General features: G+C 48.4%; 3 protein-coding genes, 1 long non-coding RNA gene and 1 pseudogene across 5 annotated transcripts in view; 4 read left to right on the top strand and 1 right to left on the bottom strand.

The window, feature by feature from the left end:
* The window catches only part of LOC142290460 (uncharacterized), a 102,612-nt gene extending 3,212 nt beyond the window's left edge, over nt 1-99,400 (top strand). The window contains exons 2-3 of the long non-coding RNA XR_012750314.1: nt 16,327-16,510; nt 99,271-99,400. This is a non-coding gene — a long non-coding RNA (uncharacterized LOC142290460). The remainder of the gene's footprint in view (nt 1-16,326; nt 16,511-99,270) is intronic.
* A 46,562-nt stretch (nt 99,401-145,962) lies between these two features.
* On the top strand, nt 145,963-154,838 carry LOC142291956 (tubulin alpha-1A chain). The gene is made up of 4 exons (XM_075336935.1): nt 145,963-146,054; nt 152,184-152,406; nt 153,403-153,551; nt 153,646-154,838. The coding sequence occupies exons 1-4, from the start codon at nt 146,052-146,054 to the stop codon at nt 154,624-154,626; spliced, it is 1,356 nt and encodes a 451-aa protein (XP_075193050.1). The 5' UTR covers nt 145,963-146,051; the 3' UTR covers nt 154,627-154,838.
* On the top strand, nt 145,963-260,748 carry LOC142291957 (tubulin alpha-1B chain). 2 transcript variants are annotated; one of them, XM_075336937.1, is made up of 4 exons: nt 145,963-146,054; nt 252,746-252,968; nt 253,513-253,661; nt 259,572-260,748. In XM_075336937.1, the coding sequence occupies exons 1-4, from the start codon at nt 146,052-146,054 to the stop codon at nt 260,550-260,552; spliced, it is 1,356 nt and encodes a 451-aa protein (XP_075193052.1). In that variant the 5' UTR covers nt 145,963-146,051; the 3' UTR covers nt 260,553-260,748. The 2 variants fall into 2 exon arrangements, with proteins under 2 accessions (XP_075193052.1, XP_075193051.1); XM_075336936.1 differs by lacking the exon at nt 145,963-146,054 and adding an exon at nt 251,818-251,928.
* LOC142292422 (uncharacterized) lies at nt 178,606-194,933 on the top strand (annotated as a pseudogene).
* Nucleotides 221,558-246,068, bottom strand: LOC142292420 (uncharacterized). Its single transcript, XM_075337766.1, has 4 exons — nt 245,952-246,068; nt 236,767-236,917; nt 235,639-236,684; nt 221,558-221,562 (listed from the first exon to the last, which is right to left on the bottom strand). The coding sequence occupies exons 1-4, from the start codon at nt 245,962-245,964 to the stop codon at nt 221,558-221,560; spliced, it is 1,215 nt and encodes a 404-aa protein (XP_075193881.1). The 5' UTR covers nt 245,965-246,068.
* Nucleotides 260,749-288,358: the final 27,610 nt, after the last annotated feature.

Below are 288,358 nucleotides of genomic sequence, written 5' to 3'. Positions count from 1 at the left end.
AGGTTTTTTGTGGCTTTGAATGCCTATGGGTCAATGCAGGGTTGAAGACAAACAGGCGTCTGGGTCCGGGTTAGCATCGGGCACCTTATTGCAATCCCAATCTCAGGTATTTTGGTAACTCAACCCACCAGCAGGATCCAGGTTTGGAGTTCTCAGCCAGATGGTGGGGTGTGTGGTGAAGTTAGGCCCATGATCCAGGCCTCCATTTTGCATGGACTTGACGGTTCTATGGTACGTTATTCAGCGGATGTTGCTCTGGTGGTTTATGTGCGTGACGATTTTACAAGCCACCCTCTTGTATTACACGCCCTGCAGTAGTCAGCGAATGTGCACCATTTTCGGTTGCAAGCAAACTGTTACGAGGACGGTCTTCCCAAATTTAAATTGTGGAACGGTACTGAAGCGATGAGGGTCTTGTGGGGTGTAAGGTATTGAAGGGTTGGATGATTATGGTAAGTGAGTGGAGCACAGTAGGCCTATTCTTTTTTTAGCCGAAGATTGTTTTGTTTTTTAAAAAAAAAAAAAAAAAAAAAGGGGTGGTTTGGATTGTTCGCCCCATTGCAAATCTATACATTGATATTTTGGATCTTTTTCTCCCACTCGGCGGGTGTCCCGACGTTGTCGGTTGTTTCTCTTAGGCGAGCGGGAGTATGGGACCAGTTTTTACCCATGACGACGGCACTTCATTTTAGCGTCACGTAGTTTGTCTTCCATTTTGTGGGCTGGTTTTTGGTTGGTAATGCGACGGTTACTCGTTCGTTATTTTTGGTGTTTGCCAGCCTGGTACCCGGCACGTACTCTCCCAGAGTTGGGGTGCTACAAGGCTTCAGGAGCCAGCATACATGAGCACAGTTTCAGTGGATCAGGTGACGACAATGGAAATGCATTATGAGGGACGACAGGTCGGAGTTGGTTTTCTTTTTTGAAATCGGGTTTTTTATTTGACACGTAAGGAGATTCAGAACAGCGTACAGGGCTAATATAAAATGATATGATTGTGATTTGTTTATCCAAAAAAAAAAAAAAAAAAAAAAAAAAAAAAGTTTTGTCAGTACCACCTTGGAGAGAAGAGGTGTTTGACGGTGTCACAAACCACCGGGGGGGTCACTCAGAAATCCCCCGCGCTGGCTACCAGTACGTCACAATCGGGGGGTAACAAGTGGGGGTCACCCCTCCTTTATACCTCCCGACCGACAGACAGAGCACGTGACGCGCTCTCTAGCGCCCCTCTTATAGTCAGGCCAATTATGGAATTGCCCGACCATAAGCAAGGAGGCCGCTATACTACTTATGCCGATTATTGAAGGGTCCCCGGTGAGAGTAAGGTATATATTCCCCCGACCTCCGCGGGCGGAATATATAAAATCTCCCCGAATCTCACTGGCCTCCCCACAATAATCCTTGGCACAACTCGCTGCCACCAACCGATTTACGGTAACTATTAGCCGAACACACAGACGTGGGATTCAAGATCGAGATAACAGAACAGCCCAAGATTAATTATATAATTTAATCAGCCTAAAGCACACTAGAAACTACAATATATACAATAGGGAATCTACAGAATATACATATGTCAGAGTACAGTTACAATCAAAGCATGGGTTACAAACAGGCATACACAGTTCCAGCAGTTACCTTGTTGCGTCTGGCCACAGGGGGGCGCTGTACCCAGGTTTCTAGGATCCTTCCCACAGATGTTTCCTACACGTGCCCCCAGCGAAAGAACCACTGGAAAATGGCCGAAGTAGGGTTATCAACCTGGCCAAATCCAGGTCCCCTCCTACCTTCGTGACCTCACAGGGAGCACTGCTCCACCCCTGGCTTGAGTTATGGACAATATCCCAACATGGAATATGGGCCATAACTTTGCCTGGGAGCGTCGTAGGCGGACGCCAACGCTCTCATTGTGACAGTTATGAATTTAGCCACAGAACGAGGGGACTCATGACCTGTCTGCCAGTTCCCCATTGGCTGATATCACGCCTGGGGCATTTCCCGATGTCCTGCTCCCATAAAAAGGGTGTGCCGGCATCGTCTGCATGCGGAGACACCATTTTTGTGGTTGCCATATTTATCAGAAATATGGCTTGCGAGATATGAACCATTTTTTACTGGAGTCGTTCTGTCTGGCTATTTCCATAGCCTTGCTAATGAGATACAACTCTTGTTACAGGGTGACGGCAGGGAGTCATCCTGTGTCCTTTGTTCCCACACCACCTCATCTCCATATCACAGGACATGGCCATGGAGGTGTAAGTGGAACACTGAGAACAAGAAGGGAGGGGGCACTGCCAGGGAGTGATGAGGGATTATGACTGGAGTCATAATTCATCTTCATATCCCGGGATTTGCCTCACACCTCCCCCCTTTTGAGGGCGCTAGGGGGCAGCACACTCTGGTGTTCCCCCGTGCGCCCGTCCGCGACCTCTCCTTGTCGGGACAGCCCGTCTGCGTTACCGTGGTCACGGCCCCTTTTGTGGCGAATGGTGAAGTTGTATTGCTGGAGCGCAAGGCTCCATCGCAACAATCGCCCATTTGTCCCAGAGACGGTGTGCAACCAGCTGAGGGGATTGTGGTCCGTCTCCACGATGAAGTGGCGCCCGTATAGATAGGGTTTCAGACGCTGCAGGGCCCACACTATGGCCAGGCACTCCTTCTCCATCGTGGAATAGGCAACTTCCCTTGGTAACAGCTTCCTGCTCAGGTACAAGACTGGGTGCTCTTGGCTCGCAGAGTCCACCTGACTGAGCACCGCACCGAGGCCGAAGTCACTGGCGTCGGTCTGTACTACAAACGGCCGCGTGAAGTCGGCTGCCTGTAGCACGGGCGGGCTGGACAGGGCGTCCTTTAGGGCCCGGAAGGCTGTCTCGCAGTCCATTGTCCAATCGACTGCAGAGGGCAGCTTCTTCTTGGTGAGGTCCGTCAGGGGCTTTGCCAGGCTACTATAGCATGGAACAAACCTCCTATAGTACCCAGCGGTCCCCAAGAAGGACATCACCTGCTTCTTGGTCCTGGGGGTGGGCCAGGATGCGATGGCCTCCACTTTCTCAGGCTCGGGCTTCAGTGTTCTCCCACCTACCCGGTGACCGAGGTACTGGACCTCGCTCATGGCCAGCTGACACTTTCCCGGCTTGATGGTCAAACCTGCCCGGTGGATCCGCCTGAGCACCTGTGCTAGATGCTCTAGGTGGTCCTCCCAGGTGGGACTGAAGACGGCAATGTCATCCAGGTACGCGGCCGCGTACCCTTCAAGTCCCTTGAGCAGGGTGTTGACCATCCGCTGGAAAGTGGCAGGGGCATTCCTCATCCCGAATGGCATCACCGTGGACTCGTACAGTCCAAATGGGGTAATAAAGGCAGAGCGTTCCCTGGCCTTGCGAGTCAGGGGGATCTGCCAATATCCCCGGCTCAGATCCATGATGGTCAGGTACTGAGCCCCGGCCAACTGATCGAGCAGGTCATCGATGCGTGGCATTGGGTACGCATCGGCGACCGTGACCGCATTGAGCCCCCTGTAGTCCACGCAGAACCGAGTGGTTCGGTCCTTCTTAGGGACGAGGACTACAGGCGAGGCCCAAGCGCTGTTGGATGCCTGGATCACCCCCAGCTTCAGCATCTCGTCAATCTCCTGGCGCATGTGTTGCTGCACCTCCAGGGAGACCCGATATGCTGAACGCCGGATCGGGGGATGATCCCCAGTGTCCACGTGATGGACAGCCAAGTCAGTCCTTCCGGGCTGGTTGGTAAACAACCCCCGGAAGGGGAGGAGGGTGGCCCACAGCTGGGACCGTTGGTCTTCCAAGAGCTGGTGGCCAACCTCCACATCCTCAATGGATCCGCCTGCCCTAACCTGGGCTAGCATATCCAAGAGGGTTTCCGCTTCTCCCTCCTCGGGCAGGTTGCACACGGGGAGCGCACATGCCTCCCGCTCATGATGTGCCTTCATCATGTTCACATGGAAGGGCTTCCGCCTTCCACGGGCAGGGTCCAGGGTGACCAGGTACGTCACAGGGTTGAGCTGCTGGTACACGAGGTATGGGCCTTCCCAGGCTGCCTGAAGCTTGTCCTGTGGTACGGGGACCAGTACCCACACCTCTTGACCCACTTGGTAGGTCCTCTCACAAGCGTTCTGGTCGTACCAACGCTTCTGACCGGCCTGGGCTTGAGCCATATTGTCGTGTACCAGTTGCGTCAAGGCCTGCATTTTGTCCCGGAAGCGCATGACATACTCGATAACCGACACTCCAGGGGTGGCCAAATCCCCTTCCCAAGCCTCTTTCACCAGAGCCAGGGGGCCCCGCACACGTCGCCCGTACAGGAGCTCAAACGGTGAGAATCCTGTTGAGGCCTGTGGAACCTCCCGGTAAGCAAATAACAGGTGTGGGAGATACCGCTCCCAGTCACGCCCATGGGAGTCGACCAACATCTTAAGCATCTGCTTTAAGGTGCCATTGAACCGCTCGCACAGGCCATTAGTCTGTGGATGGTACGGGCTGGCCACCAGATGTCGCACCTGGACTTGCTTACAGAGGGCCTCCATCAGCTGGGACATGAATTGGGTCCCCCGGTCAGTGAGCATTTCCTGGGGAAAACCCACTCGGGAGAAAATCTCCAGCAATGCGGTGGCCACCTTGTCAGCCCGAATGGACGACAAGGCCACTGCTTCTGGGTACCGGGTGGCATAGTCCACTACCGTCAGTATGAAGCGTTTCCCGGAGCTGCTGGGGATGGCCAGCGGGCCGACCAGATCCACAGCCACCCTCCTGAAAGGCTCATCGATGATGGGCAGAGATACCAGTGGGGCTTTGGGGCGTGGCCCCGCCTTCCCCACTCTCTGACAGGTTTCACACGAACGGCAGTAGGCAGCCACATCGGCCCCCATTTTTGGCCAGTAGAAATGCTGGTTTAACCTGGCCTTGGTCTTAGCGATCCCTAGGTGTCCGGCCATCGGAATCTCATGTGCGATCCGCAACAACTCCGTCCGGAACGGATAGGGTACCACCAACTGTCGGTCCCTGGGCCACGCCTCCGGTGAACCCTGCTGGACCGTGGCCCGGTACAGCCGTCCTTGGTCCCAGACCACTCGCTCCGGGTCCGAGTCCGAGGGAGGCTGGGCCGCCTGCTCCTTAAGAGCTTTCAGGCTGTCGTCAGCTTCTAACGCTGCCTGAAACCCCTGACTAGATGTGGCCAGAATCGACGAGACTGTCACATCTTCGGTCAGTACCCCGGGACCTGTGTCCTGGCCTCCACCTGACTCGGCTGCCACTTGGTCAGAAGGGGAAGAGCTATCGGACCTCCGGGAGGCCCCTTGGCTTCCAGCACTCCCACTGCGGGTGACAGCGGCCACAGCCGCTGCGACCGTGGGTCGTGCCTGCTCCTCCTCCGTTCCTGACCAAGTCGCCGGTTCAGGCAGACCGACCTGGCTTCCTGACACCCCGGTTGTGGGGGAACCATGCACCGAGATCTTACCTGGGAGCACTTCCGCTCCGGGACCAGCCCCAATCTCACCTGCCTGTTCCCCTCCTGCAGCAACAGAACCCCGCTGTGAAATCTCTGGGGACCCCACATTTGCTGTGGTAGCCCCCACCCCACACACTGGTCCTCCCCCTGCAGCACCCTGCTCTCTGCTTATCCCTGCAGAGGGCAACAGATCCCAGCTCACAGGCTGGTTACTTGTAGAGGCATTGTCACACCTTTCTCTGACCCCCTCCCCTGTCACAGCTGCAGCTGAGTGTGTGTCTATGGTGTCTATGCAAGCAGAAATATCAGAGTTCACTCCCTCCTCCCTTACATCATTCATAGATAACACATTAACATTGTCCGGAGGCATGTCAGTACGGGCTGAAGGTTCAGCCCTTGGTTGGGGCCCAAACTGGGAGGTTATCTGCCCCAAATCTGTCCCAAGTAGCACGTTTGCAGGGATCCGATCAGTTACCCCCACCTCCCTCACCCCTCGCCCTGCGCCCCAGTCCACATAAATGTCAGCAACAGGCAGCGCCGGGTCAGTGCCTCCAATCCCGGAGACAGCGAGGGTTTTTCCAGGGATCAAGTCTTGGGGGGACACCATCTCAGGCCGCACCAGAGTCACCTCCGAGGCGCTGTCTCGCAGTCCTATGGTCACAGACCGGCCGACGGTGACAGGTTGGAAGCTGTCCAGGGACCTACCACCACCCCCACCCACACAATACACCTTGGGCGGCCCTTGGGACGGGGACGGAGCCGGGGCCTTGGGACGCTGAGGGCACATGGCCTTGAAGTGTCCAGGTAGGTTGCACTGGTGGCACCGTCTTGGTTCCGCCACGGGCCTGGAGAGGGGAGTTGAGGGGGACACCCCCTGCAGTCTAGGGGCAGGTGGGGCAGTCGCAGAATTCATCTTACCCCCTCTCCAGGTGCTGCTGGTGGCCGCTCTCCTGGCCTCAGGGGCCCGGTTGTTGGTGTAGTCATCGGCAAGGGCAGCTGTAGCCGTGGACCCCTTTGGCTTCTGGTTTCGGATGAACTGGCGGAGATCCTCAGGGCAGTTCCACAAGAGTTGCTCCGTGATGAACAAGTCCAGGATCTCCGGTCCGGTGGAAAGCTGCAGGCCTTGGGTCCAGTGGTCGGCAGCTCGGGCAAGTGCCCGCCGGTGGTCAGCCCAGGAGTCCTTTGGTCCCTTCTGTAGGCTCCGGAACTTCTTGCGGTAGGACTCTGGAGTGAGGTTGTACTGTTGGATCAGGGCCCGCTTGATGGTGTCGTAGCCCTGATCTGCCTCAGCAGGCAAGTCCCCAAGGACATCCAGGGCCTTACCCCTTAAACGGGGGGTCAGGTATTTGGCCCACTGGTCCTTGTCCAGATGGTGCTGCAAGCAAGTCCGTTCAAAAGCAGTCAAGAAAGAGTCCAAGTCTCCATCCTTCTCCAGCACTGGGAAGTCCTCAACACGGACCTTTGGAAGTTTGGTGTCTCGAAGGTCACATGTGGCTGATGAGGGCCGGAGCTGAGCTAGCTGCAGCTGGTAGTCACGGTCTGCCTGTCGCTCTCGCTCTTCACGCGCTGCCTGCCGCTCTCGCTCCGCAGCCTCACGCTCTGCGTGCCGCTCTGCCCTGCGCTCTGCCAGGAGTTCCTTGTAGCCCTTCTGGTCTCCAGCCTGGAGAAGGGCCATAGCCATTTGAAGAAGGCTATCCGAGCCTCCCAGGCTCGGTGGAATGGCACGTGGTGATCTGCGGCACGCTGCAGAGCTAGGCGATTCACTGTCCCTTTCAGAGCGGAGGGCTGGCATCTGGCTCGTTGAGGAACCTTGGGTGAGCTCCTCCTCATCTTGTCCAGCAGTGCCAGGTTGCGCAATGTCCTCGGCAGAACGGTTTTCTGGCGTCGAGCTCCTGGAGGACTCGTGGGCAACCTCCTCATTGCTGTCCACAGCACCGTCCTCCCTCTCTTCGGCTCCTGCCTTAGCATTGGCCAGTTGCATAGCTCTGCTCCTGGTGCCATCAGCCATTCTTGCAGACTTTTGGTCACTGACACAGAACTGACACCTGATGCCTCCACACACCTTACAGTATCTGCACTCTGACACTCTAGTGTTGAGCTAGTCTGAAGACCCCAGCAGCCACAGCTGCTGCAGGCAGTCTTTAGTGTCTGGGAGTATGGGTCTCACACTCACACACACTATTATCTCGATCCCACCGCTATGCCACCAATATGTCACAAACCACCGGGGGGGTCACTCAGAAATCCCCCGCGCTGGCTACCAGTACGTCACAATCGGGGGGTAACAAGTGGGGGTCACCCCTCCTTTATACCTCCCGACCGACAGACAGAGCACGTGACGCGCTCTCTAGCGCCCCTCTTATAGTCAGGCCAATTATGGAATTGCCCGACCATAAGCAAGGAGGCCGCTATACTACTTATGCCGATTATTGAAGGGTCCCCGGTGAGAGTAAGGTATATATTCCCCCGACCTCCGCGGGCGGAATATATAAAATCTCCCCGAATCTCACTGGCCTCCCCACAATAATCCTTGGCACAACTCGCTGCCACCAACCGATTTACGGTAACTATTAGCCGAACACACAGACGTGGGATTCAAGATCGAGATAACAGAACAGCCCAAGATTAATTATATAATTTAATCAGCCTAAAGCACACTAGAAACTACAATATATACAATAGGGAATCTACAGAATATACATATGTCAGAGTACAGTTACAATCAAAGCATGGGTTACAAACAGGCATACACAGTTCCAGCAGTTACCTTGTTGCGTCTGGCCACAGGGGGGCGCTGTACCCAGGTTTCTAGGATCCTTCCCACAGATGTTTCCTACACGTGCCCCCAGCGAAAGAACCACTGGAAAATGGCCGAAGTAGGGTTATCAACCTGGCCAAATCCAGGTCCCCTCCTACCTTCGTGACCTCACAGGGAGCACTGCTCCACCCCTGGCTTGAGTTATGGACAATATCCCAACATGGAATATGGGCCATAACTTTGCCTGGGAGCGTCGTAGGCGGACGCCAACGCTCTCATTGTGACAGTTATGAATTTAGCCACAGAACGAGGGGACTCATGACCTGTCTGCCAGTTCCCCATTGGCTGATATCACGCCTGGGGCATTTCCCGATGTCCTGCTCCCATAAAAAGGGTGTGCCGGCATCGTCTGCATGCGGAGACACCATTTTTGTGGTTGCCATATTTATCGGAAATATGGCTTGCGAGATATGAACCATTTTTTACTGGAGTCGTTCTGTCTGGCTATTTCCATAGCCTTGCTAATGAGATACAACTCTTGTTACAGGGTGACGGCAGGGAGTCATCCTGTGTCCTTTGTTCCCACACCACCTCATCTCCATATCACAGGACATGGCCATGGAGGTGTAAGTGGAACACTGAGAACAAGAAGGGAGGGGGCACTGCCAGGGAGTGATGAGGGATTATGACTGGAGTCATAATTCATCTTCATATCCCGGGATTTGCCTCACAGACGGTTACGAGAATTCCCTGTTCTGACAGTGTTTTTGCCTTTCAGATCCAAGTCGGCCCAGTGATTGGGTCTGAGGTTACTTCCATGTATGTTGGCAGCGAGGAGAGCGGATCTTCGCCTCTTCGCCTTGGTGGTCGGTTCTTTGTTCCTGTTACAGTGAAAGTAATTGGAGAGGTTGCCGGGGCTTGGCTCAGCGGTGGGTTTATCGGAGGGGACCAAGATTGCGTGAGCTCTCTTTTTTACAATCGACTTGGTGATACACATAGGCTTCAAGTATCTGGTCCAAGGCCGTCTAGCTAGGCCTCTTACCCTTATCCGGTCAGAGAGGTACAAATTTCCCTGTTTTAGTGCAGAGTGTTACAACGATCCGGTCGAAGGTTACCCTCTGGCCCAGGGGGCTTGGAGCTATGGAAGAAGGTGATAAGGATCTCTCCTGGCGCATGGTCGATCGGGGCCTACCCAAGTTGTGCTGTTCATAAAGTGTTTGTATAAAAAAAAAAAAAAAAAAAAAAAAAAAAAAAAAAGGTTGGAGGTCTGGCACCGCCAGCTGGAAGGCAATATTTGGCTGTCCTTAAGCTCAGATGGGTACATCCCGAATGATGATGTTGTGGATATGGTGGTTGCGGAAATTCCTGGGACGGCTCAGGTATTTCAGTTTTTTGGGTGGGGTCGCAGCTTGCTGGCGCTGTGCTGCTCCTTGGCGGAAGGGGTAGGAAAAGTGGTGGTGAAATACCCGCGCCGGACGGCCGGATGGCGGTACATTTGCCTGAACCCCGTGATGTTGGCAAGTTAATGCCTGGTTAAAAGCTGCGACCAAATTTTATGCCAAAAGATGAGAGTGGTTTTTTCCCCATACCTCTCTCCAAAAATGGAAAATTCAAATAAAAGTAATTTAATTTATAAGAGAACGGTGTTGTGTCTTTCTAGGGGGGGAAAAATGGTGGTTGTTGGGTCCTGGCAGTCTGAGGGGCACTGCAGCCAGAAACTTGAGATGCTGCCCCCTGACTGCTGGCCCCTCTGCATGTTAAAATAGAGTTCTCCCCCCTGGAAAGACACTGACCTGCCGCCCCCGCCTCCTGTGGTGTGACTGGCCTAAGCCCCGCCTCCTGGATACATATCACTGTGCTGCCCAGCTTCCAGCCTCTCGGCTGCAGGACCCGGACCTGTTTCCCACCCTCCCTCCCTTTTGTTTTCCAAGTTTGTTGGAGTTTACTGTGTTTTAAGTCGCAGCAGCGGAAGGGGTAGGAAAAGTGGTGGTGAAATACCCGCGCCGGACGGCCGGATGGCGGTACATTTGCCTGAACCCCGTGATGTTGGCAAGTTAATGCCTGGTTAAAAGCTGCGACCAAATTTTATGCCAAAAGATGAGAGTGGTTTTTTCCCCATACCTCTCTCCAAAAATGGAAAATTCAAATAAAAGTAATTTAATTTATAAGAGAACGGTGTTGTGTCTTTCTAGGGGGGGAAAAATGGTGGTTGTTGGGTCCTGGCAGTCTGTGTCAATAGCTCTGCAATGTTTCCATATATCCAAGTAATTCTTAGACTGCTTCGTGTAACTAGTCAATTTAGGTCGATGTTTTGCGTTTATTTATGAAAATATCAGAAAATTGTCATAATTTAAAAATAAATAAATTACTATTTCCATCTTTTAATGTTCATCCCTTTATCCATATTGTCATACCACATAAAATAGTTAATAAATAACATTTACTTCATGTCCCTCTCACATCAAAACTGTTTGTTAAGTGTCCTTTATTGTGTTAGGCCTTCTTCACACGACCGTGATTCCGGTACACGTTGTGTCTGTTTCCACACTTCATGGAGACACGGATACATGCAGACCCATTAAAATCAATGGGTTTGCTTAGACGTCCATGTTTTGACATAGATCGTGTGTCTGTGTGGAGCACATGCATGTGCGTGTGATCCACACAATGACATGTACATTTTTGGCGGGCAGCACGGATGTCACACAGACCTCACACTGATGTGTTCCACGTGACATCAGTGTGACACTTTCCGGAGGAAATTAAATGGATTTTTATACTTATCTGTCTCCGGTGCGGCTGTTGATTATGGGTCCCGCTCATTATGATTCACAAATTTTCACTGCACAGAAGGCGGACCCAGAAGCAAGTGTGACAGCAGCGCCGGAGACAGGTAAGTCTACAGGTTCATGCTGTCCGTGTGCTATCCAGATGTTACATTGAAAGTAAACGAACAGCACACGGAGAACACACACAGGGACACATGGATGGCCATACGGACCTGCACAATGGACCATCACACATGTACGTTTAATGCACGGACGTGTGAAGGGGCCTTAGGCTGCTTTCACACCTCCGGTTTCTGCAATGCGGCACACTACGGCACTTTGCAGGAAAATCGCAACCGTTTTTTTTTGCTGCCGGTTGCGTTTTTTCTGCATAGACTTTAATTAGTACCGCATTGTGCCGCAAGGCCTTGCGTTCCATCCGGTTTTTGCCGCATGCGGCAGATTTAGCCGATGCGGCGGCCGGATGGAACGTTGCCTAGCACGTTTTTTCGTGCGGCAAAAAAAAACGCATTGCGCCGCATTCGGCCGATGCGGCGCATTTTTCAATGCATGCCTATGGCGGCCGGAAGCGGCGCGATGCGGCAAAAACCGCATCCGGCCGCCGCATGCGGTTTTTGCCACTGCGCATGCTCAGTAGCATGCCGCAAGCGGCAAAAACTGGACGGGCCGCATGGGAAAAACTTATGCAAAGGATGCGGTGTTTTCACCGCATCCGTTGCATAGCTTGCACAGCCGGATTGAGCCGCAGAGCTCAAGCCGGATGTGTGAAAGCAGCCTTAGGATGTTAAAAGGTTTAAAAAAAAATTATTTTTCATTTGCTACATTTTTCAAATTTACAAAACGTATTTTTTTATGGACCTATTCAGTTTTGAAATTACTTTAGGGGTCCTATATATTGGGAAAACCCCCATAAGTGAAACCATTTTAAAAAACGCACCTCTCAACATAGTCAAAACTGCTGTCAAGTACTTTAACTGTTCAAGTGCTTTTCAGGAATCTCTGCAAAGTGGAATGGCCGGAATGAACATTTTACTTCTTACCACTAAAAGGTGCATCTGAACAGGGCACTATAGCTGAGAGACTCCAAGGCCGTTAATTGGCCTTGGATTGCCATAGCAGCCATCAGGACCACACAGTCGCTATTTCAGGGTGCTGACGGGTTTAACACTAGAAGTCCCAGGAATTTCGAGCTCCATAGGGTTTCAATGGTAGAAATGTTGAATGACCCCTCTCTGGGACTTCTAGTGTTAAAGTGGGAGTGTCCATGCTCTATTAACCATGTAGATACCAATGTCACTATTCATAGCAGCTTCAAATGGGTTAAATGTGTACTGCGGCATTTTCACCTCTTGGGAGATGCTATTGTCTTATCTCAGGTCAGTAAAAAAGTGTATTGGTGGTCACTAAGGGATTAAACATTTCAGTTTGCATTTAACCCCTTTCAGATGATAAAGGGGGAAATTTGCCTTAAAATCACATTACACCTCTACAGTAGATTTGCTGTGGACTTGCATAAAACTAAGCTGAAATTTACAAACCTGATGTGAAGCAAGGTTCTGTTGAAAAGTAAAAATGTTTAGATAACATTAATTTCCATAAGAAAAAGAGGTTAAAAATAGTAAGAGATCAAATAAATGGAAATCAAAAAAGGAATTAACACCAACAGGAGGCAGAGGAAAAGAGGAACAAAAATGTAATTGTAGACATTTCTAATTATCCTGCAACGTAACAGTAAGATACAGAATTAGAATATCATCAAAAAGTTTTATTTATTTCAGTAATTCAATACAAAAAGGGAAACACATATATTATATAGTCATTACACACAGCGTGATCTATGTCAAGTGTATATTTCTCTTAATGTTCATGATTATGGCTTACAGCCAATGAAAACTCAAAAGTCATTATCTCAGAAAATTAGAATAATGACCACAAAACACCTGCAAAGGCTTCCTAAGCATTTAAAATGGTTCCTTAGGCTATGTGCGCACTTACCGGATTTTGCCGTGGATTTTCCGCGGATTTGCTGCATGTTTCGCTGCAGAAAATGTTCATAACATCTCTGCAGTGAATCACCAGCAAATCCTATGGAGAAAAAAAATCCTGTGCGCACTAGGCAGAATTTGACAGCTGCATGTTTTGCTGCGGAAATCCCGCAGCAAAAACAAGTGCATGTCACTTATTTTCCGCAGGTAGCTGCGGGTTTTCCCTAATCTAATGTAAAAATCACGCAGGGAACAGCTTGCGGAAAAACCGCACCAAATCCGCACCAATTCCGCACCAAATCCGCAACAAAACGCGACAATCCGCATGCGGATTTTGTTGCGGAATTTGGTGCGGATTTTTTCCGCAGGTGATAACATCTTTGTGAGCCTGCGGAATTTACGCAAGGAAATTTCATTTCCCAGTGCGCACATAGCCTAAGTCTGGTTCAGTAGGCTACACAATCATGGTGAAGACTGCTGACTTGACAAATGTCCAGAAGGCAGTCATTGACACACTCCACAAGGAGGGTAAGCCACAAAATGTCATTGCTAAAGAAGCTGGCTGTTCAGAGTGCTGTATCCAAGCATATTAATAGAAAGTTCGGTGGAAGGAAAAAGTGTGGAAGAAAAAGGTGCACAAGCAACTGGCATAACTGCAGCCTTGATAGGATTGTTAAGGAAAGGCCATTCACAAATTTAGTGGAGATTCAGAAGGAGTGGACTGCTGCTGGAGTCAGTGCGTCAAAAGCCATCACACACAGTTATGTATCCAGGACATGGACTACAACTATCGCATTCCTTGTGTCAAGCCACTCATAACCAATAGACAACACCAGAAGCGTCTTACCTGGGCCAAACTTTTTGATGATATTCTAATTTATTGAGATGCACTTGTATTCTTTCACTAGGAGAGACTGAGCTGCTCCTTAGATAAGATCTTGATGGTTTTTACATTTTCCTTTTTTCTGCCAGAAGCAATTTTACGTTCAAGTCCCGTAGTGTGACTAACAATAAAAAACAAATATTTACAAAACCAAGCATAGATTAAATATATACGGTAAAGGTTTCTCCTGGTACTAGATGTCACTTGTACTAGATTGTAATGCCATAACTGCAGGAATCTGGAGACCTGGACGGGACGGCCTCCTTGTCCTCGATACGTTGTTTGTGCTAATAAGGACTTTTTATTTCTTTATGCTCCAAAGTTCAGAGAGTGACATCTTTACAAAGCTATAATGAAGATTTAGTAGAATACAAAAGACAAGAAAATTAAAAAAAAATAGACTATTGACAACTTGTGATGATCTTTCAGTAATACAGCACTCTCCAATTCTGGATTATTTGCGAGTAGAAGGATTTTCTTTGCCAAATAATAGAAGATTCATAGGGAAGCATTACTTATTGTGACATTTCGGCTCATCCTGTGCCTTGATCTCACTGTCAGGATGAATTAAACAAATATTTATAAGCAAAATACAGGTCAATAAAAGGGTAACATTGTAATGCATAAATGACACCAATGTTCATATAATGTCACAATAAGTAATGCATCTCTAAGGGTATGTGACCACGATCAGAACTCACTGCATCCTGAATGCAGTGGGTCCTGACCTGCGGGGACGCGAGTCTCCTCCTCAGGAGAACAAAGGAAGCCGCAGCTGCTTTTACCCACAATCAGGGTTCAGTGCCCTGTGGTCTCTCGCTTGTGTTCTCCCTACTGAGGACGCATGCGAATCCGCAGAAAACAATTGACATGCTGCGGCTTTGAAAGCCACACCGGAGGTCAGTGTTTGCTGCGGAAAAAACAAGCACAGTAGGCACGGGATTTCTAGAAATCCCATCCACTATGCTTGTACTGTACAACGAAGCATTTTGGATGCAGCGAAAAAACGCTACATTCAAAACGCTGCAAACACTGATTGTGGTTGGGCACGCACCCTAAGAATCTTCTATTGTTATTGTCCTAACTCAGGATAGGCCCTGAATGTCTGATCGGGGGGAGGGGAGTGCAACACCCGGCACACCCGCCAATCAGCTGTTACCGGTGCTGGCGTCATTCAAATCAATACAGTTCCCAGCCGCAGCCACCATACCATTGAGAGAGCAGCCGTGCTCTGCAGCTCAATTACTGAGCAGTTTCGGCTGACAGTAGTACGGGGAACAGCTGATCGGTAAGGCCTAAGCCACACGGCATGAAAATCAGTGCAAGTGAAGTGCGATTTAAAAAAAAAAAAAATCGCATTCCACTCAGACCAATATTAGCCAATGTGACCAGCACCCATTTGCAATTATTTTATCAGCCCTAATCGGACCGAGAAAACAATCGCAGCATGCTGTGACTGTAATGCGATCCCTATTTCTCTCGCACTTATTCAAGTCTATGGGGCGAGAGAAAAACCACACTGCATTCGCAGTACACCGGTGTATCGCGAGTGCAGTGCGAGAATGGCAATAGCTGGCAACGGAGGAGAGAGGGAGATAAATCCCTCCCGCCCCTCCGCAGCGCCGGTCTGCCCGTCTTCAGTGCCAACTCGCCTCCCACAGCTGACACTCGTATGACACTCGGCTCTGCTGTACTGCCAGTGTGAGCCGAGTGTCATGCAAGGGGATCGCAGTAATCCCTGTGTGGCCCCAGCCTTATAGTTTGGGTTGGCAAAGTAGTCAGACCCATCTATTCTGACTACCGCGAGTGCAGTGCGAAAATGGCAATAGCCGGCTACGGAGGAGAGAGAGAGAGATAAATCTTTCCCTCCGCTCCTCCGCACTGGCCCACCTGTAGCTGAGGTCCGCTCGCATGATCAGACCTCAGTCGCAGGGACATTCAAATGACACTCGGCTCTGCTGTACTGCCAGCGTGAGCTGAGTGTCATGTGAGGGGATCGCAGTAATCCCCATGTGGCCTCGGCCTAAGGGTGACCCCCATCGATCAGACATTGATGACATTAATGGCTCCTCCGCAGCCTCCAGACTTAGTGCTGACCTCATTATAAACATATTGTCAACTTATGTCATACATTTACTGCAAAATGCATCAGCTCATTTATGCCAATGGCATAAAGATACTCTGAGACAAAATAAAGATGTAGATAAAATAAATGGTGCAGATAAAAGATAGATTAACCAGCGAATTACATTTTTGTGAAAACAAATCAATATATTTTAGCCGGTGTTAGTAGTTTATACTAAAGGAGATGGTTGGCAGTAATATACGTATAAAACTGTTTAGGATTTAAAACTTAACGAGTCCAGTAATGATGTAATGTGTCTTTTATTAGTGTATCTATCAGTTATTTTAATTTTTTTATGTTCTATATGTTCTACTTCTGTTCAGGACCAGTAAATCAATATGGGGGTCTTTGTACTGAGATTGCCACGGATTGTTCAAAACATTAAGAAGCTTATAGCCCAGCAAGCAGAAGCGCTCAGCTCCTCCACGAGCATGTGCACAGAGCGACGTACAGGAGCAAGATGGAGTCTATGGGTCGGCACACCGCACGATGCACGCACTTATACAGGTGAGGAACCTTTTTTGGCTGCTGAGCAACACATTTTTGAGCAGTTTTCCCACCAATCTGCAGCAGATGTAAGGATGTAGAACATATAAAAAAACCTAAATTAAATTTACACTTTAATTAGTTTATTTTCTATATGTAAATCCTTACACCTTAATTTGTCTTTTGACTATAAACAAATGGCATTTTGGGGCTTATAAACCCATTAATCACAAAAATAAAGGAATGTCAGCTCCCTCAAGCCCGATGTCCCTTTCACTGATCTTAGTAATACCTGTTTCTATAAGTTCAAGTATACGATGACTTCTCTATTAAAATCAATGGACTGTAAAGTGTATGCGTCTCTCTGACCCTGACCGGGCATTGCCAGATTTGGTTGGATAGACTTTAATATTACACACAAAATGTGTGACGTCCATTTCAATTTCCCATCAGGCATGACGTTAAACCTCATAATCACATTGACTGTACTGTAATTTGCTGTTACTTGTATACGTGCACACTACAGACTGAAGCCATTGTATTCCATGAGCATTTTCTGGATAAAAGATTAGCGTGGCTTGTAAATAGGTGGGTTTAGTAGAAATGTTTTCACAGACAGAGCCTGCTATTGGCATTGTATGTCCATAGTTTTCTCTTACATATGTCACTTAAATGGTATTAAAAGCCATGGATCGCTAATAGAGGCTCATTGTATAAGATGTATAAGGCTATGTGCGCACGTTGCGTACTAGCCCTGCAGATATTTCTGCAGCGATCTGAAGAGCACATGTGCGCTTTAGATCGCTGCAGAAATGTCCGTAGTGAGCGCCGATTCCATGCGCTCTGCCTGCAGCTCCTGCCATAGACAGAGCAGGAGCTGCCGGCAAAGCGCAGGAAAGAAGTGACATGTCACTTCTTTTTGCGCAGCGCTTCGGCAGTAGCCGAAGCGCTGCGCTCTTAGACGCCACGTGCGCACGGCCCCTGCACAATCTCCATAGATTGTGCAGGGGACGCAGGACGCATGCAGTTACGCTGCGCTACAAAGCGCAGCGTAACTGCATGTTTTTACGCAACGTGCGCACATAGCATAAGACTGTTTTTCATCATAGTGCTGGATCTTTCATAAATTTTGATCCTATTTTTACTTTATATTATACTTCCTTGACATATGCATTTGTTTGCTGTATGCACTGATGTGAACAGTCTCATTTTGATCGATGGTTGAGATACAGATCACTTTAAAGGCCCCGTCACACTAAGCAACATCGCTAGCAACATCGCTGGTAACGAACAACTTTTGTGACGTTGCTAGCGATGTTGCTGTGTGTGACATCCAGCAACAACCTGGCCCCTGCTGTGAGGTCGTTGGTTGTTGCTGAATGTCCTGGGCCATTTTTTAGTTGTTGCTGTCCCGCTGTGAAGCACAGATCGCTGTGTGTGACAGCGAGACAGCAACAACTAATGTGCAGTGAGCAGGAGCCGGCTTCTGCTGAGGCTGGTAACCAATGTAAACATCGGGTAACCAAGAAGCCCTGTCCTTGGTTACCCGATATTTACCTTTGATACCAGCCTCCTCCGCTCTCACTGTCAGTGCCGGCTCCTGCTCTGTGCACATGTAGCTGCAGCACACATCAGGTAATTAACCCGATGTGTGCTGTAACTAGGAGAGCAAGGAGCCAGCGCTAAGCATTGTGCGCTGCTCCCTGCTCTGTGCACATTTAGCTGCAGCACACATCGGGTTAATTAACCTGATGTGTGCTGTAACTAGGAGACTGGGGGCTGGTCACTGGTTGCTGGTGAGCTCACCAGCAACTCGTGTAGCCACGCTCCAGCGATCCCTGCCAGGTCAGGTTGCTGGTGGGATCGCTGGAGCGTCGCAGTGTGACAGCTCACCAGCAACCTCCTAGCAACTTACCAGCGATCCCTATCGTTGTTGGGATCGCTGGTAAGTTGCTTAGTGTGACTGGACCTTTACACTGTGCATTGCTTGGTTTGATGAGTCTTTTAGGCTACTTTCACACTTGCGTTGAACAGCATCCATCACGATGCGTTGTGTAACGCATGTGACGGATGCCTTGCAAAGTGTGATAATAAAGGCCACGGACTACAGTGAAATAACGCGTTGCGTTAAGTTTTCTTTTGCTGAGAGAGAGCCTTTATCATCACGGACACATCCCGACACTACAGCCCTCATCTTCACCGCACACATCCTGACACTACAGCCCTCATCTTCACCACACACATCCCGACACTACAGCCCTCATCTTCACCGCACACATCCCGCCACTACAGCCCTCTTCTTCAACGCACACATCCCGACACTACAGCTCTCATCTTCACCGTACACATCCCGACACTACAGCCCTCTTCTTCACCGCACACATCCCGACTCTACAGCCCTCATCTTCACCACACACATCCCGACACTACAGCCCTCATCTTCACCACACATATCCCGACACTACAGCCCTCATCTTCACCGCACACATCCCGACATTACCGCCCACATCATCACCGCACACATCCCGACACTACCACCCACATCATCACTGCACACATCCCGACACTACAGCCCTCATGTTCACCGCACACATCCCAACACTACCGCCCACATCATCACCGCACATACCCCGGCACTACCGCCCTCATCTTCACCGCACACATCCCGACATTACCGCCCACATCATCACCACACACACCCCGGCACTACCGCCCTCATCTTCACCTCACACATCCCGACACTACCGCCCACATCATCACTGCACACACCCCGGCACTACCGCCTACATCACCGCACACACGCACGCACTATTGCACTCATCATCACCGCACACACACCGGCACTACCTCACCCATCATCACCGCACACGCAGGCACTACTGCACCCATCCTCACCGCACACACGCATGCACTACCACACCGATCATCACCGCACACGCAGGCACTACCACACTCATCATCACTGCACACACACAGGCATTACCTCAGTGACGTCCCCGCTGACAGCGCCATTCACTTCAGTTGCTATGTGGAGCTCACAGGAGCAGCGGTGTTCTACTGCCGCTCCTGTGAGCTTCATGTAGCAGAGCTGGATGCGTCGCGGGACCTCGAGTGGATTACATCGGACCTGGAGCGGTATTTGGGGATTTTCGTTTAATATTTCTTTATTGTTTTCAAGAAAAATTATATAACAAAGCATGAATATAGATAATTTTGTAGTGCCCGGTTTTACAGAATATGGAAAAGTTGCAGTTTGGTCTGGGCATTTAAATCTTATATAGCATATACTACAGTGAACTTTATCGTAGGTCTTACAAGAAAAATTCTTCATAACATCCTTAATGACATCTTATCCCAAGTATATATCAATCGTTTATCTTTTGTTCTATTTAATATGTAGATGCCAATATCATTCTGTATAATCTTGCCATATATTTCAACAAGTAAACCTATGTACACTAATTAGATAAGCAAGAGAAGGAAAAGAGGGGAAAGAAAGAAAAGCAAGGGATGAAAGGAGAAGAAGAGGGAGAAAGAGAAGAGAAAGAAGGAAAACATGAGAAAGAGAGAAGGGGAGATTCTGTAGGGTTCTGTAACGTCGCACCACACCACCCTCCCATCAGGAGGGCCACTTCGCCCCGCCAAACATCAGTGTGGCAGCGTGCCCGTATGTAACCAGGATTGGAATTGTTGTGTTTCTCTGAATTGAAGCCACGGATACCAGGTGGAAAAGCATAGTGAGTCTCTCCCTTCATCAAATGCTCTTATCTCTTCCAAACGTCTCAGGGCATCCATAGCCCCCACCCAGTCTGCTCTTCTCAATGTATAGGTGGACCTCCAATGTTTCGGTATGATCTGTCTCATTGAGATCATGAAGTATGAGAGCAGACCTCTCTTCGCCTTAGAGATTGCCCCCCCGTACATTGAGAAGAGTGCCACTTCCGGCGTGGGTGTCACTCCCACTTGATGTAAATGATTATAGAGAGCAAAGGCGTCTTCCCATAATCCCTGGATCCCTGGACAAGACCACCAAACATGTAGCATTGTGCCCACAGAGGACTGACACCTCCAGCAAGTGTCTGAGACCTCCGGAAACATTCGGTATTTGGGATTTTAATAAAGTGGTGAAAGAGGGTGTTTTTTTTGTTTTTATTCTAAATAAAGTATTTTTTCGGGTGTATGTGTTTATTTACCTTCACTTACAGGTTAATCATGGAATGTGTCTCATAGACGCCTGCCATGATTAACCTAGGACTTAGTGGCAGCTATGGGCTGCTGCCATTAACTCCTTATTACCTCGATTGCCACCGCACCAGGGCAATTCGGGATGAGCCAGGTAGAGTCCCGGGATTGTCGCATCTAATGGATGTGGCAATTCCGGGCGGCTGCTGGCTGATATTTTTAGGCTGGGGGGCTCCCCATAACGTGGGGCTCCCCATCCTGAGAATACCAGCCTTCAGCAGTGTGGTTTTACCTTGGCTGGTATCAAAATTGGGGGGGACCACACGCCGATTATTTTTAATTTATTTATTTATTTATTGTACTGCACGATATAGACCCGCCCACCGGCGGCTGTGATTGGTTGCAGTGAGACAGCTGTCACTCAGCGTGGGGGCGGGTCTGACTGCAACCAATCATAGGTGCCGCTGGGCAGGGGAAGCAGTAAATACTAGATGGAATAATGAGTAGCCGGCTTTTTCAAAAGAGGAAATGCCGCCGGAGCTTTGTGACAACTGTGCAGCGTCGCGCCCGTGATTGGTGAGTATGAGAGAGGGGGGGAGAGAGACCAGGAGTGATTTTAAACGATTTCGATCGTTCTGCTGGACATGCTGAGCATGCGTATTAGAACGTGACGAAATCCGTCAGTGGATTCCGCCGCTCAGTGCATAGCGGCGGAAACCGCCACCATAGACAATCATTAGACACCGTGGCAGATTCCAACGGAATCCGTCAAGGTGCCCTATTTTATCGACACAAAAAACACTACATGCAGCGTTCCTTCCGCCCGACGCAGCATCAAAATAACGACGCTGCGTCATGCAGCGGATGCAACGCAAGGCCATCTGTTGCTATCCATAGCTAATAGAAGTCTATGAGGAATATAACAGTTTCCTGCAATGGTTACCGTAATTCCTCAAGGCTGCGGATAGCAACGGAAGCTGTCCAGCGCAAGTGTGAAAGTAGCCTTAGGCACAGCTCTTACATTGTGTTATAGCCCTGAATGGAACTGTAGCTCTTTTTTATTTAATGGGAGAGAGCTGCAGTACCATTCATAGCCACAAAACAATGTATGAAGCTGTGCCAGTGCTGGTGCACAGCAGCCTTTTTAATCAGCTGACTGGGTACTGGGAGTCAGACCCTCAGCAATTTAATATTGATTATACATTCTTGAGATAGGTCCTGAAAGTCTAGGAAACTATTAAAGGGGTTGTCCAGTCTAAAACGACAAGTGTGCAGTCGCTTTGTCTGATTGCAGACTTTTGAATCCTCACATCATGCGCTGCGCATTGCGAGGATTCTCCGGTGTCAGTATGGAAAATGGCGGTCACGTGACCACCCGCATGCGCTATACATACTCCCAACCAGAATCCGACTAGACCATTTCCGGCCTTGTGCAATACACTTGCATTGACTGTGCTGGAAACGGTCTAGTCAGATTCTGGACAGAAGTATGTATATCGCGTACATGCAGTTACGTGACTGATATTCTTGGCGCTGACACCGAAGAATCCTCGCAGTGCGCAGTGCACACTGTCGTTTTAGACTGGACAACCCCTTTAAGGCCGGATATACCTATAGATATTCGTCAGCTAACAAGCAGATTCTAAATGGGATATCACTTCATTGGTATATCTGTCTAGTGTGTAATATGGATGTTATTAGATTTTTTGCTATTATTTTTTTTTTCAATAAAAGCAAGTCCTTTCTATTACCAGATAAAAAACTTGCTATAATGTGTCTAGAATAAATATAAAACTGATGACTCGGCTTTGGCCTTGCTGTGTGACTCGGTTCTGCTGCCCACAAGTCATGGTATTTGCCAGCTGAGTAAAACAACTATTCTGTCTTTTGTTCTCTGGTAACATGTGCCTTCTTGATCTGTGGAATTAGTCCTTGCTTCCTTTTTCGGTCAATATCCTGCTAAAAGCAAAGAAGCTGCACGCTGAGGCTAGTTGTCCCTGTCTGTGGTAGTCAGTATAGTTATATAGTAAATTGTAAGGCTATGTGCGCACTCTGCGTTTTTTGCCTCGTTTTTGCGCGTTTTTTGAGTGCGTTTTTGCTCTAAAAACTGCATGAATCTCTGTTACACCTCGTGGCTCTCCTGTGGCAAGGAATGAGGCAGTCTCCTTGCCTGCCACGAGCGCTCCTCCTCAGCAGCGCCGAAGGTCTGCCAGACTGCGCAGAGTGCAGGAGAAACCTCCTCAGAGAGGCAGCACAAGGGTGACACCTAGTGGTACTCCTGTTGCAAGAAATGAGGCGGTCTCCCATTCCTTGCCTGCCGCAGCTCCTCCTGCTCAGCAGCCCCGAAGGTCTGTGAGGTTGCGCAATGTGCAGAGGTTTTCTGCTCAGGGAAGCAGTGAGACTCCCATTATCTCTACACATTGTGAGACCGAGGATCCCGCCTCTATTTCCCAGAGGCAGGAGGGTGAGCATGTGCAATGCTTGGTGGGTCCTGATTCGCCCACTCACGTCACACGGCTTGATGACGAGGCTGGTGACGTGGTGAATCCTGACTGGCCAGGCTGGGATGTCGTGGATCCTGATTGGGTCAAGTCCGTCATCTCCGCCTCGCGCCCGCCCTTGGCTGGAGCGACACCTCCTTAAAAGCTCCTCCTGCCATCATGGCGGCGCGCGACCGTCCTTCTATGTTTGGATGTCTGGCAGCGTGCTGCCACGCCACTGCTCAGGCATTATCCTCTTCCGTGGGCTTGGCCCTTGCTGCTTAGGCAGCACCTGGTTTGCAGGCCGTGTCCCTGCCTTGCTGCTCCGGCAGTAGCTCCTTCGACAGGCCGTGTTCCTGTTCCAGGTGAGCTCCTCGAGTCTCCACCGGACTCACCTGGTTATTGAAAGCACACGTGCGTGGGCACCTCTGTGCTACCCTCGTGCCATATTCTCGTGATTTCCACTGGCACACGTGCGTGGGCACCTCTGTGCTTCCCCGTGCAACAGGTACACCGAGCCGTGTGATCCCTGCCATACAACCCTCACGGGTTAGGGCAGACCGGTGTACGTAGATCGTCTGTGACATTCCAGACGATCGCTAGCAGCAACCCGCTCACTCTTCACCCACCATAGCGGCGGTCCCTTACACCGCACAGTGGACCTTGACCGGCGGAAGCTGTCCATTCCCCATCTTGGCACGCTTCCCCGGGTCCCCCTCGTAACAAATCTCCTTCCCCAGCAAAGTCTATGAGATTTCATTTTTGCTGTCCGCACATTGCAGTTTTTGTTTTTTGCTGCGCTTTTGTGGTGACCACAAAGATGCAACATGTCAATTCTTTTTGCGTTTTTCCCTGCGTTCTTCACCCATTGATTTAGGCTACTTTCACACTTGCGTTGGACGGCTTTCGTTCCTATCCACAGCCTTGAGGAATTACGGTAACCGTTGCAAGAAACCGTTATATTCCTCATAGACTTCTATTAGCTACGGATAGCAACGGATGGTCTTGCATTGCATCCGCCCCACGGCGCATCAGTTGTTTTGACGCTGATCATCAGTGACAGTCGGGCGGATGGAACGCTGCATGTAGCGTTTTTCTGCACTTGGCGGAGTGTCAAAAAAACGCAACCTGCAGGATTCCGTCGGCGTCCGTTGTTTTTATAATAGACGCCTATGGTGGCGGATTCCGTTAGAATCTCTCATTTTGACGGATTCCGTTAACGCATCCGTCTTTACACAACTGCGCATGCTCAGATGTGTAAAGTCAAGGAAAAAAAAACTAAAACGGATTGCGTTATTTTGTACGATCCGTAGCATCCGTTGTGCCACTATATGCAACGTATCTGTTGCATGCGTCACACAACGCAATGCTACGGATCCCGTCCAACGCAAGTGTGAAACTAGCCTAAAATGGAAAAAAATGCAGCAAAATGCAGCAAAAAATGCACAAAAACAAATGTGGTTTTTTTATGCGTTTTTGCCACGTGTGCGTTTTTGTGCGTTTTTTGGGCCAAAAACGCTGCATCTTTGTGGTCACAAAAAATGCAGCTTGTGCACATAGCTTAATAGTACATAGCACTGTACATATAGAAAATCTCTGAGCACGGCATATTGAGTCATATACTGAGTCCAGGATTATAGTTTGGGTTGGCAAAATGTAAAGTAGTCAGATCCATCTATTCTTCATTACAGATACACTAGTAACTTGGTTTTACATACATTTGATGGTGAAACAAGCAGTACGGCCATTTCTTCAAAATGCCCCAGGAGCCATTTTTCAACATGACAATGCTAGACCGCAGGTAGCTTGTGTTAGGCTAGGGCCCCACTTTGCGTTTCCACCTGCGTTTTTGGTGCTTTTTAGTATCGTTTTGAGAAGCACCTTTTTCATGCCAAAAGGCATGCGTTTTGATTTCCCAGCAAAGTCTATGGAAAATGGGGATTTCTAGACCCCAGTTTGCGTTTTAAAATGCTGCGTTTAATTTGCATATTTTGTGGCAAAAAACATGCGTTCAAAGAAGCAGCATGTCAATTGTTTTTGCCATTTTGGGTGCGTTTTGCTAACATTGCAGTAAATGAGAAATGGCAAAAACCAAGATTCCAGCAAATTCCTGCGTTTTGCCTGCTTTTCCAGTGCAGAAAATATGCATTTTGGACTTCAAAAAAATGATTTCATATGTCCCTTTACACACACACATAGTCCGACAATTAAAAATAAGAATTTTAATAAATTATTGCTATTTTTCCATTAAATATCATATTACCGCTATAATTTCATTAAATTAATCTATTTTCATTATTTTTCACAAAAATATAGTTGTTTCTTTTTTTCCAATTTTTTCATTGAGTTTGACTATTTAAACTTTATTTAGCAGTATCATGATGTTCAAAACGCATCTATCAAAACGCAGGTGGAAAAGCAGGTAAAAAGCGCTGAAAACACATCTTAAACGCGGTAAATACGCATGCGTTTTCAGCGCTAAATTTCTGAAAAAGGCAACTTTGGTCAAATCAATTAAGCCCAAAACGTGCGTTTAGAACTGCAAGTAGAAAAACGCAAAGTGGGGCCCTAGCCTTAATGCGAGGCCTAAACATGCTACCAGGTCCTGCAGTGTAGCCAGACTTGTCTGCACATCTAGGATGTCATTGGTTGCCAATTACATAGATAGCTGCCAGCTGCAGATATTGATGATATTTTTGCTGAAGTTAAATCAGATTGGCAGAAAAGTCCCCAGACAAACATTAATATCGTGCCATTTATACTTGATACTGATTAAGTCAAAATGGTTGAAAAATATGATTTCCATCGTTTTATTGTTTGCATTTCATTAACATGTCTATTAATCCTGTGATTTCCATAATTCCCTGACATTTCCTTCTAGGTGTTACAATTTCAATATTAAGGCGTATGAGTGTGTGTATATAAAGTAGATCTCAAAATTAAGTACACCCCTCATATTTTTTAAAAAATATTTTATTATATCTTTTCACGGGACAACACTGAAGATATGACACTTTCATTGAATGTAATGTTGTCAGTGTACAGCTTGTATATCTGATGTGCCCTCTAAATAAAACCTTTGTTGTCAGCGGTTTAGCCATTGATGTCTGGCAATAACATTGAGTACATCCCTAAGTGAAAATGGCCAAATTATGCCCAAAGTGTCAATATTTTGTGTGGCCACTGTTTTTTCAACCATTGCCTGGAATTCACTAGAACTTCACAGGTTACCACTGAAATCCTCTTCCACTCCTGCATTATGACATCATGGAGCTGTTGGGTGTTAAAGACTTTGCGCTCCTCCACTTTATGCTTGAGGATGCCCCACAGACACTCACTAGAGTTTAGGTCTGGAGACATGCCTGGCTAATCCAGCACCTTTACCCTCAGTACCCTCAGTACCCTCAGTGGTCATCTAGGAGGCATGCTTGGGCTAGCGGTCCAGTTTCCAAAGTGAGGGAATCATACTCTGATTCAGTATGTCACAGTACATGTTGGCATTTATAGTTCCCTCAATGAATTGTAGCTCCCCACAGCCAGCAGCACTTATACATCCATAAACCGTGATACTCCCACCACGATGTTTAACTGTAGGCAAGACACACTTGTCTTTGTACTCCTCACCTGGTTGTCACCAGATGGGCTTGACACCATCTGAACCAAAGTTTATCTTGGTTCTCTCTTCCGACCACAGGAGGTTGGTCCAGTAATCCATTTGCAAGTTTTCTTGTGCATCATTTTTAGAAGTGGCTTCTTTCTGGGTTGACAATCATGCAGACCACTTTGATACAGTGTGCAGCATATGGTCTGAGCCCTGACAAGTTGACCCCCTCCGCTTTGACCTCTGCAGCAATACTGGCAGCACTCATACCTCTACTTTGAAAAGACAACCTCTGGATATGACCCAGAGTACTCAACCTCTTTGGTTGACTATGGCGAGTCCTGCTCTGAGTGGAACCTGTATTATTAAACCATTGTATGGTCTTGGCCACCGTGCTGCAGCTCAGTTTTAGGCTGTGTGCGCACTTTGCTTTTTTACCTGCTTTTCCGCTGCTTTTTCAACTGCAGCGTTTTAATGCCAAAATGCATGCTTTTTGCTTTTCAAGCAAAGTCTATGGGAATTTGGGATTTCTTGTGCGCACTATGCTGTTCAAAACGTTGCATTTTTGTGGCAGAAATTTGGCCAAAAACTCTGCTTTTAGGCTATGTCCGCACTTTGCGTTGAGGTACTTGCAGTTCAAAACGCAAATGGCAAAAACAATTGACATGTTGCTTCTTTAAAAAGCAGAGTTTTTGCCCAAATTTCTGCAACAAAAATGCAGCATTTTGAACAGCATAGTGTGCACAAGAAATCCCAAATTCCCATAGACTAAGCTTGAAAAGCAGAACGCATCCATTTTGGCATTAAAACGCTGCAGTTGAAAAAGCAGATGAAAAGCAGGTAAAAAAGCAAAGTGCGCACATAGCCTTAGTGTTGGTAATCTTCTTGTAGCCTAGTCCATCTTTATGTAGAACAACAATTCTTTTTTTTCAGATCCCCAGATAATTCTTTGCCATGAGGTGCCATGTTGAACTTCCAGTGACTAGTATGAGAAAATATGTGAGCGATAACACTAAATGTAACAAACCTTCTCCCCATTCACACCTGAGACCTTGTAACATTAATGAGTCACATGACATCAAGGAGGGAAAATGGCTAATTAGGCACAATTTGGCCATTTTCACTTAGGGGTGTACTCACTTGTTTGCCAGCGGTTAGACAGTAATGGCTGTGTGGTGTGGTGAGTTATTTATAGGGCACCAAATTTACACTGGTAAACAAGCTGTACACAGACTGCTTTACATTGTATCAAGGTATCATATTGTCACTATTGTCCCATGAAAACATAAAAGATTTCAAATAAATTGAGGGGTGTACTCACCGTGTGTGTGTGTGTATGTTTGTGTGTATATATATATATACAGTTAGGTCCAGAAATATTTGGACAGTGACACAAGTTTTGTTATTTTAGCTGTTTACAAAACATGTTCAGAAATACAATTATATATATAATATGGGCTGAAAGTGCACACTCCCAGCTGCAATATGAGAGTTTTCACATCCAAATCGGAGAAAGGGTTTAGGAATCATAGCTCTGTAATGCATAGCCTCCTCTTTTTCAAGGGACCAAAAGTAATTGGACAAGGGACTCTAAGGGCTGCAATTAACTCTGAAGGCGTCTCCCTCGTTAACCTGTAATCAATGAAGTAGTTAAAAGGTCTGGGGTTGATTACAGGTGTGAGGTTTTGCATTTGGAAGCTGTTGCTGTGACCAGACAACATGCGGTCTAAGGAACTCTCAATTGAGGTGAAGCAGAACATCCTGAGGCTGAAAAAAAAAAGAAAAAATCCATCAGAGAGATAGCAGACATGCTTGGAGTAGCAAAATCAACAGTCAGGTACATTCTGAGAAAAAAGGAATTGACTGGTGAGCTTGGGAACTCAAAAAGGCCTGGGCGTCCACGGATGACAACAGTGGTGGATGATCGCCGCATACTTTCTTTGGTGAAGAAGAACCCGTTCACAACATCAACTGAAGTCCAGAACACTCTCAGTGAAGTAGGTGTATCTGTCTCTAAGTCAACAGTAAAGAGAAGACTCCATGAAAGTAAATACAAAGGGTTCACATCTAGATGCAAACCATTCATCAATTCCAAAAATAGACAGGCCAGAGTTAAATTTGCTGAAAAACACCTCATGAAGCCAGCTCAGTTCTGGAAAAGTATTCTATGGACAGATGAGACAAAGATCAACCTGTACCAGAATGATGGGAAGAAAAAAGTTTGGAGAAGAAAGGGAACGGCACATGATCCAAGGCACACCACATCCTCTGTAAAACATGGTGGAGGCAACGTGATGGCATGGGCATGCATGGCTTTCAATGGCACTGGGTCACTTGTGTTTATTGATGACATAACAGCAGACAAGAGTAGCCGGATGAATTCTGAAGTGTACCGGGATATACTTTCAGCCCAGATTCAGCCAAATGCCGCAAAGTTGATCGGACGGCGCTTCATAGTACAGATGGACAATGACCCCAAGCATACAGCCAAAGCTACCCAGGAGTTCATGAGTGCAAAAAAGTGGAACATTCTGCAATGGCCAAGTCAATCACCAGATCTTAACCCAATTGAGCATGCATTTCCCTTGCTCAAATCCAGACTTAAGACGGAAAGACCCACAAACAAGCAAGACCTGAAGGCTGCGGCTGTAAAGGCCTAGCAAAGCATTAAGAAGGAGGAAACCCAGCGTTTGGTGATGTCCATGGGTTCCAGACTTAAGGCAGTGATTGCCTCCAAAGAATTCGCAACAAAATATTGAAAATAAAAATATTTTGTTTGGGTTTGGTTTATTTGTCCAATTACTTTTGACCTCCTAAAATGTGGAGTGTTTGTAAAGAAATGTGTACAATTCCTACAATTTCTATCAGATATTTTTGTTCAAACCTTCAAATTAAACGTTACAATCTGCACTTGAATTCTGTTGTAGAGGTTTCATTTCAAATCCAATGTGGTGGCATGCAGAGCCCAACTCGCGAAAATTGTGTCACTGTCCAAATATTTCTGGACCTAACTGTGTATATATATATATATATATATATATATTTTTTTTTTCACAAGCCCTATATAACCCCACTTACTCACACCACTGATTGATCGCTTTCTGTGTACACTGTGCATAGGCAGAATGCTGCCAATCAGTGCACAATACAAATATTTTGCTGCTGTTTGTTGCAGTGTTGGGGACAGGGTTATACAGAGCTCATGAGTATGTTTCAGCAGGTTTACTATTCCTCTAGTGATAATCTCCTACTGATAAAACAGTGATTTTATCAAAGCTACAGCAAGTAACCTAGTAAATGACACATCACTGGAATCAGGGTCTCTGTATCTACATTATACTGGTCTCAGATTAGATGTCAAACACCTTGTGATAGGTTCCCTTTAACATAATGCTAAATAAATGAATAAAAGATAAATCTAAAACAAATCAATGTAACCATCCCATTTATTGAAAACAGTATCAAAATATTAATTTTGTTAGGTAAACTTGTATCCAGTTTTTAAAGGAACTCAGCAGGCAGGTTGTTCCATACATCTTGGAGAACTAACCACATATCTTCTGTGGATGTTGCTTGTATATTGCAAATATGTTGCAAATATTTATGCTTCTTCATTAAATCTCACACAGACTCATTGATGTTGAGATGAAGGCTATGTGTGGGTCATAGCATCACTTCAAGGACTCATATTCTTCTTTACAAAGAAGATACTTCTTAATGAGATTGGCTGTATGTTTGGTATCATTCAGCTGGATGTGTGCACGAGGACACATATTTACTAGGATGGGGAGATACATACCGGGATGGGGGACATATATACCAAGGGAGGATCAGGATGGGGACATATATACCAGGATGAGGATACATTTACCAGGAAGGGGTATATATACCAGGATGGGGGGCGTACTTTAGCAGAATGGTGATATATTGTATATTCCAGGGTGGGGTCATATATACCAGGATGGGGGACATAAATACCAAGGGAGGCCCAGGACGGGGACATTTTTACCATGATGGAGGGCATATATACCAGGATGGGGGACATATTTACCAGGAAAGAGCCCAGGATGGGGTACATTAGAAGAGGATGGGAGACATTACTACATAATAGGGGAGAGGGCAACTTATATGTCTTCATAGGATTTAGAAAGCTACAAGGGCCCATACATCTGGCCAACATGCAAGTGGGGAGGGCCAGGTCCAAATTTTGCATTGGCTATAAAGATGAAGGCTGCACATCCAATAATATGATAATGGTATAATGCTACAAGCATGCTGACAATTATAATGGAAAATGCAATTTGCTAACTGGAAAGTGAACATGTGAATCATGAAATGCATACCTGCCAAGACTATTAGGAAAAAAGAGATATTTAGCAATAGCATTGATCAATGTAACCGAGCCCCAATACCTCGCCAAGGTATATATCTATATTGGGGTCCCTAGCTCTGTGACCCTAACTCTGTGTTATCTCACTGCAATTAAAAACTACTGTGTGTGGAGAGGGGTAACCAAGGATTTTCTTACATAGGAGATGGGAAAAAAAACATGGCCGAAAGGGGCGGAGCTGTGTTCACATTCAGACAAAAACTTCATAGTACTAAAGGATAACTGAAGTGAGCACCAATATGTATATATGTATACAGAGTGCAAGCCAAAAATACATAATCAATAAAGATGAAGGCTGCCCATCCAATAATATGATAATGGTATAATGCTACAAGCATGCTGACAATTATAATGAAAAATGCAATTTGCTAACTGGAAAGTGAACATGTGAATCATGAGATGCATACCTGCCAAGACTATTAGGAAAAAAGAGATATTTAGCAATAGCATTGATCAATGTAACCGAGTTCCAATACCTCGCCAAGGTATATCTCTATATTGGGGTCCCTAGCATACACAGTAGTTTTTAATTGCAATGAGATGACACATAGGTAGAGTCACAGAGCTAGGGACCCCAATATAGAGATATACCTTGGCGAGGTATTGGGACTCGGTTACATTGATCAATGCTATTGCTAAATATCTCTTTTTTCCTAATAGTCTTGGCAGGTATGCATCTCATGATTCACATGTTCACTTTCCAGTTAGCAAATTGCATTTTTCATTATAATTGTCAGCATGCTTGTAGCATTATACCATTATCATATTATTGGATGTGCAGCCTTCATCTTTATTGGTTATGTATTTTTTGGCTTGCACTCTGTATACATATATACATATTGGTGCTCACTTCAGTTATCCTTTTAGTATTATCAAATTTTGCATTGGGCCCATCAAACTCTAGCTACGCCGCTGCTAGTACGGTATGTATGTGGGCCTTAACCACCATAGCTATCAAAGGGGTTGTCCAGCATCGGAAAAACAGTGCCAAACTTGTCCATTTTATTTCACAGCCATACAGTGATGTCAGTCATTATATACCAGGAAGTATGTAACTACTATAACATTCAGATGGAGACTATATAGTGTATTTTAGCTTTCAGTGTTACCAGCATTATTGATTTCCTCCTAATAATGGTCAGAAGAGCATCTGTGACCAATCTATATCAATGGTCTCCTCGATACCAGCAAAGATACCAGTGAGCCCTGTGCACCCCACCCACCCAAATTATTGTGCCTTGAATAGTGAGTGGACCAGAAACTGTGAGGCGTGGGCGTGGAGGACTGCCAGTAATATGGAAACATGCACTGTCACAGGTTTTTTGTCTTTAGTTCTGCCGCATTGCAGTGAGCCTCCTTCATCCCCTCCCCCTCCTTCACATCCTTCAGCTCACTCCCTGTGTCTGCAGAAAAGCAGACACCACCCTTTGTTTGCGCAGACACTGGCCAAGGAAAGCAGATGCTCAATGCTTCCACTACATGTAAATGGGAAAGTGCCAGTCCAACAATGGACCCTTGTCACAGGTGGAATCAGGGCACTGGCACCAAACGTCACATATGGAGAAGACGCACACAACATTGCGGCTCGTGTGTTATAGGGGAATTAATACATGGGGCTGGTACTGAGTGGAATAGTGTTTGACATATTGAGATCACAAATCTGGTGTAATATGAAGTATTTTAATTAATTAAAAAATGAAAAATATTTTCAATAAATATAGAGATGAGTGTTGAAGAGAAAATGTGCAATATGTAAACTATGTTTCCAACGCCATATTATCTCTTCAATACTTATGGCTTAAAAGCTTAGGGAAATGTATTGCCAAACATCTGTGCACAGTATGCGATGGTCACAGTCAGTACCACGGTGATAATGGCCGGTGTAAACGCCACGTTTCATGGCTTCATGTTTAATATTGGAGCAGATTTACTTATTGCAATCACTTTACGCAAAACAGAACTATCCATCCTGTGCTCAGGAGTCAGCGCTCAAGCTTGGCCTCTGGAGCCTTCCCTTCCCCCATTTGCTTTGATAAACCATTGATAGGCTTCCCTGTAGTTACTATAGCAACACTGGGAAGTGGAGGAGCGCTCATGAATAAGTGACTATGGATACACCAGCCAATACAGGTTGCATCAGCTGCAGTTGTCATGGAGACGGGTCTAGGTGTGATGTCTCGCTGGATCTGTTGTCACGACGCAGTAAACAAGCACTGTCTAATGCTGGCAATAATGATGGAAAAATCGCAGTGCATACTACAATATTAGCATGTCTATACAAACCCACGGCCATTAATATAGAATTTCATTGAAATATAGCCAGTCTTTAGCTGAATAATCTCCTATGAACAGCTGTCAGATAACTGTGCCTGTGTCAGCATTTTTCTCATATGAGTAGAATGGTCTGAGTATTATCAGTTTTCGATCAGTGTTGTCAATGTTTTTGATCAGAGTGTTGTTGACACAGTGTGTAATGGGATAACCGGGGACCGGGGCTCCTAAACTGGCCCTCACTGTCCCTGATCCCAGAGATACATCTGATGGTGACAATGTCTGGGCCGCCTTACTAGCCCTGCTCCTGTACAGCCCTTATTTATCCCCTTCACCCCCGGGCGATTTTCCATTTTTCCGTTTTATTTTTCGCTCCCCTTCTTCCGAAAGCCGTAACATTTTTATTTTTCAGTCAGTCTTGCCATATAAAGCCTGCTTTACACGTTGCAGTTTCGCATACGATATCGTATGCGATTTGCAACGCCCCAATCGTATGTGTTGCACGTTCAATTTGTTGAACGTGCCGCACAAACGATTAACCCCCGTCACACGTACTTACCTTCCATACGACCTTGATGTGGGTGGCGAACGTCCACTTCCTGGAGTGGGAGGGACGTACAGCGTCACATCGACATCACGCGGCAGGCAGCCAATAGAAGCGGAGGGGCGGAGCTGAGCGGGACGTAAACATCCCGCCCACCTCCTTCCTTCCGCATTGTGGGCCGGGAGCCGCAGGACGTAGGTAAGATCTGTTCATCGTTCCCGGGGTGTCACACACTGCAATGTGAGAAAAACACTGTGGAAAGAAAGCGCAATAGGGTCTTACCCCAGACAATTGGGGAAAATCAAGGAGGGTGGTCTTACTCACCTATAGGGGTTGTGAAAGTCACAACGCCTATAACAGCATATAAAAGTATCCAAGCCACGGCAGCGGACCCAAGAGTAGCAGATAACAGAAAGTAGTAGATAGGGATGTTAAACCGCGCCACTGACTCAGCCGATCCAGGAGATTAATGTGTTTTGCTTGCCAGACTGTCCTGATGAAGGGAGCTGCGACTCCCGAAACGCGTTGACCTGACTGTGTAATGAATTAAAGCAACACCTATCCATTAATCTCCTGGATCGGCTGAGTCAGTGGCGCGGTTTAACATCCCTATCTACTACTTACACACTGCAATGTGTGATACCCCGGGTACGATGAACAATCTGACGTCCAATTCTAGAGAAAGGTACGATGTGTATGCGATGAACGTTTTACCGTTCAATCGCAATAGCACGTACCTGTCACACACTGCAATGTACCTTACGATGTCGGATGTGCGTCACTTACGATGTGACCCCGCCGACACATTGTAAGATACATTGCAGCGTGTAAAGCGGGCTTAAGGGCTTATTTTTTGTGGGACGAGTTCTACTTTTAAATGAAACCATAAGTTTTACAACATAGCAGGGGTCTCAAACTGGCTGAGTATATGGGCCGCACATAGTAAAAAAAATTATTTGGGGGCCGCATTCTTTGCTGAACCCAGTGACATTTTTAGTGATCGCATATTTTTTTCTATGCACCTTTGGATCACATAGTTTGAACATTTTTCTCTCGTTTATTCTAACAAATGTGCACTTTTTTATTTCAGTTTATATATAAAAAGTATTTTTTAATGGGGAAAATAAAATCATTCTTTATTTTGAATTTTTTGTTTTTACATTTGATCCCCTTATTGTAAATAATATTGTTTTTCAATTACCACCATATAGTAATTTTGGCCAATATTTTGTAGTAATATTTCCATCCTGGTTCTCATCTTTTAGTAATGTCCCCATCCTGTGTTAATGTGCCCATATTGTTCCCTGTGGTAATGTGCCCATATTGTTTCTTTGTAGTAATGTCCCATATTGCCTCCTTGTAGTAATGTCCCATACTGACCCCTTGTGGTAATGTGCCCACATGGCTCCTTGTCGTAATGCCCCATATTGTCCCCTTGTAGTAATGTAATGTCCCATATTGTACCCTTGTAGTAATGTGCCCATATTGTCCCCTTGTAGTAATGTCCCATATTGCACCTTGTAGTAATGTCCCATACTGACCCCTTGTAGTAATGTAATGTCCCATATTGCCCCTTGTAGTAATGTCCCATATTGTCCCCTTGTAGTAATGTGCCATATTGTCCCCTTGTAGTAATGTCCCATATTGTCCCCTTGTAGTAATGTCCCATATTGTCTCCTTGTAGTAATAGCCCATATTGTCCCCTTGTAGTAATGTCCCATATTGTCCCCTTGTAGTAATATTAGTTAATTGCCCCCTTGTAGTAATGTTCCATATTGCCCCCTTGTAGTAATGTTCCATATTGCCCCCTTGTAGTAATGTCCCATATTGTCCCCTTGTAGTAATGTCCCATATTGTCCCCTTGTAGTAATGTCCCATATTGTCTCCTTGTAGTAATGTCTCATATTGTCCCCTTGTAGTAATGTCCCATATTGTCCCCTTGTACTAATGTCTCATATTGCGCCCTTGTAGTAATGTCCCATATTGCGCCCTTGTAGTAATATCCTATATTGCGCCTGTCACAAACCACCGGGGGGGTCACTCAGAAATCCCCCGCGCTGGCTACCAGTACGTCACAATCGGGGGGTAACAAGTGGGGGTCACCCCTCCTTTATACCTCCCGACCGACAGACAGAGCACGTGACGCGCTCTCTAGCGCCCCTCTTATAGTCAGGCCAATTATGGAATTGCCCGACAATAAGCAAGGAGGCCGCTATACTACTTATGCCGATTATTGAAGGGTCCCCGGTGAGAGTAGGGTATATATTCCCCCGACCTCCGCGGGCGGAATATATAAAATCTCCCCGAATCTCACTGGCCTCCCCACAATAACCCTTGGCACAACTCGCTGCCACCAACCGCTTCACGGTAACTATTAGCCGAACACACAGACGTGGGATTCAAGATCGAGATAACAGAACAGCCCAAGATTAATTATATAATTTAATCAGCCTAAAGCACACTAGAAACTACAATATATACAATAGGGAATCTACAGAATATACATATGTCAGAGTACAGTTACAGATAAAGCATGGGTTACAAACAGGTATGCAATTCACTCAGTTACCTTGTGCGTCTGGCCACAGGGGGGCGCTGTAGACCAGGTTTCTAGGAACTCCCACAGATGTTTCCTGCACGTGACCCCCAGCGAAAGAACACTGGAAAATGGCCGAAGTAGGGTTATCAACCTGGACAAATCCAGGTCCCCTCCTACCTTCGTGACCTCAGAGGGAGCACTGCTCCACCCCTGGCTTGAGTTATGGACAATCCACAACATGGAATATGGGCCATAACTTTGCCTGGGAGCGTCGTAGGCGGACGCCAATGCTCTCATTGTGACAGTTATGAATTTAGCTACAGAACGAGGGGACTCATGACCTGTCTGCCAGTTCCCCATTGGCTGATATCACGCCTGGGGCATTTCCCAATGTCCTGCTCCCATAAAAAGGGTGTGCCAGCATCGTCCGCATGCGGAGACACCATTTTTATGGTTGCCATATTTATCGGAAATATGGCTTGCGAGATATGAACCATTTTTTACTGGAGTCGTTCTGTCTGGCTATTTCCATAGCCTTGCTAACTAGCTAGCAGCCCCCACTACAGGGTCACGGCAGGGAGTCATCCTGTGTCCATTGTCCCCAAGCCACCTAATTTCCATATCACAGGACATGGCCATGGAGGTGTAAGTGGAACACTGAGAACAAGAAGGGAGGGGGCACTGCCAGGGAGTGATGAGGGATTATGACTGGAGTCATAATTCATCTTCATATCCCGGGATTTGCCTCACACCTCCCCCCTTTTGAGGGCGCTAGGGGGCAGCACACTCCGGTGTTCCCCCGTGCGCCCGTCCGCGACCTCTCCTTGTCGGGACAGCCCGTCTGCGTTACCGTGGTCACGGCCCCTTTTGTGGCGAATGGTGAAGTTGTATTGCTGGAGCGCAAGGCTCCATCGCAACAATCGCCCATTCGTCCCAGAGACGGTGTGCAACCAGCTGAGGGGATTGTGGTCCGTCTCCACGATGAAGTGGCGCCCGTATAGATAGGGTTGCAGACGCTGCAGGGCCCACACTATGGCCAGGCACTCCTTCTCCATCGTGGAATAGGCAACTTCCCTTGGTAACAGCTTCCTGCTCAGGTACAAGACTGGGTGCTCTTGGCTCGCAGAGTCCACCTGGCTGAGCACCGCACCGAGGCCGAAGTCACTGGCGTCGGTCTGTACTACAAACGGCCGCGTGAAGTCGGCTGCCTGTAGCACGGGCGGGCTGGACAGGGCGTCCTTTAGGGCCCGGAAGGCTGTCTCGCAGTCCATTGTCCAATCGACTGCAGAGGGCAGCTTCTTCTTGGTGAGGTCCGTCAAGGGCTTTGCCAGGCTACTATAGCATGGAACAAACCTCCTATAGTACCCAGCGGTCCCCAAGAAGGACATCACCTGCTTCTTGGTCCTGGGGGTGGGCCAGGATGCGATGGCTTCCACTTTCTCAGGCTCGGGCTTCAGTGTTCTCCCACCTACCCGGTGACCGAGGTACTGGACCTCGCTCATGGCCAGCTGACACTTTCCCGGCTTGATGGTCAAACCTGCCCGGTGGATCCGCCTCAGCACCTGTGCTAGATGCTCTAGGTGGTCCTCCCAGGTGGGACTGAAGACGGCAATGTCATCCAGGTACGCGGCCGCGTACCCTTCAAGTCCCTTGAGCAGGGTGTTGACCATCCGCTGGAAAGTGGCAGGGGCATTCCTCATCCCGAATGGCATCACCGTGGACTCGTACAGTCCAAATGGGGTAATAAAGGCAGAGCGTTCCCTGGCCTTGCGAGTCAGGGGGATCTGCCAATATCCCCGGCTCAGATCCATGATGGTCAGGTACTGAGCCCCGGCCAACTGATCGAGCAGGTCATCGATGCGTGGCATTGGGTACGCATCGGCGACCGTGACCGCATTGAGCCCCCTGTAGTCCACGCAGAACCGAGTGGTTCGGTCCTTCTTAGGGACGAGGACTACAGGCGAGGCCCAAGCGCTGTTGGATGCCTGGATCACCCCCAGCTTCAGCATCTCGTCAATCTCCTGGCGCATGTGTTGCTGCACCTCCAGGGAGACCCGATATGCTGAACGCCGGATCGGGGGATGATCCCCAGTGTCCACGTGATGGACAGCCAAGTCAGTCCTTCCGGGCTGGTTGGTAAACAACCCCCGGAAGGGGAGGAGGGTGGCCCACAGCTGGGACCGTTGGTCTTCCAAGAGCTGGTGGCCAACCTCCACATCCTCAATGGATCCGCCTGCCCTAACCTGGGCTAGCATATCCAAGAGGGTTTCCGCTTCTCCCTCCTCGGGCAGGTTGCACACGGGGAGCGCACATGCCTCCCGCTCATGATGTGCCTTCATCATGTTCACATGGAAGGGCTTCCGCCTTCCACGGGCAGGGTCCAGGGTGACCAGGTACGTTACAGGGTTGAGCTGCTGGTACACGAGGTATGGGCCTTCCCAGGCTGCCTGAAGCTTGTCCTGTGGTACGGGGACCAGTACCCACACCTTTTGACCCACTTGGTAGGTCCTCTCACAAGCGTTCTGGTCGTACCAACGCTTCTGATCGGCCTGGGCTTGAGCCATATTGTCGTGTACCAGTTGCGTCAAGGCCTGCATTTTGTCCCGGAAGCGCATGACATACTCGATAACCGACACTCCAGGGGTGGCCAAATCCCCTTCCCAAGCCTCTTTCACCAGAGCCAGGGGGCCCCGCACACGTCGCCCGTACAGGAGCTCAAACGGTGAGAATCCTGTTGAGGCCTGTGGAACCTCCCGGTAAGCAAATAACAGGTGTGGGAGATACCGCTCCCAGTCACGCCCATGGGAGTCGACCAACATCTTAAGCATCTGCTTTAAGGTGCCATTGAACCGCTCGCACAGGCCATTAGTCTGTGGATGGTACGGGCTGGCCACCAGATGTCGCACCTGGACTTGCTTACAGAGGGCCTCCATCAGCTGGGACATGAATTGGGTCCCCCGGTCAGTGAGCATTTCCTGGGGAAAACCCACTCGGGAGAAAATCTCCAGCAATGCGGTGGCCACCTTGTCAGCCCGAATGGACGACAAGGCCACTGCTTCTGGGTATCGGGTGGCATAGTCCACTACCGTCAGTAGGAAGCGTTTCCCGGAGCTGCTGGGGATGGCCAGCGGGCCGACCAGATCCACAGCCACCCTCCTGAAAGGCTCATCGATGATTGGCAGAGATACTAGTGGGGCTTTGGGGCGTGGCCCCGCCTTCCCCACTCTCTGACAGGTTTCACACGAACGGCAGTAGGCAGCCACATCGGCCCCCATTTTTGGCCAGTAGAAATGCTGGTTTAACCTGGCCTTGGTCTTAGCGATCCCTAGGTGTCCGGCCATCGGAATCTCATGTGCGATCCGCAACAACTCCGTCCGGAACGGATAGGGTACCACCAACTGTCGGTCCCTGGGCCACGCCTCCGGTGAACCCTGCTGGACCGTGGCCCGGTACAGCCGTCCTTGGTCCCAGACCACTCGCTCCGGGTCCGAGTCCGAGGGAGGCTGTGCCGCCTGCTCCTTAAGAGCTTTCAGGCTGTCGTCAGCTTCTAACGCTGCCTGAAACCCCTGACTAGATGTGGCCAGAATCGACGAGACTGTCACATCTTCAGTCAGTACCCCGGGACCTGTGTCCTGGCCTCCACCTGACTCGGCTGCCACTTGGTCAGAAGGGGAAGAGCTATCGGACCTCCGGGAGGCCCCTTGGCTTCCAGCACTCCCACTGCGGGTGACAGCGGCCACAGCCGCTGCGACCGTGGGTCGTGCCTGCTCCTCCTCCGTTCCTGACCAAGTCGCCGGTTCAGGCAGACCTACCTGGCTTCCTGACACCCCGGTTGTGGGGGAACCATGCACCGAGATCTTACCTGGGAGCACTTCCGCTCCTGGACCGGCCCCAATCTCACCTGCCTGTTCCCCTCCTGCAGCAACAGAACCCCGCTGTGAAATCTCTGGGGACCCCACATTTGCTGTGGTAGCCCCCACCCCACACACTGGTCCTCCCCCTGCAGCACCCTGCTCTCTGCTTATCCCTGCAGAGGGCAACAGATCCCAGCTCACAGGCTGGTTACTTGTAGAGGCATTGTCACACCTTTCTCTGACCCCCTCCCCTGTCACAGCTGCAGCTGAGTGTGTGTCTATGGTGTCTATGCAAGCAGAAATATCAGAGTTCACTCCCTCCTCCCTTACATCATTCATAGATAACACATTAACATTGTTAGGAGTCATGTCAGTACGGGCTGAAGGTTCAGCCCTTGGGGGGGGCCCAAACTGGGAGGTTATCTGCCCCAAATCTGTCCCAAGTAGCACGTTTGCAGGGATCCGATCAGTTACCCCCACCTCCCTCACCCCCCGCCCTGCGCCCCAGTCCACATAAATGTCAGCAACAGGCAGCGCCGGGTCAGTGCCTCCAATCCCGGAGACAGCGAGGGTTTTTCCAGGGATCAAGTCTTGGGGGGACACCATCTCAGGCCGCACCAGAGTCACCTCCGAGGCGCTGTCTCGCAGTCCTATGGTCACAGACCGGCCGACGGTGACAGGTTGGAAGCTGTCCAGGGACCTACCACCACCCCCACCCACACAATACACCTTGGGCGGCCCTTGGGACGGGGACGGAGCCGGGGCCTTGGGACGCTGAGGGCACATGGCCTTGAAGTGTCCAGGTAGGTTGCACTGGTGGCACCGTCTTGGTTCCGCCACGGGCCTGGAGAGGGGAGTTGAGGGGGACACCCCCTGCAGTCTAGGGGCAGGTGGGGCAGTCGCAGAATTCATCTTACCCCCTCTCCAGGTGCTGCTGGTGGCCGCTCTCCTGGCCTCAGGGGCCCGGTTGTTGGTGTAGTCATCGGCAAGGGCAGCTGTAGCCGTGGACCCCTTTGGCTTCTGGTCTCGGATGAACTGGCGGAGATCCTCAGGGCAGTTCCACAAGAGTTGCTCCGTGATGAACAAGTCCAGGATCTCCGGTCCGGTGGAAAGCTGCAGGCCTTGGGTCCAGTGGTCGGCAGCTCGGGCAAGTGCCCGCCGGTGGTCAGCCCAGGAGTCCTTTGGTCCCTTCTGTAGGCTCCGGAACTTCTTGCGGTAGGACTCTGGAGTGAGGTTGTACTGTTGGATCAGGGCCCGCTTGATGGTGTCGTAGCCCTGATCTGCCTCAGCAGGCAAGTCCCCAAGGATATCCAGGGCCTTACCCCTTAAACGGGGGGTCAGGTATTTGGCCCACTGGTCCTTGTCCAGATGGTGCTGCAAGCAAGTCCGTTCAAAAGCAGTCAAGAAAGAGTCCAAGTCTCCATCCTTCTCCAGCACTGGGAAGTCCTCAACACGGACCTTTGGAAGTTTGGTGTCTCGAAGGTCACATGTGGCTGATGAGGGCCGGAGCTGAGCTAGCTGCAGCTGGTAGTCACGGTCTGCCTGTCGCTCTCGCTCTTCACGCGCTGCCTGCCGCTCTCGCTCCGCGGCCTCACGCTCTGCGTGCCGCTCCGCAGCCTCAGCGTCACGCGCTGCCTGCCGCTCTGCCCTGCGCTCTGCCAGGAGTTCCTTGTAGCCCTTCTGGTCTCCAGCCTGAAGAAGGGCCATAGCCATTTGAAGAAGGCTATCCGAGCCTCCCAGGCTCGGTGGAATGGCACGTGGTGATCTGCGGCACGCTGCAGAGCTAGGCGATTCACTGTCCCTTTCAGAGCGGAGGGCTGGCATCTGGCTCGTTGAGGAACCTTGGGTGAGCTCCTCCTCATCTTGTCCAGCAGTGCCAGGTTGCGCAATGTCCTCGGCAGAACGGTTTTCTGGCGTCGAGCTCCTGGAGGACTCGTGGGCAACCTCCTCATTGCTGTCCACAGCACCGTCCTCCCTCTCTTCGGCTCCTGCCTTAGCATTGGCCAGTTGCATAGCTCTGCTCCTGGTGCCATCAGCCATTCTTGCAGACTTTTGGTCACTGACACAGAACTGACACCTGATGCCTCCACACACCTTACAGTATCTGCACTCTGACACTCTAGTGTTGAGCTAGTCTGAAGACCCCAGCAGCCACAGCTGCTGCAGGCAGTCTTTAGTGTCTGGGAGTATGGGTCTCACACTCACACACACTATTATCTCGATCCCACCGCTATGCCACCAATATGTCACAAACCACCGGGGGGGTCACTCAGAAATCCCCCGCGCTGGCTACCAGTACGTCACAATCGGGGGGTAACAAGTGGGGGTCACCCCTCCTTTATACCTCCCGACCGACAGACAGAGCACGTGACGCGCTCTCTAGCGCCCCTCTTATAGTCAGGCCAATTATGGAATTGCCCGACAATAAGCAAGGAGGCCGCTATACTACTTATGCCGATTATTGAAGGGTCCCCGGTGAGAGTAGGGTATATATTCCCCCGACCTCCGCGGGCGGAATATATAAAATCTCCCCGAATCTCACTGGCCTCCCCACAATAACCCTTGGCACAACTCGCTGCCACCAACCGCTTCACGGTAACTATTAGCCGAACACACAGACGTGGGATTCAAGATCGAGATAACAGAACAGCCCAAGATTAATTATATAATTTAATCAGCCTAAAGCACACTAGAAACTACAATATATACAATAGGGAATCTACAGAATATACATATGTCAGAGTACAGTTACAGATAAAGCATGGGTTACAAACAGGTATGCAATTCACTCAGTTACCTTGTGCGTCTGGCCACAGGGGGGCGCTGTAGACCAGGTTTCTAGGAACTCCCACAGATGTTTCCTGCACGTGACCCCCAGCGAAAGAACACTGGAAAATGGCCGAAGTAGGGTTATCAACCTGGACAAATCCAGGTCCCCTCCTACCTTCGTGACCTCAGAGGGAGCACTGCTCCACCCCTGGCTTGAGTTATGGACAATCCACAACATGGAATATGGGCCATAACTTTGCCTGGGAGCGTCGTAGGCGGACGCCAATGCTCTCATTGTGACAGTTATGAATTTAGCTACAGAACGAGGGGACTCATGACCTGTCTGCCAGTTCCCCATTGGCTGATATCACGCCTGGGGCATTTCCCAATGTCCTGCTCCCATAAAAAGGGTGTGCCAGCATCGTCCGCATGCGGAGACACCATTTTTATGGTTGCCATATTTATCGGAAATATGGCTTGCGAGATATGAACCATTTTTTACTGGAGTCGTTCTGTCTGGCTATTTCCATAGCCTTGCTAACTAGCTAGCAGCCCCCACTACAGGGTCACGGCAGGGAGTCATCCTGTGTCCATTGTCCCCAAGCCACCTAATTTCCATATCACAGGACATGGCCATGGAGGTGTAAGTGGAACACTGAGAACAAGAAGGGAGGGGGCACTGCCAGGGAGTGATGAGGGATTATGACTGGAGTCATAATTCATCTTCATATCCCGGGATTTGCCTCACAGCGCCCTTTTAGTAATGTCCCATATTGCCCACTGGCAGTAATATCAGTATATTGCCCTATTGTAGTAATGTCCTGTCCTGTAGTAATATCCCCTGTTATGACGTTGTTCATATACAAAAAAAAAAGAGATTCTTCTCACCTCTCCTTCGTTCCCTCGGTGTCTTCCTTACCTGCTTCTTGCAGCCCGCAGGCACCTGGACCCCATAAGGGCCGTGACGATTGCTGTCGGGTACACGGGGCTGCCGCCATCAGCGCTTTCCTTCTGGGGAACGATTTATGGCACTGCTGCTCTCCTCACATCCTTACTAATCGCAGCCGCGCCGGCCAATCAGAATACGCCCACATTTACTGCTGGCCTCTGATTGGTCGGTGGCAGCTTCCATTAGTGAAACTCTGCAGAGACGTGTTGCTCTGCGCGGTGCCGCAAATTATATTCACCAGAAAGAAAGTGCTAACGGCGGCAGCCCCGTATATGTACCGGACGCAATCGTCATGGGGCTAGGTGTCTGTGGGCCACAAGAAGCAGCCTCAGGGGCCACATGCTGCCCGCAGGCCGTGTGTTTGAGACCTCTGCCATATAGTGTACTGGAAAATGGCAAAAAAATTGAAAAAAAAAAAAAAGTGCGATTGCATGATTGTTTTTTGGATATTTAATTTACAGTGTTCACTGTATGGTAAAACTGATGTGTCAGTGTGATGCCTAAGGTCGGTATGAGTTTGTAGATACCAAACATGTATAGGTTTACTTTTATCTAAGGAGTTAAAAATAAATTCAGAAGTTTGTCTAAAAAAAGAAGCACATTTTCCCTGATCCGTAGCGTTCTCATTTTTTTAGATCTGTGGCTCAGTGACAGCTTATTTTTGTGTCTCGAGCTGATGTTTTTAATGGTACCACTTTAGCACAGAAGCACCATTTTGATTGCCTGTTATCTCATTTTGCGCAAAATTCACAGTGACCGAAAAATGTACTTTTGGTGTTTGCAATTTTTTGCCGCTACGCCGTTTACCGATCGGATTAATTAATTTTATATTTTGATAGAACGAGCATTTCTGAATGCGGCGATAACAAATGTGTGTATATTTTTTATTTTTTTAACCCTCTAATTTGGGGCTAATGGGGGGTGATTTAAACTTTTAGGTATTTTATTTTTTTTTAAACTTTTTTTTTTTACTTTTTTTTTATTTTACTAGTACCCCTAGGGGACTATAGTGATCAGCAGTCTGATCGCTCTTCTATTTAATGTCCTTCTATTTAATATATTCTATCTATATATATCTATATATCTATATATCTATATATTTTGGCCATAATATATAAGCTCGTAAGCCAAACGTCAAGGGTCCCCACGCTTACGAGTCCCTAACCACATCAAAAAGCTCATCATAGGACATTTAGTATATTTTCATAGAAAAAACTCACCAAAAATAAAGCCAAACCATAAACTGGTCAGATAGTAGTAAAAGCACATGCAAGATGCATACGGTCCCCCCATGATAAAGGTAAGCGTGGGGACCCTTGACGTTTGGGTTACGAGCTTATATATTATGGCCAAAATATGACCAATACCTCACATTTATTATCAATTTTATCATTTATTATCGCACAGTTTTGCAGGATGCAGCCGGTCTTCTGGGATGTCGGTCCACTGTGCCAGTGCACCTAGGTGCTGGGCAGCCCGCCTGATCTAATAGAAGGGCGTGATCAATAGGCTTTGCCTGGACACTGTGCATTGCACGAGTCTGTGTGACTGACGCCCTATATTAGATCTTTGTGTGCAGTTATTTTGCCAGCAACCTCCCCCTCCTGTGGTAATAGGCTGGGGGTGGTTGTTTTAAAGGCATTCTGCACCTGTGATCTTTTAACCCTTATCATGGGGGGACCGTATGAATCTTGCATGTGCTTTTACTACTATCTGACCAGTTTATGGTTTGGCTTTATTTTTGGTGAGTTTTTTCTATGAAAATATACTAAATGTCCTATGATGAGCTTTCTACATGCGGGAACGGACCTAGCATGTACCAGAGGCATGTGCGTGTGAAGGGGCCTAAGAGGAAGTGACTCATGATAGCTACTTGAGTCATCACATGACCCTGTGCTACCATGGCAACCAGCGGATCCACGTGATCACGTCACGTGACTTCCGATGGAGCCGGGTAAGTGAATGCTTACCGCGGCCCCCTATTACATTGCGCTGTGACATTTTCACAGCACGCTGTAAGGGGTTAACAGGCACAAGTGGGTAGCGAATCCACTTGTGCTTGATAGTGGCACATGTCAGCTGTTCAAATCAGCTGACATGTGCAGCGATCACTGCTGGCTGAAGCAAGCAGGCATTAACCTGACACGATCCATGATGTACCCAGTACGTCATGTGTCGTGAAGAGGTTAATACCCCCTCTACCTCAGCCCAGGGAAGGGCTGGGACAGGAGTGGTAGAGCCCACAGATATGGGCAAACGGGAAACCAAAACTCGTTCACTCAGCAGACTCACACAGAGGTATTAGACAACAAATGATGAGGATGATGAGGAGGAAAATAAGAACAGGGAAGAAATAATGAGACAACAAGAGAACTGCACAACTACACCACGCACAAAGCAGTACAATCAGCAGCAGGACTGGGCTACAACAGCACACGGACTGCTGTTGCAAAAGCTGTCGTCTGCACGGGAAGACAGGCTCCTCCATCTTAAAAAGGCGAGGAGTTGTGATAGGTTGTCTCACAGAGGTAAGCAGCAGGCCAGTAAAAAATAACGCCTACTATTACATCAGGGAACATGTAAAGGCGTATTGAGCGCATTCAGTAACAGCAGCTCATTATTGCTGTTAACCTTTTAAATGCCATTATCAATCACTGAGAGCAGTATTTAATCAAAGTGATACAGCCTGTAACGATCACAGGGAGCTGATGGGTTGTTATGACAGCTGAAGTCCTCCATGCCTTTCATGTTAATATTCCTGTGTCACATTGTAGGAAAACTGTGATTTTTACGATATACAGCAATACTCTAGTGTTGTTGTATATAGTAGAAGCAAGCAAATTGCAGATTCAAGTCCCCTATGGAGTCTGAAAAAAATAACTTAAAAGTAAAAAGAAAAAATAAAGATAAAAAATAAATTACCCTCTTTTTACCCAATTAAAAAGAAATGTAAAAAATATACATTTTTTGTATTATAGAATTTGTAAGTCCAATTTTTCATAATATAAAATTGTTTAGTCTATATGGTAAAAACAACTGACGCATCAAATATCCCATTTTTTGGGGTGTTTTTGTCGCTGCACCTCCCACAAATTAGGAATTGATCAAAACATAGGATCTACCCCAAAATTGTACAAATAAACACACAAACTTGCGACACCAAAAAAAATCTCTCTCAAAGTGATGAGCGGTGACTTTCCTAACGTCACCGCTCATCACAGTTGTCGGGTCTTGCGGTACGCATTGTGAGCCAGGAGTGGCTCCTGCTTGAAATCTATGGAGCCTCGTTCTAATCTAATACAGGTCTATGGGAAAAAAGCACTCAGAAAACTCGACGTACCCTCAAGAGAAATTGACATGTTGCAATTTAAAACATGCACAGCAGGTCAGCTTATGCGGAGTTAAAGAAGCACAGTGGGCATGAGATTTCTATAAATCCCATCCATTTCACTGGAACTGTGAGTTTTTTGTTCGACAAAAATAATTAGAATCAAAAGCTCACTAAAAATTTATTGCGGGAACTTAGCCTTAATGAATGAATCAGCATAGAATATTGGGTGAAAAATCAACATTGTGGATAAAAGAAGTCGAATAACTGACGACATTGGCTCACAAGTCTATTAGGATATTTCTCTGTTCTGTATGTATAAGGTTATACACAAATATCTCCATTGTGTATATCAGTGATGATTGTGAATAAGTATTAAAATGACTAATGTCATAATATTCATATTATTGTTTTAAAATACAATTTGTTTTTTGCATAATTGCAGTTCTAAAGAATTATAAATAATGCTCTGAAAATGTGAGTGATGCAGCAAGCTATGATTAACGGCAAGACCAGTAATAAATCTCCTCTGCTGGTGCTTCACTTACAGGAAACACATCAGCTCCTCCTCAGCTGCTGCACTCTGACTGTGGGGGATGCCAGCTGTCTCCGGGTGGAGCTGAGGCCCACATGCTGCCATTCATTCTAGTCCTGTGGATGAACAGTCATCTCAATTAAAGGCTTGTTTCACACGTCAGTGATTCTGGTACGTATGTGCTAGTTTTTATACGTACCAGAATCACTGACATACGCAGACCCGTTATAATCAATGCGTCTGTGCACACAATGATTTTTCACTGACCGTGTCTCCGTGCGGCGTACACGCGTGTCCATCATTGCCGCATGGAGACATGTCCATTTTTTTCTGGCATCACTGATGTCCCACGGACCACATTATGGTGAACCACGTACCAGAAATAAACGTACATTGAAAGTAAAAAGCATTTTCAACTCACCTTCTCCAGCGATGCTGTGTTCGGCAGCTGCTCTCTGCTTCTTCCTGGCTGGCTCATTATGGCATGCATATTCATGTATGCAGCCAGAGCCGACCCAGAAATAGCTGCAGAAGTGAGAGAGCGGCGGCCAGATGCTGCAGAGCCGGAGATTCAGCACCATGGACAGCAGGAGCGTGGACAGGTGAGTAAACCTCCAACTGCAATCACGGAGTATGGATCATGTATCACAGATTGCACATGGACAACCCACATGTGCCATGAATGACAGCACATGGAGGGACATAGGCATTTTTTACACGTCAGTGAAAATGTGTGTTTTTCACTGCAGCGTAAATGCATGCGTCCTGCATCACCAGCCCCATCTATGTAGATTGTGCATAATCCGTGAGCACGTTGCTTTTTTGAATACAGCGATTTGGATGCCAAAATTTTGACCCAAATCCGTGAGCTCAAAAATGCAGCATGTCAATTAATTTGTGTGCTTTGGATGCAGCTCCCACTCTGTCTATGGTGGGGGCAGCATCCCGAGCGCATGAAATCGGCATGTAATCCACTGAAACACTGCATCCATTACACAGTGTTTCTGGAGCGATTTGAAGCACACATGTGCTGTCAAATGACTGCAGAAATTTCAGCATGTACGTGCGAACAATCCGTAAGGGCTCATTCACACATCAGTGAATTTTCTCACTCACAAAAACAGTCTGAGTTTCATAAGTGTTTTTGATCAGTGTCATCTGAGATTAGTCAGGGTCACCTTTTATCATCAGAGTGTGGTCAGTTTTTCTGATAAAAAAATGAAGGTTTCTCAAGATTCTTATATCTAACAGTCCATGAAAACCAGATATTACATAGATGGCATCTGAGTCCTGTCCAATTTTTTCACAGACCCAAAGACTTATATTGGTGAGTTTGAATTGAAACACGGATCAAAATTGGAAATGTCTGTGATTTTGTGCAGATTACTCAGTCCACAAAAAGACATGGATATGGGAACAGCTTCTTAGACTATAAGTACAAGTTGTATCTGGGAAAAAAAGCATGGAATGTGTTCAAGAAAAACTGATGTGTGAATGATTGAGCCCTTTGGGTATGTGCACACGTTTAGTATTTAGGCTCTGTGCCCACGTAGCGTATTTTCATGCAGTTATGCTGCGTTCTGCACCGGAGCGTAACTGTATGCGTCCTGTGTCCCCAGCATAATCTATGAAGATTGTGCCTAATCCATGCCCAGGTTGCGTATTAGAACGCAGCGCTTCGGCTACTGCGCAGTACGCAGGGTTTCTGCAGCGATTTGAAGCGCACGTGTGCTGTTCAAATCGCTGCAGAAATTTCTGCAGGGACAGAACTCAACGTGGGCACATAGCCTTAGTGCAGAAATTTCTGCACCATTTCTGCATCTGTTGGCAGGAAAACCACAATGGCAAAAATGCAATTAGTGCAGATTTTTCCCATTCATTACAATGGGTGAAACTGCAGCAAAAATAAAAAAGGCTATAAGAATTGATATGCTGCTTATTTTTCTGTAAGGAGAAAATACTTAACATGTATATTAGACTTCAGGATTCTCATTGACTTTGCAGAATCAGGATTCCCTTCAGGTTTTGTGACAGATCTGCACTTAAAACACATCAAAAACTGGAATAAAGGCACATTGTGTGTACCCAGCTTTACTGTGTTGAATACTGCATATTCATGTCTCAATTTTGGGCTAGAGTCAGGGTATGTGCCCACAATCAGGATTAGGCCTCGGTTCCACTTGCGTTTTGCACAGATGAGTGCAATCCAATAAAATATTGGATTGCACTCGCACTAGTGCAAAACTATGGGGCAGTGTCCATCTGCGATTGATTTCTGATGTCATAGCAGCATGAGCAATGAATCGCAGCATGCTGCATTTGGCAGCGAGTCTGGGCTCACACGCACCCCCATATAAGTCTATGGGTGTGTGTGAAACATCGCACTGCACTCGCATGTCATCTGACTGCAGTGGGATATACACAGAGACAGGCCGGGTAGGAGAGGGAGAAAGTGTTCCCTACCTCTTCTCCGCAGCGGTGATCCAATTGCAAGATTGGATCACAGCTGCATGACCCTCGGCTCGCACTCGCAGCAGAGGGTCATTAGCATATCGCTTCCGATGCTCTCACATTGGTAGCTATGCGCAAGTGGAACCGAGCCCTTAATAGTATTTTGTACTCAGTGTACTTTAGCTAGTTCCAAACTTCTGCGTAGTACAATACAAGAACAGTGGATGGGATTAATAGAAATCCCATGTCCACTGTGTTTCTCTTTAATGCTGCATCAACTGACCTGCGGTGCGAGTTTCTTATCCCTATCATGTCAATTTCTCATTTGGAGACGCTTGTGTAGCGCCCCTGAGACCATCAGGGAGCCATCCCCACCAGGATGCAGGGCCTACCCCCAGAGTACTCGGAAGACCAGTGCCAGTCACCACCAAACATTCCAGTTAATCACTGTTTTTCCCCAAAATCCACATAGACTGGAACCAGGCTAGGGTTGGACCTTTGGATGGCCACTCAGAAGTGGAAACAATCCAGTCCACTAGACAACCAGGTGGGAGGGGCAGACAGTGGACAGTCAGTAAGGCCGGTTTCACACATCCGGCTTTTCACCGGTTTGCCGGATTCGGCGTACGCCAGTACAGTGTATACAGTACAATGACAGCGCCGCAACTTCCGGGTCACATGCTCCAGTCACATGACAGCATGTGACCGGTGCTTGTCGCGCTACCATTGTACTGCATACACTGTACTGGTGTGCGCCGAATCCGGCAAACCGGCGAAAAGCCGGATGTGTGAAACTAGCCTAAGACAGTAGGGAGTCTGGAGTTGCAGCGAAAGAGAGAAGACGCACTCACAGGAGTGTGACAGTGACTTGAGGGCCCAGGCAGTTGGTTTCCGGTGGAGTACTCCTGGAACTACGCACCAACGAGGTACAGAATCCTAGGTCAGGCAAAAGCTCCAGGGAGACCTGATAAAATCTGCACAGTGAGGGCCCCATCAAGGACCTCACTGACCTTGAAGTTCGGGACACAGTAGCAACGGGAGAACCGGGGACAGGACCAGAGACTCAAACCCCACAGGGTTCACGCTACCGTCATTCGGACTGCTGTAAAAGAAAATCAGGAGGGGATCACCAGTTGCTCCAAGCCATAGGGACCCACCAACCAAAGACAGGTACAGGGGAAAGAAGCCTCCAGGTCACTAAACCGGCACTGGGAATAAGGGGACCTGCAGTTGAAACCAGCCTTCCCCGGGTAACCACTTACAACGGAAAGTGAGTAAAAGAACCAGTTATACTGCAACCCAGTGTGTGGCCTGCCTTCTTTCGACACCCATTTACATCACCTATCCTCTGGGGCCTGGCCCTGCTTGCGGAGGGCCTAACATCCAGGCTGCTATTAACACCAGCCCCAGTAGCAAGAACTGTGCAGCGGCGGCTCCATCCCCATAGCCGCAACCCGCAAGTGGCGTCATGGGTGAACTTTATTAAAAATCCCCTGTAAATATTCCCCTTTTGAAAAGCACTCAGGGCACAGGACCGGCCAATGGCCACCAAGTGACATTCCCCAGTTATACAACGCCCGGGACCAAGTACCCCATAACCCTGGGTGACACACTTGAGTCTCCTATGCGGGATAACACAACAGACAATGTTAAAATATACTGTGCCCAGAATGCCACATAACCCTGATCGTGGGCATGTACCCTCAAGGATAGCTATGACTTCCCTTTTCAAGAAAAATCATATAGATATTTGATTACATTTTTTAATGATCCTAAGCGACAAAAAAAAGATAAAAATAATAAATTTGTTCAGTTTACTAAAACATTTCCCCCTTAGGTTGAGTTCAGACAGCTGTGGTAAAACTCTGGACAATCACATCTACCAGTTGCGCTCGTGCACTTTTCTAGACCACAGGCCAGGTCAGGCCAGACTAGCACATGCTTTATTTTTTTTCCATGTGGACCTGATGCCCTTGTGGAAAATTGTCCTTGTGCACTCACACAGAGGGTAAAATTGTGTGCTGTCTGTTGCGGACACAAACCAAAAAAGAAAAAAACATTACAGGGATTGTAGTCTTAGAACATATAATTTCATAATAAAACTTTACGCGTTACAATCTTGGTCACTAAATGGTTAATGAGCGAGAAGTACATGTTGGAAGTTCCTCTTCCATTTTTCATAAGAAAGTTTTGTTCAGCTGATGAATATTAAAAGACAAATCCAGGCATGTGTGACCACATTTGTATCAGTTCTTCCTTTGTTACATTAGCAGATAGCTCTGCCTGGCTTCATAGTGATGTAGGAGCATCTTGTTTTTTTCATATAAGGTTTTATTCACACATCGCTATGGTTGGTCAGTAGTATTTTATCAGTATTTGGAAGCCGAAACCAAGATAGGCTCCAAAATACAGAGGAGGTGTGAATCTGTACATGATATTGTTCTGTTTATAGGTTCTGCTCCTAATTTTAGCCTAGTTTCAGATGGATATATTTTCGTCTCATTGTGCTGTTCCCTGCTTTGGATTCCCTTCTATGAGCTAGAACAGAGAGCTTCCTTACACATATGGTAATCTAAATAGCCACCAAGAAATACTATATTTCCTCTATAGTATGTGTCATAGAGAAATTGTACAATCCATAAAAATTGGAGAAGTGACATTTCTGTCTGAGCTTCAACAGAAAACAGCAGACGGACTGGAGTCACAGCAAAGTTATGAATATTGGGGTTTGTATCAATCCAATAATTATGGGGGACATATTTTCAACTTTGCAATCCCGAGTGGAACTACATATTTTAATATAATTGTGTGATCAGAGCATCAGCCCCAAATTAATATTGGTCAGCTGGATGATGCTATCCATGCCATGTTTCATATCAACAGAAAGGCAAAATTGTGATAAGAAACATGACTATGATATATTTCGCCTGGGACCTTGAGGGGTGAAGAAATCCTGTAAGTTGAATATCTTATCTTATAAAATTCTGAAGGACCGAGCACATCCCACAAATATCCCCCACATGAACTCATCAAGGGAAGGTATATGGGTGTAACTTTGATTTAATAAAAAGCAGAAATTGTTTTTGGTCTTTTCTCAGTGTCCCAATCTGACTGCAGGAGAGCAAGGGACAAGGGGATTCTATGCTGTCCCTCACGCTTGAAGACCCTAGGCTATCCCTAACCTTAGGTTTACCCGTAATGGTGGATATGCCTGAGTCTCGTGCCTGACTATTCTGACCAGATCTACCATAATCTGTTATCTCATCTGTTGGAGGAAGAGGCAGGAGTGTGATGGTAGCACAGATTAAGACAGACAGAGGAAAACCAAAACTGAGACACACTGAAATCTCTTGGAAAAAGACAGCAGTAAGAAACTACGGAGAAAAGTATGAGCAGGAAGGTAGCAAGAAAAGGACAACAAGGGTTAACACAACAACAACTCACAGAAATAATGCACAACACCCACCAGTAAGTCTGGATCACAACATGTCACCAGACCAATATAGGTAAACTATAGCTGGAATGATTTAAATTGTCCAGCCAGCATATATAGGAGGGGAGTGAATGTGACTGGCTCCCCCACAACATGTGATCAAAGAGACTAACAAGCAGCCCAGCAGAGATTAACTCTTGCTAGGCTACCAAAGCCTGTGGGTCGATGCCCGCATCTGCCTGCGCTGATCACAGACTTCAGAGAAGTTAGTAGGCAGAGTGTCAGAATCTGTAGTTTCCACAGATGCTGAAGCCGCCATGACAGTTGGCAATGCCTGCAAAAATCTTCTTGTGACAGTCAGTACTTTGAAGATACAGCTTACTTTGGGTTCTGTCCATTTTTCCTAAGGATCTTCTAAACTCTTCTAAACTTCTCTTCTAAACTCTGAAACCATTGCAGTGACATCAGGTCTAGTAATTTTCTTTTTGTTTATCCTTTATGTTTTATGTATTTCTATATGCTGTTTTGTTTTCACCTTTTTAACATATTTTGTATATTTTTGCAAACACTGCCTATTTTTGTATTAAATATATAGAATTGACTAGCTTTCTTCCTCTTGCTTTACATCCCCAAAGCCATACGCTACCTGTAACAGGTGTACAATAGACCTGTAAAACGACTGGTGGTGGCAGCTAGTAGTTCTTCTTGGGTTACTAAGGAGTTTGGCAGAGACTGTACCAAGATATATAAATATTCCGTGAGCTGGAATTGGTTGTGTATATACTATACACTCACTGTCTGTTGCCCAATAATCAGCCTGGTAGTGAAATCCGCCATTGTTTGTCTATCAATTGTTGGTCAATTGCGTATTGCACTGATTGGGGGTAGCAGAATGCTGTTTGAGAAATAATATGCTCACTGTCAGTTCCCAAATAATTGGCCTAGTAGTGAAAGCCACCGTTATCTCGTCTATAAATATCTGTCAATGGTGTATTGCCCTGACAATTGGGAGCTGCCGAGTGCTGTACATTACATATTGGTGGTAGTGGTGGGATATCTGTGTGATCTCCCGGGCTGTCTCTGTGAGGTGGCAGCGGTAAGATGTTCCATGACAGTGTGTTTCCAATGTAAAATCCTCCATGTGAACATACCGTAAGGCTTCATATACCTGAATTCCCAATTTCAGCTATGTACAAATGTTGTAGCTCATGCTCGTTAAAAGAGGAGAAACCGATCCAGCTTCCAAGTATTAGCGATATGAAAAAATATTTTCTTTCTTTCAAATCTTTAAAAAAAATGCATACACACTGAAGAATCCTGAATGTATAGGGTGAGGGTGAGAGCACCATGAAAACCAACGTGTTAAGCGGGCTTTACACACAGCGACATCGCTAGCGATGTCTCTGGTGAAAGCACCCGCCCCCGTCGATTGTGCATCACAGGCAAATCGCTGCCCGTGGCGCACAACATCGCTCGGACCCTGTGAGGTAAATCCGGAGATATGACGATAAATCATGATATTCAAGTATGTCAGGAAGCCCTCTCCTGGTGTCACCCCCCCTTTCCTTCACACAACTGGTTTAGCAACAAATCCCATGGCCATGTCCTGTGATATGGAGATGAGGTGGTGTGGGAACAATGGACACAGGATGACTCCCTGCCGTCACCCTGTAACAAGAGTTGTATCTCATTAGCAAGGCTATGGAACTAGCTAGACAGAACGACTCCAGTAAAAAATGGTTCATATCTCGCAAGCCATATTTCCGATAAATATGGCAACCATAAAAATGGTGTCTCCGCATGCGGACGATGCCGGCACACCCTTTTTATGGGAGCAGGACATTGGGAAATGCCCCAGGCGTGATATCAGCCAATGGGGAACTGGCAGACAGGTCATGAGTCCCCTCGTTCTGTAGCTAAATTCATAACTGTCACAATGAGAGCATTGGCGTCCGCCTACGACGCTCCCAGGCCAAGTTATGGCCATATTCCATGTTGTGGATTTTGTCCATAACTCCAGCCAGGGGTGGAGCAGTGCTCCCTGTGAGGTCACTAAGGTAGGAGGGGACCTGGATTGCCCAGGTTGATAACCCTACTTCGGCCATTTTCCAGTGTTCTTCTGCTCGGGGGCCTGGTTGGGAAAGACCTGTGAGGGAGTTCCTGGAAACCTGGTCTACAGCGCCCCCCTGTGGCCAGACGCAACAAGGTAACTGCTGGAACTGTGTATGCCTGTTTGTAACCCATGCTTTGACTGTAACTGTACTCTGACATATGTATATTCTGTAGATTCCCTATTGTATATATTGTAGTTTCTAGTGTGCTTTAGGCTGATTAAATTATATAATTAATCTTGGGCTGTTCTGTTATCTCGATCTTGAATCCCACGTCTGTGTGTTCGGCTAATAGTTACCGTAAATCGGTTGGTGGCAGCGAATTGTGCCAAGGATTATTGTGGGGAGGCCAGTGAGATTCGGGGAGATTTTATATATTCCGCCCGCGGAGGTCGGGGGAATATATACCTTACTCTCACCGGGGACCCTTCAATAATCGGCATAAGTAGTATAGCGGCCTCCTTGCTTATGGTCGGGCAATTCCATAATTGGCCTGACTATAAGAGGGGCGCTAGAGAGCGCGTCACGTGCTCTGTCTGTCGGTCGGGAGGTATAAAGGAGGGGTGACCCCCACTTGTTACCCCCCGATTGTGACGTACTGGTAGCCAGCGCGGGGGATTTCTGAGTGACCCCCCCGGTGGTTTGTGACATATTGGTGGCATAGCGGTGGGATCGAGATAATAGTGTGTGTGAGTGTGAGACCCATACTCCCAGACACTAAAGACTGCCTGCAGCAGCTGTGGCTGCTGGGGTCTTCAGACTAGCTCAACACTAGAGTGTCAGAGTGCAGATACTGTAAGGTGTGTGGAGGCATCAGGTGTCAGTTCTGTGTCAGTGACCAAAAGTCTGCAAGAATGGCTGATGGCACCAGGAGCAGAGCTATGCAACTGGCCAATGCTAAGGCAGGAGCCGAAGAGAGGGAGGACGGTGCTGTGGACAGCAATGAGGAGGTTGCCCACGAGTCCTCCAGGAGCTCGACGCCAGAAAACCGTTCTGCCGAGGACATTGCGCAACCTGGCACTGCTGGACAAGATGAGGAGGAGCTCACCCAAGGTTCCTCAACGAGCCAGATGCCAGCCCTCCGCTCTGAAAGGGACAGTGAATCACCAGGCTCCGCAGCGTGCCGCAGATCACCACGTGCCATTCCACCGAGCCTGGGAGGCTCGGATAGCCTTCTTCAAATGGCTATGGCCCTTCTCCAGGCTGGAGACCAGAAGGGCTACAAGGAACTCCTGGCAGAGCGCAGGGCAGAGCGGCACGCAGAGCGTGAGGCTGCGGAGCGAGAGCGGCAGGCAGCGCGTGAAGAGCGAGAGCGACAGGCAGACCGTGACTACCAGCTGCAGCTAGCTCAGCTCCGGCCCTCATCAGCCACATGTGACCTTCGAGACACCAAACTTCCAAAGGTCCGTGTTGAGGACTTCCCAGTGCTGGAGAAGGATGGAGACTTGGACTCTTTCTTGACTGCTTTTGAACGGACTTGCTTGCAGCACCATCTGGACAAGGACCAGTGGGCCAAATACCTGACCCCCCGTTTAAGGGGTAAGGCCCTGGATATCCTTGGGGACTTGCCTGCTGAGGCAGATCAGGGCTACGACACCATCAAGCGGGCCCTGATCCAACAGTACAACCTCACTCCAGAGTCCTACCGCAAGAAGTTCCGGAGCCTACAGAAGGGACCAAAGGACTCCTGGGCTGACCACCGGCGGGCACTTGCCCGAGCTGCCGACCACTGGACCCAAGGCCTGCAGCTTTCCACCGGACCGGAGATCCTGGACTTGTTCATCACGGAGCAACTCTTGTGGAACTGCCCTGAGGATCTCCGCCAGTTCATCCGAGACCAGAAGCCAAAGGGGTCCACGGCTACAGCTGCCCTTGCCGATGACTACACCAACAACCGGGCCCCTGAGGCCAGGAGAGCGGCCACCAGCAGCACCTGGAGAGGGGGTAAGATGAATTCTGCGACTGCCCCACCTGCCCCTAGACTGCAGGGGGTGTCCCCCTCAACTCCCCTCTCCAGGCCCGTGGCGGAACCAAGACGGTGCCACCAGTGCAACCTACCTGGACACTTCAAGGCCATGTGCCCTCAGCGTCCCAAGGCCCCGGCTCCGTCCCCGTCCCAAGGGCCGCCCAAGGTGTATTGTGTGGGTGGGGGTGGTGGTAGGTCCCTGGACAGCTTCCAACCTGTCACCGTCGGCCGGTCTGTGACCATGGGACTGCGAGACAGCGCCTCGGAGGTGACTCTGGTGCGGCCTGAGATGGTGTCCCCCCAAGACTTGATCCCTGGAAAAACCCTCGCTGTCTCCGGGATTGGAGGCATTGACCCGGCGCTGCCTGTTGCTGACATTTATGTGGACTGGGGCGCAGGGCGAGGGGTGAGGGAGGTGGGGGTAACTGATCGGATCCCTGCAAACGTGCTACTTGGGACAGATTTGGGGCAGATAACCTCCCAGTTTGGGCCCCAACCAAGGGCTGAACCTTCAGCCCGTACTGACATGCCTCCGGACAATGTTAATGTGTTATCTATGAATGATGTAAGGGAGGAGGGAGTGAACTCTGATATTTCTGCTTGCATAGACACCATAGACACACACACAGCTGCAGCTGTGACAGGGGAGGGGGTCAGAGAAAGGTGTGACAATGCCTCTACAAGTAACCAGCCTGTGAGCTGGGATCTGTTGCCCTCTGCAGGGATAAGCAGAGAGCAGGGTGCTGCAGGGGGAGAACCAGTGTGTGGGGTGGGGGCTACCACAGCAAATGTGGGGTCCCCAGAGATTTCACCGCGGGGTTCTGTTGCTGCAGGAGGGGAACAGGCAGGTGAGATTGGGGCCGGTCCAGGAGCGGAAGTGCTCCCAGGTAAGATCTCGGTGCATGGTTCCCCCACAACCGGGGTGTCAGGAAGCCAGGTAGGTCTGCCTGAACCGGCGACTTGGTCAGGAACGGAGGAGGAGCAGGCACGACCCACGGTCGCAGCGGCTGTGGCCGCTGTCACCCGCAGTGGGAGTGCTGGAAGCCAAGGGGCCTCCCGGAGGTCCGATAGCTCTTCCCCTTCTGACCAAGTGGCAGCCGAGTCAGGTGGAGGCCAGGACACAGGTCCCGGGGTACTGACTGAAGATGTGACAGTCTCGTCGATTCTGGCCACATCTAGTCAGGGGTTTCAGGCAGCGTTAGAAGCTGACGACAGCCTGAAAGCTCTTAAGGAGCAGGCGGCACAGCCTCCCTCGGACTCGGACCCGGAGCGAGTGGTCTGGGACCAAGGACGGCTGTACCGGGCCACGGTCCAGCAGGGTTCACCGGAGGCGTGGCCCAGGGACCGACAGTTGGTGGTACCCTATCCGTTCCGGACGGAGTTGTTGCGGATCGCACATGAGATTCCGATGGCCGGACACCTAGGGATCGCTAAGACCAAGGCCAGGTTAAACCAGCATTTCTACTGGCCAAAAATGGGGGCCGATGTGGCTGCCTACTGCCGTTCGTGTGAAACCTGTCAGAGAGTGGGGAAGGCGGGGCCACGCCCCAAAGCCCCACTGGTATCTCTGCCAATCATCGATGAGCCTTTCAGGAGGGTGGCTGTGGATCTGGTCGGCCCGCTGGCCATCCCCAGCAGCTCCGGGAAACGCTTCATACTGACGGTAGTGGACTATGCCACCCGGTACCCAGAAGCAGTGGCCTTGTCGTCCATTCGGGCTGACAAGGTGGCCACCGCATTGCTGGAGATTTTCTCCCGAGTGGGTTTTCCCCAGGAAATGCTCACTGACCGGGGGACCCAATTCATGTCCCAGCTGATGGAGGCCCTCTGTAAGCAAGTCCAGGTGCGACATCTGGTGGCCAGCCCGTACCATCCACAGACTAATGGCCTGTGCGAGCGGTTCAATGGCACCTTAAAGCAGATGCTTAAGATGTTGGTCGACTCCCATGGGCGTGACTGGGAGCGGTATCTCCCACACCTGTTATTTGCTTACCGGGAGGTTCCACAGGCCTCAACAGGATTCTCACCGTTTGAGCTCCTGTACGGGCGACGTGTGCGGGGCCCCCTGGCTCTGGTGAAAGAGGCTTGGGAAGGGGATTTGGCCACCCCTGGAGTGTCGGTTATCGAGTATGTCATGCGCTTCCGGGACAAAATGCAGGCCTTGACGCAACTGGTACACGACAATATGGCTCAAGCCCAGGCCGATCAGAAGCGTTGGTACGACCAGAACGCTTGTGAGAGGACCTACCAAGTGGGTCAAAAGGTGTGGGTACTGGTCCCCGTACCACAGGACAAGCTTCAGGCAGCCTGGGAAGGCCCATACCTCGTGTACCAGCAGCTCAACCCTGTGACGTACCTGGTCACCCTGGACCCTGCCCGTGGAAGGCGGAAGCCCTTCCATGTGAACATGATGAAGGCACATCATGAGCGGGAGGCATGTGCGCTCCCCGTGTGCAACCTGCCCGAGGAGGGAGAAGCGGAAACCCTCTTGGATATGCTAGCCCAGGTTAGGGCAGGCGGATCCATTGAGGATGTGGAGGTTGGCCACCAGCTCTTGGAAGACCAACGGTCCCAGCTGTGGGCCACCCTCCTCCCCTTCCGGGGGTTGTTTACCAACCAGCCCGGAAGGACTGACTTGGCTGTCCATCACGTGGACACTGGGGATCATCCCCCGATCCGGCGTTCAGCATATCGGGTCTCCCTGGAGGTGCAGCAACACATGCGCCAGGAGATTGACGAGATGCTGAAGCTGGGGGTGACCCAGGCATCCAACAGCGCTTGGGCCTCGCCTGTAGTCCTCGTCCCTAAGAAGGACCGAACCACTCGGTTCTGCGTGGACTACAGGGGGCTCAATGCGGTCACGGTCGCCGATGCGTACCCAATGCCACGCATCGATGACCTGCTCGATCAGTTGGCCGGGGCTCAGTACCTGACCATCATGGATCTGAGCCGGGGATATTGGCAGATCCCCCTGACTCGCAAGGCCAGGGAACGCTCTGCCTTTATTACCCCATTTGGACTGTACGAGTCCACGGTGATGCCATTCGGGATGAGGAATGCCCCTGCCACTTTCCAGCGGATGGTCAACACCCTGCTCAAGGGACTTGAAGGGTACGCGGCCGCGTACCTGGATGACATTGCCGTCTTCAGTCCCACCTGGGAGGACCACCTAGAGCATCTAGCACAGGTGCTCAGGCGGATCCACCAGGCAGGTTTGACCATCAAGCCGGGAAAGTGTCAGCTGGCCATGAGCGAGGTCCAGTACCTCGGTCACCGGGTAGGTGGGAGAACACTGAAGCCCGAGCCTGAGAAAGTGGAAGCCATCGCATCCTGGCCCACCCCCAGGACCAAGAAGCAGGTGATGTCCTTCTTGGGGACCGCTGGGTACTATAGGAGGTTTGTTCCATGCTATAGTAGCCTGGCAAAGCCCTTGACGGACCTCACCAAGAAGAAGCTGCCCTCTGCAGTCGATTGGACAATGGACTGCGAGACAGCCTTCCGGGCCCTAAAGGACGCCCTGTCCAGCCCGCCCGTGCTACAGGCAGCCGACTTCACGCGGCCGTTTGTAGTACAGACCGACGCCAGTGACTTCGGCCTCGGTGCGGTGCTCAGCCAGGTGGACTCTGCGAGCCAAGAGCACCCAGTCTTGTACCTGAGCAGGAAGCTGTTACCAAGGGAAGTTGCCTATTCCACGATGGAGAAGGAGTGCCTGGCCATAGTGTGGGCCCTGCAGCGTCTGCAACCCTACCTATACGGGCGCCACTTCATCGTGGAGACGGACCACAATCCCCTCAGCTGGTTGCACACCGTCTCTGGGACGAATGGGCGATTGTTGCGATGGAGCCTTGCGCTCCAGCAATACAACTTCACCATTCGCCACAAAAGGGGCCGTGACCACGGTAACGCAGACGGGCTGTCCCGACAAGGAGAGGTCGCGGACGGGCGCACGGGGGAACACCGGAGTGTGCTGCCCCCTAGCGCCCTCAAAAGGGGGGAGGTGTGAGGTAAATCCGGAGATATGACGATAAATCATGATATTCAAGTATGTCAGGAAGCCCTCTCCTGGTGTCACCCCCCCTTTCCTTCACACAACTGGTTTAGCAACAAATCCCATGGCCATGTCCTGTGATATGGAGATGAGGTGGTGTGGGAACAATGGACACAGGATGACTCCCTGCCGTCACCCTGTAACAAGAGTTGTATCTCATTAGCAAGGCTATGGAACTAGCTAGACAGAACGACTCCAGTAAAAAATGGTTCATATCTCGCAAGCCATATTTCCGATAAATATGGCAACCATAAAAATGGTGTCTCCGCATGCGGACGATGCCGGCACACCCTTTTTATGGGAGCAGGACATTGGGAAATGCCCCAGGCGTGATATCAGCCAATGGGGAACTGGCAGACAGGTCATGAGTCCCCTCGTTCTGTAGCTAAATTCATAACTGTCACAATGAGAGCATTGGCGTCCGCCTACGACGCTCCCAGGCCAAGTTATGGCCATATTCCATGTTGTGGATTTTGTCCATAACTCCAGCCAGGGGTGGAGCAGTGCTCCCTGTGAGGTCACTAAGGTAGGAGGGGACCTGGATTGCCCAGGTTGATAACCCTACTTCGGCCATTTTCCAGTGTTCTTCTGCTCGGGGGCCTGGTTGGGAAAGACCTGTGAGGGAGTTCCTGGAAACCTGGTCTACAGCGCCCCCCTGTGGCCAGACGCAACAAGGTAACTGCTGGAACTGTGTATGCCTGTTTGTAACCCATGCTTTGACTGTAACTGTACTCTGACATATGTATATTCTGTAGATTCCCTATTGTATATATTGTAGTTTCTAGTGTGCTTTAGGCTGATTAAATTATATAATTAATCTTGGGCTGTTCTGTTATCTCGATCTTGAATCCCACGTCTGTGTGTTCGGCTAATAGTTACCGTAAATCGGTTGGTGGCAGCGAATTGTGCCAAGGATTATTGTGGGGAGGCCAGTGAGATTCGGGGAGATTTTATATATTCCGCCCGCGGAGGTCGGGGGAATATATACCTTACTCTCACCGGGGACCCTTCAATAATCGGCATAAGTAGTATAGCGGCCTCCTTGCTTATGGTCGGGCAATTCCATAATTGGCCTGACTATAAGAGGGGCGCTAGAGAGCGCGTCACGTGCTCTGTCTGTCGGTCGGGAGGTATAAAGGAGGGGTGACCCCCACTTGTTACCCCCCGATTGTGACGTACTGGTAGCCAGCGCGGGGGATTTCTGAGTGACCCCCCCGGTGGTTTGTGACAGACCCGTCACACATACTTACCTGCCTAGCAACGTCTAAGGGGGCGGTTCGTTCGGCGTCACAGCGGCGTTACTAAGCGGCCGCCCAATAGAAGCGGAAGGGTGGAGATGAGCGGGCAGAACATCCCGCCCACCTCCTTCCTTCCTCATTGCGGGCGGCCGCAGGGACATTGTTGTTCCTCGTTCCTGCGATGTCACACATAGAGATGTGTGCTGCCGCAGGAACGACGAACAATCTGCGTCCTGCAACAGCAACGATAATCGGGATTAGAACGACCGATCAACGATTAGGTGAGTAATTTTGATCGTTAGCGGTCGTTCGTTGCGTTTCACACGCAACGACGTCGCTGAGGCCGGATGTGCGTCACAAATTCCGTGACCCCAACGACATCTCGTTAGCGATGTCGTTGCGTGTAAAGCCGACTTTACACTTTCATGATACTTCAGTGTGTATTTATTTTTTTTATTTTTACTTTTATGGATTTAGAATAAAGAAAATAATTCTATCACTATGAATTGGAAGCTGGATCGATTTCAACTTTTTAACTTGTTGTATAGATGCTATGCACTGGCGTGATCATGGGCTTCCTTGTTCTTCGGTCGACTGATTAAGACGAGCTGGTTACTCTTTTCTTTGTCTGCAGCTCAGACTTGTGCATGGGGCCTTAAAGGTACATTTCTTTAGTTTTAAGTAGTGATGGGCGATCCTGAACTGTAAAGATCGGGGTTCGTACCGACCACATAGTGATCATGTACACGATCCCGATCATGAGCTTTCCTGGGAAGCTCATGTTACAGATCGGGTCCAGGGGCTGTAAAAGAAACCCATATTATTAAAAAGAATTATGATCATACTTACAGGTCCCCTGACATGTCCTGCAGACTGTATCCCGGCCGCTTCTGCTTCCGCATCCGATCATTGCTGTGCCCCCCGGTAAGCACCACTGCCTAAAGGACCTTCCATGACGTCATAGCCATGTTACCAGTCTGGTGTGAATGTTGTACAGACATTGGCCTACAGACTGATCACATGACTATGATTTCATCAAAAGTCCTGTTAACTGAACGTTGACTATCACTGTGTGAGTATCGCATCGCATCACAGTGCACAATCTCTGGACAGAAGCGGGTCAGCTGCATGTATTTCCATGCAGCTGAGGCGCTCTTGTCCTGAGAGCGTCAGGCCGTGTGAGGTGATGCAATGCGAGACACAAGCACAATCATACCCTCACTGTCAGCCTGGTTCTCGCTCTGTAGCGATATAAGAGAGCTGACAATGCTCTCTCTGCTTCTCTCTCTGTAGAGCTACTTATCTTTACAGAGTGATGAAGCAGAGCTGACATTGCTGTCCCTGTGAACTACGTCTGACTCAGGAGTTTTATTATAATACAGATGGAGTCTCTAAATGTTTGTTTTTTGTTTTATTTCTAATAAAAAAAAAATTCTATGTGTTGTAGGGTTTTTTACTGTTTACCAGAAATTTACGGTGGCCATGTCTAATTTGGCGTGACACTATGAATTTCGGGCTTAGTACCATCTTATTTTTTGTAAATAATTAAAAAAAAAATTAATGGGCTTCCCTGTATTTTGATTGCCAGCCAAGGTAAAGCCAGGCAGATGGTGGTGGCAGCCCGTAACCATCCGCTTTATCTGCGCTGAGAATCAAAAATACCGCAGAGTGCTACGTCATTTTTTTTAAATATATACATACAAGCTAAGTAAGAAGCTCTAGCCAGAGCAAATCCCCTGATGACAAAGTAATTCAGCTAGGGAAGGGGGAAGGCAACTGCAAGATTCAGGACAGGCTTCAAATGCATTCTGAAATCAGTGTGGCTCCAGTGAAAAAGGTACAATATTAGGGAGTGCTTCGCTCCCACAAATAGAGCAGGCATATTTCTGGCTTCCTGATGACGAGACGCACATCACACATATTTTCCTTAAACTGTGGGACGTGCATATAAGTCTATAATTAATAACTCACTGAGGGAAGCCAACAGACACCTCGTGTTTCCTATCCATGGATAGATCAAAACATAACTAGAAATATAATGATCATATCATCCGCGTAGGACACTCAGAGGCAGAGATATGGGAAAAACTGCCAATTCATAACTTTCTGTAAACTGAAGACACAAACCATGTCCAGCCCAGTCAAAGGTCACAAATAGGGCGGTACATGGTAGGTACATAGTTTCATAAAAATGAGAGCGGGCATTTTGAGGATGTCTATTCTCTGAGAGGTTGCGTCGTGTCACGTGTGGGAAAGTCTCAAGTAAACCAGTGGCTCCACAGCGCCTCCCTATGTTGAGCCAGCACCAGGCTGAATCATAAGGAACAAGGTAACTGATCTAGATGTGTATCTGCTTTTAGCCATAACTTACTCATAACTGTATTTCTGACATCTGTAAATCTCATCTTGTATATAGTGTATTTTCTAGTGTGCCCCTTACAGTGATTAAATATATCATTTAATCGTAGGTTTTTCTTTTATCTTGATTCCAGAATCCCATGTCCGTGAGCTCGGTTTAACATTACACATCACCTGGGCTGGTTTCAGTCCTGATATAGTTCTGCTAACGGACCAGGCCTAAATCTAACGAAGAACTGGTGGCAGACAATCTGACTGGCAGAATCCTGTTTCACCGTAGCTGGTGAAAAGTTTCTGTTGGCTTGTCGGGGTTGTGAGCGAGAGAGGTACCGTGCCAGAGGATGTGCTTTTGGCTCCGTCTTCCTCCCCATGCCCACCTGGACAGGAGGTGTCAGTGTTACAGTATGCCAAGCGGATCTTATGTGCCGCTTGGTGGCACGGAACGTCGCATTTACGGAAGTGACAAGTCGTATCTCGTGGCTCCAACGTATTATAGACGTCAGGGTAGGGCTGCGAGGTGCAATGTCATCACAGATTAACAGGTCCATGACTAAGCGGAGGGACGCCTGCGTGACATATTGGTGGATTGGTGGCAGCAGTGGGATAAATGTGGGACCCCCTCCCTGGCCCTTCCTGACACCTAGTGACAGATTTCCTTTCAGGAGATGTAAATTGTGAAGTGCTGGAAGACAAGAGGGAGCACAAATAGGGTCTTATCCGAGGAGTATAGGGGATAAATGACAGTAGGAAGTCTCACCTTTGAGGGTTGTGCGAGTCACAACTGACTGTACGAAGTATGAGTCACACGGCTGCTGCAGCCCCACATGTGAGTAGGGGAAACCAATTGTTAGGCTGAACACTAGCTGTGTTCCCGAGTTGCAAGCCCATGGTAACACGTGCCAACCTGAACAATTAAATCTGCGCTATATCTACTTAGGAAGCTCATGGTAACACGTGCCAGCCTGACCAATTAAATTTGTGCTATATATCTAGGCCCTGTACCAAGCCTCTTTACTTAAGTCTCCACTAGAACCGCAAACGGTACCACAGGGAACATCCCCCACGTTTCCAGACACTGCTCAAAACTCACTTGCTCTCATAATTACCATTCAGTCTCCCCTTGAGACAACACATACCAGGCAGCAGGCAACTGAACGCGTGACTGTTCTTCCGCAACCAATATGGCCAACAGCAGTGAGGCCCTGCTGCCCTCTATAAATACCATGAGGACTGGACACGGTCAGGCAAACAGCGCAGCACACTCAGAGAGACACAAGAAAAACTACAGATTAAAAATAATTAGCAGACTTACCGTGTTCTTGTGAGGAGGTGATCAGTCTCCCTGCTTGGGGTGTCCAGCTCGTAGTGCCTTTCCAGTTACCGATCATTGGGGTCTAGGGCGTCTTTTCTACTGGCCCCACGTAGTTAGGTGCCAAAATGTTAGGGTGAACATTATCTGTGTTCCCGAGTTGCCTGCTCCTGACCTAATGGATATGGATCAAGTGCATGCGTGTAAGAATTGACACCAGACAAAGAATCAGATATGAATCTCTCCTTGATCAGAGAATGGAACGGCTTCAACTAACTTTATTTTAACAGAGTACCTGCTTATATAAACAAGGAAACTCCAACTAGCAGTTGGTTGGTCCATGAAGTCATCAGTGGGTTGGTCCATGAGGTCGTCAGTGGGTTGGTCCATGAGGTCATCTATCTGAACATTCCTTGCATACCAGGGCAGGGTGTAGAGGACAGGAAGTGGCAGCCATCTTAAATCTGTGTCACGTATCTTAAACAGGCTTATGTAAGGAGAAACAAATTCATCGGACATTTTCCCACAATCCCCTATGGCTCAAGGTTAATTAAGTATTTGATCAGGACTATCTATAGATAGTCCTCTTTAACACAATGAAGAGACTTGGTGTTGATGCCGCACCACCGTAGTAAAGGATTCCAGACATAAGTGACTTCTACACGTTTCAGAGAGACACCCTCTCTTTAGATACATGTGATTTTTCCTAAAGAAGGAGACGGTGGCTCTCCAAAATGCATAGAAATAAATCACTTTTATTAATATACCTGGAATCATCCATCCTTCACTATGGCGACGCAGCATCAAGACCCAGTCTCTTCATCGGTTTCCTCTTTGAAGAGACGTGGCAGAGTGCATGTGTTGTAGCTGTTCTCTTTTGTCACAAGTCAGCTTATGGGATCACCAGTGAGGTCCTCTGAATTAGGCCTCTTCAGACCTAATCAAGATCGAGCGCTCGGAGAGAAAAGACCAGCATCCATGTGAGCATGATCAATTTCTTCTGTTTATTTAAGGAAAGTACAGTTTATTTATACCATTTACAGATCAATGTGATATTGCAAAAGAAAGAGAAAAAAAACTTCTAGCTGAACTTTACCAGTTGCTCATATGACCTTTAAGTTTTAGCAAAACAAAAATGTAGAGTCATGCATATGAGATAAGAAGAAGATTAGAAGAACATTTAGAGACCATAATAATCCTTGAGCCGGTCTCTTATTCCGTAGGCTCCATGACTATGAACTACCATCAGATATACTTACTAATAACAATAAATCTTTAATGAAGAAATAGAGAAACTATTAACGCTTCTATATCAATTTCCCCCTTTTGTAAATGGTATAACCTTCACTACACGGTCAGTAGGCGTCCAAACAGGAGCTGCTGGCTCATGGGCCTAGTACCCATGAGGGGTCTTCCTACCACTTCACCCATCCACCCTCAGTGTGGACACCTACTCCCGGTCAGCAGAGGCCATTTGGGGTCCGTAGTAAACTACAGAGGGTTCAATGCTGGGACTCTTAGAACATACATTATTCATTAGTTTAGGTAATGCATATATCAATGCTTTTACAGCTATATAAAGCAGTAGACAGAACAACAATATTTGCATACAGGTTTGTATAATGCCAGAAACCCAACCTGCTATGCCCTTAAACCAATTGGCTGGATTCATAAAAGAAAATGTATTTCCCCACCAGGAGTCCTTGTTGGCATCGTGCTCTTTTAACCATTTATCCCTAAGTTCACTTGTTTTCTGTATATCTGCTCTAACCTGGAGGTTGCCTGCAGGGTCAATGTAATGGCAACAGGCAGGACCAATTATTTGACACATTCCGCCGTCTTTTGCTGTCACAAAGTCTAGCACTATAGTATGCTGGTTAGTGACTACAATTAATTGTTTTTGTATAGCATCGGTAGCATTTAGAATCTCAAGAACCCGAAAAATTTGATCATCCAGGTAGTCAGTGGACTCTACTAGCTTGTCCCACATTTGCATTAAGAAAGGGTGTATGAAAATAGCACTAAATACCTTATTTGCTTTTCCCATTTCTACTACAGCTGCTACATCTACTTCACTATGAGGAACTATGAAAGTGGCAGGTGTTAGTCTGGCAAGTGTGCAAACCCCTCTCATGTCAGGGCTCACCCACTTGTGAGCACGATTCCCACAAACCAAAAACACTCCCTCTGGGAAAATACAAAAGTGAGTTTGACTATGTACACAATAAAGCAGATTCAGAAGCCCCTTCATGACTTTATGAGCACACCATGTATTGTTCATTTGTTTTCCGGTCATACCCGAGATACAGCTACCCCGCTCCCTCCTAAAAGTCCGTCTAATAAATGATGATGTACAGCCCTCAATACCCTTCTGATATACTGTCTCATTGTCCTTGGTTGAGTCATGTGTATGTATATAGAAACAGTTATTGTCTTTTCCACAATTTCCAACACCATTGTATTGAAGACTGAACCATAATCCATCATGAGGAATGGGGCCCGAATGAGGAATCTTAGTCTTTATTTTGGCAATTATGCCCTTGTCTGAATCGTATTCCATCCACCACAAGTATCCATCGGGTCGTGTGATATTTAGCTGGAACCAGGGTTTAGTGACCCATCCAACTATAGTCAATGTAGCAGATACATCACGAGGTACATCTTCTCCCAAAAATCTAGATTCAGTCCAGGTTTCATTGTGTATACAGTCTGGTACCAACACCTCCTGTGGTTCCAGAGGTAAGGCTAAATAAGGCATAGTCTTTGAAGAAATAGGACTGTGTGTGCAGATCCAACAGTCTTTTGGCTTTTCTCCTTCCATGTCCTCAGTAAGAGAAATATGGTGGCGAATGAGTTTATTATCCCAGTCCGTAGTTAAAAGTTCGCTCAGTGTCTTTGTTTGGCGCAGCAACCCTGCTACACCTAGCAGGATAATTAGCAAAACTGTCATTCTGCCGGTGGAGTGACCTTTTTACAGTGACTGGCGTGGATCCAGGTGGGTTTTCCCTCAAGTTTCACTGAGGTGGATGTGGTCAGCTGGACTTGGAATGGGCCATCAAAGCGTGGATCTAGGCTCCTTCTCACGTGTCTGCGCACGACCACCTAATCACCTGGATTCAGCTGATGCACATCTGCACTTGCATTGGGATCTGGAATGGATGAAAAGACATGTTTATGCACCACATTAAGTCTTTCCTGTAAGGCCTGGACGTAGGCTGTCATAGTGCCGTGCTGCATCTGTAACACTTGTGGAAAGTAGAGACCTGTTTTTGGGGCACTACCAAAAAGGACTTCAAAAGGAGACAAGCCTGTCTTTCTATTTGGAGTGTGTCTGACTGAAAAGAGTGCCAGGGATAAGCACTCTACCCAATTCTTTCCTGTCTCTGCCATGGCCTTTTGAATTTTTAGTTTAAGTGTCCCGTTTAATCTCTCTACTTTTCCACTGCTCTGTGGATGATAAGGGGTATGGAATGCCTGCTCTATTCCCAGGGCCTGCATAATGTCCCTCATTATTTCTCCAGTGAAGTGTGTACCCCTGTCACTTTCTATGGCTTCTGGGATGCCATACCGACAGACTAGTTCCTTCATCAGTTTTTCTGCAGTTGTTTTAGCATTTGCACATTTTACTGGATAGGCCTCAACCCATCCTGAGAAGAGATCTACACATACCAGGACGTATTCATACACTCCTACCTTGGGTAGTTGTATGTAGTCTATTTGCAGTTGTTGAAACGGATAGAGCGGTCTGGGTGTTGCTTTCTTAGGGACTTTTACTGTTTTACCTGGGTTGTGTTGTGCGCAGATAATGCAGGATTGTACATGTTTGGAGGCTACGTAACTGAAGCCAGGAGCGATCCAGAAGGCATTCACCTGGTTACACATGTGACTTTTTGAGGCGTGAGTGGGGCCATGTGTTGCTTGTGCCATCATAGGGAACAGGGACCTTGGTAAACACAACCTATCCTTACTTTCCCATACTCCATTCGAGTTCAGCCCAGCTCCCATTTTCTCCCAGTGTTCCTTCTCTGTTTGGGCAGCCTGATGCTGGAGGGATTTCAGGACATCCAGACTCACTGTGGCTGGGACTTGCTGGCTCCCTGCCACTATCCTCTGATCCCTAGGCCTCTTTGCCGCTGCTTTCGCAGCTGCATCCGCCCTTCTATTGCCCGCTACCTCCAGTGAGTCACCTTTTGTGTGTGCTTTCACCTTAATGATGCCAACCTGGACTGGTAACATTAGTGCCTCCATTAACCGTTTTACCAATTCTGCATTTTTAATAGGCTTACCAGCTGACGTAAGAAAAGCTCTACTTCTCCAGATAGGGCCAAAATCATGACAGATCCCAAATCCATACTTTGAGTCTGAATAAACATTAATTTTCCTACCTGACCCCGCTCTACACGCCTCAATGAGCGCTGTTAGCTCCGCCTCCTGCGCGGACATGTGCGGCGGGAGTGGTTCAGCTCGGATTACCTCATGTGAGGATACTACTGCATATCCAGTGTAGAATCTCCCATCCAGGTGATATCTGGAGCCATCTACAAAAAACTCAAAATCTGCATTAGTAATAGGTGTATCATAGACATGTGGAAAACCTGCTGTCTCCTGACTCATCAGCTCTATGCAGTCATGCTCGTGCGTCATGTCAAAGTATTCATCCTCACTTGCTACCATTGTCACCAATTCCCCCTTTTCTGAATCTACTGGCAAAAGGGTGGCTGGATTCAGAACATTACACCTCTTGAGGGTGACATACTCAGGAATCAGAAGGGCACATTCAAGTCTGAGCTGTCTGGCCATAGACAGGTGTTTCGGTTGGACTTGCACAAGTATAGCATGGATGTCATGCGGGGAGTAAATTGTTAAGGGAAATGTCAATGTGATCTCGCAAGCTTTCCCTAGCAGTACTGCAGCAGCCGCTACAGCACGGACACATGTGGGTGACCCTCTGACAACTGGGTCCAATCGCGCTGAGTAGTAAGCTATTGGTCTTTGTTTGTCACCATGTTGCTGTGTGAGGACGGCTGTCGCATGCCCTCCCTGTTCTGTGCAAAACAAGAAAAATGGTTGATCGTAATTTGGAATACCCAGGGCCGGGGCAGATACAATGAGTAGTTTAACCCCTTAAGGACGAAGCCAGTTTTGTACTTAATGACCAGGCCATTTTTTGCAATTCTGACCAGTGTCACTTTATGAGGTTATAACTCTGGAACGCTTCAACGGATCCCGGTGATTCTGACATTGTTTTTTCGTGACATATTGTACTTCATGATAGTTATAAATTTAGAACGATATTTTTTGCTTTTATTTGTGAAAAAATCGGAAATTTGATGAAAATTTTGAAAATTTTGCAATTTTCAAACTTTTAATTTTTATGCCCTTAACCCAGAGAGTTATGTCACACAAAACAGTTAATAAATAACATTTCCCACATGTCTACTTTACATTAGCGCAATTTCTGAAACAAAATGTTTTGGGGTTAGGAAGTTAGAAGGGGTCAAAGTTCATCAGCAATTTCCCATTTTTTCAACAAAATTCACAAAACCATTTTTTTAGGGACCACATCACATTTGAAGTGACTTTGAGAGGCCTAAGTGACAGAAAATACCTAAAAGTGACACCATTCTCAAAACAGCACGCCTCAAAGTACTCAAAACCACATCCAAGAAGTTTATTAACCCTTCAGGTGCTTCACAGGAACTAAAGCAAAGTGGAATGAAAAAAAGCAAAAAATAACATTTTACCTAAAATGTTGCTCTACCCCAAATTTATTCACTTTTAGAAGAAATAACACAACAAAATGAACCCCAAAACTTGTTACCCACTTTCTTATGAACGCGCCAATACCCCACATGTGGTCAGAAACCTTTGTTTGGACAAATGGGAGGGCTCGGAACAGAAGGAGCAATATGTGAATTTTGGAAAGCAAATTTGGCTGAAATAGATTGCGGGCACCATGTTGCATTTACATGTCCGCCAAGGTACCTAAACAGCAGAAACCCCTTACAAGTGACACCATTTTGGAAACTAGACCCCTTAAGGCTTCTATCTAGGGGTATAGTGAGCATTTTGGATCCACAGGTACTTCACAGATTTTGATAACGTTACGTTGTCACATTGAAAATTTTCATTTTTTTCTCAAAAATGTTGCTTTAGCATCAATTTTTTCCCTTTTCCAAGAGGTAATTCCAAAAATTTGACCCCAATGTTTGTTACCCACTTTTTTATGAGCGCGGTGATACCTCACTTGTGGTCTGAAACCTTTGTTTGGAGAAATGGGAGGGCTTGGAACGGAAGGAGCAATATTTGAATTTTGGAAAGGAAATTTGGCTGAAAAAGATTGCGGGCACCATGTCGCATTTGGAGGACCCCTAAGGTACGTAAACAGCAAAAAAACACCACAAGTGACCCCATATTGGAAACTAGGCCCCTCAAGGAATTTATCTTGATGTTTGGTGAGTACCCTGAACCCCCAGGAGCTTTACAGAAGTTTATAACGTTGAGCCATGAAAATAAAAAAATAAAATTTTACCACAAAATTGTTACTTCAACCAGGTAGCTTTTTTTTTCACAAGGGTAACAGGAAAAAAATCACCATGAAATTTATTGCGCAATTTCTCCTGAGTTTGTTGATATCTTGTATGTGGTGGAAATCAACTGTTTGGGCACACTACAGGGCTCAGAAGAGAAGGAGTGCAATTTGACTGCAAAATTGGCTGCAATCAATAGCGGACGCCATGTTGCATTAGGAGAACCCCTGAGGTGCCTAAGCAGTGGAGGTCCCCCACAAGTGACCCCATTCTGGAAATAAGACCCCTCAAGGCTTTAATCTAGGTGTATATTGAGCATTTTGAATCCACGAATACTTCACAGAATTTGATAAGCTTAGGTTGCCATATTGAAATTTTCATTTTTTTCACAAAAATGTTGATTTAGCGACACATTTTTCACTTTTTCAAGAGGCAACAACAAAACGTGTACCCCACAGGTTGTTATCTAATTTCTTGTGAGCGCAGGGATACCACACATGTGGCCAAAAACCTTTGTTTGGATAAATGGGAGGGCTTGGAATGGAAGGAGCACCATTTGAATTTTGGAAAAGTTGAAGTAAATTGCGCGCACCATGTCACATTAGCAGGGCCCCTTGGGCACCTATACATCAGAAACCCCCCACAAGTGACCTCATTTTGGAAACTGGACCCCTCAAGGATTTTATTCAGGAGTATAGTAAACATTTTGAATCCACAGGTACTTCACAAAACTGTTGCTGTAGCAAAAAATTTCTCACTGTTAAGGGGGCTTTACACGCTGCGACATCGCTAATGCGGAGTCGTTAGGGTCACGGAATTGGTGACGCACATCCGGCCGCATTAGCGATGTTGCTGCGTGTGACACCGATGAGCGATTTTGCATCGTTGCAAAAATGTGCAAAATCGCTCATCAGTGACATGGGGGTCCATTCTCGATTATCGTTACTGCAGCAGTAACGATGTAGTTCGTCGCTCCTGCGGCAGCACACATCGCTATGTGTGACGCCGCAGGAACGAGGAACCTCTCCTTACCTGCCTCCCGGCCGCTATGAGGAAGGAAGGAGGTGGGCGGGATGTTCCGGCCACTCATCTCCGCCCCTCCGCTTCTATTGGGCGGCCGCTCAGTGACGTCACTGTGACGCCACACGGACAGCCCCCTTAGAAAGGAGGCGGTTTGCCGGTCACAGCGACGTCGCCGGGCAGGTAAGTATGTGTGACGCATCTGCGCGATGTTGTGCGGCACGGGCAGCGATTGCCCGTGTCGCACAACAGATGGGGGCGGGTACCCACGCTAGCGATATCGGGACCGATATCGCAGCGTGTAAAGTAGCCTTTAGGCTATGTGGCCATGATCCAGCGACACGGCGTCTAGTACCCAGTGTCAGCCTCCTGCAGAAATGTGAGTGTTGTCCACGGGAGAACGCAGCTGCACATGCCCACGATTTGGGTTCAGGCTGCTGTGGACTTTAGTTCTATTCTACCTGCAAAGAACACTCATCTCCGCAGCATAAATTGACATCCTGAGGCTCGGGAAGCTGCGCCACAGGTCGATTTATGCTGCGGAGAAAAGAAACACAGTGGGCACGGGATTTCTAAAAATCCTGCCACTGTGCTTCTACTGCACAACGCAGCGTTATGGACGCAGGGAAAACACTCTGCGCCCAAAACGTTGCAAACCCTGATTGTGGGCACACAGCGTAAAATGCTACAATGGATGAATGGATAGATGTCAAACATATATAACGTCCCACCCCCCTGCATATTCTAAGCTGGCGCCCTTTAGTGCCTTTCATGTGACACTAAAGGATGCCTAGCCTTGTATTTAGCCAAAAAAAAAAAAAAAAGAATTAAAATAAATGACGTGGGGTCCCCCCTATTTTTGATAGCCAGCTAGGGTAAAGCAGACAGCTGTAGCCTGCAAACCACAGCTGACAGCTTCATCTTGTCTGGTGATCAATTTGGAGGGCTCCCCAAGCTGTTTTTTTTTTTTAATTATTTATAAATAAATAATTAAAAAAAAACAACAAACGTGGGGTCCCCCCAAATTAGATCACCAGCCAAGGTGAAGCTGACAGCTGGGGTCTGGTATTCTCAGGATGGGAAGAGCCACGGTTATTGGACTCTTCCCAGCCTAAAAATAGCAGGCCGCAGCCGCCCCAGAAGTGGCGCATCCATTAGATGCGCCAATTCTGGCGCTTCGCCCCAGCTCATCCCGCGCCCTGGTGCGTTGGCTAACGGGGTAATGAATGGGGTTGATACCAGGTGTGTAATGTCACCTGGCATCAAGCCCAGCAATTAGTTATGTCACGGCGTCTATCAGATACCCGACATAACTAATTGACAGTAATAAAAAAAAAATTGACAACAAAAAAAAATTTATTTGAAAAAACACTCCCCAAAACATTCCCTGATTGACCAATTTATTGAAAAGAAAAAAAAAAAAATCCACAATAATCCATTTGGACGTCCACGTCGCCTCTGGACCTTCTAGAATATGGGGGACACGTTCAGGGAACGTATCCCCCATTTTCTAGGAGGGCAGACCCTCCATTTGAGGAGAGTGGGTGCAAAGAATCTGCACCCACCCACCCTCCCTGGGTCACAGCTGCAGAGTGCGAGCAGCCAGCGTCCTGAACACAGGAAGCTGTCAGCCGCGCTCTGCTCATGTGACCGGAGTCTGCACAGAAGGAGCCGGAGGAGGGGGCCGCGGGGGATCAGAGCTGCGACAGGTATGTATGACACCGGGGGACACCGGGGGACACCAGGGGGGGGGTAGGGGGGGACCCGGCAGGGCCTAGGGAGCAGGTTTCTGTCGTATGTGTTATGGCACATACGACAGAAACCATAGGAACAGTGGAAATGCGGCCGGCGCGCTGCTGTGATCGCCGGTGCGCGCGGCCATCTTGGATTTTCGGGAGGGGGTTGGGGGTCGGGGGGGGCACTTTGGGGACACCGGGGGACCGGAGGGAACCGGGAAAAAGATTTATCTCCCATCTGGCATGTTTGATCATGCCAGATGGGAGATAAATCATTTTTTACCGGCGCGGTCATTTACTATAACTTGATGATCGGTATACGGTGTATACCGGTCATCAGGTGAGCGGGGACCGGAAAAACCGGCCCGAATCATGATCTCCAGGGTCTCAGCTACCCCCGGCAGCTGAGACCCCGGAAATTTTCTGACTCTGGGGGGCGCTAGACCCTTTTTTCCGACCGCCGTTAAAAAGCGGCGGATCGGAAAAAGTACCCTTATTTACCGCCGTTAAAAGGCGTATCGGCGGTCGTAAAGGGGTTAAGGGAATGAAAGGAATCAATAGCTTCCTGAGTGAGGTCAAAGGGGTCAGATGACAGACAATCATAGAGGGGTTGCATCATTTGCGAGGCAGACCTTATCCAAGGCCTGCAGTATGACACTAAGCCCAAAAAGGTGCGCAGTTGCCGGTGGGACCTGGGTAAGGAGAGATTTTGGACTGCTTGTTTTCTCTCCTCAGTCAGGTGTCTCGTACCTTCAGAGATACAGTGACCCAAAAAGGTTACCTTTTGCTTACAGTACTGTAATTTCTCACGTGAAACTTTGCAACCATTCTCTGCCAGAAAACACAGCAAAGAAATTGTGGCTTCCTTGCAGGACGTCTGGTCTGGACAGCAGAGCAAAAGGTCATCCACGTACTGCAATAGCGTAACCTGTGGATGAGGCGGTTGCCAGTGTTCCAGAATTCCTGCCATAGCTGTGGAATAAATGGTAGGTGAATTCATTCCTCCTTGCGGGAGGACTGTCCACATGTACTGTTTCCCCTCATGTGTGAAGGCAAAAAGATACTGACAGTCAGGGTGTAGAGGCACAGAGAAAAATGCATTTGCCAAATCAATTACTGTAAAACATTTGGAGGTCCCTGGGATTTGTGACAGTAATGTATGTGGGTTTGGAACAATTGGTGTTACACTCTCAGTGACAGCATTGACAGCTCTCAAATCATGCACCATTCTGTACGTGTCAGGGGAACCTTTGGGCCCTTTTTTCTTGATTGGATACAAGGGAGTGTTACAGGGGGAGGACCTTTGTACTAGAGCCCCTGCTTCCACATATTCTCTTATATCTCTGGTCAGGGCCATTGATTTGGCTGGGCTTAAGGGATACTGTTTTAAACAAGGAGGAGTGGAGCCTTCTTTTAATTTTATCATGACTGGGGGAATAGGAAGCCGACCAACATCAGTTTTTCCCTTTGCCCATACAATGTCTGGTACTTGTTGCATTGCTATGTCTTCACTAGTTCTGGTATCGCACACTCTCGCAGATTTGGACATGTACACCATTGCTGCAATCTTGCACAAGTGTTTGTCAGAGAGGGGACTTGTGACTGTAATACCTTCTGGGGTGTATTGTATGGTAGCCTGGATAGCACTTAACACATCAGCCCCCAGCAAATTCATAGGAGTGTTTTCACTAACAATAAGCTTTGTGAGAATTTCCTGGCTATCTTGTAATCTCAGCTTCATCTGTTTTGTCAAGGGAGTTTCAGACACCAATCCCTCCACCCCGACACACTCCACAGTCTCGTCAGTAATCATATCTGGCTTTATCAGGTCTTTATGTACCACAGTGCCGGCTGCCCCAGTGTCAATTAAAAATTCTGCCTCTTTCCCCCCTGGCATGGTTATGGTCGTAAGTAAGGTGGGACCAGGTCCTGAGGGAACGAAAACAGGGGTACATATTTGTCACTGGGTTGCCAGTTTCCTAGGTCAGAGGCAAGGGAGGAGGGAAATCAGTCTGCTCACTCTCCTTTTTGGAGTTTTTGCACTGTCTGGCATAATGTCCATTCTGTCCACAATTCCAGCACTGTACGGTCGCTCGGTCACCTGGTGCCCCCCCCCCCTCTGCTTCCACTGTCTTCCTTGTGCTCTAGCATACATAACTGGTCGCTTGCATTTTGTCAGTTCAACCCCCTTAGCTACTTGCAGAAGGTCTGTTGGGTCCATGTTTCTCCACTCAGGTCTGGCCGTCTGTACTGCTTCTCGTAAAAACTTATTCATACCGTCAATGAATGCATTCACCAATATTTTGATATCAAGGTCATTTCTTGCACTGTACCCCATGTCTGTCCACTTCAGCTGTAACCTCCCAAAGTACGTCTCTATACTCTCCCCTTTTTGCTGTGTCACGTCAGTCATCAGTACAGACTGCTCTGTTTGTTTCTTGGTAGCCCATCCTTTCAATGCCTCACAGTACGTCATTCCAGACCTCTCAGACTGAATATCCATGATCCATGATTGCTCCTTTATCATATCAGTATGCGTCTTAATTATGTGTCCCAGAACGTCACCTGCCTTTGCAGTCACCAAACTCTCGAGGTCTGACCAAGTGCATTTATAAGTCACCTGTATTGTCTGTATTTGCCTGTAAAATGGGAAAGGTTGGTTTTCAGGGTCAGGTAACTGTTTCAACATAGCTAGCTGGTCAGAGGGGCTCCAGGGGTAATATTCCTGTGTCTGTCTGATTCTTGTGACCTTCCTCGGTCGGGATGCATCTGATTTTTTTGTACTGGTCCCAGGGAGTTCTTTTCTTTCCTCACCGTCAGCTTCCTCCGCAAAACTCAATTCCTTCACTACCTCTGTCTCAGTGTCAGCGTCCTCTGTCATCACATGTGACCTGGTTCGAACAGGATTTAGTGCAATCTGCCTAGGGCGAGTAACATTACACGTAGCACAAGTACCTCTCCAGTCTGGGTTTTTCTGACTACAATGTTTACAAGTCCATTCACAGATTGCCTGTGATTGGCCAGTGGCGAGAACTGCTTTGCACGCGCCGGCCGAAAGTTCAGCGATGACAGCAGCTGTGATCATTACCAGGTCCACATGCCTGCGTGCTGCTGACAGCAGGTGAGAAGAATGTTTTTGTGTGTGTGGGGTTCTGTGTTGCTGGCTGAGGCTGCAGTGTGTGTGTGGCATGCCGTGTGTGTGTGGTTCTGTTGCTGGCTGAGGCTGCACAGGGTGTGTGTGTGTGTGTGTGTGTGTGTGAGCTGAGGCTGCACAGGGTGGGGGTGGTGGTGTTAGCTGAGGCTGCACAGGGTGGAGGTGGTGGTGTTAGCTGAGGCTGCACAGGGTGGGGGTGGTGGTGTTAGCTGAGGCTGCACAGGGTGGGGGTGGTGGTGTTAGCTGAGGCTGCACAGGGTGGGGGTGGTGGTGTTAGCTGAGGCTGCACAGGTTGGGGGTGGTGGTGTTAGCTGAGGCTGCACAGGGTGGGGGTGGTGGTGTTAGCTGAGGCTGCACAGGGTGGGGGTGGTGGTGTTAGCTGAGGCTGCACAGGGTGGGGGTGGTGGTGTTAGCTGAGGCTGCACAGGGTGGGGGGTGGTGGTGTTAGCTGAGGCTGCACAGGGTGGGGGTGGTGGTGTTAGCTGAGGCTGCACAGGGTGGGGGTGGTGGTGTTAGCTGAGGCTGCACAGGGTGGGGGTGGTGGTGTTAGCTGAGGCTGCACAGGGTGGGGGTGGTGGTGTTAGCTGAGGCTGCACAGGGTGGGGGTGGTGGTGTTAGCTGAGGCTGCACAGGGTGGGGAAGTGGTGGTGTTAGCTGAGGCTGCACAGGGTGGGGGGGTGGTGGTGTTAGCTGAGGCTGCACAGGGTGGGGGGGTGGTGGTGTTAGCTGAGGCTGCACAGGGTGGGGGGGTGGTGGTGTTAGCTGAGGCTGCACAGGGTGGGGGGGTGGTGGTGTTAGCTGAGGCTGCACAGGGTGGGGGGGGGAGTGTGTGTGTGTGAGCTGAGGCTGCAAAGGGTGGGGGTGTGTGTGTGTGTGAGCTGAGGCTGCACAGGGTGGGGGAGTGTGTGTGTGTGAGCTGAGGCTGCACAGGGTGGGGGAGTGTGTGTGTGTGTGAGCTGAGGCTGCACAGGGTGGGGGGGAGTGTGTGTGTGTGAGCTGAGGCTGCACAGGGTGGGGGGGAGTGTGTGTGTGTGAGCTGAGGCTGCACAGGGTGTGTGTGTGGTGTGTGTGTGTGTGTGTGTGTGTGTGTGTGTGTGTGTGTTAGCTGAGGCTGCACAGGGTGGGGGTGGTGGTGTTAGCTGAGGCTGCACAGGGTGGGGGGGGGTGTTAGCTGAGGCTGCACGGGGTGGGGTGTGTGTGTGTGTGTGTGTGTGTGTGTGTGTGTGTGTGTGTGTTAGCTGAGGCTGGGGCACATTGCTACAAGGGGACAAGGATGCGCACATTTTTACAGAATGGGAAACAAGATGGGGCACATTACTACAAGATGTTGGCCAAAATTACTATGCGGTGGTTATTGTAAAACTGTATTACGTCCTGTCCTGGCTGAGGTGGAAGCTTAGAGGAGAGCTCCTGCCACCCCTCACAGAAACCGACTAAAAACAGACCCCCCCGGACGAGCCACCAAACAGAGAGCAGCACAGGAGGTTACCTAAAGCAGACAGCTATGGAACGGTACCTCCTGAGAAGCTCTGGGAGCGGTGAGTCAGCCTGGAGAAGCTTTGATATGGACAGAGGAGAAGATAAGATAATGGCGCCGAGCCTGATGGGGGAGGAGCCTGAACGCATGGTGAGAGACACAGAAAAGCAAACACAGAGCTGGAAGGGGAGAGATAAGGGAGATATGAGCGAGGAGACAGGAGATAAGGAAGATATGAGCGAGGAGTCACAGGAGGACACAGCAGGAGAGAGGTGGATGCAGGGGACTGATGACGGTGGATCCCAATGGGAGGATGAAGGAGATATGGAGGCAGAGGGGAGAGAAGATGCAGGCAAAGCAGGGCACCTCAGAGACACAGCAGTGTTGGAGGATGAAACTGACAAACAGTACAGGGAGATTAATCCCACTCAGACTCACAGGAAGTCAAATGCAAGAATTAATAATACCCCTTCCAAAGGAAACAAAAAGCAGCTTACTACACCAACATCACAAGCCTGCAAGCTATTGGGGGATGGAGGTGGTGGCCCAGTCCAGACAAAGAGAACTAAGAAAACAGCACCACCTGCAGGCCAAGACAAGTACACACAAAAGCTTAATGTGGACTATAAAAAACTGGCTGAAGAAGTGACATCACACTTGTCAAAAGAGATTAAAGTGGCTATTGAGGCAGCCATACAAACATCATTAGCTAATATGCAAAAACAGATAAATGCCCATGCATCTAGACTGGCAGAATCAGAGCAGAGAATATCTGACTCCGAGGAGACAATACTGGCTATGCAAGCACAAATAGCAGCTCTAGCAAAATCTAATGAATACTTGAAGGATAAAGCGGACGATTTGGAAAACAGATCGAGACGAAACAACCTACGTATAGTCGGGTTGCCAGAGTCTGTGTCGATTGGACAGTTGGATAATATATGCGAGTTGGAGCTACCGCAGGCCCTGGGCATAAAGGCGAAATTCAGAGTTGAAAGAGCCCACAGAGTGGGTCCACTGAGACACCAGGAGGCTAATAAGGGAGAGGGCCAAAACTCAAACAAGAATACCCCGATAAGAGCCAGGCAGGTGATTGTCAAGTACCTTGATTATAAGCATAAGGAGGAAATATTGAGGGCCTTTAGAGAACGAAAGCGTCCACTACAATATCAAGGCAACAGACTGCTAATTTTTGTGGATTATTCAGCGGAAGTATCCAGAAGGAGAAAAGAATTTACCAAAATTTGCTCATTTCTGTACAACAAAAAAGTAAAGTGCCAGCTATTATACCCTGCTACACTGAAAGTTAGAAACCCCAATGGCTCGTTTGTATACTACAAGGACTACAAAGAAGCAGAAAACATTCTCATGGCAGAGCTCAACAAGACTAGGTCAGAAAGGCAAGAAAAAGGAGCTAGTGGAGAAGGGAATAATAGAAGAGGATCCCCCACAAGCTCAGGAAGAGATGTGGGACGTCTTGGGGGACAAAAGCAAGTCGAGACCAGGGAGGAAAGGAGGCCAAGCCCGGGTCGACAGCATAATTCTCGCCTGGAACACAGGAACCAACCCTTGGAGAGAAACCATGATACCTGAACTGGAACTCGCTCATTGTTTTTCCTTTTTTTGCCTGTTTTTTTTTTTTTTTTTTTCTCTTCCCAAACAGGGAGAGGCGTTGAGGAGGATGCATTACGGAGAGAGGGTTGGGGAGGTGAGAGGAGGAGGGGGAAGGGAAAAAAGAGAGGAAAACATCCCAAAGTCTGGGTCCTCTTCCCCCCCCCTCTCTTTTTTTTTTTTTTTTTTTTGTTCTTCTCCTTTCTTTCTCCATCTTCTCTCCCCTTGGTCTTTTTTTTCTTTTTTTCTTTTTCTCCTTTGTCCAGGAACATCATCCAAATTCAAATGAAGTGGGCCTGTTCTGGGCGGACTGATGGCTACCTGGAGTCAGAGATAAGTAGGACTGGAGAATCTTGCTGAGGTTTTGACATACTGTGCTAATTTTTGCATAATTTTCAAAGGCCTATTCAAGTTAGTCCGGGGATAGAACATATATTTTTTGGGGGGTGATTAGGGAGCTACATATTTTGGCTAGGAATAGGGGAGCTCACCAACGTGGCGGGAAGCGCCGTGGATTTCTCGGAAGGGAAATTATGTTTTACAGTTACATGCTTTTTGTTGTATTTGTTATATTTGCAAGGTGGGGAAAGGGAGTGTCGATTTTGTGGTACCAACTGTGATTCTAGTGTCGAACATCTCGTCTTCCTTGATGCAGGGGCCCATAGGGGAGGGAGTAGTAAAAGCAGAATACCCAGGTAAACATGATACAGATAACTACGTGGAATGTTAAAGGGCTGAGATCACCTAACAAACGAGCAATGATATTGAGACATCTGAAAAGACTAAAGACAGACATTGCCTTATTACAGGAAACCCACTTGGGGGGGGAGGACTTTTTCCGCATGAAGAAACATTGGGTGGGCACCGTTTACGGGGCAGCGGCACAAGGTAGAAAAGCGGGCACTATGATTCTAATAAATAAACAATTCAGTCATGAGGTAGTGGCACATGAGGCAGACGACCATGGAAGGTGGCAGCACTTAACAATCGTTAGTCCAGCGGGTAAACTCAGTATTTATAATGTCTATGGCCCAAATTCACAACAAATCACATTTCATGATGACATAAAGGCCACCATATTAGCAGATGGGGAGGCTAACATTATAGTGGGAGGCGATTTTAACACTGTCCCAGACTCAGCTGAAGATAGGAGGAGGGGCGAGGAGGGGACAGCTAATGTGGGCAGGAGTTTAGACAATAGGGATGTAACATTAGAAGACGTAGGACTGAAAGACATCTGGAGACTAACTCACCCACATGACAGAGAGTATACACACTTCTCTCACCCTCATGATAGCTGGTCACGTATTGATCAGTTCTGGATCTCGCAAGACTTACTGAGTGGAACGCAAGATTGTGTGATAGAGAATATGGTGATCTCTGATCATAGTCCGGTGAGATTGGGCATTAGAGAGAAATTCAGGAGAGGTACAGATATCATATGGAGATTCCCATCGTTCCTTCTCAGGCAAGATAATTTCCATAAGGTGCTACAGGAGTGGTGGGGAGAATTCGCAGAGGACAATAAGGAACATAGAGAGTCCCCAGTGATATTTTGGGAAACGGCAAAAGCGGTCCTAAGGGGCCGTCTGGTGGGGTACGCAGCCATGATCAAACGGAAAACCAATGAGAATTATAATTTCCATAGTGAAGCAGTACGGGTAGCATATACAAATTATGTGACAAATAGATCTCCCATGACAAAAGGCAGATGGTTGGAGGCAAAAGAGGGATTTGACGAATGGGCCAAAAAAAAGGAACAACTATTCTGGTCGCACAAGGAGGTTGACTTACATAGGTTTGGCAACAAGGCGGGAAGGATGTTGGCCAATCTGGCAAGGGGCAGCAGAAAGATGACAGTGATCTCTAAACTGAAAACAAAGGGGGGAGAGGTGACTACGGATCCTAAGGACATTAATAAACTGTTGGGAGATTACTATAGAAAACTATATGGGTCAGGGAATAACGACATGACTGATGAGGCAGAGTGGCTAAGACAAGCCCAAATGCCTAGCTTGACGGAGGAAGATTTGAGTGCCTTAAACGCAGATATCACAGTAGAGGAGGTGACGAGAACAATTGGGGAGCTTAACACCAACAAGGCACCGGGACCTGACGGTTTCAATAGTGAATTCTATAAGGCTCTGAAGGATCTGATCTCGCCGGATCTAACCTCAGTCTTTAATGCTTTCCTGGGAGGGGCGGAAATACCCAAAAATTCCAACATAGCATATATTAAATTACTCCCCAAGGGAACCAAGGACCTGGATGATCCCTCTAGTTATAGACCTATATCGCTCATAAATCAGGATTTAAAAATTATGTCCAAGATCATGGCTAATAGACTGGCCGAGATCTTACCTAGGATCATTACGAATCACCAGGTGGGGTTTATTAAGGGGAGAAATGCCGTTACCAATATCCGAAAGACAATTCTAGTGGTAGACGCGGTTAGACTGGGTCTCACTGAGGGAGGGGCTAGACCTGCCCTAGTTACACTTGACGCAGAAAAAGCGTTTGATAATGTAAATTGGGGGTGGTTAGACAGGGTAATGGAGGCCATAGGGATTGTAGGCAAGATGAGACTTTACATTAGAAACCTTTATGCCAACTCGGGAGCTAGGGTACACACTCCGGGCTTTCTATCAGACGTGTTCCCTTTGATGAAGGGAACAAGACAGGGCTGCCCATTATCTCCTCTTTTATTCAACCTGGCAATCGAGCCGTTGTCAAGAATACTACAGGGACAAAATAGCTTTAAAGGAATCAAGATAAGGGGTTCAGAAGTAAAGACAGCGCTTTTTGCTGATGACATCATACTTTATATGGGGGACCCCGATGCGGATTTGCCACAGACTCTTGCCTTGATTGAAAAATTTGGCTCATTCTCCGGTTTCAAACTGAACAAAAAAAAAATGCGAGATCATGTTCCTAAAGGGGCATCATGGGACAATGGGGGGACAAATAAGGGATGGCTGTCTATGTGGAATTCCTATAGCACAATCTTCAATTAAATACCTGGGAGTGCATATAGGAAGATCGGTGGAAACAATCTATAACTTGAATTATGGACCGCTAATCAGGAAAATTACAGTTCAATTAAAGGGATGGAAAGGTCTGCCACTTCCATTACTGGCAAGATGCCACCTGATAAAAATGATGAGCTTTCCTAGGCTGCTGTATCCCTTCCAGACAATCCCGCTATTGCTAAAACTAAAGGATGTGAATAAGCTCAACTCCGCGTATACAGAATTTCTGTGGAGGGGAAGGAAACCCAGAATAAAGCTGCGTACGCTGATGAAGTCAGCAGAGGAGGGAGGTCTAAACTTTCCAGATGTCCAAGGGTATAATCTTGTATGTATCATGAGGCATGTAATTGATTGGGTGAGAGGAACGAGTAGGCACTCAGATCATGCGATGGAAACTAAATATGCGTCACCGTGGGATCTGACGTCCATTCTACACTCCCCACTATCCAGGGTTGAAGGGCACATAAGGAACTCAATTATATTCCGAGACACCATGCTAACATGGAAGTCGGTAAGGAAAAAACTGGGGCTCTCATGGAAAGTGTCCAAGTACTTGAACCCCTGGGCATTCCCAAATTTTCCCCTGGGACGAGAAAACAAGCTATTTACTAGATGGAAAGAGAGGGGAGTCAGGAGAATGATAGATGTTATGAATGTGGAGGACAGGAGGTGGATGACAGGTCGGGAAGTGTTGGATAAGTACAACCTTAATAGCTCACATGTCATCCAGTATGAACAATTGAAACATGGAATAATAGGAGACCTGGGTGTGGTTGGAAGAGAGCTGAACAGAAGTTCGATTGATGAGTTACTGGAATGTGATGTAACAAGTATAAATGTCTCTAAAATTTATCGATCGCTAAGGGGGGTGCTTATCTCACGGGAGGATAGTCGGACTTTAAAAGCGTGGGGGAAACAATTGGGAAGGGAAGAAGTGGTGGATGATATACTGAGAGGATGGGTACAAGTGCGGAAACATATTACCAATGAGAGATGGAGAGACACTCAATTCAGAATTCTACATAGGGCCATTATAGGTTTCAACATACCAGGTAGGGATAGGTGGTGTCCTAAGTGTCAAAAAGAAAAAACGGATATGCTACATGGGCTATGGGAATGTGAGACAATCGCTAGGTTCTGGAACCAAGTCAGACTATTTGCCCAGTCAACATGGGGAATTTTCAGCAAACTAGACTTAATGGTGTGGATTTTCCACTCCTTTGAGGGAGGAGTAGGAGGAGGACCGAACACGCCGGAAAAGAGGAAATACGCAATAATGCATGACATAGCCATGATAGCTAAGCGTTGCATCTTAAAACACTGGATTCAAAGGGAGGGCCCATCCATAAAGGAGGTTGTGGGCGAACTACACAACCTTCTGAGGTGGGAAAAACTAGAAGCGGAGAGGGATAAAGATGGGTTGACAGCCAAGTTTTTTGTGAGATGGAGACATTTTATTGAAAGCCAATTCACACAGGGAGAAATAATTAACCTGATGGCACCTTTTGTTCACTCAGAGTGGTATATCCTGAGCGATATTCAGGACAGCCTGGGTAAACTGAGAATCACCTAGGAGGGGGCTCTGGCGGGAGGGGGAGACGAGACGGTTGGGAATACCAAGACACGCTAGCAAAATTGAAATCATTCAGGGACGACACAGAGATTTAACGAATTGTATTGCATATGTTATATTATATTTCATTACCTATGTTTTGGTTTAATGTTACTGTATACTATCTTAAATCGAACAGCAACATGGAACTCCAAATTGGGGTATCACCCACCTCTATGTCACATTTTGTCAGACGAATGTTCTTCTTTTGCAATGATACTTGTCATGTTTTTACAAATTTGAAAAATCAATAAAAAACGTTTTGGAAAATCAAAAAAAAAAAAAAAAAAAAAAAAAAAAAACTGTATTACTTACAAAAAGGGGAAAAAATGTAAAAAAAAAAGTGTGTATGTATGTAGATATATATATATATATATATATATATATATATATATACACTACACATTTGTTATAATGGACAAATGAAAAATGTTCAAAAACAGTGATTCAAGGGTGTATAGAAAGAAAAAATGGTACCACTACCAATGTCACTTTGTCCTGAAAGGAATGCGGCCCCTCAAATTATTTTTTTCCTGTGTGCGGCCCATACACCCAACCGAGTTTGAGACCCCTGACTTAGACCATGGTGCGATTTGTTAGGATTGGGCCACAACATATAAGAAACAACAAAGAATTGGACAACAACAGTAGACTTTTGCAGACACAAAATGGACACTTATTTTTATAAGGTCTAACGGCTATACAGTAGCTCAGCCGAGTTGTCATTTTTGTCTGGAAGTTCACTAGTTCCAATATGATGACACCACCGGTAAATGGGGATAATTGTGTCTAGCTTCTGTAGAATGTACATGAGGATCTTGGTCGGGACTTTCTCTGGGGCATTTGGAAGTAGACAATACATCTTTGTGATGTTAGTTCATTCGTTATTTATCATTCTTTGAAGATAAATCCTGTTGAAACAGGCAAAGTATCTGCTAATAGCTCAATTTGCAGAGAGCCTCACAATACACTATTTACCGCTGACAGAGAAGTTATTGTGAACACCTTCTGGAGTGGATGTATAATAAGGAAAACTGATAGCCGCGGTATCAGAGCACAGCTTATATTTCAGCCTGAGTTTTACTGCACTTGAATACTGTGCACTTTGGTTTTCCTAGATTTTTTTTTTTTTTTTTTTGTATCCTCCTTTAGTTTTCACAAATTTAAGCTGTGGATGGAATGGTCTTTTTAACTCCATCAAACCTTCTACTTTTTATTAACAATAAGAAATAACATTTTTTTTCTAATACCCATTCGCCCTCCTCCTCTCACCTTTCCTATTATATTGTAGTTGGATAAAAATTTTTAGAGATAACAAGATAGATAGAATAGAATGATATTTAAAGGCTTGAGAAAAGTTCTATTGTTGAACCAAAATGTTGCCACAGCCTCATGGGCTAATAAAAAGTCCTCTGGTTTTTTTTTCCCATCATGACTTGGTGTGCTATTTGTTTGTTTCTCTTTAAATATCTTCTTGCACAACAGAGTATGGGTTCAAAGAGCTTGGCACTGTTTCGATGCACACCGTAACCTGGGGGTTTCACTCGCTTTTGCTGCGGTGTGAGGTAGATCAGGAACACACAGTATATTAAAAGTCCAAACAGTTTATTATATCCTCCATAAACTGCAGCTCAAAGACATAGTACATTAGTAACTGACCCGGTCAGTATACACACATGGCTTTTCCAGCAGTTAGTTTCGGCACAGGTCTCCACCAGCCTCTCAGGAGCTTGAAGAAAAAACTGTGGAAAAAGAAGCGCAATAGGGTCTTACCCCGGTAGATTGGGGGGATATCAAAGGGGTAGTGGTACTCACCTATAGGGGTTGTGACAGTCACAACGCCTATAATCGCATGTATGTAACTCCACAGTCAAGGCAGCGGTCCCCGGGTTTGGCAGATAAAAGAGAGTAGTAGAATCGGGTGTCCAAGCCGCGCCAAAAGACTAGTCGATCATGGAAGTGGGAGATAATTGTAACTTTAATTCAGCATAGGTCAATGCGTTTCAGAAGCCACCGCTTCCTTCCTCAGGACAAAGATAGCAAAAGTACAACAAATCTGCTGTAAAGAGGATCCTTACAGCTTTATATACACAGTAGTGACATCATGATCCACCCCTTTTCTGAAAAAAAACGGCAGGAATCTTGTATATTTATAAAAAAACAGGTAGCAAGGTATGTTATATGCATCCATTTTCTTAGTATATTTATCAAATTCGTTTCAACATTGTCCCATGGAATAAAGAAGTGTAAAAACACCAAATGTTGAATAAAAATCATAAAACAAACCTGTGTTAAATTCTTTGGTGTGAATTAAAAAAAATATATATATATATTTCTCTTATATTTGTGTGAGGATGTCAGTGAAAGATCCCCTGAAATATCCCAAACACCCTAAGAGCAGTCGGGCAGCTCCAAAGGCCGGCAAACTAGCTGCTACTGGCCGTGTAACAGGTCGTGCCACAGTGCAGAAGTAGTAGGATGTGTGGGAAATAACTGTGGTTCTTAAAAAATCTCTCTCTATATATATATATATATATATAAGAAATATATGTGTGAAAGAAAAGTATTCATAGAATTTTATTATAAGAAAAAAAATATATATATAAATAAAAAATTAATAAAAAATATATATATATTATATCATTAAATGGAAAAAAGAGAAAAATAAGAAGAAAAAACATAAATTGGTACAAGCAAAAAAGATTCAAGAGGAATTAAAGGTCGTGAACCGGTGAGTGCGAATATATGTTAGTCCGGGGGAGCCGAAGCATCATCCCGGTGAAGTGGACTGGTCTCATGGTGTATAGGACAAGGTACTGTCAAACCCAAAGTAATGGGCATGTGAAGGGGTTCAAAATAAAACCGTGAATGTTTGAAAACAAAGGAGGGAGAGAAAACTAGAGAGAGCCATGAATGAAATCATCGCTCTCTAGTATTAGTGAGCTCAAGTTAAATAAGGTCCCACGCTCTTGACCTTATTTAACTTGAGCTCACTAATACTAGAGAGCGATGATTTCATTCATGGCTCCCTCTAGTTTTCTCTCCCTCCTTTGTTTTCAAACATTCACGATTTTATTTTGAACCCCTTCACATGCCCATTACTTTGGGTTTGACAGTGCCTTGTCCTATACACCATGAGACCAGTCCACTTCACCGGGATGATGCTTCGGCTCCCCCGGACTAACATATATTCGCACTCACCGGTTCACGACCTTTAATTCCTCGTGAATCTTTTTTTCTTGTACCAATTTATGTTTTTTCTTATTATTTTTCTCTTTTTTCCATTTAATGATATAATATATATATATTTTTTATTAATTTTTATTTATATATATTTTTTTCCTTATAATAAAATTCTATGAATACTTTTCTTTCACACATATATTTCTTATATATATAGAGAGAGATTTTTTAAGAACCACGGTTATTTCCCACACATCCTACTACTTCTGCACTGTGGCACGACCTGTTACACGGCCAGTAGCAGCTAGTTTGCCGACCTCTGGAGCTGCCCGACTGCTCTTAGGGTGTTCGGGATATTTCAGGGGATCTTTCACTGACATCCTCACACAAATATAAGAGAAATATATATATATATATATATATATATATATATTTTTTTTTTTTAATTCACACCAAAGAATTTAACACACAGGTTTGTTTTATGATTTTTATTCAACATTTGGTGTTTTTACACTTCTTTATTCCATGGGACAATGTTGAAACGAATTTGATAAATATACTAAGAAAATGGATGCATATAACATACCTTGCTACCTGTTTTTTATAAATATACAAGATTCCCGCCGTTTTTTTTCAGAAAAGGGGTGGATCATGATGTCACTACTGTGTATATAAAGCTGTAAGGATCCTCTTTACAGCAGATTTGTTGTACTTTTGCTATCTTTGTCCTGAGGAAGGAAGCGGTGGCTTCTGAAACGCGTTGACCTATGCTGAATTAAAGTTACAATTATCTCCCACTTCCATGATCGACTAGTCTTTTGGCGCGGCTTGGACACCCGATTCTACTACTCTCTTTTCTCAGGAGCTTGAGCAGGCCTCCTACAGATCCTTAAGAAGGCTGCCTCTCTGGGACCACGAACTGGGAACTGTGCCTTGCTTTCAGCCACGCATGCTGTGGTTAGTCCAGATCCCCAGGAGGACTTCAGCTCCCTAAGCGCAGAGCGACCCCAGGTTTCATACACCTGGCCTCCTAGCCAGTGACATCAGGAGAAACGGCGTCCAGCTCTAATTCACATGGACTCCTTACAGGGTGCCTCCAGGAAGTGAAGTCCTTCCAAGCACCCAGAGACCATGTGACCAAACAAACAGTCTCTTAAATCAGACACGTTATTCTCCAGACCTGTCCATCACACTGGCTATTGTTAAAGGGAACCTGACCCATAAATACAATACCCAGTCTTGTGGAATTACAGGTCCCATAGTGACATTTTCAGTTTAATATCACAGGGGACCTTCTCCACTGCGACACATAGCGACCATTCACAACATTGGTAGTCACTATCTCACAGCACCCATTTGATAATTTTTTAGTACTGCTTCATTATTATTTGTGATAGATCAGAGGTGGATGTATCATTGGTGCAGCACAGGAGTTAAGGGGCCCGTTTGACCCTCCAAACGATGTAGAATTGTGCATTATGATGAGTTATTGGACAACAAAGGGCCCTTATACTGTTCTTGCACAGAGGCCCTTTTCTGTCTGTGCCCGCCAATGAAATAGATAGATAAAAATAATACATATTGATACTGCCTGCCTGTGGCCTTTGGTAATAATGAATACAAACCGTATAGAATAGCATTTTTTAAAGTCATTGTTTCCTTTTGCAAGCAATATCACTAATGTAAAAATATACAAAGTATAAAATTAAAGTGAGAAAATAAGATTTGTCCTTGATGGTGGTCTGTGCACAGGAAACCATGTATTGGTTAGGCTACTTTCACACATCAGTTTTTTTCCATCAGGCACAATCCGGAAAAAAAAGGCTAAAACGGATCCGGCGCCGGATTCGTTTTATCCCCATTGATTTGAATTAGCGCCGTATTGTGCTGGATGGTATTGCGTTGCATCCGGCTTTTGCCGGATCCGGCGTAATTGGCTAATGCGGCGGCCGTATGGAACGTCTCTTGTAACGTTTTTTGTCTCTGACAAAAAAACGCATTGCCCCAGATTTGGCGCAATAAGGCGTGATTTACAATGGAAGCCTATGGACGCCGGATCTGGCGTAATGTGGCAAAAAACGGATGCGGCCACCGGATCCATTTTTTTAAACTGAGCATGCGCCAATTTATTGTAAAAAACGGATCCGGCAAAAAAAAAAAGGATCCGGTGCATCTGTTTTTTGTATATTCTGCGCCGGATCTGTTGCATCAGGCACATGCCGGATTGTGACTGATGCAAAAAAAACCAAACTGATGTGTGAAAGTAGCCTAAAAGAATTGCATCTCCAAACAGTGTGATCCTTTGTTTAATAGTTTGTCACTGGGTCTTCCCATTTAGTTTAGTAAAGCTCTGTAAGGCTATGTGCACATGTTGCAGATCTGGTGCAGAAATATTCTGCATCAAATCTGCACCTTCTGACAGAAAAATGCACCAACGAACGCCTGCATTTTTGCTGAGGTTTTGTGCATGTGTTTTTCTTAATGAAGTCAATGGGTGGAAGGGCTAAAAAATGCAGGAACAAAATGCACCAACAATTGACATGATGTAGATTTTTTTCTGCACTAGATTTGCAAAGAAAAAATAAGCAACGTGGCACTTCAGAATTCTCATTGACTTTGCTAGCATAAAGATAGTCATGGAGATTTGGGCCACAATCTGCACCAAATCTGTATCAAATCTGCACCAAATCTTCATAAAAAACCACACTGTGCACACACAGCCTAAATGTGCAAAATCTATAAATAGGGAAATGTAAAATAACCCTACTCAGATTTTAATATATTTGAGAAAAGCTGCTCCTGAAAAGAGGTTACTCATACTGCATAATGCAACATTGGAGTTAACAACCCAGGTCCACAAGCCCTATATTGGTGTATGGATCTCACAGATAGGGAAGTCCGCTTTTGCATTACATAGCTGTCTACAAACCGTAATTGTTTTGTAATACTATTTTTTTTTTTTACTATTTAATTGTTGAGCATGTATAATAAAGTCAAGAGCTGCCTTATGTGTATGACCAGCTGTATATTCAAGAATAATTAATAAGCAGTAAGTAGCGATCTGTAAGGGAGTCATGCTCATTAGAAAGCTAATGGCTAAATAGGCACCAGCTGACGGCTATTTCTCCCAACTCCCACATACACATACCTACATGCAGGGCCGCCAGTGGGAATTTCAGGGCCCCATACTGGCAAAATTTTTGGGCCCCCTTGAGACTCCACCCAGGCGCCACCCCTTAAACCTTCCACACACTCACCGCCATTCTTGGAAAAACGTGCATGTGTATTTATGTATATGTGAATGTGAATATTCCGCACCGATTGGCCGCTCGCCCAGGCTCCGCCCCCACACGGATTGGCCGACCGCTCGCCCAGGCTCCGCCCCCACTCGGATTGGCCTCTCGCCCCGGCACCCTGCACGTATTGGCAACTCGGCCACGCCCCGCCCCCCGCACGCATTCCCCAAAGCGACACGGAGCCACGACTCCCAGGTGAGTACTGTACCCCCGGGAGCCCACATCAGCGTACGCCGCTAACCCAGCCGACACATACCCTCGCATTGCTGGGGTTGCCGCCGTATGCTGGTGTGGGCTCCCGTGCGACCGGGGGACGGGATACGCTGGTAACCATGGTAGCATAGTTACCAGCGCATCAAGGTCCTGCAGCGGCGGAACATACACACACGCACACACATAACAACACACACACACACATCAGATCACACTCACTCTCACACACACCTCACACACACCTCACACACACCTCACACACACCTCACACACACCTCACACACACCTCACACACACCTCACACACACACATCACATCGCATCCACACACTCACAACATCCTGGGATATCGCTTGCTTCTCGGCGGCGATCCTGTGCAGTGAGCTTCCAGGACCTGCCGGAGGATCACATGGCCAGAAGCATGTGGTAATCTCCGGATGTTGTGAGTGTGAGCGCATATGTGCAATATCGTCAGTGTGTGAGTGTATGCGATCGGGTGTGTGTGAGTGTATGCGATCGGGTGTGTGTGTGTGTGTGTGTGTGTATGCGATTGGATCTGTGAGTGTCGGCAGAGGAGCACGGCGTGCTGGAGGAGGCTGGGAGGAGAGAGGCTGATCATGGGGATAGCTGATGCTGGGGGAGGCTGGGAGGAGAGAGGCTGATGCTGGGGGAGGCTGATGCTGGGGGAGGCTGGGAGGGTGTAGGCTGATGCTGGGGGAGGCTGATGCTGGGGGAGGCTGGGAGGAGAGAGGCTGATGCTGGGGGAGGCTGATGCTGGGGGAGGCTGATGCTGAGGGAGGCTGGGAGGAGAGAGGCTGATGCTGGAGGAGGCTGGGAGGAGAGAGGCTTATGCTGGGGGAGGCTGGGAGGAGAGAGGCTGATGCTGGGGGAGGCTGGCAGGCGGAGGCTGATGCTGGGGGAGGCTGGGAGGCGGAGGCTGATGCTGGGGGAGGCTGGGAGGCGGAGGCTGATGCTAGGGGAGGCTGGGAGGGGGAAGCTGATGCTGGGGGAGGCTGGGAGGGGGAGGCTGATGCTGGGGGAGGCTGGGAGGATGGAGGCTGAGAGAAGAGAGGCTGATGCTGGGGGAGGCTGCGGCTGGGGTAGGCTGGGAGGAGAGAGGCTGATGATGGGGACAGAGAGGCTGATGCTGGGGACAGAGAGGAGAGGCTGATGCTGGGAGGAGAGAGGCTGATGCTGGCAGGAGAGAGGCTGATGCTGGGGGCAGAGAGGCTGATGCTGGGGGCAGAGAGGCTGATGCTGGTGCAGCATGGGGGATGGAGCACGATGGGGGGGTGCGCAGCATGGGGGATGGAGCACGATGGGGAGTGCACAGCATGGGGGATGGAGCACGTTTAGGAGTGCGCAGCATGGGGGATGGAGCACGATGGGGAATGAACAGCATGGGGGATGGAGCACAATGGGGAGTGCACAGCATGGGGGATGGAGCACGATGGGGGGTGCGCAGCATGGGGGATGGAGCATGATGGGGGGTGCGCAGCATGGGGGATGGAGCACGATGGGGGGTGCGCAGCATGGGGGATGGAGCACGATGGGGGGTGCGCAGCATGGGGGATGGAGCACGTTTGGGAGTGCGCAGCTTGGGGGATGGAGCACGTTTGGGAGTGCGCAGCTTGGGGGATGGAGCACGATGGGGAGTGCGCAGCATGGGGGATGGAGCACGATGGGGAGTGCACAGCATGGGGGATGGAGCACGATGGGGAGTGCGCAGCATGGGGGATGGATTACGTTTGGGATTGCGCAGCATGGGGGATGGAGCACGATGGGGAGTGCGCAGCATGGGGGATGGAGCACGATGGGGAGTGCGCAGCATGGGGGATGGAGCACGATGGGGAGTGCGCAGCATGGGGGATGGAGCACGTTTGGGAGTGCGCAGCATGGGGGATGGAGCACGATGGGGAGTGCGCAGCATGGCGGATGGAGCACGATGGGGAATGCGCAGCATGGGGGAGGGAGCACGATGGGAGGTGCACACCTCCCCCCAACACACACACACACACACAAACATGCGCACTGCACAACACACCACACACACACACTGGGAACCACAAACACCGCCCTACACAGACACCCACACACACAGACAACGCTACACACACACAACACCCAACACACAAACACCGCGGCATACACAAATATACGCACATACCGCACAACACACACATTGCACAAAACATACCTCCCCCCAAAACAAACACACGCACCCCACACCCACACAAACCGCTCAACACACACACAACGCTACAGACACACAGCGCTCCACAAACAACGCAACACACGCAACACACATACAACACCGCTCTCACCCCCCGCCACACCCAGAGAACACTCAGAACATGTACAGCGCCCTACACAAACACTTAGTAACTACACACAACAACATCTATATATACAGTTAGGTCCAGAAATATTTGGACAGTGACACAAGTTTTGTTATTTTAGCTGTTTACAAAAACATGTTCAGAAATACAATTATATATATAATATGGGCTGAAAGTGCACACTCCCAGCTGCAATATGAGAGTTTTCACATCCAAATCGGAGAAAGGGTTTAGGAATCATAGCTCTGTAATGCATAGCCTCCTCTTTTTCAAGGGACCAAAAGTAATTGGACAAGGGACTCTAAGGGCTGCAATTAACTCTGAAGGCGTCTCCCTCATTAACCTGTAATCAATGAAGTAGTTAAAAGGTCTGGGGTTGATTACAGGTGTGTGGTTTTGCATTTGGAAGCTGTTGCTGTGACCAGACAACATGCGGTCTAAGGAACTCTCAATTGAGGTGAAGCAGAACATCCTGAGGCTGAAAAAAAAGAAAAAAATCCATCAGAGAGATAGCAGACATGCTTGGAGTAGCAAAATCAACAGTCGGGTACATTCTGAGAAAAAAGGAATTGACTGGTGAGCTTGGGAACTCAAAAACGCCTGGGCGTCCACGGATGACAACAGTGGTGGATGATTGCCGCATACTTTCTTTGGTGAAGAAGAACCCGTTCACAACATCAACTGAAGTCCAGAACACTCTCAGTGAAGTAGGTGTATTTGTCTCTAAGTCAACAGTAAAGAGAAGACTCCATGAAAGTAAATACAAAGGGTTCACATCTAGATGCAAACCATTCATCAATTCCAAAAATAGACAGGCCAGAGTTAAATTTATATATATATATATATATATATACATATACACAGTTAGGTCCAGAAATATTTGGACAGTGACACAATTTTCGCGAGTTGGGCTCTGCATGCCACCACATTGGATTTCAAATGAAACCTCTACAACAGAATTCAAGTGCAGATTGTAACGTTTAATTTGAAGATTTGAACAAAAATATCTGATAGAAATTGTAGGAATATATATATATATATATATATTTATATTGTGAACGTTGCTTACCGCAACCCGGGGGTTTTACTCGCTTGCAGCGGTGCAGGGTAGCTTAGGCATACACAGGCAACACAGTCTCTCTCAAAAGTGCAGCAGTTTATTAGTAACCAACATAAACTGCCCTTCCAAAACACAATGAAGCCTCTCCTGGCTTAAAGGAAAATATAACATCCACATACCGTGGGCTTCCAGTCCAATTAAGTGTCCATAGTGGATTCTCCACACTCTGGCTCCAGCCAGCGAACACAAGTCACTGTGGTTGCTTCCTGCAGCCTCCAGCCCTCTCCAGCCAGGCTGCAGTATTTTTCCCCAGTCATCACCGGGACTGATTTCCAGGAGTCTCTCTTCAGTCTTCATTTTCTTATCACAGGCTCCACCTTTGGAGTTGCATTCTCCTCAGGTTTTTCCATAGCTTCAGAGCCTTTGAATTTTTCCTCATCTTTGGCCTCAAGATTCTCAATCTTCTGTACCAAGTCCATCTTTATGGCCTCCATCTTGGTCTTACCAGTAAGTTCAGTTAAGCTCTCAGCTGCTGATGGGACTTCTGGGCTAGATTTCCCTACTTTAAGGGTTCTCTCAATTTCTGCAGCTTCAGCCATCTCTTGGGACTCTGCAGCATCTCCCTCAATTTCCTCTTGATTCTCTGCAACTTCAGAGGCTTTCTTGCACTCCATACCTTCAACCTCAGATTCTCTGGGGTCTACAACAGCTTTTGTGCCGTTTACACTATTATTCACCCCAGCACTGGGTGGATCACTGGTCTGCTCACCATGACCTTTGTGGATTTTTCCTCCACCAACAGCCTCCAGGATTTCTTCTCCTTTAGTGTTTTCACTCAACAGACCATCAGCTTCACACCAGGAAATCATAGGGGACATCACCAATACTGTTTTGGTCGGCTCCTTTTTTGCACTTTCACCCTGCTGATTTCTGTCGTTACAGTGTGTCTGTTCAGTTTCTTACTCTTTCTTTTTCAGGATTTCACTGTCTGACTCTACATTAGCGGTTGCTACTGTCAACGTGCCTTCCTCAACCTTCTCTCCCCACTCAGACGATATACATTGCACTACCCCTCGGCGCTTATTACGTCTTCGGCGTCGAGAGGAGATTTTATCTTTCTCAACTGTCTGTACCTCACTGTACTCAGTCGTCAGGTTACTAGAGTCAGTGTCACTCCCCCTGGTGTCCTGGACTAACAAGCCCCCACTTAACCAAGTGTTGAACCCCCTGTCTGGAGCTCTCCCATTTTTAACGGTCTTCCCCTTATTACACAATATCATACTACTAGGAACACTTTCAGCCTCCCGCTGTGATAGGGCTTCCTTTGAGCCTTTCCGGCTTTTACACAAGCAGCTGGCCATTTCTGCCATCGACCACAAGTCCTCAAAAAAATTAAAGTCCCGGCCTATTATAATGGGATGCGGTAAGTCAGGCACTACCCCAACATTAACGGATCCAAACACCCCATCCGTCTCAACGACCACTCGGGACCGTGGATACTCTCCAATGTTCCCATGTCTGCAGCGGGCTTCCATCCTTCCAAGAATCGGGTAGGTATCGAGCGTGGCCCTCACCAGGGACACCAAGCTCACCGAGTCTACCAGCCCAGTCACACATTTGCCATCAACTTCCACAGAACACAGACGTGACTTCTCGTCAGCCGGGCAGTCTGTACCGCAGACCGGACACGAATAGCATGAACACCATTGTCCTTGGCTACTGTCCATTGGTGCCACTACACCTTCGGATTTAGGATGCTCCGCCCCTTTTCGTGTCACCACCATTTTCTGGGACCCCGCCCCCTTTTGGGTAACCACCCCTTTCCGGGCCTCTGTCCCCGCTTGGGTAATCACCCCTTTCCGGGACTCCGCCCCCTTTTGAGCGACTACCCCTTTCCGGGCCTCTGTCCCCTTTTGGCTAACCACCCCTTTCTGGGACTCCGCCTCCTTTTGGGGTTTCTGTGGCTTCCTTGCAGTGTCTCCAGCCAGCGAACACAAGTCACTGTGGTTGCTTCCTGCAGCCTCCAGCCCTCTCCAGCCAGGCTGCAGTATATATATATATATATATATATATATATATATATATACAAGGGGCGATCCAAAAGTAATGATAATCGGTTATCTATTGCACACAGAGATTAAAATAAAATGTTTTCTTCTCTTTTAGGTACCCACTGGTCCAGGAAAAAAAAAATCACTTAAATAAGCTACGATTCCCGGGAGCTACATTCATTTGAATATGAACTGCCGAGGAGTGAACATCAAAATGGAAAAAAACAAGCTCAAAGCTGTCATCAAATACCACATCCACGTCCCTCAATGAAGAAAACGTGAAAAAAGTTGAAGAAGTTGTATTGGCAGATGGAAGAGTGACTATCAGGCATGTAGCTGAGGTCACAGGGATCTCATATGGCAGTATTCAAAGAATCCTTGCAAAAGAATTGCATATGAGAAAGGTCTCTGCGTGTTGGGTGCCAAAAATGTTAACCGACGAGCAAAAGAAGAAACGAGTTGACATTTCAATAGCAAATCTCAAAAAGTTCCAAGCAGACAAGGAGAATTTTTTGTCACGTTTTTTGACCATGGACGAGACCTGGATCCACCACTTTGATCCCGAAACTAAAGAACAATTGATGACATGGAAACAAGCCGATGAACCGACGCCGAAGAAATTCAAAGTATCAAGCTCAGCAGGGAAGGTTATGGCGTCCGTTTTTTGGGTCGCTGAAGGAATTATTATGGTGGACTATTTGGAGAAGGGAGACACTATTACGGGCTCCTACTACGCAGAACAAATAAGAAGATTGCGGGAGGCTATCAAGGAGAAAAGGCGCGGCAAACTGCGGGCTGGAGTGCTGTTTCACCAACATAACACGCTGGCTCACAAAGCTGCAGTTGCCATGGCAACCATTCAAGAAGCGGGCTTTGAACTGGTGGAACACCCCCCCTATTCGCCAGATCTAGCACCCAGTGACTTCTTTCTCTTTCCTCGCCTCAAGGAACACCTCCGGGGCAAGAAATTTGACGACAATAGCGACGTGATAACCGCTGTTGGGGATTTTTTTGAGGGTCAAGATCAAGAATTTTTTTCGAAGGGAATTCTAAGTTTAGAAAAGAGATGTACTAAATGTATAGACTTGTTAGGAGACTATGTAGAAAAATATATTTTTTTTAAATATATTCATTGTGTATATTATTGATTATCATTACTTTTGGATCGCCCCTCGTATATGTGTATATATATATATATATATATATATATTGTGAGGTATCAACCGGCTGTATTACAAAGGGCCGGTATGTTTTGCAGAAGCGTGGGTGCTCTGCAATGTGAAGCTGGCTGGGACCTATGGTTCCACAGGATTGCATTACATGCAGAGCCATGGAAGGGTGTGTGATGCTGATTTCACACTCCTTACCACCTGTGGGTGTGGCTCCAGGGGTTAAAGCAATCCTGTCTCTGAACCTGGGTGGAGTGTGTCTAGGGCAGTCTAGAGAGAGACTGGCTCTAGATTTCCAGTGTGTGCTGGAAACAAGTGAGAGCAGAGCCGGGAGCTCTGGGTGTTTCAACCTGCATGGAGGCTGATCACAAGGCTCTGGTATTGAGTCTGAGGTGAGTGCGGCCAAGCCAGGCCAGGGCTGTAGGGCCGAATCTCTCCAGGAGGAGAGACAGACAGGGGTCTGCAGAGGGCCCTGGGTGCTGGAAGGAACCTCGGCTAGAGCTGTACGCTGGCAGGTGCCAGAGAGTGGGGAAAGTTGCTAAACTTCCACTATGGACTTGTAATGGACTGGATGCCCACGGTACGTGGATCGTTTATGTTTAAGGGCAGTTTATGCTGAGTGTTTTTAAATAAACTGCCAGAATTTCTATGAAGAGACTGTGTACGTGTGTTGCTGAAGCTACCTCACACCGCTGCAAGCGAGTGAAACCCCCACGTTGCAGGGCGCAACGTTACATATGGTGGAGAATGCGGGCATGCGGTCTGGTTGCTAGGGGCAACGCAGCCTGGTTGCTAGGGGCAACGGCCTAGGACATATTCCTGTGGATACGGACTGCTTGCGGTGGGTCGGCGGGTCCACGAAATTTTTTTGAAGCGGTTTGCGGTGGATCGGCGGGTCCACGAACAGGGACAGCGCTCTCAAGCACCTGGCGGTGAATCAGCCGGTCGTTGGGGACCCGTGCTGCAGTGGCGAGAGTCCAGCGACTGGAGGTTCCAGGCCAGCCGGAATTGCAAGGCCCTGCTTGGTGAGCAGTGATACACCACAGGCTGGAGATCCTGGTTGTACGGGCGGTACAACCCGGAAAGGTTAGTGGTTCTCTAACCCCCCCCCTGTCTTTGACCACCGGGTATTACCCATTGGAGCGCCCCTCCTGTGCCTCTTTTTTGTTACAGCATGGAGGAGCTCCTGAACCAGCTGCTGCAGAGCCAGCAGCACCAACAGCATGTGCCTGGAGGTCCAGTGACAGCAGTGGGGGCTAAAAGCCAAAAAGAGGGAATGGTCCCTGCGGACGTTGTGGAGGAGCTGTACCAGTTCCTGGTCCAGGGACAGCAGGAGCTGTCGGTGTGTAGCGATGTCACAGCCATGGACCAGTTTGAGCGTTCCCTTCAGGGGCCAGTATGGACACTGGGTGCCCAGGGAGACAAGGGCAAACTGTGTGAACTGGGGGCTAAGGACATTGCATGGAAACCGCAAAAGGGGGCGGAGTCCCAGAAGGGAATAGTTGCCCATAAGGGGGTGGTTGCCCATAAGGGGGTGGAGTCCCATAAAGGGGTGGTTGCCCATAAGGGGGTGGAGTCCCATAAAGGGGTGGTCCCCCAAAAGGGTGCGGAGCATCCCAAATCCAAGGGTGAAGTGGCACAGATGGACTGTAGCCAGGGACAACAGTGTTCATGCCACAAGTGTCCTGTTTGCAATATAGACCACCCATCTGACGAGAAGCCACGTCTGTGTTCCGTGGAAGTGGATGGGGAATCTGTAACAGGGGTCGTAGACTCAAGGAGCTTGGTGACCCTGGTGAGGGCCACTTCTGATGTCAACTTGATTCCTGGAAGGAAGATCCACGTCGGCTGCACCCACAATAATGAGACAGAATACCCGGTATCCAGCGTGGTCATTAAGACAGCCTGGGACAGTGGTTCTCATGATGTTGGAGTAGTCTCAGATTTACTGCACCCAATTATTATAGGTTGGGACTCTAAATTATTTGTGCACTTGTGGAAGCAGGGGGACGTATACGGTTGCTTGTGTAAGAGCCGGAACAGCCCAAAGGAAACCCCACCACATTGGGAGGTGAAAAGGGGTCCTTGTTGTGCAGTTATGTGTGGTAAGGAGGAGATAGCACCTCCTAAAATTGACTGTCCTAAGTTAGGGGTGACCAAAGAAAATGATGGACGGACCCAACTTAGTGACATAAGGACTAAGGGAATAAACGATAGTGTGACCGTTAAAAACGGGGTAGCTCCAGAAAGGGAGGCAGATATCTGGTTAAGTGGGGACATGATAGTCCAGGATGCCAGGGGGAGTGATGATGACTCCAGTAAAGACACTGACTCTAGTAAGGTGACAAACGAGTACAGTGTGGTACAGATGGGCGAGAAGGGCAAAACTTCCTCCCGAAGACGTAATAAGCGCCGAGAGGGGGCACAGGGTATGCCGTCTGAGGGTGCAGAGAAAGTGACATGCCTGGTTAATGAAGACATGGTGCTAATAACACCTGCCACGGTGGAGTCAGACGGTGATATCCTACAAAAGACTGAGGAATCAGAGATTGAACTGACACATTGTGACGACAGAAATCAGCGGGCTGCAAGTGCAGAGAAGGAGCCAACCAAGGACGTAATGGTGGTGGTCCCCATGATTTCAAAGTGTGAAGTTGATAGTCTGTCAGGCGAGAGTGCTATAGGAAATGGAATCCTAGAGAGTGTGGGGGAAGGAATAATCCCCAACAGTCGTGGTGAGCAGACTGGTGAACTACCAAGTGCTGGGGTAGATGACAGCGAATTTAGCCCCAAAACTCTAAAAGGAACAGAGTGCCATGTTGAAGGGTGTGACACCCAGGCTGAGGGTGACACTGCAGAGACCCCAGAGGAAGGTGAAGATAATGCAGTGAAGACCCAAGAAACAGCTGGCGCTGAAGTGAAGAGAGCCTCTGAGGAGGTGAAGTCTGGAGCAAAGGTCTCATCCAGGACTGGGAGCCTGCCTGACCTGCTTGCTAAAACCATGATGGAGGATATAGAGACGATCATGGGTAAGAAGAGTAAGAAACCCAAATGTTCTGAAGCTGAGTTGGAAGAAGCCTCAGAAATAGTGTGTCGTAGACCAGAGAGGTCCGCAAGTGAAGACTCATTCAAGAGGATGAGCAAAGACCATCTGCAACAAGAGATACTTCTTAGGCCGGCTACTGAGAGTCGAGTAAGGGAGCTGGAGAAAGAAGTGGCAGAGCTCCGAAGTCGCTTGGCAGAGTACCAGTCCAAGTCCCAGGGAGCCTTGGAGCAGATGGAACAGCGAGTGTCAATCCTGACCAAACTTGTTGAAGCTGGGGAGGCCCAAAGAGAACTGACTCTAGAAGCTAAACTTGACAAGCATGTGGCAGGGATGAATGAGACTTTTGTAGTCAAGTGCATGGTGGATATACCTGAGGACTTAAGAGAAGCGTGTGCCACCGGGTGCATGCATGACGAATTTAAGAGAGCTGTGGAAGCGTGTGAGGTCTACTGTACACCAGGGGCTGAACAGTTAGTGATATTGTCTACCAGTAAAATTACTGGGCAACGGGTGGCTATTCTAAAGGACATGCACTTCAGATGTGTTCGTATGAAGTGGCAGGTCCAACTGCAAAAGGAAGAAGCCACTAGACAGCTAGAGTATAAAAGGAAAGCGCAGAGTCTGGCGAAAGATATCGTCCAAGTACCCCGGGCTCTGGTGGGGAGAGTCATTGGAAAAACCGGACGAGTCATGCAAGACATGGTGAATAAGTCGGGATTGGTGAGATTAAGAATCCCTGCTGCTAATGAGTGCAAGATACCCAGGGAAGCTGGTATGGTTCCGTTCGTCTGTGTCGGGACTGTAGAGAGTCTTGGAAACATTCGAAGCCTTATTGAATATCGGGTACACCATGTACGTGACATGGAGCGGTTGTGGCAAGACAACCTGAAAATTAAGGAGCAGCTTCGCCAACTGTGTGGGGGACAGCAGCCATCTTCCACCCGTTGTTCAGTGGAAAGAAGTGGAAGATGGCGTGTCGGTCCAGTAGTTCAGACGCGTGATAAAAGGAATCGCCGACAGAGAGGTAACCTACAATGTACTGTAGATAGTGGCCGCTATGAGCTTAGAGTTCCCGACAGTAGCCTTGGGGGTACTCGAGAAAGCCTAGGTTCGGACAAGACTGTAGGTTTGACCGGGGACGTGTCTCTCTACTGCGGTGACCCTGGGAGGGGGTCAGGGAGAGAACGGTCTGGAAATGGGACGTCCTTTAACCCTAGGTTGACAAGACAAAGTTTGGTGACAGTGTTGGGCGATGTCTCAGGGACTACTGCTCTTGGACGGCCCTCTCGACTGGTGGGGCATGGCAGCGGGGATGCCCTGTCTCGCGGCCCCAGGTCATTGGCAAGTGTTCTCCCCTACGGGTTTGAACAGAGGGGGAGGGTATGTGAGGTATCAACCGGCTGTATTACAAAGGGCCGGTATGTTTTGCAGAAGCGTGGGTGCTCTGCAATGTGAAGCTAGCTGGGACCTGTGGTTCCACAGGATTGCATTACATGCAGAGCCATGGAAGGGTGTGTGATGCTGATTACACACTCCTTACCACCTGTGGGTGTGGCTCCAGGGGTTAAAGCAATCCTGTCTCTGAACCTGGGTGGAGTGTGTCTAGAGAGAGACTGGCTCTAGATTTCCAGTGTGTGCTGGAAACAAGTGAGAGCAGAGCCGGGAGCTCTGGGTGTTTCAACCTGCATGGAGGCTGATCACAAGGCTCTGGTATTGAGTCTGAGGTGAGTGCGGCCAAGCCAGGCCAGGGCTGTAGGGCCGAATCTCTCCAGGAGGAGAGACAGACAGGGGTCTGCAGAGGGCCCTGGGTGCTGGAAGGAACCTCGGCTAGAGCTGTACGCTGGCAGGTGCCAGAGAGTGGGGAAAGTTGCTAAACTTCCACTATGGACTTGTAATGGACTGGATGCCCACGGTACGTGGATCGTTTATGTTTAAGGGCAGTTTATGCTGAGTGTTTTTAAATAAACTGCCAGAATTTCTATGAAGAGACTGTGTACGTGTGTTGCTGAAGCTACCTCACACCGCTGCAAGCGAGTGAAACCCCCACGTTGCAGGGCGCAACGTTACAATATATACAAATACAAAGTCATGGCCAAAAGTGTTAGCACCCTTGCAGCTGTTGCAGAAAAGGAAGTATTTCCCTCACAAGATTAATAATACACACCCTACACCACCCCTCTCCGTAATACGCCTTCTACAGCACTCTTCTCTGTAATATCTCTCCCGCACTACCCCATGTATAATATCTCCCCACACACACTGCTCTTCTGTGTAATATACCCACTAACAATGCCCCTGTGTATAATAACCACACATACACTGCCCCTCTGTATAATATCTCTCCCACACACACTGCCTTTACGTATAATATCCCTCTCCACACACTGCCCTTCTGTATAATATCTCTCCCACACTCTGCTCCTCTGTATAATATCACCCTCACACACTGTTCCTTTGTATAATATTCCCCCACACACTGCTCTTCTGTATATCCCGCACACACTGCCCCTCTGTATAACATCCCCCCACACACAATTCTCCTCTGTATAATATCCCACCACACAAACACTACTCCTCTTTATAATATCCCCCCACACACACTACTCCTCTGTATAATATTCCAACACGCACACTGCTATTCTGTATAATATCCCCCCACACTGCCCCTCTGTATAATATCCACACACACACTGCCCCTCTGTTTAATGTCCATCAAGTACGCTGCCCCTTTGTATACTATCCCCCCACACAAGTTGCCCCTGTTTCTATACTGTATATCCTCACACACACTGCCCCTCTGTGTAGTATCCCCCCCACACTCAAACATTGCCGCTCTGTATAATATCCTCCTGGTATATATATCCTTTACCTGGTATATATGTCCCCATCCTGGGCCCTTCCTGGTTTATATGGTTCCATCCTGGGCCCTTCCTGGTAAGTATGTCTCAATCCTGGTTTGTTATCCCCTTCCTAGCATATGCAGTACAGATCAAAAGTTTGCACACACCTTCTCATTCAAAGAGTTTTCTTTATTTTCATGACTCTGAAAATTGTAGATTCACATTGAAGGCATCATAGCTATGAATTAACACATGTGGAATTAAATACTTAACAAAGAAGTGTGAAACAACTGAAAATATGTCTTATATTCTAGGTTCTTCAAAGTAGCCACGTTTTGCTTTGATTACTGCTTACTTGGCATTTTCTTGATGAGCTTCAAGAGGTAGTCACTGGAAATGGTCTTCCAACAGTTTTGAAGGAGTTTCCAGAGATGCTTAGCACTTGTTGGCCCTTTTGCCTTCACTCTGCGGTCCAACTCACCCCAAACCATCTCGATTGGGTTCAGGTCTGGTGACTGTGGAAGCCAGGTCATCTGGCGTAGCACCCCATCACTCTGCTTCTTAGTCAAATAGCCCTTACACAGCCTGGAGGTGTGTTTGGGGTCATTGTCCTGTTGAAAATTAAAAATGATGGTCCAACTAAACGCAAACCGGATGGAATAGCATGCCGCTGCAAAATCCTGTGGTAGCCATGCTGGTTCAGTATGCCTTCAATTTTGCATAAATCCCCAACAGTGTCACCAGCAAAGCACCCCCACACCATCACACCTCCTCCTCCATGCTTCACGGTGGGAACCAGTCATGTAGAGTCCATCCGTTCACCTTTTCTGTGTCGCACAAAGACACGGTGGTTGGATCCAAAGATCTCAAATTTGGACTCATCAGACCAAAGCACAGATTTCCACTGGTCTAATGTCCATTCCTTGTGTTTTTAGCCCAAACAAGTCTCTTCTGCTTGTTGCCTGTCCTTAGCAGTGGTTTCCTAGCAGCTATTTTACCATGAAGGCCTGCTGCACAAAGTCTCCTCTTAACAGTTGTTCTAGAGATGTGTCTGCTGCTAGAACTCTGCGTGGCATTGACCTGGTCTCTAATCTTAGCTGCTGTTAACCTGCGATTTCTGAGGCTGGTGACTCGGATAAACTTTTCCTCCGCAGCAAAAGTGACTCTTGGTCTTCCTTTCCTGGGCGGTCCTCATGTGAGCCAGTTTCTTTGTAGCATTTGATGGTTTTTGCCACTGCATTTGGGGACACTATCAAAGTTTTCCCAATTTTTCGGACTGACTGACCTTCATTTCTTAAAGTAATGATGGCCACTCGTTTTTCTTTACTTAGAATTTGTATTATGGCAAGAAAAAAAGCAGCTAACAGTCTATTCAGTAGGACTATCATCTGTGTATCCACCAGACTTCTGCACAACACAACTGATGGTCCCAAACCCATTTATAAGGCAAGAAATCCCACTTATTAAACCTGACAGGGCACACCTCTGAAGTGAAGCTCATCAAGAGGATGCCATGAGTTTGCAATGCAGTAATCAAAGCAAAAGGTAGCTACTTCGAAGAACCTGGAATATAAGACATATTTTCAGTTGTTTCACAATTTTTTGTTAAGTATTTCATTCGACATGTGTTAATTCATAGTTGTGATGCCTTCAATGTGAATCTACAGTTCTTAGAGTCATGAAAATATAGAAAACTCTTTGAATGAGAAGGTGTGTCCAAACATTTGGTCTGTACTGTATGTCCTCCTCCTGTTATATATGTCAACATCCTGGGACCCTCCTGGTATATATGTCCCCATCCTGGTATATATATATATATCCCATCATGGGCCCCTCTTGGTATGTATATCCCCCTTCTGGTCACGTTCTGGTATATATGTCCCCATCCTGGTTTTTGTCCCTTTCCTGGTATATATGTACTCCTTCTTGTATACATGTCCCTTTCCAGGGCCCCTCCTGGTGTGTATATATATCCCACTCCTGGGCACATTCTGCTATATATGTCCCCATCCTGGTTTTTGTCCCCTTCCTGGTAAATATATCCTCCTCCTTGTGTGTATGTCCCTATCCTGGGCCTCTCCTTGTAGATTTGTCTGCTGCAAAAAGAAAAAAAATGTAGTCACCCTCCCCAGCCCCCACGTTGCACGGCGTCCGCTCTGAGCAGCGATGCATTTCAGCTGGATGCGCTTCCTCTGCCACCCCTGGCAGATGCATAGCTAGGTGTTCGACTCAAGGGGGGCAAAACTTCTGAATGGACCTATAACCAGCTAACCATATTTACCCCTCTGTTACAGTCTGCACTCCTCTATCCGACACAGCCTGCACCCCTCTGTCAAACCCTGCAACCCTCGTCAAACCCTGCACCCTTTGTCACACCCTGCACTCCTGTCACAAGCTGCACCCCTGTCACAGCCTGCACCCCTCTGTCACAGCCTGCACCCCTCTGTCACAACCTGCACACCTCTGTCACAACCCGCACCCCTCTGTCCCACCCTGCACCCCTCTGTCACACCCTGCACCTCCCATATTTTCCTCTTCCCTCATTACATGTCATGTGCCCTCATCTTCTACACTTCTCCTTTATCTCCTGGCTCCTCCCACACAGGTCACATGGGCTTGATGTCATCGCAGGTCCATCTGGGCAGGGTTGAGTCTAGAATGTACGGGCATCTGAAAGGTTAGTGGGTGTGGCCGGCTTGGTTGGTGGGCGTGACCGCCTTTCTTGGTGGCCGTGTTCATGTTTCTTCCTGTCAACTATAATCATGCAAGGGGGGCTTTGCCCCCTTGCACGCCCCCTATCTGGGGGTCTACCTGCAGACCCCTGCTTCTATTATAAGCAACTCTATGCCCATGTGGACTTAGAAAAAAAAAGTTTATTGAGTCCTGCTGGAAGAATCAGGCTGCATTTTGAACGCACCCTATCACATGACAAGTTACGTCGTATCTGTCAGGAGCCCATACATTCTAGCATCTACCATCTGGGCAGGGAGAAGTTTAGAGCTTCCCTGCCTCTGCAGCGCTCATGTATTAAATCCCCCCTCCACTCCACTCCCCCTTAAAAAACTGCTGGATCTGCTACTTGGCCCGGGAAAGGGAAATGGAGTTTAAAAATCAAAACAAACAACTGGTGTCTTAACATGGCCCTGGGTGGCAGTAGTTCCGGGTGGGCCCCTCTAGGCCATGGGCCCGGGGCAACAGCCCCCTGCAGTAGCTACGCTACTGACCTTCGTCAATCTTCAGCTCATGGCGCGCCTTCCTTTCCCCGGCAAATGCCATGTTCTCGCCACCTGCGCGTTGCCCGCAGCAGTGTGATCATAAGGTGCAGAGTGATGACCTCATCACGCTGGGCTGCAGGAGGACGCTTCCCTGTTCTGCTCCATTCACCTTGCTTCCCACCACATTGCTAATTTGCATGTGTGATGCCCCTGAACTAGTCAGGGTGTCACAGGGTACTGCACTCCTTTCTCTTTTGGTGCAGGGATCCTAACCTTTGGTATTGCTCCATCAGCATTCAAATCCTAGCCACACCTCACACCACACCCTGTCAGGCACACCAGTGGCTGGTCTAGCTGGAACAGGGCCACCCACCTAGGAGTCAGGCAGACTGGTGGGAGGGGCTGAGTCAGTGCAGTGGTAGCCCTCAGAGAGTGAGGAGCTGGAGGGACTTGGAGCTCCCTAGCAGACGTTGGCTAGGTCGCAGATGGTGATCTGGGACCGGAGGAGTCAGAAATCCGGTCGCAGGGTATTAGAGAGGGGTGCCAGACTCAGTTTGGGAGAACGGTCAGCACCGGAAAATCTAGTAACCGAACCGGTACTGAGCACGGCGGGGAACTGGACTGTAGATCAGGGAGTAGCTTCACGCAACCTGATAATTAACCCGTGGAGGATAGTCTGTTTATAAACTTTCCCCAAGAGCTCAGAGATCGAAGGCATCAACACAACGAAGGGATAGGGCTTTCCAGCTTATGCGGCCCACTGAGATTCCAAGTGTCAGCCATCGAGAGCACAGCTCCTCTAACTAACCGTAGGGAGCGGGACCCCGAAAGCTTCAGGCTGAGGGGTCACTCAGAACACTCTAAATTAGTGCATGGAGGCAGGTCCAGAACCATCAGCAATACCCACAGGGATGGATTCCCAGATGAGATCCCGCCAAAGCGGCAGCGGCACCCAGAGACTTGGTTTACTTCTGTGTCAGAGTCTGCTTAATGGTCACACCAACATCCATACGGCCTGAGTGAGTACGCTGCTCTCCCCTGAATTTCCCTGCCTGGCCTGCACCACGCTCCCTTACACCTCCACCATCCAGAATCCCAGGGCCTCCTCTACCAGTGGAGGGAACGTCACCTGGCTGCCCCACTCCATCTTCCCCACGTACTCCCATCGGCAGCAGCGGTACTCCCCTTACCATGAACCACGGGTGGCGTCATGAACACTAATCCCCTGTAAATAGCCCCCTTTCATTTTCGGTGACCCCAAGCCTCTGGGTCCGGAGACCCTCGAGCCACGGCAACCCCGCATCCGAGCAGTCCGACTGCTGCAGGGGCGGTACACATGCGATGCCATAAAAAAGCTTCGCTTGCACCTTAGTCATGTGCAGTGGCTGAAGTGACACTGCTGGGCCCCTCTGCTACTGTTGTGACTGGAGCCCGGTGAAGAGGGAGGAATGACCGGGTCTTCATAAAGCTAAGTAATTACCCCGGGCCCGGCCAGGCCCCCCTCTTCACCGGACCCCGTACACCAGTCATGGTTGTAATGTCCTGATAGCAGCCCTGCCTATATGGCTGGAGTCGGGAGGCCATCATCCCTATTAGGCTAGTCACACTGGTGTATGACTCACTCGAGTGCAATGTGAGAAAATATCACATTGCACTTGGCTCCACGTAGGACAATGCTGCAGCTCACATATGTGAGTTTTTCCTGAGCCTTAATCAGACTAAGGAAAAATCCCAACATGCTGCAATTGTCTGTGAGTTACGGATCACTTAGACCCATACAAGTCTATGGGTGCAAGTGAATCATCTGACTGAACTCGGATGACATCCTAGTGCAGTGTGATATACGCAAAGGCTGTCAATGGAGTAGATGGACAGATTAATCTCTCTCTCTACTCCGCAGCTGTGATCCGATCACAAGATCGTATCACCGTTGCATGTCACTCGGCTCACGCTTACAGCAGAGCCTGAGACAAGGGTCATTAGCATAACAAATCTAATGCGCTCGCATCACATGCCATACGCTGATGTGACTCCAGCCTTAGATTGATAGTATGGCCACTATGTGTATAGCTAGCTTAAAGCACCGCTCCAGCGTTTTGTTTTATTGCACCGCTGGAGTGGTGCTTTAAATCTGAGTCCCATGCCCCCTGTATTATACTTGTGACGCCCTGGCAAAACCAGGGTGTCACAGACCTGCAGAAATCCAGCAAAGAGCAGGTCATTCTCCTCCTTGGTAACCTGATCCCACACCAGTGCAGCAGGACAGACACCCCCCCCCCACCCAGTGTAAGAGCAAAACAGAGCAGCAGGGGAGGGGCTGGAGCAGAGTGTGTGGGGAGAGGGAGAGGAGCCCGGAGTTGTAGCTCCCGGGCTGCTACAGAAGCGTGCTCCAAAAGGGCCGGGACAGGCTGTTAGTGAGGAAGGGACTTGAGGTGACCAGGGCAGGGTAGTGGCCCGCCGGTATCGAAAGAGATCCCGGATCACTGCAGGGGAGTGGACTCCCCGTTCCTGGCTGAGGAGGAAAGAAACAGAAAGAGTGGAGTAAGAGGCACCTGGTTGCAGGGAAAGAACAGGGGCTGCTGCACCGTGTGTGGGACTTAAACACCCTCCGTACCGAAGGCTGTGGACTCCGGAAATTTCTGGTTAATTCCTGACTCTGTGTGAATTATCTTGCAAAGCGAACTGTGAGTAACAACATCCCCCGGTCCAACTGGGCGCACAGCTCTCAGACGGTCTCCATCTCCTCCCTGCACCACCTCACCAACACCCTACCCGTGGAGGGAAATCACCACCTTGCTGCCCACCACCGTCCCCGGGATCCATTAACCGGCAGCGGCGGTGCTCCGTTACCTCACCGCACACCACGGGTGGCGTCACGGACAATCTCCCTTACCTAATCCCCTTCTTACTGTGGAGCCTGGGATCACACACTGGGTCACGCCACCGTGATACCCACAGAAGTGACCCCATGGCCCGGATCTGAGTATCCCTGGGCGACACATACTCATCTGCCAGTGGCTTCATCTTCTATTGCTGCCACTCCGGTCAGTCAATCTCCTGCGATTTGTGACCTGCCAGCAGCTTCAGTGTTTAATGGAGCACACCTGAGGTCACAACTCAATACATCTCTATGAGAGCCTCCTCCTGCCCTCCTTCTGATTCTCAAAGAAATACATTGAACGCTTGTGACGTAACTTCTGACTTTCGACCAATCAGAAATTACAGTTACAAGATGGTGCTGCGGGACATGAGCGACGTCGGTAAAAGGTGAAGCCGCTGAAGGTCAGTTTATGAGGCAGGGGGCTTAGATTTAAAGGGCCACTCCAGAGCTCAAAAACAAACAAACACTGGAGTGGTGGTGCTTTAACATATCACATATTGAAATTTAAATAAAAATATTTGTGAATAAATTTAACCATACCCAGAACAGTAACTCAGTGGGTAGCACTGTTGCCTGTCAATGCTTGGGTCTTGGGGTCCAGGGCTGGGGTCTATACTGAGTTTGTATGTTCTCCCCGTGTTTTCGTGGGTTTCCTCCGGGTTCTCTGGTTTCCTCACACACTCCAAAGACATACTGACAGGGAATTAAGATTGTGAGCTCTAGTAGGTGTGGAATATGATGGTGCTATATAAGTAAATATAATAAGTTCAAGTAAAGATACAACCTTTCAGAGGTTTACATTATAAAAGCAAAGCTGAAAATGTAACAACTTTTATTTATTTAATTTTTTTAAAAGTTCTGAAGGGGAATCTGTCACTAGGTTCAACCCTCCTAAGCTGTCATGTAGGTTATAGGAAGTTGATACCTTGATATCTGCGATCTGATGTCTTATTCCAAAGAAATCCTGCCGTTACCAGTGTGAGACATGTAGATCAAGACAGCAGATTGTCAGTCATTACACTTGAAATAAGCTCTGGAGGCAGATTCTCAGGGAGATCTGTGTCCCGCCCATAGATCTTAACAGTTCATTTACATATTAAGAAAAATGTGAATGACTCGGGAATAAAGCATTAAGTTTCAGATGTCATTTTATTCAGCTTCCTATGACATATATGTCCATATAGGCAGCTTAGAAGGGTTGATCCTACTGACTGATTCCCTTTATGTGTGCTGTAGACTGGTGGTTTGGATCCTGAGACACCCACCAGTTGCTCAAAAGACTCTTAAGAAGTGCTTCTGTATGATAGCATGTACAGTGGTGCACAGACCCAGAAATGCTCTGATGAGCCTCATATACCTTTGTGCAAGAACTTCTGCACAATCTTTTGAGTTATTGGTGGTTTGATTATTAATGATGAGATAGCATGCTCGGCACTGCTCGTTACTCAAGCAAGCATCGGGGTGCTCGGGTACTCGCAGAGCTCGGCCAAGTATCGTGCTCGGGTGCTCGGATATTTCGTCCGTGAAACCACGACCACAAAGCACAGGCTCACTTCACTGCATCATGTGTGCAGGCACCTCAGGGAGAGAGCCAATCGCAGTCTCTGAATAGCTCTGCCAGGGGATAAAACAACGTTTTCTGACGTAGTGAGGAAAAAAAACAAACTATTATTATTATTTATTATTATAGCGCCATTTATTCCATGGCGCTTTACAAGTGAGAGAGGGTATACGTACAACAATCATTAACAGTACAAGACAGACTGGTATAGGAAGAGAGAGGACCCTGCCCGCGAGGGCTCACAGTCTACAGGGAATGGGTGATGGTACAATAGGTGAGGACAGAGCTGGTTGCGCAGTGGTGTACTGGACTGAGGGCTGTTGTAGGTTGTAGGCTTGTTGGAAGAGGTGGGTCTTGAGGTTCCTCTTGAAGCTTCCCACGGTAGTGGAGAGTCTGATGTGCTGAGGTAGAGCGTTCCAGAGTATGGGGGATGCACGGGAGAAATCTTGTACGCGATTGTGGGAAGAGGAGATAAGAGAGGAGCAGAGAAGGAGATCTTGTGAGGATCTGAGGTTGCGTGCAGGTAGGTACCGAGAGACTAGGTCACAGATGTAGGGAGGAGACAGGTTGTGCATGGCTTTGTATGTCATGGTTAATGTTTTGAACTGGAGTCGTTGGGCGATGGGAAGCCAGTGAAGGGATTGGCAGAGTGGTGAGGCTGGGGAGTAGCGAGGGGAGAGGTGGATTAAGCGGGCCGCAGAGTTTAGGATAGATTGGAGGGGTGCAAGAGTGTTGGAAGGGAGGCCAGAGAGCAGGAGGTTGCAGTAGTCGAGGCGGTAGATGATGAGGGCATGCACTAATGTTTTTGCAGATTCTTGGTTAAGGAAAGCACGGATCCGGGAGATATTTTTGAGTTTCTATTCTCTATTCTATTCTAACTCTATTCTGCTGCTGGAAATGCTCTGTTTATGGCTGGCTATATATGGCCGGAGACTCGAACAAGTCAATCATTGACTTCCATTATACTCGTTACTCGCATCGAGCTCATCCAAGCGTCTGACCAGCTCGAATCGAGGAAGGAGCAATTGAGCATTTTAGTGCTCGCCCATCACCAGTGATTATCTAAGACCAAGGCTTATTGGAGCAGCTTCTTATAACCAAAGTGAGGTTTGCAATCAGTTTTAGGCTCTGTGCGCACGCTGCGGATTTACCGCGGATTTGCTGCAGAAAATGTGTCTAACATTTCTGCAGTCATTCCCAAGCAAAACCTATGGGTTTAAAAAAATGCTATGCGCACACTGCGTTTTCTTTATACCTGCGGATTTACCCGCGGATTTTCCTGTGGTTTTTGCCATAGATAATGGTAAAAAACCGCAGGGACCAACCCACGGCAAAACCACGGCAAAAACGAGTCAAATCGCGGCAAAAACCCGGGTGCGGTTTTGCCAGAGAGTGCGGATTTTTCTTAAGAAAAGTCCATTTTCTAGTGCGCACATAGCCTTAGAAGAGAAAAGGAGCACATGTTTTGGAGCGGTTCACATGGTGTAAATCCACTCTTCAAAGTGTTTTCTCTGTTGTCACTCTTCCCATGTGAAAATGCACTTCTAGAATATGCTGGGCACAGCAGGGGAATAGCCGCCACTGACTCGCCCACCCCAGGGCTATGGGACACCCGGTGCCGGGCCGGACTAGTCCGGTGGTAGTCAGTGGTGGCTGGGCCGGCTCCGTGGCCCTGGTGGGTGTCAGTTGAATATGTGGCTGATGAGTTAGAGTTAATGTTCGTGACGCCACCTGTGGTATGCGGCTATTAAGCCGCCGCTGTTATGGGAGAACTCCGGGGTGATGTTATGACAGCTATGATGGTACTGCTCCCCACAGGTGGAGCGATGCCCCGGGATACCGTTGGTGCCCGTGAAAGTCTATGGTGTTGTGTGGCTAACACGGTGCAGGGCCGACAGGCGAGGAAAGAACCAGGCACAAACAACAGTCTCTTTACCTTTTCCTCTTTTACTCTGGGAACAGTCCAGTCCTGGGAGACCGTTACAGGTGGTGATGGGGATCCGGTCGGCCTGGAAGTACTTGGGATGATCTTTCTGGCCAGCTGAGTATGAGGCCTACTCCTGTACTTTACTTTGTGATGATAGGACCCTGCTTCTCTGAATCCAGCAATGGCCCTCTTTGCTGCTGGGACCGATGGCACGTCCCTTCTTTCTGTAGGTGGCTGCGCAGACCCTCTCTCTGGTGCTTCTCCGCTGGAGTCTACACCGGGCCCTGATGCTGCAGCTGTACCTTGGATCTTTCTGGGCCAGGGGCTTGCAACTCTCCTGCCCTTCGGACTCGGCTACCAGGGACGGATTTTATACCCTGGCAACCACAGACTCCGATGTCTGAGTCTCTCTGCTGCCTCTCAGCTATTCCTGCTTCTCTGGGCCAAGCTGCTCCAGCTCTAGGCCCCAGATTCACAGGACAGCTCACTCTGCGTCTGTTCACTTTCACTACTCCCTTCAGACTGACTCCACTTCCTCCCTCTGGTCAGGTAGAGGAAGGCTCCCTGGAATTCCAGGTTCAGAGCTCCCCCTGCTGGCCGGAGGGAGAACTGTGTTGGGTGTTAAACCTGCTGGCCAATGGATCTCCCAATTACCTCCAGGCTCAGCATTAACCCTTTGGGAGGGCAATGCTGTTGTGGCGACCAGGTCCTAGGGCGCCACACTCCCCCTTAGTTAAATTCAGTACTCCCGGACTGTGGAAACAAAACATAACATGTCATACATTTCATCCCAATATGGGAGGCACATTCTCTTTAACGTTACAAATTCAAACAGTACTATAAGAGTCCAGTGTGGCTCCCTGCCGGGTGTCCATTACACTGCTCCATGGGGGACCCGCCGCGATAAAACCCCCAACGTAGGCTCTGGGCGTGCGTCAGAGCATTGATGACCCCACTCTATGCACGCCGGACGGGTTTTTCTTCAGGGGTGTCGAGCACACTGGTGCTAACTATGAACAATTTAGGTGTTGGCCACCCATAGTCCAGTGGCCCAATTGTCCATTTTCACAATCAAAGAAAAAGAAAAACATTTTGTACACAACATTACAGACATTTCGCATAACTATTTACATTCCAATAAATACTCTTTCTTTCTCCTTTATACATTTGATTCCCTATACCTTAGAGGGGGTTGTCCCCGAGTGCTGCGTTGGGACCTGCGTAGCTCTGGTGTTTGTCCCTGACTACTTAGTGTGTCTCCTATCTCAGCACTACCGGTAGGCCTAACCCCAATAGGTATGCATGATGATCGCCCATGTGGTCTAAGAGTCGCCAAGGGTATGACAGGTTCACCACTGACAGGGGGTTGATCCTCCTGTTCCACTGCTGGCGTGTCACCTCGTGTCGGGGCGGACGGTTCTTTGGGTGAATCCGGAACCTGTTCTGTTTCGGGCTCGACCAACTGTGGGAACGTCAGGACCGGTACCACTACGGCACCATTTATGCGGGTCCAAGTCTTGGGGAATTTGCCGAGGATTGTTTGTATCATCTCTTCCCCCTCTTCTTGAACTTCCTCCACTTCCTTTTGAACTTTGCACCGCTCAGGGCACGTCTTCAGGCGGTCTCGGGAAATTGCTTGGCAGGTCTTGCCTTCATCTTTGCTTATGAGGCATACCTTACTATTGTCAAAGTTGGAGGGGATAATGGTGTAGGGCTCGTTTTCCCACTGATCATCCAACTTATGCGTCTTCCGCTTCTTCTTGAGGACTTGTTCTCCAGGTGCTAAGGGAGTTGCTGGGGCTGTTTGATTGTAATGCTGTTCTTGTCTCGTTCTTGCTTGAGACAGGCTCCTTTCCACGCACTCCTGGACCTTACGGTACCGCTGCTGCCGTTCTGCATCCCAATCCTCTATTTCTTGAACCGCCTCAGGCGACACAGTCCCCATCTCAAAGTCTACAGGCAACTTGCCTGGTCTGGCTCGCATCAGGTAAGCGGGGCTGCAGTTGGTCGAAGTCACTGGGATGTGGTTGTACAGGTCTACCAGATCTGGCAACTTTTCTGGCCATTGGTTCCTCTCTTCCAGCGGTAGGGTCTTCAGCATATCAATAACCACATGGTTCATTTTCTCGCACAGTCCATTGGTCTGGGGGTGGTACGGTGTGGTTCGAATTTTCTTACAACCGTACATGTTACAGAACTCTTGGAACACTTCAGCCTCGAATGCAGGACCCTGATCCGTCAGTACCCTTTCCGGATAGCCGTGCGGTCGACAAAAGGATGCCTGGAACGCTCTAGCTGCCGTCCTGGCTGTCTGGTCCTTCACAGGCACTACTACCAGGAAACGAGAGTAATGGTCCACAATGGTGAGGGCGTACACATAGCCTGACCGACTTGGTGTCAACTTCACGTGGTCCAGGGCCACCAACTCCAGGGGCTGCTTCGTGACAATTGGCTGTAGGGGAGACCTTTGGCTGGCATCATCTTTCCGCCTCAAGTTACACGGGCCACAGTCTCGGCACCATTTCTCGATCATCTTTCTCATGTGCACCCAGTAGAACCGATCACGGAGTAAGGCCTCCAACTTCTTCCACCCGAAGTGTCCTGCGTTATCATGATACGCTGCTAGGACCATTGGAGCATCCCTCTGCGGAACCACTATCTGCCAGACAAGTTCATTTGTTCGATAGTTGACATATCTCTTGCAGAGCTTGCCTTGGTAGGTGAACAGTCGTCCCCTCTCCTTCCACAGCTGCTGGGCTTCCTCTGGAGCGTCTGGGCCAAGATGGGTCTCAGCTTGCGCTAGCTTCTCTTTGACCAATCGCACGGCCGGGTCACCATTCTGTGTTTCTTCCCAATTATGGTGGAGTAATGGGTTAACCGAGACCTCGTGTTGGCTCGAGCGCTTCACTCCCACAGCATGCTCACACTGGGAAACACCCTGATGATGGAAAGCCGGTAACTCTATCTCTTCGAGTTCATCCAGGTCTTCTCCAGATTCGGGTAAGTGAGGCATTCTGGACAGCGCATCAGCATTGTTATTCTTCTTGCCAGCCCGATACTTGATGGTAAAGTCAAAGTTAGACAGCCGGGCCATCCACCGCTGTTCCAACGCACCTAACTTGGCTGTTGCCAGGTGTGTCAACGGATTGTTGTCCGTGAAGATGGTGAACTTGGCCGACGCCAGATAGTGCTTGAAGCGTTCAGTCACTGCCCAAACAATAGCGAGGAACTCCAGCTTGAAGGAACTGTAGTTTTCTGGATTCCTTTCTGTGGGCCGAAGCTTCCTACTGGCGTACGCTATCACCTTCTCTCTGCCTCCCTGCACCTGGGACAACACGGCTCCCAGGCCCACGTTGCTGGCGTCTGTATACAGTACAAACGGCTGGCTGTAGTCAGGGTAGGCCAGAATTTCTTCTCCCGTGAGAGCCCCTTTCAGCTGGACAAAGGATGTTTCTAGTTGGCTGCTCCATTCAAAGGGAGGGCTCTGCTTCTTAGCCTGCTTTGGCTGGCCCACCAGGAGATCTTGAAGGGGCGCTGCTATCTTGGTGAAACCATCAATGAACCTTCGGTAGTAGCCCACCAGCCCAAGGAACTGCCGCACCTCCTTTACCGTGGTGGGTCTTGGCCAGTCCTTGATTACGGTGACTTTCTCCGGATCAGGTGCCACACCTTCTGCGCTGACCACATGACCCAGGTACTGTACCTTTGGCTTCAAGAGGTGACATTTGGACGGCTTGATCTTCAGGCCATATTTTGACAAAGACTCAAACACTTCTGCTAAGTGCTTCAGGTGGTCTTCATAAGTCTTGGAGTAGACTATGACGTCATCCAGGTACAACAGCACGGTTTCGAAGTTGTGGTGGCCCAAGCAGCACTCCATCAACCGTTGGAATGTCCCTGGGGCGTTGCAGAGCCCGAATGGCATACAGTTGAACTCGCAGAGGCCCATTGGCGTCGTGAATGCAGTCTTCTCCTTGTCCGCCTCTGCCACGGGAACCTGCCAATACCCACTGGTGAGATCCAAGGTGGAGAAATAGTTAGCTGACTTTAAGGCTGTTAGTGACTCCTCTATTCTGGGTAGTGGATAAGCATCTTTATGTGTAATGCGGTTAATTTGCCTGTAATCTACACACATTCTCATTGTACCATCTTTTTTCTTTACGAGCACTAGTGGAGCTGCCCAGGGGCTACAACTATCTCTGATAACCCCAGCCTCCTTCATTTCCCGTAACATTTCTTTGGCACGCTGATACTGTGCGGGGGGTACAGGGCGGTATCTCTCTTTAACGGGAGGATGATCACCCGTGGGGATTTGATGTTTAACCCCTTTCACCTGCCCAAAATCTAGGGGGTGTTTGCTGAAGACCCGCTCGTACTCCTGTACCACCCGGTAAACCCCATGCTTTTGGTGTGAGGGGGTGGAGTCGGTGCCCACATGTAAGTTTTGGCACCAGTCTTCCAGCTGCCCCTTGGAGCCATTGTCTTCCGCCTGGTCGGACGGGATCAAGGGTTCCACTGCTTTGATGGTGTTGTTGCTGACAGTGTACAGTTTTGCTACAGTGGCGTACCGGGGCAATTTGGCTTCCTCCTCCCCACAATTCAGGACACGGATGGGCACTCTCCCCTTGCGGACGTCTGCTACCCCTCTGGCTATCAGGACTCCAGGCCTGCTGTCTGAATACACCGGTTCTACCAAGGCATGGTAATCCTGACCCTTGAGGCCTATTGCTGCCCGACACCATATCAACATTTCACTTCTTGGGGGTATTGCAATGGGGAGGGGGTCACTTACCCTCACACTGCCAATTTCTCCTCCGGCCAGCTCCACCTGCTGCCTCCTCATCAGGGCTCTGATCTCCCTCTGTAGGGCACGCTGCTGCCCGGAGCTGGCAGTTTCAGACGCCTGTTGCAACAAAATTATCACTTCGGCAACACAATTTTCTATCACATTTGTACCAATGGTTACCAATGGGTCAGATTCTTTGCGATCAATATCTACAATTATCATCCCCTGACACGGCAATTCTACCCGCCCCACTTTAATGGTTACTTCTTTGTACCCAATTTGAGGTAAGGGCTGACCATTACTGGCCACAATTGTTAAATCATCATCTGGGCCATGGTCAATGTCTGAATCAGCCCAATATCTTTTGTACAGTTTGTAGGGGATGGTTGTTACCTGGGACCCCGTATCCAGGAGGGCATTCAAAGGGATCCCATCCAGCACAATAGGAAGGACCGGTCGTCCTCCCACATACTTGCTGCGGCTGGGTGTTGAGCCGGGCTTCCTTACACCTGGGGGTCGGCTCCTGGCCCCAGGCTCGGCCCATTTAAAGGACAGTATCGTGCAATGTGGCCCGCCTGGCTGCAGCGGCGGCAGATCGGTTGTCCCGTTGAATCATACCGGTCTGTGTCTCTGCCTCGGGTCGGCGGAACCCTCCTCTGTCGCATCCAGGGGACGTCATCTGGGCTGGAGGCCAACTCGATTCTTGCAGGCGATGGGGTCACTTGTAGAGACTGCACGGTCTTGGCAAGGGCAGCCACAGTCTTGGTCAGCTCCTGGACCTGCTGTCTGAGCTCTGCAGTGGGATCCTTATCCAGGGACTGCGCCTCAGCCCCTGCAGTGGCTCGTGTTGTAGGCACCACCCCGGGGTACGTGATAGCAAGAGGCCGGAGGGGTACTGGGTCATTCGGTGTAGATTCTCTCAGTACCCGGATGGCCTGGTCCTTAAACTTTGCAAAGTCCAGAGCAGGGTTCTGCAGGACCATGATACGCAGCTGGGTCCTGTGGGCATCTGACAGGAGCCCCTCTATGAACTGCTCGGTTAGGAGTTTGTGTTCCTCACGTACACTCTCTGGGTCCACTTGTTTAACCGCTTTCAGGGCCTCCTGCAGGTTTAAGGCATAGTCCCTTATGCTGTCTGTGGCTCGCTGCTTGCACCCAAAGAATCTCATCTTTATCTCTGCTGCGGTGCGGGTGTCAAAAGTACTCTTTAGCTTGGCCAGTATCTGGGTTACTGTCCCTTTATCTGTATCAGGCCAGGACTTCACTTCACGCTGGGCTGCGCCGGCTAGCTGTCCCATTAATATGCCCACCTTCTGGCTCTCAGTCAGCGGATACACCCGGAACAAGCTGTGCAGGCTTTCTCTGAAGTCGCTCAAGGTATGGGACTCCCCGGAGTACTGCGGCAGCCATTCTGCTCCCGGTATGTACGGCATGGTGATCGGCATTACCGGCGCTACAGCGGGGGCTGGGGCGACGGCGACAGGGATCGCTTCGGCTGGTGCTGCGGCGTCTCGGGCTATGGCAGCCACCTGCCCTCCCTCTGCGTCGGACATCTTCCTCCCCCTTAGTGAACCTTACCAGGCTCCGTTCACTTTTCAAATTTCCTTCTGGGTCGCGCGGGGTTAACAGCGCTCTGCTCTGATGGCGCGCTCCCTTCGCGCTCTTTGTCAGGCACGCCCCCCTTCTTCCTGCGCTCAGTGAGGCTAATGGCGGCGGCAGTTTTCAAACAGTGAAACACGCAGTAATACAGTCTTTAAAGCGCAATTCTTCAGGCGCACAGTACCCGGTGTGACCGGGCACGAAATCCTGTTCGTGACGCCAAAAGTTGACTCGCCCACCCCAGGGCTATGGGACACCCGGTGCCGGGCCGGACTAGTCCGGTGGTAGTCAGTGGTGGCTGGGCCGGCTCCGTGGCCCTGGTGGGTGTCAGTTGAATATGTGGCTGATGAGTTAGAGTTAATGTTCGTGACGCCACCTGTGGTATGCGGCTATTAAGCCGCCGCTGTTATGGGAGAACTCCGGGGTGATGTTATGACAGCTATGATGGTACTGCTCCCCACAGGTGGAGCGATGCCCCGGGATACCGTTGGTGCCCGTGAAAGTCTATGGTGTTGTGTGGCTAACACGGTGCAGGGCCGACAGGCGAGGAAAGAACCAGGCACAAACAACAGTCTCTTTACCTTTTCCTCTTTTACTCTGGGAACAGTCCAGTCCTGGGAGACCGTTACAGGTGGTGATGGGGATCCGGTCGGCCTGGAAGTACTTGGGATGATCTTTCTGGCCAGCTGAGTATGAGGCCTACTCCTGTACTTTACTTTGTGATGATAGGACCCTGCTTCTCTGAATCCAGCAATGGCCCTCTTTGCTGCTGGGACCGATGGCACGTCCCTTCTTTCTGTAGGTGGCTGCGCAGACCCTCTCTCTGGTGCTTCTCCGCTGGAGTCTACACCGGGCCCTGATGCTGCAGCTGTACCTTGGATCTTTCTGGGCCAGGGGCTTGCAACTCTCCTGCCCTTCGGACTCGGCTACCAGGGACGGATTTTATACCCTGGCAACCACAGACTCCGATGTCTGAGTCTCTCTGCTGCCTCTCAGCTATTCCTGCTTCTCTGGGCCAAGCTGCTCCAGCTCTAGGCCCCAGATTCACAGGACAGCTCACTCTGCGTCTGTTCACTTTCACTACTCCCTTCAGACTGACTCCACTTCCTCCCTCTGGTCAGGTAGAGGAAGGCTCCCTGGAATTCCAGGTTCAGAGCTCCCCCTGCTGGCCGGAGGGAGAACTGTGTTGGGTGTTAAACCTGCTGGCCAATGGATCTCCCAATTACCTCCAGGCTCAGCATTAACCCTTTGGGAGGGCAATGCTGTTGTGGCGACCAGGTCCTAGGGCGCCACACCACCTCTACCGGGGGGGCAGAGGGTCCTAGTAACCTGTCGTGCCTGTTACTAACAACAATACATGGAATGCAGGAAAGAAGGAAACTGGGAAAATTTAATGCAAACAGAGAGCAATGGCTTTTGTTTCTTGGCGTCATATTTGTAAAGAAATGTCGCTTACAACAGCTCTGATTGGTTCTTTCATACATATGCAATTTAATTATACTGTGGGTGTGAGCCCGGAAAGAAATCTCTGGGCTAGGACTCCAGGCAAGCTACCAAGGACGAGTCAGTCTCCAGCAATGAAACCGTTATCCAGTAGTCTGGTGTCATTTCATAAGCGCTGCAGAATATGTTGGCACTACATATAAGCACGCAGAACATGTTTACTTCAGCGCCTTAAAACTGGGAGTAACGGCCTTGGAAGGAGGCTGATTATCTAATATTCTGAAGCACTGGATAATCATATTATAGCTGAAGGATGGGCACTCGCCAAGATGCTGATATACATAAAAAGTATAAAAAAAAAATAAAATAAAAAAATCTCATTGACATAGTTAGGTTAAAGAAAATAAATATAAGGATAGGAGTGCTAAGAGAGTGAATGGCTGAAATGTTCTGTCAATCTGCATTTAGATAACCACTACTTAACTAAACATTAAATAAGACCGGGGCTACATGGGGACATTGGCTGTGATGCTGGTTGCATGGGCAAAAACTGCTGTATGCCACGCCATAGTGCAAATGAATGGGGTCACTATAACCCTTGAAGATACAGAAACCACAAAATCAGCCTGCTCCACCATTTCCTTAACTCTGGTAAAGTTCAATGCAGAGTCAGTGTGCACAGCGGCCAGCTCTCTGCTATGAGCAGCGGTCCAGGCAAGCGGGCAGACTCTCAACAGCAAAGACTTTTATGGCAAATTGATAACCCATAAAATGGTTGGCCTAATACATGGCTCTGGACAGACTCCATTGTACACCTCGTGGAAGAGACCACTAGAGTACTTGGATGTTCTCCGATCTATTGAGCAGACGGTCACTTTGCAATCAGCAGAAAAGGTTTCATTCTCCTTCCTGATCTAATTACAGTGAAAGATGCTCCCGGAGGAATGGATCATGTTTTATTCATACAGAGCACAGATGATGGGTCTTGTAACAATGACCTCTTTCTAGTTTGCTGTAAAGTCATCTTCCTGGTGATTGCCTCCACCCTTAATAGTGGAGATAAGGTTTCTACAAAGCAAATAAATAAAAGCTATTCCCATATTGTATCCCATATTTATATATATAGACCAAACAAGTCCATACAAACAAGAAAATGGGGTGGATCAGGGCCGGCTCCAGGTTTTTGTGGGCCCCGGGCAGAAGAGTCCCAGTGGGCCCCATAAACACGCAGACACACACACATACACAGATACATACACGTACATATACATATTTAAAGACAAACTCACAAAAATACATATACACAGACAAATCTATACAGTCAAATACACTGACATACATAGATACACATCATACATGCATACATACAGAGACACACTGCTATGCTGCATACATACATATAGACAGACACACACCTACTGCTCTGCTACATACATACATACAGACACACACATACTGCTCTGCATGCATACATACATATAGACAGACACACACACTGCTCTGCTACATACATACATATAGACAGACACACACATACTGCTCTGCTGCATGCATACATACATACAGACAGACACACACACACACTGCTCTGCTGCAGACATACATATAGACAGACACACATATACTGCTCTGCTGCATGCATACATACATACAGACACATACTGCTCTGCTGCATACATATATATAGACAGACAGACACATACTGCTCTACATGCATACATACATGCATACATACATACAGACAAGCATACTGCTCTGCTGCATACATACATGCATATATACATACAGACAGACACGCATACTGCTCTGCTGCATACATACAGACAGGCATACTGCTCTGCTGCATACATACATGCATACATACAGACACGTATACTGCTCTGCTGCATACATACAGACACGCATACTGCTCTGCTGCATACATACATGCATACACGCATACTGCTTAGCATGCATACATACAGACACGCATACTGCTCTGCTGCATACATACAGTTAGGTCCAGAAATATTTGGACAGTGACACAATTTTAGCGAGTTGGGCTCTGCATGCCACCACATTGGATTTGAAATGAAACCGCTACAACAGAATTCAAGTGCAGATTGTAACGTTTAATTTGAAGGTTTGAACAAAAATATCTGATAGAAATTGTAGGAATTGTGCACATTTCTTTACAAACACTCCACATTTTAGGAGGTCAAAAGTAATTGGACAAATAAACCAAACCCAAACAAAATATTTTTATTTTCAATATTTTGTTGCGAATCCTTTGGAGGCAATCACTGCCTTAAGTCTGGAACCCATAGACATCACCAAACGCTGGGTTTCCTCCTTCTTAATGCTTTGCCAGGCCTTTACAGCCGCAGCCTTCAGGTCTTGCTTGTTTGTGGGTCTTTCCGTCTTAAGTCTGGATTTGAGCAAGTGAAATGCATGCTCAATTGAGTTAAGATCTGGTGATTTACTTGGCCATTGCAGAATGTTCCACTTTTTTGCACTCATGAACTCCTGGGTAGCTTTGGCTGTATGCTTGGGGTCATTGTCCATCTGTACTATGAAGCGCCGTCCGATCAACTTTGCGGCATTTGGCTGAATCTGGGCTGAAAGTATATCCCGGTACACTTCAGAATTCATCCGGCTACTCTTGTCTGCTGTTATGTCATCAATAAACACAAGTGACCCAGTGCCATTGAAAGCCATGCATGCCCATGCCATCACGTTGCCTCCACCATGTTTTACAGAGGATGTGGTGTGCCTTGGATCATGTGCCGTTCCCTTTCTTCTTCAAACTTTTTTCTTCCCATCATTCTGGTACAGGTTGATCTTTGTCTCATCTGTCCATAGAATACTTTTCCAGAACTGAGCTGGCTTCATGAGGTGTTTTTCAGCAAATTTAACTCTGGCCTGTCTATTTTTGGAATTGATGAATGGTTTGCATCTAGATGTGAACCCTTTGTATTTACTTTCATGGAGTCTTCTCTTTACTGTTGACTTAGAGACAGATACACCTACTTCACTGAGAGTGTTCTGGACTTCAGTTGATGTTGTGAACAGGTTCTTCTTCACCAAAGAAAGTATGCGGCGATCATCCACCACTGTTGTCATCCGTGGACGCCCAGGCGTTTTTGAGTTCCCAAGCTCACCAGTCAATTCCTTTTTTCTCAGAATGTACCCGACTGTTGATTTTGCTACTCCAAGCATGTCTGCTAACTCTCTGATGGATTTTTTCTTTTTTTTCAGCGTCAGGATGTTCAGCTTCACCTCAATTGAGAGTTCCTTAGACCGCATGTTGTCTGGTCACAGCAACAGCTTCCAAATGCAAAACCACACACCTGTAATCAACCCCAGACCTTTTAACTACTTCATTGATTACAGGTTAACGAGGGAGACGCCTTCAGAGTTAATTGCAGCCCTTAGAGTCCCTTGTCCAATTACTTTTGGTCCCTTGAAAAAGAGGAGGCTATGCATTACAGAGCTATGATTCCTAAACCCTTTCTCCGATTTGGATGTGAAAACTCTCATATTGCAGCTGGGAGTGTGCACTTTCAGCCCATATTATATATATAATTGTATTTCTGAACATGTTTTTGTAAACAGCTAAAATAACAAAACTTGTGTCACTGTCCAAATATTTCTGGACCTAACTGTACATGCATACATACAGACAGACACGCATATTGCTCTGCTGCATATATATATACATACATACAGACACGCATACTGCTCTGCTGCATATATACATACATACAGACACGCATACTGCTCTGCTGCATATATACATACATACAGACACGCATACTGCTCTGCTGCATATATACATTCTGTGAGGTAGCGTGGTCGGCTGCACGGCAGAAGACACGGGATCCAGGCACCAATGTTCACAGCACACGGTTTATTACACAAACCAAAAGTCCAACAACAATATACATGTGCTTCCCGGGCAGACCCTCAGGGAGTTGTGTTCACTCCCTCACACTAAGGCCCCACGCCCATGTTCCTGTTTCCTTTTAACCCTCCTTTCAGCCTGCAGGGAAACAGCATAAACCCTGGAGTGGAGTTGCTTTCTATGCATGGAGTGAGCACAACCGGGGCGAGACGTACCGGCCGTCATAGATAACCCCAGTCACAGTCTCACATACCCCCCCCTCAGTTCAAGCGAGCGGGGTTGAACTCCCGCCATCAAACACGGGCCGCGAGACAAGGCATCGGCGTTGCCCTGCAACCTACCGGCCCGGTGTTCAACCGTAAAGCAGAAGTTCTGCAGAGAAAGGAACCACCGGGTAACCCGGGCATTCCGTTCCTTGGCGGACCTCATCCAGACCAGCGGAGAGTGATCAGTCACCAAGCGAAACCGTCGTCCCAGCAGGTAATAGCGTAGGGACTCCAAGGCCCACTTGATCGCCAGGCACTCCTTCTCCACTACGCTATAATTCCGCTCGGGAGGGGTGAGCTTCCTACTTAAGAAGGTGACGGGGTGTTCCTCCCCTGAACCACCTGAGACAGCACTGCCCCCAGGCCGACCTCCGAGGCGTCAGTCTGTACTATGAACTCCTTCCGGAAATCAGGGTTGACAAGAACGGGCTGTCCGCACAGGACCCCCTTCAGGGCCCGGAAGGAGTCCTCGGCCTGCTGAGTCCAGCGCACCATGACGGACTTCTTGCCTTTGAGAAGGTCCGTCAAGGGGGCTGATAGTCCCGCAAAATTTGTTACAAACCTCCTGTAGTACCCCACGATACCCAGGAAGGCCCTAACCTGCTTCGTGGTCAGGGGTCTAGGCCACTTCTGGATCGCCTCAACTTTGTTAATTTGGGGCTTAATCACTCCATGGCCTATTACGTAGCCCAAGTAGCGGGCTTCCGTGAGCCCCAACGCACATTTCTTGGGATTGGCTGTCAATCCGGCTGTTCGGAGCGCGTTCACCACCGCTTGTACCTGTTCCAAGTGGGTTTGCCACTCAGAGCTGTAAATAATGATGTCATCAAGGTACGCTGATGCATACGCCTGGTGGGGTTCCAGCACCAGGTCCATCAACCTCTGGAATGTGGCCGGAGCGCCGTGTAACCCAAAAGGCAAGACAACATAGTGGAAGAGACCCTCCGGCGTAACAAAAGCGGTTTTCTCCTTGGCGGACTCCGTCAGTGGCACCTGCCAGTACCCCTTGGTCAGGTCGAGCGTGGTGAAATATCGCGCCTGTCCCAGCCTATCAATCAGCTCATCCACCCGGGGCATGGGGTAGAGATCGAACTTAGATACTTCGTTCAATCTCCTAAAGTCGTTGCAGAACCTTAAGGAGCCATCGGGTTTTGGTATTAGGACAATGGGACTAGCCCATTCACTCCGGGATTTTTCGATGACCCCGAGGCGTAACATTGTCTTCAATTCCTCTGATATGGCTTGTCTTCGAGCCTCCGGCACCCGGTATGACTTCAGGCGTACCTTCAGGTGAGGCTCGATGACAATGTCATGTCGTATCAGACTGGTCCTACCAGGCAGTTCGGAGAAGACATCGGGGTTCTGCTGAACCAGCCGTCTGGCCTCTCGCCTCTGTTGCTTGGTGAGGGCTTCTCCAATCCTTACTTCCGGTTCGTCCTCTCCGGACGTCGCTGGAGCCGGGTTTGAACGACCCGAAGAGGAGGGAGATGGGGAAAAAGCAACCATCAGGCTTTCCCGTTCCTGCCAAGGTTTTAATAGGTTGACATGGTATATTTGTTCAGGCTTCCGCCTACCGGGCTGCAATACCTTATAGTTGACCACCCCGACTCTTTCCTTTATCTCGTAGGGGCCTTGCCACTGAGCGAGGAATTTACTCTCCGCCGTGGGGATCAATACCAACACCCGATCCCCGGGGTTAAAGGTCCGCACGGTGGCTTGTCTATTGTAGCGGCCGCTTTGCGCGGCCTGAGCCTCCTGTAAATGCTCCTTCACAATTGGCATGACCGCGCTTATGCGGTTCTGCATTCCTAAAATGTGTTCAATCACACTTTTATGGGGGGTGGGCTCTTGCTCCCATGTGTCCTTTGCCAGGTCCAACAATCCCCGGGGATGTCGCCCGTATAACAACTCAAAAGGCGAAAACCCCGTGGATTCCTGTGGCACCTCTCGTATGGCAAACATCAAATAGGGAAGCATCATATCCCAGTCTTTCCCGTCTTTGGAAATCACCCTTTTGAGCATGGTTTTCAGGGTTTTATTGAATCGTTCCACTAAACCGTCCGTTTGAGGATGATACACAGACGTACGCAACTGCTTGATCTGGAGTAGCCGGCATAGCTCTTTGGTCACTTTAGACATGAATGGGGTCCCCTGATCCGTAAGGATCTCCTTGGGCAACCCCACCCGGCAGAACACAGCAAACAACTCCCGAGCTATAAGCTTCGCCGCAGTATGTCTGAGAGGTATCGCCTCTGGATACCGGGTGGCATAGTCAACGATCACTAGGATGTGTTGGTGCCCTCGAGCGGACTTTACGAGGGGCCCCACCAGATCCATCCCTATCCGTTCAAAAGGTACTTCTATAATGGGTAATGGTACCAACGGACTACGGAAGTGGGCCAGGGGTGCGGTAAGCTGACACTCTGGGCAGGTTTCGCAGAACCGTTTTACCTCCCCAAAGACCCCGGGCCAATAGAACCTTTGCAATATTCGCTCCTGCGTTTTCTTGACCCCTAGGTGGCCACTCATCAGGTGTTTATGAGCCAAGTCAAGGACCCGCCGGCGATATGGCTGGGGCACCACCAACTGCTCTACCCCCACGCCCCGTATTTCATCTACCCGGTAGAGTAAATCCTGTTTAAGAGCGAAATGGGGGTACCTTTCCTGGGCACCGGGCAGCTGTGCCACCCCGTCAACCACTGTCACCCGACTCCGGGCATGTATTAATGTAGGGTCCTGGAGTTGGGCTGTCCCAAACGTATCCGGGGACGCCTCCAACTCCGGGATGGGCTCGACCATCTCAGCCTCTCCTGCCAATACCTCTAGGGGCGACCTACCGGGTTCACATTCTGTCCCTATCATGGGGACCCCTACGGCAGGCGTCCCGAATTCGGGATTGTCGGGCTCAGGTCCCGGACTGTCCCATATCTGAGGGGACTTAGGAGGCCCCTTCCATAAAGTCCAAAAATAGGGCAGATCCCTTCCTAGGATCACGTCATAGGGAAGAGTGTTAATAAGTCCCACCTCATGTTGCACCTGACCGCAGGGGGCTGTGATGGTGACAATCCCCGTGGGATAGTCTCGGCGGTCCCCATGTATGCAAACCACCCCCACGGTACGTCCTGTGGCCTTTACTGCAGCCCTTAGGGTTGATCGCACAAGGGTCACTAAGCTTCCGGAATCCAACAAGCCTGTAACCGGACATCCATTCACCTGTATTTGGCACAAGTGGGGCTCAGTCTCCGGGGAGACAAGGTCAGCGGTACACACCACCTGAGCATACATTGAACCCCGCCGGGTAACCCCACAATCCATGGGCTCCGTGGTGAGTGGACACTGGGCTTCCATATGTCCCACCCGCTGGCACCGCCAACATCTAATAGGGAAGGAAACCCCCTTGACGAGTTGTCGTTTAGGGTACAGAGCCTTCCGGACCTCAGGGACGGCGGGCGCGGCCTCGGACGGGACGGTAGCGGTCTCCCGCACCGGTGTCAGCGGTGGGTCCTTGACTCTAGGCTTGGAGGGGCCGGACCGACGGGCGGTACGCAAAGTCTCAGTGTCCCGTATCAAGTCCTGCGTAGCCACATGCCGCTCCACCAGGCACACTAATTGGTCCAGGGTACTTGGGTCGCCCTGTCCTACCCACCGTTGAATGGTGACGGGTAAAGTGCGCACAAAGCGATCAACTACTACCCTCTCCACCATTTGCGCAGGGCTCAGAGTGTCAGGCTGCAACCACTTCTTTACCAAATGCAACAAGTCATAGGCCTGGGAGCGTACGGGTTTGGCTTCCTCATAGAACCACTGATTTACCCGCTGAGCCCGTACATAGGTATTCACCCCCAACCGAGCAAGTATTTCGGCTTTCAGGGTCGCATATTCTATGGCGTCCTCGGTACAGAGGTCCAGGTACGCTTTTTGGGGCTCCCCCGTCAGATAGGGCGACAATACCTCAGCCCACTGGGGGGTCGGCAGCTTTTCCCGCTCGGCCACCCGCTCAAACACCGCCAGGAACGCTTCCACATCATCCCCGGGGTCATCTTTTGCAACGCTTGTCTCACCACTTTCCGGACGCTGCCGTCGTCACCCGGTCCCGGGGTTGATGCTGCCGGTCCGGCACGGATCGACTTGGCCAGGAGAAGCATCTGTTCTTGGTGCCTTTGTTCCTGCAATTGCAAGGATTGCTACTGACGATCCAACGACCGGAGCAGGTGTGCATTGGTCTGTTCTTGCTGTGCATTAGCCTGAGCCAGCTGCTTTAGAATGTCCTCCATGGCGTCACCGGGTTTGGGCTGTATTATAGCCGCTCGAATCCAGGACATGTGCTACCGGGTCACCAGGGATGGATGCTACACCTCACCGGGCTGGCATGCCCGCATTCTCCACCATCTGTGAGGTAGCGTGGTCGGCTGCACGGCAGAAGACACGGGATCCAGGCACCAATGTTCACAGCACACGGTTTATTACACAAACCAAAAGTCCAACAACAATATACATGTGCTTCCCGGGCAGACCCTTAGGGAGTTGTGTTCACTCCCTCACACTAAGGCCCCACGCCCATGTTCCTGTTTCCTTTTAACCCTCCTTTCAGCCTGCAGGGAAACAGCATAAACCCTGGAGTGGAGTTGCTTTCTATGCATGGAGTGAGCACAACCGGGGCGAGACGTACCGGCCGTCATAGATAACCCCGGTCACAGTCCCACAATACATATAGACACGCATACTGCTCTGCTGCATATATATATACATACATACAGACACGCATACTGCTCTGCTGCATATATATATACATACATATAGACACGCATTCTGCTCTGCTGCATATATATACATACATACAGACACACATACTGCTCTGCTGCATATATATATACATACATATAGACACGCATACTGCTCTGCTGCATATATACATATAGACATACAGACACGCATACTGCTCTGCTGCATATATACATACATACATACAGACACGCATACTGCTCTGCTGCATATATACATACATACAGACACGCATACTGCTCTGCTGCATATATACATACATACAGACACGCATACTGTTCTGCTGCATATATACATACAGACACGCATACTGCTCTGCTGCATATATACATACATACATACAGACACGCATACTGCTCTGCTGCATATGTATATATACATACATACAGACACGCATACTGCTCTGCTGCATATAAACATAGACATACAGACACGCATACTGCTCTGCTGCATATATACATACATACATACAGACACGCATACTGCTCTGCTGCATATATACATACATACATATAGACACGCATACTGCTCTGCTGCATGCATACATACATACAAACACACACCTTGCTCTGCGGGGCCCACACACGCGGCTCTGCGGGGCCCACACACGCGGCTCCAAGGGCCACACACGCGGCTTTGCGGGGCCCACACACGCGGCTCCGGGGGCCACACATGCGGCTCTGCGGGGCCCACACAAGCGGCTCTGGGGGGCCCACACATGCGGCTCTGCGGGGCCCACACACGCACGGAGGGACAGGGAGGGGCGGGGAGGGAGTGATGTCCCACATACTGATCAGGTCACGGTGCAGATGGGGCCCACAAAGCGCTGGAGGGAAGCGATGTGCTGGGGGTAGCTGGCTGGCACTGTGACTCCTTCATCTGTGCGACCGAGCAGGACGCCGGGCGGAAGCTCCGCCCTTCAGATGATGCTCAATGCAGGAGAACACAGTGAACGCTGTGGTCTGCGGGCCTTAAAGGGCAGGCAGCCACAGTTTCCAGTGCCAAGGACTGCTGTCCCCGGAACTCGGCCCGGGGGCAGCAGAACTGACGAGGCCGAGTGGGCCCCCCCCAGCTCTCCAGGGCCCCGGCATTTGCCCGGGTATGCCGCGTGCTGACGCCGGCCCTGGGGTGGATCATGCGCAATCACCACACCACTTCAGAGCTACTCTTAAAGCACATCAAAAACCAGGAGAACAGAGTAAAATAGCTTCTACAATATCAAAAAGTTTATTAGTGTACATATTAAACATACAAAATCAAATTTGAATAAAACAGGCACGAGAGAGAGATGGTATGAAGGCAAACACTTGGGAGCTGCACAATTAACAGTGGGGGGGAAAAATCAGGTATCCATCCACCAGGCCATGTGTATCCAAAGGGAAAATGAAAGACCCCAAGTGGGCTAATTTGTCAAATGCACAGCAGAAATCCTAATAGGTACATTGGCCAAAATAGCGGAGGATATACAGCAGGAAAGCAGTAATTATATTAAAGGATCAGATGCATCGGGCAGCCCCTAATATGTAAAAAAAACCCATAGGGGTTTAGTGTGGAGAAAAGAACGGGACAAGCCAAATGCATGTAAACCCAATCTGCAGATACCGCAAACCTGTGTGGAAGGATGGAACAACCAAGGCGTGCAGTCAACCAGGGGTGACGGAGGAGGTGAAGCCCCCAATACAAACTCCAACGTACGTTTCACGATGGTGAAGTGTTCGCTTCGTCAGGGACTCGACGAAGCGAACACTTCACCATCGTGAAACGTACGTTGGAGTTTGTATTGGGGGCTTCACCTCCTCCGTCACCCCTGGTTGACTGCACGCCTTGGTTGTTCCATCCTTCCACACAGGTTTGCGGTATCTGCAGATTGGGTTTACATGCATTTGGCTTGTCCCGTTCTTTTTTCCACACTAAACCCCTATGGGTTTTTTTTACATATTAGGGGCTGCCCGATGCATCTGATCCTTTAATATAATTACTGCTTTCCTGCTGTATATCCTCCGCTATTTTGGCCAATGTACCTATTAGGATTTCTGCTGTGCATTTGACAAATTAGCCCACTTGGGGTCTTTCATTTTCCCTTTGGATACACATGGCCTGGTGGATGGATACCTGATTTTTCCCCCCCACTGTTAATTGTGCAGCTCCCAGGTGTTTGCCTTCATACCATCTCTCTCTCGTGCCTGTTTTATTCAAATTTGATTTTGTATGTTTAATATGTACACTAGTGATGAGCGAGTACCAAAAAGCTCGGGTGCTCGAGGCTCGGGCCGAGCATCCCAAGATACTCGTGTACTCGGCCCGAGCAACGAGCCCAATGTTATCCTATGGGAGACCCGAGTATTTTTGTGAAATCACCCCCGGCAGCATGTAGAAACCAGAAAACTGTAAATTAAAAAAAAAAACGTGCGTGTGTGTGTAAGCGTGCATATATATATACACGCGGAGTGGAGTGCGGGAGGGGCCGTAGCCGAGCGGGGAAGTGTCGGGCTAAAGGCACGGTCACGCTGTGCGGGCTGGCCAATCACTGCAATTCCACAACAGGGCTGTGGCATATCAGTGGTCTGCCAGCCAATCCCTGCATAAGGGATGGCTGTAAAAAGAGCGCCAACATGAAGTCCACGAGTACAGCACGAGTATCGCGAGATTACTCGGTCCCCGCCGAGTAGCCCGAGTACATTGATACTCGTGCGAGTACCGAGTAGCAACAAGCATACTCGCTCATCACTAATGTACACTAATAAACTTTTTGATATTGTAGAAGCTATTTTACTCTGTTCCCCTAGTTTTTGATATATATATATGTATGTGTGTGTATATATATATATATATACATACATATATATATATATATATATATATATATATATATATATATATATATATATATTATAGGCTATTTTTACTAATGCATTTGAGTCTCCATCACACATCCTGACAACAGTACTGGCTAATGAAATGAAAGCCCCAGCATATACAGTGCCTACAAGTAGTATTCAACCCCCTGCAGATTTAGCAGGTTTACACATTCGGAATTAACTTGGCATTGTGACATTTGGACTGTAGATCAGCCTGGAAGTGTGAAATGCACTGCAGCAAAAAAGAATGTTATTTCTTTTTTTATTTTTTTTTTTTTAAATTGTGAAAAGTTTATTCAGAGGGTCATTTATTATTCAACTCCTCAAACCACAAGAATTCTGTTTGGTTCCCCTAAAGTATTAAGAAGTATTTCAGGCACAAAGAACAATGAGCTTCACATGTTTGGATTAATTATCTCTTTTTCCAGCCTTTTCTGACTAATTAAGACCCTCCCCAAACTTGTGAACAGCACTCATACTTGGTCAACATGGGAAAGACAAAGGAGCATTCCAAGGCCATCAGAGACAAGATCGTGGAGGGTCAGGCTGGCAAGGGATACAAAACCCTTTCCAAGGAGTTGGGCCTACCTGTCTCCACTGTTGGGAGCATCATCCGGAAGTGGAAGGCTTATGGAACTACTGTTAGCCTTCCACGGCCTGGACAGCCTTTGAAAGTTTCCACCCGTGCCGAGGCCAGGCTTGTCCGAAGAGTCAAGGCTAACCCAAGGACAACAAGGAAGGAGCTCCGGGAAGATCTCATGGCAGTGGGGACATTGGTTTCAGTCAATACCATAAGTAACATACTCCACCGCATTGGTCTCCGTTCCAGACGAGCCCGTAAGGTACCTTTATTTTCAAAGCGTCATGTCAAGGCTCGTCTACAGTTTGCTCATGATCACTTGGAGGACTCTGAGACAGACTGGTTCAAGGTTCTCTGGTCTGATGACACCAAGATCGAGATCTTTGGTGCCAACCACACACGTGACGTTTGGAGACTGGATGGCACTGCATACGACCCCAAGAATACCATCCCTACAGTCAAGCATGGTGGTGACAGCATCATGCTGTGGGGCTGTTTCTCAGCCAAGGGGCCTGGCCATCTGGTCCACATCCATGGGAAGATGGATAGCACGGCCTACCTGGAGATTTTGGCCAAGAACCTCCGCTCCTCCATCAAGGATCTTAAGATGGGTCGTCATTTCATCTTCCAACAAGACAACGACCCAAAGCACACAGCCAAGAAAACCAAGGCCTGGTTCAAGAGGGAAAAAATCAAGGTGTTGCAGTGGCCTAGTCAGTCTCCTGACCTTAACCCAATTGAAAACTTGTGGAAGGAGCTCAAGATTAAAGTCCACATGAGACACCCAAAGAACCTAGATAACTTGGAGAAGATCTGCATGGAGGAGTGGGCCAAGATAACTCCAGAGACCTGTGCTGGCCTGATCAGGTCTTATAAAAGACGATTATTAGCTGTAATTGCAAACAAGGGTTATTCCACAAAATATTAAACCTAGGGGTTGAATAATAATTGACCCACACTTTTATGTTGAAAATGTATTAAAATTTAACTGAGCAACATAACTTGTTGGTTTGTAAGATTTATGCATCTGTTAATAAATCCTGTGTGACAGGGCCTTTACTCTAACTTTTCCTTGTTTGGTGTACATCATTCTGTATACAAGTTCTAAAATAATCCAGCATGCTGCTCTATTTTGTGTTAAAATGGTGGACACCATGATGATAAATGTCATGGATCCCATTTAAATCAATGAAGTCTATTAGACGCAGCTGGTTTCCATCATGTCACTTCTCAAACACCGGTGCAGAACCAAACCCCTGCATCTTGCAGCCCTGACCCACACATCCCGTGCCCTGCACCACAGAGCGCCAGTCAGCAGCCTCCATAAAGGCGCAGCCATCTTCAAGTAATGTGATGTCCGCTCCTCTCCCTCACCATGACGCTAGTGTAGGCGGGCAAAAGTGTTGGCTGTTGCATACGGAGTGCTATGTTGGCTTGAACATAGTACTGCACATGCGCTGGCTTGGCTTCGGACAGAAGGACGCATTGTATAGTGCAAGGTGTCGATTCGTATTGAATTGATGATGCCCTACAACTTTGTAATTCACTTTTTTTTCTCTATCTCGTTCCGTTTTCGAGATAAAAATGCTAACTTCGTTGTTTTCCACCAGGTGGCGCTATAGATGGTTTCATTTCATAGCGCATGGCTACTGTACTATACCTAGACACCACTTCTATGCCTATAGCTGCCGCCGTTCTCAAGTTAATGGCGGTGGACAGGATATGGGTGGACTCACTGTATAGTATTTGTTCCTATAATGACCATTTTTTTGGACATAATATAGCTGTAAATGCCTCTTCCATCGGTGTTAGATTGCTGTCAGTGGATCCCTGGATTTTTGCTGTTAATTATTAAAGCATTGTGCAGCTGCAGACTGAATGGATAAGCATATGAGTTAAGCAGTGGCTTCTTCACAGATTTCTTTGTTCCTCTAGATTGGATGTAAATACTTTTATACCCCAAAACAGACTAAAGTATTCTAGGAGTGATTCCCCTAGAATGGAAAGGGGGACTGCAGATGCTAACACAGATTAGAGTATTGGCAGACCCTTCTTTAGGCCTTCTTCACATGTCTGGGAAAATCACGCACGTTTTTCACGGACGTGTCAAAGGTGCGTATTGCCCTCCAAGTGCCGTGTTTATGGCACACGTGTGTTCTCCGTGTGTTATCCGTGATAACACAAAAAGAACAGGAACTTTCTACTCACCTGTCCCTGGTGTTGCTGTCCGTGGTGCTGATCTGCGGTCTCCAAGTCTGCCGACTCCCCGCTGCTGTTGCTTCCGGTCCGCAGTGGAGTGAATATGCGATGAGCATAATGAGCGGGAGTCGGAAGCAAGTGACCGCAGCGGCAGAGACAGCAGTGCTGGAGAAGGTGAGTATAGAAATTCTTTTTATTTTACAGGCACGTGTGTTTTCTTTGGTGCCTGTCACATGGATCACGTTTGTGCGGCCCGTGTGACACCGGTGATGCCGGAGAAAAACGGACATGTCTACTTGTGAAGCGCACAGGCACACGTATGCTCCACACAGACACACGGTCGATTGCAAAACACGGACGTGAGCGCAGACCCATTGATTTTAATGGGTCTACGTGTGCCTGTGTCTCCGGCATGTGAGGAAACTGACCAAACATGTACCGGAGACACGCACGTGTGAAGGAGGCCTTAAAAATGTTGGAATTGACACAAATAAATCTTATTATTAAAGTCAATTCAGACTTTTCTTATCCATTAATTGTTTTGATGGGCACCTGGTCTGGGAGCTACTTCGCTCTACCACCATTATACAGCATAATATCCTGCTTTGGTGCGATTGTTTTGCACATTGAAATGAAGCTGTTGAATGTGAAAGATTTTTATGTTAAAGGGGTTGTGCCACGTTGCTTTGTTACACACTATTGATAGAATAGGTAATAACTTATTCATCTCAGTGGATCTGGCGGCTGTGACCCCTATTTATCCTCAGAAGGGCCTCTCAGGAGCCATTTAATGGAGTGGAAGTTGATCATAACTCTGCTCCATTCATTCTATAAAGGACTGGTGGAGATAGTAGAGTACTGCTTAGGGGATAACTCCGTAGCCTGGTACAATCTTTTTAAATAATTCATTAATAATGCGTTAAATTACTATTTTTCATTTTTCAACATGACAATGCCAGGCCATATGTTGCTTGTGGTACTAAGCCTGCATGGCCTAAACATGCTACAACGGCATGCAGCATTTGCGGACTAGTCTCCCATCAAGCACATTTAGGACATCATTTGTCAGAAATTGCAAAGGGAGTTGACAGCAGTGGATCTTGATGATTTCTGTGCCCCAGTGCTTTCAGAGTGGCAGATGTTATGGTTAATATTTTATATCTACTTTTGTTTATCATTTAAGCAAATGATATATCTATATAGCTTTAATAATTTAAAATTTTAATATTAGCTTCATAAGTGTTATTCATAAAAGCAATAACACAGGGTATAGTCTGTTATAAAGATGTCTTAGTTAATAAAGGTATAGAAAACTGGATAGAACTAGCTTTAAGGAATGCAGCAGAAACATAATTTACGATTTTTTTATATTCAATTTATCTATATCCTTTTAGGGTAATGTACTAAGACATGCCCCTTTCTTTTCTGGTGGTAATAAACTGGTGTTTGGGCATCTGAGAGTCAGACAAAGCCTGGTGCACTGACACTGGCTGTGTGTTTTTGTGTTCTTGTCTCCAATGAATCGCTATAAAGTGGACCAACACTGGCAGATTTGGAGATCCCTTGTAGCTCACCCAAAATTAGCTCTCCCAGATAAGGGGTTTCCACAACACAGACAACCATTAATAATATTATTGATAACAATCTAGGCGAGTAAGTGCGAGGATTTCTGCACATGCTGTTGATACTTGATACGGAAAAAATGTGAAAGTTTTGTTGAATTTTGATATTATTTGCACATCATAAACATCGACCCTGTGATTTCCATAATTCCACAACATTTCCTGGTTTGAGTTGCAATTTCACAGTTCAGGATTGTACTTACCAAAAAGCAGAAAAATAATCAGAAAAGACAGCATCTTGTAGTATGCTTAAAGATACCATCAGCTGCCCCAGCCCCATCAATTGTCACTAACCATGTATTACACCCTATTCCTGCAGTAAGAAGTGTCAGGTATCCGTGTACATGATAACAGGGAAGATTAGTCCAGGGAAATACCTCCCCCCGACTAGTCAACCACTAAGGGGTACTTTGCACACTACGACATCGCAGGTGCGATGTCGGTGGGGTCAAATCGAAAGTGACGCACATCCGGCGTCGCTGTCGAAATCGTAGTGTGTAAATCATTTTTAATACGATTAACGAGCGCAAAAGTGTCGAAATCGTATCATCGGTGTAGCGTCGGTCATTTCCATAATTTTGGAAGGACCGATGTTACGATTTTGTTCCTCGTTCCAGCGGCAGCACACATTGCTGTGTATGAAGCCGCAGGAGCGAGGAACATCTCCTACCTGCCTCCCGGCTGCAATGAGGAAGGAAGGAGGTGGGCGGGATGTTTACGTCCCGCTCATCTCCGCCCCTCCGCTTCTATTGGCCGCCTGCCATGTGACGTCGCTGTGACGCCGCACGACCCGCCCCTTAGGAAGGAGGCGGTTCGCCGGCCAGAGCGGCGTCGCAGGGCAGGTGGGTGCATGTGAAGCTGCAGTAGCGATAATTTTCGCTACGGCACCTATCACAAGATATCGCAGCTGTGACGGGGGAGGGGACTATCGCACTCTGCATTGCTACCATCGGCTTGCGATGTCGTAGTGTGCAAAGTACCCCTAACAGTTTGAGCACAGCTTCAAGCTTAACCTTCAGTTAGTCACGCAAAAATACTTACCGTATGGGTACGGTTCCACTTGTGTATAGCTTCTGATGCCAGAGCATCGGAAGCGATATTCTAATGACATCATGTGACTGTGATCTGATCTTGCGATCGGGTCACAACTGTGAAGAAGATGGAGGGAGCACTTTCTCCCCATCTCCTCCGCTGTCAATCTCTGTATATATTGTATTGCACTCGGATGACATGCGAATGCAGTGCGATGTAGAGGGGTGCGTGTGAGTCGAGGCTCGCTGCCAAACGCAGTATGCTGCGATTCATTCTGCATGCTGCTATGGCATGAGAAATCAATCGTAGATGGACACTACCCCACAGTTTTGCACTGGTGCGGGTGCAGTCCGATGTTTTATCGGATTGCACTCGTCCGTGCAAAACGAAAGTGGAACCATATCCTATGAGTCACTGTGGCACATGTAGTCGATGCCACATCTCGTGATGCACTGAGGATGGAGGGGCGCTTGAGCTAGGAAGCTACTGAAACAGATGGTTACCTACTTTCCATACTTTCAGAAATATGACGAAAACATCCTCGCTTGGGGTCCATTGGCCCCAACGTAACTAACTAAACATTAATTTTATATCAATTTAGCAATCAATAAGCCACATAAAGAGACATGTTAAAATGCAGGGAAATGTTGCTGAGCTGGAGACAGACTTTAGGAATAAACCACAGTTGGGGGCAATGGTGCATCACTATTATTCCCAGAAATGACTCCTAGATGTGTTTATGGCTGAGAAGGAAGACACGGACCTTCCCCCACAATAGAAGCATGCGGTAGAGAATACAAGAGACCTGCATTGTCGGCTCAGTCATTAATGTGGTCAGTCATGGTTGCCATGCTACCATGAGAAGTGGTTTGGGCATCGGCGGTGCGGTGTACTCTATTATTATTATATGTGAGTTGTGGTCAGGCTTCGACAATCTATACCTAATATGAAGGTTATCTGCCGGTGTGACCTCATTATTCTCACTCCTGGGACTATAAATCTTATTCACAGGACGGGACCTGATCCAAGAACACAGAACTGAGGCCGCTTTGTTCTGTAAAATATACAAACCATGTATACAACACGCAGAAAATAACACTTATTGGGTATCTGAGATTACAAAGAATGTGAGGAGGGAATGAGAAGGAAGTCATTGTGCATTGTGGTGGATGTTTGTGGAGGGGGCTCATGCAGGAAGGAGGTGCGATCCCTTCACACTACAGTCCGTCAGCCCCCATGTCGTATTCACATGCCGCAGAGTGTGCTGTGACTGGCCGCCTTGCTCATCCATGTCTGCAGCAGGTGCATGGACTTCTGCACACCCCAGTCAGATGAATAACCTATTTATGGGGTATTCGAGCGTTGTGGGTGAGGGAGGGCCTGTCCATTCCGGCCTGTATTCTCTGTCTGCTGGGGCTAAAGTGCATGTACAGCAGCCTGAAGCCCACCCTGACGTGGCGGTGATATATGCGGTGTCATGGAGCATCGTCCTAGGCCACGTGCACATGCTGAGTATTTGGCGAGTTTTTTACCTCAGTATTTTTCAAAACCAGGAGTGGGTAATCAATACAGAACTGGTGCCCGTGTCTCTATTATACGTTTTCTCTGATTGTTCCACTCCTGGTTTTGGCTACAAATACTGAGGTACAAAACTCACCAAATACTCAGTGTGCACACAGCCTTAGGCCCCCTTCACACGTCCGTGAAAAACACGCACGTGTGTTACGGGCCGTTTTTCGGGTCAGTGTCCCGTTTTTGTGTCCGTTTTTATGGTCCGTGTGGCACCTGTGTGAATTGCGTATGCTAGCCGTGTTTGTGTGCAGAACGTCCGTGTGTGCGTGTGGAATTAACGTGTATGTGTACGTGTAATGTCCGTGTGTAATGTCCGTGTGTGTGATGCACAATGTCGTTTATAAATGTCGGCTGACAGCAGACAGAGTTGCGCGATGAGAATGAACTCGGGTGAACTTCACCCGACTTCATCCTCATACCGCAGCTCTGTCTGTGTCGAGTACTGATTAGCGGTCACCTGTGAAGGATTCACCGGTGACCACTAATCCCCCGAGTGACTGAAGTTTCCCCCCCTCTCTCATACTCACCGTTCCTCGATCCCCGGCGCGGCCCTGCACGGCATTCACACTGCTGCGGCGGCTTTTACTATTTTGAAAAAGCCAGCCGCTCATTAAACAATCTCCTATTCCCTGCTTTCCCCGCCCACCGGCGCCTATGATTGGTTGCAGTGAGACACGCCCCCACGCTGAGTGACAGGTGTCACACTGCACCCAATCACAGCAGCCGGTGGGCGTGTCTATACTGTGCAGTAAAATAAATAAATAAATAATTAAAAAAAAAACGGCGTGCGGTTCCCCCCAATTTTAATGCCAGCCAGATAAAGCCATACGGCTGAAGGCTGGTATTCTCAGGATGGGGAGCTCCACGTTATGGGGAGCCCCCCACCCTAACAATATCAGTCAGCAGCCGCCCAGAATTGCCGCATACATTATATGCGACAGTTCTGGGGCTGTACCCGGCTCTTCCCGATTTGCCCTGGTGCTTTGGCAAATCGGGGTAATAAGGAGTTATTGGCAGCCCATAGCTGCCAATAAGTCCTAGATTAATCATGTCAGGCGTCTATGAGACACCCTCCATGATTAATCTGTAAATTACAGTAAATAAACACACACACACCAGAAAAAATTCTTTATTAGAAATAAAAAACACACACATATACCCTGGTTCACCACTTTAATCAGCCCCAAAAAGCCCTCCATGTCCGGCGTACTCCAGGATGGTCCAGCGTCGCATCCAGCGCTGCTGCATGGAGGTGACCGGAGCCGCAGCAGACACAGCCGCTCCGGTCACCTCCACGCAGCTAATGAAGACAGCCGTGCGATCAGCTGAGCTGTCACTGAGGTTACCCGGTGGCCGCGGGTAACCTCAGTGACAGCTCAGCTGATCGCACGGCTGTCTTCATTAGCTGCGTGGAGGTGACCGGAGCGGCGGTGTCTGCTGCGGCTCCGGTCACCTCCATGCAGCAGCGCTGGATGCGACGCTGGACCATCCTGGAGTACGCCGGACATGGAGGGCTTTTTGGGGCTGATTAAAGTGGTGAACCAGGGTATATGTGTGTGTTTTTTATTTCTAATAAAGGATTTTTTCAGGTGTGTGTGTTTATTTACTGTAATTTACAGATTAATCATGGAGGGTGTCTCATAGACGCCTGACATGATTAATCTAGGACTTATTGGCAGCTATGGGCTGCCAATAACTCCTTATTACCCCGATTTGCCAAAGCACCAGGGCAAATCGGGAAGAGCCGGGTACAGCCCCAGAACTGTCGCATATAATGTATGCGGCAATTCTGGGCGGCTGCTGACTGATATTGTTAGGGTGGGGGGCTCCCCATAACGTGGAGCTCCCCATCCTGAGAATACCAGCCTTCAGCCGTATGGCTTTATCTGGCTGGCATTAAAATTGGGGGGAACCGCACGCCGTTTTTTTGTAATTATTTATTTATTTATTTTACTGCACAGTATAGACACGCCCACTGGCTGCTGTGATTGGGTGCAGTGTGACACCTGTCACTCAGCGTGGGGGCGTGTCTCACTGCAACCAATCATAGGCGCCGGTGGGCGGGGAAAGCAGGGAATAGGAGATTGTTTAATGAGCGGCCGGCTTTTTCAAAATAGTAAAAGCCGCCGCAGCAGTGTGAATGCCGTGCAGCGCTGCGCCGGAGATCGGGGAACGGTAAGTATGAGAGAGGGGGGGAAACTGACCGACAGACTGTGAGAGAGGGACAGACAGACAGAGAGACCGACAGAGAGACAGAGAGACCGACGGACGGACTCAGGGAGATTGACCGACATACACAGAAATAGAAAGAATACCCGACATCACTAGAAATAAAAACACCAAACGGACACGGACTATAGGTAGATGCATACGTGTTTACTAACGTGTGTGCACATACCCATAGACTTTCATTGTGTCCACGTGTGCGTGCTCCGTGCAGATAACGGACATGCATCCGTGCAAAACGCAAACGCATACGGATCACGGACACGCACACACGGACATAATGAAATAACGCACGTGTGACCACAATCATAGATTAACATTGGTGCACGTTTGGCCGTGTCTCCGGTATATACGGAAACGGACCAAACACGCACGTGTATCACGGACGTGTGAAGGGGGCCTTAGGCCGCTTTCACATTGTGCTTTTACTTACGTTCAGTGGTCCTGTCAGGGCATCCATCCGAACCCCCCTCCCCTCACAAAACATGGTTCAGACGCATACGCCGTAGACTACTTTCGGGTGTCCGCCTGCAGACAACGTATATAACCGAGATGGTGCAAGACAGAGCACACGTCTGTTCCATTCTAGTCAATGGCCCCGTCGGCGTATGCGTCCGAAACGCGTTTTGCAAGGGGGGGGGTTTGGACGGATGCCCTGATGGGACCAGTGAACGTAGGTAAAAGCGCAATGTGAAAGTGGCCTTAGGCTTTCTTCATGTCACACTAATATTATGAGAAGAGAAATATGAAAGTAACATTATACTGGATCCATTACATGATGGAGCCCTCAAGGCTATAAAGGAACCTGCCAGGTTTCCCTCATTGCTGGCCTTCAATCCAGAAAGGCCGCCCCCTGGCACTACGTGAGGTGGGCACATGCCAAAGGCCACATTATGGGGGCAGGTGGGAGAGTTGGAGCCATTGTCATTGGAATAACAGACTCCAGATGACCGTTATCAGGCGGGGCTGGGAGGTCAGGGAGCTGCAGTGTGATGATGTAATCCTGTGACGTCATCGCTTCACATCACTCATACAGGCATGAAGTATCAGTATGGCAGCACATCTGTCGCCTTTGTTACGAGCCACCGGCGGCCGCCATGTTCCCGGTCCGGGCTGATGGACGCCCGGGAGACTCCCTGCCTGTCTTTGTCCCTCACTCCTTCTGCAGGGTCGGGCGGATTACCTCATCCTATGTCCGTTTGACCAATCACAGGCCTGCTCTCCCGGCGCTTGCACCAATGAAAACGGCTCCAGCCCGGTTTCCTTGACAACGCTGCTGTATATAACGGGCGGCTTTGGACCATGTGTAGCAGGTTCTCTTACACCGACCTCCTTAGAGTCGCACTGTAAGAAGGCATCCTTCTCCTCCTTCCTCTCGCCCTCCTCTCTGAAGCCCTCATCCCGCAAACATGGTAAGAGTTCAGTTACTGACACTGGGGCATGGATGGGGCTGTACACTGACACTGGGGCATGGATGGGCTGTACACTGACACTGGGGCATGGATGGGGCTGTACACTGACACTGGGGCATGGATGGGGCTGTACACTGACACTGGGGCATGGATGGGCTGTACACTGACACTGGGGCATGGATGGGGCTGTACACTGACACTGGGGCATGGATGGGCTGTACACTGACACTGGGGCATGGATGGAGCTGTACACTGACACTGGGGCATGGATGGGGCTGTACATGACACTGGGGCATGGATGGGGCTGTACACTGACACTGGGGTATGGATGGGGCTGTACACTGACACTGGGGCATGGATGGGGCTGTACACTGACACTGGGGTATGGATGGGGCTGTACACTGACACTGGGGCATGGATGGGGCTGTACACTGACACTGGGGTATGGATGGGGCTGTACACTGACACTGGGGTATGGATGGGGCTGGTACACTGACACTGGGGCATGGATGGAGCTGTACACTGACACTGGGGCATGGATGGGGCTGTACATGACACTGGGGCATGGATGGGGCTGTACACTGACACTGGGGCATGGATGGGGCTGTGGGGTATGGATGGGGCTGTACACTGACACTGGGGCATGGATGGGGCTGTACACTGACACTGGGGCATGGATGGGGCTGTACACTGACACTGGGGCATGGATGGGGCTGTACACTGACACTGGGGTATGGATGAGGCTGTACACTGACACTGGGGTATGGATGGGGCTGGTACACTGACACTGGGTTATGGATGGGGCTGGTAAACTTACAATAGGGTATGTACATGGGGCTGGTACACTGACACTGGGTGTGGATGAAGCTAGTACACTGACAAAGCTGTGGATGGGGCTGTACACTGACACTGGGTGTGGATGGGGCTGGTACACTGACACGGGTGTGGATGGGGCTGGTACACTGACACTGGGTGTGGATGAAGCTAGTACACTGACAAAGCTGTGGATGGGGCTGTACACTGACACTGGGTGTGGATGGGGCTGGTACACTGACACGGGTATGGATGGGGCTGGTACACTGACACTGGGTGTGGATGAAGCTAGTACACTGACAAAGCTGTGGATGGGGCTGTACACTGACACTGGGTGTGGATGAAGCTAGTACACTGACAAAGCTGTGGATGGGGCTGTACACTGACACTGGGTGTGGATGGGGCTGGTACACTGGGGTATGGATGGGGCTGGTACACTGACACTGGGTGTGGATGGGGCTGGTACACTGACACGGGTGTGGATGGGGCTGGTACACTGACACGGGTGTGGATGGGGCTGGTACACTGACACGGGTGTGGATGGGGCTGGTAAACTTACAATAGGGTATGTACATGGGGCTGGTACACTGACACTGGGTGTGGATGAAGCTAGTACACTGACAAAGCTGTGGATGGGGCGGGTACACTGACTGACACTAGGGTGTGCATAGGGCTCTTATAGCCGCAGAGCTGTGTACAGTGAGCCGATGTCCTCGCAGTGGGCGGATGGAGCTGGTATACAGCCAGTGGTAATAGCATAGAGCGGCTCCTATTCTCCCTGGTAGGTGAGGAAGTTGCCATGGTGACAGCGGTGACCGATGCGGCGCTGCAAGGATGAGTAGGACTGGCAGGAAGATGGCGGCTGAGCGGAGCTGATGCTGTGCTGCCGCCCTGAGATGGCGCACACAGGGCACACGCCCCGGCCCCAGCACACTGCGCTCCTCATGTGCTCTCAGACTATCGCCATTAACTCCTTGTGGTCAGGGCACTGTGCCGGAGAGGGCGCGTGATCACTAGTAATGGCTGCTCTTGTATGAACCCGGCTCTGTGCTGCTGTGCCGGAGGCTGTCACCCCTCCCCCTGCTGTTTATCAGCTTCAGAGCCTCCATGCCTGCAGTCAGGGCTGATGTCATGGTGTCTTGTTTGGTTTTGGTATCCTGGTGACGTGCTCCTGGCAATCTGGCAGGGAGCAGCCCCCCACCTTCTGGTGCTGCAGTGGGTGTGGTGCCTCATTGTTCCCATGCTCTGCCATAGACAGTCTGGTGCTGTGGTGCCTCATTGTTCCCATCCTGTGCCATAGACAGTCTGGTGTGGTAGCTCATTGTTCCCATGCTCTGCCATAGACAGTCTGGTGCTGTGGTGCTCATTGTTCCCATGCTCTGCCATAGACAGTCTGGTGCTGTGGTGCCTCATTGTTCCCATCCTGTGCCATAGACAGTCTGGTGCTGTGGTGGCTCATTGTTCCCATCCTCTACCATAGACAGTCTGGTGCTGTGGTGCCTCATTGTTCCCATGCTCTGCCATAGACAGTCTGGTGCTGTGGTGCTCATTGTTCCCATGCTCTGCCATAGACAGTCTGGTGCTGTGGTAGCTCATTGTTCCCATCCTCTGCCATAGACAGTCTGGTGCTGTGGTGCCTCATTGTTCCCATCCTCTGCCATAGACAGTCTGGTGCTGTGGTGGCTCATTGTTCCCATCCTCTACCATAGACAGTCTGGTGCTGTGGTGCCTCATTGTTCCCATGCTCTGCCATAGACAGTCTGGTGCTGTGGTGCTCATTGTTCCCATGCTCTGCCATAGACAGTCTGGTGCTGTGGTGCCTCATTGTTCCCATCCTCTGCCATAGACAGTCTGGTGCTGTGGTGGCTCATTGTTCCCATCCCCTGCCATAGACAGTCTGGTGCTGTGGTGCTCATTGTTCCCATGCTCTGCCATAGACAGTCTGGTGCTGTGGTGCTCATTGTTCCCATCCTCTACCATAGACAGTCTGGTGCTGTGGTGCTCATTGTTCCCATGCTCTGCCATAGACAGTCTGGTGCTGTGGTGGCTCATTGTTCCCATCCTCTGCCATAGACAGTCTGGTGCTGTGGTTCTCATTGTTCCCATCCTCTGCCATAGACAGTCTGGTGCTGTGGTTCTCATTGTTCCCATGCTCTGCCATAGACAGTCTGGTGCTGTGGTGGCTCATTGTTCCCATCCTCTGCCATAGACAGTCTGGTGCTGTGGTTCTCATTGTTCCCATGCTCTGCCATAGACAGTCTGGTGCTGTGGTGCTCATTGTTCCCATGCTCTGCCATAGACAGTCTGGTGCTGTGGTGGCTCATTGTTCCCATCCTCTGCCATAGACAGTCTGGTGCTGTGGTTCTCATTGTTCCCATCCTCTGCCATAGACAGTCTGGTGCTGTGGTTCTCATTGTTCCCATCCTCTGCCATAGACAGTCTGGTGCTGTGGTGGCTCATTGTTCCCATCCTCTGCCATAGACAGTCTGGTGCTGTGGTGGCTCATTGTTCCCATCCTCTGCCATAGACAGTCTGGTGCTGTGGTTCTCATTGTTCCCATCCTCTGCCATAGACAGTCTGGTGCTGTGGTTCTCATTGTTCCCATGCTCTGCCATAGACAGTCTGGTGCTGTGGTGCCTCATTGTTCCCATCCTCTGCCATAGACAGTCTGGTGCTGTGGTGCTCATTGTTCCCATCCTCTGCCATAGACAGTCTGGTGCTGTGGTGCCTCATTGTTCCCATCCTCTGCCATAGACAGTCTGGTGCTGTGGTGCCTCATTGTTCCCATCCTCTGCCATAGACAGTCTGGTGCTGTGGTTCTCATTGTTCCCATCCTCTGCCATAGACAGTCTGGTGCTGTGGTGCCTCATTGTTCCCATCCTCTGCCATAGACAGTCTGGTGCTGTGGTGCCTCATTGTTCCCATCCTCTGCCATAGACAGTCTGGTGCTGTGGTGCCTCATTGTTCCCATCCCCTGCCATAGACAGTCTGGTGCTGTGGTGCCTCATTGTTCCCATCCTCTGCCATAGACAGTCTGGTGTGGTAGCTCATTGTTCCCATCCTCTGCCATAGACAGTCTGGTGCTGTGGTGCCTCATTGTTCCCATCCTCTGCCATAGACAGTCTGGTGCTGTGGTGGCTCATTGTTCCCATCCTCTGCCATAGACAGTCTGGTGCTGTGGTGGCTCATTGTTCCCATGCTCTGCCATAGACAGTCTGGTGCTGTGGTGGCTCATTGTCCCCATCCTCTGCCATAGACAGTCTGGTGCTGTGGTGGCTCATTGTTCCCATCCTCTGCCATAGACAGTCTAGTGCTGTGGTGCCTCATTGTTCCCATCCCCTGCCATAGACAGTCTGGTGTGGTAGCTCATTGTTCCCATCCTCTGCCATAGACAGTCTGGTGCTGTGGTGCCTCATTGTTCCCATCCTCTGCCATAGACAGTCTGGTGCTGTGGTGGCTCATTGTTCCCATCCCCTGCCATAGACAGTCTGGTGCTGTGGTGGCTCATTGTTCCCATCCTCTGCCATAGACAGTCTGGTGCTGTGGTGCCTCATTGTTCCCATCCTCTGCCATAGACAGTCTGGTGCTGTGGTAGCTCATTGTTCCCATCCTCTGCCATAGACAGTCTGGTGCTGTGGTGGCTCATTGTTCCCATCCCCTGCCATAGACAGTCTGGTGCTGTGGTGGCTCATTGTTCCCATCCTCTGCCATAGACAGTCTGGTGCTGTGGTGCCTCATTGTTCCCATCCTCTGCCATAGACAGTCTGGTGCTGTGGTAGCTCATTGTTCCCATCCTCTGCCATAGACAGTCTGGTGCTGTGGTGGCTCATTGTTCCCATCTCCTGCCATAGACAGTCTGGTGCTGTGGTGGCTCATTGTTCCCATGCTCTGCCATAGACAGTCTGGTGCTGTGGTGGCTCATTGTTCCCATCCTCTGCCATAGACAGTCTGGTGCTGTGGTGCCTCATTGTTCCCATGCTCTGCCATAGACAGTCTGGTGCTGTGGTGGCTCATTGTTCCCATCCCCTGCCATAGACAGTCTGGTGCTGTGGTGGCTCATTGTTCCCATCCTCTGCCATAGACAGTCTGGTGCTGTGGTGGCTCATTGTTCCCATGCTCTGCCATAGACAGTCTGGTGCTGTGGTGGCTCATTGTTCCCATCCTCTGCCATAGACAGTCTGGTGCTGTGGTGGCTCATTGTTCCCATCCCCTGCCATAGACAGTCTGGTGCTGTGGTGGCTCATTGTTCCCATCCTCTGCCATAGACAGTCTGGTGCTGTGGTGCCTCATTGTTCCCATCCTCTGCCATAGACAGTCTGGTGCTGTGGTAGCTCATTGTTCCCATCCTCTGCCATAGACAGTCTGGTGCTGTGGTGGCTCATTGTTCCCATCCCCTGCCATAGACAGTCTGGTGCTGTGGTGGCTCATTGTTCCCATGCTCTGCCATAGACAGTCTGGTGCTGTGGTGGCTCATTGTTCCCATCCTCTGCCATAGACAGTCTGGTGCTGTGGTGCCTCATTGTTCCCATCCTCTGCCATAGACAGTCTGGTGCTGTGGTGGCTCATTGTTCCCATCCTCTGCCATAGACAGTCTGGTGCTGTGATGCTCATTGTCCCCATCCTCTGCCATAGACAGTCTGGTGCTGTGGTGGCTCATTGTTCCCATCCCCTGCCATAGACAGTCTGGTGCTGTGGTGGCTCATTGTTCCCATCCTCTGCCATAGACAGTCTGGTGCTGTGGTGGCTCATTGTTCCCATGCTCTGCCATAGACAGTCTGGTGCTGTGGTGGCTCATTGTTCCCATCCTCTGCCATAGACAGTCTGGTGCTGTGGTGGCTCATTGTTCCCATCCTCTGCCATAGACAGTCTGGTGCTGTGGTGCTCATTGTTCCCATCCCCTGCCATAGACCCCATCTGGTGCTGCAGCGGGTGTGGTGCATCATTGTTCCCATCCTCTGTCATAGACAGTCTGGTGCTGTGGTAGCTCATTGTTCCCATCCTCTGCCATAGACAGTCTGGTGCTGTGGTAGCTCATTGTTCCCATCCCCTGCCATAGACCCCATCTGGTGCTGCAGTGGGTGTGGTGGCTCATTGTTCCCATCCTCTTCCATAGACAGTTTGGTACTGTGGTAGGCTGGCATCGAACCCCTGCCCAGCTTATCTCTAGGATGTCCTTTTGCTGACATCTATTTAGACATTCCCACTATAAAAATCAAGTGTAGTATAAACACAAGGGAATAATTACAGCTAAGACCTATTAAATCTGCCAAATATTGACCAGACACTAAACAGTGACAATCTGTTCTTTGTCTGCAGCGTGAATGCATCTCTATCCACGTCGGTCAGGCTGGTGTGCAGATCGGTAATGCCTGCTGGGAGCTGTACTGCCTGGAACATGGCATCCAGCCTGATGGGCAGATGCCCAGTGACAAGACCATTGGAGGAGGGGACGATTCCTTCAACACTTTCTTCAGCGAGACTGGAGCTGGCAAACATGTCCCCAGGGCTGTGTTTGTGGACCTGGAGCCCACAGTCATCGGTGAGGATGTAGAGCTGTAATCTCCAGTGATTAACACACGATTTCATGTACAGACAATATATAACACGTTTCTACGCCGAGCTGATAAATCATGTGATCACATAGGAATTGTGCAATGACCATAGAGAAATGTCCACCCCGTGCGCTGTCAGTGCGTAATTCTTTGTAGGGCATAGTGAAACTGGGAAGGGTTATGAAAAATAATAATGACATTTCCAGCTGTAAATACTGGAAGACACAGCGCTAATATGTGGGGACCACAATATTTCATTCCCTGTGTTTCTACAACGTCCCCAGTAACAGCTGCAGCCTGCAATATTTTTATTTTTTTTGTGAATTGAGGAAATCTATTTTTGTGTAACACATGATATTACAATCCATCTTACAGCTGCACTTACTAATGAGCCCATGCGTGTGACATGTCATAGGCTTTAGTGAAAATGGCTTTAAAAGGGTTGTATAGTGAAAACATGTTATCGATATCTTATTGATCAGTGGGGGTCTGAATGCTGGGATTTGCACCGATTGTCATAACGGGCACTTTTGTTCCCGGTGGCGCAGCACTGCACATGCTCCACCTCCATTCATTCCCTATGAGGCTCCCAAGCTCTCCTTTCGCATGTAGATTTTTCCAGGAGCCCCATAAAGAATAAATGGAGCGGTGGACAATCATCTGACCTGCAGCTCCAATTTATAATAGGGATGAAAGTTTCCCGTTCTCCAGTCGGTGCTGATCTCCACAGTCAGATATCTAAGAATCAATAAATTATTACCTGTCCTGTGGGTAGGTGATAGCTTCTTATATCTGGACAATCCTTTATCCCTTTAAGTAGATGATGAGGGTGTAATTTTGCATCATGTCCTGTGTCTTGTATAGTAGCTCAGTGCTGAACATCACACAAGCCCTCAAGTCATGACAGCCTGACTGTTGACATTTGTCGATTTCCTAGATAACACTTTCATTGACTTTTACACAATATTGTCAACTATTTGCAGATGAGGTGCGCACTGGTACATACCGACAGCTATTCCACCCAGAACAACTGATCACTGGAAAAGAAGATGCTGCCAACAACTATGCCCGTGGTCATTACACAATTGGCAAAGAAATCATTGATCTGGTGCTTGACAGAATCCGCAAACTGGTGAGTGACTTCATGTTTTGATATTGTGGTTATATATCAGATGACACAGTAAATGTTTCTGATTGTAACATACTGTGCATTATGTTTTCTACAGGCTGACCAGTGCACCGGTCTTCAGGGTTTCCTGGTTTTCCACAGCTTTGGTGGTGGCACTGGTTCTGGATTCACCTCTCTGCTGATGGAACGTCTCTCTGTTGATTATGGAAAGAAATCCAAGCTGGAGTTCTCTATCTACCCAGCTCCTCAAGTGTCCACTGCTGTTGTTGAGCCCTACAACTCCATCCTTACCACTCACACCACCCTTGAGCATTCTGACTGTGCTTTCATGGTGGACAATGAGGCCATCTATGACATCTGCCGTAGAAATCTAGATATTGAGCGCCCAACTTACACCAATCTTAACAGGCTGATAGGCCAGATTGTGTCCTCTATTACAGCTTCCCTCAGATTTGATGGAGCTCTGAATGTAGATCTGACAGAGTTCCAGACTAACTTGGTGCCCTACCCTCGTATCCACTTCCCTCTTGCCACTTATGCCCCAGTCATCTCTGCAGAGAAAGCCTACCATGAGCAGCTTTCTGTGGCTGAGATCACAAATGCTTGCTTTGAGCCAGCCAACCAGATGGTGAAATGTGACCCACGTCATGGTAAATACATGGCTTGCTGCCTGTTGTACCGTGGTGATGTGGTGCCCAAAGATGTTAATGCAGCCATTGCCACCATCAAGACCAAGCGTACCATCCAGTTTGTGGACTGGTGCCCAACTGGTTTTAAGGTTGGTATTAACTATCAGCCACCAACTGTGGTTCCAGGTGGGGATCTGGCCAAGGTCCAGCGTGCTGTGTGTATGCTGAGCAACACCACTGCTATTGCAGAGGCCTGGGCAAGACTGGACCATAAGTTTGACCTGATGTATGCCAAGCGTGCCTTTGTGCACTGGTATGTAGGTGAGGGTATGGAGGAGGGAGAGTTCTCTGAGGCCCGTGAGGACATGGCTGCCCTGGAGAAGGATTATGAAGAAGTTGGTGTAGACTCAGTGGAGGGTGAGGGCGAGGAGGAAGGAGAGGAATACTAAATGTCAAAACGGTGCTGCTTTTAACAGGGAACAATGTAACATCTGAGAAACATGCAAATCTATTTGCTCAGCCAGTTCGTTTCTATGTAGCAACTTTATGTTCTGATGTATTTTTGCTGCATTTAACTGTCCTGGTCCAATACACTTGAGACACTTTAAGACATCTCCATTGTGTTGGATTTGTCAATAAAACATTCCCTGTCTTAAACATATATTCTTGCGGTGTATCTCATTAATATTACATTATATTTAATTACATTTACAGTTTGCTTTATTAAATATCCATATGTTCTACATAAACACCATTATATTATAAGCACTCTGACCTCCGTCAGGTAAGGTTCTTGTCCAACATGGCGCTCTAACATTATGTGAACCAAGCCTAATATACAGTACATATAGAGCTGCAGTGTAGTCTATGGACTTCATACACATTAACCAAATGGAGATAACTATAACAGCCTCAATGGAGATTATATTGCAGCTTTCTAGAATACAGATCATCTTCTGACGAGTCAAAACATAGTGAAGTAGGAAATTACTGCAAATCTTCTGATGTGTGATATGATCTCTCTGGAAGTAGAGAGCATTTCTGATCATGATTGGCGAATGTGCACTTGACGTCTTTTAAATGCCGGCAAACCCGCCGTTTTTCCTGCAAAAGACTCTTAAAGGGTATTCCCATCAAGATCCTACTCCAATATGTAGTAGGTGTAATAATAAAATTATTAGCAAATACCTCTAATTAGAAATGTAGTATAGTTCTCCTGATTAGCGATGGCACTTGCCTCATGTGTAGAGCACTACAGTAGCTTAGGGTACTTTCACACTTGTGTTCAGCGGAGTCCGTCACTATGGAGAATAGCGCAGTCCGTTAACGCACTGCGCTATTCTCCATAGACTTGTATGGACGACGCACTGTAACGCAAGTGTCTGCGTTGCATCCGCTGGACGACGCAGCGTCGTTATTTTGACGCTGCGTCGGGCGGAAGAAACGCAGCATGTAACGTTTATTTGAGCAGCGCAATCCGTAGGATTTCACTGCGCATGCTCTTTTTTTTTTTTTTTAAATCACAAACTTTATTTTGTCTCGCGGTGGCCGAACGTTCAGCTGAGCGCCCGCCCGCCGGCATGCCCGGCCGCCGACAAGTGACAGCACTCAGCTGAGCGCCTGCCCGCCGGCATGCCCGGCCGCCGGCAAGTGACAGCGCTCAGCTGAGCGACCGGCCGCCGGCTATTGAGAGCGATCAGCTGATCGTTCACAATAGTCTGCTGCCGGTAAAACTGTAAAGAATAAAAAAAAAAAATAAATTAAAAAAAAGCCTTCCGTTGTTTTGTGCGATCCGTAGCATCCGTTGTGCCACTATATGCAACGCATACGTTGCATCTGTCACACAACGCAATGCTATGGAAGCCGTCCAACGCAAGTGTGAAAGTAGCCTTAGATATCCATGGTTACAATGATTCATATAGTTACAATTGGTTAGTTGCTAGTGGTTGTAACCATGAATACCTAAACTACTGTAGTGTTCTGCACATAAGGTAAGAGACATGGCTATATCAAGAGAACTATGCTACATTTCTAATTGGAAGTATTTGCTAATATTATTATTATTCCTACTACATATTAGGATGGGATCTTGGAGATGGGAATAACTCTTTCAAGAAACCGAAGTTGATGTTTTTTTCAGAAGCCTCTTTTTTTTTTGTTACATCTGTTCTGATTACTTTTTTGGTGGCATTGCCTCCGGCGTTTTTTTAAACTCCCGTACTAAGGCTATGTGCGCACGTTGCGTACAAGCCCTGCAGAAATTTCTGCAGCGATCTGAAGAGCACATGTGCGCTTTAGATCGCTGCAGAAATGTCCGTAGTGAGCGCCGATTCCATGCGCTCTGCCTGCAGCTCCTGCCATAGACAGAGCAGGAGCTGCCGGCAAAGCGCAGGAAAGAAGTGACATGTCACTTCTTTTTGCGCAGCGCTTCGGCAGTAGCCGAAGCGCTGCGCTCTTAGACGCCACGTGCGCACGGCCCCTGCACAATCTCCATAGACTGTGCAGGGGCCGCAGGACGCATGCAGTTACGCTGCGCTACAAAGCGCAGCGTAACTGCATGTTTTTACGCAACGTGCGCACATAGCCTAATAGTGAGCAACGTCCAAGTAGAAGCCACCAGAAGAACCGACCAGTCACTTCTTATAACCACTTTGTGACTCGAAAGTATGAAATTTTTAAAAGAAGCTCAAAATGACAGGACATGTGCACGGCAGGACATTCTTACATTGCACTGCATATGTTCATTGTTTATGGCATTTTCTTAATAGGGTTCCAGGTGGAATCAGCCTGAAAGACCATGTGTTGAGAATAAAATTGATGTCGGAATGAATTCCCAGCGGCTGATTCATCAAGACGACATTTCAAACACCTTGATGGAGATTCCACTGGAATAAGATGGGCCAACAACAATAATTGTTTTTATTATATAGCCCCAACATATTCCGCAGCACTTCACAATTAAGCGGTAATTCATGAATAGATGCAGACCTCTTTTAGCTCATCTTGCGCCAGAGACCGCGGACTCTACATCAAAACATCAATTTTGATGGCATAAATTAGATTTTTTCAACCTACACTAGGCCACGCCAATTACTTCTAAAGCGGGTTTTACACACAAGCGATGTCGCTGGTGAAAGCACCCGCCTCCGTCGGTTGTGCGTCACGGGCAAATCGCTGCCCATAGCGCACAACATCGCTTACACCCGTCACACATACTTACCTGCCTAGCGATGTCGCCTTTCTAAGGGGGCGGTTCGTTCGGCGTCACAGGTGCGTCACTTAGCGGCCTCCCAACAGAAGCGGAGGGGCGGAGATGAACGGGCCGAACATCCCGCCCACCTTCCTTTCTCATTACGAGCGGCCGCAGGGACGGTGATGTTCCTCGTTCTTGCGGTGTCACACATAGCGATGTGTGCTTCCGCAGGAACAATGAACAACCTGCGTCCTGCAACAGCAACAATCGGGATAGGAACGACTGGTCAACGATCAACGATTTGGTAAGTAATTTTGATCGTTAACGGTCGTTCCTGCATTTCACACACAATGACGTCGCTAACGAGGCCGGATGTGCGTCACGAATTTCGTGACCCTAACGACATCCAGTTACCGATTTCATTGCGTGTAAAGCCCGCTTTAGTCCCACCCACATTTTAAAATGATGGCTGAACTGGCATAAAAACACCAATCTGCAAAGGTCTTTCGACTTTTCTGGCGTAAACGATTTCATAAATCAAGCCATTACTTTTTATAAGCAGTGTTTAGAGCTGTTATCGTTGCACAGTGAGGCCTCATTCAGATGTTCAGGATTTTTCTAGTATGTAAAAACACAGACCCTTATTCATCAGAGGCTTGGATTCCGGTTTCATCAGTGTTTGGTCACTGTCAGTTTTTACCATCAGAGTTTCACCAGTGATTTTCACAAAAAAATAAATTAAAAAACGACAAAGATTTTTGTATACATTCCTAATCTCGAACAGCACATAGATTGTACCCAGATGCCATCTGTGTGCTGTCCATGATTTTTACAGACCCACACTTATAGTAGCTATAGTAGTAGCTTTCATTCGTGGTGCTGAACAAAAATGGACGTCTCATTGTTTTGTTTTTTTGTTGTGGACACACAGTCCGTTAAAACTCACGGACATGGGAAAAGCCCCATAAACTGTAATGGGTACGTACCTACCTATGAAACAGAAGTCTGAATAAGGCCTAAGGAGGAGCTCTGCTTTGTAAACATTAAGACCACCCTAAAACATGTAATTTTCAAATATAAATTGTGAATAGGTTTTTTTAACAAAACCCCCACAAAACCTTACATATATGGATTCATCTTTTTCCATTATTGTAAAAGTGAATTGGGCCTTAAATGGGGATTTATAAGTAATTAACGTTGAAGTGCTGTTCTAGGGAGTTATTCATTCTACTCCTACTGTTGTCCCATGTGATTGTCTGCCTCCCTAAATATCCCTAGGAAGGTCACATCACATCATCACTAGTGATGAGCTAACTGTTTGGTGCTTAGGTAATCGGGTGCTCTTACTGAGCATTTTGATGCTCGGGTGCTCGGTACTTGTTTACGGAGTATAACGGAAATTAATGGGGAAAAAGAGCCTTTTTCCAGAAGATTTTTTTTAGAAAAATGCTGGAGCTCCCAATTGACTTCCATTCTACTCGGTAAATGAGTTCAGAGCACCAAACAGTTCGGTCATCACTAGAAGTGCTCGGGATTTATTAGTAGGCAAGCATCTCAAAATAATTTGTCAATAGTAAAATGCACATAATTAATGAAACTGGTGTTGGAGATTTCAATTTTAATATGTCTAAGGCCATGTGCCCAAGGTTGCGTTTTTCCTTGCTGCAGGGAACTCTGGTGACAGAAGTGCCTTGGTCTGTGAGGTGATCCGTATCTCTGCAACCTGGGGTCGCCATTGTGACGAACCACGGTTACCATGGCAGAGATGGGGTCCTGATCGCATTACAGGGATCCAATTGCCAGGGAGAGGTAAGCAATTCCTCTCCCTGCCTCCTGAATGCTGCAATCACATTGATTGCAGCATTGAGGGAGTTAAACTGCCGGGAGCAGCGCGGGCACTGCTTCGGGCATTGAGAGCTGGGTCCCAGCTGTAATATCAGCTGGTGACCCAGCGGTGATCGTGAGGGTACAAAACAAAAAAAAACACACACAAAAAAGCATTTAAAAAAACTGCACAAGCGCACTAAAAAATGGGCGTTTTTTCATGCCAAAACATGCGTTTTTTTTACACCTCTGTGTTTAAACACGAAAGTGAAAAAGTGGCACCGGTGCCATCAGTGTTTTGGATCAGTGTGACATCCATGTGTCTGTTTTTACCATCAGTCATCAGTCTTTCACAGATGAATAAAGAAATACAAAAATTACACAGCTTCTTCTATAGTTAAAGGGAACCTGTCACCAGATTTAGGGCCTATAAGCTAAGGCCACCACCAGTGGCTGGCCACCACCAGCATTCTAACATACTGTATATAAGAGCCCAGGCCGCTGTGTAGAACATAAACACTTTATAATACTCACCTAAAAGGTCGCTCCGGTGCAGACTGGTCAGATGGGTGTCTCCGTTCTCCGGGACCGGCGCCTCCTCTTTTGGCCATCTTGCCCATCCTTCTTCTGAAGCCGGCGTGCATTACGCACCCTACGTCATACACACTCGCCGGCATTGAGGTCCTGCGCAGGTGCACTTTGATATGCCCTGCTCAGGGCAGATCAATGTATTGTATGCGCCTGCGCAGGACCTCAGTGCCGGCAAGTGTGTATGACGTAGGACGCGTAATGCACGCCGGCTTCAGAAGAAGGAAAAAAGTCCCAAAACCTTCATATTTTTTTTTATCACAGGGAAATAATTCTACCAAAAATGAGAACATATAATTTTAGCGATGACAGTACTGCAGTAGGTGGATTCACTTTTTGCTTCATAACTAACAAAGTGCTTTGAACTGAGCAGATAAAGCTAACTACAGTTGTAAAAAAAACAAACATTTATTTCTGGTAAAATACATCTGCAGTCCTTTCAGTGTAAAATCTACGGAATGAAGACCTGCCCAAAACAAAATAAATGCTCTGATGTTCAAGAAACTACTAACATCATTCGTGATAGATAAAGTGGCTTTCACAATATTTTGTAGTGACCATTTAGCGTGTGTTGGCAAAGCTCCAAGAGTTTACCTTAAACTTATCCATCGTTTCCTTTTCGTTCAACAAAGACCAACGGAGTGGTTTTTGCGACACACCATCCAGGACATAAAAAAAAATGGATATATCTTTTACTACTATAGACCACCAAGGACATTGCCATTCATCACACTTAACCACCATATATTTTACCATTTACCTCTTCACCACTAAAACACCACTAATTACCACTTAAGAATCATAGGCCACTACTATTACCAGAGTTATTAACTTTGACCCTCCATGCATTAGACATTACTTAAAATTAAAAAAAATAACCCTAAAAGGTGTTGTCCGATCACAACATATTGATGACTTATCCAATCGCTGCAAGTTCAACACCCATCTCCCCCACCAATCAGCTTCTATTTACTCAGGCTGCAGATAGGTAAGTCATCCATATATGTGACCGGAGGACCCCATTAAGTTTTAAAATGCTCTAGACCAGGGGTCCCCAACCTGTGGCTCGCAACTGTCTGCCAGCTAGGTGCATTTGAACCAGGTCTTGCAAACAGCTATGAAGAGCCGGTCTCCAGATGGTGACATTTTTGAGTAGCCCAGCACAGAGGAGGAGGTAGAAACCCCTGGATATTGGTATACTGCCTTCATGTGGTTATTTCTGTGGAAAAGCGTTGACTGTCATTATAATGGAAATGGAGGCTCTAGGTGTCACTGCTGTGAGTGGTGACAGCTAAATGTGGCTCTCAAGGTCAGAAAGGTTGGTGACCACTGCTCCAGACTATCATATTAATATTAAATTTTTTCACCGTTGAAGTGGTGATTTAATAATATAATAATAATATTTATTTCTATAGCGCCAACATATTCCGCATATTCCGATTTAAATCTCAGTCCCTTTGCCCCTGTCTTATACTCACCCTCCAGCGTCTTCACCTTTTTTCAGCATCACTCCGGTCCCATGGTGCCATCTTGTGCACATAACGTCTGACTTGCCGGAAGTCAGAAGTTACGTCACTGTTATACATGCTCAAGCTTGCACGTAATAAATAATGAAAAATAAGGTTTTACCTAAGACTACTACAACTGACCTGCCTAGTTCTTGAGGTCCCAGCTGCGCAGTCTCTAATGAACCCTGCGCAGATTGAAACCACCCTAAGGCTATGTGCGCACTTTGCGTCAAGGTAGTTGCAGTTCTAAACGCATCCTCTGGCAGAAATGTTTTTTTGCTAAATTTGTTTTTGACCACAAAAACAATATAAATACGCACACGTTTACATGCTTTTCCATTGTTTAAAGTCAGATGCGTTTTGAATACAAAGCCACTACTAAATAAAGATTAAACATTCAAACACTATGGAAAAAATAATAAAAAATATTAAAATTAATATCAATCAAAAATTTTTTTTTATTAAAATTATAAGTTTGTTATAATAATTATGCATAATTATTATTATAATAATATAATAATAATATAATTATTAACACCTGTCCCCCTAAAAAGGTAACACCAGCCAAACACGTAAAACCCTAGTCACCTCCTTCAGTGCTTAATGAACACACCAGGGGGGCGGAGTCAGGTGGTTGGCACGCCCACCGAGGAGTTCAGAGGGCCTGAGCCAGGAAACTGTCAGTTCAGTTGAGTTGAGTTGTTAGTTGAGTGGTGGAGTTGAAGTGCAGAGACAGACCTGTGCCCAGGTCTGCCGCAGATTGACATCAGGTGTCTAGGTCAGAGCCCAGTCACTGCCGGCTAGGAGACAGACAGTGGTCGCCGCCTGCAGGAGCCGGGAAGACGGCCTGGTGGAACCGTAAGGGACCGGGACAGGGTAGTGGCCCGCTGGTACTGAACCGGGGAACCGACTGGAAATCGGAGCACAAAGGGGGGTACCCAGACCCTGAAACGAGGTCCCGAATCTACCGGACTAAGTTAATTCACTGATTGAGGTCTCGACTTTAGGTCCTTTCCCAACCAAGTCCCGACTGAAGACAACAGCCCAACGAGGGGGATAGAAAGCCACCGCTCAGGCAGAGAGATCCCACGGGCCAGCATCTGCGGGCAAACAGGCTCTCCCGACACACACAGAGCCGGGGAGCGGACTCCCGTCGCTGAAGCGCAGGCAGTCCACAGCTAGAAAACAAGCTGCAGGAGAAAGGCGGGGACCACCAAACCGGGTGGGGGACCAGACACAGCCAGCTGCAGGCACCAACCACCATCTTTTTGGTTTACCAGAGACTCCGGTGTATCTGTCAGAGTGAGTACAACTGTGCCCTCGGGCCACGCACCGCCCCGCACCACACCAATCTGCCCGCACCCTCACAACCGGGCCCCGGGACCATCACCCCCCTAGCGACGGAGGGGTCAACACCTGGCTGCGCAACACCGTCCCCGGGGGCCTAGTAAACAGCAGCGGTGGTGTCTACATTCACCACAACCCGTGGGTGGCGTCACGAGCTTAACTAAAAACCACGGCCCCGGCCGTAAACCTAGCCCCTACGTAGCACCAGCATCCTTTCAGAGTGAAGTGACCCCGAGTCCGGAGGTGCTCGAGCCACCCACCAACAAGCCCGGATCCAAGCGGCTCGGCTGCAGCCGAGCGCGGGGCGGTACATGCGTGTGGCAGAGTATTAGGTGGCGTGCATGCGGCAGAGCATTGGGGGGCGTGCTTGCGGCAGAGCATTTGAGGGCGTGTGTGCGGCAGAGCCATCAAGGGTTCCATGTACCGCCTTAAGAAACCAGGGCAAGGTATAGAGTAACATAAGGTAAACCAAAAGTAATAATAAACAAGGAAATCCACAAATACAACACACTTTAGCTCCAAGCAGGATACATGACTGATGGACTAGTGAATTGCGCTCCTGGTAACCTAATAAATAAGACACCACACACTGCGTGACATGGATTAAAATTTTGGCCACAGCAGCCCTTTATTTTTATAAGAAAAAACATCAACAAGAAAAAACAAGATTATCGGCCCAGAGATGTGGTTGTTATAAATCCCAGCCCCATATCCCCCTCCGCCGTGTACACCTAGCTCAAGGGGGATTCTGGGTATACCCCTTGATCATTTTCCTTGTGTCCGCTGAGCTCCTCCCCAGGGACCCATCTATTCCACTGTCCACTGAGCTCCTCCCCAGGGACCCATATTCCACTGTCCGCTGAGCTCTGGCCCAGGGACCCCATTAAAAACATAATTCTCCAACCAACAAAGAGGGGGTTTAAACAACCACATCCCGCCGCCAAATGCTGCTGTAACATACAATATTAAAATGTTAATACAATATTAATATGTTGATATGACATTGACAATTTGGATACATTACTGATAACAATTGATACAATACTAATAATGTTGATAAAATACCGATGATGTTGAATACCAAAACATTGTTAGAATATTGACAGTGTTGCAAAGTCCTGATATTGATACATTTCCCTTTATTATAGGGAGGGTGGGTGGGACAACTGCTGGTTCAGTCTTTGAGTCCAGGACAAAGGAATGACACCTTAACATGGGACCTATTTCTTATATGGCCCCTGCCCCCATCTCTCCTCCTGCTCGCTGACCCCCCCCACCACATTCCTTAGGTAAAAACCCCATCCCTTACTCCTTAACCCTTTCCTGGATCTATCACTGCCTCAGTCATGTACGTTACGGCTATCTGCCTTCACTCTGCTTGACTGATGGACTAGTGAATTGCGCTCCTGGTAACCTAATAAATAAGACACCACACACTGCGTGACATGGATTAAAATTTTGGCCACAGCAGCCCTTTATTTTTATAAGAAAAAACATCAACAAGAAAAAACAAGATTATCGGCCCAGAGATGTGGTTGTTATAAATCCCAGCCCCATATCCCCCTCCGCCGTGTACACCTAGCTCAAGGGGGATTCTGGGTATACCCCTTGATCATTTTCCTTGTGTCCGCTGAGCTCCTCCCCAGGGACCCATCTATTCCACTGTCCACTGAGCTCCTCCCCAGGGACCCATATTCCACTGTCCGCTGAGCTCTGGCCCAGGGACCCCATTAAAAACATAATTCTCCAACCAACAAAGAGGGGGTTTAAACAACCACATCCCGCCAAGACTCGCTCTTGTGACACCTTACAAGAGTGAGTTCCTCCACAACTTAATGGCTCGTTCTACTCCTTCTTGTATTCCCAACATCCATATATCAATGCCAATGTCATTAAGATGTACCTTATCATCTCTCCAAAAATGTTCCTTTGTATTTTCAAGCATCTGGTGACGTATGGCCACCCCTCCGTTTTCCAACACAAATTTTGTTATTTTTTTATTAACCTTTATCCTTGTATTATTGATGCGAGCTACTGATCGCGCTGTTCTCCACATTTGTCTAGCTACTATATCCGACCAGACCACCACTGTTTCTGGGTAAGACCTCCATAAATTCAACATATCGAGCTTTATGTTCCTAACTAAATGTCTTGATGTTCTTATTGCTAAATCATTACCACCTAAATGGATAAGTAAGACGCCCGGGGGCGGTAGAACTCCACATGATACTGGATTTCTTTTAACAGCTGATGCCACTGCATTCCCCTCTTTCCTATCCATGTCACCCGTGCCAAGGAACTGGGCAACCTTAACTGTTTGCCATTAGGCCTGACTGCTGCACGTAAGGCCCCCCAAAAAACAAATGAATGTCCCATGATCCAAACCAGGCATTGCTGTTCAGCTAAAACAAAAACAAAAACACAATTATCACACAATTGTCTAAATGAAGACACAACTACTATAAGATTACCAAAATGTACACATATATATACATGTACGCCATTTATAATAAATGTAATCTAATGTAACTCTTAAATCTGCTCGATTCCCATCTCCCAATTTTTTTTTTTTTTTTTTTAACTATGTCAGGCTCTAAGCCCCATCTAGCAGCTTCTGTGGCTGCTCCTCTCCTAAATGAGTGTGAAGTGAATGCATTTGGAGACTCTCCCAATATTGTCAGGCATTTTTTAAGAACTGCTGTGAATTGAAATTGTGACAATGACTTACAATCCTCATGAATTAGTAATGAACCTTGGATATTTGGCCTTATTGAGACATAGTTTCTAAAACAGATGACCGGGCCGGCCCTGGAACCGCTTAAATGAAACAATGTGATCCATTTTCCTCTACCCTGTTGATCAGTTTTTGACTTTGCCAGAAAACATTCAAATCTGTCTGTGTACTGATGCACGTCCTCGGCTTGTAGACCCCCACTTCTGGTGGAGCTACTCGACACTAACTCGCTGATTCTAAAAGCTCCAAAAAAAGGCCAGTGTGAATGCACAACTAAAGAGTAACACTTCAAACGGACTGCTCCAGACTCGGCCTAGTACACTCAGTATCTGCTGCAATAACTGGAAAGAAATCGGACGCCGTTTATCTCTGGTCTTCTTACAACTTTTCCTGTAACCCTTTAGGGCCTGCTTAACTAAAAAATGCTTTGTGTAATCAGTGAAGTCGTGCAACTTAAACCAAAAAGCTAATCCAGACATTTTACTATCAATACTGGACAATGAAGTACCGTCCACAAAGGCCCTGCTAATGTAAAATAACAACAAGGAAACATTGTCATGTACACTGGCATCATGTGCCACTAGAGCACACAAGTCTTCCCATTCCCTCCATGCTGACTGGTACCTCTGCCATGTGCTTACACCCACAGACCGTTCTATCAGAGCGTATGCGGTGTCACTGGCAGTGACCACAGAAAATCCGGACACTTCTTGCCTTGTACCTCTGCCATCGGGGCTAACGAACGGAATCTGTCCCACTGAAAACGAGACAGAGCATCAGCCACAGAATTGCAAACACCGGGGACATGCACAGCTGTAATCTGACAATTTGACTTTAAACAGCGCAGCACTAGATGACGGAGCAACGTAACAACAGGCAGGGAAGAAGCTGATTGTTTGTTGATGACTTCTACAACTCCCAAGTTATCACAATGAAATCTCACTTTTCGGTTTTGGAAAATATTGCACCAAATTTCACAAGCAACCACTATGGGGAACAATTCAAGGAGGACTAAGTTTCGTGTTAACCCATTGTTTCTCCAACTCTCTGGGCCACCTATCTGCACACCACTGTCCAGAACAATATGCTCCAAAACCAGTTGACCCCGCTGCATCAGTGTGGATGTCTAGATCAAAATTTGAAACCGGTGGTCTGATCCACAATGACCTCCCATTAAACTCCATTAAGAACTGTTCCCATACCGCCAGATCGTCCTTTAATGTTCTAGCCAGCCGCACAAAGTGATGTGGAAAGGTTATGCCTGAGGTAGCTGCAGCTAGGCGCCTACAAAAAACTCTACCCATTGGAATAATGCGACACGCAAAGTTCATTTTTCCTAACAGCGATTGTAGATCCTTTAATCTGATCTTACGGTGAGATCTAGCTTCTCTGACTGCCTCCAGCAGATCACTGACCTTGTCATCCGGTAATCTGCACTCCATGGCCTCACTGTCAATCAAAATTCCTAAAAACTTGATAAGTGTAGACGGGCCTTCTGTTTTATCTGATGCTAACGGTACTCCGAAACACTTAAAAACCGACTGAATCGCTGCCAATAATGAAGCACAAACAAATGACTTTGGTGGACCTATACATAGGAAATCATCTAGATAATGCAGGACAGAACGCACGCCGGCTTCCTTCTTTACTACCCACTCCAAAAATGTGCTAAATGATTCAAACAAGGAGCATGAGATGGAGCAGCCCATCGGTAAACACAAGTCTACATAAAACCTGCCACTAACAACCCAAGAGATGGAAGCTTTCTGGATGTACTGGTAGGAGTCTAAAGGCAGCTTCAATGTCTGTTTTTGCCATTAAAGCTCCTCTGCCGTACTTCTGTACCCATGCCATCGCTGTATCAAATGAAGTATACGAGACTGTGCAAAGTTCCTGATCGATTCCATCATTAACTGAGCTTCCATGATGGAAGGACAGATGATGGATCAGCCTAAACTTATTGGGTTCCTTCTTTGGGACCACTCCCAATGGAGAGACCCTTAAGTTTTCTATTGGCATTTTGGGGAATGGGCCTGCCATGCGGCCCAGGTCAATTTCTTTGTTTAGTTTTGTGGAGACAATGTGAGAATATGTATAAGCTGAAGCAAGGTTACGAGAACAGGTTAATGGGCCTGAAGTAGATGGGATCTTAAAACCTTCTGAGAAACCCTCCCCCAGCAATTGTGCTGCTTTTCTATCTGGGTACCTGCTTAGATAGCCCACCATCTCCCCGAGTCTAATTGGGGTTTCCCCCTTTTTGGTTAATCTCTGCTGTTGGGGTTTTATTTCGTGTAAAGCATTTGGATAGGCTATGGTTTCCACTACAGAAGGTGCATTCATGTTTGTACCTGCATGTGTTTCCGAATCTGCACTGGCTATCATTGAACTGCCAGCAGCAACCTTTTCTGTTTGCTGCCGACAATCCGATTGCTGATGATCTGCCGACATAGCCCTGAAAGGGCTGATTAACCCCACGTGGCGCTGTCATGAGACGCATCCATAAACCAATATCTTTGTGATCCCAACGAATCCCTTGGCGACCAGCCTTTCGTTGGCGAAACTGCTCATCATAGCGCAGCCATGCTAAACCTCCATACACAAGGTGCGCCTCCCCGATAGAATTCATGTAACAAAATAAGGCAGAGCAATGTTCAGGAGTTTTTTGGCCTATTACACTTGCTAATATGGCAAAAGCCTGGATTGCTAAATGTTTGGGGGATGAGACAATACCGTCTTTCTTGTTCCTCTCTTTTCCTCTCATCAAACCTTAATCTATCCAAGTTATATTTTTCTAAGGGCAATAATGAAAATATTTCCACATATTCGTCGGCCCAAATCTTCTCCCTAACCTCCTGTTTCAAATGAATTCCTAGAGGACCCTCAAAACATACATATAATTCTCCTTTTGCTGCATCAGATAATGTAACCCCTTGTGAAATTACTGCATCCTCCTGTGTCTCTGGATCAGCACACGACTGACTTACCACCTCCGATGTCCGGCGACCATTTCCACACCATGCAGCAATAGGAGAAGAAGTTATGGGTAAGCTAGACTGACTCAAAGCCTCCTTAACCCCTGACACTAATTGCTGTACTACTGAATTAAGATCCCATCCTACATTGCCGGGAACTGCACCCCCAACTGAGCCCACTGGACTTATTACAGGTGTTGTTACACTAGATATAGGACAAGAAAAAGTGTTCTCACCAATACCTGGCTGCGTCCTAGGTTGACCAGCCGTCCGTGACGTATTAGTTATAGTCTCTACAGCCCCTTCATTATTGAAGTGCTGCGTGCTGCTGCCCTCTAGTGGGGAGTCGTTATCTGTGTCATAGTCATTGTCTGGAATCTCTGCTGAATCTTGTAGCTGTAGATTTATTGCCTGACTCAAATCCTGAGCCGCCGATGAAGTCTTTGTCTGGTTAAAGAAGTTTTGCGCAGTTGTCTTTTTGGATTCCTACCACTCCTCGTGTAATGAGAACACGGATCCGGAAATATTGTGTGTCCAAAGCCCATCCCCCCGTGTTGGTTTAGTTCCTGGGGTGAGGCCGTATGATGTCCTCTAGAATGATGCAAAGTTTGTTGAGGAAGTTCTAAGGATTCATGGTGGGCTGTCGTCACGTCAGTTGTAGCTTGTGTGGCTGCTTCTCTGGCTGGCACATCAGTAGAGCTGGACTTTCTCCTTGCACTTCTTGGTGTCTCTCTGGTTAGATGATCTGGCTCTTTTCTCTGTCCCTTGTTATTCTTGTACTGTAGTTTCCTTCCTGGTTTGTAAGAAGGATCAGAGGCCGTGCTTCGCTTTGCTCTTTTCCTAGAAGTAACAGAAGGACTTATGATCCTATTGTGAGTCCTATTGGCCATTTCAGAAGTTAGTCTCTCAGGAGGTCTTGATCTTCTCAAAGTTTGATGTTCAGAAAGTTCAGAAGGGACAGATGCTGTATCCTGGGCACACAACTGCTGGTTCAGTCTTTGAGTCCAGGACAAAGGAATGACACCTTAACATGGGACCTATTTCTTATATGGCCCCTGCCCCCATCTCTCCTCCTGCTCGCTGACCCCCCCACCACATTCCTTAGGTAAAAACCCCATCCCTTACTCCTTAACCCTTTCCTGGATCTATCACTGCCTCAGTCATGTACGTTACGGCTATCTGCCTTCACTCTGCTTTTTAGAAATATCACCAGCAGGGAATGGAAGCCTGGGGAGGGTTTAAATAGTTACACCCGCCGGGTGATAGGGCAGACCAAGTTACATAATAGAAGACAAGTGTTGTCAAAAAAACCAATGAATACAACCTGTGTAAACACAAAGACAAATTGTTCAGAACCTGGACAGCAACCAAACCTGACCGTGGTCCAGTGGAGGGTAATGGACCACAGCACAGGAGGGAGCTGGATCAAATCTGAAACATGAGAGTCACAAGAAGAGATGAGAGGACCTGTGGAAGTTTGGGTTCTGCTGATCCAGCTGAACTTTTTTTAAAGTTCGGTTTGGGACCCAGACTTGACTTGCACTTCATTTGAAGTCACTAATTGGCAGTTTGTGTCTCTGCTCACATGCAACCAGCCATAAGTAGATCACTTCTGGGGGAGCTCAGACAGAGTTTTTTTCCCATTTTTTTTTTGTGCACTCTACATCTGATCACTCTGTTGTTACCCCCAATGTGAGCCGTTCAAACACTGCAAGCACTGGGCCGAGCACCGTGCATACCCGAGCACAGTGATGCTCGTGCATGTGGTTTGCATTCGTAAAGCATCTAAACTCAAACGGTTTCTTGGAAAAGTCTGAGTTCAAACCGAACACCAAACTTCAGGTTCACTAATCTCTAGTCACAGCTATCAAATAAGAAAAAGTATGGACCAAAGAAGCACTCAGCTCACTGAATGTACAAAAATTGACAAATTTATTGATTTTTTTCACCATAAAAACATTTAAAACCACCTTCAATATTTGGCATTATCAGCTCAGTTGCCTCATCTTATGCTTTGTCCTGCAGTACCAAAAGTGGCCTGCAGACAAGGGGGGCGCTAGAGAGTAGTCGTGTTTGTGACAACCAGCGAACAGCTGCGGGATATGTGAGTGACTCCCTCGGCTGTTCATGACATATTGGTGGCAGCGGTGGGCTCTCTAGAGCATTAGTGATCTGGTTTGAGCAATCATCCCTTTCACTAAAAACTTGCAAAAGTTTTGAGGATCGAACTCAGTGTTTAAATATACCTGGAACAGTACTGTACATGTAGCAGTTACCCCCTCCCTTCTCTCTTGCTTTTCTATCCTATCTTTTATTTGGCAAGTGACTGCTAAAATGGCAGATGCTTATAAGAAGCATGAGAAAGCTGTGCTGTTCCAAATGTGTGAGGAGCGAGGCCTCGATGGGTCCAACAAGACCAAAGAGATGCTAATCTGTGCCTTGGTGGAGGATGATCTCAAAGACCAGCACGATGTGGCCCAAGAGCATGGGACCAGCAAAGCACCAGGAGACCTTGACACAGGCCTAGTTCCAGGACAGTCCGCAGAACTGTCTGATTCCGGGGGCTCTGGCAGCAACCCCAGCTCCCGGAGTGGAATGGACTCTTACTTGCCGATGATTCTGCAGCAGCTGGGAGAATGTGACCCTCAAACGCGGCTACATTTTGTGCTAAAAGGACGCCAAGCAGAGTGTGAGTTTGCTGAGCGCCAGGCCCAGGCTGAGAGAGCTGAGCACCAGGCCCAGGCTGAGAGAGCCGAGCGAGAGGCTGAGAGAGCCGAGCGAGAGCGCCAAGCCCAGAGAGACCATGAGTTGAAGGTCCTCCGAGCCCAGCAGCAGACATCTTCCTCACTGAATGGTGAGTCCAATAATGCCAGCAGCTTTAAGCCCCGACCGGAGCACTTTCCTATGATGGAAAAGGACGGGGACTTGGACACCTTTCTGAGGGGATTTGAAAAGACTTGCTTGCAGTACCAGTTGCCCTCAGCACAATGGGCACAATACTTAACCCCAGGGCTGCGAGGCAAGGCCCTGGACGCGTTTGCCAGTCTCCCTCAAGAGCAGAGTGGAGACTATGGGGCCATAAAGCAGGCCCTAATACGGAAGTATCAGCTGACTCCAGAGGTGTACCGAAAAAAATTCCGGACCCTCCAGCACGGACCTCATGACAGCTACAGCGATTTGGAGGGTGGGCTCCAGACCACCTTTGACCAGTGGATCCAAGGACTGTCCGTTACAACCTTTGAGGGGCTAAGGGACCTCATGGTGAAGGACCAACTCCTACATGTCTGTCCTGTAGAGGTTCGACAGTTTGTTATGGACCGAGAGCCCAAGGAGGCCTCAGAAGCAGCCCAGATTGCCGACACCTATGAGGCCAACCGTGCATCGGGGGTGGGTAAGCCATCCACCGCCAGCTGGAAAGGGGGTAAGATGACAACTACGACCACCCCTGCCCCTACCAGCTGACCTCCCGTAGGTCCTGTGTCATCCACCAGTGCACGACCCACCTCTGACACTCGCAGGTGTTTTTCCTGCAACCAGCCTGGACACCTCAGCTCCACTTGCCCAGAGAGGCAGAAGAGGAACCCCACAACCAAGGCCCAAGGGCCTACTGCAACTGTCCTTTTGGTGGGGGAGGCGGGTGGTAGGGCCTGCGAAAACCTACACTCAGTCACCATGGGCGGAACCCCCACTGTGGGGTTCAAGGACACTGGGGCCGACCGAACACTGGTCCGCCCCGAACTGGTGCCTCCTGAAAACTTTATCCGGGAAAACTCCTGACTGTCACTGTGGCTGGGGGTGTTCGCCAATCCTTCCCAATGGCCCGGGTTTCCCTCAACTGGGGTGCTGGGAGAGGGTGGAGGGAAGTGGGGGTGTCCGAACATCTACCAACCAATACTTTTATTGGGGAATGATCTGGGGCGATTGGTTGCACAATTTCTCCCTGATGATCCTCCCGAATCCAATAAGTCATGTGATACAAATGTTGTTGATAAGTCATGTGATGCAAATGTTGTTAAATCATGTGATGCAAATGTTAAGTCATGTGACCCGAATGCGGATACCCAGAACGTGATTACAAATGTTGTGCATGGTAATAAAGTGGAGGTTTGTACAGGGGAACTCAGCCATGCCACGCTGCAGGGTGACGTGGCTGAGGACGACCCCAAGGTAGTAAGTGTCTGTGCTGACAGAGATGGAGGCAGACATGAGAACCACAAGGAAAGTGGTCAAATGCAGCTGACCAGTGTCACAGCGGACAGTGACACAGCCGGTGGCACTATTCCTTAGGTACTACGGGATAAGGAGCAAGTAGCACCCAGAGCCGGTCAGGCTGATGGGGAAGAGTTATCCCCCGGGGAGACAGCCTTCATCGGTGCTGTCACCCGCAGTCAGAGTGCCCAGTACGCAATTGAAACCTTGCCTTCTGACACCTCTTCACCCAGAGGGATAACAAAACTGGTTACGGACCCAGAGCAAGTCCCAGAGGGTCCCGGTGACGTTGGAACCTTAACGTCACTTTTGGCTGCCTCTAGCCAAGAGTTCCAGGTGGCTCTACGAACCGATGCTAGTCTAGAGACATTAAGGGACCTCGCAGAGAAGCCCTCCTCCGAGACCGATAAGGAGAGGGTATTCTGGGACCAGGGGAGGTTGTACCGGGAGACTATTCCCTGTAACCCCCAAAAAGAGTGGCTGAAGGAAAGACAGCTGGTGGTGCGTCACCGCTTTAGGAGTGAGTTGCTGCGGATTGCCCATGAGATCCCACTTGCCGGACACTTGAGGGTCAGCAAAACCAAGGCCCGGCTGTCTCACCACTTCTATTGGCCCAAAATGGGGACATATGTTGCCAATTACTACCGCTCCTGTATCACATGTCAAAGAGTGGTAAAGTCAGGACCTGCTCCCAAAGCTCCCCTGATCTCCTTGCCGGTGATAGAGGAGCCTTTCCAGAGGGTTGCTGTGGACATCGTCGGGCCTCTGGCCGTCCCCAGCAGCTCTGGAAAACGGTTCATCCTTACTGTGGCAGACTTTGCTACCCGGTATCCGGAGGCAGTGGCTCTGTACTCAGTTAGGGCCGATAAGGTGGCAGATGCCCTCCTGGCCATATTCTCTCGGGTAGGATTTCCCAGGGAGATGCTTACCGACCAGGGGACTCAGTTCACGTCTCGTCTAATGGATACTCTCTGTAAGAAAATGTAGGTGCAGAATCTGGTATCAAGCGCTTATCACCCACAGACCAATGGTTTGTGTGAGCGATTTAATGGTACCCTTAAGCAGATGCTTAAGATGCTGGTTGATACAATAGAAAAAGGCCTGGCTCAACTGGAGGGGGGGAAAGAAAAATTTAGGTGCTCGGAAAAATATAAGTCCAGTAGATGCAAAGAATCCGGCACACAAATAAAGATGATTCCAGAGATAATTTTTTGTCTGAAAATATTTTTATTATTCTATTCTTGTGGGGATATCAAGAAAAGACATGCGAAACAAGTCCAACGTATCGACCAAAACCTTCGGTCTTTTTCAAGGACTCAAGGGGTTGTAGTATAGCGCGTATCACGTAGAATGATCACTCACATATATCTAATACTCATCACTCTTATAGAGCCTTACTACCCTCACATAAATGGTAGGATGACAATCGTCCTCTTATCTAACTTTTTGAACGATGGTCATCTGACCATCCGAGATGGGAGAAAATAGCGTCTCCAACGTCTCTTATAAAAAATGGGATTGTGGGCAAAATCAGCACCTGGCATTGAATAAATCCATAGGTTTGAACACCTGTGACTTATGGTCTGTGAAGGGGAATGTCTATTTCTGAGGCAAAAAGCCTAAGGTAGGTACAATAAGGCACCCAGAGGGTGAAACTATTGGAATGTGGTCCTGAGTATGGTCATGGGGCCTTGTGCCTGTTCCTCGTGGTCGCAGTGTCTAGAGGTGCCTGGAAGTCAGTTCAAACAAGTTAGATAAGAGAACGTTTGTCATCCTACCATTTATGTGAGGGTAGTAAGGCTCTATAAGAGTGATGAGTATTAGATATATGTGAGTGATCATTCTACGCGATACGCGCTATACTACAACCCCTTGAGTCCTTGAAAAAGACCGAAGGTTTTGGTCGATACACTGGACTTGTTTCGCATGTCTTTTTTTGATATCCCCACAAGAATAGAATAATAAAAATATTTTCAGACGAAAAATTATCTCTGGAATCATCTTTATTTGTGTGCCGGATTCTTTGCATCTATAAGATGCTGGTTGAGTCACATGGACGTGACTGGGAGAGGTATTTCTCACACCTGTTGTTTGCTTACACGGAGGTACCACAGGCCTCAACGGGGTTTTCCCCCTTCGAGCTCCTGTATGGCAGACGAGTCTAAGGGTCTCTTGGTCTGGTAAGGGAATCCTGGCAAGAGGAACTGAACTCCCCATAAGTGTTCGTTGTGGAGTATGTCATTCGGCTCCGTGACAAAATGCAGTCAATGATCCAGCTGGTGCATGAGAATATGGTGAAAGCCCAGGCCAGCCAGAAGCGATGGTACGACCAACACGCTCGAGAACGGGTGTACGAAGTGGGTCAGAAGGTGTGGGTCCTAGTCCCAATCACCCAGAACAAGCTTCAGGCGGCCTGGGAGGGTCCATACCTTGTGCATCAGCGCCTCAATGACGTAAACTACGTGGTTACCATCGACCATGCCAGGAAGAGGCAAAAGGTCTTCCATGTCAACATGATGAAAGCTCATCATGATAGGGAAGCCTTCGCCCTTCCTGTTTGTAGACTTCCCGAGGAAAGCGAAAGTGAAGTCTTGGTGGACTTACTCGCCTCGGCCCGGGATGGAGGGTCTATCGAGGAGGCAGCATTCAACCCACAGCTATCCATGGACCAACGGTCCCAGCTGCGGGAGCTATTCTGGTCCTACCTGATGACCTTCACGAATGTCCCAGGGAAAACATCCCTAGCCACCCACCAGGTGGACACAGGGAGTCATTCCCCAGTCCGTCAACCCCCATATCGTGTCTCCGTAGAGGTACAAAAGGACATAAAAAGGGAGATCGATGAAATGCTAGTCCTGGGGGTGATCCAGAGGTCCAAAAGTGCATGGGCCTCGCCTGTAGTTTTGGTTCCAAAAAAGGACCGGACGACCCGGTTTTGTGTGGACTACAGGAGGCTAAATGCAATCACAGCACCCGATGCGTACCCAATGCCACGCATCGATGAGCTACTGGATTGCTTAGCCGGGGCCCGGTACCTGACAATCATGGACCTGAGTCTAGGGTACTGGCAGATTCCTATGTCCAAGGAAGCACAAGAAAGGTCCGCCTTCATCACCCCATTCGAGCTGTACGAATCCCTCGTCATGCCCTTTGGCATGAGAAATGCTCCTGCCACTTTCCAGCGATTGGTCGACCAGCTGCTTGAGGGACTAGGAGGGTTTGCAGTCGCTTACCTGGATGACATTGCCATCTTTAGTCCCACTTGGGAGGAACACCTGGGGCACCTGGAGCAGTTGCTCAGGCGGATCCAAAGCACTGGTCTGACTATAAAGCCAGGGAAGTGTCAGATTGGCATGACGGAGGTACAGTACCTCGGACACCGAGTGGGTGGCGGGACCCTGAAACCAGAGCCAAGGAAGGTTGATGCCATCACCTCCTGGCCTACCCTCAAGTCAAAGAAGCAGGTGATGTCCTTCTTGGGTACAGCAGGGTACTATAGGAAGTTCATTTCTAACTATAGTGCTCTTGCTAAGCCGTTGATGGACCTCACCAAAAAGAAGCTACCGCAAGTAGTCACCTGGACAGATGACTGTGAATGGTCCGTCAGAGCACTGAAACTGTCCTCGCCCATTTCCCCAATCCTACAAGCCCCAGACTTCACCCGACGATTCATAGTCCAGACAGATGCCAGTGAATTGGCCTGGGTGCAGTACTCAGCAAGGTAAATGGGGAGGGAGAAGAGCATCCGGTGGTGTTTCTCAGCTGCAAGCTCTAATCCCGGGAAGTGTCCTACGCCACTGTGGAGAAGGAGTGCCTCACTATAGTGTGGGACCTGTGGAAACTGCAGCCCTACCTATATGGACGCAACTTCACCATAGTAACAGACCACAACCCTCTCAGCTGGCTACACCGGGTGGCCGGCGACAATGGTAAGCTACTGCGGTGGAGCTTGGCACTACAGCAGTATGATTTTACCATTCAACACAGGAAGGGTGTTGAGCATGGCAACGCTGACGGGCTGTCCCGGCAGGGGGATGCCAGTGAGGTAGGCTTAGGAAACGATTGGCAAATCAATCTCCAATGCTACCTCAAAAAGGGGGAGGTGTCATGTAAAACTGTTGAAGAGTCTTCACCCCCCTCCTTTCCACCATCAGCCACAGATTGTCATGACGATTATCTGATCGGCCTGAAAGCTTAGTATTTACGACTTGGGTGATGGGTGAACTGCAGAAAGAAAAATGCAGAGAAAGACAATCCTTTGTTCTGTTGGAGGGAAAACTGCCAAAGCAGTTTTTAAAAGCTACGTTAATGCTAGAAAAATGAAAAACATATTGCCAGAATCCCTGTGTCGTGCTGAGCCCAGCGCACCGTCTCGCTTGACGGGTAGATCGCCAGTATGACGACAAACTAGTATTGGCCAGTAAAATCGTGCTAGAGGCGCAGTGTTTGGTGTCTATGTAAAGGTAAAATCGAGATATAAAATATGACGCTAATATCTTTCACCTGAGTGTCCCAGGAGCAAAGATATGAAAAAAAACTAGAATTAAGAAGCTTTGTTACCATCTCAGCACAGCCCACAAGAGACTGTAAAATGATGTCACAGAGAAAGGGGGGTTAGCTAAGGCATAAGAGAGACTGGCTCCTTTCTGGGGGGGTCAGTCAGTTGGAGGGCATCAGAGAGGGTGATGCTGGCTGTCTCTTAACATCTTCTTCTCTTGGAGTCCCTCCCTCCGTAACTTCAGACGTCGCTTCTATGGCACAAGTTTAGTAAGTTTCATGTTTATGCTTTTTATTTTTATGTAACTGTCTATACTGTAATTTGTATTGTTCCCTTTTGTAAATTCTTGTATATTTTTTAAACACTGCCTATTTTCGGATTAAATATATAAAATTTAATAGTTTCTTTCCTCATGCTTTATATACGAATCCAAAAAAAACCCCGAAAGGGCCTTATGCTATCTGAAACGGGTCCCCAGCTATCCTGAAAAAGCTGGGTGGTGGCAGCGTAATTGTTATTGCATAGAATTATTGGAGTGCTATCATTGAGGGTACCAAGGTATATTTATATTCCATTAGCGGGAATCGGAGATATATACATTTACCCTTGCTGTGAGACCTCCAATATTTCGCATTATCAGCTCAGCGGCCTCATCTTATGCTTTGTCCTGCAGTACCAAAAGTGGCCTGCAGACAAGGGGGGCGCTAGAGAGTAGTCGTGTTTGTGACAACCAGCGAACAGCTGCGGGATATCTGAGTGACTCCCTCGGCTGTTCATGACAAATTGGTGGCAGCGGTGGGCTCTCTAGAGCATTAGTGATCTGGTTTGAGCAATCATCCCTTTCACTAAAAACTTGCAAAAGTTTTGAGGATCGAAGTCAGTGTTTAAATATACCTGGAGCAATACTGTACATGTAGCAGTTACCCCCTCCCTTCTCTCTTGTTTTTCTATCCTATCTTTTATTTGGCAAGTGACTGCTAAAATGGCAGCTGCTTATAAGAAGCATGAGAAAGCTGTGCTGTTCCAAATGTGTGAGGAGCGAGGCCTCGATGGGTCCAACAAGACCAAAGAGATGCTAATCTGTGCCTTGGTGGAGGATGATCTCAAAGACCAGCACGATGTGGCCCAAGAGCATGGGACCAGCAAAGCACCATGAGACCTTGACACAGGCCTAGTTCCAGGACAGTCTGCAGAACTGTCTGATTCCGGGGGCTCTGGCAGCAACTCCAGCTCCCGGAGTGGAATGGACTCTTACTTGCCGATGATTCTGCAGCAGCTGGGAGAATGTGACCCTCAAACGCGGCTACATTTTGTGCTAAAAGGACGCCAAGCAGAGTGTGAGTTTGCTGAGCGCCAGGCCCAGGCTGAGAGAGCTGAGCACCAGGCCCAGGCTGAGAGAGCCGAGCGAGAGGCTGAGAGAGCTGAGCGAGAGCGCCAAGCCCAGAGAGACCATGAGTTGAAGGTCCTCCGAGCCCAGCAGCAGACATCTTCCTCACTGAATGGTGAGTCCAATAATGCCAGCAGCTTTAAGCCCCGACCGGAGCACTTTCTTATGATGGAAAAGGTCGGGGACTTGGACACCTTTCTGAGGGGATTTGAAAAGACTTGCTTGCAGTACCAGTTGCCCTCAGCACAATGGGCACAATACTTAACCCCAGGGCTGCGAGGCAAGGCCCTGGACGCGTTTGCCAGTCTCCCTCAAGAGCAGAGTGGAGACTATGGGGCCATAAAGCAGGCCCTAATACGGAAGTATCAGATGACTCCAGAGGTGTACCGAAAAAAATTCCGGACCCTCCAGCACGGACCTCATGACAGCTACAGCGATTTGGAGGGTGGGCTCCAGACCACCTTTGACCAGTGGATCCAAGGACTGTCCGTTACAACCTTTGAAGGGCTAAGGGACCTCATGGTGAAGGACCAACTCCTACATGTCTGTCCTGTAGAGGTTCGACAGTTTGTAATGGACCGAGAGCCCAAGGAGGCCTCAGAAGCAGCCCAGATTGCCGACACCTATGAGGCCAACCGTGCATCGGGGGTGGGTAAGCCATCCACCGCCAGCTGGAAAGGGGGTAAGATGACAACTACGACCACCCCTGCCCCTACCAGCTGACCTCCCGTAGGTCCTGTGTCATCCACCAGTGCACGGCCCACCTCTGACACTCGCAGGTGTTTTTCCTGCAACCAGCCTGGACACCTCAGCTCCACTTGCCCAGAGAGGCAGAAGAGGAACCCCACAACCAAGGCCCAAGGGCCTACTGCAACTGTCCTTTTGGTGGGGGAGGCGGGTGGTAGGGCCTGCGAAAACCTACACTCAGTCACCGTGGGCGGAACCCCCACTGTGGGGTTCAAGGACACTGGGGCCGACCGAACACTGGTCCGCCCCGAACTGGTGCCTCCTGAAAACTTTATCCCGGGAAAACTCCTGACTGTCACTGTGGCTGGGGGTGTTCGCCAATCCTTCCCAATGGCCCGGGTTTCCCTCGACTGGGGTGCTGGGAGAGGGTGGAGGGAAGTGGGGGTGTCCGAACATCTACCAACCAATACTTTTATTGGGGACTGATCTGGGGCGATTGGTTCCACAATTTCTCCCTGATGATCCTCCCGAATCCAATAAGTCATGTGATACAAATGTTGTTGATAAGTCATGTGATGCAAATGTTGTTAAATCATGTGATGCAAATGTTAAGTCATGTGACCCGAATGCGGATACCCAGAACGTGATTACAAATGTGGTGCATGGTAATAAAGTGGAGGTTTGTACAGGGGAACTCAGCCATGTCACGCTGCAGGGTGACGTGGCTGAGGACGACCCCAAGGTAGTAAGTGTCTGTGCTGACAGAGATGGAGGCAGACATGAGAACCACAAGGAAAGTGGTCAAATGCAGCTGACCAGTGTCACAGCGGACAGTGACACAGCCGGTGGCACTATTCCTTAGGTACTACGGGATAAGGAGCAAGTAGCACCCAGAGCCGGTCAGGCTGATGGGGAAGAGTTATCCCCCGGGGAGACAGCCTTCATCGGTGCTGTCACCCGCAGTCAGAGTGCCCAGAACGCAATTGAAACCTTGCCTTCTGACACCTCTTCACCCAGAGGGATAACAGAACTGGTTACGGACCCAGAGCAAGTCCCAGAGGGTCCCGGTGACGTTGGAATCTTAACGTCACTTTTGGCTGCCTCTAGCTAAGAGTTCCAGGTGGCTCTACAAACCGATGCTAGTCTGGAGACATTAAGGGACCTCACAGAGAAGCCCTCCTCCGAGTCCGATAAGGAGAGGGTATTCTGGGACCAGGGGAGGTTGTACCGGGAGACTATTCCCTGTAACCCCCAAAAAAGAGTGGCTGAAGGAAAGACAGCTGGTGGTGCGTCACCGCTTTAGGAGTGAGTTGCTGCGGATTGCCCATGAGATCCCACTCGCCGGACACTTGAGGGTCAGCAAAACCAAGGCCCGGCTGTCTCACCCCTTCTATTGGCCCAAAATGGGGACATATGTTGCCAATTACTGCCGCTCCTGTATCACATGTCAAAGAGTGGTAAAGTCAGGACCTGCTCCCAAAGCTCCCCTGATCTCCTTGCCGGTGATAGAGGAGCCTTTCCAGAGGGTCGCTGTGGACATCGTCGGGCCTCTGGCCGTCCCCAGCAGCTCTGGAAAACGTTTCATCCTTACTGTGGTAGACTTTGCTACCCAGTATCCGGAGGCAGTGGCTCTGTACTCAGTTAGGGCCGATAAGGTGGCAGATGCCCTCCTGGCCATATTCTCCCGGGTAGGATTTCCCAGGGAGATGCTTACCGACCAGGGGACTCAGTTCATGTCTCGTCTAATGGAGGCTCTCTGTAAGAAAATGTAGGTGCAGCATCTGGTATCAAGCGCTTATCACCCACAGACCAATGGTTTGTGTGAGCGATTTAATGGTACCCTTAAGCAGATGCTTAAGATGCTGGTTGATACAATAGAAAAGGCCTGGCTCAACTGGAGGGGGGGAAAGAAAAATTTAGGTGCTCGGAAAAATATAAGTCCAGTAGATGCAAAGAATCCGGCACACAAATAAAGATGATTCCAGAGATAATTTTTTGTCTGAAAATATTTTTATTATTCTATTCTTGTGGGGATATCAAAAAAAGACATGCGAAACAAGTCGAACGTATCGACCAAAACCTTCGGTCTTTTTCAAGGACTCAAGGGGTTGTAGTATAGCGCGTATCGCGTAGAATGATCACTCACATATATCTAATACTCATCACTCTTATAGAGCCTTACTACCCTCACATAAATGGTAGGATGACAATCGTCCTCTTATCTAACTTGTTTGAACGATGGTCATCTGACCATCCGAGATCGGAGAAAATAGCGTCTCCAACGTCTCTTATAAAAAATGGGATTGTGGGCAAAATCAGCACCTAACATTGAATAAATCCATAGGTTTGAACACCTGTGACTTATGGTCTGTGAAGGGGAATGTCTATTTCTGAGGCAAAAAGCCTAAGGTAGGTACAATAAGGCACCCAGAGGGTGAAACTATTGGAATGTGGTCCTGAGTATGGTCATGGGGCCTTGTGCCTGTTCCTCGTGGTCGCAGTGTCTAGAGGTGCCTGGAAGTCAGTTCAAACAAGTTAGATAAGAGGACATTTGTCATCCTACCATTTATGTGAGGGTAGTAAGGCTCTATAAGAGTGATGAGTATTAGATATATGTGAGTGATCATTCTACGCGATACGCGCTATGCTACAACCCCTTGAGTCCTTGAAAAAGACCGAAGGTTTTGGTCGATACGTTGGACTTGTTTCGCATGTCTTTTTTTGATATCCCCACAAGAATAGAATAATAAAAATATTTTCAGACGAAAAATTATCTCTGGAATCATCTTTATTTGTGTGCCGGATTCTTTGCATCTATAAGATGCTGGTTGAGTCACATGGACGCGACTGGGAGAGGTATCTCTCACACCTGTTGTTTGCTTACAGGGAGGTACCACAGGCCTCAACGGGGTTTTCCCCCTTCGAGCTCCTGTATGGCAAACGAGTCTGAGGGCCTCTTGGTCTGGTAAGGGAATCCTGAGAAGAGGAACTGAACTCCCCATAAGTGTTCGTTGTGGAGTATATCATTCGGCTCCGTGACAAAATGCAGTCAATGATGCAGCTGGTGCATGAGAATATGGTGAAAGCCCAGGCCAGCCAGAAGCGATGGTACGACCAACACGCTCGAGAGCGGGTGTACGAAGTGGGTCAGAAGGTGTGGGTCCTAGTCCCAATCATCCAGAACAAGCTTCAGGCGGCCTGGGAGGGTCCATACCTTGTGCATCAGCGCCTCAATGACGTAAACTACGTGGTTACCATCGACCATGCCAGGGAGAGGCAAAAGGTGTTCCATGTCAACATGTTGAAAGCTCATCATGATAGGGAAGCCTTCGCCCTTCCTATTTGTAGACTTCCCGAGGAAAGCGAAAGTGAAGTCTTGGTGGACTTACTCGCCTCGGCCCGGGATGGAGGGTCTATCGAGGAGGCGGCATTCAACCCACAGCTATCCATGGACCAACGGTCCCAGCTGCGGGAGCTATTCTGGTCCTACCTGATGACCTTCACGAATGTCCCAGGGAAAACATACCTAGCCACCCACCAGGTGGACACAGGGAGTCATTCCCCAGTCCGTCAACCCCCATATCGTGTCTCCGTAGAGGTACAAAAGGACATAAAAAGGGAGATCGATGAAATGCTAGTCCTGGGGGTGATCCAGAGGTCCAAAAGTGCATGGGCCTCGCCTGTAGTTTTGGTTCCAAAAAAGGACCGGACGACCCGGTTTTGTGTGGACTACAGGAGGCTAAATGCAATCACAACACCCGATGCGTACCCAATGCCACGCATTGATGAGCTACTGGATTGCTTAGCCGGGAACCGGGACCTGACAATCATGGACCTGAGTCGAGGGTACTGGCAGATTCCTATGTCCAAGGAAGCACAAGAAAGGTCCGCCTTCATCACCCCATTCGGGCTGTATGAATCCCTCGTCATGCCCTTTGGCATGAGAAATGCTCCTGCCACTTTCCAGCGATAGGTCGACCAGCTGCTTGAGGGACTAGGAGGGTTTGCAGTCGCTTACCTGGATGACATTGCCATCTTTAGTCCCACTTAGGAGGAACACCTCGGGTACCTGGAGCAGTTGCTCAGGCAGATCCAAAGCACTGGTCTGACTATAAAGCCAGGGAAGTGTCAGATTGGCATGACGGAGGTACAGTACCTCGGACACCGAGTGGGTGGTGGGACCCTGAAACCAGAGCCAGGGAAGGTTGATGTCATCACCTCCTGGCCTACCCTCAAGTCAAAGAAGCAGGTGATGTCCTTCTTGGGTACAGCAGGGTACTATAGGAAGTTCATTTCTAACTATAGTGCTCTTGCTAAGCCGTTGATGGACCTCACCAAAAAGAAGCTACCGCAAGTAGTCACCTGGACAGATGACTGTGAATGGTCCGTCAGAGCACTGAAACTCTCCTCGCCAATTCCCCAATCCTACAAGCCCCAGACTTCACCCGACGATTCATAGTTCAGACAGATGCCAGTGAATTGGCCTGGGTGCAGTACTCAGCAAGGTAAATGGGGAGGGAGAAGAGCATCCGGTGGTGTTTCTCAGCTGCAAGCTCTAATCCCGGGAAGTGTCCTATGCCACTGTGGAGAAGGAGTGCCTCGCTATAGTGTGGGCCCTGTGGAAACTGCAGCCCTACCTATATGGACGCAACTTCACCATAGTAACAGACCACAACCCTCTCAGCTGGCTACACCGGGTGGCCGGCGACAATGGTAAGCTACTGCGGTAGAGCTTGGCACTAAAGCAGTATGATTTTACCATTCAACACAGGAAGGGTGTTGAGCATGGCAACGCTGACGGGCTGTCCCGGCAGGGGGATGCCAGAGAGGTAGGCTTAGGAGACGATTGGCAAATCAATCTCCCATGCTACCTCAGAAAGGGGGAGGTGTCATGTAAAACTGTTGAAGAGTCTTCACCCCCCTCCTTTCCACCATCAGCCACAGATTGTCATGCCGATTATCTGATCGGCCTGAAAGCTTAGTATTTACGACTTGGGTGATGGGTGAACTGCAGAAAGAAAAATGTAGAGAAAGACAATCCTTTGTTCTGTTGGAGGGAAAACTGCCAAAGCAGATTTTAAAAGCTACGTTAATGCTAGAAAAATGAAAAACATATTGCCAGAATCCCTGTGTCGTGCTGAGCCCAGCGCACCGTCTCGCTTGACGGGGAGATCGCCAGTATGACGACAAACTAGTATTGGCCAGTAAAATCGTGCTAGAGGCGCAGTGTTTGGTGTCTATGTAAAGGTAAAATCGAGATATAAAATATGACGCTAATATCTTTCACCTGAGTGTCCCAGGAGCAAAGATATGAAAAAAAACTAGAATTAAGAAGCTTTGTTACCATCTCAGCACAGCCCACAAGAGACTGTAAAATGATGTCACAGAGAAAGGGGGGTTAGCTAAGGCATAAGAGAGACTGGCTCCTTTCTGGGGGGTCAGTCAGTTGGAGGGCATCAGAGAGGGTGATGCTGGCTGTCTCTTAACATCTTCTTCTCTTGGAGTCCCTCCCTCCGTAACTTCAGACGTCGCTTCTATGGCACAAGTTTAGTAAGTTTCATGTTTATGCTTTTTATTTTTATGTAACTGTCTATACTGTAATTTGTATTGTTCCCTTTTGTAAATTCTTGTATATTTTTTAAACACTGCCTATTTTCGGATTAAATATATAAAATGTAATAGTTTCTTTCCTCATGCTTTATATACAAATCCAAAAAAAACCCCGAAGGGCCTAATGCTATCTGAAACGGGTCCCCAGCTATCCTGAAAAAGCTGGGTGGTGGCAGCGTAATTGTTATTGCATAGAATTATTGGAGTGCTATCATTGAGGGTACCAAGGTATATATATATTCCATTAGCGGGAATCGGAGATATATACATTTACCCTTGCTGTGAGACCTCCAATATTTGGCATTATCAGCTCAGCGGCCTCATCTTATGCTTTGTCCTGCAGTACCAAAAGTGGCCTGCAGACAAGGGGGGCGCTAGAGAGTAGTCGTGTTTGTGACAACCAGCGAACAGCTGCGGGATATCTGAGTGACTGCCTCGGCTGTTCATGACATTCATTACATAGTATTCATTTATCTATGAGGTGCTGGGGCAGAATACTGACAGCCAATGAGTGTGCAGAGGGCAGGCAGAGGGCGGGGCTGGACACAGAGGCCAGGCGGTGCCAGCTCTGACTGTGAAGTTTGGCACAGGAACATGTCATATTTGGGTGAGCTTAAGGTAAACAAAGAGCTGCAAAGAATAAAGGGATAATTCAAGAGAAACAAAAGTTAGAAAACAAAAAAAATAATGTAGGGATGTTTTATATGACAATACAGCAAAGATTAACTTAGAACATTTTTTGGAGTTTATGTTGGACAACTCCTTTAATCACCCATTCAAATGAGTGGTGAAAAAACGCAAGTGAAAAGCGTAATTTATGCAGTGTTTTTTCCTGCCAGTGCTCCAGTATTTGCAGCCAAAAAATCTGCTACAAATACTCAGCTTGTGCACATACATAAGAAAGCAAGTGCATACATGTGTATTTTAGACAAATAGAAAAGAAAAAAGGATCCAGCTTCCGGAAATATCTACTTACATAATCACCAGTTCTGTCTGTTCCCCTATTTCGTGATGCAGTGCGGCATTGTCCGTTGCGCAGACGCAGTTCGAACGATGCTCCATCTTCTGGGTCCTCACTGCACGCACGCACGCATACACACATATACACACCAAGCACATGCACACTCATAGCGCACATGCACACAACACAGCCACACACACTGCTGTATACTTACCTGTCCGGGGCCACCGCCGATTCTGCTGTCAGCCCTTTACTGCAGTTGAATGCTTTGTGGAGCCATAAAGCATTCAACTGCAGTAAAGCCATGACATCAACCTGCAGCGGCCGCTCCGTACACCACACGCACGCTATCACGGAGGAGTCTGTCTGCTGCAGCTGGAGGCTCCGCGGGCACGGCGGACAGGTGAGACATGGCATAATGGGGGACAGAAGGGAACCAACAGGAGCACATTACTAAACAATGTGCTCATTGCTGTGTGTATGTATGCATGTATGCAGTAGAGCTGTGTATGTATGTATGCAGCAGAGTTGTGTGTGTGTGTCTGTATGTATGCAGCAGAGTTGTGTGTGTCTGTATTTATGCAGTAGAGCTGTGTGTCTGTATGTATGCAGCAGAGCTGTGTGTCTGTCTGTATGTATGCAGCAGAGATGTGTCTGTATGTATGCAGCAGAGCTGTGTGTGTCTGTATGTATGCAGTAGAGCTTTGTGTCTGTATGTATGCAGTAGAGCTGTGTGTGTCTGTATGTATATATGCAGTAGAGCTGTGTGTGTCTGTATGTATGTATGCAGTAGAGCTGTGTGTCTGTATGTATGTATGCAGTAGAGCTGTGTGTGTCTGTATGTATGTATGCATTAGAGCTGTGTGTGTCTGTATGTATGTATGCAGTAGAGCTGTGTGTGTATGTATGTATGCAGTAGAGCTGTGTATGTATGTATGCAGCAGAGTTGTGTGTGTGTGTCTGTATGTATGCAGCAGTTGTGTGTGTCTGTCTGTATGTAGTAGAGCTGTGTGTGTCTGTATGTATACAGTAGAGCTGTGTGTGTCTGTATGTATGCAGCAGAGCTGTGTGTCTGTATGTATGCAGCAGAGATGTGTCTATGTATGCAGCAGAGCTGTGTGTGTGTCTGTATGCAGTAGAGCTTTGTGTCTGTATGTATGCAGTAGAGCTGTGTGCGTCTGTATGTAGCAGAGCTGTGTGTGTCTGAATGTATGCAGTAGAGCTGTGTGTGTCTGTATGTATGCAGCAGAGATGTGTGCGTGTCTGTCTGTGTGTATGTATTAGAGCTGTGTGTGTCTGTATGTATGCAGCACAGCTGTGTGTCTATGTATGCAGCAGAGCTGTGTGTGTGTATAATAGGCCTACATATGTGTGTAAAAAGGTGAAAGTCTAGGACTAATAGCAGCAGTCTACAATTAGATCTTTGATTGTAGTTCCATGAAAAATAAATATTCTAATGGCTTTCCGGATTATCGACGACCAACGGAGGGGGGGGGGGGAATTTGACGACCGCCCCAGGCGGCAAAAGCAGTAACTACGCCACTGAGACCCCCCCACCAGATCTGTATGCCCCCCACCAGATCTCAATGCCCCCAGCCCCCCCACCAGATCTGTATGCCCCCCACCAGATCTGCATGCCCCCACCCCCACTCACCACTGCTCTTCTCAGCACCACTAAGCATAGACAAATGTTTTTTTCACCGCACTCTCGATGCAATAGCATCGGGCCTATTTCTAGTATTTCAATAAAATCCACTTCTTTAATAAATTTGTTAAAAACAATACAAACTTGTAATTCTCACATGAAGAAGACAGAAGTCACAACCAGCATACATGTGTGTTCTCCTATCTCTTTATCCTCGATTACTTTGTGGAGAGGGAGCGGCATTTTTTTGCCCATTGCCCCATTTTCTCTAACACATTAATGAGACTGTTTCAATTTTTCTCCTTTGTGAGTTGTGATTGAATGGGATGAACATGGTGACACTTTGATACAAAGGAACAAGTCAACTATATTGAAATCTAGGAGCTCTGAAAGAAAGAGGTCACTCTCTGATGCACTTATTTGCTGAGGATTCTAGCTCAGAATGACCCAGATTTGCAGACAATGTTTACAGGCAGCGTTGACTGCTATCTCTGTGCCATAAGCTTAAAGGGAACATACATACATTTAGACAAATCTCTCAGTCAAGGCCATCTGGGAGGACAGAAGCCGCCATCAGTCAGTGCTGGGGCATGGTTACAGCCACCCACTATAAACTGAACGGTATCTGAAACCGCGCTAGTGCCACCCCTATGACTGAAAGCGTTATACTGCAATATATAAAGTTAATTTCCTCCCAGCAGCGGGGCTCTTGGTGCGGGCGCTGGGCAGGTTAAGAATATTCTTAGCTCCATATAAATTAATTATCACTTACAGTGCTGATGTGAAGCCCCTCCAGTGCAGTGTCGGTGCATTACCTTCAGGGACTCCACTCAGCTGGATCTTGTCACAGGTAGGAGATCTTCTATTTAGGATTGTCGTGACGCCACTCTCAGAATTGCGGTCAGTGGGGACCGCCACTGCAGATTAAGGGATGCCTGGGGCTGATGGTGGATGCAGTCAGTTGTAGTAGCCTCCTGAGAGTGAGGCAAGCCCCAGGGCCCTGTGTAGGTGTGTAGAACCACAAGGCGCAGAATAACTCCACACAAGCAGAATGTCTTTCAGGGGTTTTACTCACAGTTGATGGCAGGGTGAGTAATCCGGGCGTAGCTGGGATGAACCAGGCTGGAATCAGGTATCCTTCAGGCTGACTGATGAGGGTGGCTACCGACTCGCCTTCCTTAGCCCTTCTGTGGTTTGTGGTAACCCCGACTTTTAGTCCCTATGGGGGTCACCCAGGGAAGTAGCTGCTCCCCTCTTTTGTTTGCCGTTTGCTTGTCGCCTGGACCAGATCACTCCAGCTGCTTGCCTCCTGTGAACTATGGGCCCTAACTGTGGCTACGTGGCTGCGGCTTTTGTGGTGTTGTGGCGTGGGCTTTAAGGGCCCCACACCGGCAGGTTTAGCAAGGAAAGGTGGATCTATCCCCGCATCGGGATCTGCCGCCCGTTTGGGCCTGGTACTCCCTGACAGTCTCCTTACTTTCCACTACACTGCTCTCTCTCCAGCTGTGTGTGGTGTTCGGGCAGCACTACCAGGTGACCGTTCTCCCCCGTCGGTAGTCACTGCGCGGACGCTGTTAGACTGCAACAGCTCCAGGGTCTGCTTCTGCTCTTCCTGGACTGCTGCACTAAACTGGCTCACTCGTGGGACCTGCACTGCTGCTCCTGTCTGAGCTCCACTTCCATGCTCCTCACTCCTCCACACTCTGCTTCAGACTGTTTACTCCTCCTTCTCTTTTCCCCTTGTGCCTGCCTACGCCACCTAGCAACCAGGCTCTCTACCACACCCCTTGAGTGGAGATGGAGGCTTCGCCCCCTCCACTCCTCAAGTGGAGGTGAAGGCTTTGCCCCCTCCTGGAATCCCCAGGGGTCCTCTCAAAGGTACATGTGTGAGACCTGATCACTATGCGCCTGTGTAGTCACACCTCGGTCAGCCTTCTGGATTACCTGTATTGTACTGTCCCCAGCATGGGTGCAGTACTCAGTGGTGCCTGACCAGGTCAGGGGCGCCACATTCCCCCTTAGTTATCACCAGCACGTCCTCGGGCTGCAAGACAACATTTTAAAATGCATAAAACAGTAAAACATGGTAAAACATTTAAAACCACCAGGTACCATACATCACCACCCTCCACCCACAAGTCCGTTAACCCACCCAAACCCTTTCAGGAGGCAGGTCACCGGTCCTTTTGGTAACCAGATCTGGGCCATCTACTTCCCCAGACCTTTCCTCCAATCTGCCTCTCCCGTTGGCCGCGCCTTCAGCCACTTTTGGCAGGATGTAGAGGCGGCTTTCATGGGCTGGTGGTTTCAGGGTATACCTGGCCTGGTGGATCCGCGCCTTCAGCCTCTTCTGGCAGGATGTAGAGGCGGCCTCCACAGTTGGTGCTGACCAGGTACCCTCTTTGTGGTGGAGAGCCAGGCCCCATAAACAGGCATGCTCTCTGGTTGCAGGTAAGCCAAGGCCCCATAACGGACGTGCTCCCTGGTTGCAGGCGAGCCAGGCCCCTAAACAGGCTGGCCCTGGTGGTGGTACCCTCTTGTGTAACTATTTACACTGCGAGAGTTTGTGGCTATAGCCAGTTCATAGCCTTAAGGTTCATTTCTCACATTAGTTTATGTGGGCACATGCTTAAACTTATAAACGTTGCAAAAACTTCAAACTGGTCAAAACAGTAACTTGTTGTACTTCTGACTTTACTTTACATAGATTCCTCCTCACCAGGGCTTGGGCCTGTAGGGCTGCGGCACCTGTTGCTTTCTCCATCTCTATCTTTTCCTTCTTCTTCTGTATCTGTTTCTTTTTCTGTATCTGTTTCTTTTTCTTTTGAGACAGCAGGTTCACTGTAGGGATTTCTGGAACATGGTGTAACATCCAATGCATACCATCCTCTTTCTCCTTGGTGCATGGTGAATTCCACTGAATCTCCTGTTCTTAGGTTCCTTCCTGGATGTCCTCTGGGCAAATGGGCTCTAACGTCTCTTCTGTTAACAAAGATGCCTTCCTTCATACCAGGAGCTACTATGAAGCCATATCCTGATTTCAAGCTGAAGTCCTCTTCTACACCACGACAAAGTGGACCTCTAACCTGGGATTTGGCTCTTCTTAAAGACCGTTTCTCTTCCAAGTCTCTGGCCATGACTTCGTCTTTATTCTCTGGAGACTGCGGTGCAGGGGAAAACTTGGTTCTACTGCGGCGCCGTGTTTTGCGGGCTTGATTCTGCTGGGTGGCTGCTTCACTGCTGGCAGGCTCCCAGGTGAGGTTGCGGTACAAATCTTCCTCTTCATCCCAGCGAGAATATGGCAACATCTCTGGCTCTGGGCATGGATCCACTGCTGATGGCTCCGGGGTCAGCTCCTCAGCTTCCTGGCCTCCTCTCCCCCTTAGTTCTTCTGAGCACTCCTTTGGTGGCAGCGCTGGGGATGAGTGTTCATCAGCTGGCCCGGGCGGTGAACTTTTTGGCGTGGACATCTCTGGAGTCTTCTGAGGGGTATGTGGGGGGAGCAGATACCGGTCCACCATCTCCTTTGGGAACTGGGCCTCTAGGTCAGCCTTCAGCTTCTGGTATTCGGGGTCCTCCCCCAGCGTAGACTTCCTAGCAGGGACCTCCTTGGACTGGGGAGCGGTGTCTGCTCTGGCCTTGCAGGCCGGGGTAAACAAAGGTACATTCTTGTCTTGGCGGGCCGCGCCCTGTATGGCGGCGGCCTGGTCTTGGCGGGCCGCGCCCTGCATGGCGGCGGCCTGGTCTTGGCGGGCCGCGCCTGACATGGCGGCGGCCTGGATCAGCGTCGCTGTCGCGGCTGGAGCCTTAGCGGGCATCGCTACTGTGGCCGGTTCTTGGCGGGCCGGGCAGGGCATCGCTGCGGCGGCCTGGATTGGCGTCGCAGCCGCGATGGGATCTGTGCAGGCTGGGCTGGGCGTCGCTGCAGCGACCGGAGCTTGGCGGGCCGCACCTGGCGTGGCTGCGGCCTGGTTCAGCACCTCGCCTGCGGCGTGGATGAGCGTCGCTGCTGCGGTGGGGTCTTGGCGGGCCGGGCCTAGCAAGGCGGCGGCCTGGGTCAGCGTCACACCCGCGGCATGGATGAGGGTCGCGGTGGCAGCCGGAGCTTTACGGGCCGGGCAAGGCATCGCTGCGGCGGCCTGGGCTTGGCGGGCCGCACCTGGCGTGGCTGCGGCCTGGTTCAGCGTCGCCGCGGCGGGCGCCTCTTCGGGGACTACGGGCGTGGCAGCAGGGGTCGGGGCACTCGTGCTGGCAGGGGCAACACTGGACTCACCCATCGGTAGCAGCATCGGGGTCTGAGTCGTCGCCGCTCGGTCTGGCACTCGTCGCGTGGCCCTCTCCTCGTAGGCCTGTACCGCCGTAGCCATCCCCAGGAGCTCCTTGCGTCCCTCGCTGAGCTGCCGTAGAACCCTGGTTTCTAGTTGGTTGCAGCACTGAGCAAGCTCTCGGGCCCACCAGGCAGCGGAGCCTGGCTCGGGGTCTCTGCATCCAGACGCCATTTCCTCTAACAGCAGGCTTCTGGCTCCCTTTCTGTCCCGACGTCTCTGAACGCCTCCGCTCCCTTCACTGGCGAGGTCAGGACTCTGCAGGGGATCTCTGGGTAGCCACACCTCTTCGTGGGTGGTAACTTCTCCCAGCGCGAGCTGCTGTTGTTTTTCAGCGCGCTTTTCATGGTGGCAATATGGCGGCGCTTCCAATTTTCCAAGCGGACCGCCCAGGCACATGGTCACCTGTCTGAACAGGTCTAGTCCTTATCCTGTTCGTGACGCCAGATGTGAAGCCCCTCCAGTGCAGTGTCGGTGCATTACCTTCAGGGACTCCACTCAGCTGCATCTTGTCACAGGTAGGAGATCTTCTATTTAGGATTGTCGTGACGCCACTCTCAGAATTGCGGTCAGTGGGGACCGCCACTGCAGATTAAGGGATGCCTGGGGCTGATGGTGGATGCAGTCAGTTGTAGTAGCCTCCTGAGAGTGAGGCAAGCCCCAGGGCCCTGTGTAGGTGTGTAGAACCACAAGGCGCAGAATAACTCCACACAAGCAGAATGTCTTTCAGGGGTTTTACTCACAGTTGATGGCAGGGTGAGTAACCCGGGCGTAGCTGGGATGAACCAGGCTGGAATCAGGTATCCTTCAGGCTGACTGATGAGGGTGGCTACCGACTCGCCTTCCTTAGCCCTTCTGTGGTTTGTGGTAACCCCGACTTTTAGTCCCTATGGGGGTCACCCAGGGAAGTAGCTGCTCCCCTCTTTTGTTTGCCGTTTGCTTGTCGCCTGGACCAGATCACTCCAGCTGCTTGCCTCCTGTGAACTATGGGCCCTAACTGTGGCTACGTGGCTGCGGCTTTTGTGGTGTTGTGGCGTGGGCTTTAAGGGCCCCACACCGGCAGGTTTAGCAAGGAAAGGTGGATCTATCCCCGCATCGGGATCTGCCGCCCGTTTGGGCCTGGTACTCCCTGACAGTCTCCTTACTTTCCACTACACTGCTCTCTCTCCAGCTGTGTGTGGTGTTCGGGCAGCACTACCAAGTGACCGTTCTCCCCCGTCGGTAGTCACTGCGCGGACGCTGTTAGACTGCAACAGCTCCAGGGTCTGCTTCTGCTCTTCCTGGACTGCTGCACTAAACTGGCTCACTCGTGGGACCTGCACTGCTGCTCCTGTCTGAGCTCCACTTCCATGCTCCTCACTCCTCCACACTCTGCTTCAGACTGTTTACTCCTCCTTCTCTTTTCCCCTTGTGCCTGCCTACGCCACCTAGCAACCAGGCTCTCTACCACACCCCTTGAGTGGAGATGGAGGCTTCGCCCCCTCCACTCCTCAAGTGGAGGTGAAGGCTTTGCCCCCTCCTGGGATCCCCAGGGGTCCTCTCAAAGGTACATGTGTGAGACCTGATCACTATGCGCCTGTGTAGTCACACCTCGGTCAGCCTTCTGGATTACCTGTATTGTACTGTCCCCAGCATGGGTGCAGTACTCAGTGGTGCCTGACCAGGTCAGGGGCGCCACACTATCTTAAGCTTGTTAATTAATTTTGCATTAATTGTTTGCACAAAGATAAATAAAGAGATGGGTGAAAACTAATCTGAGAGCTGAAAGGGAAGCATCAAAGTACATTTTTTTTATTTCTTTAGTGCCAACATATTCTGCAGCACTTTATAACTGAGTGGTTGCATGTACAGATAAAAAAGGTAAGTCAGAGAAACACATAATTCAGCAAATACCAATAGGAGAGCCCTACTTGCAAACTTACAATCTATGAGGAAATAGGTGTCTCGAGTATCTCCTGTCCTTATGAGAGTTGTGACAGATTTGGGGTCCGAGTCCCACATTGCCTTGGGAAACTCTGGGTTTTACAGGGAACCAATCACTAGGATTTTCGTATATAACCTAAAGCCAGTGCTATACTGGCACTATCAGGCTGATTCTCTACATACCTTTAGGTGTCAGCTCAGATGTATAGGTTTTGAAAGTTTATAAAATTAGCTGCCTGTTGAGTGACAGCAGCTGAGGAGCAGATAATATCTGGGGGGAGAAATTCATAGTTATCCCCTTCCTCTGTTGGAATTAGCATAACTATTATACAATCGACCTAGCAGGACCTGTGAGGTCATACCCATGTGACCAAAAGGGATGGGGCCTCAGCCAACAAATCTGCATACTAGGTCACATGGGTGTGACCTCACCACAGGTGATAGGTTGATTGTATAATACATATGCTAATTCTAACAGAAGGAGGGGATAACTTTGAATTCCCCACCAGATATTATCTGCTCCTCAGTTGCAGTCACTCATCAAGCAGCTAATTTTATAAACTTTACTTTCTTGGATTTCAAAATTTATACATCTGACCTGACCACTACAGGTATGTATAGAATCAGCCTGATAGTGCCAGTATAGCAAATTGGGATTCTGATCTGGCTTATATATCCTGAGTCATATTGCAATGGATTGTTGAAAATCCACTTGTGACTTTTAGGATCGCTACTTCCAATAGGTGGCGCTGTGCTAGAGTTTGTCTCCTTTACTGGAGAGACAATTTGAATATTTCCCAGAGGGGCATTGCAGCTATAAGTCCCCTTACCTGGCAGCCAGACTGGCTTGCAAAGTCTCCTTAAGGAGAATAGTGTTCCCCCGTGGTTCTAACAGCAGGACATTTGTGTGACACATGCTGGTAAAAACACATCACTTAAAATTAAAGAATTTTTATACTTGCCTGTCTCCAGCGCTGCTGTTGCTTTCGGGCCAGCTCATTATGCTCACTGGATATTCACTGCACACCCGGAAACAGCAGTGCCAGAGACAGGTAAGCATACCAGCTCATGCTGTTCCTGTGCTATCTGGATGTCACATGAATAGCACAGAGACAGCACACAAAACACAGACACACACACGGACAAACATACATAACTTCACAACGGACAGTGCAAAACGTTTGTGTTTTGCACAGACATGTGAAGGAGGCCTTAGTCTTATCTAAGGTGTAGCTGGTTTATGACCACTCCCTTTCTCTTTAAATAGTCACATGTCCCATCACATGATGGCAGTTATACAAATCATTCTGAACTGATCAAAGAGGAAGCCTCTGGAAGTTACTGAGGTCATGTCGCTTGCAGCTCAGGTGCTTGGCTGAAGTTTTTGAGTTTATCCTTTTTGTCTACAGTACCGACCAAAAATTTGGACACACCTTCTCATTCAAAGAGTTTTCTTTATTTTCATGACTCTGAAAATTGTAGATTCACATTGAAGGCATCAAAACTATGAATTAACACATGTTGAATGAAATGCTTAACAAAAACGTGTGAAACAACTCAAAATATGTCTTAAATTCTAGGTTCTTCAAAGTAGCCACCTTTTGCTTTGATTACTGCTTTGCACACTCTTGGCATTCTCTTGATGAGCTTCAAGAGGTAGTCACCGGAAATGGTTTTCACTTCACATCTGTGCCCTGTCAGGTTTAATAAGTGGGATTTCTTGCCTTATAAATGGGTTTGGGACCATCAGTTGTGTTGTGCAGAAGTCTGGTGGATACACAGCTGATAGTCCTACTGAATAGACTTAGAATTTGTATTATGGCAAGAAAAAAGCAGCTACAGTAAGTAAAGAAAAACAAGTGGCCATCGTTACTTTAAGAAATGAAGGTCAGTCAGTCCGAAAAATTGGGAAAACTTTGAAAGTGTCCCAAAGTGCAGTGGCAAAAACCATCAAACGCTGCAGAGAAACTGGCTCACATGAGGCCCACCCCAGGAAAGGAAGACCAAGAGTCACCTCTGATACTGAGGATAAGTTTATCCGAGTTACCAGCCTCAGAAATCGCAGATTAACAGCAGCTCAGATTAGAGACCAGGTCAATGCCACACAGAGTTCTAGCAGCAGACACATCTCTAGAACAACGGTTAAGAGGAGACTTGGTGCAGCAGGCCTTCATGGTAAAATAGCTGCTATGAAATCACTGCTAAGAACAGGCAACAAGCAGAAGAGACTTGTTTGGGCTAAACAACACAAGGAATGGATATTAGACCAGTGGAAATCTGTGCTTTGGTCTGATGAGTCCAAATTTGAGATCTTTGGATCCAACCACCATGTCTTTGTGCAACTCAGAAAAGGTGAACGGATGGACTCTACATGCCTGGTTCTCACCGTGAAGCATGGAGGAGGAGGTGCTTTGCTGGTGACACTGTTGGGGATTTATTCAAAATTGAAGGCACACTGAACCAGCTTGGCTACCACAGCATCTTGCAGCGGCATGCTATTCCACCCAGTTTGCGTTTAGTTGGACTATCATTTATTTTTCAACATGACAATGACCCCAAACACACCTCCAGGCTGTGTAAGGGCTATTTGACTAAGAAGGAGAGTGATGGGGTGCTACGCCAGATGACCTGTCCTCCACAGTCACCAGACCCGAACCCAATCAAGATGGTTTGGGGTGAGCTGGACCGCAGAGTGAAGGCAAAAGGGCCAACAAGTGCTAAGCATCTCTGGGAACTCCTTCAAGACTGTTGGAAGACCATTTCCGGTGACTACCTCTTGAAACTCATCAAGAGAATGCCAAGAGTGTGCAAAGCAGTAATCAAGGCAAAAAAAAAATTTTGAGTTGTTTCACATTTTTTTGTTAACTATTTCATTCCACATGTCTTAATTCATAGTTTTGATGCCTTCAATGTGAATCTACAATTTTCAGAGTCATGAAAATAAAGAAAACTCTTTTGAATGAGATGGCGTGTCCAAACCTTTGGTCTGTACTGTAATTCCCCTGTCTGTCCTCCTTCCCCTGTTTCTTATTACCGAAGTGGTGAGTGGTGGGACAAGTAGGGACTAGGCAAACTATGTCAGACCCGCTTAGAGACGTTTGGGAGCTCAGGGTGCAGACATAGATTAGTGTCAGGTGGTGTCACGCTCGGACTAGGGGAGGTTTGGTGTGAGGTCAAAAACACAACTAAACAGGGGTTACACCATGACAAACAAGGTGTACACCGGGGAAACTATAACAATGGTGGGCACTAGCGCTAGTGAGAGGGAAGATGGGCACCTCCTTACTTACCTGCTTCTGTACCCTGCACTCCTAGTCAGTCCCTATACAGGTTTCTCACCTGTCAACGAGCCGGAACCTTAAGCCCTGAGATGACACTGTAATAGTTCCTGGCTAGGGTGTGGAAAGGTGACGGACGCTAGCCTCACTGCTGTACTGAAACAACACACCGAGAAAGGAAGACAGACACGGGGAAAACATCACAACAGACTGCTGCAGTCAAAAGCAAGACTGCAGCCATGCCAGCAACTCCAAGAGAGGGTTTCAGCAGCTCCTTTTTCCTCCAAGACCAGATTCCAAATGAATCAAGAATAACCAGCAGAGGGTATATAAAGGGACTGGGAGTGGTCCAAACTGAAAACAGCTAATCAGGAGTCTGAGGATGCTGCAAAGCAAACTGACATTAAGTGCCGTTTCACACATCTCGCATTTCGCCGGATCCAGCACACTACTGTACAATGGCATCGCAGCAAGCTCCGGTCACATGACAGCATGTAACCGGAGGTTGCCGCGATGCCATTGTACTGTATTACACTGTACTGGAGTGTGCTGAATCCGGCAAAATGCTGGATGTGTGTAACGGCCCTAACCCTCTCTATACCAAGGAAAGAAAACCATATTTATAGAGTCTCACCAGGTAAAGTGAGACACAGACTCAGAACTTGTCACTAATCTCTTTCAGCAGAGAGACGACCGTGACAGGTGGTGACTCGTCTCCCCTCTCTCATCCGTAAAGGCCTTTCTACCCTTTTCCATCCAGCGTTGTAACCTCTGTGTTGTAATGTGCACCAGGCGATCCCTTTAACGAGAATGAGAATGGGGGGTCATAAAAGGTAAGAATGTTTGTAGTGTATGGTCCAACCATCATTATTATAAACTAGAAGGTGGCCCGATTCTACGCATCGGGTATTCTAGAATTTACGTATTGTGTAGTTCATGTATGATTTTTGTTATATATATATATATAGAGAGAGATGTTGTTGTCTGTAGTTACCAAGTGTTTGTGTAGGCGCTGTACATGTTCTGGGTGTTGTCTGGGTGTGACGGGGGGTGAGAGCGGTGTTGTATGTGTGTTGCGTGTGTTGCGTTGTTTGTGGAGCGCTGTGTGTCTGTAGCGTTGTGTGTGTGTTGCGCAGTTTGTGTGTGTGTGGTGTGTTTTGGGGGGAGGTATGTTTTGTGCAATGTGTGTGTTGTGCGGTATGTGCATATATTTGTGTGTGCCGCGGTGTTTGTGTGTTGGGTGTTGTGTGTGTGCAGCGTTGTCTGTGTGTGTGGGTGTCTGTGTAGGGCAGTTGTTTGTGGTTCCCAGTGTGTGTGTGTGTGTGTGGTGTGTTGTGCAGTGCGCGCGCGTGTGTGTGTGTGTGTGTGTGTGCATCAGCCTCTCTTCTCTCAGCCTACCTCTCCCAGCCTCCCTCCTCCCAGCCTCCCTCAGCATCAGCCTCCCTCTCCCAGCCTCCCCAGCATCAGCCTCCGCCAGCATCAGCCTCTCTCCTTCCAGCCTCCTCCAGCATCAGCCTCCCTCTCCCAGCCTTCCCCAGGATCAGCCTCTCTCCTCCCAGCCTCCGTCCTCCCAGCCTTCCCCAGCATCAGCTTTCCCTTCCCAGCCTCCCTCAGCATCAGCCTTCCCCAGCATCAGCCTCTCTCCTCCCAGCCTCAGCCTCTCTCCTTCCAGCCTCCCCCAGCATCAGCCTCTCTCCTTCCAGCTTCCCTCAGCATCAGCCTCCCCTTCCCAGCCTTCCCCAGGATCAGCCTCTCTCCTCCCAGCCTCCTTCCTCCCAGCCTCCTTCCTCCCAGCCTCCCTCAGCATCAGCCTTCTGCTCCCAGTCTCCCCCAGCATCAGCCTCCCCATGCATCAGCCTCCACCAGCATCAGCCTCTCTCCTTCCAGCCTCTCTCCTTCCAGCCTCCCCCAGCATCAGCCTCCCCTTCCCAGCCTTCCCCAGGATCAGCCTCTCTCCTCCCAGCCTCCTTCCTCCCAGCCTCCCTCTCCCAGCCTCCCTCAGCATCAGCCTTCCGCTCCCAGTCTCCCCCAGCATCAGCCTCCCCAAGCATCAGCCTCCACCAGCATCAGCCTCCACCAGCATCAGCCTCTCTCCTTCCAGCCTCCCCCAGCATCAGCCTCTCTCCTTCCAGCCTCCCCCAGCATCAGCCTCCCGTTCCCAGCCTTCTCCAGGATCAGCCTCTCTCCTCCCAGCCTCCTTCCTCCCAGCCTCCCTCAGCATCAGCCTTCCCCTCCCAGTCTCCCCCAGCATCAGCCTCCCCAAGCATCAGCCTCCACCAGCATTAGCCTCTCTCCTTCCAGCCTCCCCCAGCATCAGCCTCCCCAAGCATCAGCCTCCACCAGCATCAGCCTCCCTCGTCCCAGCCTCCCCCTCCCAGCCTCTCCCAGCATCAGCCTCTCTCCTCCCAGCCTTCCCCATGATCAGCCTCTCTGCTCCCAGCCTTCTCCAGCACGCCGTGCTCCTCTGCCGACACTCACACACCCAATCGCATCCACTCACACACACCCGATCGCATCCACTCACACACACCCGATCGCATCCACTCACACACACCCGATCGCATCCACTCACACACACCCGATCGCATCCACTCACACACACCCGATCGCATACACTCACACACACCCGATCGCATCCACTCACACACACCCGATCGCATACACTCACACACACAGACACTGACGATATCGCACATACGCGCTTATACTCACAACATCCGGGGATATCACATGCTTCTGGCCATGTGATCCTCCGGCAGGTCCTGGAAGATCACAACAGCACAGTATCGCCGCCGAGAAGCAAGCGATATCCCAGGATGTTGTGAGTATGTGGATGCGATGTGATGTGTGTGTGTGAGTGAGTGTGATCTGATTTGTGTGTGTGTATGTGTGTGTGCTGTTATGTGTGTGCTGTTATGTGTGTGCTGTTATGTGTCTGTATTTTCCGCCGCTGCAGGACCTTGATGTGTGGATGCGATGTGATGTGTGTGTGAGGTGTGTGTGAGAGTGAGTGTGAGCCGGTGTACACTGGTAACTATGATACACATCGGGTAACTAAGGGACCTTAGTTACCCGATGTGTATAATGGTTAACAGCGTTCACGGGCTCCGTGAAGATCCCAGCATCGCAAGGTTATGTGTGGCGCTGCTGGGATCCTGACAGAGCCGGTGTAGAAGCAAGCGATATCCCAGCATGTTGTGATGTGTGAGGTGTGTGTGAGAGTGAGTGTGAGAGTGAGTGTGATCTGATGTGTGTGTGTGTACTCACCTGGGAATCGGGGCTCCGTGTCAGTTGGGCCAGAGCGAGCGTGCATTGCGTGAGGGGGGCGGGGCCTGCAGAGAGCCGGGGCGAGAGGCCAATCCGTGGGGGGGGGGCGGGGCCATGGCGAGCCCAGCGGCCAATCAGCTTTGTGTCACCGTAAGGACACAATTTCGGAGCATGACAGACAGACAGATAGACAGACAGACAGACAGACAGACAGACAGAATAAGGCAATTATATATATAGATATATATATACTAGAAGGTGGCCCGATTCTACGCATCGGGTATTCTAGAATTTACGTATTGTGTAGTTCATGTATGATTTTTGTTATATATATATATATATAGAGAGATGTTGTTGTCTGTAGTTACCAAGTGTTTGTGTAGGCGCTGTACATGTTCTGGGTGTTGTCTGGGTGTGACGGGGGGTGAGAAGCGGTGTTGTATGTGTGTTGCGTGTGTTGCGTTGTTTGTGGAGCGCTGTGTGTCTGTAGCGTTGTGTGTGTGTTGCGCAGTTTGTGTGTGTGTGGTGTGTTTTGGGGGGAGGTATGTTTTGTGCAATGTGTGTGTTGTGCGGTATGTGCGTATATTTGTGTGTGCCGCGGTGTTTGTGTGTTGGGTGTTGTGTGTGTGCAGCGTTGTCTGTGTGTGTGGGTGTCTGTGTAGGGCAGTTGTTTGTGGTTCCCAGTGTGTGTGTGTGTGGTGTGTTGTGCAGTGCGCGCGCGTGTGTGTGTGTGTGTGTGTGTGCATCAGCCTCTCTTCTCTCAGCCTACCTCTCCCAGCCTCCCTCCTCCCAGCCTCCCTCAGCATCAGCCTCCCTCTCCCAGCCTCCCCAGCATCAGCCTCCGCCAGCATCAGCCTCTCTCCTTCCAGCCTCCTCCAGCATCAGCCTCCCTCTCCCAGCCTTCCCCAGGATCAGCCTCTCTCCTCCCAGCCTCCGTCCTCCCAGCCTTCCCCAGCATCAGCTTTCCCCTCCCAGCCTCCCTCAGCATCAGCCTTCCCCAGCATCAGCCTCTCTCCTCCCAGCCTCAGCCTCTCTCCTTCCAGCCTCCCCCAGCATCAGCCTCTCTCCTTCCAGCTTCCCTCAGCATCAGCCTCCCCTTCCCAGCCTTCCCCAGGATCAGCCTCTCTCCTCCCAGCCTCCTTCCTCCCAGCCTCCTTCCTCCCAGCCTCCCTCAGCATCAGCCTTCTGCTCCCAGTCTCCCCCAGAATCAGCCTCCCCATGCATCAGCCTCCACCAGCATCAGCCTCTCTCCTTCCAGCCTCTCTCCTTCCAGCCTCCCCCAGCATCAGCCTCCCCTTCCCAGCCTTCCCCAGGATCAGCCTCTCTCCTCCCAGCCTCCTTCCTCCCAGCCTCCCTCTCCCAGCCTCCCTTAGCATCAGCCTTCCGCTCCCAGTCTCCCCCAGCATCAGCCTCCCCAAGCATCAGCCTCCACCAGCATCAGCCTCCACCAGCATCAGCCTCTCTCCTTCCAGCCTCCCCCAGCATCAGCCTCTCTCCTTCCAGCCTCCCCCAGCATCAGCCTCCCGTTCCCAGCCTTCTCCAGGATCAGCCTCTCTTCTCCCAGCCTCCTTCCTCCCAGCCTCCCTCAGCATCAGCCTTCCCCTCCCAGTCTCCCCCAGCATCAGCCTCCCCAAGCATCAGCCTCCACCAGCATTAGCCTCTCTCCTTCCAGCCTCCCCCAGCATCAGCCTCCCCAAGCATCAGCCTCCACCAGCATCAGCCTCCCTCGTCCCAGCCTCCCCCTCCCAGCCTCCCCCAGCATCAGCCTCTCTCCTCCCAGCCTTCCCCATGATCAGCCTCTCTGCTCCCAGCCTTCTCCAGCACGCCGTGCTCCTCTGCCGACACTCACACACCCGATCGCATCCACTCACACACACCCGATCGCATCCACTCACACACACCCGATCGCATCCACTCACACACACCCGATCGCATCCACTCACACACACCCGATCGCATCCACTCACACACACCCGATCGCATACACTCACACACACCCGATCGCATCCACTCACACACACCCGATCGCATACACTCACACACACAGACACTGACGATATCGCACATACGTGCTTATACTCACAACATCCGGGGATATCACATGCTTCTGGCCATGTGATCCTCCGGCAGGTCCTGGAAGATCACAACAGCACAGTATCGCCGCCGAGAAGCAAGCGATATCCCAGGATGTTGTGAGTATGTGGATGCGATGTGATGTGTGTGTGTGAGTGAGTGTGATCTGATTTGTGTGTGTGTATGTGTGTGTGCTGTTATGTGTGTGCTGTTATGTGTGTGCTGTTATGTGTCTGTATTTTCCGCCGCTGCAGGACCTTGATGTGTGGATGCGATGTGATGTGTGTGTGAGGTGTGTGTGAGAGTGAGTGTGAGCCGGTGTACACTGGTAACTATGATACACATCGGGTAACTAAGGGACCTTAGTTACCCGATGTGTATAATGGTTAACAGCGTTCACGGGCTCCGTGAAGATCCCAGCATCGCAAGGTTATGTGTGGCGCTGCTGGGATCCTGACGGAGCCGGTGTAGAAGCAAGCGATATCCCAGCATGTTGTGATGTGTGAGGTGTGTGTGAGAGTGAGTGTGAGAGTGAGTGTGATCTGATGTGTGTGTGTGTGTACTCACCTGGGAATCGGGGCTCCGTGTCAGTTGGGCCAGAGCGAGCGTGCATTGCGTGAGGGGGGCGGGGCCTGCAGAGAGCCGGGGCGAGAGGCCAATCCGTGTGGGGGGGGCGGGGCCATGGCGAGCCCAGCGGCCAATCAGCTTTGTGTCACCGTAAGGACACAATTTCGGAGCATGACAGACAGACAGATAGACAGACAGACAGTCAGACAGACAGACAGAATAAGGCAATTATATATATAGATAGGAGTATTCAAAGGAAGCTACATGAAACAGTCATCAGCCAGTATCTGTGTATGTATGGATGCAAAAGTGCTATTGAGCACATAGAAGAAGAATCTGTAACATATGTCACATCTGGGTAGTAGGTGCCAGAGGCACTATTAGGCCCAGATGTAGGGGCCGAGCAGTGGTGTGGTTTTTCTGCGGTGTTGTGCCATTTTGGGTATCACGGTGCTCCTACCTGGTTCCCGACTCTCAAAACCCGTTCCCAGGGTACAGCTGTATGAGGTAGATAGATAACAATAAGACAGCACCTTGGTAAGAACAGTTCAAACACTTTACTGCATAACACAATGATGGTTCACATCTTCTGGAACATTTAGCTGCAACACTGGATCTCTATACAAGCTTTGGTTAGTTGGCAGCTGGACTGGTGCTCTGATATAGAAAATCTATAACTGTGGTTTGGCCTTGCTGTGATGGGCTCTGATAAGACTGTCTGGCAGGTACAGGACATTAGCCGCCCTTGTCACCTGCTCATCACCTCCAGCCCGGCTTGTCTCAACTGCCAACTGTCATCTCTCCCTGGTTACTATAGTGACCAGCCTATAGAGCAGGGGTCTCAAACTCAGCTGGGTGTATGGGCCGCACACAGAAAAAAAATAATTTGAGGGGCCGCATTCTTTTCAGGACAAAGTGACATTGGTAGTGGTACCATATATATATATATATATATAACGCACACATTTTTTTTGTAAGTAATACAGTTTTATTTACAATAAGCACTGCATAGTAATTTTGGCCAACATCTTGTAATAATGTGCCCCATCCTGTTCCCCATTCTGTAAAAATGTGCGCATCCTTGCCCCCTTGTAGCAATGTGCCCCATGCAGGTCCCCTTCTTATAATAATGTGCCCCCATGCAGGTCCCCTTCTTGTGGTAATGTGCCCCATATGCAGGTCCCCTTCCTATAGTAATGTGCTTCATGCAGGTCCCTTTCTTGTATTAATGTGCCCCATGCATGTCTTCTTGTAGTAATCACACACACACACACACACACACACACACACACACACACACACACAAACCCTGTACAGCCTCAGCTAACAGACACACACACACACACACACACACACACACAAACCCTGTGCAGCCTCAGCTAACACACACACACACACACACACACACACTCTGTGCAGCCTCAGCTAACACACACACACACACACACACACACACACCCTGTGCAGCCTCAGCTAACACACACACACACACACACACCCTGTGCAGCCTCAGCTAACACACACACACACACACACCCTGTGCAGCCTCAGCTAACACACACACCCACACACCCTGTGCAGCCTCAGATAACAGACACACACACACACACACCCTGTGCAGCCTCAGCTAACAGATACACACACACAAACCCTGTGCAGCCTCAGCTAACAGACACACACACCCTGTGCAGCCTCAGCTAACAGACACACACACACCCTGTGCAGCATCAGCTAACAGACACACACACACACCCTGTGCAGCCTCAGCTAACACACACAAACCCTGTGCAGCCTCAGCTAAAACACACAAACCCTGTGCAGCCTCAGCTAACAGACACAGACACACACACACACACACACCCTGTGCAGCCTCAGCTAACACACACACACACACACACACACACCCTGTGCAGCCTCAGCTAACATACACACACACACAAACCCTGTGCAGCCTCAGCTAACACACACACACACACAAACCCTGTGCAGCCTCAGCTAACACACACACACCCTCTGCAGCCTCAGCTAACACACACACACACACACACACAAACCCTGTGCAGCCTCAGCTAACACACACACACACACACAAACCCTGTGGAGCCTCAGCTAACAGACACACACACAAACCCTGTGCAGCCTCAGCTAACACACACACACACACCCTGTGCAGACTCAGCTGAAACACACACACAAACCCTGTGCAGCCTCAGCTAACAGACACACACACAAACCCTGTGCAGCCTCAGCTAACACACACACACACACACACACAAACCCTGTGCAGCCTCAGCTAAGACACACACACACACCCTGTGCAGCCTCAGCTAACAGACACACACACACACACACACCCTGTGCAGCCTCAGCTAACAGACACACGCACACAAACCCTGTGCAGCCTCAGCTAACAGACACACACACACACACCCTGTGCAGCCTCAGCTAACAGACACACACACACAAACCCTGTGCAGCCTCAGCTAACAGACACACACACACACACACACACACCCTGTGCAGCCTCAGCTAACAGACACACACACACACACACACCCTGTGCAGCCTCAGCTAACAGACACACACACACACACACCCTGTGCAGCCTTAGCTAACAGACACACACACACACCCTGTGCAGCTTCAACTAACAGACACACACACACACACACCCTGTGCAACCTCAACACACACACACACACCATGTGCAGCCTCAGCTAACACACACACACACACACACACCCTGTGCAGCCTCAGCCAGCAGCAGAAACACACACACACACACACACACACCCTGTGCAGCCTCAGCTGACACACACACACACACCCTGTGCAGCCTCAGCCAGCAGCAGAAACACACACACACACACCCTGTGCAGCCTCAGCTGACACACACACACACACACACACACACACACACACACACACCCTGTGCAGGCTCAGCCAGCGGCAGAAACACACAAAAACATTCTGTTCACCTATCCTCCGTCGGCTCAGCAGCACGCAGGCATGTGGACTCGATAATGATCACAGCTCCTGCCTGTCACTGCTGAACTTTCTGCCGGCGCGTGCAGAGCACTCAGAGCAGTTCTCACTGCACAACAGCCACTGGCCAATCACAGGTAAGCATCTGAGGTCATATGGAGCAGGTGCTTGCCTCTGATTGGCAGGCGGCTGTTATTGTGTTCTGCAGCGAGAACTTTACTGTGCCCGGCAAAGGCAAAACTGTAAACTGAAATAGATAGCTGGAGGCTGCGGCCTCTTGCACCGGTCGCCATCTTTACCGGGTCCATGGGCCAGCGGGCCGCAAGAAGCCACCTGAAGGGCCGCATGCGGCCCGCGGCCCGCGTGTTTGAGACCCCTGCTATAGAGGATATTGATCAGACATGTTCCCATGTTACAGTTCTTTGCCAACACTTACCACCACCTGCTGGTCTCCAGTGGTATTACAGACTAACAGCTTATATTTAATTGAACAATGACACCAGACAATACTGTACATCAAATCATAAATTATTCTACAGACTTCTATGAATGCAGAAACCTTTGTAATGGCTCCTTCTGGGTCATTACAAGTGCTCCTTTGTATGGAGGAATCGAGAGATACCGTATTTTTCGGACCATAAGACGCACTTTTTTCCCCCCAAATGTTGGGGGAAAGTGGGGGGTGCGTCTTATGGTCTGAATACAGGGCTGCGGGGAATGAGGGTGCTGTGGTGGAGTGGGTCATCGGGGGCACGAGCAGGCTGTAGCAGCCTGCCGTGACCACGTGGACCCGCTCATTTAATATGCACGCCCATCCTCCCGCCCATCATCTCTCAGCGCTGAAGCCGGAGCTGACAGGTGGGCGGGGTGATGGGCGGGGGATAAACAGCCGGCCCGCATGATCACCCTTGGCAACTGCAGCCTGGAGTGATCATGTGCGGCTGTATTCACTGCCTCCCGCACATCATCATCAGTGCGGGGGGCAGTGAATCAGTACACATTACTCACCATTCCCCTGCAGCACCGCAATCTCCTCCTGTCTCCTCCGGTCAGCTGACTTGCGTGGAGACTAGCGGGGCGCACAGCGATGACGTCATTGCTGTGCGCACGTGTCCACACGCAGCCGCCGGCACAGACATGAGATTGCGATGCCGCAGGGGAATGGGGACGGCTCCGCTCAGCGGCGCTGCCGCTGACATAGACGGTAAGAGGAGCAGGGAGTGAGGTGAGGTAAGGTGAGTATGAACGTTTATTTTTTTTTATGTGCCACAGGATGCGGCCATACACCAGGATGATTGGGTAGACTTCACCACATTCAAAAATGCAATTCACACATTTCGCTTGGCCCTTACCTCGGCTAAACAGGAATACTTCAGAAACCTCATATCCTCTTTAACACACAACCCCAAACAGCTCTTCAATACTTTCAACTCCCTCCTTCGCCCACCACTGCCCCCTCCAACCTCCCTCATTTCCGCAGAAGAATTTGCCACATATTTCAAAGAAAAGATCGACCAAACCAGACAAGTCTTTTCTGCTCAACCACCACAACCCCTTCATATAACAGACCACTGCTCCTCCCCCATAAACTTCCTCTCCACTATCACCGAAGAAGAGCTTGCACATCTTCTCTCAAAAGCGCACCTCACCACCTGCGCACGTGATCCCATCCCATCCCACCTCCTCCCCAACCTCACCACTATCCTAATTCCAGCCTTAACCCATCTCTTCAACCTATCTTTATCAACTGGTACCTCCCCTTCTGCCTTTAAACATGCAACAGTCACACCCATCCTAAAGAAACCTTCCCTCGACCCAACCTCTGCTGCCAGCTATCGCCCCATATCGCTACTCCCATTCGCCTCAAAACTCCTGGAACAGCACGTCCATGCTGAACTTTCCTCCCACCTCTCCTCTAACTCTCACTTTGACAACCTACAGTCCGGCTTCCGTCCACATCATTCCACTGAAACTGCCCTGACAAAAATCACAAATGACTTACTTACTGCCAAAGCTAACAACCACTTCTCTATACTCCTACTTCTAGACCTATCCTCAGCTTTTGACACTGTTGACCACTCCCTCCTACTACAGATCCTCTCTTCCCTTGGTGTCAGAGACCTCGCCCTCTCTTGGATCTCTTCATACCTCTCCAACCGCACTTTTACTGTCTCCCACTCCCACACAACCTCTTCATCCCGTCCTCTCTCTGTTGGTGTCCCTCAAGGCTCTGTCCTGGGACCATTACTTTTTTCTATCTATACATTTGGCCTGGGACAACTCATAAAGTCCCATGGCTTCCAGTACCACCTATATGCCGATGACACTCAGATCTACCTCTCTGGTCCAGATGTCACTTCTCTGCTGTCCAGAATCCCAGAGTGCCTATCTGCTATATCTTCCTTCTTCTCCTCTCGCTTCCTAAAGCTCAATGTGGCCAAAACTGAGCTGATCATCTTTCCTCCATCTCCCCTACACTCTCTACCTGATCTATCTATTACAATAAATAACATCACGCTCTCCCCAGCACCCAAAGTTCGGTGCCTCGGAGTGACCTTTGACTCTGCCTTGTCCTTCATACCACACATTCAATCCCTCACCACCTCCTGTCGTCTTCAACTCAAAAATATTTCCAGAATCCGTCCCTTCATCAATTCTCAATCTACAAAAATGCTAGTGCATGCTCTCATAATCTCCCGCCTCGACTACTGCAACATCCTCCTATGTGGTCTCCCTGCTAACACGCTCGCCCCTCTCCAGTCCATCCTTAATGCTGCTGCCCGACTGATCCACCTCTCGCCTCACTACCACCCCACTTCTCCTCTCTGCATGTCCCTTCACTGGCTCCCAATCTTCCATCGTATCCAATTCAAACTACTAATACTGACTTACAAAGCCATCCACAAATTGTCTCCTCCATATATCTCTGAACTAATCTCTCGCTACACTCCAAAACGTAATCTCCGGTCCTCCCAAGATCTCCTTCTATCCTCCTCTCTCATTCGCTCCTCATGCAACCGTCTCCAAGACTTCTCCCGAACATCCCCAGTCTTCTGGAACTCACTGCCTCAACACGTCAGATTATCTACTACACTTGCAAACTTCAAACGGAACCTAAAGACTCATCTGTTCAGAAATGCCTATAACCTTGAATGACCTCACTGCCCCACCACCGTGCGGAGCTGCCGCCCCACCACCGTGCGGAGCTGCCGCCCCACCACCGTGCGGAGCTGCCGCCCCACCACCGTGCGGAGCTGCCGCCCCACCACCGTGCGGAGCTGCCGCCCCACCACCGTGCGGAGCTGCCGCCCCACCACCGTGCGGAGCTGCCGCCCCACCTACACCCCACCTACTGTCTCCTCCCCATAATCCTATAGAATGTAAGCCCGCAAGGGCAGGGCCCTCTTCCCTCTGTACTAGTCTGTCTACTGTAACTTGTACATGTATTTTGTATGTAACCCCCTTCTCATGTACAGCACCATGGAATCAATGGTGCTCTATAAATAAATAATAATAATAATAATAATATATGAGCAGGATAGGGGTTTATTATGAGCAGCATGGGGAGTATATGAGCAGCATGGGGAGTATATGAGCAGGCTGGGGAGTATATGAGCAGCATGGGAAATATATGAGCAGGCTGGGGAGTATATGAGCAAGCTGGGGAGTATATGAGCAAGCTGAGGAGTATATGAGCAAGTTGGGGAGTATATGAGCAGGACATTACCCCCATAACAGTGTTAGCAGCAGATCCTTGCCCCATAACAGTGTGTCATGACCACATTTTTGGCTTAAAATTTTATTTTCCTATTTTCCTCCTCTTAAACCAGGGTGCGTCTTATGGTCCGGTGCGTCTTATAGTCCGAAAAATACGGTAGCTGCCAGTCGAACACAAATCAAGATTTATAACAAAACCTCCTAAAGTATATGTCTGACCTGGAGCTACAAGTTCATAATATGCTCTCTATCGTAGACTTTCTCTAGCTGCAAGCAAGAAAGATATGATAAAATATTGCACTATCCTTAGGGACACCAAATTCTCCATTGCTGTCTTTGAGACCTATCATGAAACTGCAGACCGGTGAAAACCGTGGTCCTATGTTTGTCAGTAGAGTGCAAACTATAGAATTAAGGAGTAGTGTATATCTGTATAACTCCATGTAGCAAATATGTCTCCCGCTGTTGATGGTCTCATCACTGTTCAGTTCATTTATGCTTTATATATCCCCTTACATACAGTCGTTAATTTTTACTCACAGTGGTCTCAGAAAACAGCACTAAGAGACAAGCCAAATCACGGTACATTTGTGCACCAGTACAGACACCTGCATGGTTGCAAGCGACAAGCATCATCTATATATATAATTGCCTTATTCTGTCTGTCTGTCTGTCTGTCTGTCATGCTTCAAAATTGTGTCCTTCCGGTGACATTGTGTCCTTACGGTGACACAAAGCTGATTGGCCGCTGGGCTCGCCATGGCCCCGCCCCCCCACACCGATTGGCCGCTCGCCCAGGCTGCGCCCCCACACGGATTGGCCAGTCGCTCGCCCAGGCTCCGCCCCCCCCACAGATTGGCCTCTCGCCCCGGCACCCTGCAGGCATTGGCAATTTGGCCACGCCACGCCCCGCCCCCCCTCACGCAACGCACGCTAGCTCTGGCCCCGCCCACCTCCCCCCGCGCATTCCCCGAACTGACACGGCTGTCACGGAGGTGAGTACTGTACTCCCCCCCCCCCCGTCCCCCATCCCCCGCTCGCACGGGAGTGGTGTGGGCTCCCGTGCGAGCGGGGGACGGGATACGTTGGCATGGTTACAAGCGCATCAAGGTCCTGCAGCGGCGGAAGATCCACACGCACACACATAACAGCACACACACACACATACACACACATCAGATCACTCTCACACACACACCTCACACACACATCACACACACATCACATCGCATCCACACACTCACAGCATCCGGCGATATCGCTTGCTTCTCGGCCTCGATACTGTGCTGTTGTGACCTTCCAGGACCTGACGGAGGATCACATGGCCAGAAGCATGTGGTATCTCCGGATGTTGTGACTGTGAGCGCGTATGTGCGATATCGTCAGTGTCTGTGTGTGTGAGTGTATGCGATCGGGTGTGTGTGAGTGTCGGGATCGGGTGTGTGTGAGTGTCGGGATCGGGTGTGTGTGAGTGTATGCGATTGTGCGTGTGAGTGTCGGCAGAGGAGCACGGCATGCTGGAGGAGGCTGGGAGCAGAGAGGCTGATCTTGGGGGAGGCTGATGCTGGGGGAGACTGGGAGGGGAAGGCTGATGCTGAAGGAGGCTGGGAGGAGGAGGCTGGGAGGAAGGAGGCTGGGAGGAGAGAGGCTGATCCTGGGGAAGGCTGGGAAGGGGAGGCTGATGCTGAGGGAGGCTGGAAGGAGAGAGGTTGATGCTGGGGGAGGCTGGAAGGAGAGAGGCTGAGGCTGGGAGGAGAGAGGCTGATGCTGGGGAAGGCTGATGCTGAGGGAGGCTGGGAGGGGAAAGCTGATGCTGGGGAAGGCTGGGAGAGGGAGGCTGATGCTGGGGGAGGCTGGAAGGAGAGAGGCTGATGCTGGGGGAGGCTGGAAGAAGAGAGGCTGATGCTGGGGGAGGCTGATGCTGGGGGAGGCTGGGAGGAGAGAGGCTGATGCTGGGGGAGGCTGGGAGGAGAGAGGCTGATGCTGGGGACAGAGAGGAGAGGCTGATGCTGGGGACAGAGAGGCTGATGCTGGGGACAGAGAGGCTGATGCTGGGGACAGAGAGGCTGATGCTGGGATGAGAGAGGCTGATGCTGGGAGAAGAGAGGCTGATGCTGGGGACAGAGAGGCTGATGCTGGGGACAGAGAGGCTGATGCTGGGGACAGAGAGGCTGATGCTGGGGACAGAGAGGCTGATGCTAGGGACAGAGAGGCTGATGCTGGGGACAGAGAGGCTGATGCTGGGGACAGAGAGGCTGATGCTGCGGGCAGAGAGGCTGATGCTGCGGGTAGAGAGGCTGATGCTGGCGCAGCATGGCGGATGGAGCACGTTTGGGAGTGCGCAGCATGGCGGATGGAGCACGTTTGGAAGTGCGCAGCATGGCGGATGGAGCATGTTTGGGAGTGCGCAGCATGGCGGATGGAGCACGTTTGGGAGTGCGCAGCATGGCGGATGGAGCACGTTTGGGAGTGCGCAGCATGGCGGATGGAGCACGTTTGGGAGTGCGCAGCATGGCGGATGGAGCACGTTTGGGAGTGCGCAGCATGGCGGATGGAGCACGTTTGGGAGTGCGCAGCATGGCGGATGGACCACGTTTTGGAGTGCGCAGCATGGCGGATGGAGCACGTTTGGGAGTGCGCAGCATGGGAGATGGAGCACGATGGGGGGTGCGCAGCATAGGGGATGGAGCACGATGGGGAGTGCGCTGCATGGGGGATGGAGCACGATGGGGAGTGCGGAGTATGGCGGATGAAGCACGTTTGGGAGTGCGCAGCATGGCGGATGGAGCACGTTTGGGAGTGTGCAGGATGGGAGATGGAGCACGATGGAGGGTGCGCAGCATAGGGGATGGAGCACGTTTGGGAGTGCGCAGCATGGCGGATGAAGCACGTTAGGGAGTGCGCAGCATGGGAGATGGAGCACGATGGGGAGTGCGCAGCATGGCGGATGGAGCACGTTTGGGAGTGCGCAGCATGGGGGATGGAGCACGATGGGGAGTGCGCAGCATGGCGGATGGAGCACGTTTGGGAGTGCGCAGCATGGCGGATGGAGCACGTTTGGGAGTGCGCAGCATGGCGGATGGAGCACGTTTCGGAGTGCGCAGGATGGGAGATGGAGCATGATGGGGGGTGCGCAGCATAGGGGATGGAGCACGATAGGGAGTGCGCTGCATGGGGGATGGAGCACGATGGGGAGTGCGCTGCATGGGGGATGGAGCACGATGGGAAGTGCACACCTCCCCCCAACACACACACACACGCGCGCGCGCACTGCACAACACACCACACACACACTGGGAACCACAAACAACTGCCCTACACAGACACCCACACACAGACAACGCTGCACACACAAATATACGCACATACCGCACAACACACACATTGCACAAAACATACCTCCCCCCAAAACACACCACACACACACAAACCGCGCAACACACACACACAACGCTACACACACAGCGCTCCACAAACAACGCAACACACAAACAACACTGCTCTCACCCCCCATCACACCCAGACAACACCCAGAACATGTACAGCGCCCTACACAAACACTTGGTAACTACACACAACAACATCTATATATATATATATATATATATATATATATATATAACAAAAATCATACATGAACTACACAATACGTAAATTCTAGAATACCTGATGCGTAGAATCGGGCCACCTTCTAGTTGTATAATAAATAGCTTGGTGGTTGCTAGACGCTCCCAAAAATATTATTAATTTTCTTTTAGCGTGTGTCTTTAACTAATATTTGGGTTATAATCAGGGTTAGTTTATTATATTTTATCCTTTGGATTCCCACAACGGCAATATTTCTTTTTTTTTTTCACAAAGTACAGTATCTACATGATTATTGTTAATCAGTGATGGTTGGACCCGGACTATAAAAGTCTGGATTTCACGCGGTCTCAAACATGCTCGAGTGAAAGGCCCAGGTCCAGAATTCTTATGCAATTCCGGTTAATTATTCGGATCTGGCACTTGGGAAATAAAATAAAAGAAAAATAAAGAAAATAAAAATGAAGCAAGCGTTTCATACTTAACGAGACACTGGTGCGGCTGTAATTGCTCCAGTGGCCGTTCATTCACTTCCGGGGCTGCTCATTATTTTATTAATATATTTTTATAATATATATATATATATATATATATATATATATATATGTAATAAAATGATTATTTTTTTTTTGTTTTTTAACCAAAACGTTTTTATTGAAAATTTCAAAATATAAATAACACACAAATACGGGGTTAAAAAACCCCAAGACTCCCATCCCACCCGCTCAGTAAACATTCAATAAATACTCAAGACATGTATTGAAGATTCGCAGCTGTTTTAAGTGAAAAAAGAGATATTACGTAAATAAGCAAATGGAGGTTAATATAATTCTTACAACATCAGCTATTTGTTATGCACTGTGCTAGCAACGGCGGAACTTCAAGCAAATTATTCACTATAACATTTTGTGAGTACATTCAACAGCGTTCAATTCACAACTTCAGTTTAGAACATGCTAAGGCGAAATCTAAAAAGGTCCCTAGACACTAAACCCGAATCATCAATCCACAGGGCCCATAATTTGTCAAATTTAAGAATACAAGGGGCCGCTCATTATTGCTTATCCATATGCACTGCTTTCCCCACCCACCAGCTGTCCTGTCTATGATTGGTTGCAGTCAGACGTGCCCCCAGCCTGTGTGACAGTGTCTGACTACAACCAATCACAGGCGATGTCTGCAGGTCCCTCTCGTGGTATAAAATAAATAAAACATTTGGCATAGGGTCTCCCTATGTTATGATACCCAGCACAGATAAAGCATATGGCTACAGGCTGCAGCCCCCAGCTGTGCGCTTGTCTTGGCTGTGTATCAAAATAGGAGAAACCACATGCGGCTTTTTAAAAAAATTATTTACATAAATAATGTTAGAAAACAGCATGCGTCCTCCCCCAATTTTGATACTCGGCCATGATAAAGCCTGACAGCTGGGGGCTGGAATTCTCAGGCTGGGGAGACCGATGCTTATTGGGCCACCCCAGCCTAAAAATAGCAGCCTGCAGCTGCCCGGGGTTGTTGCATCCATTAGCTGTGACAATCTCAGCACTTTACCCAACTCCTCCCGATTGCCCTGGTGCGGTGGCAATCAAGGTAATAAGGGGTTAATATCAGCCCACAGCTGCCACTAAGCCCTTAGATTAGTGATGGGAGGCATCAATGAGATCTCCCCATTACTAATCTGTAAATAAAAAGAAATAAACACAAACACCGAAAAATCCTTTATTTGAAATAAAAGACAAAAAAGCACCCTCTTTCACCACTTTATTAACCCCAAAAACACCCCTGCAGGTCAAACGTAATCCACACGAGGTCTCAATTCCAGCACTGCTACATCTGAATTCACATCGAGCGGCCATAGAACATCACTGCCCACTGTGAAGTTCAGGCAGAGACTAACTGAGCCGCGCAATCAGCAGTGACATCATTCAGGTGATTTGCGGTCACAACTGGAGGACCATGGGAACCTCCTGCTGTGACCGCAAATCACCTGTGTGCCGTCACCACTGATTGCGCGGCTCATTCAATCTCTGCCTGAATCTCACAGCGGGCGGTCATTGTTCTATGGCCGCTCAGTGTGAATGCAGATATATAGCAGAATTAGAATCATCGTGAGACCTCGTGTAGATTACGTCAGACCTGCAGGGGTGTTTTGGGGTTAATAAAGTAGTGAAAGAGGGTGCTTTTTTATCGAAACGAGTACTGTATCAACATGGGCTGAAAGGCCACTCTGCCAGGAAGAAGCCATTACTCCAAAAGCAACAAAAAAGCCATATTAATGTTTGCAAATGCACACAGTTACAAAGACCTTCATTTTTGGGAGACATGTCCTGAGGTCTTACAAAACTAAATTTGAACTGTTTGGCCATAATGACCATCATTATTTTTGGAAGAAAAAGGGACAAGCTTTGAAGTCTAAGAGCACCATCCCAACTGCTGTGAAACAAGAGGGTGGCAGCATCATGTTATAGGATATTTTTGCTGCAGGAGGGACTGGTGCACTTCACAAAATATATGGCATCATGAGGAAAGAAGATTATGTGGCAATATTGAAGGAACAACTCAAGACATCAGCCAGGAACTTAAAGCCTGGGCGGAAATGGGTCTTCCAAATGGACAATGATCTAATGTATACTGACTGCCAAACTGGTTACAAAGTGGCTTAAGGATAACAAAGTCAATGTTTTGGAGTGGCCATCACAAAACTCTAATCTCCATCCTATTGAAAATGTATGGGCAAAACTGAAAAGGCCGGTGCGAGCAAGTTGACCTACAAACATGGCTCAGTTACACCAGTTCTGTCAGGAGAAATGGGCCCAAATTCCTACCAACTATTGTCAGAAGCTTGTGGAAGGAGATCTAAAACGTTTGACCCAAGTCATACAGTTTAAGGGCAATGGTACCAAATACTAATGAAATATATGTAAACTTTTGACTTTGCAGAAAGTAATAAAAATGCCTAAAAACATTCTTTTTCTCATTATTCTGGTATTTGGTAAATATAAATAATTTTGGTTCCTAATTGACCTAAAATGGGAAAGGTTTATTCTGATTTCATGTCAGATAGTGATAAAAACATGCATATGTGCCTTTTTAGATAATGTAATGTAAACTTCTGGTTTCAACAGGAGCTCTATGGAACGCTCACTCCGTCTGCAACAAACTTCATGATCTTTTCATCACCAATAAACTTTCCTTCCTCGCCATTACAGAAACCTGGCTCACCCCCTCTGACACAGCCTCTGCTGCTGCACTTTTTTATGGCGGTCTCCAACTCTCTCACACCCCCTGCCCCAGTAACAAGCATGGTGGAGGAGTTGGTTTTCTTTTGTCCGACCAATGCTCCTTTACACCAATTCCACTGCCACCCTCTGGTACTCTTCCCTCTTTTGAGGTGCACTCCGTACGCATCTACGCTCCCTCCAACCTTCAACTGGCCGTCATTTATCGCCCTCCAGGGCCAGCCACTGCCTTTTTTGATCATTTCACCACCTCGCTACTACACGTCCTTCCCACCGACATCCCCACCATCATCATGGGTGATTTCAACATCCCCATTGACACTTCCCACTCATCTGTCTCCAAACTTCTAACACTCACTTCCTCCTTCGGCCTCACCCAATGGTCTTCTGCAGCTACTCACAAAGATGGCCACACACTGGACCTTATCTTCACTTGCCTCTGTTCCCTATCTAACCTCTCTAACTCACCTCTCTCCCTGTCTGACCACAACCTACTCACATTCTCTTCCCTCTCTTCTCCAAGTACGCAACCCTCCCTCCACAAACTTTTACACCCTCGCAGAAATATCAAACACCTTGATTTACACGCACTTTCTCAGTCCCTTCTCCCTCTCACAGACATTGCTTTTGTACACGATGCAGATGCTGCTGCAACTTTATACAACACCACCATCTCTGCAGTTCTCAAATCAGCTAACCCCCTCACACACACAAAAACCCGCACAATCAACAGGCAACCCTGGCACACGAGTCAGACTAAAGAACTGAGACGGGCTTCCAGAATTGCTGAGGGCAGATGGAAGAGGTCTCATTCCACTGAGCTCTTCATTGGATATAAAGAGTCCCTCATCACCTTCAAGTCCACACTCACTGCTGCAAAACAAACTTACTTCTCATCCCTCATATCCTCTCTCTCTCACAACCCTAAACAGCTATTCAACACTTTCAATTCTCTCCTCCGTACTCCAGCACCACCTCCCTCTCATCTCAACTGAAGAATTTGCCTCTTTCTTCAAGCAGAAGATTGACAACATCAGAGCAAGCTTTGGCCCACAATCACCACAGCCCCTCATCATAGCTACTCAGCCCTCTTCCTCCAAATCCAGCTTCTCCACTATGACAGAAGACAATCTTTTCACTCTACTCTGAAGATCACATCTAACCACCTGTGCACTTGACCCGCTCCCATCGCAACTCATCCCCAACATCACTGCAATCCTCATCCCAGGCCTAACCCATCTCTTCAACTTCTCACTAACAACCTCTCACTAACAAGTGGTGTATTCCCTTCATGCTTTAAACATGCCTCGATTACGCCCATCCTCAAAAAGCCCTCCCTTGACCCATCCTTTGTGTCAAACTATTGCCCCATATCCCTTCTCCCCTATGACTCAAAACTACTGGAACAGCATGTCCATCTTGAATAGTCCTCATACCTCTCCTCCTGCTCCCTCTTTGACCAGCTACAATCTGGCTTCCGACTGCATCACTCTACTGAAACTGCCCTAACCAAAGTCACCAATGACCTACTAACCATCAAAGCCAAGCGACACTACTCTGTCCTCCTCCTCCTGGACCTGTCCTCTGCCTTCGACACAGTAGACCACTCCCTCCTACTACAAATTCTCTTGTCTATGGGCATCACAGACTTGGCCCTATCTTGGATCTCCTCATACCTAACCGACCAAACTTTCAGGGTCTCCCATTCTCACACCACTTCCTCATCTCGCCCCCTATCTGTCAGTGCACCCCAAGGTTCAGTTCTTGGACCCCTGCTGTTCTCCATCTACACCTTTGGCCTGGGACAGTTCATAGAGTCCCATGGCTTTCAGTATCATCTCTATGCCGATGACACACAGATCTACCTCTCTGGACCTGACATTACCTCTCTACTAACCAAAATTCTACAATGTCTGTCTGCTATTTCATCCTTCTTCTCTGCGCAATTCCTAAAGCTTAACATAGAAAAAAAAGAATTCATTGTCTTTCCTCCTCCTCACTCAACTCCTTCAACAAGCCTTTCCATCAAACTTGATGGTTGCTCATTCTCCCCAGTCTCACAAGCTCGTTGCCTTGGAGTAACTCTCGACTCTGCGCTATCCTTTAAGCCCCACATCCAAGCCCTCTTCACTTCATGCAAACTACAACTCAAAAATATCTCCTGGATTCGTGCTTTCCTTAGCCAAGAATCAACAAAAACATTAGTGCATGCCCTCATCATCTCCAGCCTCGACTACTGCAACCTCCTGCTCTCTGGCTTCCCTTCCAACACTCTTGCACCCCTCCAATCTATCCTAAACTCTGCAGCCCGCTTAATCCACCTCTCCCCTTGCTATTCCCCAGCCTCGCCAATCTGCCAATCCTTTCACTGGCTTCCCATCGCCCAACGACTCCATTTCAAAACATTAACCATGACATACAAAGCCATCCACAACTTGTCTCCTCCTGACATCTGTGACCTAGTCTCCCAGTACCTACCTGTTCGCAACCTCAGAGCCTCACAAGATCTCCTTCTCTACTTCTCTCTTATCTCCTCTTCCCAAAATCGCGTACAAGATTTCTCCCGTGCCTCCCCCATACTCTGGAAAGCTCTACCTCAGCATATCAGACTCTCCCCTACCGTGGAAAGCTTCAAGTGGAACTTGAAGACCCATTTCTTCCAACAAGCCTACAACCTACAATAACCCTCAGTCCAATACACCACTGTGCAACCAGCTCTGTCCTCACCTATTGTACCATCACTCATTCCCTGTAGACTGTGAGCCCTCGCAGGCAGGGTCCTCTCTCCTCTTATACCAGTCTGTTTTGTATTGTTAATGATTGTTGTACATATACCCTCTTTCACTTGTAAAGCGCCATGGAATAAATGGAGCTATAATAAGAAATAATAATATTCTCATACAGGTGATACTAACCAAAATGTAAAATTTGTAGTAAAGTTGGTGTGCACTCGGCAGACTAAAGGCCGCTTCACATGCTACGACATCGCTAAAGCGATCTCGTTGGGGTCACAGAATTTGTGACGCACATCCGGCCGCATTAGCGATGTCGTTGCATGTGACACCTATTAGCGATTTTGAATCGTCGCAAAAATGTTCAAAATCGCTAATCGGTGACATGCCTCCCTATTCTCGATTATCGTTGCTGCTGCAGCTAGCGATGTAGTTCCTCGTTCCTGCGGCAGCACACATCGCTATGTGTGACACCGCAGGAACGAGGAACCTCACCTTACCTGCGTCTGCCCGCAATGAGGAAGGAAGGAGGTGGGCGGGATGTTACGTCCCGCTCATCTCCGCCCCTCCTTTTCTATTGGACGGCGGTTCAGTGACGCTGCTGTGACGTTGCTGTGACGCTGAACGAATCGCCTCCTTAGAAAGGAGGTGGTTCGCCGGTCACAGCGACGTCGCCAGGCAGGTAAGTAGTGTGACGGGTCCGCACGATTTTGTGCGCCACGGGCAACGATTTGCCCGTGACGCACAAACGATGGGGGCAGGTGTGCACTCTAGCGATATCGGTCAAAATATCACAGCGTGTAAAGCGGCCTTAAGATTCAGAGGTTCACTGGAGGGGATTGTGGTCCAAGTCATATATATTGAAAACACTGCACTCTCTTTTTTGTAAATGAAACTAAAATGATTTTTTCTTTGCAAAATTTGTGAATTTATTGTGTGGCGACAGAAATAAATTGACATTTCGGCCATACAAGGCCTTTGTCACATACAGTCGCTCCAAAGAAAGATTTTTTTCAAAAAAGGAAGAATTGAAGAAAGAATCCCACACGAAAAAATTGTATGGAAAGTCCCCAAGGGGAGGTCTTATTTGTATACTTTACAATTTTTTTGGTTGTAAGGACCAAGAATTTTGTTGTACCGGTGGTGGTCTCTAGTGATCAAAATTCCCAGTGGAGGGTTTCCGTAGTAGATTATACATTCTGGTAGTTGTTTTGGATCACTAAGGCTGTAAAGGATTAATACTTGTATATAATAATGGTACAGGGTACCTCCATCTGATGGTTGGTTCAGATCACCAGGACCATACAGGGTTAATAGTAGTGTGGTATAATCAGGCTCGGTCTGGCCCGCCGGGGAATCCCCCGGTAGGCCTCGGGCCCTCAGTGGGCCCCACGTGCCTTAATTAGTGCGGAGCTGTGTACAGCGCCGCGGGGCCGCCGGTTTTTCACGGCCGGCGTTATGTGCGGCAGACTGGGCAGGGCCCCCACGCTCTGATACCCCCCCCTCCCACGCTCTGAGGGCCCCCCAGCCTTTCAATTACAAACGCAGCGATAGCACAAGTTCTGTACAATCGCTGCAGTTTTTCCGGATGCAGAAGGACCTGTGGTGACATCACAGACAGTCATGTGACTCACCGTAGGTCCTGCACCGCGCGCTATTCAAATGTACGTGCATCCTTCAGACGCGCGTACATGTGAACAGTGCGGCCGGTGACAGGAGGCGGAGGAGCTGCTCATCCCCGCACCGACACAGCGGCCGTCATCACACTGCCGTCGCCGAAGCAGCAGAGGAGAGGACGCGCAGGGCTGCAGAGGAAGCGGTAGGCGCTCAGAAGGAGCCGAAGAAAAAAAAAAAAAATCATTCTCACCTGTTCTCCTCTGTTCCCGCGGTGCTCCAGACCGCAAGCCACAGACCCCCTCAGTGACCCGTCCGGTGCACGCAGCCGCTGCTGCAGGCTGACTTCATTGCTTTACTGCAGTTAAATGCTTTATGACGCCGCAAAGCATTTAACTGCAGTAAAGCCATGATGGCATCCTGCAGCAGCGGCTCCGTGCACCGGACGAGATCATGGAGGGGTCCATGAGCCTGCGGACTGGTAAGGTAAGGACAGCGCAGGAATGGAGGACAGGTGAGAATGTGTGTGTGTGTGTGTGTGAACAATGGCATAATAGGGGACAGGAAGAGAGGCCCATTGCTAGAGTACACAAGGCTGGGGGGCCCATTGCTAGAGTACACAAGGCTGGGGGGCTCATTGCTAGTGTACACAAGGCTGGGGGGCCCATTGCTAGAGTACACAAGGCTGGGGGGCCCATTGCTAGAGTACACAAGGCTGGGGGCCCATTGCTAGAGTACAGAAGGCTGGGGGGCCCATTGCTACCCCCAGTGTCAGTGTCATTATCCTGTACTCCAGTGTCATTATCCTGTACCCCAGTGTCAGTGTCATTATCCTGTACCCCCAGTGTCAGGGTCATAATCCTGTACCCCCAGTGTCAGGGTCATTATCCTGTACCCCCAGTGTCAGGGTCATTATCCTGTAAAAGAGAATAAACCAAAGAAAAAACTCCTAAAATGATTATTTTATTAATATTAGTATTAAAATTGTTATATATAAAAGCTGAATCGCTTCTAGTATCTGAGTATTATAGATCAGTAACGTAAGGGGGAAACATTGTAATTATGGATACAGAAAGATATCGTTCCATGTGTCTTCAAATTCTATCTGATAAATCCACATACGCAATTTGGCCTACAGACCCCACCTTGGAATATAAGACGACCCTCACTGAAATTGTACAGAAAGGTTTCGAGAAAGCCCTCATCTCAAAAGACGAGATGGATTTTCTTGTCCCTAAGTTTCCCACGATTGCGACTTTCTACTCTACACCAAAAGTCCACAAGGGCCTATACCCCCTGAGGGGACGTCCCATAGTATCAGGTATTGATGCTATTGGGCAAAACCCCAGTATTTATCTAGACAAGGTGCTACGTACTTTCGTGAACACGCAACCCTCCTTTATAAGGGATACATCGGACCTACTCAGGAAATTGGACGGGATACATGTTGACAACGACACTATTCTTACATTAATTGATGTTGAACAGCTGTATAGCTGTATACATCACGATAATGGTATCCAAGCGGTAAGATACTACCTTGAGACTAGAGGGGTACAATTTAAAGAACATAATTGTTTTGTGCTAGAGCTCCTTACCTTTATACTCACTCATAACTATTTCACCTTCCACAACAAATTCTACCACCAGCTCAGAGGTACAGCGATGGGGATCCCATGTGCTCCCACGTACGCTAACATGTACCTGGGCTGGTGGGAGGATGTAGTGGTATTTGGGGACGAGGATGTCAAGTGGAACCCCCAGATTATTTTCTGGGGTCGTTACATAGATGACATCCTCGTCCTTTGGAAAGGGGGAGCAAAATCATTTCTAGACTTTGTGGCATACTTGAATGATAACAATCTTGGACTTAAATTCACCTGTGAAGTGGGGGGTGACAGGTTGCCATTTCTGGATATTCTCCTGATAAAAAACAATGATGGCACCCTAGATACAACAATATATCGTAAACCGACAGCGACAAACAGCTTGTTAAGATGGGAGAGCTACCACCCTATGACCCTACGGAGGGGGATTCCCAAGGGGCAGTTTCTCCGACTTAGGAGAAACTGTTCCTCCCTCTATGACTTCCAACAGAAGTCAAGGAGTCTTGGGGATAACTGTAGAAATAGGGGATATCCTGAACATGTTATCAAGACAGCTTTTGAGTCTGCGCGTGACCAAAGGAGGGCAACACTGTTGACAAAGAAACCAGGACCAGAGCAAGAACAGATCACCAGACTGATTGGGTCATTTGATGACCAAAATACTAAGATCATGCACATCCTGAGACGGCACTGGGGAATATTGAGATCTGACCCAGATATAAGTGAACACATTACCCCCTACCCTAGTATCACCTATAGGAGGGGGAAGACAATAAAAGACTATGTGGTACATAGCCACTATATGCCACAAAAAGTACCAGGAACTTGGCTTGATAGAAAGCCTTGTGGCACTTTTAGATGTGGCTCTTGTAAATTCTGTCATTATATAGACCAGAGTAAAACATTTATGAATCTCAGTTCTGGAAGAATTTTTCACATCAGAGACTTTATAAACTGTCGGACTGAAGGTCTGGTGTATAGGTGCACATGTACATGTCCACTTAGCTATATTGGGAAAACAAGACGTCAACTACGTATACGCATAGGTGAACATCTAGGCGACATTACTCATAAACGCGACACACCTATAGCCAGACATGTCAACATGTGCCATCAGGGAAACCCTGGAAGTATACCGTTCCAGGGAATTGAGGTAGTTCCGATGCCAATCAGGAAAGGAAACTGGGATGACAAAATTCTCCAGAGGGAAGCGCGATGGACATTCCTATTGGACACTGTCAATCCAAGAGGGCTTAATGAGGTTTTAAGCTATGCTAGCTTTATCTAGTTTCTCCAGCCTGAGATTGCTATACCTGAGAGGGATTTCTTTTAAATATGCAAGCCAGGAATTTAAATGATACTATTTGTTGCTGCCAGAGCATTTGCTCTGGTATAGATGGATCACTGTGCTCTGTTATAGTCACATTAACTCTCTATAGGGATAGTCCTTTCTGGACAAAATGGTATAACCCCGAATAGAGGGGAGGCCTCTTGTCAGCATACTAACTATTAGCTCTGAATGATTTATAGGGAGTACTTGCCCGTCATATGGGCTGATATTTGTTAATTCAGCTCTTTGTACACACATTTATATTCCTTACACCCCAACCCCCCCCTCCCCAGCCCCACCCCCTTTCCACCTATGCCCTCATTTTTATCTAGTGGTACTAAGTTGGTGGATGATGGGTCTTCTGGACTGGGTCTAACTATATAGATCCAAATACGGGGTCTAAATGGCGCAGATGCGCTCTGAAAATTGAATGCGGCATGGCTCTCCATGGAAGAGAGAACGCATTTGCGTCCTGTAAATCCTCTTCTTCCTATAACCATGTTACATCAGTGGCGCAGGCGCAGTGGCACCGGCACTTTGGAAATTATTCGTAGTAGCCCAGCGTCACGGTATATGACGCTGCCATTTCTGCCGAGCATGCGCAGATGTGCTGGCACGTCGGGACTTGACCGGCCCAGCACTTCCACGCAGGACAGAGGAGGAGTTAAAAATTACGTCCTGGGCATTGTAACTGCGCATGAGCGGCAACGTCAGTATGGTAAAATGATGTATTTCCGGCGCAGCGTCACTTACCGACGCATTGTTTGAGCGGGAAATACCTGTATATTTAAAAGGCTGAGCTTGCCACGGGAGGCAGCACGTCTCACAGATAGACGGCACTGCGGGATTTACCTAGCCTGCAGCCGCATGGAAGACGACTTGCCCTGCACCATAGGCCACTGTTGTCGCTTTGGAAAATTACAAGTTTATTAGAACGTCCAAGGTATGTGAATGCAATTTGTCCGGTTTCTAACAGCTGTCCTTGCTGAGAATGTGTACTGTTTGTGGATATCACACTTATCTGATTTTGAAACTATATTTATATTTAGAGGAAATACCTTTGGATTGGATATGAAACCTTTGAATTCCCCTGATGAACCCCTAAGTGAACCCAAATAGGGGGGAAACGCGTCGGGATATATATCATTGGATGATCCCAGCAGATAAGTCATCCCTGCTGGGGTTCCTTATTTTATTTTCTCTCTTTAGACTTTGTGATTACACATTTTTAGTAACACCTGTTTATGACTGTGCAGACTTATTTGCCTGTGCAGTTTCTTTGGCTGTCATATTTATGGCAATCCAAGTAAAACAAATATACTTGACCTGTGACTATTGGCACTAATTATCTCTTCTTGGTGGTGGGTGCCTCCTTGGCAACTGGTAGGTGCAGGGAGAGACTAGGGGGAGACGACGAGGAGCGGGGGGTACCCAAAACCTTATGGTGCACCTCCGCTGGTAGGTAGGCAAAAAGGGAGGGAGAGATAACCCCCTATTCCCTAATTATAGGATGACTACCTCTAAACTATAACTATCTAGCTGGTTTACCTATAGTTAAGAGACTACCATCACTAACCCCACTAGTCGTCTCAATCTTCCACACTCACCTTTACATTACTGATCTATAATACTCAGATGCTAGAAGCGATTCAGCTTTTATATATAACGATTTTAATACTAATATTAATAAAATAATCATTTTAGGAGTTTTTTCTTTGGTTTATTCTGCTTTAATACTCCCATTCTAATTGAATTGGTTTTGATCATTATCCTGTAACCCCAGTGTCAGCGTCATTATCCTGTAACCCCAGTGTCAGCGTCATTATCCTGTACATCCACTGTCAGCGTCATTATCCTGTACCCCCAGTGTCAGCGTCATTATCCTGTACCTCCAGTATCAGCGTCATTATCCTGTACCCCAGTGTCAGTGTCAATATCCTGTACCCCAGCATCAGTGTCATTATCCTGTACCCCCAGCGTCAGTGTCATTATCCTGTACCCCAGTGTCAGTGTCATTATCCAGTACCCCCAGCGTCAGTGTCATTATCCCGTACCCCCAGTGTCAGTGTCATTATCCTGCACCGCCAGTGTCAGTGTCATTATCCTGTACCCCCAGTGTCAGTGTCATTATCCTGTACCCCCAGTGTCAGTGTCATTATCCTGTACCCCCAGTGTCAGTGTCATTATCCTGTACCCCCCAGTGTCAGTGTCATTATCCTGTACCCCCAGTGTCAGTGTCATTATCCTGTACCCCCAGTGTCAGTGTCATTATCCTGTACCCCCAGTGTCAGTGTCATTATCCTGTACCCCCAGTGTCAGTGTCATTATCCTGTACCCCCCAGTGTCAGTGTCATTATCCTGTACCCCCAGTGTCAGTGTCATTATCCTGTACCCCCAGTGTCAGTGTCATTATCTTAGGCTATATGTAATTACTTTTCAGGGGGCCTCTATACGTGATGATAGTACAGGAGGAGCTTCTGTATACTGTATGTGTAAAAAAAAAAAGCCTGATCTGTCTATAGAGCAGTGTTGTCAGAATACACAGGACTAGAGAAGGGTTTATCCAACATGTAACACTAGTTTAGAAACTATAGTGAAGACAAATATTCACCAGAGTCTCCAAATGGAAAAGTGTATTGAGTGGAAATCCCTCCACTGTGCTTGCACTTACAACGCAGCGTTTTGGATGCAGCTGAACCATGCTACAGCCAACATGCTGCAAACACTGATCGTGGACGGCAGGGCACGCACCCTTACAGGGGATTTCCCAGATAGATGACGGCAGAGGGGGATTAATGTTAGTAAATGTTTCCATATGAAGATGCTGGATAACGTTCTGCTTCTCTTTGATTATTGTTTGGCTGATGGACTCGGTGGTTTTCCTAGGACAAGGAATGTCCGTGTGTAAGAAAAACTGCGACTGACTGTAAATAACAGATTCCATTATTAACCACATAAAATGCTACAAGAAATCCTGTGATATCTACAGGTACAGGACAGAGCTCTTCTGCGCACTGTAGAGTTTGCTAATAGGCTCACGTTATACTGAGAGAAGCCGAAAATATACAAGTAATAAAAACGTTTAGGCTATGTGCGCACTGGGAAATGGAATTTTCTTGAGAAAATTCCGCAAGCCCTCAAAGATTACCGCACCCGCGGTAAAAAACCGCGGGAAACCGCACCCGAAAACCGCATGCGGTTTGCCGCGGTTTGCTGCGGTTTTACCGCGGTATTATTCGCGGTATTGCCGCGGTTTTGCCGCGTGCGGGTTGGGATGTGCTTTATTGCATTCAATGCAATAAAGCACATTGAAAAAAAAAAAAAAAAAAGTCATTTAATTCTGAGATAGGAGATAGACAGAAGAATAGATAGAGGGATAGATAGAGGGATAGATAGAGGGATAGATAGATAGACAGACAGATAGAGGGATAGATAGATGACAGATCGCTGCATTTCCCACGGTCGGCAGTGAGTTCACATTACCGGCCGTGGGAAATGACCGGTAATTACCTCTGCTCTCTGCTGCATTCAGCCTGTGTCTGTGACAGTCGCGGCTGGATGTCAGCAGTGCAGGACGCCGGAGCCGGAGCGGTGGATTACGCCGGAGCTTTGTTTGGGGGGGGGGTTAATAAAATGGTGAACGAGGCTTGTTTGTTTTATTTAAAATAAAGGATTTTTGTGTGTTTTATTCACTTTACTTACGGGTTGATCATGTCAGCTGTCACATAGACGCTGCCATGATCAAGCCTGGAGTTAATGGCGGTGGTCCCCCACCATCATTAACCCCTTGTATTACCTTGCCACCACTGCTACACGGTGGCAAGAAGAGCCGAGGACACTCCGGTAGTGCCGCATAATGCATGCGACAGTGCCGGGGCAGCTGCGGCTGATATTCTCGGCTGCCGGAGGGGGAGTGAGGCGGGGGACATTATCCCTGCCCCTCTCCCTCCCCAGCCTGAGAATACCGGGCCGCCGCTGTGTGCTTACCTCGGCTGGACGGTAAATATGCAGCGGAGCCCACGTTCTTTTTTTCCTATATTTCCGTTTTCTTTCTATGTGTGTTCTATGTGTCTGTGTCTGTGTTCTATTTCTGTGATGTGTCTGTGATCTGTGTTTGTGTTTACTCTCTGCTCCGCTTCCTCTTCCTGTAATGACATCACTTCCCTGCAAAACCGCAGACAAGCGATGCACATTACCGGAGGTAAACCGCGAAATACCGCAGGGAATAACGCAGGAAAACGCGGTGAACCGCACAGAATTTGCTGCCTGCGTTATTCCCTGCGGGATTTCATGATTAACATTGAGTCAATGGAGTGAAATCCCGCAGCGATGTGCGGAAAAGAAGTGACATGCACTTGTTTTTGCTGCGGGATTCCCGCAGCAAAACATGCAGCTGTCAAATTCCGCCCAGTGCGCACAGGATTTTTTTTCTCCATAGGATTTGCTGGTGATTCACTGCAGAGATGTTATGAACATTTTCTGCAGCGAAACATGCAGCAAATCCGCGGAAAATCCGCGGCAAAATCCGGTAAGTGCGCACATAGTCTTACAGTAGTTATAGTGCGGGCCCCTAGAGGCAATTTCCCTGGTAGGCCCCTCACACCCCAGTCCGACCCTGGGTATAATATTGGGCGATACCATCGACTGGTTGTTCTTTATCACCTGGAATATGGGGTTTTAGCAATTGTGCTTAGTGGTAAGGTGGGTTCTCTCCATCTGTGTGCCACCTTCCCAAGTATACCACACTACTATTAACTCTGTATGGTCCTGGTGATCTAAACCAACCATCAGATGGAGGTACCCTGTACCATTATAATATACAAGTACTAATCCTTTACAGGCTTAGTGATCCAAAACAACTTCCAGAAGGTATAATCTACTACGGAAACCCTCCACTGGGAATTTTGATCACTAGAGACCACCACCGGTACAACAAAATTCTTGGTCCTTACAACCACAAAATTGTAAAGTATACAAATAAGACCTCCCCCAGGGGACTTTCCATACAATTTATTTGTGTGGGATTCTTTCTTCAATTCTTTTTTTTTTTAAAAAATCCTTCTTTAGAGTGACTGTATGTGACAAAGGCCTTGTACGGCCGAAACGTTGATTTATTTTTGTCGCCACAGAATAAATTCACAAATTTTGCAAAGAAAAAATAATTTTTGTTTCATTTACAAAAAAGAGAGTGCAGTGTTTTTCAATATAGGGCGGCATGGTGGCTCAGTGGTTAGCACTGCAGTCTTGCAGCGCTGGGGTGCTGGGTTCGAGTCCCACCAAGGACAACATCTGCAAGGAATTTAAGAGAAACCAAGGAAAAAAAAAAAAAAAATTGTGAAAACATACCCTGCTGTAACTAAATAAAAGCATAGTGCATATAAACATAGGGTACTTAGTAAACACTGTTTTTGATCAAAAAAAGGCATAAAGCTATCCCACCAAACGTCAAGGTGTACCCAGTTGGGATAGTACCTACACTCTCTAATATTAAAACCTTACCATGGGTCTAAAATAGGCCTCAATGTGGCTAAGGGCTGAGAGCGACCGGGTCCCAACAGGACACACACAGTCAGGGGGATTCACAGAATGAAATGTCCAGCTCGCTGAGAAGGGGGCCACTCCCTGTTTGTACTGAATACAAAAAAACTACATAAAAACAAAAAAGTGAGCCGGAGTATGAGATGGTATACATGGAACTTGTGAGACCATGTTCACACTGGCCATGAGACTAAGAGAAACCAAGGAAAAAAAAATTGTGAAAACATACCCTGCTGTAACTAAATAAAAGCATAGTGCATATAAACATAGGGTACTTAGTAAACACTGTTTTTGATCAAAAAAAGCATAAAGCTATCCCACCAAACGTCAAGGTGTACCCAGTTGGGATAGTACCTACACTCTCTAATATTAAAACCTTACCATGGGTCTAAAATAGGCCTCAATGTGGCTAAGGGCTGAGAGCGACCGGGTCCCAACAGGACACACACAGTCAGGGGGATTCACAGAATGAAATGTCCAGCTCGCTGAGAAGGGGGCCACTCCCTGTTTGTACTGAATACAAAAAAACTACATAAAAACAAAAAAGTGAGCCGGAGTATGAGATGGTATACATGGAACTTGTGAGACCATGTTCACACTGGCCATGAGACTAAGAGAAACCAAGGAAAAAAAATTTTTGTGAAAACATACCCTGCTGTAACTAAATAAAAGCATAGTGCATATAAACATAGGGTACTTAGTAAACACTGTTTTTGATCAAAAAAAGCATAAAGCTATCCCACCAAACGTCAAGGTGTACCCAGTTGGGATAGTACCTACACTCTCTAATATTAAAACCTTACCATGGGTCTAAAATAGGCCTCAATGTGGCTAAGGGCTGAGAGCGACCGGGTCCCAACAGGACACACACAGTCAGGGGGATTCACAGAATGAAATGTCCAGCTCGCTGAGAAGGGGGCCACTCCCTGTTTGTACTGAATACAAAAAAACTACATAAAAACAAAAAAGTGAGCCGGAGTATGAGATGGTATACATGGAACTTGTGAGACTATGTTCACACTGGCCATGAGACTAAGAGAAACCAAGGAAAAAAAAATTGTGAAAACATACCCTGCTGTAACTAAATAAAAGCATAGTGCATATAAACATAGGGTACTTAGTAAACACTGTTTTTGATCAAAAAAAGCATAAAGCTATCCCACCAAACGTCAAGGTGTACCCAGTTGGGATAGTACCTACACTCTCTAATATTAAAAACTCTGCAAGGAGTTTGTATGTTCTCCCCGTGTTTGCGTGGGTTTCCTCCGGGTACTCCGGTTTCCTCCCACACTCCAAAGACATACAGATAGGGAATTTAGATTGTGAGCCCCAATGGGGACAGTGTTCCTGGTGTTCCTGATGTATGTAAAGCGCTGCGGAATATGTTGGCACTATATGAAAATAAAGATTTATTTTTATTTAATATTTACTAACCAAAATGTAGGCAAGTCTATGGCCACCTGATGGGCAGGTGTGGCCCAAGCAGTGGGACTTTCTTTTTCAAATAGTTTTATGCGCAGAGGTTTGAGCTAGGAAAAATAATAAAATTAGGGTTTGTTCATCCTCCACAGGTCCAGAATCTTCTCTATCGCTGTCCCTTGTCTCTTTTGGAAGGTTGCAATGGTGACATGACTGCGGCGTAACAACTCCAGTCACTGGGCTCTGATTAGCTCAAGCAGTCACGAGCGCTGCAGTCATGATGTCCAGGAGTAGCCTGTCATTACCGATCAGGGCAGCAGCAGAGAAGCATAGCAGCACATATTGAGGCTGAGAAAACCCTGATTTTATTATTTTTCTCTAGTGCAAGTGTTAGGGCATAGAGAAAAAGATAAAACCAAAAAACCCTTTTAAGGCCTAAAACACACTTCCGCAAAAAAAAGTACGTGTCTCACGGTTCGTTTTTCGGGTCCGTGTTCCATTTTTAGGGGCGTTTCTCCGGTACGTATAGCATCCATGTGATGGCGTATGCGAGCTGTGTGTGCATGTGGAATGTCCGTATTGACATAAAATACGTACGTGTGCAGTCCGTGTGCCGTCCGTTTTTTCAGATCCATATTTTCACACAAATAACCTTGTTAGCCCATCATAATGTGCTCCTGGTGTGTTAAATTGGTCAATTAACTACCCAATTTGGTTAGTTTGCTTAAAAAACCTTTAAAAACATGGCTTCTGAGCTCATTCTCACATTATACACACTCCAAAATGTCTCTCTCCAATGAAGCAACCATGTATTTGCTCTGGTTGATATCTAGGAGATTTGGGGTTAGGCGACATATGATTGAAGAAGAGCCACCACTGGAGAGAAGGATGTGGATTCCCCCCCTTGTGAAGCTCAGGAAAACACATGGGCATTTTAATATTCTCTATGGCGAAATGCGGAAATTTCCACCAAAATTCCAAGCCTACTGCCATCTCACCATGAATTCATTTGACAACATCCTTGGCATTGTGTACTATCGTTTGAAGCATCAGGACACCTCTATGCGCCTCAGCATCTCCCCTGAGGAACGACTGTTGGTGACTTCACGGTAGGTGTTGTCATGTATACTCATGCTTTATCTGTTATTTTGAAATACATGTTAAATCTCAAAAGGCATCATTTTGTAGAAATTATGTAATTTTAAATTTAGGTATTTGTTTTGCTGAAAATTTATATAGATCACATAACCTCATTGTAATCTTAAAATATGATCTGAGTGCGCACATCTACCATTCTATCTCTACCAAAATTAAAGAAACAAGAGTCATAAATCAAACAATCTTGTTTATTAAACAGAAAAGTAATTATTTTTCCAATATGGAAAGTAAATATCAACACATGTTTTTCCAACAAAAGCAATAAAATAATAGTCATACACAGTATCTCGCCAGTCATTGGATGACACAAATATTTGTTTTGAAAAACAACTTTCATGAATAGTCAAAGTAATGTCATGTTTTTTTTCTATTTCAGTTACCTTGCAACCGGGAAATCCATCAGCAGTCTACATTTCGAATTCTTATTGGGAAGGTCTACAATTGGCAAGATTATCCTGCATACCTGCACTGTGCTTTGGGAAACCCTTAGGCATCATGTCATGCAGCTGCCTTCAACACAGGAATGGATGCACATTTCTGAAGAATTTTTGGAGAAAACAGCTTTCCCTAATTGTATTGGCGCCATTGACGGAAAGCACATTAGAGTGAAGAAACCACCTAACTCTGCATCAAGATATTTTAATTATCATAAGTTTTTTTCTGTAGTTATTTTGGCCATGGTAGATACAAACGACTGCTTTTTATTTGCTGATATTGGGGCCTATGGCAGTGCCTCAGATGCACGCATTTTCAGAAGTTCACGTTTAGCAAGACGATTAATGTCTGATAGTTTAAGTTTGCCTGAACCAAGACCATTGCCTGGTAATAATGGCCCTATTGTTCCTTTTGTCATGGTTGCAGATCAGGGGTTTGCATTGTCTAGGCCAGGGGTGGGGAACCTTTTTTCTGTCGGGGGCCATTTGGAAATTTCTACCAACCTTCGGGGGCCGCACAAAATTATCAATGTTTAAATGACCCTGCTATATTGGGTGAAGCAATTAATTAACTGGGGGCATGGGGCTGGGGGCACAGACACCACTGGAGGGGCTGGGGGCACAGATACCACTGGAGGGGCTGGGGGCACAGACACCACTGGAGGGGCTGGGGGCACAGACACCACTGGAGGGGCTGGGGGCACAGACATCACTGGGGGGAGGCACAGACATCACTGGGGGGAGGCACAGACATCACTGGGGGGAGGCACAGACATCACTGGGGGGAGGCACAGACATCACTGGGGGGAGGCACAGACATCACTGGGGGGAGGCACAGACATCACTGGGGGGAAGCACAGACATCACTGGGGGGAGGCACAGACATCACTGGGGGGGAGGCACAGACATCACTGGGGGGAGGCACAGACATCACTGGGGGGGAGGCACAGACATCACTGGGGGGGAGGCACAGACATCACTGGGGGGGGCTGCACACAGGACTGGGGGGGGCTGCACACAGGACTGGGGGGATGCACACAGGACTGGGGGGGGCTGCACACAGGACTGGGGGGGAGCTGCACACAGGACTGGGGGGGGCTGCACACAGGACTGGGGGGGCTGCACACAGGACTGGGGGGGCTGCACACAGGACTGGGGGGTGCACACAGGACTGGGGGGTGCACACAGGACTGGGGGGGTGCACACAGGACTGGGGGGTGCACACAGGACTGGGGGGGTGCACACAGGACTGGGGGGGTGCACACAGGACTGGGGGGGTGCACACAGGACTGGGGGGGTGCACACAGGACTGGGGGGTGCACACAGGACTGGGGGGGTTCACACAGGACTGGGGGGGTGCACACAGGACTGGGGGTGGTGCACACAGGACTGGGGGGTGCACACAGGACTGGGGGGGTGCACATAGGACTGGGGGGGGTGCACACAGGACTGGGGGGTGCACACAGGACTGGGGGGGTGCACACAGGACTGGGGGGGATGCACACAGGACTGGGGGGGTGCACACAGGACTGGGTGATGGGCTACACATAGGATTGTGTGGGGGTGCACACAGGACATTGGGGGGCTGCACACAGGACTGGGGAAGGGGTGCACACAGGTTTGGGGGGGTGCAAACAGGACTACTGGGTGATGGGCTGCACACAGGACTGGGGGAGGGGTGCACACAGGACATTGGGGGGCTGCACACAGGACTGGGGGAGGGGTGCACACAGGACATTGGGGGGCTGCACACAGGACTGGGGGAGGGGTGCACACAGGACATTGGGGGGCACACTGCGCTGAGAGTTTCATGCAACTCTGGGGGAGAAGGTTTACAGAACTGGTGTGGGGAGGCACAAAGCATTGGGCAGGGCACATAGCAGCAGAGGGTCGGCGCTGGACTCACAGCAGCATTGCACTCACATCACCGGAGTGCAGGAGCCGGACACACTGCATCAGAAGGAGAAGGCATGGCACTGATCTCCGGAGGGCAGGGGGCGGACACACAAGGCTGGAAGCTGAGGCTGCTGTAGACCCGCCCACAATTGGCACTGGCCGACGGGAGAACACATTGCAGCACAAACAGCAATGTGTGGATTTAAAGGGCCGGCGGCAGCAAGACCGCGGTGACAGCACCAGCACTGCCTCCCCCGGGAATCTGCCCGGGGGCCACATAAAAGGTCATGGCGGGCCGCATGCGGCCCGCGGGCCGGAGGTTCCCCACCCCTGGTCTAGGCATTTGATGCGTCCATATCCCAGAAGGGGGCTGGACAGATCAAAAGCCCTATTTAATAGCAAATTGGCCAGAGCACGTTGCTATGTTGAACGTGCCTTTGGCATTTTGGCCTCAAGATGGCGCATTTATCAAACCACCATCCAACTCCAACCAACCACCGTCAAGGCTGTCAGTAAAGCTACATGTGTTACATAATTACTGTAGATTACATGAAAGCAATGACGAAGACATTGAGGAGTTGCCAGCTTTAAATGCACCATTTGTAGAGAATGGTAGTGTTAGAACCAATGTGTCCACTTCTGGTCTACAAGTGAGGAATCAGTTTAAAGATTATTTTAGTTTAAATCACCATAGTCATGTATAAATTTGACATTGTTATAGTTTTTTATCACTTGGTTACATAATCACAAACACATATGTAATACAAAAGAGAAAATGACCATACATAGGTATAATTTGTGGGTTTTTTTGTTGGTTGGTTGTGTTTGTGGTCCCAATAAGCTATTGTGATTTAACTTTATTGCTATAAAATCAGGAATTTTTGTTTTGCAAGTAACAGTACTACTGAATGTACATGACTAATAAAAATATGGCAAATTGGATTTGAAAAAATTAGTCCAGATATTTTATTGAACCTATGTATGTCTGTTATCTTTTGCAAAACACCCTGTATTCTATTATTTTTTTTTACAGAATTTTGTCAGGGACATTAGCCCATACAAAACACCATACTTTATTATGCAATAATGTCACGCAAACATAATTTGTTTGACACTATTGGAATACAAGTATGGGACCAGACCATATGTAGTACTGCATAGTGGCTGGATTTTTAATAATAAAGGTGTCTGAATGTTAGTGTAGTAGTTTATGTGCATGCATTTTTTCCCTAAACCCAGTTTTTTCTAATGGATGGTCCAAACAACATGTCCAGAGCAAGGCAACATTCTAACAGGCAGGTAATGTTTTTGAAGTGATAGAGTAATTTCTATTGAATCTTTGGAAAGGAAAACACAAATATGACCCCATGCATATAGAGTAAGTAATGTGTTACATTTTGAAATGTTTTCCGACCAGCAATACCCTAGAAAACATACCAAAATGTAAAATACATACAATATCACATTATGATTCAACTAAATCCTCTAGGCTACTGATGCTTTCCTGTGTAGTCTCCATTGCATTGACACCTACAGAATATGTTTGCTGCACAACATTAGATGTTGTAGTGAGTGACTGATCAGTGTTTCCACTAGTAACAGTTGTTGTACTTGAAACAAATAATGATGCAGTTGTTTGAGCAGATGGGAGACCAAGTGTAGGTGGTACATAATGATGTGTTGGAAGAGGCTGAGTATGTGTGTATGTGAAGTTAGTTGGGTAAGTCTGATGTTGAAAGTACTGTTGTTGTGGATTATTAGGAACATGGTAGGATGTTGGTTGTTGAAACATTTGAGGTAGTCTATGAACATTACTAACAATACTAGGATAGTTAAAAGAGGTTTGCATTGGTGTCTGTTGGGGTACTTGTGGGACAAATGATGGCTGTTGAGATGGCCTTTGTGTCATTAATGTACCTGTTTGGTGTGGGACAATTGTTGGCCTAATTTGTACATCACTTCCCATAGAAGAAGATGGACACTGTATATGTGTTTGTTGCACTACAGGATTTAGTTGAAAATTAGAGTAACGTTCATCAGTTTGGGTTTCCACAGTTTGTTGGGTTGTGTTTGTGTGTGCACCACGTGGATTAGATCTCCATTGCTCTATCACTTCAAAACAATATATGGGTTCTGGCTCACGTTGGGTAGCAAATATTAGTGTTATTAAAGACGCCCTCAATCTGTCCTGCCTATCAGCATGAACCAATGCAAGAAAGGGAGAAAGGGAGCGGCAAAATCTCTCTTCATCACTCTCTGGTATCAGTGAATTAATTATGTGTATTATTCTGGTATCAATGATATCTGTCAGGGAACGTAAATCTTCATAACGCCTATGTCTGCGACCACGGATAGATTGGGCTACTGTGCGCAGGGTATTAGTTGATATTCTTGGCTGTGTGACTGCATGTTGCTGTGGACTACTCTCTGCAAGAACTAGTGAAGGGCCACTTTGTTGCTCTGTAGACTGGCCTGGAATTACATTAGTGGATTGACTTGTTCCCAAACCGAAATCAGAAGACATTTCTTCTGCGTCTGGCTGGCTGGTGTTGGGGATTGTTGGTGGTTGATATGAGGTAGGCTCCATCTCGGAAGCAGAGGTCGCTGTTAATACTACTGACTGGGCTTCCTCACTATCTTCTAGATTATCCTCTGTACTTTGAAGAAAGAAAAAAAAAACCAATTAATGTGTGCATTTAAAAAAAAAAAACGCCATGTGATGTAATGGTTTAAACTTACTTTGGTACTTCCATAATGGGCATGAGGAAGCTGAGTCTTTCATAACGGACATATTTCTTCTTTTTGGCTGCGGCAGCTGTGGTTGCCACTGGGTTATATTCTCTTCTGAACTGGTCACGTGCTGAGCGCCATCGCCGTTTAACAAGATCTACTGTTTAAAAACAAAAAATTGTATAATAAGGTCACAAATTATAACAATTGAACAATAAAAAAATAAAACATTATTCTTGTATTGCAGCAATTTAAATAAATTGGAACACACATCCATGTGTATGAAAACAACAACCCATGACACTCATATAGTGACGTAATAACACAATAAGCATGACAAAGTAAACAAGATTTCCAGTAAAAAGATTAAACCACTGTATAATCATTTATCTCCTTTTTTACTTACAAAAATAAAAAAAAAACCTTCAGTAAGCCATGAGAAACAAAATGTCTATAAACCCATGAAGTGCCATATGTTCCTCAAAGATTTTCCATTATACACTACACATTACTGTTACCATTCCAGACATGGTGACACCAAGGGACATGCATAATAAACCAAATATAAAAATACAACTCAAAATGTATAGACATTTCACAGCACATTTACACTAGAAAAAGCACAAAATTGAAAACACAAATATATTTCTAACATGTTTAATTGTTGCTTGACCACCCTGAAATGCCTTTTGTACATGCATAAAATGCTTTGCAGGCCACATATACACATGCTGACATTACTAGAAAACTGCATTGAATGGTTCAAAAGGCCAAAAAACTACACTCTCCTGTTTGTGAGTCTCCAGTGTGGCTCAAAATGAGTCAGGCCCATTAATACATGCCAAACAAACTATACAAATATGGATATAATCTGCCTACAGAATGTGCGCATGTAGGTAAAGACAGAAGCAATGCAAATATCTGTACTCACCATATCTATTTTTCCTTCCAGGGGTACATTGAGACCATCCATTCCTACGGTAGACTAGCTCTGCCACAGACATCCATGCTCGTTCCACCATTAACCTGTCATGGTAGCCATCAACACGTGTGTCCCACAGCTCTGGATGCCTCTCTATTTCTCCAATCAGCCTCTCTGTATCGATTCTGGGCGCCATACTCAGTACCTGTGTTGTTCTCTGTGCTCAAAGTTCCCCTGCAGTGAGAGGACAGGTGCCCAGCTGCTGTCTGGCGTGCAAATGAGACAGGAAATGTATGTTTGGCGCCAAAATTAATGGCCATCAATTGACCTGATAGATTGGTAACAAGTGTTTCAGATTTTGTAAAGAAAAACGGACACGGACGATACGTGCTAAACACGGACATACTCCGTGTGCGGTCCGTGCAGGCACGAACCCATAGACTAACGCGGGTCCGTGCCTGCGTGCTGCCGGACAAAAACGGACATGTCGTCCGTGTAGAAAAGCGCACACACGTACTTACCACACGGACACACGTTTCATGTGATTTTACGTCTGTGTGCCATCTACCATTGAATAACATGGGTCTCCGTGTCTCCGGTACTGTCACGCTCCCCGGGTCCCCTGTCACGCTCTCCGGCTCCCCTGCCACGCTCCCCGGCTCCTCTGCCACGCTCCCCGGCTCCCCTGCCTCGCTCCCCGGCTCCTCTGCCAGGCGTCCCCCGCTCCACAGCCTCCATGCTCCATTACCTGCGGTCCCCAGGCAGCCCGGCCCCCGCTCCCGGCGCCCGTCGGCAATTCGGCTCCAGCCCGGCTCTCCTGCCTCCTGTTCACCGCTCCCTGCTCTGGCTTCTGGCACCCGGGCCTCGCGCATGCGCATTAGGGCGCGCGGTCATTGACCCTCTCTTAAAGGGCCAGTGTCCTCCAACAGGATATTGAAGGATCAGGTACAGGGTATATAGGAGGATCCTTTCCAAGTGGGCGGGGCCTGTTCTTCGTGTTTTGCTAAGCTAGGAGTCAGGTCTCCTTGTGTCTTCTGGTATACTTACCTATCTCTCTCCTAGAGCCGCTCCTGCCTCGCCATCCGGTCCTGACGATTCCCGAACCCCGAACGGTGACTGTCCGCCATCCCGTCAGTCCATACCATCTCTGATCCCTGTGGTGACCCGTCTTCTCGCTCCGTCGGTTCCGGACTCTGCCTGACAACATCTCGGCCTCCGAACCTGAGCTCCGTCACCCGGACTACGTTCAGTGACTCCGTGGTCCCAGGGACTTCTACACTCCACTCCTTTGAACGGACTGTCCTGCTACCTGTAGTGCTCCGGCTACCAGACACCTTGCCTTCGGTGAGGTGTTCAGCCCAGTGGATTCACCTCCTGGGTCTGCCCGTCCACCTGGTCCTAACAGTAAGAACAGGCCATGGATCCCGCCGAAGCACTAGCGGCCCAGCTGGGCAACTTGCAGCAGGAACTCGGACGACAGCGCGAGACTCAGTCCCGCATGCTGGCCTTCATGACCTCGGTGGATACCCGCCTGAACACGCTGCAAGCAACTGCCACGTCCCTGGCATCTCAGGTTACCACTGCACAGTCCACGGTCACGGTTCCCGTGGCGGCTCCCTCGGAAGCTTCTAAACTCCGCTTGGCCTCTCCACCCCGATATGCCGGAGATCCCAAGACCTGCAGAGGATTCTTAAACCAGTGCTCCCTCCATTTCAAGCTGCTTCCGCACCTGTTTGCCTCCGACCAAGCCAAGGTGGCGTTTGTGATGTCCCATCTAGAGGGTGAGGCACTGGATGAACCCCTTGTGGGAAAAGGAGGACCCTGTAACCACTAACATCCAGGACTTCCTGCAGGCGTTTAGAACCACCTTTGACGAACCCGGACGTGCCGCCGCATCCGCCTCATCACTCCTCAGGCTACGTCAGGGGACCATGACGGTGGGGCAGTATGCCATCCGCTTCCGCACTTTGGCCTCAGAATTGGGGTGGAACAATGAAGCCCTCACCGCCGCCTTCTGGGAAGGACTCTCCAGTCGTATTAAGGACGAGCTGGCAGGCCGCGATGTTCCTTCTACTCTGGATGCCCTGATCGCACTAGCCACCCGCGTGGACCTCAGATTCCAGGAACGATCCAAAGAGGTGTCCCGTGAGAGACGGCCGATACGGCATTCCTCTCCTCTGCAGAAGCCCGCTGTACTTCAGTCAACGTCGTCTGGTGTCTCTGTCCACGAGCCCATGCAGATTGACCGTTTGCGGCAGTCCGAACAACGCCGAGCAGAACGGCTCGCCAAGGGCCTCTGCTTCTACTGTGGAGAGGGCACACACCTTCTACGCTCCTGTCCAGAGAGGCCGGGAAACGCCAAAGCCTAGGGCTGGTAGGAGAGGCCACCCTAGGTGCTGGGACTCTCTCAGACCTGGTTACGTGGACTGTTCAAGTGACAATGGGAGAGACGCGGTTCACGGCCGAGGCGTACCTCGATTCCGGGGCAGCAGGCAATTTCATCCAGCAGGCCACGGTGGACAAGTACCAGGTGCCTGTTACTCCACTCGACAAACCCCTCGTGATTGCCTCTGTAGATGGGAGACCCCTCTCTGACACCATCTCGTGGATCACCAAGCCGGTGGAACTACGTATCGGTGCCCTGCACACCGAGAACATCGCTCTCTACGTCCTCCCACACATGTCTCATCAAATCCTGCTGGGACTCCCCTGGTTACGGACACACGAACCGTCAGTCAGCTGGGGTACTGGTGAAATCACCCGATGGGGCTCCTCTTGCCACGAGAACTGTCTGAAGACTACACAGCCCATCCGACGACCTCCGGTTCCGGAGTCCCTACCGGGAATGCCCTCGGCCTATTGGTCCTTCGCGGACGTCTTTGATAAAAAGGAGTCAGAGGTACTGCCGCCACATCGTCCTTACGACTGTGCCATCGACCTACTCCCGGGAACTACACCACCTCGAGGACGGATATATCCGCTGTCTCCTGCTGAAACAAGGGCCATGTCTACCTACATCACGGAGAACCTGGCAAGGGGATTCATTCGGAGATCCTCCTCTCCTGCTGGAGCAGGCTTCTTCTTCGTTAAGAAGAAAGAGGGCGACCTACGCCCATGCATTGACTACCGGGGATTGAACCAAATCACCGTGAAAAATAAATACCCCCTGCCGCTCATCCCCGAATTGTTTGATCGGCTTAGAGGAGCTCGTGTGTTTACCAAGTTGGATCTTCGGGGTGCCTACAACCTGGTCCGCATCTGCTCTGGGGACGAATGGAAGACCACATTCAATACTCGCGATGGGCACTACGAATACTGTGTGATGCCCTTCGGCCTGTGTAACGCACCAGCAGTCTTTCAGGAATTGGTGAACGACGTGTTCCGGGACCTTCTCTACGTCTGTGTGGTGGTGTATCTTGATGATATCCTGGTCTTTTCTCCGGACCTCCAGACCCACAGAGAGAACGTGCAGCTGGTACTACAAAGACTGAGAGAGAATCGTCTGTACGCCAAGTACGAGAAGTGTGTCTTCGAGCAGTCTTCTCTTCCCTTCCTGGGTTACGTAATCTCCGATACCGGTCTGCAGATGGACCCGGAGAAGGTCTCTTCCATTCTCAACTGGCCCCCTCCTTCCGGACTGAAGGCAATCCAACGCTTTCTGGGATTCGCAAACTATTACCGTCAGTTCATCCCTCACTTCTCTGCTCTGACTGCACCTCTCTCCGCCTTGACCAAGAAGGGGGCTAATCCAAAGGACTGGTCACCTGCGGCTGACGCCGCGTTTGGCTCCCTGAAACAGGCATTTGCTTCCTCCCCTGTGCTCCACCGTCCTGAGTTAAACCGAAAGTTCACCTTGGAGGTGGATACCTCTTCCTCGGGAGCCGGAGCAGTGCTCTTGCAGAAGTCCTCCTCCGGGAAGATGGTTACTTGCGGTTTCTACTCCAAGAGCTTCTCAGCGCCTGAACGCAACTACACCATCGGTGACCGAGAGTTATTGGCAGTCAAACTGGCTCTGGAGGAATGGCGCTACCTTCTGGAGGGAGCAGTGTACCCCGTGATCATTTACACGGACCACAAGAACCTGGAATACCTGCGGTCCGCTCAGCGACTGAACCCACGGCAAGCCAGGTGGTCCTTGTTCTTTGCCAGGTTCGATTTTCAGCTCCATTTTCGACCCGTGGACAAGAATGTACGAGCAGATGCCTTGTCCAGGTCATTCATGCCCATGGAGCAGGAGGAGGAGACATCCCAGCCCATCATCTGCCCTAGTAAAATCATTCCGGTGGCCCCTGTCACCCTGGCCCAGATACCGCCCGGGAAGACCTATGTCTCTGAGACTGACAGGCCTCCTCCAGCTCTCCCTTCCATGTCGTTTACGGACTTCAGCCTTCCGTCCCATTACCTGTATCCTCTTCCTCGGATGTCCCTGCTGCTGATGCTGTAGTCCGTGACTTTGCAACAATTTGGGACTCTGTCAAGGCGTCCCTTGGACGTGCTTCCCGGCGGATGAAGAGACATGCAGACAAGAGGCGTCTGGATCCTCCGTGTTTCTCTCCAGGAGATCTGGTCTGGCTTGTTTCCAAGTACGTCCGTTTGAAGCTACCATCATACAAGCTGGGCCCTGGCTAAATCGGGCCGTTTAAAGTCCTCAGCAAAATAAATGAGGTCTCCTACAAGCTGCAGCTCCTGGCCACGATGAGAATACCCAACTCCTTCCACGTCTCCCTGCTCAAGCCGGTTGTCCTTGGTCCCTTCTCCGCTGCTGCCAGTTCTGCTCCTCCTCCTATTGCTGATGATGACATCTATGCGGTAAGGGATATTGTGGCCATGAAAACCGTACGGGGCCGACAGTTCTTCCTGGTGGACTGGGCAGGGTATGGTCCTGAGGATAGGTCCTGGGAACCCCGGGAGAATGTGGGTACTCCCCTGATACGTGCCTTCCTGTCCCAATTGCGGGGAGGGGGGCGTGGGGGAGGGGGTACTGTCACGCTCCCCGGGTCCCTTGTCACGCTCTCCGGCTCCCCTGCCACGCTCCCCGGCTCCTCTGCCACGCTCCCCGGCTCTCCTGCCTTGCTCCCCGGCTCCTCTGCCAGGCGTCCCCCGCTCCACAGCCTCCATGCTCCATTATCTGCGGTCCCCAGGCAGCCCGGCCCCCGCTCCCGGCGCCCGTCGGCAATTCGGCTCCAGCCCAGCTCTCCTGCCTCCTGTTCACCGCTCTCTGCTCTGGCTTCTGGCACCCGGGCCTCGCGCATGTGCATTAGGGCGCGCGCGCGGTCATTGACCCTCTCTTAAAGGGCCAGTGTCCTCCAACAGGATATTGAAGGATCAGGTACAGGGTATATAGGGGGATCCTTTCCAAGTGGGCGGGGCCTGTTCTTCATGTTTTGCTAAGCTAGGAGTCAGGTATCCTTGTGTCTTCTGGCATACTTACCTATCTCTCTCCTAGAGCCGCTCCTGCCTCGCCATCCGGTCCTGACGATTCCCGAACCCCGAACGGTGACTGTCCGCCATCCCGTCAGTCCATACCATCTCTGATCCCTGTGGTGACCCGTCTTCTCGCTCCGTTGGTTCCGGACTCTGCATGACAACATCTCGGCCTCCGAACCTGAGCTCCGTCACCCGGACTACCTTCAGTGACTCCGTGGTCCCAGGGACTTCTACACTCCACTCCTTTGAACGGACTGTTCTGCTACCTGTAGTGCTCCGGCTACCGGACACCTTGCCTTCGGTGAGGTGTTCAGCCCAGTGGATCCACCTCCTGGGTCTGCCCGTCCACCTGGTCCTAACAGGTACGTGCAAATACGTACCGCACACGTACAAAAAAAACAGATGTGTGTTGCGGGTCTAAAGTAAATCTGTTGCCACACAAAGACAGAAGTATGGCCACCTATGGGACTGTTCAGGGTGATCTGTAGATACATCTATGGCTACTTATATGCCAAATTTGCAGAAACTCTATACAGTTAGGTCCAGAAATATTTGGACAGTGACACAAGTTTTGTTATTTTAGCTGTTTACAAAAACATGTTCAGAAATACAATTATATATATATAATATGGGCTGAAAGTGCACACTCCCAGCTGCAATATGAGAGTTTTCACATCCAAATCGGAGAAAGGGTTTAGAAATCATAGCTCTGTAATGCATAGCCTCCTCTTTTTCAAGGGACCAAAAGTAATTGGACAAGGGACTCTAAGGGCTGCAATTAACTCTGAAGGCGTCTCCCTCGTTAACCTGTAATCAATGAAGTAGTTAAAAGGTCTGGGGTTGATTACAAGTGTGTGGTTTTGCATTTGGAAGCTGTTGCTGTGACCAGACAACATGCGGTCTAAGGAACTCTCAATTGAGGTGAAGCAGAACATCCTGAGGCTGAAAAAAAATAAAAAATCCATCAGAGAGATAGCAGACATGCTTGGAGTAGCAAAATCAACAGTCGGGTACATTCTGAAAAAAAAGGAATTGACTGGTGAGCTTGGGAACTCAAAAAGGCCTGGGCGTCCACGGATGACAACAGTGGTGGATGATCGCCACATACTTTCTTTGGTGAAGAAGAACCCGTTCACAACATCAACTGAAGTCCAGAACACTCTCAGTGAAGTAGGTGTATCTGTCTCTAAGTCAACAGTAAAGAGAAGACTCCATGAAAGTAAATACAAAGGGTTCACATCTAGATGCAAACCATTAATCAATTCCAAAAATAGACAGGCCAGAGTTAAATTTGCTGAAAAACATCTCATGAAGCCAGCTCAGTTCTGGAAAAGTATTCTATGGACAGATGAGACAAAGATCAACCTGTACCAGAATGATGGGAAGAAAAAAGTTTGGAGAAGAAAGGGAACGGCACATGATCCAAGGCACACCACATCCTCTGTAAAACATGGTGGAGGCAACGTGATGGCATGGGCATGCATGGCTTTCAATGGCACTGGGTCACTTGTGTTTATTGATGACATAACAGCAGACAAGAGTAGCCGGATGAATTCTGAAGTGTACCGGGATATACTTTCAGCCCAGATTCATCCAAATGCCGCAAAGTTGATCGGACGGCGCTTCATAGTACAGATGGACAATGACCCCAAGCATACAGCCAAAGCTACCCAGGAGTTCATGAGTGCAAAAAAGTGGAACATTCTGCAATGGCCAAGTCAATCACCAGATCTTAACCCAATTGAGCATGCATTTCACTTGCTCAAATCCAGACTTAAGACGGAAAGACCCACAAACAAGCAAGACCTGAAAGCTGCGGCTGTAAAGGCCTGGCAAAGCATTAAGAAGGAGGAAACCCAGCGTTTGGTGATGTCCATGGGTTCCAGACTTAAGGCAGTGATTACCTCCAAAGGATTCGCAACAAAATATTGAAAATAAAAATATTTTGTTTGGGTTTGGTTTATTTGTCCAATTACTTTTGACCTCCTAAAATGTGGAGTGTTTGTAAAGAAATGTGTACAATTCCTACAATTTCTATCAGATATTTTTGTTCAAACCTTCAAATTAAACGTTACAATCTGCACTTGAATTCTGTTGTAGAGATTTCATTTCAAATCCAATGTGGTGGCATGCAGAGCCCAACTCGCGAAAATTGTGTCACTGTCCAAATATTTCTGGACCTAACTGTACATGCCTATGGGAACCTATAGGTTCAGTTTATATTTTTCAATTAAAAAAAAGTGTCTATAGCAACCCATGAGATAGAATATAATCTACCTGGTGACTGTTTTGTATATAATACACCGAATAACAGCCACAACATAAAGGCAATAGCCTGTGTATATTATATCAAGAAAAGCACTCTACTGCCACCAACCAACTCATCACGTACACCACTCACTCGCGACATACGTGCCTCAGATACTACAGTAAAAATGGACTCTGGTTTCCACACTCACTCATCCGCTCACCTATTGCAATACAGACTGACAATTAACTAAGCGCACCGCATAATTAGTTTTCACATCCACATCACACTTTTCGTTGCCACCACCCAAGCTTTTGGTAGTCCAGCGAGACGCCTGCACCAGCTTTACCGTGCACCTAATAGGTATTCTTCTTGTATGCTGGCAAAGACAGGGTAACCTAACCAAGATATTCTCTACCTCTTCAGGTTTTGTGGCTATGTTTAGAGCAGAAAGGAAACAAATGTATTACATTTTATATTTAATATATAAAACAATACAGTGGTACGATAGGTAGCAAAATATTAAATTATAAAAAAGACACACGTACAAACAAATATAGTATAACATAATTGGAATAAAATACAGATAAGTCTTACGCATTGGATCCATGATTGCTTCTGGTGGAGGAGACTGAAGCAGGAATTATGGACCGATCTGCAATACTCGTTGCTTCTCCTGGGGTATGGCTGCTGAGGTCAGAGAAGGACGGCTGATTAAATGTTATTAAACCTTAATTTTGTGCCTAATTTCTATTCTGGGTCATATTATCACACAGAAACCTCCCAGAGAAACAACTGAACACACTTCAAGCACACTATATACAGTATATATCACACATGAATATGATATATCCACAATTCAGGAAGATATTGAGTTCCTGCAGGTTGCCATCTACCAAATCCTTTGTCATTTTACCCACAAATGCGAATATTGACCCCGATCATGGATATATCCACTGATTGTGTTAATCTCGTATTCTATAGATATGGCACAAAAAATATTCTACATTGTCATGCAAGTCCTTCTGAAATGGCACCACTCTGCTTGCGTACCAGCAGTTTGTCACCTTGCCTTGATAATTATGATGTACACAATCAAAGTTTGCCCTTCCACAACTGTCAACCACTTGTTAAAGGGACTATCAGAACAGGATGACTGTTCACACAAAGTACAGGCGCTCATGCATCATGGCGGACCTAATCATTTAAATTCACCTTCCCACCTGCTTGTTTTCCCTCAATATTCACCCTCCCCTCTTCTGTGATTGACAGCTCTGGCTTCATAGAGCCAGAGAAGGGAGGCCCAGCAGGTGGAAAGCTGTAATTACATTATTAGCCCAGCCAACGGGCTAAGCAAAGTATTGTAGTGCACATGCAACATTTGGCCTTTCCCCGCAAAGGGGGTAATATACAGTACTTTGGCAATGCAGAAAGAAGTGCACCTGCACCGGAGCACAGCGGAAGACACTATGTGGATGATGTAGGACGAGTCATCCTCAAGAAGCAAGGAAAGGAGGCTCCAGATCACGACCAGAGCCTCCCACTGGACCCTAATCCGGCATAGGTAAGTATAATAAAAGGTCCTTTTTGCGTTATTGGAACATATATACAGTATTCCAGAATCCTGTATATGAGGGCTTATAGGTGCGTTTCTTAATTCATATGGGAAAAAACAGGTGACAGGTTCCTTTTAAATGATTGACCCTGCCATAATTCACTAAGCACCTGTTCTTGGTTTGAACAGTCATTCTGTGCTGACAGAATCCATTTAATTCCTCTATGTACACACACCATGTCTTCTCTTCATCAGATAACCTACTTTAACCCCTTCCCGACTTTGAAAGTATATATATGTCCTAGGTCGTGACCCCCCTGGTTACCTCTGGCTCCCTTCACATGTCTGCTGATGCAATCAGAGGACACGTGTGGCTAACAGGCGATGGTGGATCAGAGATCCAACCATGCCTGCTTACCACTTAGACTGCGCTATCAAAATCTGACAGCGCAATTTAAATGGCTGCGTTCATGGGGCCCCATGGTGTTGCCATGGTAGCGTGGGGTCAGCTGATGACCATTGACGCTACCATCATGTATTTCCTGTGAGAGCCAACAGTGCGCCGGCACTTACAGATGCACTGTCTTTTCGCAAACGGATGGTACAGTGATAAAGTCCCCTAAAGGGACTAGTAAAATCAATTAAAAAAAAGTAAAGTTTTAAAAATCATGAAAAAATAAAAAAAACCTAAAAGTTCAAATCATCCCCCTTTCACCCCATTAAAAATAAAACAATACACAAATTTGGTATCGCTGAGTTCAGAAATGCCCGATCTATCAAAATATAAAATCAATTCATCTGATCGGTACACGACGTAGTAATAAAAAAAATTCCAAACACAAAAATTATGTTTTTTGATTGCCAAAACATTGCATTAAACTGCAATATCAGGCAATAAAAATATTGTATCTTCGCAAAAATTGTATAATTAAAAATGCCAGCTCAAGATGCAAAAAATAAGCCATCACTGAACCCCAGATCCCGAAAAATGAGAACACTATGGGTCTCCGAAAATGGCAACAAAACTGCTATTCTTTTTTTTATACAAACTTCTGAACTTTTTTTTCATGCCTTAGATAAATGTAAAAGTATAAAATGTTTGGTATCTATGAACTCATAACGAAGTGCAGTATCATACTGACATGTCAGTGTTACCATATAGTGTGCGTGGTAAATAAAAGGCCCCCAAATCAATCGTGCAATTGCACTTTTTTTTTGCAATTTCTCCGCACTTGGAATTTCTTTCATTTTTCAGTATACTACCGTGTTTCCCCGAAAATAAGACATCCCTCGAAAATAAGACATCCCAGGAGTTTTCAGGGAACCTTTAATATAAGACATCCCCTGAAAATAAGACATAGCTGCGGTCAATAATGAAGTGTCATGCAGCAGTGAAAGAGTTAAAGACACTGCAGGACACTTTATTATAGGCAGTGGGCACCCCCAGAAGAGAGAAGAAAGAAGACCCCCGATCATACTCACCAGACGCCGACCGGGAGCAGGTGAGCGCATCAAGGTCCTGCAGCGGCGGAACATACACACATAAGAACAGACACACACACATCAGATCACACTCACTCACTCTCACACACACATCAGACCGCATCCACACACTCACAACATCCTGCAATATCGCTTGCTTCTCGGCGGCGATACTGTGCGTGCAGTGACCTTCCAGGACCTGCCGAGGATCACATGGCCGGAAGCATGTGGTTTCTCCGGATGTTGTGAGTGTGTGCGCGTGTATGTGCGATATCGTCAGTGTGTGTGTGTGTGTATGCGATCGGATGTGTGCGTGTATGCTGTCTGATGTGTGAGTGTGTTCTGATGAGTGAGTGTGTGTGAGTATATGCGATCTGATCTGTGAGTGTCGGCAGGAGGCGCACAGCGTGCAGCACAGCTGCTGGGACCGCCCACCGGAGGGCACAGGGAGAAGTGGGGTGTGTTGTGTGCGTGTATACTGTCTGATGTGTGACTGTGCGTGAACGTGAGCGATCGGATCTGTGAGTGTCGGCAGGAGGCAGAGGAGCACGGCGTGCAGCACAGCTGCTGGGACCGCCCACCGGAGGGCACAGGGAGAAGTGGGGTGTGTGTGTGAGTGTGTGCGATCAGATGTGTGCGTGTATACTGTCTGATGTGTGACTGTGTGTGAACGTAAGCGATCGGATCTGTGAGTGTCGGCAGGAGGCAGAGGAGCACGGCGTGCAGCACAGCTGCTGGGACCGCCCACCGGAGGGCACAGGGAGAAGTGGGGTGTGTGTGTGAGTGTGTGCGATCAGATTTGTGCGTGTATACTGTCTGATGTGTGACTGTGTGTGAATGTAAGCGATCGGATCTGTGAGTGTCGGCAGGAGGCAGAGGAGCACGGCGTGCAGCACAGCTGCTGGGATCGTGGGGTGGGTGGGAAGAAGTGGGGTGGGTGTGTGTTTGTGTGAGTGAGTGTGATCTGATGTGTTTGTGTGTGTGAGATCTGATGTTAGCCAGACGCAGGGGAGCACAGCTGCAGGGAGATCACAGGGAGAAGTGTGTGTGTGTGTGTGTGTGTGATCTGATGTCAGCCAGACGCAGGGGAGGCGTGCAGCGTACCTGCTGGGAGATCACAGGAGGATCTGGGAGCCATACAGATGCCCTGGGCTGGTAAGTATGATGATCCTGGGAAGGGGGGGTCTGCTTTTTGTGGGGTGTAAACTTACCCCCAACCATGTCTCCTCAAGAATAAGACACCCCCTGAAAATAAGACATAGTGCTTTTTTCAGGACAAAAAAAAATATAAGACAGTGTCTTATTTTCGGGGAAACAGGGTATGTGGTAAAACTAATGATTTCATTCAACAGTACAACTTGTCCCACAAAAAATAAGCCCTTATGTGGCAAGATTGATGAAAAAATAATAAAGTTATGGTTCTTGGAAGAAAGGGAGGAAAAAACTAAAAATAGAAATAAAAAATCTCCGGGGGGTAAAGGGGTTAATTAACCAGGGGAGTGGGGTGCGGACAGTTAACCAAACCACTGCCCATGGCCTTTGATCTGTTCATAGTACACCAGCTGACAGCCTGTATATAGTACACTGGATGATAGCCTGTATATAGTACACTGGATGATAGCCTGTATATAGTACACCGGGTGACGGGCTGTATATAGTACACTGGATGATAGCCTGTATATAGTACACCGGGTGACGGGCTGTATATAGTACACTGGATGACGGCCTGTATATAGTACACTGGATGACGGCCTGTATATAGTACACTGGGTGACGGCCTGTATATAGTACACTGGGTGACGGCCTGTATATAGTACACTGGATGACGGCCTGTATATAGTACACTGGATGACGGCCTGTATATAGTACACTGGGTGATGGCCTGTATATAGTACACTGGATGATAGCCTGTATATAGTACACTGGATGATAGCCTGTATATAGTACACTGGGTGACGGCCTGTATATAGTACACTGGGTGACGGCCTGTATATAGTACACTGGATGATAGCCTGTATATAGTACACCGGGTGACGGGCTGTATATAGTACACTGGATGACGGCCTGTATATAGTACACTGGGTGACGGCCTGTATATAGTACACTGGGTGACGGCCTGTATATAGTACACTGGGTGACAGCCTGTATATAGTACACTGGGTGACGGCCTGTATATAGTACACTGGGTGACAGCCTGTATATAGTACACTGGGTGACGGCCTGTATATAGTACACTGGGTGACGGCCTGTATATAGTACACTGGATGACGGCCTGTATATAGTACACTGGGTGACGGCCTGTATATAGTACACTGGGTGACGGCCTGTATATAGTACACTGGGTGACAGCCTGTATATAGTACACCGGGTGACGGGCTGTATATAGTACACTGGATGACGGCCTGTATATAGTACACTGGGTGACGGCCTGTATATAGTACACTGGGTGACGGCCTGTATATAGTACACTGGGTGACAGCCTGTATATAGTACACTGGGTGACGGCCTGTATATAGTACACTGGGTGACAGCCTGTATATAGTACACTGGGTGACGGCCTGTATATAGTACACTGGGTGACGGCCTGTATATAGTACACTGGGTGACAGCCTGTATATAGTACACTGGATGATAGCCTGTATATAGTACACTGGGTGACGGCCTGTATATAGTACACTGGGTGACAGCCTGTATATAGTACACTGGGTGACGGCCTGTATATAGTACACTGGGTGACAGCCTGTATATAGTACACTGGATGATAGCCTGTATATAGTACACTGGGTGACGGCCTGTATATAGTACACTGGGTGACGACCTGTATATAACGCTCCGGGTGTATGCCCCCTCCAGTGCCGGCAGGCTCCGGGCAGCCCGTGGACCAGTGAGGCCCCGGCTCGGATGAGGAGACCTGGGCGGCTCCCGGGACTGGCCCGGCGCCAGCAGAGATGCCGCAGTGTATCCGCAGCCTCCCCGGTCACCCTGGCACATGGCGGCCTGTGACCGGGGCTCGGAGGGTCTCATGGTGACTGGCCGGGCTGAGTCACGTCCTGAGCGGTGACTTATTTCCACCCCTGAGCTCACAGGCCGCCATCACCCATCATTCTCTGCATTGCGGCTGCACGTGTGATTCTCGTGTGTGACTGCGGGACACAGCCGCTAATTCCCGGCTGCTATCAGCGCATCTGTGATTATCAGGGGACACTGCGCCGCCCTCAGTCTCCTGAGCCTTGCCGGGTGAGTAGAGCCGGCCGCCATATTGGGTACATGAGGCTGCGGATTCTCATCACTGCTGCAGCTCCCGCCTCCCAGATTCGTACATCTCTCTGCAGCGCCTCAGCCAATCAGAGAATTACAGCATCTCATTAGCATAACTGGTGCTGACGTCACACACCTAGTGATATAAAAGCGGAGGGCTCGGCTCGGATTTTCCATTCGGTTACTTACATCCGCTCGTAGCTGTTGGATAAAGTAACGTTCATTTTATTTTTTTATTTTTTATTCTTGCTCTTCTCTGAATCCTCATCTCTAAACATGGTAAGCAGCAGACGTTCTGCACTTTTCTCAGAGCCTATCACTGGTATTCGGGGGGCAGTGTCGGTGACATTGTGTGAGCGGAGATGTGGGGCCCCGCAGACAGCTCTTCCCGCGCTGAGGGGCAGTTATGGGGGGAGAACCCACTTCCGGTGCGGGCTGGATGGGGCAGTCTAATATCTGGGCAGGGATGACTTATGATGTGGACTCCTGTTAGTGATCCCTAAAAACAAAATCCACCCCTACATTGAAGGTGCAGATACCAGAGAGCAGTAGCGGGGTGTACAGGTAGTCCTGGGGTGCAATAATCTGATTTTCAGCCTGTGTACAGGGGGCTGATGCTGGTGGTGCTGAGGCTGAGCAGCCGCCATTGCTGACAGCACAGAAGGCGCAGGATAATCCTCATTCAGTTGATGGCTTCTGTTCCCCTTTCAGTCAGGATGAAGTGTGGGGGTGGGCACTGGGCAGAGCAGTGGAGACTTCTGTGCTAACGTGGAAGCGGAGTCAGCTGACCCTTGGGGGCGGAGGGATCTGTGGAGAAACATGGGTATTCTCATTAACCCTCTCAGGCTGCCCTTAAAAGTAGGACATCTGCTGGTGTTACATCAGAGGAGCGTTAAGGAAAGCTGTTCCCTGGCTAAGCTGCCCAATCCGTCGTGGCTTACGCCTGCAGACGAGCGCCACAGGATGACAATCCCTTGCCTAGACACGCAGCGCTGTGGTAATGCCCCTACTAGCAACAGATGGCAGAAATCTATCCTGTGCTGTCTTAGAGCAGAAGTCTTTATCGTGTATGAAATTAATTTTTTCCCCCCCCCAGCGTGAGTGCATCTCTATCCACGTCGGTCAGGCTGGTGTGCAGATCGGTAATGCCTGCTGGGAGCTGTACTGCCTGGAACATGGCATCCAGCCTGATGGGCAGATGCCCAGTGACAAGACCATTGGAGGAGGGGACGATTCCTTCAACACTTTCTTCAGCGAGACTGGAGCTGGCAAACATGTCCCCAGGGCTGTGTTTGTGGACCTGGAGCCCACAGTCATCGGTGAGCATACATTGTTGTGTTTTTGCTCCATTGTTTAGTATTAGGCTGCTTTCACACATCCGGTTTTTGCAGTGCGGCTCAAAAACCTATGCAACGGATGCGGTGAAAAAAACGGATCAGTTGCATAAGTTTTTCCATGCGGCCCGTCTGTTTTTTGACGGATGCGGCTTGATACTGAGCATGCGCAGTGCAAAAATCCGCATCCGGCGTCCATAGGCTTGCATTGTAAATCGCGCCGGATCCAGCGAGATGCGGCTTTTTCGCCGCACAAAAAACGTGCCAGGCAACACTCCATTCGGCCGCCGCATGGGCTAAATATGCTGCATCCTGCAAAAACCGGACGCAACGTAAGGCCATGCGGCACAATACGGCGCTAATGCAAGTCTATGCGGAAAAACACAACCGGCAGCAAAAAAAAACCTTGCGTTTTTTCTGCAAAGCGCCGTATTGTGCCGCACTGCAAAAAACGGATGTGTGCAAGCAGCCTTAGTTGTTTTCCCGTTCTACATAATAGGTATTTTTCTTTTTTTTTTTTTCTTTGCAGATGAAGTCCGTACTGGAACATACCGTCAATTATTCCATCCAGAACAGCTAATTACTGGAAAGGAAGATGCTGCCAATAACTACGCCCGTGGGCACTACACTATAGGCAAGGAAATTATCGATTTGGTGCTGGACAGGATCCGTAAACTGGTAAGCGCATATGTGTGGCTATTAATTGTACATTGACCAGTAAACCTCAACGTCGAGTGGCTGAGATCAGAGCTGCTTATACAAGCTTGTTAGGGAAGATTATCAGGACTAAATAAACCTGACTTCATGTGTTGGGATTGTTGTACTCCAACAGACCTCCTGTCATAATCTGATTGAAAAGAGTTTTCCCACTAACAAAGTTCATTTTAATCAATAGATCTTGGAATAATGATTTCCACATTTGGACGAGTTTGAATGTTCCTTTGCTGAGATAATTTTATATATGTTTCCTTGCTATGTACTGTGTAATGGCCGTGTCTGACCATACAGGGACATGGTCTGATGATACCACATCTCCTGGGCTGAGGAGGACACAAGAGTATAAAGACATTACAGCAAGAGATCATAGTTGACTCTTTTTGTGAGGTAAAACGTTTCCCTCACTGTTTTTAAGCAATGATTTAACTCAAAGAATAAGTTTCAATCCTATTCATCCTCCCTGGCCCAGGAGATGTGGTATAATCAAACCACGTACCTGCACGGTCAGACACAGCCATTACACAGTACATAGCAGGGGCACATGTATAAGATTATCTCAGCACAGGAACATTTATTTTTAATTTTATCCAACTGTGGAAATTATTATTCCAAGATCTATTGATTAAAATGAACTTTGTGGTAAAAACCTCTTAAGGCCCCCTTCACACGCACGTGTCTCCGGTACGTGCTAGGTCCAAGCCCGCATGTACCGGAGACACGGGCACACGTAAACCCATTAAAATCAATGGGTTTATGTGCACGCACGTGTGCAGCCATTGGCCCGTGCCTCCGTGTGGAGCCCGTGTGCTCCACACGGATGCATGTCCGTTTTTCTCCGGCAGCACGGTGGCACGCAGCCCGCACAAGGATGTAGTGTGGATGCAGTCCCGTGTGACACGCGCCGGAGAAAACTCACGTGTCAGAGAAAAAAAAAACAAACCTTTACTCACCTTCTCCTGTCTCTGCCGTTGCTGTCCCTTCCTGCCGACCGCCGCTCATTATGCTCATTTAATATTCACTTCACTGCTGCAAAAGCAGCAGCGTGGAGTCGGCAGGGCTGGAGACCAAAGATCAGCACCACGGACAGCGACGCCAGGGACAGGTGAGTTGAAAGTTCTCCGTGTGTTATCACGGAGAACACACGTAGTGCCATAAACACGGCACACGGAGGGGAAACGCACCTTTGACACGTGCGTAATTTTCACGGACGTGTGAAGGGGGCTTAAGTGTCTGTAATGACCTACATGAGATGTTATATTTATTTATATGATTTGTGTAAGGGGTCTCAGAAATAGTTCAACCAAGTCAGTGAGCTATTTTTAGTATTGCAGAATCATTTCACTTGAAAAGGGGGGATTTATGATACCGGGTACAGTTTTTAATTAAAAAAGATAACCTTTTTAACATTTTTGAGAAGTTACTGGGCAAGGGATGGCTAAATCACTACATAGTTGTGAGCTACTCGTGCAGTAGTTTATCTTGGCCGAATAACCTTTAACCATGTATTGTCCAGGAGATATCCCAACTTTCCAATTTCCCCACTTCCACCATAACTCATAGTTGAGTAGACCTTGTGGTTTTGTTTTTCTCTGAGAAACGAATTATTGAGCGTGCTAAGATACTTCTAACTAACATATGCTGTCAAGCTGCACATTATTATGGGGGGTGGCCTTGCATTGGTGTAGTCTGTCAGCACAGATTGACTGTTCAAACCCAAGTACGGGCGCTCTGTGCGTCATGCCAGGGTCAAACATTTAAAGGGAACCAATCACCAGGATTTTCGTATACAAGCTAAAGCCAGTGCTATACTGGCACTATCAGGCTGATTCTATACATACCTGCAGTGGTCAGCTCGGATGTTTAGGTTTTGAAATCCAAGAAAGAAAGAAGAAATGGCACTTCCTTGTAGGGATAGCAAGAGAGATAGGGGTACAATGTACAATGTAATTAAACAAGGCACTCCCGAACTTGAAAGTGATGCAAGTTTATTTAATGTGCATGAAAAACCGTTTTCGGTCCACAACGGACCTTCCTCAGTTGCACATTGGTGGAGTGGGCTGGAGGCATAGGATGGCGTGAGGCGCGGTATCCACCGCTGCATGGGGGCTGTGAAGTTTGTAAAATGATCAACTTCTTGAGTGACAGTTGCACTGGAGCAGATCATATATTCATAGTTATCTCCTCCCTCTGTTAGAATTAGCATAAGTATTATACAAACTATTCACTTCTGGTCACATGGGTATGACCTCACCACAGGTCCTTCTAGACAAAGTGAGTCATTTGTATAATACTTATGCTAATTCTAACAGGGGGAGGGGATAAGTATTATACAAATGACTCACTTTGTCTAGCAGGACTTGTGGTGAGGTCATACCCATGTGACCAGAAGTGAATCGTTTGTATAAAGCTTAAAGGGGTTGTCCGACATAACAAAAATGTTTGAGTTTAAGCTAATCTGTGCTGTATTGTCATATAAAACACCCCTAAATTGACCACTTCCTGTGCAAAACCTCAGTCAGAGCTGGCACCGCCCGGCCTCAGTGTCCAGCCTCGCCCCCTGCCCGCCCCCTGCACACACAGTCCCTGTCAGTATATTCTGCCCCAGCACCTGACCTGTTATCACTACAGCATTGCAAATAACAGCCCCACATCGGGGGCTCTGCACCCCCCACCACATCAGGCTCTGCACCGCTTACACACATCAGGCTCTGCACCGCTTACACACATCGGGCTCTGCACCGCATACACACATCGGGCTCTGCACTGCATACACCCCATAGGGAGCACATATAGGGAGTACATACTCACCCGTCCTCGGTCCCCGCCGCTCCTGCACGTTCGCGCGCTGTCTGTGCTCTGGCCTTATCAGCACAGTAGTGACGTCACCGCTGTGCTGAAGAGAGCACAGACAGCGGGGCAGTGATGAGAAGCGCAACGCACCTTCTCATCAGCGCTTTCAAATGTACCGGCATCTGTGATGCCGGTATATTTGAATGTGTGATCCTGAGCAGGGGCCCGGTGCTGGCGGTGACACCACGGCAGCCGCCGCCAGGCCCCGCCCCCAGGTCACGGGTCCCACAGAAGTGCAGGGGGAGGTTGCAGGGAGAGTAAGGGGTGCGAGGGAATGTGTGGAAGGGGGCGGAGCTCATCGCACTGAAGCCGCCCAGCAGGGAGGCGACATGCTGTTTCCAGATTTGCATGTCAACATGGCCCTGCCCATGTTGACATGAAATGACCAGAAGCAGCAAAATCGCGGCAGGAGCGGTCACATGACCAGTCTGAGCCGGGGGAGAGGGGCTGACAGCAGGGCAGGTAAGTGGTCTCTATCTACTTACCTGCCCCAATGTAGCCCAATAGGGTAATAATGAAAAAAACTCAAAATAAGCCGGATAACCCCTTAAATTTACAGTATAATCTGCTCCAGTGCAACTGTCGCTCAAGAAGCTGCTCATTTTACAAACTTCACTTTCTTGGATTTCAAAACCTAAACATCCGAGCTGACCACTACAGGTATGTATAGAATCAGCCTGATAGTGCCAGTATAGCACTGGCTTTAGGTTATATGCAAAAATCCTGGTGATTGGTGCACTTTAAAGCGTGACCATCGTTTTAATTTTTATTTCATAAATCAATAGTACACATGAAAACAAGCAAATTTCTGATCAGACAAAACTGTTTATTGCTCTGCCAGAATTGATCAGTCATTATCAAAATTCTCAATTCTGTTTACATATTTTTTATTTTAAAATTTTGGTTCAAACCAAAATTCTCAATTCTGAAGTAAAATCTGTATTCAGTGAAGACTTTTCCATTACTGAGATAGGAGATGGCAGTTGGTGCTGATGAGATTCAATGACAACAGGAGAAGGGAGGAGCTAGAGGCAGACCAGCGCCCCCTCCTCGCCCTCTAGATAGATTCTTATCAGTAGTGGCTCTCATCTCCTATCTCAGTAATGGGAAAGTCTTCACAGAATATAGCATATTTTTCGGACCATAAGACGCACTTTTTTCCCCCCAAATGTTGGGGGAAAGTTGGGGGTGCATCTTATGGTCTGACTGTGGCTGCGGGGAATGAGGTGCTGCGGTGGAGCGGGTCATCGGGGGCACGAGCAGGCTGTAGCAGCCTGCTGTGACCACGTGGGCCCGCTCATTACATATGCACGCCCATCCTCCCTCCCATTTCTCAGCGCTGAAGCCGGCACTGACAGGTGGGCGGGAGGATGAGCTGGGACGCGCGCATAGTAAAGAGCCGGTCCGCATGATCACCCCTGGCAATTACAGCCTGGAGTGATCATGTGCGGCTGCATTCACTGCCCCCCGCGCGCGTCGTCATCATCAGCGCGGGGGGCAGTGAATCAGTGCACTCACCCGTCACCGTGTGTGGAGCCGCCCCCTTGCAGCACGCGATGTCTTCCTGTCTGTGCCGGTCAGCTGATCTGTGCTGATCAGCTGATCGGCACAGACAGGAAGACATCACGATGCTGCAAGGGAACGGCTCCACACACACAGGTCAGTGGCGCAGAGAGGAAGATGATCGGTGCTGGAGGGAGTGAGGAACAGGTGAGTATAAACGTTTGTTTTTTTTTTCTCTGTGCTATAGGATACAGGCCATATACCAGGATGGTATATGAGCACGATGGGGGCATATAGCAGGATGGGAGTATATGAGCAGGATGGATGGGGGGTATATGAACAGGATGGGAGTATATGAGCAGGGTGGATGGGGGGTATATGAGCAGGATGGGGGTATATGAGCAGGATGGGGGTATATGAGCAGGATGGGGGTATATGAACAGGATGGGGGTATATGAACAGGATGGGGGTATATGAACAGGATGGGGGTATATGAGCAGGATGGGGGTATATGAACAGGATGGGAGTATATGAGCAGGATGGATGGGGGTATATGAACAGGATGGGGGTATATGAACAGGATGGGAGTATATGAGCAAGATGGATGGGGGTATATGAGCAGGATGGATGGGGGGTATATGAGCAGGATGGGGGTATATGAACAGGATGGGAGTATATAAGCAGGATGGATGGGGGGATATATGAACAGGATGGTGGTATATGAACAGGATGGGAGTATATGAGCAGGATGGATGGGAGTCTATGAACAGGATGGGGGGGTATATGAACAGGATGGGGGGGGTATATGAACAGGATGGGGGGGTATATGAACAGGATGGGGGGGTATATGAACAGGATGGGGGGTATATGAACAGGATGGGGTTATATGAGCAGGATGGATGGGGGAATATGAGCAGGATAGATGGGGGGTATATCAATAGGATGGGGGTAGAAGAACAGGATGGGGGAATATTAGCAGGATGCTGGTATATAAGCAGGATAGGGATATATGAGCAGGATGGGGGTTTATAGCAGGATCATATACAAGGCAGGAGGATCATTACCAGGATGGGGTACCTTAGTAGAGAATTTGGGGACATTACCCCCATAACAGTGTCAGCAGCAGATCCTCGCCCCATAACAGTGTGTCATGACCACATTTTTTTGCTTAAAGTTTTATTTTCCTATTTTCCTCCTCTAAAACCAGGGTGCGTCTTATAGTCCGAAAAATACGGTAGATTTTATCACAGAATTGAGAATTTTTATAATGACCAATTAAGAAAGAGAAGCAGATTACTCTGATAAGATATATTACAAACTTGCTTATTTTCATGTGCACTATTTAAGAAATTACATTTTATAGAACGGTTACCTTTTTAAGTGATGAGGACAATCTCTTTAATCATATTATTCATGTAGTCTTTTATTCCATTTCTAACTTCATTAATTGTGGTTATATATCAGATGACATATTAAATGTTTCTGATTGTAACATACTGTGCATCATGTTTTCTACAGGCTGACCAGTGCACAGGTCTTCAGGGTTTCCTGGTTTTCCACAGCTTCGGTGGTGGCACTGGTTCTGGATTCACCTCTCTGCTGATGGAACGTCTCTCTGTTGATTATGGAAAGAAGTCTAAGCTGGAGTTCTCTATCTACCCAGCTCCTCAAGTGTCCACTGCTGTTGTTGAGCCCTACAACTCCATCCTTACCACTCACACCACCCTTGAGCATTCTGACTGTGCTTTCATGGTGGACAATGAGGCCATCTATGACATCTGCCGTAGAAATCTAGATATTGAGCGCCCAACTTATACCAACTTGAACCGCCTTATTAGTCAGATAGTGTCCTCTATTACAGCCTCCCTCAGATTTGATGGAGCTCTGAATGTAGATCTGACAGAGTTCCAGACTAACTTGGTGCCCTATCCTCGTATCCACTTCCCTCTTGCCACTTATGCCCCAGTCATCTCTGCAGAGAAAGCCTACCATGAGCAGCTTTCTGTGGCTGAGATCACAAATGCTTGCTTTGAGCCAGCCAACCAGATGGTGAAATGTGACCCACGTCATGGTAAATATATGGCTTGCTGCCTGTTGTACCGTGGTGATGTGGTGCCCAAAGATGTTAATGCAGCCATTGCCACCATCAAGACCAAACGTAGTATCCAGTTTGTGGACTGGTGCCCAACTGGTTTTAAGGTTGGTATTAACTATCAACCACCAACTGTGGTTCCAGGTGGGGATCTGGCCAAGGTCCAGCGTGCTGTGTGTATGCTGAGCAACACCACTGCTATTGCAGAGGCCTGGGCAAGACTGGACCATAAGTTTGACCTGATGTATGCCAAGCGTGCCTTTGTGCACTGGTATGTAGGTGAGGGTATGGAGGAGGGAGAGTTCTCTGAGGCCCGTGAGGACATGGCTGCCCTGGAGAAGGATTATGAAGAAGTTGGTGTAGACTCAGTGGAGGGTGAGGGCGAGGAGGAAGGAGAAGAGTATTAAACCAGATCTTGTTACTTTACAGGCATGTGTTTTACCCATCAGAATGCACTGAAGCTTTTTAATCTGTATTGCCCAACCTTTGAAATGGTTTGACAGATGCAGGTGTGACAATCTGTTTTTAGTTATGATGAAATTTGCTATCATGTCATTGTTCCATCAGTGTAACTGTATCAGATCTGGATAAAAAGAAAAAAAAACCTTGTGTCTTGATTTTTTTTTTTGGGGATAATTCTGGGTTTGACCCTAGACATGTATTGCAGGACACATGTACATTTGGACTTTTGCGAAACGTCAAAATTAAGTATTGGGGGAACTAAAGGAAATATTAAACAAAGGCAATACATTCTGCTGAGATTGTTTTCCATAAGAGAACAAGAACTAAACATCACATAGTTATCCTAAATTATTTCCATGCAAAACTGGTGTGACTGAGCGTAGGCAGCAAGCTGACACAAAGTGATGATCACATACATATTCTAAAGAGAATGGTCATCATCTTGAATTATTGAAGACTTGGGATGACATTTATGCAGAATTTGTCACTCAGTGTATATTTTTGAGAGCTACATATAGTAGGACACTGACCCGTATTTTAATGCTGAGGCACTTAATAGTGTTTTTAATTTTTTTGTTTTTTTTTCTCTTCTCCATAAAGCTTTAATCTGCTGCTTTCATGAATGAGAATCTGCTATGCAGTTGTTAACCCCCTTAATGACCACCAATTTTCCTTTTTATTGAAATTACATAAGCATACCGTCCCAAAAATAAAGTGAAAATACAATGGGTGTCAGATTAATACTATGATTGACTCTGCTATATCGGTATATCGGCTATAATTGCTGTTATCACAGATCATGAACATTTACCCCTGTAGATGTTGACCTCAATAGTGACAGCAGCATCTATGATTGTCATAGCAATCTACAGAGAATGAATAGTCTTGGTCTTCCAACTAAAATGAAACACTGAAGTTGAAACATTCCAGAGTTATTACCACAGTGTCATGTCAGATTGATCTAGTCACCAAGGGGTTAATATTAGAGGTGCTTCAACTGGCCAAAAAAACGGGGCTGGCAGATCACTGCTCAATTAAAAAAAAAAAAAAAAAAAATCCGCTCCGGAATCCTGTGCCCATATAAGTCAATGGGAACCAGAATCCAGAGATTAAAAACGTTGTTGGGAGGGTAGGAGCGCGCGCGGTGTACTCGCTCAGGTTGTGTCATGGCGGCAAACTTCTTCTGCGTCACGCTTTTCTCTTCCGGAGCTGACTATTCAATATTCACTGTTTTGCCCGCTGACCGGCTCGTGTAATTGGTTGAAGGTAGATGCGCCCCCACCCTGAATGGCAGCTGATTGCAACCAATCACAGGCTCCAGGATGGCCGGTGGGCGGGGAAAGCAGTGCAATTGTCTGCGGGTCAGTATGGTGAGCGTGCATGTAGACAGAAACACATGCGGCCTGCTCCTGTCAGAAGAGTGTGCGGCTGTGCTGGTGATGCGATGTCAGACTCGTACAAGTCTGGCATGACATCAGCCGGCATGGCCTGCCATTCTCTGAACATGAGAGTGCATGTACCTAGAAACACATGCACGCTCCTGTCAGAAGTGCTCGCGGCTGTGCCTGGTGCTGCAATGTGAGACTCGTGCGAATCCCTCGCAAGTGTGACTCTGGTCTAAGAGAAACCGCATGCGGCTTTTTTTATTTAAATAATTACAAAAAGAAAACTGACATGCGGTTCTCCCGTAATTTTGATACTCAGCCAAGATAAAGCCAGCTGGGGGCTGGTAGTCTCAGCCCATAGCTGCCCGGTATTGCTGCATCCATTAGATATCACAATCCTGGTGCTTTACCGGCTCTTCCTGAATTGACCTGGTGCTTTGGCAATCGGGGTAATAGCAGGGGTTAATAACAGCACACCGCTGCTACTAAACCCTAGATTAGTGATGGCTCTGGCATCTATGAGATACCTGCATCACTAATCTATAAGTGACAGTAAATAAACACAGAAAAATCCTTTATTTGGAAAAAAATACAAAAACACACCCTCCTTCACCACTTTATTAATCCTCAAAACACCCCTCCAGGTATGGTGTAATCCACACAAGGTCCCACGACAACACATCCAGCTGTATTACATCTCACAGCCAGCGAGCATAGAGCACGACCACTGGCTGTGAATGTAGCCTATCACTGAGCCATGATGAGCGATGACTGCAGGCAGAGGCTGGGGGGCGCGTCTGACTGCAACCAATCACAGATGACAGGACGGATGGTGAGTGGGGAAAGCACGGAAAACTGCACAGAACATGAAGTGAATGCGCGACCCGGAAGCAGTTTGCCGCCATGGCACAGAGTCTCATAAGTATGAAACTGTCACTTAATCCTTGTTTTCTTTATTTTTCAATTCATTTCCCCAGTTACGGATCAGGCACTCAGAATTCCGGGTATCTTTGAAACCGCGCGGATCCGCTCAGCCCTGGTTAATATTCATGAGTTGCAACCATACCTGTTCATCAGCATTTATGTACAGTTACCGGTCCATTCAGTGATAGTAAGCTGTCAACAAAACGTATCGAGAAAACAAGTAGATCTGCAGCAGATAATGCAGCTCAAATCAAGCACTCAGTTCCCCCCTGGCATAGCTAAACATTTAAAGGGTTATTCCCATCTCCAAGATCCTATCCTAATATGTAGTAGGTGTAATAATAATTATATTAGCAAATACCTCCAATTCGAAATGTAGTATAGTTCTTATGATGCACTATGTCGGTTACCTCTTGTACAGGGCATTGCAGGACCTTAGCTATCCATAGTTACGACCACACATATAGTCACAGTTAGTTGCTTGTGCTCATAACCATGGATATTTAAAGTCCTGCAATGCCCTGAACATGAGGTAAGTAACATAATGAATCAGGAGAACTATACTCAGAACAAACAGCTCGAAACGCTTTGACCGCGATTCTTATGTTTTTTTTAATGGTTGAAATAAAAAGATGTTTGTACTATAAGAAGTCTTGAATGCCTCTGGGTCATTCCACATCAAGTGGACCAGTTTTAAAAATCGTCCCCACTCGACCTTCTCCGATTTTGTTGAAAATTTATAAGGATGTACATGTATGCTTGAAAAGAGGTTGTGTAAATTTTTAGGCCCAGATCTCAAATACATTGGGCACTGTTTACCTTTCACTGGAGGTTCCACCAAGCCTGCGGCTTCAGCTAAGAGGATTTTGCAAACTTTGGCACATAGCCATTAGAGTTCTATACTGGCTATGATGCTGAAATTTGGCATACTAGCTCAACTTTTGCTGCTAAACACGATAAAATTATTACCGGCTATGACAAAACAATATTTCGGCCGCAATTTTGTGTCAAAGTAGCTTGTAAAACGCGTTGCATAAAATTTATGCCTAACTTTGCCCATATATAACTAAAGACCAAAAACCAATAGTAACTGGTGCTTTGCCCTGTACACCAAACATCTACATGACTTTGCATTGCTGCAATATCACGGTCAAAGCATATGTATTTGTGGAAATATTCACACCCACATATGATGAAAAACTTAAAAAAAACCGAATTTTACCTATTTTTAGGTCAAATTTCTCAAAAAGGGTACCCCTAAAATATATTAATTCTGATATCATTATAAAGAGCACATTTTTCTCTACAAGGATCATTGTTTTTTTTTTTGGAGTCTCTCAGTTTAAGAAAAGAAAAATGCCACTGAACATGGTGTTATTTATTAATACGCAATGAATGGTAACTGCACTATTCATCTATTTGCGTTGGTCCATGGTGGTTATACCACAACCAATTCCCTAAGAATTGTTATTATCCTATTAAGAATTGTAATAATGCTGTCTGTGACGTGCAAAGCCAGCCGCGGGCGGTCTCTTTATCGCAGGTTCAGAAGCCTGAGGCTATGTGCGCACTAGAAATGTGAAGTTTCTCAAGAAAATTTCTTGAGAAACTTCTGCCAGTGAAAGATTTCCGGACCTGCGGAAAAAATCCGCACCAAATCCGCATGCGGTTTTGCCGCGGATTTACCGCAGGTTTGTCCCTGCAATAAATAATAAAGATAATCGATAGACAGATAATGGATAGAGGGAAAGATGGATAGATGAATAGATAGATAGAGGGATAGATAGATAGATGAATAGATAGATAGATAGATAGAGGGATAGATGGATAGATAGATAGAGGGATAGATAGATAGATAGATAGATGAGAAAAACCTATATAATGTTCCAACTCCCTGCATTTTCTAAGCTGGCACCCTTTAGTGACTTTCATGTGGCACTAAAGGGTGCTTAGCCTTGTATTTAGCCATAAAATAAATAAATAATTAAAAAAAAAACGATGTGAGGTCCCCCCATTTTTTGTAGCCAGCTAGGGTAAAGCAGACGGCTGCAGCCTGCAGACCACCGCTGGCAGCTTCACCTTGGCTGATAATCCAAAACAGTGGGCACCCCACGCTGTTATTTTAAATTATATAAATAATTTAAAACAAAAAACGTGCGGTCCCCCCCATATTGGATCACCAGCCAAGGTAAAGCGGACAGCTGGGGTCTGATATTCTCAGACTAGGGAGGTCCACTGTTATTGGACACTCCCCAGCCTAAAAATAGCAGGCCGCAGCCGCCCCAGAAGTGGCGCATCCATTAGACGTGCCAATCCTGGCGCTTTGCCCCAGCTCATCCCGCGCCCTGGTGCCTTGGCAAACGGGGTAATATATGGGGTTGATGCCAGATGTGTAATGTCACCTGGCATCAAGCCCTGGGGTTGGTGAGGTCAGGCGTCTATCAGATACCCGACATCACCAACCCAGTCAGTAATAATTAAAAAATAGACAACAAAAAAAGTTTTATTTGAAAAAACACTCCCCAAAACATTCCCTCTTTAACCAATTTATTTAAAAGAGCACAATCAATTCCACGTCCGGCGTAATCCAATAAGGGGGGGGGGGCACGGCGATCCATACCATAGTCGCTGTCCCAGTCAATGAAGAACAGAATGTTCCCCATTGGCTGGGAGAGCAATGCAGTGACCTGAGCTAACATCAATAGGTCAGCTCAGGTCACTGCAGGGGATGACGAGCGCTGCTATCAGGAGCATAGATGAGATCATTACCTTCTGTGATCATCTCCTGTACTGCTGACGTCAGCGCTGTCACTGACTTCTATGCCCGCCGCGTTGTCAGAAGTATCGCGAGAGCCCGTGACGTCACCGCTAGTGACAGTCTCGGGCCGCTCGCGAGACGGGCATAGACAGCAGTGACCGCGGTGACGTCAGGAGGCAGGAGATCGTCACAGCAGGTAATGATCTCACCTCCTGACAGCAGCGATCGTCATCCCCGCGGCTCCCAGCACTGCAGGATGTCAGTGTCTGCCTGCGCTGCCGCGTGACAGGCTGCTGACACTGCGGGCAGACACTGACACCCTGCAGTGCAGGCAGCCGCGAGGCCGGAGCAGGACACAGACTGCACGGGCACCTGGAGGTCGCACGGAAATGCTTCTGTGCGGCGTCCAGGGAGTGCGACGTCTGTGTTTACTCTGCTCCGCCTCCTCTTCCTGGCATAATGACATCGCTTCCTGCAAAACCGCAGGCAGCGATGAGCATTCCCGCAGGTAATTCGCGGCTATTCCGGTGGTATACCGCACATCATTGCTACCTGCGGAATAGCCCCGGAATACCGCAGGTACCTGCGGAAATTAATGGACATGCACATTTTCTCAAGAAAGTTTCTCGAGAAAATTTTCTCAAGAAATTTTCTTGAGAAAAATCCGCACAGTGCGCAAAACTATTTTTTTTTCTCATTGAATTTCATGGGAAATGTCTGCACAAAGATTGCAGACATTTCTCAAGAAATTTCCGGGGCAAATCCGCGGGTAAATCCGCAGGTAAAAAGCTCTAGTGCGCACATAGCCTGAGGGTGGGTGTCTTTGCCTAGGATCCCAAGCCTAATATTGGGTATCTTTTGTTGGTTCCCAAGCCATAATGTTCAGTCTAAGGGTACCTTCACACTTAGCGATGCAGCAGCGATCCGACCAGCGATCTGACCTGGTCAGGATCGCTGCTGCATCGCTACATGGTCGCTGGTGAGCTGTCAAACAGGCAGATCTCACCAGCGACCACTGAACAGCCCCCAGCCAGCAGCGACGTGCAAGCGACGCTGCGCTTGCACGGAGCCGCCGACTGGAAGCTGCGGAGACTGGTAACTAAGGTAAACATCGGGTATGGTTACCCGATGTTTACATTAGTTACCAGCGCTGTGTGCAGAGAGCAGGGAGCCGCGCACACTGAGCGCTGGCTCCTTGCTCTCCTAGCTGCTGTACACATCGGGTTAATTAACCCGATGTGTAATGCAGCTACATGTGCAGAGAGCAAGGAGCCGCGCACACTGCTTAGCGCTGGCTCCTTGCTCTCCTAGCTGCTATACACATCGGGTTAATTAACCCGATGTGTACAGCAGCTACATGTGCAGAGAGCCGGAGCCGGCAGCACAGGCAGCGTGAGAGCTGCGGAGGCTGGTAACTAAGGTAAATATCGGGTAACCACCTTGGTTACCCGATGTTTATCTTGGTTACAAGCTTACCTCAGCTGTCAGACGCCGGCTCCTGCTCCCTGCTCGCTTCATTTGTCGCTCTCTGGCTGTCACACACAGCGATCTGTGTGTCACAGCGGGAGAGCGGCTTTGAAGAAAACGAACCAGGGCTGTGTGTAACGAGCAGCGATCTCGCAGCAGGGGCCAGATCGCTGCTCAGTGTCACACACAGCGAGATCGCTAATGAGGTCACTGCTGCGTCACAAAAAGCGTGACTCAGCAGCGATCTCGGCAGCGAGCTCGCTGTGTGTGAAGCACCCCTAAGTGGTCTGGAATTGTTGCTGAATTTGCAACATAATCGGTTCAGAGAAGCTGTATTGTCGGCCCATTGTTGTTGCACCTGATGCTGGAATTATTGCTATGATTGACTGCTCGGGAATCCAGCATGTATCATTTCTCACAGGCCAGTGAAAGAAGCTAGCTGGTCCATGAGGATGCATAAAATGTATTAATGCATCATGGTCGTCGACTGAAATTTCAGAAATATTTCCAATCCCCCAGTTCCTATCGTAAATGCAGGCAATGTATTGCCCTGGCTGGAGGTTTGCAATTGGCACAAAAGGCATTTCTGATCTGACAGATCTATCTACATGGGCAATGAAAGATGATGGGTCATTTGACACCCTTGAAATGTGAATCTTTTTGTCATCAATTGGCACAAACTGGTGATTTTCTCTTGTTCCAGCAATTGTATGTCCATCTTTGACCCTTTCCTCTTGAACTACCCGTATTTCGTCAATTTTTTCTTTTGGAACAAAAAAAAACTTTGATTCCATGCAGTTGCTCGTTGCAAAAGTTGAATAAATCCACCAGGGTCAAAATTTGGTTTTCAGTTGGGCGTTGAAGACTGGCACGAGCTGCCAACCTCTTTGCTGTCCCTCCAATCCCATCACAGGGCGACTTTCCATGTCTGGTACCAAAAAAATTCCATTCAGCGCTGATATTGAAATCAGCATTGTGGTGGCACAAGTTGAGAAGATTTTTGAAATTTTTGTACTGGCTGCAGATCCATCGCTGAAGTAGTGGATATGACGAATCCCATAGATGAGAGTCTTGAGATACTCCACAATTACTGTTAAGAAAGTGTGGACTGCAGCTGTGTCATGTCGTGAGCAATCACTAATTATGCACAAGCTGATGTTCTGCGCAGCTTCACCATTTAACTCCTTGAAGTAAATTACAAATGGGTGTACTGTAGCTTGACTATTTTCCCAGTGGAAACCTTGAATGGCATCTTGAACAATAATTGAGTAATTTTCAGCAAAGTCACAAGCTCTCCAGGTCTCAGATTTTCCTTCAACGATTTCAGATAGCAACTTTGATGCTTGGCGATGTAGTGATGGCTACAAAGTTTAGAAAAATCAAAACCAATTCTTCAATGAAATCTTCTATAGTCAGTTGTTTGGTATCAAGCGTGTCTCGATCAATGTGAATCCATTGTTTGAACTCAATAATATCTTCAGGGTCACTGTTGACAAACACATTAACTAGAAATTCTTTTAAAACTTCAGGACCCGGGCATTTATCACAACGGCCAAGCATACAGTCCTTGGATTCAATTCCAGAGACCATTTTGCATATGAGCTCTTTGTAGTCATCATTGATTGGGCATGCTGCAAGGATTAGTTTAAAATTTTGGTGAATGGTACACACACAAACGGAATGTGTTCCAGCAGATCTAACGGTTACGCACCACTTTGGCCGAAGCTCACAAAACTTGGAAAATCCAATTTCAGGGCCATGCCGATCCCAATAGGCAACAAACATTTTCCTCATATTGCTCAGTAATAGTCGCTTTTGCATCTGCTTTTTTTCTCCTGCTATTCGCACTGATACATAGTCTTTTTTACCAGGGCACATTCGACTGAATTCATCATCCTCAAAAAATGCCTGCACCTTTTTCTTCACTTCCTCAGAAACTTTCTTGCCACACTTGATTGTAGGTAAGGCTAAGATCCCATGTTCACATTTAAGCTTTCGAGCTTGTTTGACCATTCGATCAGAGACACCGAATTCGTCTGATATAGCCTTAATGGACCAACTTTTAGGTGCCAATGTCAAGATTTGGACCTTTTCTGCCCGACTGGACACCTGCAGCTTTTGCTTCAAATCTGCCAAAAGGTGATTGTAATCCAGACACATTTTGCACTGTGCTGTTTTTGTTTCCTCAATGTCTTTTGTCTCAAGCCCTCCAATTGAAGCAATCTTGCTAGAAAATGCATTTTGTACCTGGCTTGTCTTTCTCCTTGCATATCCAAGTGAATCCCGCTGGCTTACCCGTGGATATTTCAGAGGAGAGATGCCAATGGATGTTGAGCTTGAATTTAGACTTTCAGAAGAACATTCCATTCCATCTGGATCTGATTCAGAGGAAACTGGATCAGCTGATTTTTTCCTATTAGCAAATTCTTTTCGACATGATGCACACATCTTCTGGCCAGGCTTCACATCATTCTTTGTAAATTCGTTCAACTGGTCAGCTGCTAACAAATTGATAGCTCGCAAATTCTTTTTGGTGTTATGACCTTTATTCCCAAAAGGATTGCAACACGATTTTTGCAAATGCTCATATTTGGTCAAGAATGAAGCTTCATGGTGTAAACAAATTTGTGAATGTTCGTCAAAATTTAGTCCCACTCGTCGACGCAGCAATTTCTGTTCATCCAATCCAAAGCTTGTAAACAATTTCAACTCATCCTTGCTATGGGTGAATGTCTTAAGGTGGCACTTCGAATTGTTCGCAAGGCCGATAGAGCATTCTTCATCGATTTCATTCTTCATCGCTAAAAAATAAATAATATATGCATTAAAATGTAACAATAGTCAATAACTTTTCATAAATAAAAAGGTTTATAGGTTTTTGATTATAATAGACATTGCTAGCAACAATACAACTCTGTAACGTGATAAGAATCTGAAAATCAAACACAAAATCAATGCATTATGCGCATAAATAACACCATGTTCAGTGTCATTTTTCGTTTCTTAAACTGTGAGACTCCAAAAAAAAAAAAAAACAATGATCCTTGTATAGAAAAATGTGCTCTTTATAATGATATCAGAATTAATATATTTTAGGGGTACCCTTTTTGAGAAATTTGACCTAAAAATAGGTAAAATTCGTTTTTTTTTAAGTTTTTCATCATATGTGGGTGTGAATATTTCCACAAATACATATGCTTTGACCGTGATATTGCAGCAATGCAAAGTCATGTAGATGTTTGGTGTACAGTGCAAAGCACCAGTTACTATTGGTTTTTGGTCTTGAGTTATATATGGGCAAAGTTAGGCATAAATTTTATGCGACGCGTTTTACAAGCTACTTTGACACAAAATTGCGGCTGAAATATTGTTTTGTCATAGCCGGTAATAATTTTATTGTGTTTAGCAGCAAAAGTTGAGCTAGTATGCCAAATTTCAGCATCATAGCCAGTATAGAACTCTAATGGCTATGTGCCAAAGTTTGCAAAATCCTCTTCGCTGAAGCCGCAGGCTTGGTGGAACCTCCAGTGAAAGGTCAACAGTGCCCAATGTATTTGAGATCTGGACCTAAAAGTTTACAGAACCTCTTTTCAAACATACATGTACATCCTTATAAATTTTCAGCAAAATCGTAGAAGGTCAAGTGGGGACAACTGGTCCACTTGACATGGAATGACCCCTAGCTATTTACTATTAGGCCTTGTGCCCACAGGGCGTTTTTACAGCGTTTTTTCTAGCGTTTTTCATTGCTTTTTTTAATCAATAAAAGCAAGGAAAAAGCATCCCAGCAAAGTCTATGAGAATCAGGACTTGCTGTGCCCACGTTGCTTCTTTTTCAGTTGCTTTTTTTCTTGCTGAAAAAAGAAGCAACATGTCAATTGTTTTAGCGTTTTTTCCTGCTTTTTTCCCCAATTGACTTCAATGGAGTCAGGGAAAAAAGCAAGAAAAAACGCATGTGTAATGCCCACGTTGCATTATATTTTATGCGTTTGGGCGTTTTTAGGGAGAAAAGAAAGCTATGGCTATGTAGATTCCTTCATAGAAGAAAGCCACATAGCCAGAGTCCAGCAGCTGTTATCTTATCTCCCATTGTTTAGCGCGACACCTCTGCAGGGACCCCCGCTGACGTCACAAGGTAAAGAGTTCATCACAGCGGGGGATCTCCAGGAAATCCCACAGTAATCCCCCTGTATGAATTGTATTCACCTTGTGACATCCCGGAACTTATACAGCGAGGTGTCGCGGTAAACAATGCATGGACCGCCGCTGATGTCACAATGTAAAGAGTTCATCCCAGCGGGGATCTCCAAGAATGTGGGCGGCATTGCTCGGTAATCCCCCTGCATGAATTGTATTCACATTGTGACATCCGAACTTCTCTGCAGTGACATGTGGCATTAAACAATGCAGGGACCCCCGCTGACGTCACAAGGTGAATAGTTAATCCCAGCGGGGGATCTCCCTTGTAACCAAGATAAACATCGGGTAACCAAGGTGGTTACTCGATATTTACCTTAGTTACCAGCCTCTACAGCTCTCACGCTGCCTGTGCTGCCGGCTCCGGCTCTCTGCACATGTAGCTGCTGTACACATCGGGTTAATTAACCCGATGTGTACAGCAGCTAGGAGAGCAAGGAGCCAGCGCTCAGTGTGCGCGGCTCCTGCTCCCTGCACACACAGCTAAGCGGTGTGCGCTGGTAACTAATGTAAACATCGGGTAACCATACCCGATGTTTACCTTAGTTACCAGTCTCCGCAGCTTCCAGACGGCGGCTCCGTGCAAGCGCAGCGTCGCTTGCACGTCGCTGCTGGCTGGAGGCTGTTCACTGGTCGCTGGTGAGATCTGCCTGTTTGACAGCTCACCAGCGACCATGTAGCGATGCAGCAGCGATCCTGACCAGGTCAGATCGCTGGTCGGATCGCTGCTGCATCGCTAAGTGTGAAGGTACCCTTACTCACCTCTCTGCAGTCTCCTGGGTCACGTCCGATGGGCTCCAGGACCTCCCGGTAAGCAGCTGATTGTTTACGTCCAGCGGTGAACAGCTTGCCAGCTTTTTAACAAGCAGATGATGAATCAGCTGATCTTCCCTGGACGTAAACGATCGGATGATGCTATCAGGTGATAGCATCAGCTGCTTACCAGCGGGTCCTGGAGCCCATGGGACTTTAGACAATCAGCTGATGTGTAATCTGTTTCAGGTCCTTGAACCTGTGTCAGGTTCAAAGACCTGAATCCAATATCATCTGATCAGAAGGCAAACCGATCAGATGATGTGTCATCATCTGATCAGTTTGCCTTTCAATCAGATGATATTGGATTCGGATTGGACATCAAGGGACCCTCGACCCAGGACTACAGCGGAGGGGGGTTCTTTAGTTCAATAAAGATGGAGTCACTAATTGTGTTGTGTTTTATTTCTAATAAAAAATATTTTTCTCTGTGTTGTGTTTTTTTTATCTTTACTAGAAATTCATGGTGGCTATGTCTAATATTGGCGTGACACCATGAATTTCAGGCTTAGGGCCAGCTGATAATACAAAGCTGGCCCTAACCCCATTATTACCCAGTGAGCCACCCGATACCAGGGCCGCTGGAAGAGTTGGATACAGCACCAGAAGATGGCGCTTCCTATGAACGCGCCATTTTCTGGGGCAGCTGCGGACTGCAATTCACAGTGGGGGGGCCCAGAAAGCTTGGGCCACCCTGTACTGCGGATTCCAGTCCCCAGCTGCCTAGTTGTACCTGGCTGGACACATAAATTGGGCGAAGCCCATGTCGTTTTTTTTTTAAAATTATTTTATGAAATTCATGAAATAATTAAAAAAAGGGCTTCCCTATATTTTTGGTTCCCAGCTGGGTACAAATAGGCAGCTGGGGGTTGGAGGCCACCCGTACCTGCCTGCTGTACCTGGCTGGCATACAAAAATATGGCGAAGCCCATGTCGATTTTTTTTTTTAATTCATTAAAAAAAAAACAAAAAAACAAACACATAACCCAAAAGGGTTAGGAGTAAAAAAAAATGCTTAGGCTCTCGCTGTATTTTCTATTGCTAGGGTAACTTAAACAGCTACTGGCTGCTAACCCCTCCTGCTTGGTTTTACCTTCACTGGCAATGAAAAATCCAGTTAAGCCCTTTTTTCTTGAGTTTTTTTGCCAAAAAATTAAAAAAAAATTCCATGGGCTTAGCCCAATTTTTGTGTCCAGCCAGGTACAACCAGACAGCTGGGGACTGGAAACCGCAACGCTGAGTGGCCCAAGCTTTCTGGGCCACCCGCTGTGTATTGCAGTCCACAGCTGCCCCAGAAAATGGTGCTTTCATAGAAGCGCCATCTTTTGGCGCTGTATCCAACTCTTCCAGTGGACATGGTGCCAGGTGGCACGCTGGGTAATAAGGGGTTAATACCAGCTTTGTTTTACCAGCTGGTATTAAGCCCGAGATTCTTAATGTGAAGCCAAGTTTGACCCGGATATTAAGAATCTCCAATAAAGGGTTAAAAAAAGACACCACACAAAAAATACTTTATTAAAAATAAATACACAGACACACTTAGGGACTCCATTTTTTTACTCCCTCTCACCCCTCCTCAATCCTGGTCTTCTGTCACCGATCTAGCTCTGCTATATCAGAAAGCACGGGGGAGGAAGAACGCTTCAAATCCCCGTGCTGTCTAATCACTCAATGAGTTAGCAGAGACTGCAGGTTGGTAAGCGGTGACATCACCGCTACCACTGTTGCCATAGTAACCTAATGAGCAGGTTGCTATAGCAACGGTGATCTCCGAGCACCTGATTCCCGGCACCGCTATTCACCTGCATGAGCCGGTAAATAGCGGTGCTGGTAAACGATCTAATAGATCATCATTTTCCTGTCACTTTTATTTCAAAATGGAGATTGAAAAAAATGGGCTGAACAAGTAAATGACATCAGAACACCTTTTTTTCACATCCAACTTTAATGAGCTGAAACAAGCATTCAATAGTAACAAAAAAAGCATGAAAAGAAGCAGGAAAAAAAGCAGGAAAAAAAGCATGAAAGCATGAAAAAAAGCAGGAAAAAAAGCATGAAAAGAAGCATGAAAAGAAGCATGAAAAAAAGCAAGAAAAAAAGCATGAAAAGAAGCAAGAAAATAAGCATGAAAGCAGGAAAAGAAGCATGAAAAAAAGCATGAAAGCATGAAAAGAAGCACAGAAAAAAGCAGCTTTTTTTGTGCTGAAAAAAAAGCACCGTGGGCACATAGCCTTAGGCTATGTGCCCACGGTGCTTTTTTTTCAGCACAAAAAAAGCTGCTTTTTTCTGTGCTTCTTTTCATGCTTTCATGCTTTTTTTCATGCTTCTTTTCATGCTTTCATGCTTATTTTCTTGCTTCTTTTCATGCTTTTTTTCATGCTTCTTTTCATGCTTCTTTTCATGCTTTTTTTCCTGCTTTTTTTCATGCTTTCATGCTTTTTTTCCTGCTTTTTTTCATGCTTCTTTTCATGCTTTTTTTGTTACTATTGAATGCTTGTTTCAGCTCATTAAAGTTGGATATGAAAATAAAGGTGTTCTGATATCATTTCCTTCTTCAACCCATTTTCTTCAATCTCCATTTTGGAATAAAAGTGACAGGAAAATGATGATCCATTAGATCGTTTACCAGCGCCGGTATTCACCAGCTCATGCAGGTGAATAGCGGCGCCGGGAATCAGGTACTCAGAGATCACTGTTGCTATAGTAACTCGCTCATTAGGTTACTATGGCAACGGTGGCAGCGGTGATGTCACCGCTTACCAACCCGCAGTCTCTGCTCACTCATTGAGGGATTAGACAGCATGAGGAGCAGAAGCGTTCTTGCTCCCCCGTGCTTCCTGATGTAGCAGAGCTAGATCGGTGACAGAAGACCAGGATCGAGGAGGGGTGAGAGGGAGTAATAAAGATGGAGTCCCTAACTGTGTCTGTGTATTTATTTCTAATAAAGTATTTTTTTCTGTGTGGTGTAACCCTTCATTGGAGATTCTAAATGGCCGGGTCAAACTTGGCCTGACAATAAGAATCTCGGACTTAATACCAGCTGCTAAAACAAAGCTGGTATTAACCCCTTATTACCCAGCGTGCGACCCGACACCAGGTCCGCTGGGAGAGTTGGACACAGCGCCAAAAGATGGCACTTCTATGAAAGCACCATTTTCTGGGGCAGCTGCAGACTGCAATACGCACCAGGGGGCCCAGAAAGCTTGGGCCACTCTGCGCTGCAGATTCCAGTCCCTAGCTGTCTGGTTGTACCTGGCTGGACACAAAAATTGGGCGAAGCCCACGTCATTTTTTTTTAGATTTTTGGCAAAAAAACTCAAGGAAAAAGGGCTTCCCTGGATTTTTCATTGCCAGTGAAGGTAACACCAAGCAGGAGGGGTTAGCAGCCAGTAGCTGTTTAAGTTACCCTAGCAATAGAAAATGCAGCGACAGCCTAAGCATTTTTTTTTACCCCTAACCCTTTTGGGTTATGTGTTTGTTTGTTTTTTAATGAATTAAAAAAAAATCGACATGGGCTTCGCCATATTTTTGTATGCCAGCCAGGTACAGCAGGCAGGTACGGGTGGCCTCCAACCCCCAGCTGCCTATTTGTACCCAGCTGGGAACCAAAAATATAGGGAAGCCCTTTTTTTAATTATTTCATGAATTTCATAAAATAATTAAAAAAAAAAAAACGACATGGGCTTCGCCCAATTTATGTGTCCAGCCAGGTACAACTAGGCAGCTGGGGACTGGAATCCTCAGTACAGGGTGGCCCAAGCTTTCTGGGCCCCCCCACTGCGAATTGCAGTCCGCAGCTGCCCCAGAAAATGGCGCATTCATAGGAAGCGCCATCTTCTGGTGCTGTATCCAACTCTTCCAGCAGCCCTGGTATCGGGTGGCTCACTGGGTAATAATGGGGTTAGGGACAGCTTTGTATTATCAGCTGGCCCTAAGCCTGAAATTCATGGTGTCACGCCAATATTAGACATAGCCGCCATGAATTTCAAGTAAAGATAAAAAAAACACAACACAGAGAAAAATATTTTTATTAGAAATAAAACACAACACAATTAGTGACTCCATCTTTATTGAACTAAAGAACCCCCCTCCGCCGTAGTCCTGGGTCGAGGGTCCCGCGATGTCCAATCCGGATCCAATATCATCTGATTGAAAGGCAAACTGATCAGATGATGACACATCATCTGATCGGTTTGCCTTCTGATCAGATGATATTGGATTCAGGTCTTTGAACCTGACACAGGTTCAAGGACCTGAAACAGATTACACATCAGCTGATTGTCTGAAAGTCTCATGGGCTCCAGGACCCGCTGGTAAGCAGCTGATGCTATCACCTAATAGCATCATCCGATCGTTTACGTCCAGGGAAGATCAGCTGATTCATCATCTGGTAGTTAAAAAGCCGGCAGGCTTTTCACCGCTGGACGTAAACAATCAGCTGCTTACCGGCAGGTCCTGGAGCCCATCGGACGTGACCCAGGAGACTGCAGAGAGGTGAGTAAGGTGAAGAGTTAATTCCAGCGGCGGATCTCCTACATGAACTGTATTCAACTTGTGACATCCCCGGGCCTCCCTGTAGAGTGGTGTCGGTAAAACACTGCAAGAATACTGAATGTCTGGTGCAAGGCACAAGGTGAACACAGTTCATGCAGGAGGATCACCGGGGTTTTTCGGGGTTCACCTTGACGTCAGCGGGGGTTGCCTGCATTTATGTGGCATAGGCTGTGCACCAGGCATTCAGTATTCTTGCGGTGTTTTACCGCGACATCTCTTTGCAGGGAAGTCCGGGGATGTCAGGAGGTGAATACAATTCATGCTGGAGAATTACCGGGGGCTTTCCTGGAGATCCCCCGCTGGGATTAACTATTCACCTTGTGACGTCAGCGGGGGTCCCTGCATTGTTTAATGCCACACGTCACTGCAGAGAAGTTCGGGATGTCACAATGTGAATACAATTCATGCAGGGGGATTACCGAGCAATGCCGCCCACATTCTTGGAGATCCCCGCTGGGATGAACTCTTTACATTGTGACATCAGCGGCGGTCCATGCATTGTTTACCGGGACACCTCGCTGTATAAGTTCCGGGATGTCACAAGGTGAATACAATTCATACAGGGGGATTACTGTGGGATTTCCTGGAGATCCCCCGCTGTGATGAACTCTTTACCTTGTGACGTCAGCGGGGGTCCCTGCAGAGGTGTCGCGCTAAACAATGGGAGATAAGATAACAGCTGCCTACACTGGCTATGTGGCTTTCTTCTATGAAGGAATCTACATAGCCATAGCTTTCTTTTCTCCCTAAAAACGCCCAAACGCATAAAATATAAAGCAACGTGGGCATTACACATGCGTTTTTTCTTGCTTTTTTCCCTGACTCCATTGAAGTCAATTGGGGAAAAAAGCAGGAAAAAACGCTAAAACAATTGACATGTTGCTTCTTTTTTCAGCAAGAAAAAAAGCAACTGAAAAAGAAGCAACGTGGGCACAGCAAGTCCTGATTCTCATAGACTTTGCTGGGATGCTTTTTCCTTGCTTTTATTGATTAAAAAAAGCAATGAAAAACGCTAGAAAAAACGCTGTAAAAACGCCCTGTGGGCACAAGGCCTTACTGTGGGAGCTGGATTTTTTTTCTTCTCCTCTTGAATAACCTCCGTGCACTACACCCTTGGCTGTTTTATCCATTCAAACACTTGATGGACTGGTGAGCTGACTGCCCTCTCTTTTCGTCTTACATATTGTTAGGGAAATGTTTTACCTTACTAAAAGAATTGGCTATGATCCTGCGCTATAATGTCTTTTTATTCTTTTGCGTCCTCCCTGCCCAGGAGATGTGGTATGTTCAGACATGACCACAACACAATAATAGCAGGGACACACAATAGCAGGGGATACTTATACTGGCGTATAAGACGACTTTTTACCCCTTTAAAATAATGGCTACAGTGGGGGGTTGTCTTATACGCCGGATATACGGGGGGGGGGGGGGTGTATATATATATGTACACTGCAGCGTCCAGGGGAGGTGGGGGCAGCAGCTCTGGAGCACAGGGGAACGCTGCGGGCTGCAGCCTTTGATCTCCTGCACCCGCTCATATAATATGCACAGCCGCTGTCCATCTCCAATGGTGCTGAAATCGCACGCAGTGAGGGGCTGGGGCAGCGGTGCATATTATATGAGCCTGCGTCCCAGTGTGATCGCACATGCCCACCCCTGTGTTAGATTTGGCCCCCAGGCTGCTGCTCATTCTAAAATAAAAAAGCTTTACTTACCCCTGCAGCGTTTCTCCCCGTGTCCCTGCTTCCACTGTGATCAGGCAGGCAGAGAGCTCAGCCTGCTGTGCCGATCACATGACCGCACTGAGAACCAGGAAGTGGCAGAACAGAAGCACGGAGCCAGACAGGAGGGAGCTCAGCGCTGGAGATAAGGAAAGAGGGTTTTATTTTACTTTGGGCAGCAGCCTAGGGGCCATATCTGACACTGGGGGACTTGTGCGATCTATAGGGGCCATGGGCAGCACTATGGGGGCGATATCTGACACAGGGGGACTTGTGCGATCTATATAGGGGCCATGGGCAGCACTATGGGGGCCATATCTGACACAGGGGGACTTGTGCGATCTATAGGGGCCATGGGCAGCACTATGGGGGCGATATCTGACACAGGGGGACTTGTGCGATCTATATAGGGGCCATGGGCAGCACTATGGGGGCGATATCTAACACAGGGGGACTTGTGCGATCTATAGGGACCATGGGCAGCACTATGGGGGAGATATCTAACACAGGGGGACTTGTGCGATCTATAGGGACCATGGGCAGCACTATGGGGGAGATATCTAACACAGGGGGACTTGTGCGATCTATAGGGACCATGGGCAGCACTATGGGGGCGATATATAACACAGGGGGACTTGTGCGATCTATATAGGAGCCATGGGCAGCACTATGGGGGCGATATCTAACACAGGGGGACTTGTGCGATCTATAGGGACCATGGGCAGCACTATGGGGGCGATATATAACACAGGGGGACTTGTGCGATCTATATAGGAGCCATGGGCAGCACTATGGGGGCGATATCTAACACAGGGGGACTTGTGCGATCTATAGGGGCCATGGGCAGCAGCATGGGGGCGTTATCTAACACGGGAACGTGTGCAATCCATAGGGGACCATAGGCAGCACAGGGGATCGTGTGCCATCACAAGGGGGCTATATTCAATATAAGGGGGCCATATCCAGATTAAGGGGGCTAATTTTAGGATGGGGGGCTATGAGGGACATATACCCTATATGATTTGTTAGAGGGACACTGGCATTATAAGATGGACCCCATTTAACATTAAAAAAAAAAAATTCTCTTTTCCTTCACCAAATTTGGGGGTGCGTCTTATAATCAGGTGCGTCTTATAAAGCGAAAAATACGGTATATATCATACAGCAGGGGTCGGGAACCTATGGCTCGCGAGCCAGATATGGCTCTTTTGATGGCCGTATCTGGTTCGCAGACAGGGCTCCTACCTGTCTATGGGCAAATGCCGGGGCCCTGGAGAGCCGGGGGGCCCACTCGGCCTCGTCAGTTCTCCTGTCCCTTGGCCGGGGCCCACTCGCCTTTATAGTTCTGCTGCCCCCGGCCGAGTTCCGGGGACCGCAGTCCTCGGCAGCAATCTGCGGCGCCGTCACTTTAAGGCGCGCAGACATCCTGTTTTGAATTTCATCTGTGGGCGGAGCTACCGCCTTCTCAGTCCCACAGATGAAGGAGGCGAGCTTCTGTCCGGCGCTGTGTGGGCCCCCTCTCCACCGTGACCTAATCGGGTAAATGCCCTCCCCGCCTCCCCATTATGGGCCCCGGTGAGCTGCTTCTAACCCCCCAGATGTATGCCCTGCCAATCCCCCCCCCGCCGATGCCGCGGGTGCTGTACCCGCCGAGCCGCGGGTGCAGGCCCCACAGAGCAGCAGAGTTGTGTGTATTTGTCTGTATGTAGCAGAGTTGTATGTGTTTGTCTGTATGTAGCAGAGTTGTATGTGTTTGTCTGTATGTAGCAGAGTTGTATGTGTTTGTCTGTATGTAGCAGAGTTGTGTGTGTTTGTCTGTATGTAGCAGAGTTGTATGTGTTTGTCTGTATGTAGCAGAGTTGTATGTGTTTGTCTGTATGTAGCAGAGTTGTGTGTGTTTGTCTGTATGTAGCAGAGTTGTGTGTGTTTGTCTGTATGTAGCAGAGTTGTATGTGTTTGTCTGTATGTAGCAGAGTTGTATGTGTTTGTCTGTATGTAGCAGAGTTGTATGTGTTTGTCTGTATGTAGCAGAGTTGTGTGTGTTTGTCTGTATGTAGCAGAGTTGTGTGTGTTTGTCTGTTTGTAGCAGAGTTGTGTGTGTTTGTCTGTTTGTAGCAGAGTTGTGTGTGTTTGTCTGTTTGTAGCAGAGTTGTGTGTGTCTGTTTGTAGCAGAGTGTAGTACCATTGTTTCAGTCCAGTTGTGGCTTTATACAGCAGGGAGGAGCATTCCTTGCTGTACTAAGTGAACATTGGAGCGATTGATCTGTCAATGGCCCTTTAAAAACATATTGTACGGCTCTCGCGGAATTAAAATTAACATGTTGCAATCAAAGCAGACTTTTTTCATTTGGGAGCGGGGTAGTCTTATACAGTGAGTATATCCCAAATTCTATATTTTTAGGGCAGAAGTTGGGGGTCGTCTTATACGCCCAGTCGTCTTATACGCCGGCATATACGGTATATAAGATTATCTCAGCACAGGAGAAATTTCCGAGACCTGCCGTGTAACCAAACAATTGATTTCCACCACATATGAGATATCAATATACTCAGGAGAAATTGCGCAAGAAATTTTATGGTGGACTTTTTCCTGATACCCTTATGAAATTGCAACATTTTATGGCTAAAGTAACATTTTTGTGTAAAAAGGTAAAATTTTCATTTTTTCCTTACACATTGCTTTGGTTCCTGTGAAGCACCTAAAGGGTTAATAAACTTCTTAGATTTGGTTTTGAGCAGTATGAGGGGTACGGTTTTTAGAGTGGTGTCACTTTTGGGTATTTTTTGTCATCTAGGCCTCTCATAGTAACGTCAAATGTGATATGGTCCCTAAAAAAAAGGTTTTGTACATTTTGTTGGAAAAATGAGAAATTGCTGATGAACTTCCTAACAAAAAAAAATTATGTTTAAAAAATTGCACTGATGTAAAGTAGACATGTGGGAAATGTTATTTATCGACTATTTTGTGTGACATAACTCTTGGATTTATGGGCATAAAATTTAAAGTTTTAAAAATTGCAAAAGTTTCAAAATTTTAGCCAAATTTCTGATATTTTCACAAATAAACACAAAAAATATCGATATAAATTTACAACTATTGTCGCGGGCGGGGAGGAGGGTGTCAGCACTGCGCTCACCCCTCTGCTCGGGTCCGGCTGCTGTTGCTCAGTGGTGGCTCGAGCGGTGGGCCGGATCCCGGGGGTTCTCGAGCGGTGCTCCTCGCCCGTGAGTGAAAGGGGATTGGGTTGTTGGGATATTGTCTATTGTCCGTGACGCCACCCACGGTTGTGGTGATTTGTTAGCACCACCGCTCCTCGGTGTGGGGATCCCGGGAGTGATGGTGTGAAGCAGCAAGTTGTTGTGTTGCCCCTCCGTGGGTAGGGGTTGGTGATCCCGGGGCCCAGTGAAGAGTTGTGAGGTGCAGGGCTTGGTGGGCGCAGGGACGCGGGGGCAGCGCTGTGCCTTGCGGCACTGTGGTACTCACTCAGCCTGAGACGTTGACACAGTTCTCGGTAAAACACACGGCTGGAAAGACGGTTCCCACGGACGGCTGCACTTGCTTTCCCCAGTAGGTGACGGTGATGTCCCTTTTCCTGCACCTAATGTTGTTGATGGTCTCGATGGGTTCCCACCGGTAACCCGCTCCCCGGCTTCAAGCTGGACCGGAGGAGCTCTACTCTTTGCCCGCAGGTGCTGGCCCTTAGAAACTGGTGCCCTGGCGGTGGCGGTGTCTCTACTGTAATGGTTGGGCTGTTGCCTTCAATCGGGACTTGGTTGTTGGGGGATCGACGTCCCCTTCACTGACGGATTTGGCAAATTATGGCGACTCCTAGCCTTGCCGGGGTCCGAGAGGCCCCTGCCCTGGTGCTGACTGTCCTTTGTACACTGCTCCAGACCGCCGGGCCACTACCCGTCCGCGGTCCTTCCAGGAACTTCCAAACGGTCACCCCTCCGGACAATCACCACCGTTGCTGACCTTGCTGACTCTGTCCTACACACAGCTGGACCAACTTCAGGCTTTTCTACTCTCACTTTTACTCCTTTTCTCCAGTTTTCTCCTTTGCTCCTCTACCACTTCACTTCCTTAACTCAACTCCTTGTTTACTCCTCACTCAAGCTCTCCCGAGCTGACTGCCTGGTTCCTCCCGCCTCCAGAGCTGTGAACTCCTCGGTGGGCGGAGCCAACCGTCTGGCCCACCCCCTGGTGTGAACATCAGCCCCTGGAGGAAGGCAACAAGGATTTTGGGTTAGCTTTGGTGTTCCTAACTGGGGTGTAGGGTGTGGTGGTGTGATGACCTGTGACCCCTGGCTTGCCCAGGGCGTCACATTCCCCCTTAGCAAAATGCAGACCGTCCGCGGACTGCCCGTCCAACACCGGTTTTATTTTTCTGAAAAGGCATAAAAGGTAAACGGTAACATATTTACATTTTTAATAATTCTTCCCATAACGGGAGGCACATTTCTTAAACGTTGCATAACGGTTCACGGTTACGGTTTCCGCTCTCTCCCACCCAAGCAACCTGGCCCTGATGCTGCCCCTAAAACCCAGGCAGCACCCCTTGTCCCCAAGTCCAGCACACGTTACCCGAGCGGGATCTGTCCTTCCCCTCCAGAGGGTAGCCACCGGTTCCTTTGGTGGCTGGGCCCCAGCCTGCTCTGCTGAGGGCCCTCCCTCCAACCTGCCTCTCCGGAGGCGGCATTGCGGAAACGGTAACGGCAAACAACTTATTTACAAGCCACTTAACGTTTGTGGGTGCCCTGCAAGTTCTCGGGCTTGTCCATGAGCAGTTCCTCATGCAAAGCAACTTACAAACGGTCCCCACAGGGACAATGGTGCCGGCTCCGGCCGGCTCAATCACTGTTAGACAATCAGATGACTTCTTCGGTAATCATTTTCATCATTTTCAAAACTTTTAAACAAAAACACAACTTCAGACAAACACCTTTTTCCCCCCTTTTAAAGGACGGTCTCCCTGTACCTAAGTGGGGGTCTACCTAGGTTGGGACGGGTGGACCTTCGGGGTCCGGTGCCAGTGTGGCTAGGCAGTGGGGCAGAGGGAACAATCGGTTCCTCCTCCCGGCTATCATGTGGGGCAGGCGGAGGTGTAGGGGAGCTGGGCACAGATTCATCCCTGGGCACTGGCACTGGTTCTGGCTCATGGTTGACCGCTTCCACCACTTCTTCATCCACAGGTTGCGGGAACAGTATCACTGGAAGAATCACCGCACCGTTCTGCGTAGGCCAGTCTGCTGGGAAGTCACCCATCACAGTGTAGATCACCTCTTTTGCCTTCTCTGCTGGTGGAGGAACTGGTACATCAGCCATTGCCCTCAATGCTGGTGGGCACCTTTTCAGATGGTCCCGGGAAACCGTGGCCAAAGTGCCCCCTTGATCACGACTGATCTGGTAGGCCTTCCCATCCTCCCATCCTGTGGGTTGTATGACGTATGGGATTGGTTCCCACTGATCATCCAGCTTGTGGGTCTTCCTCTTCCGCTTTAACACCACATCTCCTGGCTGGAAAGGGGCCGCAGACGCTTTCTGGTTGAATTGCTGCTCCTGCTGTTCTCGACTTCAACTTTCTTTTCCACATACTCCTGAATCTGCCGGTATTGTGCTCTCCGCCGAGTTTCCCATTCAGCTGTCGACGGGAGTGCTTCTGGGGCCTCCAACCCCATTTACAGGTCCACCGGCAGGCGGCCGGGACGAGCCCTCATCAGATATGCTGGGGTGCACTTTGTCGAGCTGGACGGGATATTGTTGTACATATCGACCAAGTCGGGTAGCTTCTCCGGCCACAGGCTCCGCTCTTCCAGCGGTAGCGTCTTGAGGAGTCCCAGGACCAAGTGATTCATCTTCTCACACATGCCGTTGGTCTGGGCATGGTAAGGGGTGGTCCGGATCTTCTTACAACCGTACAACTGGCAGAACTCTTGGAACACCTCTGCTTCAAAAGCCGGGCCTTGGTCAGTAAGCACCTTTTCTGGATATCCATGTGGGCGGCAGAAATAAGCCTGGAACGCTCGAGCAGCAGTTCGAGCAGTTAGGTCCTTGACGGGGACAACCACCATGAATCTTGAATAGTGGTCTACGATGGTCAACGCGTAGGCGTACCCACTTCTGCTGGGGGTGAGCTTGACATGGTCTAGGGCGACCAGTTCCAGCGGTTGATGTGTGATGATTGGGTGTAGGGGCGCCCTCTGGCTGGCCTCGTCCTTCCTTCTCAGCGTGCAAGGACCACACTCTCGGCACCAGGCCTCGACTGACTCCCGCATCCCACTTCAGTAGAACCGCTCTCTCAACAGCATCTCCAGCTTCTTCCACCCGAAGTGTCCGGCACCATCATGGTATGCCCGCAAAACAGTAGCCACATCAGCTTGGGGAATAACCAACTGGCAGATTTTCTCATGGGTCTTCGGGTTGATCAGCTCATGGTACAGCTTCCCTTGATGTAAATAAAGCCGTTTCCGTTCCTTCCACAAGCGCTGGGCTTCAGCTGGAGCGGCAGGGTCCATTCCAACAGCACCTTGTTCCACCAGGGTCTTGACTAGGCGGACAGCCGGCGCCTGGTTTTGAGCTTCCTGCCACTCTTGACTGGGCAGTGGGTCCAGATCCACCCGTTGTTGGTGTATTTGTACCTTCTCGGTTGGTGGCTGGTGAAATGCAGGCAACTCAATCTCCTCGAGGTCATCATCCTCGCCCCCTTCTTCTGACAAATGGGGCATTCGGGAGAGTGCATCAGCATTAATATTGACACGGCCAGCTCGGTACTTGATGGTAAAGTCGTAGTTAGCTAGCCAGACACCCACCGCTGCTCCAATGCACCCAGCTTGGCTGTGTCCAGGTGGGTCAACGGATTGTTGTCCGTGAAGGCGGTAAATTTTGCTGCAGCCAAGTAGTGGCGGAACCGCTCTGTGATAGCCCATACCAATGCCAGGAGCTCGAGCTTGAAGGAGCTGTAGTTCTCGGGGTTCCTTTCGGTTGGCCTAAGCTTCCGGCTAGCATAAGCTATCACTTTCTCCTTCCCATCCTGGACCTGGGACAGGACTGCTCCCAGTCCCACATTGCTGGCGTCGGTATAGAGCATGAATGGGCAGCCATAGTCAGGATACGCTAGGACCTCTTCCCCAGTCAAAGCCGCTTTCAGCTGGCAGAAGGATTCTTCATGCTTCTCCTCCCACACCAGTGGGGCCCCCAGGGACCTACCACCTTTGGTCTGTCCCACGAGGACATCTTGCATGGGAGCAGCCATCTTCGTGTACCCTTTGATAAAGCGCCGGTAGTACCCCACCAGACCCAGAAACTGCCTAACTTCCCTCACTGTGGTTGGTCTCGGCCAGCCCTGGATGGCAGTGATCTTCTCAGGGTCGGGGGCGACACCTTCTGCACTTACCACGTGCCCCAGGTATTGCACTCTGGGTTTCAGCAGGTGACACTTAGAAGGCTTCAATTTCATCCCGTATTTGGCAAGGGACGCGAACACCTCGGCCAGGTGCTCCAGATGGGCTTCATACGTCTGGGAGTAAACAATCACGTCATCCAAGTACAATAGGACGGTCTCGAAGTTTAGGTATCCCAGACAGCACTCCATCAGCCGTTGGAAGGTTCCCGGGGCGTTGCACAGCCCGAACGGCATACTATTGAATTCACAGAGCCCCATCGGAGTGGTGAAGGCGGTTTTCTCTCGATCTTCCGGGGCCATGGCCACCTGCCAGTACCCACTGGTGAGGTCAAGGGTAGAGAAGTAATTTGCAGTTCTCAGTGCAGCCAAAGACTCTTCAATACGAGGCAGTAGGTAGGCATCTTTATGGGTTATCTGATTAATCTTCCGGTAGTCCACACACATCCGCATGGTACCATCCTTCTTCTTGACCAGTACCAACGGAGCGGCCCAGGGACTACAGCTGTCCCGAATAACCCCTGCCTCCTTCATGTTCCTCAACATATCTTTGGCACACTGGCAATGTGCAGGGGGAATAGGCCTGTACCTCTCTTTGATAGGGGGGTGTTCGCCGGTGGGGATGTGGTGTTGGACCCCTTTGATCTGCCCAAAGTCTAGTGGATGTTTACTGAAAACCTGTTCATACTCCTGCACCACCCTGTACACCCCTGCTTTGTGATGTGTAGGAGTATCGTCAGTACCCACGTGTAGCTGTTGGTGCCACTCCTTTACTACCCCTTGAGGCGGGGAAGTGCTGGCGATAGGGGGGGAGACTGAGGGACTGGCTTCGTGAATGGTGTGCGGATCCAGGGTGAGCAGCTTGGCAATGGTGGCATACCGGGGAAGCCTGACTTCTTCCTCCCCACAGTTCAACACCCTCACAGGCACTCTCCCTTTTTTTACATCCACCACCCCTCGGGCGCCAATTACAGTGGGCCAGTGCTCGGAGGGCATGGGCTCCATCATGGCAGGGTAGTCACGCCCCTGAGGCCCTACTGCTGCCCTACACCAAATCATCTCACTCCTAGGGGGCACAGTCAATGGAGCAACATCCATCACTCTCACTCCACCAATCTCCCCTCCTGTTGAGCTTACATGCTGGCGGTACATCAGAGCTCGGATCTCACGCTGCACAGCTCTCTGCCGGCTTCCCGCTGCTGTGGTGGCTAGCTGTTGCAATAAGGTCAACACATCAGCCATGCAGTGCTCCATTACATTGGTTCCCAGCACTATCTTCGGGTTATGATCACTGGGTTCATTCATGATCACAATCATACCCTGGTGTTGCAGTTCAGCTTGCCCCACTGTCATAGCCACTTGTTTATATCCCACCTGGGTCAATGGGAGTCCATTAGCAGCAATTAGCGTTATACTATTATCTGGGGGTGCCAGCTCGTCTATTCCCCAATACCGCTGGTACAACGTGTATGGTATGGTGGTTACCTGTGATCCAGTGTCCAAGAGAGCCATCACTGGTATGCCGTCCACAGCCACGGGGATGATGGGGCGGGCCCCGATATATCGGTCCCGCCAGTCCGGGGGGCCACGATGTTCTACTCCTGAGGATTGGCCCGGGGCCCCAGGGGTTGCTCGTTTAACGGGCACTGTCGGAAGTAATGACCAGGCTTACGGCACTTATAGCAGATTGGAGGTCTGCTCCGCGGGTTATTAGCACTTCTCCGCTGCATCCACGGAACATCCTCGGGGCAGTCAGCAAGCTGTATCTGTGCTGGAGGCTAAGATCTGGTCAAAGGTTGTAGTGCAGCAAGGATTTTGGCGAGGTCTCCATCCATGCGACGGACCTGAGCTGCCAGTTCTTCCACTGTGCTGCTTGAGGTTGCAGGTATTGGAGAAGTTGGTAGGGCAGGGGCTGCCACAACAGGGGCCGTCTCAACGGGCCATGGGGCTGGCTCCAAGACTTCTGCAGCTGGGGGCTGTAGTGCTTTAATGGCCCGTTCCTTTAACACAGCAAAGTCCACATCAGGGTGTTCCAGGGCCCACAGCCGGAGTTGCTTGCGGTCCTCAGGGGATCTCATCCCCTGCACAAATTGCTCTACTAACATCTTGTTGCTATCCGCCTCATTGATAGTATTCACCCGCTTTAGCGTGCGGAGGGAGGTCTGCAGACGTAAAGCATAGTCCCGAATTCTATCTACAGCCCGTTGCCGGCACTGGTAAAACTGCATCCTCAGCTCAGCTTCAGTCCGGGTCTCAAAGGCAGTCTGTAGCTTCTCAAAGATGGTGGCTACAGAGAGCCGGTCCCCCTTGGCCCAGGTCTCCGCCTCCTGCTCAGCCGCGCCGGTTAACTGGCCTAGCACTACCGCCGCACGTTGCTTATCGGTCAGGGGGTACAGTTCTAGCAACGGGTTAAGCTTTTCCCGGAAGACCTGTAAAGCATCAGGTTTCCCGTCATACTGCGGTAGCCAGGTAGCTCCGGGCGCATAGGGCAAAGAGAACGGCATCACCTGAGCGAGCGCGGGGGTCGCG

The sequence above is a fragment of the Anomaloglossus baeobatrachus genome, chromosome 2 (assembly GCF_048569485.1).
Source record: "Anomaloglossus baeobatrachus isolate aAnoBae1 chromosome 2, aAnoBae1.hap1, whole genome shotgun sequence".
Lineage (NCBI taxonomy): Eukaryota > Metazoa > Chordata > Amphibia > Anura > Aromobatidae > Anomaloglossus > Anomaloglossus baeobatrachus.
The sequence above is the reverse complement of the archived record's forward strand: the minus strand, read 5'-3'. Positions and strand labels throughout refer to the sequence as shown.

Excerpts from the sequence above, each read along its gene's own strand:
- LOC142291957 (XM_075336937.1), top strand. Across the intron at positions 252,969-253,512 it reads CCTGGAGCCCACAGTCATCG|ATGAAGTCCGTACTGGAACA; the intron begins GTGAGCATACAT and ends TTTTCTTTGCAG. Across the intron at positions 253,662-259,571 it reads TGGACAGGATCCGTAAACTG|GCTGACCAGTGCACAGGTCT; the intron begins GTAAGCGCATAT and ends TGTTTTCTACAG.
- LOC142291956 (XM_075336935.1), top strand. Across the intron at positions 152,407-153,402 it reads CCTGGAGCCCACAGTCATCG|ATGAGGTGCGCACTGGTACA; the intron begins GTGAGGATGTAG and ends AACTATTTGCAG. Across the intron at positions 153,552-153,645 it reads TTGACAGAATCCGCAAACTG|GCTGACCAGTGCACCGGTCT; the intron begins GTGAGTGACTTC and ends TGTTTTCTACAG.
- LOC142292420 (XM_075337766.1), bottom strand. Across the intron at positions 236,685-236,766 it reads CCCATTATGGAAGTACCAAA|TACAGAGGATAATCTAGAAG; the intron begins GTAAGTTTAAAC and ends CTTTCTTCAAAG.